Source organism: Danio aesculapii, chromosome 3 (assembly GCF_903798145.1).
Source record: "Danio aesculapii chromosome 3, fDanAes4.1, whole genome shotgun sequence".
NCBI lineage: Eukaryota > Metazoa > Chordata > Actinopteri > Cypriniformes > Danionidae > Danio > Danio aesculapii.
Window position 1 is genome coordinate 41,316,907 of NC_079437.1, and position 287,500 is coordinate 41,604,406.

At 36.5% G+C, this 287,500-nt stretch overlaps 3 protein-coding genes across 9 annotated transcripts in view; all 3 read left to right on the forward strand.

Annotated features, from left to right (window-relative positions):
- The first annotated feature begins 46,664 nt into the window (after window positions 1-46,664).
- Window positions 46,665-62,858, forward strand: zgc:100868 (uncharacterized protein LOC554458 homolog). Its single transcript, XM_056454010.1, is given in 11 exon segments — window positions 46,665-46,805; window positions 48,105-48,125; window positions 48,207-48,369; window positions 48,450-48,718; window positions 48,810-48,955; window positions 52,468-52,759; window positions 56,596-56,767; window positions 56,858-57,114; window positions 57,213-57,310; window positions 62,300-62,470; window positions 62,473-62,858. Coding segments are annotated over 11 exon segments (1,923 nt in total). The 5' UTR covers window positions 46,665-46,747; the 3' UTR covers window positions 62,749-62,858.
- A 22,656-nt stretch (window positions 62,859-85,514) lies between these two features.
- Window positions 85,515-240,814, forward strand: arhgap23a (Rho GTPase activating protein 23a). Of its 7 annotated transcripts, none has more exons than XM_056454017.1 (23): window positions 85,515-85,874; window positions 178,464-178,661; window positions 184,929-184,953; window positions 186,831-186,923; window positions 199,522-199,600; window positions 199,997-200,051; window positions 205,348-207,049; window positions 215,382-215,540; window positions 217,355-217,469; window positions 217,604-217,643; window positions 218,855-218,992; window positions 222,126-222,434; window positions 224,525-224,586; window positions 224,670-224,898; window positions 225,826-225,978; window positions 227,669-227,747; window positions 227,920-227,993; window positions 228,237-228,326; window positions 228,720-228,845; window positions 228,950-228,991; window positions 229,816-229,909; window positions 232,142-232,173; window positions 235,984-240,814. In XM_056454017.1, exons 1-23 carry the CDS (start codon window positions 85,866-85,868, stop codon window positions 237,373-237,375), a joined length of 5,295 nt encoding a protein of 1,764 aa, XP_056309992.1. In that variant the 5' UTR covers window positions 85,515-85,865; the 3' UTR covers window positions 237,376-240,814. The 7 variants fall into 7 exon arrangements, with proteins under 7 accessions (XP_056309992.1, XP_056309991.1, XP_056309986.1 ...); XM_056454016.1 differs by lacking the exon at window positions 85,515-85,874 and adding an exon at window positions 109,167-109,383; XM_056454011.1 differs by lacking the exon at window positions 85,515-85,874 and adding an exon at window positions 160,923-161,808.
- An 8,480-nt stretch (window positions 240,815-249,294) lies between these two features.
- plcd3a (phospholipase C, delta 3a) overlaps window positions 249,295-287,500 on the forward strand; it is a 67,310-nt gene continuing 29,104 nt past the window's right edge. Inside the window, exons 1-2 of the mRNA XM_056454019.1 lie at window positions 249,295-249,688; window positions 261,897-262,064. Of these exons, the coding sequence (XP_056309994.1) occupies window positions 249,601-249,688; window positions 261,897-262,064 (256 nt within the window). The 5' untranslated portion in view covers window positions 249,295-249,600. The remainder of the gene's footprint in view (window positions 249,689-261,896; window positions 262,065-287,500) is intronic.

Here is a 287,500-nt window from a genome sequence, read left to right on the forward strand (position 1 = left end):
GGTTTCTTATATAACGATGATTTGAAAAAGGACACAACATCAACATATAGATTTTGTGTTTATTTGATTTCTTTTAAACATCTTGCTTTAGGAAAAAGTTTCTTTATTTTTTTGTTTCATTTTTAGATTATGTTGATAGGAATTCATAGTACAAAAGTAGCCAAAAGAGATGTCTAAAAGAGATTTAATTACATATTTTAAGATTTAATTAAATATATTTCTAGTTTAATTATATGTAACCAAAATATGCTAAACATTTTTTACTGAAAAGAGGAAAATGCTAGACCAGTTTAAGTATTTCACAATTTTTTTTGGCAGAAAACAGATTCTCGTATTTTATGTCTCATATTTTACTGAGAATATACTACACAATGTATTTCATAAACTTAAAAAAGAGGTTATACGAGTACTTAATTAAACTAGTAATCCATACACCTGATTTGTTAACTTGTAATATTATTGAAGCACAATCAAAAAGTATTTTGTGAACTAGTTGTGTACTTGTAATTTATAAATAAATCACCAATATGTTCATAAAATTTCTAGTGCAGTTAAAAATTTAGACTTTTCGTAACACTCATAGTAAATGACTGTTATCCAAATTAACAGACAACATTAACATTGAACAGACAAGTTTTTTTCAGAAGTATGTAATCTGACTGCATTTATTGTTTTTCTGTTTAAGTTAAAGAGCATCCTCATTCATAGTGCACAGGTGTCAAAGCCAGTTCCTGGAGGGCCGCAGCTCTGCACAGTTTAGTTGCAACTCTGCTTCAACATACTTACCTGTAGGTTTCAGTCATGCCTGAAGGACTCAATTAGTTTGATCAGGTGTGTTTAATTAGGGTTGGAACCAAACTGTGCAGAGCTGCGGCTCTCCAGGAACTGGCTTTGTCACCTGTGCATTTAAGTTAAACAAGTACTGTAATGATAGTAAGAGTCAGAAACTTATGCGTTGAGATATTAACCCCTTAAAATTCCTGTATTCTATTGGTGGTACATTGAAATGGTCGTAATACATGCAATACTCAATGAAATGCAACATTGCAGTAAGTACAACTGGAGACACAAATTTTTGTAAAAATTAAACAGCCATGTTTATTGAGTCAAACAAAAGTTATGCGCAGATGTGGCATATAAGTCCGGTTATACAGTTCATGGAGATTTCCGGGAGATAATAGAGATTCTTTACATTGACTGATTAGGTACAGGTTTAGCTAGACTGTGATCACTGATTGATTGCAGAAAGAACCTGTCACGATTGTTTATGACAACTAAACTATTAGTTCAGGGTTTTATTTTTTTCATTTGATCTCATTTTCAATCAACCATTTAAAAATTTATTTATAAAACTTATTATTTCATTGCTAGATTAATCATTTTTGAAGAATTGTTCAGTGGCATACATTTTGGATGCTTGGTTGTTATCAACTACTGGCATAATAATTGCTATAACCTCCATTTGAAACGTCAAGTTGCTTCCAAATAGTGATTTTAATAGTCAAGAAGTCAATCAAAACTATCCAACCCAGGCTCATTCTGAAAACGTCCCGCTATATACATTTCTGGAGAGCACCAAATACATCAGAGGCTGCTGTGTATGCTTTCGAGTGCCATTCGTATTCCACCAGAGGCCACTGTCGACTGACTTACTGACTGACTTACTGACTGACTGAATGACCGATCGACTGACCCACCCTCCTCCTGATTGACCCGCCCATCCACTTCCCTAAACCCAACCGACAGTTTTAGAAAGCAATCCCAAAAAAGAAAAGCCCTTGCCTAATTTTTACCATGTTTCCAGTTTTTACCACATTTTCACCCTGTAATTTACTTGCTTATTTTATTTTTTGGCTTCTGTTTTTTGTCTTACCTGCTTTCTAGAACCGTTCTTTACTGGACTCGAACCCCGTTGAGTGGGAAAGCCGTCCATAAAAAGGCAAGTGGTCAACTGGTAATCGCGAAAAGGAACAGTGTGACACCGTCCCGTAGCATTTGTTTTAAAGACAAAATGCAGTTATACGTACTTCTGGCGACATAATTTGCGATCTAGAAAATGTATATTGGGCTACGTTTTCAGAATGAGCCTATTTAAAAATGTATGATTTGAATGTTGTTTAAAATAAAATAAAATAATTAAATACATAAATAAAGGTTATGTGAAGCGATGCTTTCAAATCTGCGCTTGACCCAGAGAGAGATTTCGACCAGTATTATCATTCATCAGTCAGTGTTATCAGTATTAACAATGAAAAAGTCACAGAAGGATGACTCGTCCTCCTGACAATCCGAAATGCACTGGACACTTTGCTATCCATGTACTATCTTCTGTACAGGAGAAGAGAAATACGTGAATGGAAGTTGAGCAAAGCAAAAGGTGCACACTGTTAATGAATTTTGTAAATTACACAATATTTAACTGTAATATGAACAATACTTTACTGCAGTGTGTTGCTGTATTTTAAAGATGTATTATGGAGATTACTGTATATTTTACAGTAAAGATATACAATACTGTAAATGCATATACAGGAAGAAATTGATACACTACAAGCTACTGGTGAACTGCTGCCAGTAAGTTACTGTAGATTCTACAGCACATTGTTAACAGTGCAGGTTGCTCTTGTGACAATGACAACACCGTAATTACATTCAGACTATTCAGATTAATACTATTTAGAACATTTCTAACAGTCCAAATGTAGTACAAGCTTTTTGATGCACCACTATTGTTTCATATGTTTATTGACTTGTTTTGTCCTTCGATTAATATCTTCTTATTGTCTTACTTTTTTGTAATTTTGTTGCTTTCATGTTTATTTCTAGTTTTAGCTCTGTGTAAAAAGACTTCTTGGATCCAGTTCTGTCCTTTTCTGAATTTCCCATAGTGAGAGAGACAGAGCACCTGTCACAAAGGTATGAGAACATCTTGATTTGTTTAACATGAACTTGTTTTTGTTGTCGTAACACAATAGGCAGGCATGCTAGATAAAACAAGATTGAAATGTTATTAGGCAACACTCGTTTATCAATATATTATCTTATTCATATTATCTTTTGCCTTTGATATGAACATATTTTAAACCTATTGGATTTGATTTTAAAGCCTGGCCAGCTAGATGTTTTACTGTATTAATTATTTATAACTTATTTAATGTTTATAACAACAGCAATAACAACAATGAATATAAAATTTGAATAAAATCATAAAATCGCAGGCAACATGGTGGCGCAGTGGGTAGCACATTCGCCTCACTGCAAGAAGGCTGCTGGTTCGAGCCTCGGCTGGGTCAGTTGGCATTTCTGTGTGGAGTTTGCATGTTCTCCCCGTGTTGGCTTTCCCCCACAGTCCAAAGACATGTTGTGTAGGGGAGTAAGCAAAACTGTCCGCAGTGTGTGTGTGTGTGTGTGTGTGTGTGTGTGTGTGTGTGTGTGTGTGTGTGTGTGTGTGTGTGTGTGTGTGTGTGTGTGTGTGTGTGTGTGTGTGTGTGTGTGTGAATGAGTGTGTATGGATGTTTTCTAGTGATTGGGTTGCAGCTGGAAGGGCATTCCCTGCGTAAAGCATATGCTTGATAAGTTGGCGGTTCATTCCACTGTGGCACCCCCTGATTAATAAAGACACTAAGCCTTAAAAAAAATGAATAAATAAATTAAATCTCAGTGTTTAAGGTCTGATTTGTTTAAAATCAATGATCTTCACTGCCTGATGGAGATATGATATGAAGTGGGTTTCATACAGGGCAAAAAGCACTGCATTAAATTACATTGTTCCTATTGCTATTTCTTTAAAATATGGAAATTTATTTTACCACAGTATTTTCAATGGTGTTTCTGCACTCATTTGTGTTTAAACTGCCTTATATTTTGATTTATGCTTGAACTAATCAATTAATGCTTAATTCTATTTAACTGATTATAATTTAATATGATGAGTCTGCTTACAGACAGGAGGTTAAGGAGTTGGCTGTCTGGTGCAGTCACAACAACCTGGAGCTCAACACGCTCAAAACAGTGGAGATGATAGTGGACTTCAGGAGAAACCCCCCTGCTCTCCCCCACTGAGCATCATGGACAGCATTGAGGCAGCAGTGGAGTCATTCAGGTTCCTGGGCCTGAAGTGGGACACTCACATTGACTCCATTGTCAAAAAAGCTCAACAGAGGCTGTACTTTCTTCGTCAGCTGAGGAAGTTTAACCTCCCAAAGGAGCTGCTGAAACAGTTCTACACCTCCATCATTGAATCAGTCATCTGCACATCAATAACTGTCTGGTTTAGCTCAGCTACTAAATACGACCTCCAAAGACTACGTCGAATAGTTCGGACTGCTGAGCGAATCACTGGTACAACCCTTCCTACTCCCCAAGAACTGTACTTATCCAGAGCGAGCAGAAGGGGCTGCCAAAATCACTCTGGACCCCTCACACCCAGCACACTGCCTCTTTGAACTTTTACCTTCTGGTCGACGCTACAGAGCACTTCGCACCAGAACAGCCCGACACAGAAACAGTTTCTTCCCTCAGGCAATCCATCTCATGAACATTTGATGATAATAATTGTGGAGCCAACATCACTGCTTGCAATACACTTTATACACATATACACTTATTTAACAACACACTTTACATGCCAATTTGCACATAACAGCTGCACATATAACGTTGTATATAGTATATAGTAATAAACATGTACATACACTTGTCAATCTGTATATTTGCACTCACTACTTCTATTTTTTAAAATATATTTATTATCTGTTTTTTGTCCTGTCTCTGTAATCCTGTTGCACTGTAGAAGCTCTGTCACGAAAACAAATTCCTCGAATGTGTGAACATACCTGGCAATAAAGCTCTTTCTGATTCTGATTCTGATGACATTATTAATGCTGTAAAAGAAACCTTATTAAAATGAATATGGTCACAAATAATTACATTCACCAGAGAGTTTATCGGTATCAATATTGATTGTTAACTGTTACGGTTATAAATAGTATTATTCATTATTTCCCCCCAAAAAAGTTACGATTCTTGCAGGAGAATTTTTTTGTCAGGCTGTTTACATTTGCATTACATGTAAACTCTGTACATTACGTGTTTACTCTGTAATCAAGCAAAAAACACTTTATAATGTATAATATAAAGCATTATCCATTACATCAAATCTTGATTCTACACCAATAGCTAATCAGTTTTGAAACTTAACATTCACAACCTGATTCTGTGATAAGATACAGATCAGATGTAAAACAGGTTTGAGCACAGTAAATGGCACATTGCATGCTAAAGGTTGACTTTTTAGTTGATAATGAAAATGGGTGAGGTGCAACAAAAGAATGTTTATGTTTGTTTAAATCACCCACACTAAACATGCGATGTCAATCCTGTTGTCACAATACTGGCATAAAGTTACAGACTCAGGCTGCACTTGAGCAAACTATCAATATAGCATTTACTCCAAGGTATAGGGCCAATGCTAATTATAGGCAGAGACTGATAGAGCTTTGATCAGGCTTGAAAGGGACTTCCGTAACCATGAAATCCCTCAACTAACAAGACTAGGGTGAAAAACTGTGCTCATTATTCATTAGACATTGATGCACTGCCCTCTTGTATTACTTTTTTTTTCTTTAAAGGGCAACTATGATGCAAAATATATTTTAGAAGCTGTTTGGACAGAACTGTGTGTAGGTACAATGTGTAATGTGCTCTATTGGAGTGATATAAACACAATATCATTAAAGTCTTTTTTTTTAATTTCCTGCCACTAAAATAGGATCCAAATACCAGTGAGTTTGAGGCTGACCGCAACGTGACGTAGGAATGTGGTTTTCCGTGCTGACAGAATTGATTGACATCCGCGTATTAACATGTCTCCACAGAAATGCGTATAAACATGTACACAGAACAGGATTTGCAAAGAAACTGAGATTAAAAGATCTGTTAAAACTTTCTGTAATCAGCTGCACCTCAATAATTAGTTTTACAAGTTTAAAACATTTTTAAAACAGCATGTTTGTGTTAAAGAGCCCCAATTATGGGTTTTTGAGAATGCCCTTCCATGTAGTGTGTAACACAACTTTAAGTGAAGTGAAATATACAGCCAAGGCTTAAATATGAAAGTAGACAGTGTTTAAAACTATTGATTCATCTATAAAAGAGTTGACTCATAGTGCTTCAAATTAATCATCTTGATAACGAGTCTTTAGCCGTTTCAGCATGATATCGATGCGAAACATAAGCCCCACCCAATTGTTGCACGCGTAAACCCTGGAAGATTGAAACCTGCGGTCCCACCCAGTAACACAGTAACAAAGGAAAAGAGGACGATAAACAGATCCCAGTTGAATCAAGTAAAGACGCTGTGCTCAGCTGGAAATTATTGGAAGTATGAGGGAAAGTTAGTGTTATTTTCTCTACCCAAAGATGAAGCTGTGAAGAGTCAGTGGTTAAAGTTTATTTTTGAAAAAATACCTCAGCATTATAGCCCAGCCTGTGCTGTTCCTGTCATTTTTCTAATGCATGCTTGTGCAATCTACATGCTTACAACAGGAGATTTGGCAGACGTTTGTTAAAGGAAGGTTTAAAAAAAGACTATTGATGTATGAGACTTTGACAGAGCTCAACAGGAACTTTATCAGTGCACAGCTCATGGATCAGTGTAAGCAAATGGTTGCCTCCTTGTTTTCTCTAGCTTGCAAATTATGCATTAATTGTGTTTTAATTGTGCTGGTTGAAATTACAGGAGATTTCCGGGATAAATAACAAAACGGGTGGGTAGCTGGAGATGGGTCTGAAATACGGGAGACTCACAGTAAAAACAGGAGTGTTGGCAGGTATGCTCACATATACACTATGCACTACTTCAATATTGTTGATGAGCTGCGCTGGGAATTTCACTCTGTCTCACGCTGAACGCTGTTGACCAATCGCAACAGGCTGTCATCAGTCCAATCAATGCAGCTTAGCTTCGCGCTAAGGAGGGGTTTGGGAACAAATGAATCGCTGAATGATTCACTGGGATAATTCACTGGGATAATTAGGAAATGGGATAATTAGGAAAAAATAAATGCATATTATAAGAGAAGGAAAGTGTTTTTTGACCTTGCATGCAGATCAGCCTGTTGCTGGAGATCCCTTAAAACCAAAATATTACCCTTTTTAATGTATAATAGGGGCTCTTTAAAAAAAAGACAGTAAAATCGCTATGTAATTCATAACACTGGAATCACCACAGCTGCATGGTGTCAGTACAATTATATAGGAGAATGCATCAAAGACACAACATGAGTTCAAGTTTGTGGACATGTAATCTGTTTTATTTTGTACAGCAGCACAATGGGTATAGCAGTGTATATTGAATTTTATACAACAGTTCTGTCTGGTTCTTAAATCTCATAGCTGTGCAATATTCTGCCAGTAACAGCACTAGTACTGCCTTTTCAGCCTTCAACTTTGAGTGTTACTCCACCCACGTGACAATCAGAGGACACTCTACAGTTTGACAAATATTGCTGCTGTTGGACAACATAATATACTTTTGAGGTTGTTGTTTTTTGAGAATGTACAGTGCATCCGGATGGGATGTTATTATGCCCCATTCACACGGGGAGTCAGCGTCAATGCTTCCCATTCACTTTGAATGGGTGATGTCAGGCGTTGCCGAACTGCATTGTGGTTTAGTCAGCGCCACTTCAGTGGCGTTGCTCACTGCAAAAGTTGGGACTTTGTCAACTTTTCAAGCGCCAATGCAAGCATCAGCCAATCAGATCGCTGTATGCAAATACACTCGCTCAGACAGTAGCCTAATTGCTAACTAATGTCATTGGCTGACGCTGTTATGACAATTGCATCAGCCCCAACTTCAGACAAGCATTGACGCTGAAGCCCCGTGTGAATGCACTGTTAGCCTGGTGATGAGCGGTGCCTGGTTTTCTCTAAAAGTAACGCCTTGCATTCACTCCAAAGAGTTCAATTTTAGCCTCATCAGACCAGAGCATTTTGTTTCTTATCGTCTGTGAGTCCTTCAGATGCCTTTTGGCAAATTTCAGGTGGGGGATGGCTTCAGTCTGGCCACTCTGGCCATTACCATACAGGCCTGATTGCTGGATTGCCGTACAGATGGTTGTCCCTCTGTAAGGTTTCCTCTCTCCACAGAAGAACGCTAGAGCTCAGACAGAGTGACCATCAGGTTATTGATCACTTCACCGACTAAGACTCTTCTCCCCCAGTCACTCAACTTAGATGGCCGGCCAGCTCTAGAAAAAGTCCTGGTGGTTCCAAACATCTTCCACTTACGGATGATAGAGGCCACTGTGCTCATTGGAACTTTCAGAGCAGCAGAAATGTTTCTGTAACCTTCCCCAGCCTTGTGCCTTTAGACAAGGGGTGTACAAACTACGGCCCACAATCAGTTTTGCGGCGGCCAGCGAGGCTTTTTATAAATATTAACAGAATTCAATAAATAACCACCTGCCTTCAATTAGGCAGCCTTCAATTAGGCCTTGCCTTCAATTATGCCTTCAATTAGGCAGCAGTTCTTGTTATGACGTAAAACGAACCGATCAAACTGAAGGAAACATAATTTATAATCTCGTTTTGGCGAGCCATGGCGCAACCAGGAAAAAGGAAAATCAACAGTGAGTGCAGGAAATTTCAGTCACGTTGGGGCAAAGAATATTTCTTCACAGAAGTCAGCGGGAAATGTGTCTGTTTAATTTGCCAGGAATCAGTTGCAGTAATGAAGGAATATAATATTAAAAGACATTATGAAACAAAACATCAGGCCTTCAGTTCTTACACTGGTGCCGAACTAAATCAAAAAGTAAAACAATTAGCAGCTGCCCTATCAGCTCAACAACAGCAGTTTTTTCGTGCTAATAAAGTGCTAGAAAATTCTAAGGCTGTGAATACTTATGCACAAGTGATTTTTCAGGTTTTATATTTTGAATAAATTTGCAACAATTTCAAAAAATCGTTTTTCCACATTGTCATTATGGGGTATTGTGTGTATAATGTTGAGGACATAAATGAATTTAATCCATTTTGGAATGAGGCTGTAACATAAAAAGTGGAAAAAGTGACGGTTTCTGCTCTTCTGACGTTAGCTGCAGACGTGAATAAGTGAGAAAGTAGTTCCTCGTACAAAAGAGTTTTGAGCCAACTCATAAAAAACAGAAAAGGTCGTTCTGCAGCTTTTAGTTTGTTTCAAAGACTATGTTCACACTACAGGAAAATATGGTTTAAATCCATTTTTTTGCCCTTGTGCACAAACCACACTGATTCTTATCCTATTATTTCCAAACTGTGCCACCTTCTATAGTATTAACAGGGGTGTCACTAACAAATTTGGGCTCTATGAAGGAATATTTTCAGTTGAGTCCCATATGCTTGAACTGTTAATAATGAAGCAGATCTCACATAGCAGCATAACAGGGTATTTATTCCAATACAGATCAGATTTTTTTCAATGTGTTGAAATGTTTCTTAAGCTTATTTTTTAAACATCGTTTTAGATTGACATGTATCGGCACTGGTATATACAAACATACTCCTCTTCAACAGCTGCTCATTAACCCTTTGATGTTTTCACTTCAACAGTGTGGACAATGTTGGCTGTTCATGGAGTGAACAATCACACTTGTATTTTTAAGAGTGCTGTGTGTTACACTGCATCATGTGATCAGCTGGTAAATTCAGTTTGTTTTCCCATGAGAACTGCTGTGTTTGTCATATATCACAGCTTATCATCGTTTTCAATCGCATAACAGTTATTTACTGGCATAAAGTTGGTTTGTCTCTAGAGTTAGATATGACATTGGGTATACATTTTTCTACTGAGAAGAATAACTTTAAGTAACTGCCCACATAGCAAAATATCTTTGGCCAGCACTGGCCCACACAATCAGCTTTTGCTTGGCCAACATGCTGCAGTGAATTATGATACATGACTGGACCAAGTCTGACTTCCAGCCAAGTTAATAACCCATAACTGAGCCTGAACTGGACCAGATATGACGGTGTGTCATGGCTGCAATGAAATTGATAAACCCATGAATCAATGCGCTTTAGGCATGCTATGGGTGTGTTTTTTCTCAAAGCTACCTGATTGGTAGAACTTTTTTTTAATAATAAAATGGCCCAAATATCAATTAACATCTGGCCCAAGTATTGTGTGCCGCCTTAAAAATGGTGCCACCTCTGCCAAACCAGGGCCATGTTTGGCCCACATGCTGTATGCCAGTGCTGATGAATGCCTGCTGTGCCAGATTTTTGCCAAATCTGGGCCAGGTGTAAAATGTAGTATTTGGCCCAGGTGTTAATATTAATGTGTGTGACCCACATTTAAAATACATTTTTATTATTTTCAAATAAAGAAACAAAAATTCTACCAATCAAATCACTTCGAGAAAAAGCACACCCATAGCAAGCCTGAAGCGCAATGATTCATGGGTTTTTTCGAATTCATTGCAGTCGTGACACATATCTGGCCCAGTTCAGGCTCAGTTATGGGTTATTAACTTGACTGAGACTTGGCCCAGATATGGTCCATGTTTGGCCCTTGTCTGGAAGCCAGACTTGGTCCAGTCATGTACCGTAATGTGGGCCAAGCAAAAGCTGATTGTATGGGCCACAGCTGGGCCAGAGATGTGTCTGCCACAATTGTGACTGCAAAGGAATTGTTCAGTCTTTTACACACTTAAAATGTTTGTTTTGCATCCAAGCAGTTCCATGGCTACACGGTAGCTGTAGTTTTTACATGTTTATAAAGATTACGGAGATTTATAAAGATTGTTGCATTTATTTGTTTCATAGCTCTTAATTTGCACATTAGGACAGCATTGGCAGGAAGTAAATTTAAAATACTACTACCCACATAGCAAATGTTTTCTGGCCAGCTACGGGTCACACAATAACATTTCCCTTGGGCCAAGTACCGCACAGAATGACGGTCCTGAAGTGGCCCATAACTGGATTTTAGACAATGGACACACATGGGCCATAACTGGCCTGAATCCATTTATCACCCTTAACTGGCCCTGAACTGGGCCAAAACAGGTACCCACATAGCAAACTGACTTGGCCCAAATGTGGCCTCGTTATGGCACTGCTGGAGTGTTGCCGGCACTAGCATGCATAATGTGAGGCGAATGTGGGACATGCATGGCAATGATGGTACTGCATGCATGACGTCAAACTACATTTGGGCCAGTTGTGGGAGATGTGTGGCCCAGATCAGTGCCGCAATTGTTCACATATTTTAGGTAACATTAGGCTGGGTTATGGCTCAGTTTTTGGGGTTTCTGGGTTTCTGTTTGCTATGTGGGTACTACTAATACTACTACTACTAATAATAATTATAATAATGAATACAGAAAACAAACTTTTTTTAATCCATGCAAATAATAATGATAATAACAGATGTTAGGTATGTCAGAAATCAGCCTAGGATATGATTTAAAAAAAAAAATGTAATCCTTAGTCCTTCTATGGAGGATCAGTTGTGACACTAAACAATAAAACAAATAATTAATCAATCATTTTAATAATTCAGGCATACAAGTATAAATAAATAACGTTTTAACAGACAAATTAATAGACATAAAATTGTATTTTTTGTTTTTTAATTTACATTTAACGTGTTTTCATTCATTTAATTTTTTTTACGTGTTTAAATATATAAATAAACTAATAAATAAATAAATATAGGGGAAAGGGCCTTTTCAAATACTTTTAGAAAAAATATTTAAGATGCACATATTAAATGATTTATTAATGTGCTTTTTATTGTTTGATTAATCAGCATTTCAAAACATGAATAAAACTTAAGAATGATTTTAATTCTATTGGTTTATTAAATATTTAAAAACACAAATTAAATCAATTAATTTAAACGTGTCTAATTTGTGCATTTTTGCATAATTTGTGCATAATTAACCTGTTAAAACACAAGTGAAATAAAAACTTTCAATTTGTTTAGTGATTTATACACTTAAGCATGATTTTTAAATGTATTGTTTTATTAATGACATTTTAAATGCTAATTAACAGAAGCAAACAGCCCATTTTAAATGTGTCTATTAATCCCTCCATTTAAAGGTGATTTTATTTTACATGTAAATTCTTCATTTTCTTGTTTAAATTATTAAATGACATGCTCTTCATTTTATTTTTAAGAGTCACTCTTGGTCCTCCATACACATTAAGAATTTCCAGTTTTATCTCAATCATTTTTATCATGGCTCCGTTTGCCCCTGCTGGTAGATGTTATTATTAACTTGCATCATCTGGTTCATTGCTGGTCATCATTATATTTTATTTAATTTTTGAGAGTTATTTTATAAAACTTATTATTATTTTTATTTCAAACTCATACATTCATAGTCAGAAATATTTCTTAATATTATAGATGTTTAACCAGTACTTTTTTCGTGTAAGGTATTTACAGTAGAAATAATCGCATAAAGCCAATTAAGCATCTGCGTTTGAGGTTACAGTCAACATTCACAGTCCAATAGCGACCTCTGGCTGTGAAAAGAAAGTTACAATTTGAAGACGATCTTAGGAGCTTTAACCTTAGAGAAAGGTACACCTCCTTGAATAAAACTTCCAAGTGTAACTTTCTTTCCACAGCCAGAGGTCGCTATTGGACTGTTTTTAAATTATTAAAAGGCTTTCTAAACCGGGTAACTAGGGGTGAGCGCGTGGCATATAGTAACGCAGGGTGAAAGACTGACACACTAGATGATTTTCAATTCTTGGTTTTAAAAACGTGGTGGACAGATACGCTTTTAAAATATTACACAATTAAAAGGTGAAACAGTTTAAAGTACTCAAATATTAGTGTACTTAAAGAAACATTCTGTTTGTTTGGAAATATGCTCGTTTTACAACTCCTCTAGAGTTTAACAGTTGAGTTTTACCATTTTTCAATTCATTCAGCCAATCCCAGAGCACCTTTAGATTAGCTAGATCATTAAAATGGATTAGCATCTCTCTCAAAAAATGACCAAAGGGTTTCGATAATTTCCTTATTTAAACCTTGGGTTACTGTGAGATTAAATTATTGTATTTCACAGTACATATTGCTATACACCGTGTACTAGGACCTAGGGAAACTACTCTTTCTGTTGTAATGATCAAGGGACTTTTCTGCTGTACTGTTGGTACAGCGGGCGCAATACAATTGTTAAAAAGTAACACGGGGTTTTAAGGAATTTGCTCAGGACTAACCATGGCATGCTTAAAGGTTTTCACCATAGTGTCGGCAGACGACTTCCTGCCAATTATTGTAAAAGTTTGGCGAAATTTGGATGAGAAACACAGGAGAAACCATTTTGCAGCATAAAAGTATTTTTATTATAGTCCATATATTTTTTTTACTTTTAAAAAATCTGTGAAAGTGTGAATGTAAAATCTTATATTGTTGTGATTACTGTCTTTTAAGCTAAAAGATTGAAAGATGTAAATACGCACAGTGACTGCAAGCCTGTTTTGAGGAAAACACAACACAAGGGGGTTAGATGTAATAGGGTGTTACAAATAAGCCACACACTGAACACCGATTACACAAACAAAATAATTGTTGAATGTTGAGCGTAATGCTGAGAACTTAAAAAAGAAAAATACTTTTTTAATAGAATTTTTTTATTGCTAATAATGCAAATAAATGCATTGTATAATAATGTATAATAAAGCAAATACATGAAAATGTGTTTATCCAATTTTTTATTTATTTCCTGAACAGCTCATAACATACCAAACTCTTCTCTCTTCTTTCTCGACTGAGGTTACTTCTGCAAAGCAGACATACTTCCGTCAGAAAGTCAACAGTGCCACCAATCCTCGCTTGCTTTTTAAAACATTTTCCTCCCTCCTCTATCCTCCTCCTTTACCAGCATCCACCACACTCACTACTGATGACTTTGCTACATTCTTTTGCACCAAAACTGCAAAAATCAGTGCTCAATTTGCTGCACCTACAACAAACACACAAGATACACCACCAACACCACACACACTCACCTCTTTTTCCCAGCTCTCTGAGTCTGAGGTGTCTAATCTCGTGCTATCTAGCCATGCAACCACCTGTCCGCTTGATCCCATTCCCTCTCATATCTTGCAAGCTATTTCTCCTGCAGTCATACCAACACTGACTCACATAATTAACACATCTCTTGACTCTGGTTTATTCCCCACTTCAGGATAGGCTAGGATAACCTCACTGCTAAAGAAACCCAACCTGGATCAAACGCTACTTGAAAACTACCGACCGGTATCCCTGCTTCCATTCATGGCCAAGATTTTGGAGAAAGTAGTGTTCAATCAAGTCCTAGACTTTCTTACTCAAAACAACCTCATGGACAACAAGCAATCTGGCTTTAAGAAAGGCCACTCAACTGAGACTGCCCTGCTCTCGGTCGTGGAGGATCTCAGACTGGCTAAAGCAGACTCTAAATCATCTGTCCTCATCTTGCTGGATTTATCAGCTGCTTTTGACACTGTAAACCACCAGATCCTGCTATCTACGCTTGAGTCACTGGGCGTCGCAGGCACTGTTATTCAATGGTTCAGTTCCTACCTCTCGGACAGGTCATTCAGGGTGTCGTGGAGGGGAGAAGTGTCCAACCTACAGCATCTAAACACTGGGGTACCTCAGGGCTCTGTTCTTGGGCCACTTCTCTTCTCTATCTGCACGGCATCTTTAGGACCAGTCATCCAGAAACATGGTTTTTCCTACCACTGCTATGCTGATGACACCCAGCTATACCTCTCTTTTCACCCTGACGATCCCTCGGTTCCAGCTCGCATTTCAGCCTGCCTGTCAGACATTTCACACTGGATGAAAGATCATCATCTCCAGCTTAACCTCATGAAAACGGAAATGCTTGAAGTTTCTGCCAACCCGACTCTACACCATAACTTTTCAATCCAGATGGATGGAGCAACCATCACTGCATCCAAAATGGTAAAAAGCATTGGAGTAACAATTGATGACCAACTGAACTTCTCTGACCACATTTCTAGAACTGCTCGAGCTTGCAGATTCGCACTCAACAACATCAGAAAGGTCCGACCCTTCCTATCTGAACATACAGCTCAACTCATTGTTCAAGCTCTTGTTCTCTCCAAACTGGACTATTGCAACTCTCTGCTAGCCGGGCTACCAGCTAGTTCTATCAAACCTCTTCAGCTGCTTCAGAACGCAGCAGCACGAGTGGTCTTTGATGAACCCAAAAGAGCACATGTCACTCCGCTACTTACCCGTTTGCACTGGCTGCCAGTTGCTGCCCGCATCAAATTCAAAGCTCTGATGTTTTGCTTACAAAAAAGGGCTCCTTCATATCTGCTCTCACTTCTGCAGATATATGTGCCCTCCAGAAACTTGCGTTCTGTGAATGAACGTCGCCTCGTTGTTCCATCCCAAAGAGGGAAGAAATCACTTTCCCGAACTCTCACATTCAATCTGCCCAGTTGGTGGAATGAACTCCCTAACTACATCAGAACAGCAGAGTCACTTGCTGTCTTTAAGAAACGACTAAAAACGCAACTGTTTAGTCTCCACTTTCCTTCCTAATCTGCAACTGCCTCTCTGGCTATACCACTGTGCCCTCTCTCTCTCTCTCTCTCTCATAAAAAAAAAAAAAAAAAAAAAAAATTTTTTTACTAATGCTTTGCTTCTTAGACTTTACACACCTGAAACTTGTCTATAGCACTTGTTCACTGCTGCTCTTATAGTTGTGTAAATTGCTTCCTTGTCCTCATTTGTAAGTCGCTTTGGATAAAAGCGTCTGCTAAATGACTAAATGTAAATGTAAATGTAGATAAGTAATTAAACAAGCCAAGTACTGAGGAAATCTAGCTACTATTCAAAATAAACTGGATGTAAATGAATAGTGTGAAATCTATCTTTGTAAGCATGTGTTACAACTAACCCTTTGTGTGTTACAACTTGCCCTGCAGGTGGGGTAAGTTGTAACATTTTTACTCCTGGTACTTTTGGCAATACTGCACAGAAACCATAGGTTCGGTGATCATTTGATCAATGTTCATTTGTAAGAGAAGCTTGTGTGTTGTTGGTAAAAAAAAATATGGTTTGTCTGTCTAACTCCATTATTTTGTTAATTATTTGGCCAAAACCAAAAAGTGTTAATAGTAAGTAATTGTTATAAACGGTGTATTTGTGCACTTCATTATTTTATAAAATTTATTAAATAAGCCCTCATAACCTTTAATCAAATGCTATTACTTTCCACCAACCAACTTTTCTTCACTTCCTTGTCACATGAAATGCCTTCCAGACAGTGTTGTCAGTGTGGGCCGGGTCGGTTTGGACCAGCTTTCATCCATTTATCAGTCTTTGTCCATTTTGTAATCTATTGTTAATCTATTGTTGCCTTGTGCCATGTGAATAAATGAACTCTTTCGGACTTGAATCTGTACAGAAACTCTCGTCACCCAAAATGAAAATTTACTCACCTTCAAGTGGTCCCAAACAATCAAACAGCTCAAGTAAAAGGGAAGTAAACAATGTCAAATTTGTCATGCTTGTGTGATCTATCCTTTAGATCACGAACAAACGCTCTTTTCATAGCTGAACTTGCTCTAGAAAACTTCTTTCTTGGCATAACATAGTTATATTTTGTCTAAACACAGACATCTTAGCATAATATAAAATACAGTTACAGAAGTCATACCTTATTTTTGCTGCCTTTGGTTAGATATCCAAATGTGAAATTTTAAAGTATGTGTTTCAGTCTGACTGCTACAGTAGACTGCTGAACATGTACTGTAAACTGTTGAAATAATGCCCATATTTGTATTTAATATCAACAACACTGCACTGATGTTTGCTGCCCTTAGTTAGTGTTTAATGTTTTATATTTAACCAATATCACATGATTTATTCAATACAGCAAAATAAACCCAAGGGCATATTTAACTTCTGTTATGTACTTTGTTAATGGTATGTCTGTTAAGGCTGACCAATGACACAAGAGAACCAGAAGATTTAGTGCTTTAGATTCAGAGTCCAAATATACCTCTAACAAATAAAGATGGTTGGAGATATTTAAAGAAAATGACATTTTCTTGTCTCAAATTGTGTGATAAATAAAAATATATCTTTTGGGGTTAGACAGAAGGCTTTGCTGTAAAATGGTATTATACATAATCTTGTCAACGTAAAGGCTTTATGAGAATGTCTGTATTCCCTGCTGAACAATCCAGTGTTGCTGGTAATCAGGATAAAGTTGCTGCTGGTTTGCTGGCCAACAGTAATTTAAACTGGATCAGTTTCAAGAAAAAAAGAGTGAGGGTTCTTGTTTTAAATGAAGAGTATAAAACTGTTGCTTTATTTGCAAATAAAATACTTTCTAAAGCATTTAGATTTGAAAGTTCATATTAAAGGTTAGATTTTGATTCCATCAAATCAAATGGGATTCCTCTGTAAGAGCCTTTTTCAGCTCAGCATATAGCTATAATCATCTATTTGACTCTCGCTTGCTAATATTAGTCAGAAATATGAATTACTTGTAAATAGGTTATGTAAACTTGTATAAGAGAGACATACAGTTGTTCTTTTATGCTACTGTATTTCTGATACTAGCACACCCAGCATATTTAATACCCTTAAACCTCAGACATCACGAGGCGCTGGGTTTCATGGCCTCTGCAGCAACTGTCTTCGGTTCCTGCTTGTTCTTGGGGTCAGTTTTGTCTTCAGCAAGGGAAATGCAAGCTCAGTCAGACTCAGGTCAGGTGATTGACTTGGCCATTGCATAACATTACACGTTTTTCCCTTCAAAAACTCTTTGGTTGCTTTTGCAGTATGCTTTGGGTCTGCACTGTGAGGCACTGTCCAATAAGTTCTGAAGTATTTGGCTAAATATGAGCAGAAAATATTGCCTGAAACACTTCAGAATTCACCCTGCTGCTGCTTCAGTCAGCAGTCACATCATCAATAAATGCAGTTTCATTGACAGCCATACATGCTCACGCCATGTCACTACCACCACCATGCTTCACTGCTTAGGATCATGAGCAGTTCCTTTACTTTTCCATACTCTTCCCATCAATCTGGTACAAGATGATATTGGTCTCATCTGTCCATCGGATGCTGTTCCAGCACTGTGAATGCTTTTGAACTGTAATCTGGCCTTCCTGTTTTTAAAGCTCACCAATGGTTTACATCTTGCAGTGAACCCTCTGAATTCAGTCTGGAGAGTGTCAGTCAGTGATCTGGCCAACTGTTGTGTAGGGTATTTTCTTCACCAAGGAAAGAATTCATTGGCTGTCCACCACAATTGTTTCCATGGTCTTTTGGGTCTTTTGGTGTTGCTGAGCTCACTAGTGCGTTCTTTATTTTTGTTTTTGCTCTCTCTCTGATGAGTTTGTTTGGTTTTTTCAGCCTAATGATGGCTTGCTTGACTGATAGTGACAGCTCTTTTTTAAGAGTTGACAGTAACAGAATCCAAATATCACACTTGAAATCAACTCTGGACCTTGTATCTGCTCATTGTAATTAGGATAATGAGGGAATAACACACACCTGGCCACAGTGTGACACACAATTGTCCAATTATTTTTGGTCCCTTAACAAGTAGGAGGCACATATGCAAATTATTGTAATTACTACAGCGTTCACCTGATTTGGATGTAAATACCCTAAAATTAAAACTGACAGTCTGCAGTTAAAGCACGTCTTGGTCGTTTCATTTCAAATCCATTGTGTTGGTGTATAGAGCCAAAAATGTTAGAATTGTGTCGATATATTATTATCACTACACTTTAATAAAATGCTGTCATAAATGTTACACATTTCTGTGATGCCATCATCTTTATTTTACTAACTTACGGAATGCTAAACATGACTCGTCTCACCAAAAAATAAATAAATAAATAAATAAATAAAAAAATAAAAAATTATATATATATATATATATATATATATATATATATATATATATATATATATATATATATATATATATATATATATATATATATATATATATATATATATATATATATATATATATATATATATATTATTCAACCAAAAAGTCTAACAAAATACAGGTAATACATCGAAATGGGCATTTATTATTGCCATGGAAAATATTGTAATGCTACACTGTATGAATATTTTCCCACACCCATAAGAAGTGTCTCTTTATTAATTTATTCATTCATTTTCTTTGAGGCATAGTCTCTTTATTATTCCTGGGTCGCCACATCGGAATGAACCGCCAACTTATCGAGCACATGTTTTACGCAGCGTATGCCCTTCCAACTGCAAACTACAATTTAGCCTACCCAATTCACCTGTATCACATGTCTTTGGACTGTGGGGGAAACCGGAGCACCCAGAGGAAACCCACGCGAATGCAAACTCCACACAGAAACGCAAACTGACCGAGGTGAGGCTTGAACCAGCAACTTTCTTGCTGTGAGGTGACAGCATTACCTACTGCGCCACTGCGTCACCCATGTATCTTTATATATTCATTAAAATGAGTCCACTTTTAATTACCTTTATAACACGTGGTAATGCTGAGAAAAATGAACCTGTTCCTCTGGTAATGTACAAACAAGTTGGGTTCTAACAGCCCTAATAAAATTAATTTCACTTTTGCTCATTAGACATTTTCGATTTTCACTTCATCACATTTTAAATACTTTGCATTCCTTGTTAACCCTTACAGTTGTTTGTGCATCTGAGGTTAAACATGGAATTTGTGTCTTTTACTTTTCATTTAAAGAGATAGTTCACCCAAAATTCAAAATGTATTCATTTACTCCTCCTCAAATGGTTCCAAATCTTTATGAGCTTCCTCTGTTGAATGCAAAAGAAGATATTTAGAATAAAGCTGAAAACCTGTAACTATTGACTTCCAAAGTGTTTACAAATACCATGGAAGTCGATGCTTACAGGTTTCCAACTTTTAAAAAATTATCTTCTTTTATCCTCAGAAGAATGAAAAGGGCGTGTAAATGATGACAGAATTGTCATTTGGATGCCTTTAACCTTTTTAACAATGGTATTATATATGACATGATCCAAAAATGATGAGATATCAAAATATAATTCAGTGTTTTCATAACTTGTCTTAATTACCATCTGAGTTAATGGCACCTCCTCTAGTGACATAACTCATTGTGCCATTGTTGAATGTCCTTCCTTCTAGTGTCAGACAAACCGGTTTCATATATTTACAAAAAGTGATGACTGAAATGAGACTGATTGACAAAACAAATCCTTTATTTCTGAGTCATACTATTAATACAAATCAGTAAATCAATCAGTTACTAAGAATGGCACTTAAGGGTAAGCACAACATTCAGTTGAAACAAAAAGAAGTCTGCCTTTGATTAAGAGAGTGATAAGTTCCCTGAACATATTAATCATCTTTCTTTTCTCACTTAATTATTATGGCATTACATATGTATAGCAGGTAAAGTTATTTTACTCAAATTTTTTGAATTTTTTCTTAAAAAATCTATTTCTAAAGGTGCAATCGACTTTAAATTTTCACCAAATTTCAGTAATAACTTAAGTAATCCATACATACAAAGAAAACAAAACTAATTAATTTAGCCACTGTAAAAATGCTAGGTTCCACATAATGAATTTATGTTGTCCCAAGACAAATTGATTAAATTAACTTAACACTTTTATCAAATGTATGTGGATTGAACATAAAAAATTAAGTTGTGCCAATGAAATCTCAAGAATTGTGTTGTTTCAGCTCATTTTAAATAAGTAGTTATGAGAACGAGCACAACAAAAATATTTTTTGAGTGCATAAAGTTACGTGAAATAAAATAAAAATGAACACACAAAGAAAGGGAGATGTAAAAATGCATGGAAAGCCCAGACAGCAGCTGAAATCTTTCAGTGGTTCGAAAGCAGCCCTGACCCTCATCAGTTTAAATTAAAATGGGTTGCTTTAGTCTAAGGTCTAAGTCTAAACGTCCAGGGTGGACATTTCAGCAAGACAGTGATCTCAAACAGCCAAGGAACTCTCAATGGGTTTCATAAAAGACAATAAAGCTGCTAGTATTGCTCAGCCAATCCCTCGATTTGAATGCAATAGAACATAGGAACTAAATATCACTGTTTATAGACGAGACCCACAGAACCATCAAGATTTGAAGAAACTTGAAATAAAAAATCAAATCTGACCAATGCATCCAACTCCATACCCCTTAGAGGCATCTTGAAGCTGTCATCACCATGTTACAAGTTTATGACAAATGTATAACATTTAGGTGAGACAAATGTAATGTGTGCGACAGATCAAAGATGAAGTTCTGAATTGAAGCATTCTTTTACTCAAAGATTAACAAAAGACGTAACAATAATAATGGGAAAAAGAAATAAACCTTTACAATATTCTTTTTTAAATGAAAACAATGAACATACATCAAATAAAAAAAAAATTACAAAACAAAACAATCTTTAAAGGTTCTGGACACCCTAAAGTACTTTTTAAAAAAAAATTAACAGTTTTGTGTGTGTTGAGCATCAGTTAAGACAACATTAGCACCTGTCAGCTTTAATTGTGAGGAAAACTGGATAATTTTAAGCTTTTGTCAGCTTATTTCATCTTCTGGGTTTGAAATAGTTTTTATGGCGGGATCAAAATCGATGACGTAGCGCGAATATGCTAGTGGAGTGATGACTTGCTGGTTTTTAATTATTATTCATAGCTGAGTTTTCTTATCCTATGAGAAGACCCGGCTTCTTAATTTTTCATGAGAGCACGTGCTGTCCGAAAGCAAGGCAAACTTGCCAAGCTGTGACTCAATTACTGGTTGAGACCCTCGTCTGCAGGGCATTGGGTCGTATGTGTTTGTTTCCATGATCCACAGGGTTTGTTGCATGTTTTTCCCTGTGATGCTATCAGGCCCGGTACAGCAAAGTTGTTGGTTTGCAGCAAGCATTTTTGTCGAGAGAGCTGTATTTATCAGTTGAGTTCCTTACTATTCAGACACATCATCAATATCCGTGCTGCTGTCTTCGCCATATGTTTAAAATCCTCCAGGTTACCAGCGGCAGGGCTAATGATTGGAACAGATAGGGTAAGAGACCTGCTGCACTGCTATCCACTGTGTCTGCATTTAGACTCGGGGATTGAGGAGGAAAGAAGTCCTCATTTATAGTGTTTATATAAACACAATTATCTTTATAATGATATAACATATTGTTGTTGTGTGTATATGAAACTACGAATAACAAATGTAGCAGGATATTGAATAACTGATAATTTATTTGCATTTTAACTTTGCATATAAAATCATGGGTCTCCTCATGGTTTGTGTCTCATTTTGTGAGCTGACTGACAGTTGTTTGCTCCCCCTTTTTTTCCCCTGCTCTGCCGGCCATGGCGACTCCTCCCTCTGCTCACAGAGCTCCACGCCCATTATGATGCGTTTTTTTTTTTTTAATTATGAGCCAATAGTATCCGGATGCAGCCTTTATGATGCAAGCTGAGATCACTCAGCGATGCAATGTCAGACACAATGCACTCAATGGAGCGAGTGATGTCACTGTGACGGGTAGGGTTAGGGGTGGGGTTAGGTGAGCCCATTAAAAAGCATTGGATGCAGCACAGATTGCACTGCAGCAGGTCTGCATCCAGACCCCTCTCGAAAGAGTCTAACGTCTAAACTAGGCGTCAAAAATAAATAATGAAAACTAAACCCGATATCTTCAGTGCACACGTAACCCAATCTAAACTAATTAAACTTCAAAACTCAAAATTAATTAAATAGATGGAAAAACACTCAAGCTATTCTAACAAAAACAAGCTCAACTAAAACAAAATAAGAATGTCATAAGGCTTAGTTTAGAGCAGGGGTGGGCAAACTCGGTCCTGGAGGGCCGGTGTCCTGCACAGTTTTGCTCCAACACCAATCAAACACACCTGAACATACTAATCAGTGTCTTCAGATCTCTAGAAATCTATAAGCAGGTGTGTTTGATTAGAGTTAGAGCTAAACTGTGCAGGACACCGGCCCTCCAGGACTGAGTTTGCCCAGCCCTGGTTTAGAGTCACACAACAACCATCAAAGCAGTTACTTAAAGTTTAAGGAGTAAACTCGAATTACAACAGTAAAACTGAGATGTCAAGCATGCCAAAACACAAACGCATGGCGCACACAAAGGTACGCTGAGGCAGAGCGCACACTGATCTGGCAGATCTTTGAATCTTCGTGGCTCAAATCAGTCCGGGGATTGGTGGAACTGGCACCGTCATAACGATGATGGACAGTTAACTGAACCAATATCTGTACCAGATTCAGGAATATGTTGGAAACAGAGAACAGGAAGATGGTGTTACATGATCCAGAGGATGGTGGGTAGAAACAGAACAGTATAGGAGGAAATAGATGTGAGCAAATCGTTATATCAAGATTAAGGTTTGGACACACTGCTCTGAATAGTGGGCTGTTTGAAATAGGGAGACATCCAAGTGGAAACTATAATAATTGTAATGAAAAAGAAAATATAGAACATTTTGTAAAGAAATGTCCATTATATAGGAGGAAACGGAATGTCATGATAATGGACATAGAGGATCATAGATCTTAATAGTACTTTAAGGAGAGGAGTAAGAGATAAAAAGTTGAAAGCTTTACTAATGTTTCTTCGAGAGACTGGGTTATATAATACAATCTAAATAAATAAGAATAAAATGGTAGAAATTTCACTTCTGACCCACACTCCTAACCAGTAGGTGGCATAAAAGCACCTCAAAGTTGTATGCCAACCGCCAATAAAAACCCCCACAAAGAAACCACCATGAAGAAGAACTGAACCACTAGAGGAATTACCAACCTACGTCACACATGATGTCACATGGGTCATCGGTTGCAATAGCAAACATGACGTGTAGTGCGGTAGGATGCCAATTTCCAAAAATAGAAAACTTTTACCGTACTCCACAGAAGACGTCTTTGGCTAAAAGGAAGCTGAACGGAGTGATGACCTAATTAAAAATGCTCGACTCTGCAGTTCTCATGTCATATCAGGTTCGCTATGCTGAATCATACACATTACTCGTTTTTGATTGCAGTAATGATATCAGCAAAAACTGTTAAATATGGTTAATTAAACTGCGGACACTGAATGTAAAAGTTCACATACCCTGCCATACAGGTGCAGTTGGCTGTCAGAATGCAGTTGTTTTGCTCGTTAATGATTACCCTGGTCTTGCACAGTTCCATCTTCTTTCCTTGTCTTTGTCTAGGCAGAACCTCGGTTTTTAGCACTATACAACCTTTTGATTCTGATAATCATGTAACATTATTTCTTGCACATGACCACAGAGAACATAATTGTTGGCATCCAAAGACTTGTAAGCCTTTAACTTCTTTCTTGCAAAATCACTTAGAGCTTCAATTAGATAGTTGTATATTTGGGGCTGGATGCTGGGCCATTTCGTTTCATCCAATATCCATTGGGAGGGTGCTATCGCAAATGGACTTGTCAGACGAACGCCGCTCACTTTAACATTAATTTTGCTGAATAACTGTGCTTATGACTGGGTGACAAGCTGTTATAATACGCTGAAATCATTATGTAAATTATTTATATAATATATATGATATGTAATTAATATAGCTCATTTATAAGACGACAACAAACTCTGTACCGCATCGAAGGTCATAGACTCGCTGTAAATGCTAGCGCTCCTGTTTTTTTTCTGCAACCTCGCTGCGTGCCCATCCTGAATGTTTACAAACTGGTAATTCGTTTATAAGCAACAGAGTCACATACGTGCATTCAATGGAATAACCAACATGTGTTGCATAAAAACAAAAGTATATTTAAAAAAGATTGGTTTGACAAGTGAATTATTTTTGTTTTAGATTTACTAAATTGCACTGGTTGAGATTTATACTTATCAGGAAATTCTTTCTTCCTCAGGGATTGTTTTTTTTTTGCATAATGATTATAATTTGATTGTGAAAAGCATCTCTAATAAACTGCTTTACTTTTCATCTTACTTATAACTCAGTCTTAAAGCAAATTCCAAAAACTGTATCTAGTGATATCAGTATCTTAGATAAAAAATGTAATAACTTCCATTTCAGAAAATGTCTAATTCAAAATAGTAGTTGTTTCCTGAAAGCCATTTTGAAATGGAAACAATATTTTTCTTTACATTTTATAGATGATATTTGATCAACAAGTAAAAAGTTTTTACTCCCAACAGGTACTATCCCTGCAATATACTTATTACATTTTTAAAAGACATTTGACCACAATGTTCTTTTTGTAACACTGAGCCTGAAAGTCTTTTACATCGACTTTCTACTTGTAAATTTTCTGATGATTTTTGGAAACAGGTTTCAGGGTTGATTTTTGATTCATTTTACAAAATAATTAACTTTGACAAATGCATGATTCTTATTTTTTTATTGTAAAACTGGTTATGATACACTCGATAATGCTTTGAAGTTGATCATTTTTCTTGGGAAATTTCACATACACAAGCCAAAACTAATGTCTTTTACTCTCTCCTTTAATTTTTTTCTGTAAAGATTTAAAAATATTTTATAATTCTTTGACCTCAATTACAAGAAACAAGAAGGTTATAACAAGCTCTCTCATAATGAAAAAAATCATCTATACAATCTAATAATTTAAATATGATGGATCCCCAATGTATATAATGTAGTATATTTTATTTAATGTATGTTTTGCATCAATAAGTTTTGTATAATCCTGTTTGCGTCAATGCTTCAATAATAATAATAATAAAAAAAAAGCAACAGAGTGGAGTGAGAAGCGGAGAAAGGAGGGCGAGGAAAATAAATACACATAAAAATAACATGGAACATAACAACCAAAAAAAGCTTTTTATACAAAGTATTCAATACATTTCATTATAGGCTTAGGGTGTTTTTTTTATTTAGTTTTGTATGTTTGGATGTTGACCAAAACCTGGGTCAGTTTCAGGTCAACAGCTCCTTTAGAAATACAATATATTTACCAGGACATGCCACGTTAAAATATTATATTTGGTTGACTGTTAACTAAAGTATGTGATTGTATTTTGACCTCAGAACAAAGAGATGCTGTGTCACACACCGAGTATGCTTTCTTTCATGTTAACAGAAGTATGATTTGTTTGAACAGTTACAATGTGACAGAAATATGCCACGCAACAGAAACAGATGTCTATTCTTTTATATGTCACTTCACTTTGTTATTGATATATATGGACGGTATCCAACAAAGCACAATGCACCTGCCTTTTTAATAAATTAAGAGCTTTTAATCTACAGTATGCACGTATACTGTGTATAATGAATTCCATTCAAATGTAATGAATGAGCCAAAGGTAATCTAAACATAAAATAAATTTTGTAAATAAGCATGATCCAACTTTTTTGTCACATAAATACCATTTTGTAATACCAAGCAGCTGTTTTATATCGCTGAAAATCGAATTAAACTACAGCAGATACACTGACAAGATGATTCCTTAGATATACTAAACCTTTTTTAAGGTAATTGGTTACAAACAATTTATATGGGCTGAATTTAAACAAACAAATTAAGTTGAAGATTACTACATTTAATTGGTTTGTTTAAATTTAACCCATATAAATTGTTTGCAATCAATTACCATAAAAAAGTTTAGTAAATTCAATGAATATTTCTTTTTCAGTGTACAGTAACTATGTCAGACACTAGCAAATCAATATTATGCAGATGCAGTGATTGGGAATCTGACTCTTGGGTGTGTTGACATCGCCGTTAAAGAATTCAGAATTCCATTTCTTTTGTAACAAATAGTTCAGTTAATCCAACTATAGATCGTAACGTCACACGTTGTCAGAAATACAGTGAGGAGAATGTCAGAGAAATTAAGGACTTAGGCAAACACCCACTATTCTATCAATACTATGACACAAGGTTAAGGAATGACATTTTGTAGCTTTTGTACATTTTGAGGACTTTAATGACCCCATTTCTAATAAGTGGAAAAAAACTACCAGTTGTTAAACTGGACACTTCATATACCTAATATGAAATATTTTTACTGCAGCATCTTGGAGATATGGGACATAGAATATAAAGAGACGTTATAATATAGAGGGCTATAAAGTCCTCATTTCTGATGAGTAGGACCAGACTGAATCTTCAGACATTTTTTGCTATTTCTGCGCAGAATTTTGTTTAAAAACCTGCAGATTTATGCAGAATGTTTTTGGGAGTATCGTAACTAAAACCTTAATATATGAAATAAAAAACTACACCTTTAACTTTTATTTAATGTTTGCAATGCAAATCCAATTAGATCCACCTTATTTGGTAAACAAAGCAAGTCTCTCATTTAATATATTTACTAAAAGACAGAAAATATTACTTTACAAACTGTATTGTAAATAAATCATAAGAATATTTTCATATTAGTCAATAATTATACTGAAATTAATTTAAAAATTGAATAAATATAAATTTACACAAGTAAATAAACTGAATCAATGATAGACTAGCAATCTGCGAAATTATGCGGGCGCAGATTCAGTTTTTTCTTTAGTTCAAGACACCATATATTAATACTCTTATGATTCTGGAAGGACCACCCAAATGCGGTTAATGATTGAGGTTAATTTACAGTAATGACAGATATGGGAAATTTGGGTTAAGTGCTAAACAGTACAACAGGTGGAAGAGTGGTTGACAACAGTGACAGTGTGATAGAGGGTTGATGGTGGGTGGTGCAAAATGTAGAGTAATCAAATACTAAAGGAATAAATGAAAGACTAGAGTTTTAGGACATAACTAGAAGCAAAACAAACAGATTGCACTATGAAAGTAATTCATATAATACTACTGAATGAAAACAAATTAGTAGATAAAATAAAATGCAACTAAAAAGATAAACAGGAATGTTGGCTGAGAAGACCCTAGGGGGCTGTTTAAACCTGATTACCTCAATCTGATCGGATAGCTACCTGATTATGGCAACCCAGGCTCATCCTGAAAACGTACCCCTATACATTTCTGAAGAGCACCAAATATGTCCCAGAAGGTATTTTTTGTTTTCGCAAATCCACCAGAGGTCGCTGACCAACCGACCAATACACCCACAGCCCCTTCCCTAAACCCAGCTGACAGTGTTTTGAAAAACAATCCAGAAAAAGATAAGCCCGCTGATTTTTACCACATTTTCAGATTGTACCACATTCTCACCGTGTTATTTACTTGTTTATTTTGTTATTGTCATATCCGCTTTTGTTTTTGTCATATCCGCCTACTGGAACCATTCTTCACTTCAACCACGACTTAAACCCCATTGTAGTGGTCAACTCCTCTTTGCCTCTTAAGTCCGCCAACGTAAGCTGCTAGCCACTGGACAGACTGGTAACAGTGGGAAAGCCGTCTATACGGAGGTAAGTGGTCAGATGCTAGCACGAAAAGGAATGTGTCATACCACCCCCACATGGTTTGTTATAAAGATAAAATACAGCCATATATACTTCTGGCTACATAAATCGCAATCTCCAGAAATGTATATAGGGCTAAGTTTTTAGAATGAGCCTATGTTGCAGCCTGATATGAGCAGGTGTAAATGCCATCCGAATTGCTTTCGAGACGGATGTTTTACAGCCTGCATATAAAATAGTTTGAATGCCAAATAAGATATATAGCTTAAGTTTCTGTAAATAATAATATTAATTATATAAAATGTAATATATCTGACACTTTAGTCAATGTAACCTTGGTAAATTTGCATATAGTGCGGTATTTGAAGAATAGAATCATATCCGTTAAGCAGAGACACATTCATGTGGTCAAATGTAAATGGATCTGTTTTCACAAATCACATAGCTATCCATTAAGGCACAAACTCGAAGGAACAAACATAAAGAACAGAATCACAAACAATGAAGTGCAAAGACATGAGGGTAGAGAACACAATATAAAGGGAGAAAAGCATACAAGAACCAGGTGAAGACAGTTACACTACTGATGACTTGATGAGGGCTAAACAAGAGGGTATGGTAATAGGAAACAAAAGGGCAGGAAATGAGCAGACCATGGCAGACACAAACAAAGACTGAGCCATGTGCTCAATCACAAGTCAAATATAAAAACATTAAACAAGACAACACAGACAGGACATTTATAACAAAACTATGACAAATGCATGCCTAACATGAAATCTTCACTATTTTGGAGATACGGGACATTGGGACAGCAAGCCAACAAGTCAATATAAGTAAGCTTTCAAACCAAGCTTTTCAACCAATGAATAATTCTAAAGCTATTAAAGTCACTTCAGTGATACAGTTACGATATTCTAACTCACCTATGAAAAGGTTACAGGGGTCATCGATTACAATTTGACTTTTTATTTTGTGCAAAGTTGCCACACTCAAAGTTTAATGCAAACTGAGATATTTTCTTTAGTAGAATTCACCTTTTTTTTAAGGCTTACAACGAAAGGTTGCCAGAAATTACAAGAAGTTTCTTCCTGTGACTGTAACCACAGCTACAGATCCGTCAACGTTTCCTTCAATGTGTACTAGATGGTCAGTGATTTAAACACATTCAGAGCCCATTGCATATTTTTATGATGGAACTTGCACTCAACAAACACAATAGACTCTTAAAAAACAGCTGGTTGACAACCCCTTTAAACAATATGCTCAGCAAACGTGTCTGTTCTTCACTTACATTCATTCTGTCAGTTTTTGTCAAACAGATAAGAGTCAGACATTATTTGAAAGTGTAAATGGTCTGCTTTTATATGCTTATATACTCACAATTACAACAAGCATTCAGCACAGCATTTATAAAAGCCCTTGGAAATATTTTATTGGTGTTTGAAGTATGCAAGAGTAAAGGATATTTTATTATCTGGCATTTTATCTTTGACCCTGGTCCACAAAACACAAGTGTCTTTTTTTGGAAATTGAGATTTATACATAAATAACATATTACATAAAACTGAATACATGAGGATTTGGATAAATTAGGATAGGAAAATCTGAAATGTGCAGGTGAATGTTGATAAAATCAAGAAAATGTAAGTTGAAACACTACCTGACAAAAGCATTGTTGTCCATCCCAGTTGTAAGAGCTGCCCATTACATTACAACAGGAGAGGGCAAATTCTTCAGCAGGATAGCGCTCCTTCTCATACTTCAGCCTCCACGTCAAAGTTCCTTAAAGCAAAAAAGGTCAAGGCCCAGCTAGCAAAATTCATGTGGCTCAAATTCGGCCCACACCAGACACTTACATCCGGCCCACATACCACATGGAATGATGGCACTTGGGCGGTCCGATCCTGTTTGCCAGATCTGGGCCACAAATAAACCATAGCAAAATCCCTTATCAGTCAGAATTCAACCAAATGAATCAGAACTGACCCTAGTCTGGGCCACAGTTTGCTTTAATTCTGGCCCAGATCTGGCCCACACCAGACACTTACATCTAAACCATATACTGAACGGAATGATGGCTCTAGGGCGGTCCACTCCTGTTTGTGAGATCTGGGCCACAAATAAGCCAAAGTAATACCACATATTAATTCATCCAAATGAACCAGAACTGAGCCTATTCTGGGCCACAATTTGTTTTTATTTTTGTCCAGATCTGGCCTACACCTTACACTTGCTGGGTGTGGCAAAGTACAAAAATCCCAGCATGCATTTCAGTATGAAAACATTATATAGCTTATAGATGCTACAGTTTTCATTATTTGCTGTTGATTCTGCTGTTTATGTTGACGTTGTTGATCTTGTCACTTTTAGTTTTCTGTTTGTGAGTTTTGTTCATTTTGTTAATTGTCACTGTTGTTGAGGTTCATTCGCTGATTATTGATGTCTCTGTGAGCAGAAGTTGAACCATAGAATGTTTTTTAGCTTATAAACCTTCATAATTCTGTGGCATGTGCAAGCATGTTATTACATTACTTTTAATAATAGATTAAGCAATGGTTAACATCAGTGAACTATATTATTTTATCAAAGGTTGTGCCTCACTTAATTTTATTTTATTTTATTTTATTTTTTTTACTTGGCTTGTTTGCTGTAATGAATAAACTTTTCAAGCAAAGTTCTTAAAAGTTACAGCAACCCAAAACTTAACTGCCTAAAGTGGCCCACATTCGCATGTAATCTGAGGGTGCTTCAGCATTGGCCAGCCCAGTCACCAGACATGAACATTATTGAACATATATGGGGTAAGATGAAAGAGGAGGCATTGAAGATGAATCAAAAGAATCTTGACTCTGGGAGTCATTGCAGAGATGAATGGATGCAGTCCATGTAGTCCTACACAATATCAATGCTTTTTCTACTGCATCATGACTTTATATTCTATACTGTACATTATTTCTGTTAAGTGACAAGACTCAGCAAAGTCAGACCTTACTGTCCTAATTAAATAATTAAAAATCAAGGAATGATCATGTTTTATTTTGGTAAAACAGGCGTAATCTAAAGGCCTTTGCCTTTAACATAACCCACTTCTGATAGCAAATGATCAACTAGAAGTCAAATGATTATTTATTTTTCCTAAAACTTGGATAGGCGACAAGACTTTTGTAAGGAAGTGTATATTTAAAGTAGGAAATTTACTTAATATTCTAATGATTTTAAACCTTACCTTATAAAGGTAAAATCAATCATTTTGACCCATACTTATTTTTTGGGGACTGTTACCATTGTACCAGTGTACCTATGCAACATAAGACTGGTTTTGTTGCTCAGGATCAAATGTAGATCTTGATCTCTTCTACATTTTCGAAGATGGATTCTGTAAATGTATTTTATTGCTATTAATGTCTGTTTAATCCAGTCTTCTCAGTCTTCATTGTTTTACAGCTCCTATGAATAATGCAGCAGATATCTGAAAAACATACCTGGGAATCCTAAAAAAATGGGAATTAGAGTGTTTGGTGGTTGATTGCTTAATCACAAAATATGATTAACACGATGAGCAAAAGTACTTTCGAACGCCACTTTAAACCTCATCTTTAACATTTACAACTACATTTATGACTCATTTCAGTAAAATATAAACACACATGATTTGCCTCAGCAGTGAGTCAGCTGAAGTGCTGTACACGTGCCCTTTTAGTGAGATAATCTTGCTATATTTAGACCGTTTAATGTGCACATTGCAATACATAATGTAGGGGCTGTGGAAGTAGACGTTACAAGAAAAAGATCAGTCAAATAAAATAACAGGAAAACAAAGGATCGCAATGACAGTTTGGATGCTGAGGAAATAAATGATAAAAGTTTATTCACATGTATGACAGACCACTGCCAAACAATTGCGAGTCTGCTATGTGGTCAAGACAGCAGGAACAAACCAGTAAAACAACAGTGGTTTTAGGAGAACCAGTGGAGAACAGGGCAGGTGTCTTATTTGGCAGGTGCTAGCTTATAGGTACACCCATTTAGCATTTTATCATGCTTAAAAGACACGTCCAAACATTGATGTCTAACAATAGTCCAAAAATAGACTGTAGTCATCAAATACACAAGAATAATTAACTCCACATGTCAAGCCTGTCTATTTTTAGACTATTGTTAGACATCTGTTAGATTTTCATCAACAGGCCAAATGTAGTCTTGTTTTAGTCAAGATGTTTGGACGTATGTAGATGATTTTTAAACACAAAACTGACCCTTCGCTAAGCCACACCCGAAAACCACCACAAACTAATCGTGGCTTAGCAACTTTAGGAGCCAAGCCAAAGCGTTGTGCAAATGGATCTGATACCCGGTATCCTAAAAGTTTGGACGGGATGGTGGAATTTTTTTCTCTTTCCAAAAGCTAAAACCCAAGGTGAGAAATGCCAGCGTAGATCAATCTCTGTGAGGGGGCGCTAAAAGAGCAGGGTTAAGTTGATTTTGTATTTGATATTCCTGAAACATTCAGTGATAGACGGCAATAACTCACACACCTCTTACCCTAAAAAGATCTAAACTGTGTTTCCAACAAAAATACAAAGCAGGATATGTGGTCCCAGCTGTTTTTTTCCTTTTTTTTGCTTGATATTTTGAGCAATGCTCCATTTAAGCCTGCACAATAGCTGTAAGAGCGAGCACAATCCATTCATGTTTCCATCTGTTTCAAGCTACGAATATTTGAAATGACATATCAACAGAACACAACCGAGATGTGATCACAAACTGAGCACTTGCGGTCAATATACTTCACCCGCAGTTGATTTTCAGTCATTTGTAACCCTCATGTCCATACCAGAGCTACAATTCACCAATGTTTTTCATCTGTCTTTTGGAGATTTAGGGCGTACTCACACTATGCTATCTGAACCATGCCCAGGCTCATTTCCCGGTTCGTTTGAGAAGTGTGAGTGCTCTGAATCGGGCTCAGGCACGGTTCACTTGGCCGGCCCTGGCCCAGTTGGAAGAGGTGTGCCAGAGCGCGGTTCACTTGGGCTTTGGCGCAGTACGCTTGTAGTGTAAGTGCAAAGCATGCCTGAGCCCAAAACTGAAGACGAGACGTGACTTATACAGGATTGTTTCATATGGATTTATTAATCATTCTTACTGTTCAATGAACGCAAACTGTCGTAGATTATTAAAGACACAACCCCCCTCACTGCACGACAGCTGCACCTTCAGTAAACCTCCTAATAACTGCAGCACGAGGACTTTATGGTTGTTTATGAGCGTCAAAAATGGCTGATCTGTTCGGCGAAATATTTGACTGCATGTTACTGTATATCAAAGACTAAATATAACTAAAGAAATCTCCACTGTGCTGAGCGAAAGCGCTTACTTAACAGCGCATCATCGATGATGTAAGCGTGCCCAGGCCCAAATGTAATGTGAGTGTGGGCCGTCGGGGGAGATGGGAGTGGGGACAAGCGTGCTTTGGCCCGATTCAAGGAAAGTGTACATAGTGTGAGTATGCCCTTAGTCATTGGTGACGACGTTATAGCGGGTTAGGGTCTGCTTTTATATTTGGTGTCAGATTAATATTTGTTGATTGGGAAAATCTATTTGTTCACTTCTGCTATAAATACTTTGATCTGCTATAAATACTTTGATCTGCTATAAATACTTTGAAATATTTGTTTTTTCCACTAAACTGCAAATAAGAATAGAAACTGTATAAAAAGCACTCAAACATACAGTACTGACAGTTATGGGTACTGTACATTGTTATGGGTCAATGATGCTAATAGTCGGCACAAATCCATCAATTTCCCTTTTCTGGCTGTTCTTTCTACAAATGAATTATGTAGAAGCACAGCCCATGCATATTTCTTCGTCGGTTAGTAACGCTATATTTCATTACACAATAATTTAATAATAATAATATTTAATAATAATTTAATAATAATCTGTCAATCAAAAAAGAAATCACGGTTTAATTTTTTATTATTCGATTATTTTTATAATGTCACCTATCCGACTGTGCATAAACTAAGCTGTTGAATGGTCAGCGTATGAGGCGGCTAGGCTAACCTAGCTTAAATTTTGATTAGATTATTTTCTAATTGGTTGCCTATTATGTCGTGTATATATCCCTGAAATGCATATTGTAGTCCTTTTTTTGTCTGGTTTTCTCTGATATTTCACCTGTTTGCCAAAAATGACTAATTATATGCCTGGCAATATCTGACACCAGCGCATACATATTGTAATAGACGTGCCAGGCACGAAAGCTTGACAGGCATAACAACAGTAACTAATGAGGTCATGGTTTAGTGAAGGGTCAATTGCTTGGTGGGTACACATGTTAGCTGATGTAATCTAATCAGCCACTAGAAAGGTAGTACTGGGTATTGATAGTAGCAGAAAAACAATAAGCTTTGATCAGGTGTATGTCGCATTTGTTAATATTCATCCTAAATGACATAGCAGTTTTTCAGCACAGCAAAATAGGGAGGTTAGGAGGGGGAAAAATGGTCACTGAACATGCTGAGGAGAGTCAGTGCTGCAGAGATGTTGAATGCATAACTAGTTTGAGTGGAGAATGTGACTCTAAACCCAATGCGCTACAGTATATCAGCCTTTCTCAATGCGAAGGGAATAGAAACAAGTGGGTGAATAAATCACTGAATCACATGGAATGTTTTGCAAATTTTCTGTGGACCGGAGAGCTCTCAGATTGCATATAAAATATCAGAATTTGTGTTTTGAAGATGAATTTTGTTATTCAACATAAACAAGATGACTTTGTTGGCCAATGCCTTCTGTCTGTTTGTACATCTGTTTAATAATGGTAAATACAACCGTATAGCTTGAAAAGGGGGACATTGCAGGTAAAAAGTGAACAATCAGTTTGTTATACATATATTTTTTTGCAGTACAGCAGGAGGCACAATTCATTCACTCAGTATTCAGTTTATTCCCTTCTTTATCAGGGGTCTCCACATCAGAATAAACCAAAACAGTTCTAACTTTGGTGGTGAATGACTAGCTTTGCTCAGTCCATAATGCAAATATTTATTATCATAACTATGAATGCAAAACATAACGCTCATGCGTGATACTTTTCATTTTTGTTATTTATTGTTAAGGATCTCAGCTTTGAAACATCATAAATCATGATGAACTGATTTTAAAGCCAACGAATTATTATTTATTTAAAGTGTCTAAATCTACAAATAAATACAGACAAAAAAGAGAAACTGGATTAAAACAGATGAACTATGTGCATGAAATGTTTTCTGAGTCCATTTTCGAATGTCTAAATCTTCCTGGTTTAAAGAGTAAATAATGAACATAAGTGTTAGGGAGTAGCTAGCTGCAAGTGTAGCTTCTAGCATGACTACATTTTTCAGCAGCTTGTCTAGCTCATCTACTTATAAGACAATGTAGCCTTTTCAGCGAACTACTTTTTCCACAAATTGAGGTGGAGCTTGACAGTAAATACGTTCTTTTTTTATCCTGCAATGGTGTGACGCAGCATATTGTCTTACAAGATCACATACTAAAATAGTGTATTACAGGCATCTATTAACATGTCATCCATTTTGTGGCTTTACATTTATCTATAAGTTTTTATTAGTGCTATTTTGAAAATGACAACGATGACAAATGTTTTTCAAGCAGCAACGATTGAAATTCAATCCATTAAGTATGTAACAGTTGACAATAAACATTCATTCATTCATTTTCCGTCAGCTTTGTCCCTCTATTCATCAGGGGTCGCCACAGTGGAATGAATCGCCAACTTATCCAGCATATGTTGTACACAGCGGATGACTTTCCAGCTGCAACCCAGAACTGGGAAACACCAATACACACTCATTCACACACATACGGTCAATTTAGTTTATTTAATTCACCTATAGCACATGTCTTTGGACTGTGAGGGAAACTGGAGCACTAGGAGGAAACCCATGACAACATAGAGAAAACATGCAAGTTTTTGTTTAAACTCCAAACAAAAATGCCAACTGTCCCAGCCGGGCTCAGACCAGCAACGTTCTTGCTGTGAGGCAAAGGTGCCATCCACTGAGCCACCGTGCCGCCTTGACAATAAACTTGAAGTAAGAAAATTGTGTGACAGCTTCAATATAATTTCTTACAAAATTGGAGCCATCTGTCATGAGAACATGCCATACTGTCTGTTTAATTTAAGTTACATTCATTTTGTTATTGCACATTGTTAGATTGGTACAGTTTAGTAAATAGTCTCTAAAACATTAAGCTTTTAAATGTATGATTAGAAAAATAAGCGATCGTAATTGTAGTTTAAGGTTTTAAGTAGTAAATATTTTACTTCCCCATTATTCCTGATGTACATTAGAGATTATGTTAGACCTATGTTGATTAATAATGCTTACTGTGTTACTTAAGTGCCATGTGGGGATGGTGTTTAGTAGTTGTGTTAATGACATTGAGCATTCTTACATATTAATATATTTCTCTTATGGAAAAGCTGGGGTGTCACGGTGGCTCAGTGGTTAGCACTGTCACCTCACAACAAGAAGGTCACTGCTTCAAGTCCAGCTGGAATTTCTGTGTGGAGTTTACATGTTCTCCCCGTGTTTGTGTGGGTTACCTCCCAGTGCTTCGGTTTCCCCCACAGTCCAAAGAGATGTGGTATAGGTGAATTAAATAAGCTAAATTGGCCGTAGTGTATGTATATGAATGTGAGGGTGTCTGGCTGTTTCCCAGTGCTGCGTTGCGGCTGGGTAAAACATATGCTGGATAAGTTGATGGTTCATGAATGGATGAACTGTTTTGGGTGAGTTGCTCCTGTCTCTGTATAACAAAGGCACAGTAAATGTAGGTCTTAATGCTTTAAAAACATTTCGTATTACTAATGAATGAAATATGGTCGTTAACTCTACATTTTATAAACAAATTTCGCTACACTTTAATTGTAAATAGTTATATGGTAAATTTTGTTTAAATATTGATATGGTTATAGCCTTGTAAGTAAACACTTTGGCTGACCCAAACATGAAACCTATCTCAAGTCTTTTCCTGACTCTGGTTATTAATTCATTAATTTTCCTTCGGCTTAGTTCCTTTATTTATTATGGGTCGCCACAGCAGAATGAAAATAAAATAATAATAACAAAATAATAATATATTTATAATAACAAATGTATTAAAATACATAAACAGAAGTTATTATAATGATTATAAAAGTGCAAGAATTCACTAGATATCTTTTGTACGAGAAATTCTATAGATGTCTGACATCCATCACACAAGGATGATTGTATTTTAGGGCATCAAATCTTTTTAAATTCTCATCTGAGGTACTTTTTTGCCTCCAAGCCTGGTTTTGAAATAGTGAGTTATTTACATTTCCTTTTAAGTTATTTTTGTAACATTGATTTTCCAGTCACATGTAGCTCTTAAACAAGTCTTACAAGTTAGTCATCTAGTTGTCATTGTCTTCTTTAAGACAGCACTCAAAGCTAACTCAACATTTCGTTTCTTTATTCTTAAAGCTGTTTACATATTAAGGTAAACTGGTGCAGTTGGGAACCAAAAGAGTCTGATTGCTCTGAAACATAACGATCTAAAAGCTTTTAGTGAACAGTTCTGAAAATTAAACTATTATTATTGTGAAAAAACACATTAGAATCATCTAAAGTGAAATGTGGAAAAAAAGGAAGAACGACCAAAATAAAATATTAAATAACAAAAAGGTGAGACTTATACTATGATTAAAATGTGTAAAAAAATATGATTAAAGTAAAAAAAAAAGGGTTGTTTGTTTGTTTAGTTGTGTGGCAGCATTTTTAACTCAATCAAAAACAAACATACGTCATGTAATACGAGGTCAGAAAGATCCAGTCTGACTTGATACACACGGAAGCGGTTGAACCTCATGCATGATTTTAATACAGTACAGTGCAGTACAGTACTTAATTTACTGTCACTGATGATGGTGTTATTTTAAAAAAATCTTAAATTAGGTTTAGCGTGTTAGCTGGGTTTTACTTGTAGAGCAATATTGTTGAGCAGGATTACAGTATAACTGGTGCTCTCACTGTGATCAACACTGTAAAACAATATCAGTAAATAGGCAGTTTTCCATATTTTGTGATTCATGTTTTTATTTTTCTCTGTTTATTTATGCATTTGAATTGTATTACGGGACCTTGATGTTTCTTTCAACATTCTTTAGTCTTGAAAAGTTTGAAAAAGTGACTTTTATTAATATTCTTAATAGTTTAAAGAGAAATATTGTCTGGGTTGATGTTGTATATTACAGTACAAAAAACATTGTAATAAACTGACAGCACATTTTCTGTTATTTTACAGACTTATTTCTCTCTATATTATTTTCAATACAATATATTACTTCAGATTACTAAAATGTCAATAAAAGTCACTTTGTTAAACTGTAGAGCTGAATTTTCAACATCAAAAGTCAACAGAGCAGAGATCAACATCCCATAATGAAATTCACAACCGCAAATAAATGAAAAACACCTGTGAATCACAAAATACGAAAACTGTAAATCAACAGATATTTTTTACAGTGTACAATAACAGTCCAAACAGCTTCCATCTAAACTCTCCTTAAGGGAATGAGTAAACAAATGACAACAGTGCAACAAAGTGACTGTTTTTAGAGGTGGTAACACTGACACTACTGTCACAGCATTATAATATATGATAGTAACCTACAGAATCTTTAGTCAAACATTTCTGAACTGTGAAAAAAAAACCTCAGAGCACTCATGTTAAAAATAAAATAACCTTTAATTAAACTGGGATAAATCATTAATGTTAAAAGAGTAGATCCACTGGTTTTAGCTAACTTAGCATTCTTTAAGAAATCTGCAAAAATGAGCAGTTTTCAAGAGCTGTTGGTTGGTGATACAAAAAAGATAAAATTAATTTCCTTGTTGACTCCACTTGCTAAAAAATGCTAGGCTATTTCAACCCAATCTTGGGTGTAATACTGACTAAACCAACTGCATTTTTTTTTGTAAAATTAAATTAATAGGTTCACACTTTAATTAATGGTCCCTTTGTTTAATTTAAGTTACATTGCACCTATATGTCAACTAATTCTCATTAGATTATAAGTAGACTGTTAGGTTGGGGTTAGGGTTGGGGATAGTGTAAGTTGACATGTACTTGCAAAGTTTCTTATAGTCAGTTACAAGTCTGTTGAAGGAGCTATTTAGCAGACAGTATACTAATACTCAAATGGACCATCAAAATAAAGTGTTACCATTAATAGGACAAAATTTAACTCAGTGTTTGAGTTAGTCCATATTATACCCAATTTGGGATTAAATAACCAAGCATTTCTTAGTGCAAGAGACTTTGTCACCTTGAATGTAGAGTATATCCAACAAATCCAATGCAATCTCATGGCAATTCATAACGTTTTGATTTAGTGGCTATTAATACGATCTAATTCAATTTACTATAATTTACTCATCCCCCAATGACAGTTGGGTTTAGGGGTGGGGTTGGGTGCCACGCCTCTTTTTTTAAATTGTACATTTTCGCACGACTGAACTCGTGTGTTTTTATTTTCTCATGAGATCAGACTGACAAATCTCATCGCTAATCTTTGTCACAAAAGCCATATTACTCTATACACCCTTTTACTGAAAATGACATTTTTATATATTAGGGTTTATTAGGATTAGGATATTAACCTTTAATGAGCTTTCATAGGTAAGACCAACTTCATTATAGGCTTGCACGGTTTACCGGTACTTCGGTAGCCCCGCAATAGTATGGCTCCAAAATACTGATGATGCCACTGTAGTTTGTAAACAGTAGTAACGGTTCTGTTGCATGTCAAAAGGGCACTAAAATGCTTAAAAATTTGTGCTAGAAAAGAATCAGTAGACCACTTTATTTTACTTTCATTTTAATTGTCGTACGGGTCGTAGTTTGCTGCAGTCATGACAGATCATATGACGTGATCAATTGTTTATTTTATTATTATTATTTATTATTATTATTAATAATAATATTATTATTATTAATATTATTATTGCAATAACAATATATATACAAATATATACAAAAAAGCAGAGAAAGTCTGTACAAATAATACATTTTCGATAATAAGGGAATTCAATTTAAGTATTATGACATATAAAATGTACTATTTCTGACAATTTACTTTATTTCATAGATTTGAGTTATGAATTAATACAGCATTTTAATACTACTTGGTATTGTGATACTTCAGCTGGTATGGTATCGTGGACTGAATTGATGATATCGACAACCCTACTTCATTATAATGTATACCAAATTTTTTGTACAGATAGTATATGTTCAGACGCTCTTTCCTTTTTTTGTTGACCAAACAGACATGTCTACATTCACATTCCTACATATTGGGAATTGATGATAATGAACAACTTTTTAAGAAGTAGCATTAGAAAAAGTATTTTGTCGCATTTTATTTGAATAATTCCCCTTATTAACAAACCATTAACTAAGACTATTATTCAATTCAATTTATCTTTATTTCTTTAGCGCTTTTACAATGTAGATTGTGTTAAAGCAGTTTAACATAGAAGTTCTGGTAAACTAAAACTGTCAGTCTAGTTTTCAGAGTTGAAGTTCAGTTTACTTCAGTTCTATTAGCTCATTTAACTACTAATAAGCTACTTATTAATAGTTAGTAAGGTAGTAGTTTTTAGGTAGGTCTAGGTATTGAGTGTTAGAATTACTTTGTAAGTACTAATAAACAGTTCGTATCTTAATAATAGACCGGTAATAAGTTAGCATTCAATTGTGTTAATTGCTACCAAGTGTTTGTTCTCACTGTGTTCTCACATTGTTTACAACCTCAACACCTGAACTTACCTGGTAGGTGTCTGTAGCTATACATTGCTCCGTTTTGAATTTATTGAAATACAAATATGGTATAACATGCAACACAAAGTTAAAATAAATACTGCACTTGCCTAATAGATTCGTCTTCATGTTCACTTTTTGATATCAAAGTTATCTTGTGGCTATTTATGGTTATCGCTTATGCTTTCAGAAGCATGCAAACTGTTTCCTCCGGCTATGAGCGAAGCAAGTATCTGCTGTGACTCACCCTTTTGTTGGAAAACACTGTTGAATGAGAAGAATTTTCCTTGACAGAAGAATGAGGGATGACTTCTTTTTCCTGTAACAGCCTTGTTAAGCTCAACGTTTGTAGGTCACCAACATTTGACTTTAATTCATCTGAACAGTTTCATGGTGTACATTAGAGTAAGTTAGTTGTTTAGTTATTAGTGTAAACCACTGCAAGCAAACTGCTATTAATGGGAATTTTTTGGGTAACTTTGTGGCTACAGTAAATTAAATTCATTCATACATACAATGTAAAAACAAAAAAAAAGCTGAATCAAATTAACCTTATTAGTCCATTGAACTTATATTATGTTAAACTGACTTAAAATAGCTTGCATAACTTATAAAATGTAATTAGAACACGATTAACTTAGTTTAATAAGTTACAATGAACTAAAGACATGTGTTGTCATGACCAATTGATCAGATAATGTTTTAAATTTCCTACTTTTCCGTAGCTGACGTTAAAATTGCGCTTATTTCTTTACTACACTGAAAGAAATGTGTTGGATTTACGTGATTTAATCGTCCAAGCAGACATACAGCCAGTTCAACACTATTTAGGCATTAAAGAAAACAAACATCTGCACTTATCCTGTACTTAAAGGCCTTGTGAAGTTGCTTTGAAATTTGCAACTTAGTTTGATGAGTGGTGTAACTTCACCTAAAACAGGAAGACTGGGCAATATATATAAAAAACAGCCAACATTGAGAGCAATTGAGCTCAAGACTCATCACTGCCACAGTCTATAATAGATAATACTGAGTTTGACTCACCCTTTCTCCATTTTAAATCACAGCATTGTGTGTAATTCAATTGAGTCTGATTATGTTTCATTCTGTGGTTTGTGCTGATTTGCGCATGTAATCCACTCTCTGCTGATGGACCATGTACCGTGCATGTTGTGTTGATTCACGTGACATGATTATGAAAGCAGATTTCATTCACCCAAAGGGAAGTCATATTTACACTGTGATTCATATATCCCCAATGTGTGTGCAATGTTTTTCCCCCTCAAGGCTTGCTGTAGACAGCTGCTGCGCATGTCGCTTTTAAAAACCCCGGGTGAAAAATAAGGAGCTCAGAATGACACGATTTTGGCTAACGTTTATTATTTCCTATTTGTTTGCAAGTGTTTAGTTGAGGTTTGAAAGGTCTGTGAGCCTGATGTGAATAAATGACTGATTTCAGCAACAGCAATAGCAACTTGAAGGGGGCCCCGCCATGTCAGATACCAGAGAGCATTTAATGAAGTATGTATATATATATATATATATATATATATATATATATATATATATATATATATATATATATATATATATATATATTATACCAAAGTGACTAACAAAATGTTTTGTATGTTCATTCAATTTCTTTTTGACTTAGTCCCTTTATTAATCTGGGGTCGCCACAGCGGAATGAACCGCTAACTTATCCAACACGTTTTTATGCAGCAGATGCCCTTCAGCTGCAACCCAGTACTGGGAAACATCCATTCACACTCATTCACAAACATACACTACGGACAATTTAGCTTACTCAAATCACCCATGGTGCGTGTCTTTGGACTTGTGGAAAACCGAAGCACCTGGAGGAAACCCACGCGAACGCAGGGAGAACATGCAAACTCATCACAGAAATGCCTACTGACCCAGCCGAGGCTCGAATCAGCGACCTTCTTACTGTGAAGCGACAGCACTACCTACTGCGTTGCATCACAGTAATTGTATATTCCTATCATCTAAATGCAAATTTTGTCAGTTTATTAACATTTATTTTATGACTAATATACTGATACTAACATATAAAAAACTTTATTGGGACTTAAATAAAATCCTTATTTCAACTTTCGTCAGAACATCATGTTTCGTGTTGAAACAAAACAAAGAAACCCAAACAGGTTTGGTACAAGAGGAGCGTGAAGAAATGGTGAGCAAATGTCCTTTCAGGTGATCTACCCATATAACACATTCAGTAAAACATTAACATAACAGTTATGTTTGTGTCTGACCCTCATTGCATGCGTATCTGAAGGAGTTTTATATATGCAGTGCAATTTACTAAGGTTTGCAGTAGTCAGTTTACTGCAGAGCTTTTCAAACTCGGTCATGGAGGGCCGATGTCCGGCAGATTTTAGCTCCAACTTGCCTCAACACACCTGCAAGGATGTTTTTAGTACACCTAGTAAAGCTGCGGTCAAACTGCTCTTTTCTCCCCATAGACTTCCATTAATACGCATGCAAATGCGACAGACTGGAAACGCAAGGTCGTGCGACAAGTTTTGCAGTTCGCTGTGTTGAAAAGTTCAATCATGATGAACTCTGACCTACACATCGTATCACGTGACTGCATGAGACCAATTGAAGATCAAAACATGACCTCTCTGTACAGAAATTTAAAACATGGACCAATTGCTTTCTTTTTGAAAATGTCTAATTATCTTGTTTAATCCCGCCTCTTTCGCAGCGCTTTACTACAGAATTTCGCAAGCTCAAATTCTAGTGTGAGATTAGCTGGCCCAGGTGTATCTGATTGGTGTTGGAACTAAACTTTGCAGGACACTGGCCCTCCAGGACCGAGTTTGAGAACCCCTGGTTTACTGGTTATTGAGCCATTATTTAAAGAAGTACTACAAAAAATGCTTTTCCTAAAGGTTTTGTCTCGTTTCTTGTTCAATTATCTAACTATAAAAACAAGAGAATCATTTTGCAGTGCAAATTAAGATATATTTGACATTTTTGGCCACTGTTTTAGACACTTTCAGCGGCTGTACCACGGGAACCGCGAGACCCGACAAGGTTTCTTGTGCATAAATTTCCGAATAAAGCACAGGGGCGGTCGGTAACTCAGGTGTAATTTAAATGGGAGCGGGCGATCTAACAATATTAGCGAGCACGCACCCATCCGTGTGGATACTGTTTATGTGTGTGTGTATGTGTGTGAATGAGAGGGAGCGTAATGCTTTGTGTTGCTTGCTTCGTGCCGTGTGTCTATGTGTGTGTGTGTGTTTATACAGACAGCTTGTTATAGGGTGTCTCTCTGGATTCTGTATAATCTCTTCCACCCCCCGACCCCCCCCCCCCCCCCCCCCCCCCCCCCAATATTCCCATTTTTTTTTGTTTTGGTGTTTTCACATCTCAACAATGTTTGGTAAAATCTGATTAGTTCATCTTAAAGCTCAAAACAGCATGCATCAAACCGATTTTGCACCTGCAAATTATTTACTCTGATTGTTTACAACCTAATTTGAACTCTGCTTTACTACATGGGATAATTAATTCTATCTTTAATTTCGAGTTTTTAAAGGTAACAAATATTTTGTAATATTTGAACATTTGTAAATAATGTTGGGAGAATATTTGTTTCACCCCATTGTCCAGTTTAGTACATTTGGCCCATAATTTGTTCATATAATTTCTACAAAGAAGCTACTTTTTTTTTCTCAAAAACAGATGAGATGATAATAATTTAAATAAAATACTTGATAGGTTTTGATTGACCCCATATGTTTTAAAGGGGGCCTATTATGCCTGTTTTTTATAAGTAAATAAGTCTCTAATGTGCTAAGATTATGCCTATAGTGTGTATGTGAAGTTTCAGCTCAAAATACCACACAAATAATGTTTTATAAGTCTTTGAAATCGCCCCGTTTATGCTTTGATCCAAAATGTGCAGTTTTGGTGACTGTTGCTTTAAATATAGATGAGATTGTGCTCGTTTCAAAATAGGGCGGAGCTACAAATGCATATGTGTCAGCATAGTGACAGATTTAAAACAGGATTAACGTTATCCAACGTAAAAACCTGAAATTGTAAAAAAAAAAAAGCGACTACAGATGCTGCTAGGAACTACAAATCCCTTCAGGCCATGTCACACACACCAGATGCTGATTATGGCTGATGATACACACACACAGCTGAGACTTGTATCACTGATCATTCAGACTATATATACACCACACACACACCAGCTTATCATGGAGTCTTTGATGTATGAGCATGCTTTTATTTTTGATCATTGCCTTGTTTATCGTTGTTCCTCTGTTGCCGTCTAGTATGACCTTATGCCTGCTTTTTGACCACGTTTTTGGATTGCCCTTTTTCTACCAGCCATTTCTGTTTGTCCTTTTTTGCCTTAAATATAATCTTATTTTACCTGCACTTGGATCCTCGTCTCTGTTGTTCCTCGCTTTAATTTAATTTAATAAACATGGAGACTCCTGTGTTCATTTGTGCATCCTAAAACTCAACAATTACAATGCCTCTGGCTGAAATTGTCTTCAGCAGATACGGTGCTAAAAGTCTAACGATGGACTGCTGCTTCTCACTCAGGGCTGTCTTTGCTAATGAGGGAGAGATTGTCACTAATGGGTGGGGCTTTCCCCTTCTGATGACATGTACAAAGGGAGAATGTAAATCAAAGTGTTTCTGCAGACTGTTTTTATCAAATGTGATTATAAAAAGTAGAATTAATTAATGTTTACCATTAGAGGCTGGCTATATTCACACACTGCCGCCACACAACTGTGTTTAAACCCCTTATAAATGTGATGTTTGCATAATAGGTCCCCTTTAATCTAACAGACTGAATTACATGAATCAAAAGCAAAGATATTCAGTCTAGAATATGAGACAATTTTGTTACATCAGTAGCTCAAAACTAACATGATTAAATAATAATGTCTGTTGTTATTTTTTCAGTGAATTCTTTTGTATGTGAATCATTTAGCATAAGAAATCTCTTACAACAAAAGAGTGATGTTTAGCCATGAGAGCGATTCAGGAAATCACGAATTCTCAAGCAACACAGTTTAATCCAATAAATGGAGCTGCTTACATGTCTCATTTAATATCTGACAGAAAGACCTCACGCACCTGTAGATGATCTACTTAAGTTTAAAAAGCCATTGCAGATAAACTAACACCTCATTTGAATGCATATTTGACAAGCTTTAGATTTTAGGAGTCTGAGGAGGTGGGAATTACACCTGACCGAGAGTCTCTGACATGTTCCTCGGGACTCTTTCAGACATACAGGTTGCTCAATAAGTGTAGCATGACTCAACAATGAGGGAGTTTACCCACGGACAGAGATGGAGGCGTGCCTGGTTTAAATGTGATGAGAGAGTGTGTAGGTGTGTAGTAAGGAAGAATATAAAGCAGGGGCAAGCGTCTGAACCCTTGCAGTCAGCTGTGAAACTTATAGATGCAGATCATGAAGATCCATATAGTTGGCGTAGCATTGACCATTGCCCTTCTAACAGGTAAGACCCTTTATTGGATAATTATTACTGATGATTCCTTTTGAGGGACAGACAGAATCTGTGGATATTTATCTGGTATTTCTGTGCAGAATTTTGTAAAAAAAAAAAAAAAAAAAAAAAAATGGAAGAAAGAAAAAAGGAAAAACATTTTCAGATGATTTTGAAAGCATAGTAAATAAAAACTTAACAGATGAAAGAAATGTAAGGTTTACAGTGCAAATACATTTAAAACCACTTGTTTGGTAAACAAAGTAAGTCTATCATACTATATATATATCATTTGGGAGAAGCCTGCACTGCAAAAAATGCTTTTCTTACTTTGATTTTTTTTGTTGTTTCTAGTCCAATTATCAATAAATTCTTAAATCAATAAAATAAAAACATAATGTCTTGTTTTAAGAAATAATACAACAATATTCGGTGAGTTTTTTCTTAAAACTGATTATTTACAGTAGCTTACCCCATTGGCAGATTATTTAGCTTGTTTTAAGGAAAAACTCACCTAATATTGTCATATTATTTCTTACAACAAGACCATATATTTTGCTTGTCTAGAAAATGTTTCTTGATATAAAAATGTTTAAATATTTGGACTAGAAAGAAGACAAAAAATATTACAAAAGGTTAGAAAAACATCCTCTCTGGTCAAACAAAAAACAAAAACAAAATTTGCTGGTTGAATAAAAGTAACTATAAGTCAGAATTTGCCACACTGTAAAACCCAATAAGTTAAGGTAACTCAAACCATTTGAGGAAACCAATTGCAACAAACCATTTAAGATAAAAACTAATCCTAATGAGTTCTGTGAACTTAATCCATTTGAAATCCAAGTAACGAGGTATTTAATTAACTCATTACCTTTAACAATGAGTTCAAAACTCTTTTCAAATGAGTAGAATTAACTTTCAGTCAATTTTGAGTTAACGAAACTCCATTCATTTGATAAAGTTGACTGTTGGGTTTTACAGTGCCGTAATATGAATAATTTTGGGCTTGAATGTATGTATATATGTATATATATATATATATATATATATATATATATATATATATATATATATATATACATTTGCGTGTGAATCTACTGTATCTACAAACTTGTTAACCCAATTTTGGGCCAAATGTGAGCAAACCAATGGTTGTGATAAAAGTGTCATTTAAATTTAATTTAAAAAATATCCCAATGTCAGGTTTGTCCATATTTGACCTAACATTGGGTTACAGCAGCAGAGCAGTTTTTTAAAAATCTATAATTTTGCTGAATTTATTGGTAACTCAGTCTGTTTGTTGTTTTTCAGGGTGTGACGCACAACTAAATGGTAACCAGTTTTTCAACACATCACCTAAAATAGCCAGATTCTAGTGTTTCTGTGACTAAAATGTGCATTTTCCATTGTCAGTGTGTGGCACGGCACCTCTCAACTCTAGGATAGTGGGAGGACAGAATGCACCAGTCGGCGCTTGGCCATGGCAGGTCAGTCTTCAAAAAGGTGGCAGCCATTTCTGTGGTGGATCTCTCATTAACAACCAATGGATTCTGACTGCAGCACATTGCTTTCCCAGGTATTAAGACAAGCGGCTAGTCTTTGCAAATATTGTACGTCATTCACCTGATGTGGTTAACAGTTTTTGTCATTTTCCAGCATTTCAACGTCTGGCCTACTTGTATATTTGGGCCTACAAACACTAGCCTCAATGGATTCATTCTCGATATCCAGTGCTGTCTCTAATATCATAAAACATCCAAACTACAATAGTAATACTGAAGACAATGACATCACTCTTCTGCAACTGTCCTCACCGGTGAGTTTTACGAACTACATCAGACCTGTCTGTCTGGCTGCATCAGGCAGTACTTTCTACAACGGCACTTTGACCTGGGTCACTGGATGGGGGAACACTGCTTCAGGCGGTAAGCATTTTTTTTCTTCATTTCAATCAGATTTAGATCATATATCGTACTCCTGCAGTAGATGACATGGGTTATTTCTCATTTCTCTCAGTCAACCTACCTTCTCCTGGGACTCTACAAGAAGTGCAAGTGCCGATTATTGGAAACAGGAAGTGTAACTGTCTTTATGGGGTCTCGTCCATCACAGACAACATGGTGTGTGCCGGACTATTGCAAGGAGGGAAAGACTCCTGTCAGGTAACACTCATGTTTGTGATTTTACACCATTTTAATAAAATTCTAAAATGTGATAAATAAGAAAAAATTGGGGTGATGGTGTATTCAGCTTTTAAAAACATTGTTCATTTCACTACATAACTCATACTTTTAAGATCTTGCCTACTGACTCACAGTCAATGAAGCTTTGGTCACATTTGTAGCTGCTCTGTGAAATTTTGTTGGCAAAGTTCACCGTGCACTTGCTATTTGGTTTAAATAAGACTTCTGTGCTTCATATTCTATGTTACTGAAAATGGGAATTATAGAATATTATTTGGAAAATAGGGCATAACGGTGGCGCAGTGGGTAGCACGATTGCCTCACAGCAAGAAGGTTGCTGGTTCGAGCTCCGGCTGGGTTAGTTGGCATTTTTCTGTGTGAAGTTGTGCATGTTCTCCCTCGGATCGTGTCGGTTTCCTTCAGGTGCTCCGGTTTCCCCCACAGTCCAAAGACATGCACTATAGGTGAATTGAATAAGCTAAATTGGCCATAGTGTATGTGTGTCAATGCAACATATGCTGGATAAGTTGGCCGTTCATCCCGCTGTGGCGACCCCAGATTAATAAAGGGAGTAAGCCGAAGGAAAATGAATTAATGAAATAAATAATTTGAAAATAGGCGGCATGGTGGCTCAGCGGTTAGCACTCTCGCCTCATAGCTAGAAGGTCACTGGTTTGAGTCGCGGCTGGACAAGTTGGCATTTCTTTGTGGAGTTTGCATGTTCTCCCCGTGTTTGTGTGGGTTTCCTCCAGGTGCTCCGATTTCCCACAAAGTTCAAAGACAGTATAGGTGAATTGGGTAATTGGGTGAGAGTATATGCAGGCCCGTAGCCAAGAAAGACCGAAAGATCCACCCCTCACTGACAAAGGTTCACAATTTATCCCACACATGAGCTCACTTGTTCTTTTTGACTGCTGTGCCATAATAAATTGTGAAAATAATCCATCGAAGAAGACTTTAACCCCAAGCGGAATCCTGTGTTGGCTGTTCCTTCAGCGTGACTGAGCAAAGTTGAATGGGCTGGCCACTTTGCTATTTAAATTAATTATATTTATCGGCTTGTTTTTAATTTAAAACTTTAGCAGATTTATATATTTTTTCTAATAATATATGATGTAATTGATGTATATATGATATATTTGATGTAAATGATAACTGATGAAAATCTTTAGGAAATGTGGTCTAAAGACCACCCAACAAGCTAATTAAAATGTCACTAAAATGCAACCTATTTAAATCTCATAATTAAACAAAAAAATTACTGCAAAAAGGTCTACTTAAAAAAAAAAAAAAAGAACCATCCTTTTCACCAGGCTGGCTACGGGCCTGGTATGGATGTTTCTTAGTACTAGATTATGGCTGGAAGGGCATTCATTGCTTAAACATATGATGGAATAGTTGTGTTTGATTTCGCTGTGGTGATCCCTGATAAATAAGGGACTATGCCGAATTATTGAATTATTTTAAAAATAAAGAGTATTTTGTAAAGTGTAAATTAAATACATTTACGGTAAATTTTACTATTTCACACTTCCAAATGCTTCTCTAACTGTCAAAGGTTTTTAAAAATGCTGAGCAATCAGAGCTTCATGTAAAATGCATGCTCATGGCCTCAATACACTGCTGCCATTAAAACCCCCACAATGATTACATTGACAACAACAGAAAAAAAAGTTCAGCTCTGGAAAAAATGCTTTGCTGGACATGCACCCTTAAGGGGGTCACACACCGGATGCACCGTGCTGCGCCACGCAATGCCACGCAGCGCCATGCATTTTAGAATTCTATCAGGGTATGCACAGCGGTGGCGGTGCCCAGCTACGACTCAGGACACTGTTCATATTTCTGCCATGCCATAGAGCACCATCTGAATAGTTTCATATTAAAGGGCACCTATGGTGAAAAATCTACTTTTCAAGCTGTTTGGACAGACATGTGTGTAAGTAGAGTGTATAGACCATCATATTGGAGTGATATAAACACACACAGTCCTTGTTTTTTTCAATTTAACAACATAAAAACGGTGGATCAATTGGAACTGTTTTTAGATCGACCGCAACTCGACGTAGGAGTGCGGTCCCCCCGCCCCCCAATATTGATTGATAGGCACGCATCACCTAATCCTCAGTTTGTCGTTTTACGTCCGCCATTTTAAGCGTGTGAGTCAAAGCGATGTCACTACTAAAGGAACACCCTTGCTCTATTTTTAGATGCAAGGCTCATTGGGCTCAACACCAGATCAGCATTCATCACATGATTGCTGTAATCGGAATTATTGTTTGTAACTTAGTTTGTTTGTAGGTAGGTTTGCAAACTAGTACTTTTCATTGCGTCTATCTTAAACTTCAGCCGTTTGCATTTCTCACGGTCACAGAAGCTCCCTGTGAGTTTAATCTTAACTATGTGCAGCTGAAAGTGCGAGCGCCTTTGCCTCACGTGAGTGTCACACCATTGGAAATAAAATAATGAACTTGCCTGCAGGTCGCACAACAGAAGCGCGGCTCGGCGACGCGCAGTGCCATGCATTTTAGAATTCTAAACATAGGTTTCTATCAGGGTACACACAACAGAGCTTCAAGTCGGCGGCTGTCCGCTGTGCCCATCCAGGATTCGGGACACTTCATGTTTCTGCCGCGCCACAGAGCGCCTGTCTGGTGTTCCGTGTCGCGGCTCTAAGTGGGTCATCCGGTGCCTCAGTCAAAGTTAATTCAGTGTGCGTGGTTATTAGTGTCGGTGTACACGCTCGGAACTTTAAACTAGTACTCTCTGCTTGGTCTGTGTCCGAGTTGTACATGTACGGTTGAATGCTGGTCCTCTCACTCATGTTGCTTCTCTCTGTCTGCCTGTCTGTTGCCAAGCACAGAGCAGGGGAGCTCTTGGCTCCGCCCCCTTGTTACGTTGGGTGGGAATTTGAAACTAATTTTCATATGAAGCAACACACCCCTAAAACAGTGAGCTGTGGACACGCCCCCCTGAATTGTGTTTTGAACTGAACCTAAACTGGCACACTCAGAAGAACCATAATATTAATATTGCATCTTAAAAAAGGGGTAAACTATGTGCCCTTTAAATAACATTCGAATGTGCGCGTCTAGTGTGCGATACTTCCAACTTTCAAGTGCGCACTGTGTCACAGTGCTGTGCGGCTCATCCTGTGTGCGACCTCCTTTACAAAGAAACGGCAGGTAAATGTTGAATCGCAACTTTACTGCGCAGAGTTACTTAATAAAAATTAAATACACAAAACCCTGGTTATTTCTTTGATAACACTTAGCACAGACATACTGTACACATGATGATTTTTTTCATTCACCTTCCAGTCACAACAGTGTAACTTAAAAAAAGTACCACTGCACCACAGATCATGGCTGACACCGTAAACATGATTTGACAGAAGAATATCATATTTCTATTATTCCTTCATATTGTATATTATCTGCAACCTTTAGCTGTACTAAAAAGTTTTAATAGCTTCTCTCTTCAATCGACAGGGCGACTCTGGTGGTCCAATTGTCAGCAAACAGGGCTCAGTCTGGATCCAGGCTGGAATTGTGAGCTTTGGACAAAGCTGTGCGCTACCAAATTTCCCTGGTGTGTATACCAGGGTGTCTAAATATCAGAGCTGGATCCAGCAGACTATCACCAACAACCAGCCAGGCTTTGTAATGTACAATTCCACTGGTACTGATGGTGACCTGAGTGTGAACTGCCCTGGTCTCCCCACCATCCCCCCCACCACCACCACCACAGCTTCTACAACAATGCCAACTACAACTGTCGCACGTAAGTTTTCGTTAAGTAATCCAAATAAATAAATTCAGACACATTTACTTTATATTATTGGTGAGATCCATTCTGCTTTTGGTACCATTTTGTTTCGATGGTCCCTTTAATGCATTTTGTTGTATTTAAGTTAATTCCAACTAATTCTCATTAGATTATAAGTTGACTGTTAGGTTGGGGTTAGGGTTAGTGTACGTTGACATACTTGCAAAGTTTCTTATAGTCAGTTAAATGTCTGTTAAAGGAGATGTATCAGCAGATATTAAGCAGACAGTCTACTAATACTCAAATGATAAGTAATTGGCATGTTTCAGTCAACAAAATGTGCAATAAAGACCAACAAAATAAAGTCTTAACCTGCTTTTTAAAATTTACTGTTTACATGTCCAATACACTACTTGTTTCAGTTGAAGATACCAACTCAAACAGACATTTGTGATTACTATTTGTTTTTATTTTACATTTAAAAGCTTGCACTCATGTGTCACTGTTGGGCCATCTCATATTTTGGCATGAAAGTAACATGCTATGATCATGATTATGAAATTTTTCTGCTTGTAACCAAGAAATGACTGTCATGAATAGGTTTATTCTTAAATGGAAAGCGGAAAAAAAAGAAAAATACCTTATCATGTATTCTCTCTCGTGTGGTCTTAAACCCACTTGAGTTCATCTGTTACACAAAATAAAAGATATTTGAGGGAAAACTGGTTGCTGGCACTCTTTATCTCCCACAGTAGGGGAAATGCTTTGGCAGGCATAGGATGGCAGCAGTTTACTGTGTTTAAAAGAAGAAAGGACCTCAAACAGGTTTAGAACAAGTGGATGATGAGTAAATGATGGCAGAATTGTCATTTTTGGGTAAACTATTACTTTAATGAAACCGTCAAAAGATTTGGAAAAGTATCTTGTGGCTTGAATTAGACAGACTACTATATCAGTAAATAATTGAAAGCGCCTACATATCATTGAAAGCATAAATGGCTCCAGACTATTTCCTTCATGCAACAAAGAAGACCTTAGCTAACTTCAGTTATTCATTCGTCAGCCAAATCCATTTAGATTTCAAATGTTTAACTTCAGGCATCATGCATTTTCAGATCTAAATGCCAATTTTGATATTTCCACACTGAAATTTCAGATGACCAGTGATTTCTCTTTTCAGAATAACTAAAATACTGGTGTGTGAGATGCCATGAGCCTGGGAATGCTTATTTCTACTATAAATCAATAGTGCTGCTGATTAAACAACCATTAAAATACTCGAAATACTCAAACACGGAAAGTTTTCGTGACTTGTGGCTTAGTCATTTGAATATACCCTTAGCTTTTTGGAGTTCCCTATCTGCCATCTGATCAGTAGACACAGAAACCCAACTTGAAAGACTTGACTTTCTGAAACGTGACCAGAAAGCCTGTTCTGTGACATATCTCCCACTGCACTTTACGCCTCTCATGGGGAACATTACGCTCTTAAAAATAAAGGTGCACAAGCTGTCAAGTGTCATACCTTTTTAAAAGGTAAATTCTTGTAACAAAAGGGTCCATATTGCTATCTTAATGTGCCTCTTTTATAGATTTAAAAAGGACCTCTCATGCAGTGCATAACAACATAATAGTTCTAAATTTATGAAAGCAACTTGCTGAGTTGGCGGCACGGTGGCTGAGTGGTTAGCACTGTCACCTCACAGCAAGAAGGTCGCTGGTCGGACATGCACTATAGGTGAATTGAATAAGTGAAATTTGTCGTAGTGTGTGTGTGGGAATGCGAGAGTTTATGGGTTTTTCTCAGTTCTGGGTTGCGACTGAAAAAGCATCCGCTGCGTAAAACATATGCTGGATAAATTGGCGGTTTATTCCGCTGTGGCGACCCCTGATTAATAAAGAAACTAAGCCGTAGGAAAATGAATGAATGAATGAATGAACTTGCTGAGTTTGAAATCTGAAATTGCACCATGTATAAAGATGTTGTTTCTCAAAAGAGTTTACTCAAGAGTCATTTAAACAAGTTGCTCGCCAACCAAATTCAAACCATTTCGTCTTGACATCAGAGTTAAACAATACCAGCCCACATGTTGCACATGGTCTATGTAGATTAATACTGAATGTTTGTCTTTCTTGTTACCTGGAGTTATGATGAAGAATAGGGCTTTATCAATGAATTGGGCTCACACATATACCTTGGCTGCTTGTTTCAACACACACTGTACACAGTTGACCAATCACAGCAGATTAACTCATCAGACCAATTGAAGCAGATTAGCTTCACACAAAGCGGAGGTTTAGAAAAATTTATTGATTAGCAAATCATATGGAAGCTGTTGGGATAATTAGGTAAAATAAATGCATATAATAAGACAATGAAAGTGGTTTTTGAATCCCAAAACCCAAAAATGACCTTTATAATAGGGACATTTTAAAGGTACAGTGGTCCCTCATTAATCGCGGAAGGTACGTTCTAAAAATAACCCGCAATATGTAATATCTGAGAAGTAGTCATATTTTTTACATTTATTATAGATGTTTTAAAACACTTTTCTCTCTTGTTTAAACACTTACGTAACTTCTACCTTCCTTTAGCATGTCCAGAAGTCCAACTTTCTGGGCGATGGTTAGCATCTTCCTCTGCCTTTTGGGTGCTACCGTGGGTGCCTTTGACAGTGCAGAATGTTTCGACAATATGGGGTTTGTTGGGGAGAAAACTTGCAAACATACAGTCAGCACTTCAGAGTCACAATGCTAGTGATCAAAGATTTATGTCAATTTCGCAAGCTGAACGCATTCTGTACCGTACAGGAGACACGGCACTGAGGAGACTGACTGACAATGGTCTACAGCCAATCAGGACACAATGCACTAATTAGGAAGCAGAACACAATGCGCTGTAGTAAAAAAGCATGTGAACCGCGTTATGGCAAGGGACCACCGTACACTGGTTAGGTTTTAGGCTTGTACTGTTTAGGTACTTACATGTACCTTTAATGCAGCGGTTCTCAATCCTGGTCCTTGCAATTCCCTACTATGCAATTTTTGTATGTTTCTCTTTCTACTTCAGAGGTTTAATCCATTCAAAACATAAGTGCAAAGTGGATATTATAGGATATTCTGCCATGATTCCAATTCAAAAGCATATTTAATTTGAAGGATAACTTGTGCAAGATGTGACTTCTTATGTTATTAACGTAATTACAGTTAAATAACCCTTCCACAGTTCTAGAAACAATGAAAATCCTGCAAGCAGTGGTGTAGCGCAAACCTTTTTTTAAATTAAGTAAGCTTCAAGTTCAGCTAATTTTCCCATTTGCAGGGGGTAGAAAGCAGTGAACACTATGAAGGGAACATGTTGATCTGAACACAGTTTCTTATTGGAGCACTCTTTTAACGAGCTAGTTATCTACATCAGGTGTGCTAAACAAGAAACATGCCAAATAAGCAGTCGCAAAGACGCAGATTGAGAACTGCCGCTTTATCAATATGGAACCTTCAGGTGCAAATGTGTATCTTTTGAAAAGCTACCGCCCCAGTAACAGCTTGTGTAGCTTTATTCTAATGAAATATGACTGTTTAGGCCAGGGGTCATCAAATTTGTTCCTGGAGGGCAGGTGTCCTGTATAGTTTAGCTCCAACCCTAATCAAACACACCCTGAACAAGCTAATCAAGGAGTTTTAGGTATACTTGAACGTCAAGGCGAGAATGTTGAGGCAAGTTGAAGCTAAACTCTGCAGGGATACCGACCCTCCAGGACTGAGATTGGTGACCCCTGCTTTAGGTCAAGTGACTTGCTTCAAATTGATAGAATCTGCGCCTCACTGATCCCTTCTCTCTATCTCTGTAGCTGTTGTGTGTGGAAGTGCTAAACTGAACTCCGGTGCTGGAGGAAACAGCCTACTTGCATCTCCAGGCATGTGGCCCTGGATCGCCAGTGTTCAGTTTAATGGCAGTCACGTTTGTGGAGGAGCGCTGATCGCTGAACAGTTTGTCATGACCTCTGCCAGCTGCTTTCCTAAGTAAGGCCAGTGATATATAGGAAAAATCGAGATCTGATGCTAAGTTAAAAGGATTTGATTGAGCAAAGATATTTTGTTGTTGGTTTTCAGTTCCACCAATGCTACAGGATGGACTGTTGTCCTGGGCCGACTCAATCAGAACAGCTCCAACCCCAATGAGGTCTCCATCAAAGTTGCAAATTTCTCAATGAGCAACAGTTCGGGTAACAACGTTGCCGTCTTGCAGTTGGCGGTTACACCAAACTTCACCAATTACATTCAGCCCATATGTGTGGACCTGGGAGGCAACAATGTCGATGCTAACACTCAATGCTGGGCAGCAGGATGGGGATCAGGAGCAGGAGGAGGTGCGCTTAATATCTGTGGCAATGCTTTGCTGACCATGACACCTCATTTACTTAGATTTTTTTTAACAAATCTTCTCCATTTGAATGTGTTTTTATAGTGAATCAAACTCTTCAGCAATACCAGACCTCTATTGTGAGCTGTGGAAACTCATCCTCAAACAACAGTATTTGTACCAGTGCTTTTGACTTACAACAGGCAAGTAATTTTTGCTTTGTTATGACTTTCTTGGTGAATAAAATAACTTAAGGAGGGGGCTGTACCATCGTAGACATTGAATAGAACAAGTTATAAAATTACTTAACTGTAAAAGTGACATTCAGCAGTAAATTCTAGTAGGCTGAGTTTTCCTTTTTTAAGGCCCATGAAAGAAAGTCAGGAAAGTGGGGTGAGTTCCAGGTCAGTTTTGGTGGGAGTGTTGAGTGGCGAAAGAGGAAAGGGTTTGCATGAAAAGGGGAGTTTCATTACATGCACTACAGCTGATTTTCACAGCAGCAACACAAACACAGATGCAGGGAAGATAGACAGTGATTCGGAGAGCAGCATTTACAGCGGATCTAAGAGCTGTGTGGAAGTGGAGGATTTTCATTCCATAATATTGGAGTAATATAACTTAATAATTACTAGTAATAAGTTACTAAATCATTTTGACTTAGGTAATGTCTTTATAATGTCTGAGTACTGCTCACGATAACCATCTGAATAACCATAAACAAAGAACACTGATCACACACTTACCAAATTAGAGACGGGACAATCAACACAAACTAGAACCACATCTTTGATTGGCAAATCCAGATTTCACCATTTTCTAGATTCGAAAAGCTCTCGGGTAAAAAAATGTTCCTTACATATTTTTTTGTTGAGTGTTAGCAGACCACTGTAATCCACACATGTGGGTTCACATGCGAGCTGTGCTCTCAACGTAGGAAAATAGAAACAATTTATTGTTGCGGCACATTATAAACGCAAAACTGATGACTCATGTCTCCGAACAATTCTTCTATTACTTGTATGAATTACGGTTGGCAACACAACTTGGCGTCTCTCTGAACACCGTAAAGGTTATTGCACACTGAATTCAAAATTTAGTCCGTAATTAATCACACGTTAAAAAAATTAATTCGACCTCACGTTGTGTGAATCGTACTGACACACTACCTTTAAAACTTTTGTTCAGTTTTTTCGCATCCGAAAAAGTGCTTTGAGTGGTGTGTTGACAGTTCAGAGCCACTGTACAAGCAAAAGTCAAAATACGAAATGCCATCACTTGAGCCACAGATAACTTTATGACAAACAGTGTATAATATAAGACAGAATGTGGGGGACAGCTGGGAACCCATGATGTATTCTGTGACTTTCACATCTCTCCCATGCTGCTGTTTGGGGTGTGTGTGTGTCCATACATTTGATGCACAGATATAATTGCAACATTGTACGTTTAAGTCCGTTGATCCGATACGTCAACGTGCTCATCATCTTTTATAATATCTAAAGGTGCTGCCAGTCTCTTTTCAAGATTTGTTTACGTACATAAACGTGTGAACTATCATAAGCAATGTATCAAATTCCATTGATTTCCTGAAATAAACTTTTAATTTGGGGATAATCCAGCGCAGCTCTTTGATAAGGAGGAGAAGTTCTCCTTCCTCTCTGTGTAGGCTAGTATTGGATGAACACAATAAGTAACCTATTCCTCTTCCTTTTTCTACATTGGAGAAGAGAAAAGAGAAAAATGTATCACTGCTTGAATTGACTCCGAAATGTTGTGTGTTTTTTGTAATAGATTAATTAATATGCATCAGACTTAGTGTGAAAGCTTTGTTTGTGTGACGAACTTTTCGGATATGAATACGAAAAAAAAACGTATACAGAAATTTCGGACTTTGAGTCTTCGAAGCTATATCTAGCATAATAATGAAGTTGTATCTCGTTGACAATAGAGTGCGTTAATTGGTTTAAACCAAGTCTTTTTCATTAATTAATTCTGTAAACTCAATGACGTCACTTTGTACTGGCTGGTACAGACAACCAACCTCCACGCTGGAATTTACTCAAGGATCTAATCACCATGACGTAGCTTCAAAATTCATTTTTTTTTACCGGAAAAACAAATGTGCTCTAAACAATGCAAAAACAACCACTTTTCACTTTTTTTTTGTGAAATATTTGTGTCCTAATAGTGTTTTAGCAACATGGGACACATATATGACTGTCAACATCTCAAAAAATGTTGGTGTTTTGTGACCTTTTAAAGAAGTTTTCAACATGAAAATTTCAACACAAAGCATTGGTTAAACAATAAAAAAGACTAAAGTTTGATCTATGATAGAAATGATAATGATTAACACTAATATTCAGTAAGTAAAATATTGTTTTGGGGTTTTTTACCTCAAATTTTGTTGTTTGGAGTTTTTCTTTCTTGACTGAATATGATGAGAAAATAAATATTTTATGCTTTCAACATATTAAGGCAAAAAATATGAGTGAATGTTTTTATATATTAAAAAAATATATGAATACGTTCAAATATTAAAAATGAATACCTTCCAAACTAAAAATTAAACCTAGAATTTCCTAAATCTTTTAAAAACTAATTGGTTCCACCCAAAAGTTCAACACATGGTAACAGCATTGCTTAAGGATAATCAAAGGAACTGCTGACTTCCAGGAAACAACTGCTTCTGGAAAGGAAGCGTCTGGGTGTTTTCCTTTTATTTATACTTGCAAATTGCCTCATGGGATCTTGATCACAGCTCAGACAATCCAGGACCTTTCTGTTATTTTTATGATTTGATGTCTGATTTGAAGTTTCTGATACATTGTTCAAACTTCACTAATGTTAATGAACGTTTTAAATTGCAGAATTGAGTTGAACTACAAAATCTGTTGGAGCAGAGCTCAAGGTCCAATAATTCAATTTGAAATTCTAAATAAATGAAAAACACTCATAAGTCACAAGTAGAGGCAACTGCTATGGCTTCAATTATGTTCAATGATTTGCTGATTAAAACATACAAAATTACAATAACATTGTGTAATATTTTACAATTTAAAATAGCTTTGCTGTTTAAGTTTATTTAATCCTGTTTTCTGTTCATTTCTTATTTCTGTTATTATTCAAATTGAAAAATATATATTTTAAATACATATTTTTTGTCATTAAAAGTCCAGCAGAGTTTTTATCTTAAAATGAGCCATTCTTTTAAAACTATTAATTCAAATATTAATGAATAAAGAAAAAAATTAAATCTCACTGACTCCAAGTCTTTAAATGGTAGTGTATGTTCATATCAAATTATAAGCCTAATACTTTCCACATAACACACTCTTTTCATAAACTACACTTTAAAAAAATGACATTTGCAGTTTGTTCAATCTACTTCTTTAAAATAAGCTGAAACAGCACAATTCTTGAATGTTTTGGGGGAGAACTTAATTGTTTTATGTTAATGCAATGGCAGACACTAGCAACGGAGTTTAGGAACCATGTGCAGTTTATTAAAGCAAAGTCGTGCAGGTAATGGTCAGGAACAGGAGCAAACTGAAGCATAAGGCAAATCCAAAAAACATTGTCAAAATGCACAGGCAAAAGGTCAGGCTAGGCAGCAAATAATCAAACAATGCTACACAAATAAAAAGGTCAAAACCGGGAAGACTATGGAAAATGCTTTGTAGTGGTAAAAAAAGACTCAGCAATGTGTGTTGCAAAGAGTGGTGTCTTTATAGTCTCGTTAATGATTCGCTGATGAACTTTAGCTGTGTGTCTGTGTGTGTCATCATCGGTAATCCGGAACAGGTGTGTGTGAACAGGTAAAATGGGATTTTTAGTGTACCCATTTTTCTTGAAGGTGGTTATAAATATAAAAACGTTGCACACACAACTATATTCCAATATAAACATGAGCATATTGACAACACAAAAAATGCAACCCTGTAATTTTTAATAGTTATTTATCAATTTAGTGTACTATTAACCTCAAATATCTTATTTTTAATGTATAAGAGTGCCATAAAGGTTGTCAGAAGGTTAAAACCTCGCCCCATAAAATCAATCTCGCTGGCAGCTGATTGCTATTGCTGAGCGGTTAATCTAAACACCTCAGGGGTTGCAATCAATGGAATAAAAATTGAAAGGCTGATACATTTTTATTTGAATGTTGTTGTTTTTTCTTTAATGTAACTATTACTATCTTCTGTAGATTATGAATAAAAATAGTAAATTCTTTGAGTTTGGAAACCAAGCAACCCCTCGTCATTGTCCCGTGAACCCCTGGGGCCCCGACCCCCACTTTGGGAACCATTGGACTAGACTGCTAATGATTGTGACAGTTAAATCCACTTAAATTGTAGTGAACTTAAATCCCAGCAAACAATTTTGTGTTTAATGGACGTCTAATACACATCTAAACATAGACAGCTTGGCTAAAACAAGGCTAAATTTGGGCTGTCAGCTAAAATCTACACTGTAAAACCCAACAGTCAACTTTATCAAATGAAATGAGTGTAGTTAACTCAAAATTGACTGAAAGTTAATTCTACACATTGAAAAGAGTTTTGAATTCATTGTTGAAGGTAATGAGTTAATTAAATACCTTGTTACTTCTACTTAGATACAGTAAGTTCACAGTACTCATATAGATTCGTTTTTTTAACTCAAATGGTTTGTAGCAATTGGTTTCCTCAAACGGTTTGAGTTGCCTTAACTTATTGGGTTTTACAGCACTCAGTTGGTTGGAGTTCTCTTCATTTATTGGGTTTTGCTGTGCTCAAATGTTCCATTTACTCAAATGGATTAAGTTCACAGTACTCATTAGGATTAGTTTTGAACTTAAATCGTTTGTTGCAATTGGTTTCCTCAAATGGTTTGAGTTACCTTCACTTTTGGGTTTTACAGTGTAATAGACATCTAAGAATAGCCCAAAACTAGACTAGTCATCAAATAGATTAGACAGACTTTATATGTGTAGTCATTCATTTCTGTTTTTCGATGGCTAGTCTTGGCCTATTCTTAGACGTCTATTAGATTTTCACTGACAGCCCAAATTTAGCCTTATTTTAGCCAAGACGATCATGTTTAGACGTCTATTAGACATCCAACACAAATCGATTGTGTGGAACCCAGCGTTTTTTTTCAGTGTTTGAAAGTAATAATCATCTACAACTCTGTGTCTTTCACTCTCTTAGGGTGTTCAAGGCGGTCCACTAATGTGTTTGGTGGGTCAGTCATGGATCCATATTGCAGTATTAACCATATCGAACAGCAACTCTAACAGCAGCATCTCTAACAGCACTCTGAACAACAGTACTCTCAATAACAGCACGATCAGTAACAGCACCGTCAATAACAGCACAGGCGAGCCAAGGGCGCTGACTCGTACTTCACTGTTAAGGCTCAGGGTGTCCAGATCTTCACTAAAACCTCCAGCTTTTCCACATTCCTGACAGCTGTGATCAGTTCCTTCCCTCAAAAAGCTTCAAACACTACAAATGCAATTACAAACGCTCCTTCTGCAAGCACCTCAAACTCAACCCAGTCTAGTGGCTCACCAGCATCTTTTTCCTCCTGCTATACAGCTTCTATTTTCTTCTCCTCACTTCTAACTCTTCAACTCTTTCACAAGAGCATCTTTTGAGAAGAACGGCTCACTTTTAAAGCTAATGTGAAATATCCAGACACATAATAATATGTTTTTCAGTATGCCTCATATGACTGATTACATTGTCATACAACATTAAAGGCTTTTGTGGAAGCATATTCAAGTACTAGACAAATGTGAATGTTAATTGAGAAGCCAGACCATGAAGATTGTTGAGTGTTTGTATACTGTGCAATTACACTGTGATTTTTACATCACCAGTACCTTAAAACAAGTGCATAACTAATAATGCTTGTACACTGTAAAATATATGCTAATTCACAAGTTTATTTACAGTTTTAAACTGTTTATTTTGTGTTTCACAAGTGTTTGGTAACATTTTATTTAGATGGTCCATTTGAGTATTAGTAGACTGTCTACTTAATATCTGCTGATTCAACAGACATTTAACTGACTATAGAAACTTTGCAAGTACATGTCAACTTACACTACCCTAACCCCACCCTAACAGTCTACTTTAATCTAATGAGAATTAGTTGCAATGTAGATTAAATTCAACAAACGGACCATCAAAATAAAGTGTGACCCAAGTGTTTTCCTTTATTTAAGGTTGTAAGTTGCAATTATGGATGTTTATCTCTGCTCTGTTGGCTTTTGAGGTTGACAATTCCACTTTATGGTTGGTTAAGTGACTTTTATTGACATTTTAATAGTTTGAAAATGTATAAGAAATAGAGAATAGAGAGAAATAAGTCTGTAAAATAATGTAAAATGTACTGGCAGTTTACTACAAGTTAGATTTTTTGTACTATAATAGACAATATATCACTTCAAACTATTGAATTGTTATTAAAAGCAATTTTTTTTACTTTTCAAGGTTTAAAGTTGTTGAAAGAATCAAGCATAAATAAACGAGGGAAACATGAAACACAAAATACGGAAACTGCGAATTTAGATATTTTTTAACAGTGGTAACTATGGTTTACAAGTATTTGCATTGTAGCAAGTAAAGCTTGTGTTTGTATGCAGTATGGCACTTTATGTACGTCTCGGTTTGAGTGTTTGGTAACACTTTTGTTCAGGTAACAATTCATGCTATTAATACTGGATTATTACCTACTTATTATTACAATATTTAGTGTTCATAAGCAGTTATAAAGTGTGATCTTACTCTGCATCCTTAATTCTACCAAATACATAAACCCAACTTCTAGTAACTATTAATAAACAGATAATTAGTAGTTTATTAAGCTTGTGCTGTTAGTGGTTTGTTAATACCGTGAATTGTGACCTAAACTGACATGTTACCGAGTGTTTTAGTTATAATGCTGAATATATATCTAAATCAACCTTTATCTTGCCACACTCTAAGTTAAATTAAATATTAAACATATCTATTTTATTTTATGTTTAAAAGCAAATTTAAAGAATGAAGAGCGTTTCAAAATTATTGTTTCGTCCATTTTCTATCGTTTATGTCCTTTCTGAAAAGTGGTTATGGTGATTTCTCATGAAGGAAGTAACTCTTTTCAGCACACTGCTCAAATGTAATTTATATGTATATTTTTTATGTTATGAAGATAATAAAAATGACATATGTAAACCTGTGCTCTTTTTTATGTTCATGCCAAGAAACACATTTATGTAGTAAGAATGTGGTTTGGATTGTGCAGAGTCACTGCTGCTGCGGAGTTTACCAGACACTGTCACAAGATCAACAAAGATACTTCCTGAAACATCTCACAAAACCGGCAGTGCCACCTAATTCCCTGAAACCTCAAGGATCACTTCATTCCTTTAACCTTAAATTGAGTTCACACCAAACGTGAAGAGAACATGCTAAATTTCTCACGTGCTCTAGATTACATTAGATGCTTTGGGCGACAGACTCAAAATTGGCTGTGATGGTATTGCTGGAGCCTGCTACAGCTGTTACTACTAGAAATATCCATTGTTAAGTAAAACTGTCTTGTCATAATTTGATGCACAATAACAAAAAAATTATATTAAAGTTTTTTATTTCCTTATTTGATGATTTTTAATGTCAGTGGGTTCAATGCTCCAGTTCTCTGCCACTTTTTGACTGCTTTAGACCTACACTCAGAATCTTATGCATTTAATTCTTTAACTACAGATCACTTTTATGTCCTTTGATCATATATCCAGAATTATTTATAATTTTGTTTATTAAAAAATTCCTATTTTTTTGTCAAACTAATAATAAAACTTACTTAAAAAAATGACTACCTGTCTATTATATTTTTTTCATATTTTTTAACCTCCTTTTAGATGTCAAAATCACCTTTTCACCTTGTCGCACACCCTGAGTTTTAAACTTCAACAATGAAAATAACATTTTAAAATTATCTAAATTATAAAAAAATCTGGTAACTATTAATATATCATAATTAAGCACTAGTAAAATAATTTTTATATTTTATAGTCATTAATGTGAGACTATTATCAATATTAATTTTTTTTATAAAATATAGCTGTCACACAGTATCAGTGTCATTTCACAACACTGTAATGTCACTTTAAAATGTTTGTATGAAAGATTGGTAACACTTTATTTTGATGGTCCATTTGAGTATTAGTAGACTGTCTGCTTAATATCTGCTAATTCAACAGACATTTAACTGACTACAAGAAAATTTGCAAGTACATGTCAACTTATACTAACCTTAACCTCAACCCTAACCCCAACCCAACAGTCTACTTATAATCTAATGAGAATTAGTTGGCAGGTAGATGCAATGTAACTTAAATTCAACAAATGGACCATCAAAATAAAGTGTGACCAAGACGGTTTAGGTGGTTTATATGAAAATGAATAGTGACATCAGAGCACATATTCAAGATGGAGAGAATTCAAATTATCATCAACAACACATGAAGGTCAAGGTAAATATTCTACGTCATTTCCAAACATGCTGGAGCTTCAACTGTGCCTTTATAAGCCAAACTAAATTAAGGTAAATAAGAGTATTTTGTATACATGAAATGCTGATATCAATTTAAAGCTAATCGTGTTGTAGCTATCTTTAATTTTTTTCACAATAAACTGTAGACATGTCATTTCCACCACTGTCATTTAATGCGTTAAAATTATGTGTTGGACTAATAGAACATTTATATGTTTATAAAAATGAATAAAAAAGGTAAATAAGTTGGTATTTATCTGACTCACAGAAGGACAAATTAATTAGACTCTTTCACTTGGAGGGCTGCAAATGATGGAATCGCCGCATGATGGCTGTTATGTGGTTGAAGCTGGTCAAATGCAGGGCATACGCTCAATTCAATTCAATTCAATTCATTCATTTTCTTTTTGGCTTAGTCCCTTTATTAATCCGGGGTCGCCACAGTGGAATGAACCACCAACTTATCCAGCACATGTTTTACGCAGCGGATGCCCTTCCAGCCGCAACCCATCTCTGGGAAACATCCATACACACTCATTCACAACGGACAATTTAGCCTACCCAATTCACCTGTACCGCATGTCTTTGGACTGTGGGGGAAACCGGAGCACCTGAAGGAAACCCACGCGAACGCAGGGAGAACATGCAAACTCCACACAGAAATGGCAACTGACCCAGCCGAGGCTCAAACCAGCGACCTTCTTGCTGTGAGGCGACAGCACTACCCACTGCGCCACTGCATCACCCTCAATTCAATTGTATTCAATCGTATTCAATTGTATTCAAATCAATTCAATCTACAATGTAGATTGTGTCAAAGCAGCTTAACATAGACGTTCTAGTAAAGTCCAGATTTCAGAGTTGCAGTTCAGTTTAGTTTAGTTCAGTGTGGTTTAAATTTCACTGCTGAAAGTTCAAACACTGTAGAGCAAATCCACCGAAGCGCAACTCCACAAGTCCCAATCCAAGCAAGCCAGTGGCAACAGTGGTGAGAAAAAAAACTTTACCAATTGACGAAGTGAAGGGAAAAAAAAACCTTGAGAGAAACCAGGTTCTGTTGGGAACGACTATTATTCTTCTGGCCAAACTTCCTGTGTAGAGCTGCAGTCTAGGTGCCGGAGTCTGGAGAAGCTGGACGTTAATCATCATTAATTTACCATATCGTTACAATCAAAAAGGTCACATTTATATTTGTTCAAATCTAACACACAACTAAGTTGTGTAGGACTGGGGCAAAAGCCGCAAAACTTAAACATTGCATCAAAGTCTGTACCGTATAAGTTTAGTCTGAACACAAACTGCGGTTCCCTGATTGCTCCGCTGATGGATTTTGGTTTTCTCATTTTCTTAAAAAGTGTCAGCCTGAGTCTGCCTGGGCTTGGTGACCTGTTATGCACATTTTATGTTTATTCAAATCATTGGCAGATCATTCTATAAAGACAGATACGTCTAAGTAAGCTGAGTGAGCCGCAGAATTATACATGTTTGTTTTTTAGTTTGCTGTAAGTTTTAAAAGGTTGAGAACCACTGCTCTAGATTATCATTTTCACCTCATCTGATTTTTTTATTCATCTCTACACTGTAAAAAAAGTGGCCGTGATTTCAACAGTAAAAATGCTACAGTAAAAATCCGCAACCTGGTTAACAGTATGTTTCCTTAATTCCTCCATTCACAGTGAATAACCGTAAACTGACCTTCCCACAATCCCCTGCATGGCACATCACTTTTTATGCTTTTGTTGACATTATAATGGTTCTTTTTAGTTGTTTCCCCATCTGTCATGTACATTAGAGATTTATGTTATCTAATGTTGATAAACAATGTTTATTTCAGATTTTAATTTTATGCATGTTACCATACTGGTGTTTAGTAGCTGTGTGAATGACACTGAGCACCTTCTATACAGTGATACGCTGTACTGCTTGTGGGAAAAGTAGTTTGTGATGAGCATTGATTCATTATGTAGCTTACTCATCACCACCTGCATATGGCTGAGTTAACATGTCTATCTGTGTAACAAAAGAGTAGTAGATATTGGCAATTCAAAATACAGACATATTACATCTATAAATTAATGAAATACGGTGGTTTACTGTAAAAATGAGAAATTACTTTTGCGGTTTGTACCGTATTTTAAACGGTGAAATACTGGCAACCACAGCTGCCGTTTTTTTACCATACAGCCGCTCTGCTCCCATACTCTGGAATTCTCTTCCTCCTGACATCCGCAACATTGACTCTCTCCCTATGTTCAAATCCAGCCTTAAAACTCATCTGTTCAAAATAACATATACTCTTTATAACTGCATACTACATTCTGTATCATGTTTTTGTATTTATCATCTCTCTCTCTCTCTCCTTCTCTCTCTCTCTCTCTCTCTCTCTACAAGTTTAGTTAACTTAAATAGATATGTTGCTGTTATTAAGAATGATGTTGATAGAACTTTATAATTCGAGTGTAATGGACATGGTTTAAGTTTAGTGAATTTAAATATTAAAGTTGTCTCTCATTCGCGCACACACACTTTGGCCAATTTTGTTTATTCAGTTCAATTCACACCACAAGTCATTGGAGGAAACTGGAGCACTCAGAGGAAACCCATGTGAACATGTAAACTCCACACAGAAATGCTAACTGGCCTAGCCGGGACTTCTCTCTTCTCACTCACTGAGGCGACAGTGCTTATCACTGAGCCACCAAGCCACATTACTTACCATGAGTCAGGATGACTAATGGTTCCACTAATATTTTTAATACTAAAAACAGGTTTTTGAAGTTTGCAAATACAAATTTGAACAAAGAAGCAAGTATCTGTGAAGAACCTCATACAAACACACACCACAACATTACAAAGAGAAAATCAGTTTTGCCAGATAAACTTGAATGTTTCCAGCCCAAATGGCCAAACCCTCCAAAATGCACAAAAATGGCTAAAAAAACTAAAAACAAGTAGGTACGCACACTTGGTCTAAGTTAAATATTTGACATAAAGTGCATGTTCAAAGCAAACTGATCCAAGCTGATTTACCAGAACAATCAAATTCTAAAACCTGCAGAAAGATGTTCATCGTCTGACGTCATCCAAAAGTAAACAAATATAAACTTAAGAAGTGTTACAATAAATATAAAGTCAATAGTTGAATATACATTCATTACAAAATGCATACAAATACAATTTTAAAGTGGATTTATTTCATTTTTTATTTTATTTGTTTTCATTTGCACATATTTGTACTACTTAAAGCTCAGATGTTTGAAGCAGTTAGGTTAACAAATACATATGAGTTCAGCTGACTCTCTTTTGTAACGTCTAATAAGTTCAGCCAAGTAACACAAGTTAACTTAGCTCAAAATGTTAAGTTGTGATAACTCAATTTTTTTTACAGTGTATAGTGACAATAACAAATGGCTTAAGTGTACATATAAGGTTAGTACAACTTTGTAAGATGTTGTGATATTTATCCATGCTTTTATCGTAGCGTATAAATAGTTTTCTTGTTTTGTAAATCAAGTTGACAATGTTCAAATCTTAAAAACAGTACATTTTTACGAGTTCTGTACTTTCCCCACCAAGCAACAAAATTCCACGCTCTCTGAAATCTCTGAAAATGTTTTTCGCGGCATCTTTTTTGTAGAATTTCACAGATTCAGCAAATGGATGTTTCATTATAGGATAACACCAACTTTCATATGTCAGAGTCTTCTAAAGTGAACAGTATCTATGATTATTTTTTTACATAACCATTTCGTATCTTTTATCATTTCGTATCTTTTATCATTTTGGCTTTTATCATTTTGTTGTAATGTAATTTGTTATTAAAGTAGCTTCTGGTAAAATGTGAAATATATGTGGGGTTTTTGTGTGTGTTGCAAAGCTAAGTCATTATAAATAAAGTTTAAAATTACGCATATTTGTCATGACGAAAACCACTTCATTCAGTAAGAATGTGGTTTGGATAGTGCAGAGTCACAGTGTTTCTCAGTAAATCTTTGTGATGAATTTTCACAGAACTGACAACTGGGTGTTTCATTAAAGGAAAACACCATGTCCCTTACGTGTAGATGTTCTAAATGGAAAACTATCTAATCAGATTTATCATTATTTTTTATGAAACTAGAACATACTAAACGTTCCATAGTGTGTTGGAATTTCAGGTCAATATGTATTAGTACGAGAAAGTATACACTATAAAAGTGCATTCCAAAATGTATTAAATTCCTTACTTACCACAAAATACTACAACCTGACTATGTGACTTTACAAGTTTTTTTTTTATAAACGAGTAAAACAAAAACAATTTGTATGATTTAACGTCTTCATCCTTTGCTGATGCTATTGCTCTTTGTTGAAGCATCTTTGGCACCAGTTACAGTGTCTGTTTTTTAGTATGATACACTGTTATTAACCAGTTTCTCCCAATCTTCTTTGCAGTAGCATTTAAGCTCCGTCAGGTTGTGTGGAAAGCTTTGGTGCACAGCCAATTCTAGCTCTCTCCAGAGATGTTCAGGGTTTAAGCCTGCCCAGCAGACACCAACATCATAAGATGTTAATATCAGGTTAGATTTGGGTTGCCAGCATCTAAGGACAACATTATTTTGATGTCCAATAATGACGTGAAATGAATGGCATCTGATATTTTGTTGATTTTAGGTTGTGTTGGAAAGTGACCAAAATCCAACGTCGAGCCAACATTTTAAACCAACGTCATACTGAAGACAAATACTGACATTTATTTGTCAGGTATGGCAACCAAAATTCAACGTCTGATACACACCATAGTGGTAACGTCCACACAATGTCAAGCTGTCACATCATTAGACATTGATATTTGGTTGTTTTTAGGTTGTGTTGCAAAGTAACCAAAATGCAACATCTGTCTGACGTTGGACATTGACGTCGGCCTGTCATTGAGTTCTGATGTCAACCCGATTTTCATTTCCAATCAAAATGCAACGTCCCACAACGTTGGGGTACAACATCAATCTGACATCATGTTGACGTCTTGTGCCTGCTGGGTGGGCTCTGGCTGGGCCACTCAAGGACATTAATTTCCCTTGATATGGACTAGGTTTTAGTCTTCCCAATAATTAACAATCAGTTCAATTCTGTATCAGAGGTCGACAGACAATTTCTTGGACTTCATGGCTCTGTAATGCACTAGTAATGTGGGACCTTGTATAGACAGTTTCCAGATCATGTCCATTCAACTGAATTTACCACAGATAGAGTCCAATTGAGTTGTAGAAACATCTCAAGGACGATCAGTGGAAAGACAGTTAAATTTTGATTGTCACAACAAGGCTGTAAATACATATGCACAAGTGATTTTTGTTTATTTATGTATTTTTGATTATTATTTTAATATTAACTTACATGAACTCATTCATAACAGAATTTATGTGGTTTTACACATTGACCGCCAGTAGTGCACTGATCAGTTTTTAAAAACACGTTGAACATCTGAATCATGCACAGACATCAAGAATCAGTGTATGAATCTCTACAATGGTGGCAAATTTCTTGCCACAGCACGTGCTGGGAGTCATACGCTGCGTTCAAAATCACCTACTACTCAAGTAGGTACTACATTTGAATTTCAATTTACTAAACGAATATTAGAAAAGTAGGTTCTATATAGTATGAATGTTGAGTATTATGAATAGAACTCACATGTACTACATCCACTATTTGTCATTGTCACGGGACCTGCTGTCTCATTTGTGTCCCTTCTCCCATTTATGAACAATCTCTTGTTGCATCATGCACTGTAAAAAAATCAGCTATTTCAATTATTTCCGGCAACTAGGGTGCTAGAAAAAAAAAGTAAAACAACAGCCATTAAATCACAGACATTTACCATAAAACAACAGACTTGGAATTACAGAAAATTATTTAAATTTAAATTTTCAGGTAAATTTCTGTAATTTACCATCTGTTATTTAACAGTAAATGTCTGGAAAAGATGTGATATTTGCATCTTTTCTTCAACTTCTGCTTTTTTAGTATATGTTATTAATTTATTGTTTTTTTTACAGCTGTGGGTTTATTTGAGTAATCTTTCTTCTGCATTTTCAAGTTAATCTTTCTAATTATTGCTTTTAGGCAGATTTAAAGCATGAAAAGAGACAAAATAAGGTATTTTCTCTTTCTAAATACCTAAATTGCATTTTAAATACATTTTATATAATGTGGTTTGGCCTCTGTTCAGAAAGTCGATGACAATAATAAATAAAATTTATGTTAATGTTTTATTTCAGAGTATTAAAACATGTCCGTTTCTTTATAAGACGTCCCATGATGTATTTGCAGTAGTCAACATTGTATCAAAATAAAGTCCACTTCAAATGTTGAGTACTGTAGACCTCATATAAGACATTTTAAAAGAAGAATTTAGATTTTAGAGGGCTGTTAGGACTCATTTCTAATGAGTAGAAAAAGCACAGAAGTCTGTTCTTTAAAGTTGCTTCCTATACTATATACAGACACAAATGAAAACTTTCTACTGCAGCATTTTATAGAACATTTTCTTCATTATTCATTGAGCTAAAAACATTTATAACAAATAAAAAGGCATAAAATAGAAAAGTCATTTCTTATTGACCTTATTATGCAGTGCGCAAGTAGGCTCTTTTCAACAATTGTTTTAGGATGCTCAATTCATTTGCCTATGGGGAAATGACTAGGAATAACAAACTGCAGTAAATGGTTGAAATATCAGGCAGTGACTTGTTGTGCATAAAAGCACTAAACTGATTATAGACAAACTTCTGTGACAACATGAAGATTGTGTGATAAATAAGACAGTCACGCTTTATTATAAGGCGTCATTGTTACAGTGTAACTCATTTAACTACTATCATTATTTCATTATATGTATTTAATATAGGGTTTGAATGTGGGTTAGGTTTATGTTTAATTGCATGTAATTATGAATATTTAATTTAGTAAGTACACAGAACATAAAGACTTTTAAAAAGTGTTATTGAGAATACATACTTACTATACTTCTAACTTCTCGCTAGGAATGCCATAAAAATCTTACATACTTTCACACGGAAAATTGGATTAACCCTCCTGTCGTGTTCGCATCCTGACCCTTACTTTAGTGTTCCCGGTCAAAAATGACCGGTCTATTTTAACTGCTCTTATATTAGCACAAAAATCATTTTTCTCCACCAAATTTTTATTCAACATTCTTTAGCTGTGAACAATGTCTCAAAGTAGTGTTTAACATGAATTTACAGAATTAGACATAAAATAACTGCAATAAAAATAAAAATAGGCTCTGAAAATATATTATAAAATGAACAATAAATGACAGAAATCTAAATACTTTGTTTCATTACTAATAGACAGCTCACTAAAATAACTATCACAGGGTCTGACCAAAGAAATTGACATTTTAATCCATCTGAATGATTTATCAACCAGCAAAGCACAAACAAAATGCTATCCTTTCCTGTGTTGAGTGATCGAATTTTCAGTCCTTCAAGTGTACTAATATAGGGAATAGTGAGTGAGGGTATACTGTATATGGTGAGCATAGACACAGAACTAGCACTAGTTATACTTTGGTCATTTTTGAGCGAGATAATAATGGTCTAATATATAATAAAATAATTGTTGCTAAGCTAAGCTAAAAGTGCTCCTGCTAGACTCAGAGATTGGCTGAACGGAGATAGACAGAAAGAAAGAAAGAAAGAAAGAAAGAAAGAAAGAAAGGGAAACAAGATTCCTTCTCTGTGCTTCTTTCCAGAGAGAGAGAAATAAATAAATAAACCAAAAGAATAAAGAAAGAAGAAAGACAGACACACATAGATGGATTCACATAACAGACACCTAGTCTGTGTGAATATGTTTTATCAGGAAGTTGATTCACGTTGGAGGATCCAACACTTTCATGGCAATGCATAACTTATTGGTTTAGTAGCTAATCCATATGAATTTGTTCCATCTCATTCATACAGTTTTGTACAGTTTGCTTATCCCTAATGATGATTCGGTTTAGGGGTGGGGTTGGGTGCCCCGCCTCCTTTTAAAAATCATACAATTTTGTTCGACTGAACTCATATGAATTAGCCACTAAACTGACAAAACGTAAAATAGTTATGCTTCCTTGTGAGATCAGGCTGGAGGATCGGCACATAAGCGCGTAAAAAAGATGTGTACCTGCAAAGACATTGTTCAGTCTGAAATGAGTGAGTGAGTGAGTGAGTGAGTGAGTGAGTGAGTTGGGGTGGTGCGTATGGGGATGTTTTCTGTCTAATAAATGAATATAGCCTGGATACCCATTCATTTCCTTTGGTGGTCACTTTTGACCGGGAACACAACAGGTGTAACAAGGTTGATTAAAACACTCAAAATTCAATGAAAGAGATGATCATCACTTTTATATGTTCAAATGCATCGTGTGGAGGATATCATAAGGCCTTGAGGCAATCAGATGTAAAACACAATATTTATGACTGATTTAAGTTGTAAATCGGTCAGATTTGACCCGAACACGACAGGAAGGTTAGGGAACACATCTTTGCGGCCTTCAGAACTTGATCAGAAAACCTCCAGAAACTAGATGTGATGTAATGTAAGTGGTGCATTTCAGAACAACCGAGGTCACCTTACTGGCAGGCATAAATAAAAATAATAATACAAATTACTACACAAGACCAAAGCACACAGTTAACAAGCAATCGTCATACACAAATAATAGCACAGTAAGTGCTCAATAAAACATTATAAAGATAGGGGGCATTATAGCTAAAATATCTGGCACCCATAGTGGTGGTAATTATTATTTTTTAATTATGCCCTGAAAAGAGACCAGGTTATCTTATGCACCCCTGATCACCCAGTATTCTCTTTCAGTTGTTGCCATCAGGTCATTGCTTTGGAGTTCATTTATGCAGGACAAACTGAATCAGAGATTCTTTTATTATGGTGGCTATTAGGTGACTAGGTGAATAAGTCCAGCAGGGAGGGGGATGTTATTGAAAATTGATTTATTGTATGTTTTATGGTAAAAACTTAGTAATGTGCAATTGGAATTTGGCTTGTGTTATGGTCTCTTGCTGCAGTTTTAGATTTCCTAAACGGGATAATCCAATTGAGTGAGTCTGAGCCTGAATCAGACATATACTATAAGAGAAACTCAAGATGAGTATCTAAAGTAAAGGGCTTTAAACGTAGCAATTAAGTAAGATATTGGGGTGCAATATTATGAAGTACAGAGTAAGTCCCCAGCCAGCATTTTCGTTTTTAAAAGATGTCTAAAAGATGTCTAATAGACGTCGAAACAAAGTCATCTTGGCTAAAACAAGGCTAAATTTGGGCTGTCAGTGAAAATCTAATAGACGTCTAAGAATAGGCCAAAACAGATTAGACAGACTTTATATGTGTAGCCATTCATTTCTGTTTATTTGATGACTAGTCTAGTTTTAGCCTTGTTTTAGCCAAGCGGTCTACATTTAGATGTCTATTAGACGTCTATTAAGCACAAAATTGCTTGCTGGGTAAGTAACGAGATCTTTAATTCAACTCAGTACTTACTACAGTTGAAGCCAGTGCAATTTTTGAAGATATTGAGAAAAGTAAAAGATGTCCTAAAGAACACGAGAAGCAAAATTCTGAACCAACAGGAATTTATAGCAGTTTAGAGGGTATTTAAATTCTTAATTCTGTACATACTAAACACCATATATAGGATGGTACTCCCACAGGAGAACAAAAATGACAACCCCACATGTGGACTGCTACTTAAGAGATTATTTTTGAGATCATTAATCCACAAAGTATAGGCTACAAAGCTTTTAAGTGAAGTTTATTTATAAACTTATTTCGAGAGGATCACTTTCTTATGATTGACCACAGCTGGTCCCGCATTAGCCAATACATGATTCACCAAACAGATGATTTCTAAGTTCCATACCAGTCATCCTTGTTTTGAAGAGTCCCCCCTTCCACCCCTACTCCTCCTTTCCTAGATTGGGTAGACAAATGTGTACAGTGTGAAATGATGTGCTGGTTTAGAAACCATCAGCCAATCATGTGCCTCATATTCGCATGATTTGTAGTGTCACTGCATGTATGTTTAGGTGTTTGAGGGGGAGGTAAAGATTAAACGGTTAACCCTGGGTCATTCTTAATCCCTAAATGGAAAGTTGGGTTTTCTTACTTTATGCTTCAAACTGCTCATAATTTGTTAAGAAGGAAACCATAAATAGATACCTGACACTCTGCATTCTTAAACCCTGGTTTCGACCTTTAGCATTGCACACTCTTACACACTCATATTAATACTATGCTTTTTTGAATAGACAAATAGCCTCTAAATCACTTCAGTGTGTGCTAATTATTCAACATTAGTCAACATTCTTTTCGTTCAAAGGCTAAAATTATATAAATGTTTTTATTTAATGTGCAATATTTTTGTGAATATGCAAATCATGTGAATGGTATGCATGTGATTGGCTGTCAGTTGCTAAACGTCGAGTTGTAGCTAACTTTTTGACATTAGTGTTATTTCTAGTGTTTGTTTTTTACTTCAGTACAATGAAATGTTGATAGCATATGATTTATAATCTAGAGATATCTGTCTTTTTAAATGTGATTTATATAGAAAGGGCATTTAGTATGTCTCAGGAAAAAAAACTTTAAGGTCAATCATTAAAAACAATCAGTTTTTTTGACATATTATCTGTGTATTAACTCAAGTATACCTTTATACAACTGTAGGTTTAAAGCAACATGAAGATATAGTGAGTTTTTAGTTTGTTGCATTGTTTTGACATCTGATGCACAATTTGACACCTGATAAATTCTTATCTGAAAATCAAATCTTGATCTCAGAGCAGAAGGTTGCTCAATGTTTGATAAAGAACAAAGTACTGTTTCTTTCTCATTTTTTTTCAGGTCCTCTGGGTCAAAGTGGGTCTTGTTCTTTCCAAAGTTTGTAAATCTTTTGTTTCCACAATGGAACGCACGCATAGTAAACACTAAACCTGTCTGTCTTGTCTAGCACTTTGTCTTACAACAACTACAGAAACACAAAACTTTGTGAGTCTCATGAACAATGTTCCATTGCAGCGTTTCAATGAATTTACGTCAGTAAATATTTCAAGCTTTTGTGTGACCCTGAACCTGTTGTACACAGGTGTTAATAACCATGACACAAGTCAAACTAAAAACCCTACAAAATCTTGGTCTGGGTTCATTAGAAATTAAAACTGGAAAAAGGTTTGGTCATTGCCTAACAATTTTTTTATTACAAACAAATGTAAAGGGCTCTCATTTCAAATTATACATAAAGTTTACCCTGTCAAACATTTTCTTTCCAAGTTTAGACAGGACATAGATCAGAATTGTTCATTTTGTTTGTCACAGCCAGAAACCGTCCTGCATATTTTTTTGGAATTGTCAGTTCTCAACGAAGCTATGGTGTGATATCTCCAAATTCTCTCAAATTATTACCAAAAATGTTTTGTTTAGAAATGCCAACTTGTTATTTTTGGATTTCTGAACTGTGACAAAAACACTGAGAAGGAAGCTTATGTTAATAATCTTTGATAATATTTACAAAATTCCATATTCACCAATGCAAATTTACAAAAACCCCTTTATTCTGCTATACTTAAAGAATTAGAATATTATACAAACAACATTATTATACAAACAACATTAAGCAAAGTACCACACTGACAAAAATGATGTCTGCAAAATTGATGCAAACAATGTATATGGGTTGAATTTAAACAAATTACATTCAGTAATGTTTAACTTAATTTGTTTTTTAAATTCAGCTCAAATAAATTGTTTACAACCACTTAACTTTAACAAATTTATTAAATCCATGGTATCATCTTTGAATCTTTTTTTTTTTCAGTGTAATTGAAATTGACTTTTACTTGAAACCTTCAAGATTTGGTAATTCCACAAGGCCCTTACCATTTTTAGTATGCATATACAGTACATATATTTGCATATTTGTTTGTATTATTTATATTTTGTTTTCTGTATACCCCTCACCATTTTTTATTTCCTCTTTATATTTGTATTGTTCTGTAGTCTGTTTAAGCATTAATATATATTTTTAAAAGTCAAATTAAAACAAATCAGACAATAAAATCAGACATAAATAAATTTTAAAAATAACCCTAAGTAACATAACTATTTTTAACGAGTTCTTTTATTAGTAAGTTGATTAATGACCACACTTAAATCATTTTCACCAAAAATTTCCTATAGAGGCGATGCAGTGGCGCAGTAGTTAGTGCTGTCGCCTCACAGCAACAAGGTCGCTGGTCTGAGCCTCGGCTGGGTCAGTTGGCGTTTCTGTGTGGAGTTTGCATGTTCTCCCTGCGTTCCTGTGGGTTTCCTCCGGGTGCTCTGGTTTCCCCCACAGTCCAAAGACATGTGGTACAAGTGAACTGGGTATAGGCTAAATTGTCCATAGTGTATGAGTGTGAATGAATGTGTGTGGATGTTTCCCAGAGATGGGTTGCAGCTGGAAGGGCATCTGCTGCGTAAAAATGTGCTGGATAAGTTGGTTCCGCTGTGGCGACCCCGGATTAATAAAGGGACTAAGTCGAAAAGAAAATGAATGAAATTCCTACAGAAATGTACATTGAAAATAATTTTTAAAATAATTTTTACAACAAGGTAAACATTCACACACGTATTGTGTCAAATATGTGTTTGTAACTTGAGCACATTCTGAGAAGATGCTTTAGCAGAAGGAGAAAGGAATGTACAATGTGTTAAGAAGGAAGTCATGTGAACCATTAAGGAAGAAATCTGATCGTATTTGCCAGTTTGATCCAGGATGTGACGGTGAGATTTGTCCATCTATAATTCCCTCTGCTTCCATCTAGAGGACAAACTTAAACTGGACCTTCTGAAGGCATGAACTCAAGCTTTATGGGCACACAAACGCAATTTAGTACATTATTGATCTCAACAGGAATTAGGTCTTCAGACAGTGGCAGACTGCATTGTCTATTCTCAGAACATTTGTTTCTCATACACTCTCAGTAATAAAATTACTCAAGCTGTCACTGGGGTGATACCTTGTCAAAAGGTACAAATTTGTACCTAAAAGGTCCATATTAATACCTCAAGGGTATGTATTAGTACTATATTAGTACCTTAAAAGTACAAAAGTGTTCCCCTTAAATTTTATAGGTACAAATAAATACACTTGAGGTACCAATATGGACCTCAAAAGTACAAATGTGTACTTTTTGCAAAGATACCACCCCAGTGACCGCTTGCGTACCTTTATTTCTGAATGTTTACCAAATTTGTATATATATATATATATATATATATATATATATATAAATTATTATTATTATTATTTAAAAAATACAGTGAATAAAAAGTATTTCATTCCAAAAATGTCTAAAATGGCCTGATGGTTGATTTCTGTAAGTTGTTCTGTAAAGGAACATGTCATTCATTTGATTCTCAAATTTTTGTTCTTTATTATAAACACTTTACAAATGTACAAACTCTGTCATTGTCCTTGTCCTCAGCCCAATTGAACTTACAGCTTTAATAGTTTTGTTATGCTAAAAACTATTGTTTAGAAAGAAAAAAATAGCAAAGTTCAGAAATAGCAAAGTACAAGTTGTTATCATTCACACCACCTGATTAAAACATGTAATAATAAATAAATTCTACAAATAAATATATAATACAAATCAATTTACAATTGTCATCATGTTTCTGTGAGTCCTGTGACATTTGCATTAAATTTAACATAAAATGCGTATACACCTATAAGGTTATGACTCAAATTTGACAGAGGAGATCTAGAGGAGCTCTATCATAAAATTTGTTCACTACAACAAAATTTCTTTCTCACAAATAAGCTAAAAAAGGTTTCTTTTAAACTAATCCATAGGTTTTATCCTGTCAAGAAATGTATACAAAGGTTTAGAGTTGACACTGACCAGAGTTGTTATTTTTGCGTGAATGCTGATGAAACAGTGGTACATTTGTTTTGGTCATGTCATTACATTCTGGAGTTTTGGAATAATATAGATTTTTTTTGTTAAGGTGAAGATTCTACCAGAATATTCTATACAAATGAAATTTATTACATTTGGGTATTTTAACTCGAACCCCACAAAAGAAAGAAATGTTTTTTAATCAATTTTATTCTTTTCTTAAGTCAATTTTACACTCACAAATGCAAATTCTCAAATAGTAAACCTTCCTTTGTCTTCAATAAAGATATGAAGAATTATATAAAGTTGATTTCAGGATCGACTAATAAGAAAGCTTTGCAAATTCTCAAAATATGCTCTGCTTTTAAGATAATCATATAAGTAATCTTAAATTAACCCTTGTTTTTGCACAAAAAAAATTCTTTTCTCTTTCTCTCTTTTCTTTATTTCCTTGTTTCTTATGTTGTTATTTTTTCCATTGTGTCATGTTGTACTCTTTTTTTTTAGGTAATGTGACTTGTTGATTGATAATTAATTTATGTTTTATGTACTGTTATGTATGTTCCTGGATTGAGCCATAAAAAAATTAATTATTCGACATAAAAAATGTGTTTTATCATTGAATTGATTTTATGCTTGTTTTTGTATATATATATATATATATATATATATATATATATATATATATATATATATATATATATATATATATATATATATATATATATATACATAAATAAATACTTTTTTTTGAGGACGACAAGCTTAAAGATCAGACTCTGTCACAGTGAAAATGTACGTTTTTGGTAGGATGTCCCATATTTATATATATATTTAAATCCTGATTGTTATTTATTTATTTCATATATTAGTTTCAGTTTCCTTTAATTTGCCTTTAGAAACATCACAATAAACTGTAATTCAGAACGAAATTACGCTGCATCAGACCCAACAAGAACATAAAAAACATCACTATACAAACACTATAAAATCCTAACATATAAAAAATAAGCTTTTATAATTTCATAAATATATAAAATATAGTTATAAAATATAACCCATTTTAAAAAATCTCTGAAGGGAATAACTTAATACGTTTATACCTATTGCACCATCTGTTATTATAGTTATAATATTAACAATTTTTGCTAGTTTAACTTTTTATTGATGTAATATTTCATACTAGCTATCAATTGTGTTTAAGATATGGTATTATTCAAAAGTCTTATAAAAACTATCATGAAACTGCACTGATTTGCTCCTCAGGCTTTTGTAACGCCTGCATGATGGCATGAGCGTTAGCAGACTATGGCCAGGGTGGGTTGGATCCCATAAAATGCTATTTTAAGCAACATCGTTGATACAGTTCCTCGATAGATGTCATTTTGACTCCAACAGACCCTTCAGCTGACTTTATTGTCCTCTTAATGGTGTTCTTGTCATATACGCTGCTATTCTCATACCAACTGGAGATGCCATTAACAACAGCTCCTCTGTATAAAGTTGTGAAGATTGATGAGCTGAGGTTGCTCTTTTTAAACTCCTCAGAAAGCGCAGTGTCTGGTGTGTTTTCTTTGCAAGTGTAGTGTATGGTAATATAGTGGTAATATATGTAAAAGTGGTTCCCGTGTGATGCGTCCAAGAAAAATCAGGTGGTGACAGAAGAGAGAATTAGTTACACACACACACACACACACCCACACACACACACACACGCACACACACACACACACACACACACGCACACACACACACACACAAAGCAACAGCGCATGAAGTAGGAAGGAGTGTGAACAGATGAGTAAGGCAGAGGGGAAGTGTGACAGATAATTTATCCCAGACTTGGCTGAGTTCCTGTTGTGTTGTGGTGAATCATGGAGTTTCTCCATGTAGGACGAGGGAAATGACCAAGGATGTATTTTTCCTGATTAACCAAGCATGCCTGTGTCTTCCAAGCTTTTCCTGTCTGTACAAATGACTATATGTGTTTGTGTGTGTGCCTTGCATTTCTAACGTTGCAATTTTTGACCTTGTGGAGACATTTTTTGGTCTCCATGTGGAAATCGGCTCATAAGAATGAGCTATTTTGAAAAAGTAAAAATGCAGATTGTTTCCTGTTCAGGTTGGGTTTAAAAATCATCTTTGTAAAGTGCTCAAAAAGACAGTGCTGGTACATGTGTTTGTTTATGTTTGTGTTTAAAAAGACTACACTGATAGAATTCCAGTATAATTCCAACATTTGATAGAAATCCAGTAGATGTTGCTACATTTTATATTGTTGATACATTTTACAAGTCTGTGTTGCATTGATCAATCTGTTGTGGCCTTGTTGGAGAAAAAAAAAACAGTCCTGCAGAATTCAAAGCTGTCTAATATTTCTATCATCCACATTAATTGTTGAAGATGAGCTGTGTTTTTGTTACAGCTATCCGTGTGGAAGTCCTGGCTGGAGTGCCCACAAGCTCCACAAGAGGGCAATCCATCATGTTTCGATGCCATTCACTCTGGACTCCATTTCCCATAAGCCTGAACTCATCATTACTCATTTGCGCCTCATCAACCTTGATTGAACTGTATATAACAAAAATAGCGTTTCAGTTGTTGGATGTTTCTGGTTGTGTTTTATTGTTTTTCTGACTGCTTTCTGTCTTGTTGTTTTGCTGAATTATAATCACATATCTGAACATGGATCTGCTTCTTGACATCCATTACAACGTTGGACCATTGGCTTTTAGTAATACAGTTGAAATCAGAACTATTAGCCCTCCTGAATATTTTGACCTCAATTTCTCAATGTTTAACGGAGAGAGGATTTTTTTCAACACATTTCTAAACATATTAGTTTTGATAACTCATTTCTAATAACTGATTTATTTTATCTTTGCCATGATGACAGTAAATAATATTTTACTAGATGTTTTTCAAGATACTCAGTTTAAAGTGACATTTAAAGCCTTAACTCGGTCAATTAGATTAATTAGGCAAGTACACTGAAAAAGGAATTCGATGGATTTTCTATTTTTTTTATTTAAACAAACAAATTAAGTTAAACATTACTGAATTTTATTTATTTGTTTAAATTCAGCCCATATAAATTATTTGCAACAATTTTGCAAAAATCTTTTTTACCTGTTATTAGGCAAACCATTGGACAATCAAAAAGGGCTAAAAATATTGACCTTAAAATGGTTTTAAAAAATTAAAAACTGCTTTCATTCTAGCTGAAATAATACAAATAAGACTTTCTCCAGAAGAAAAAAATATTATAGGAAATAATTGAAAAATTCCTTGCTCTGTTAAGCTTAATTGTGGAAATATATGAAAAATGAAAATCAAAGGCTAATCATTTTGATTTCAATATTAGCTCTAAGTTAAATATTCTAACACGTTTTTATAGTTTTATCAGTTCTGTTTTCTGTGATTGGTCTTTAAAAGAACTTTTTACTAATCTGAACAATGTATTTTTCTCCTTCTGTAAAATGATCTATGATTGATAAAGTCCTTCATCAAACAAATAAAACTCATATAGTGTATGGCCCCCTTCTGACTGCTTTTGTACCCATTTTCCCCCTGAGATTTCTGACGTTACGCTTTTAATAAAAACAAATCAGTGCCGTAAACATGGGGCCATGTATTGTATAACAGTGCTACAGCTGAACACTTTGGATATTTGCCTACTTTTTCAGTGACCTGAAATGCAAACTTCAGTAACCATGCCACAGTACGAGATTTTTATGTCTTTAAACAAGATTTGTTCGTAAATCAATCTGCTTTGAAAATATAAAATAAATTATTTACTATTCTACATAGGTTTTACATTTATTTTGCGCTTTACGTAGGGTACGTTTGTTAATCAGTAATACTTATTTTTGGAACTGTTGCATAAAAGTTACATACCAATCAATCCAAATCATGCTACTGTTCAGAATATCTGAATGTGGACTGATCAGAATATTGGGACATTCAACACAGCACTATTGCTTGTGCTATATTTAGCTTACAGTAGCAGTCATAAACAATCATTTCATATCACTTGTGTTTTAAATTGCTACCAGTAGCCATTGACTTCCAAAGTAAAAAAAAAAATACTATGGAAGTTAGTGGCTATTGTTGTCCATATTTCTTCAAAATATCTCCTTTATTCGTTCAACAGAAAAAGAAACACATGAAGATTCAGAACCATTTAAAGGTGAGTATATGGTGAGCATATTCACCAATGCCTTTCACATAAAATCAGGACACGTATTTGCTCTGGTTAATGTATGTTGTTTGCCTCCTATACTGCTCACTCTAATATTAATACATAATATTTCCCTTAGTAAACACGCAACCTAATCATGGAGGAGATCAAAGTATTTATTTATTTATTTATTTTTTAGGGGTTTTCACCTTTATTGGGATAGGACAGTGGAGATTTTACAGACAGGAAAGTGTGGGGAGCAGAGATAGGGGACGGATCAGCAAAGGACCTCGAGCCGGGAATTAAACGCGGGTCGCCGTGAGCAGCTTGGTGCTATGTGTCGACGCACTAACCACTAGGCTATTGGCGCTGACCGGATCAAAGCAGTTTTAACAATGTTTTTGGTTCCTTTTCTGAACATTTTGTGACCACAGCTTGGTTCTTCTAAGACAGGGGTGCCCAAACTTTTTCATATGAAGGGCCAAAAACCAAATATCATTGAGAGCCATGGGCAGAAGGTAAATATACAAAACTTTATTACAATAAAGCTGCCATGGGTAATTTCCCGATTAATTTCAGAATATCTCAAAATAAATAGAAAACATCACTTTAAATGATATTAACTAATGCTGTAGCACATTTTACATGCTGACTTATTGCATTAAAAACATAAACAATCACATCTGAAACACAGTGAAGTTCAATGCTAAATACACTATTTAACCAGAATCTGCCTTTGCCTTGATTTGCTCACCAAAGTCTCTGCATTGTCAGGTGACAGTAAGTACATTTAAACAAAATCTGATTAAATTTACACCATTTAATCAAAACATTTAACACTTTATTTTGATGGTCCACTTTGTTTAAGTAGACTGTCTGCTTAATATCTGTTGATACTGCTGCTAAATGGACATTTAACTGACTGTAAGAAACCTTGCAAGTGCATGTCAACTTACACTAACCCTAACCCTAACCCCAACCTAACAGTCTACTTATAATCTAATGAGAATTAGTTGGCATGTAGATGCAATGTAACTTAAATACAACAAACAGACCATCAAAATAAGGGCATCAAATTTGAATAGACAATATCGAAACCATCCCCATCAATCCCCATCAATCTCATCATGCTTCTCAGATGGAATGGTAGGCCAAATCAAAGGTTAACATGGGCCAACTTTGGCCCGGGAGTCCTAGTTTGGGTATCTCTGTTCTAAAATATCTCAATTTGTGTTTCCAAAGATAAACAAAGGTCTCTGGTGATTAAAATAACAGAATTTAAATTTTTGGGTGCACCAATTGGGTGAACTTTAATAATTACAGGTTTTCAAGCACTGCAAAGACCCCAATGTCTACATTTCTTCTCTTTAAGCCTGTAAAAAACATTCAAGCCCTGCGGAGATCATTTCCCTCACACACAACCAAAGCGGCCCTATTTCATTCGATAAACTGTCCGCATGTAGCTGCATGTTCTAGCGCATGAAGAATCTGACGTTTCTCCTTCTTTGGTTGTCAATGGAGACCCAAGCTTCCTCTCAGGCATGAGGCGTCAGGGGGTCCCACCATAGAAACAGAATAAGCCTCAGTTCATTGGGTCGCATGGACCAGCGCTGGGAGTCACATGGCAGCACTATGACCAACCCCCCCTTCCTTTCCCTCACAATCCACACAGATGGGGGAAGGGAAGGCGAGGAGGAGGGAAGTGGTAGAGAAAAAAGAGGGAGGGTTGAGTTGGAAACATGAAGGCAAGGTGAAGAGCGAGAGGCGTACGAAGAGCTGAGAGGGAGTCCCGTATCCTCCGAATCACACCCACAACTCTGACCCTTTAGCAACTGGAGCAAATGATCACAGTAAACCGGACAGGCAGAGAGGAAAAGCGACCCAGATAACAAGCTCACTCCACAGTGTTTGACTGGATAACAGGCTGTCGTAGAGGGAATGAATCTCAGAGCCTCATCCACAGGGAGCCTCCCGGCAATCTGAGGATTTTTTTGTGAGGATTCCTTGATTGAGGAGAGGATTCTGTGGGAATATTGCTGTCGGAAGCTGGAATACTGTGCCATGAGTGGGAATAGGAGGCGGAAGAGGGATTGCTGAAGCATGGAGCAGGTGAGAGATATAGCATGAGTGCAGTTTATACAGAACAAACACATTCCCTGTTTCAGGACTGAGATGCTTCAGGCAAATGCAAACAGCACAGCGGGATGCTAGCATCAATGTTTTAGCTGCAAAGCAATCGTTTATAGTGGCATGTGACTTGTGTTTTTATCAGATTGGCTTTATTATTGACTTAATTTTGCTCATGTTGTTTACCATTTTATATTTGTGAGAATGCTGTCATGCTGAGGAAATGTCACATATAAAGGGGGGTGGGTCAAAATCAGGGTTTGATTTGAATATAGTCTGTTTTAAAGACATATCAGCGTTTAAAATCTGATATGAGCTACCTTATATTCTGATGGGCATGACAGCAATGCAACTAAACCGCAAGCACAACAATACTAGTTCAGACAAGTGCATCATACTTGATAACTAACCATTGAATAGTAATTTATAGGGTTTTTATGAGAACTTGATTAATCACCACCAGGAATTATTATTGCTATTATTAAACCGAATATTAATAACATTATTATATGCATTGTCTATTAATACAACTATGTTTATATATTTAGATCTTAGTTTTTTTTAAATAAAATATGTAAAAATTTTAATTGTAATAATTGTATACTTAATTATTATTTCTTATTAAATTAAAATGTTAGAATATTAAATTATTTAAATATTAAATATTATTTGATACATTCATATCTGAATAGTAATATTGTATATAATGTACATCATTCATTAATAAGTGTTTGTACCTTATTATTCATCGTTTTTATGAATAATATGTTGGTATTTTAATTTGTTGATTGTATTTTATTTTAATATTGTTTTATTAATATAATATTTATAATTTTGTTTGTGTATTTACATATTTATTAATAATAAATATTACTACTATTATTAGTATTATTACTTTTATTATTACTATTAGAATTACTAAATATTACTGCTATTAATTATAATATATTTATATATATTTTATATTTATATATATTTTATATATTATATATTTATATATGTTATTGGTTGTACTTTGTAAAATAAATATTAGAAAATTATTTTTATCATCAGTATTATGGTCATTAATTGATATTATTTCTTATATTTGATCATTTAATGATATTATTTCTCTGTAATGATATTTTTATACATTTATATCTTATTGTTATTACTACTAGTAATAGTAGTAGTTGTAGCAGCACTAGTAAACTGATTTTCATATAAATAAACAAATTGGTTAATAATCCATTATCATTTTATTACAGAGGCAGATGAAGTGAATGCATTTTTTCCACAGCTGTTGCTTGCCATGTTTGTCTAAAGAGATTCAAGGATGTTGATTCCCTGAGCTGAATTTACTTCCTGAGATTTATGTCATGCTCTCAACAGTCTCGCTCCTTTAGGACAGCAGCGTGTGTGTGAGAGAGACACACCGTGACATTGTATTTTGCATTTCTACTTGATGTAGAATTAACAAAATTGTAATTTCCAAACTGATCCTTCCTTTTATTTAAGCATGGTTGCATGCTGTTTTTTCCCCGCCCTCCAGTAATGAATTATTCATGTGCTCATTCAGAGAAGACCCTGCACGTCCTCAACCATGATGATGTCATCCTCGCGCAAAAGTAAAGACGTCATTGCATGACCAACACATGTGAAGTGTCTCAAATATGACAAGATTTTATTCACATTCATTTAAAGGCAAGACTTTGCAGGTAAATAGTGTCAATAAATAAATAAATAAATAAATAAATAAATAAATAAATAAATAAATAAATAAATAACCTTTATACCGACCATTTTTGTGCTGAAGGTGTCTAAAATATGTTAATATTTAATTCAATTCATGTTTATGTCTATAGTGCTTTTACAATGTAGATTGTGTCAAAGCAGCTTAACATAGAAGATTGTTGTACATTAAAACAGTGTCAGTCAAGTTTTCAGAGTTGAAGTTCAGTTTAGTTCAGTTCAGTGTGGTTTAAGTTTCATTGCTGAGAGGTCAAACACTGCAAATATATGCAATTATTATAAATGCAAAAAGTATATTATTTCCTTGAAACTGCACTGATTTGCATATTTATGTTATAAAAATTGGAAATTTGTATGAAGTCAGGTTTAAAATTCTTGTTTTAATTTTCAACATATCTGAGTTAGTTTTTTGGACTCGAAATTTTAGAAATTTTAGAATTTTTTATCACTCCATAATTCTGAAAATACTGCAAACAGTCAGAAAAGAATTTAATTCTCACAACTATCTGTATAACATTTAACCAAACAAAGTATGTAACGTATCAAGCTGCATTCAAGCACATTACACAAACTTTAGATAATAAATATGAATAAAAATGTGAAGTTTGGGCTCCGTAACATACGCTGAAGTAGAGAAAAAACTAATTTTGAGAAAACTAGTTTTAAAAATGTTGTTGTAAATTAAATCTACAGATACAGATTGATAAAATGCAAACCCAGATTTGGGAAAATATGCCTAATGAAAAGCCAGAAAGCCAAGCAAAGTCCAAAATCTTGAAACTGACAGGTGAATGAAAAAACAGCGTTTTGCCTGTAGTGTCTCGCCTTCAGCTATTTAAAATCACCACTTAATGCTTGGCATCAGAGCAGTGTGAGTCAGTCATCAGCTTTTCAAGCTCTTTGAGTGTGGGGAGTGATTTATGCTAGCTTGCTGACACGTATTTGTTTGCAACACGCTGCTTAGTTTGATTTATATGCTAATATTGTATGCACAGGTTTTTATTTATTTTTTTTGTAATATTAGAGTCTCATTTCGATGGTAGATTTATAGTGTTTGACATTCAGGATGGCGACTCACATAATGAGGGCAGTGCTGTGGCGTTATGAGAGGAACAGGATGAGGCTGTTATGAGCAGAGACGAGGACCTGATCCAACCTCCAAATGTGTGTAAATGCATTTTCATGGAAAAATGCCAACAGGCAAACGATAGCAAGCCAAACAATAGACCCCCACAGCCTGAGCAGGACATCAATACTCTAGAAAAAAAGCCTCTTAATTGGTGCAGGAGCATTTAAGGTTACTGGGGGCCTGGAAAGTATAAGCTAAATGTTTCACATACTTGACATTTTCCCTACACGATCAGAGTCGTGTGTGTGTGTGTGTGAAGGTCGTCTCATTGATCAGGTGTATGGAATGACTGTAGGACAGAAACAGTAGCTGGCTCTGTGAGCACAAGTGCAGACCAACTAAAAATAACAGTTGTTTTCATCCTGCTAGCTTCTTCTAATCTGTTTGTAGCTCTTTCTTCTTTTCATATATTTGAAAAGAAGATATCTCATAATAGCACTCATGAAAAATAGGTATTTGAAGCAAGAAAAATGCTTCAGCTGTAAATAGTAATGCTTTTTTAAAGAAAAACAGTTGGCACAAGCTGCCATTGTAGGGTCCAGTAGTTAAAGGTCCAGTCTGGTAACTATTATGTTGTAAGTTTGAACCCTGCAAAGGCTGATTCATGACTGTGCCCTTGAGGAAGATGCTTCTCAGGTTGGTCTGTAAAGATTTTTCCCTGAAAGTAGCGAATAACAAGTAGCCACTTGCAACATGTGGATACGAGTTTCACAGCAGTTAAAGCAGTTAACACTTCACCCCCATTGACAAGTTCATTCCTTCATATTTCTTCGGCTTAATCCCCCTTTATTTATCTGGTGTCGCCACAGCAGAATGAACCACCAACTTATCCAGCACATATGTTTTACACAGCGGATGCCCTTCCAGCTGCAACCCAGTACTGGGAAACATCTATACACAGCCATTCACACACACACACACACACACACACTACGGACAATTTAGTTTATTAAAATCACCTATACCGCATGTCTTTGGACTTGTGGGGGAAAGCGGAGCACTCGCAGGAAACCCACGTCAACACGGAGAACATGCAAACTCATTCATTCATTTTCTTTTCGGATTAGTCCCTTGAATTATCAGGGGTCGCCACAGCGGGATGAACTGACAACTTATCCAGCACTTGTTTTACGCAGCGGATGCCCTTCTGGCCGCAACCCATCACTGGGAAACACCCATACACACTCACACTACGGACAATTTAGCCTACACAGAAAAGCCAACTGACCCAGCCGAGGCTAGAACCAGCGACCTTCTTGCTGTGAGGCGATTGTGCTACCCACTGCACCACCGCATCACCAACATGCTAACTCCACACAGAAATGCCAATTGACCCAGCCGAGGCTCGAACCAGCGACCTTCTTGCTGTAAGGCGACAGCACTACCTAGTGCGCGACTGTGTCATCCCTGGCTAAAATATTGAAGTTGTTATTACACATGTAAATATTTTGGAATCCGCAAAGGAAAACACGGTTGCTGTCGTGTGGATATAGCCTTATATGTAGTGTGTTATATGATCGATGACTTGAAACTAAATCTGGACACTTCATGATGTCCCAATAAAAAGACTTTTAAATTACTCTAATCTTATTTCAATTATAATAACAATTCCCTACATTTAAGTACCGCGCACGAGACCGCACACCACACACTAGCTGACTGGGGAGAGGAGGAGTGATGAAGCCAATTATGATATGGGCCATGATGAACAAAGGCCAGCGGGCAAATTTGGCCAGGATGTCGGGGTTAAAGCCCTACTCTTTTTCGAAGGACATCCTGGGACCACAGAGAGTCAGGATCTTGGTTTAACATCTCATCCAAAAGATGGCGCTCACAAACCAGTATAGAGTCCCTATCAATATACCGGGGCGTTAGGACCAACACAGACAGCAGGTTGAGCGCCCCCTGCTGGTCTCACTGACACCCCTTCTGACAGCAACCAAGCTTTCTCCCATGCAGGTACTGACCAGGCGCAGCTCTGCTTAGCTTCAGTGGGCGACCATGTGAGAGTTGCAAAAAGCTAACTGCTGGCAATATATATGACATCTGCTTGAAATGATATAATCATATCCTGATTGATTAAAACAAATCAGGTCATATCTATCCTCCCTTTTTTAGTAGAATACTGTATTTAATTATGCCACCTACTGAAGTATCTATTTAACCAAAAAAAAAAGCTACCAAATAATCCTTTGCACAAATAGACAGGCAGAATGAAACTTCAAACAGTGAGAAGTCCTACTGTCATTGGACTGGTTATGATCTTGACCAAAGTAATGGAGATAAGTTGCAGATATAAACAAAACAATCACCTCCATACACATTTTTACCCCTGCTTTGACTTGAAATCATTCATTCATTTTCTTTTCGGCTTAGTACTTTATTCATCTGGGGTTGCCACAGCGGAAGGAACCGCCAACTTATCCAGCACATGTTTTACGCAGCGATGCCCTTCCACCCATCTCTGGGAAACATCCATACACACTCACTCACACTCATACACTACAGACAATTTAGCCTACGCAGTTCACCTGTATCGCATGCATTTGGACTGTGGGGGAAACCAAAGCACCAGGAGGAAACACACTCGAACCCAGGTAGAACATGCAAACTCCACACAGAAATGCCACCTGAACCAGCCGAGACTCGAACCAGCGGCCTTCTTGCTGTGAGGCGACAGCACTACCTACTGAGCCACTGAGTCGCATGACTTGCAATCATGTTTTGGTATTATCTTTCATGAAACCGCTTTTCAGCAAACTGTCTGCAAGACATTTTTTAATGTGTCTAGGGAACTACACAACTAATGCCCACTCAATCTTTGAAATCCTAACCACAGAAAACTGCAGATGCTCCAGCAAAATCAGCATAAAATCACTCAAGATCAGCAGAGCGGCAGTGCTTTTTAAACTCTTCATCTGACACACTGAGTTCCCGTTGAAAGTAACCAGTAAGCATTTGCGATATTCTTTGAGAGGCAGCCTTTATGCCATCTTCATTTTGGAGGCTTGACTTCACGATTTAAAGTAGGACAGAAGAGATCACGTGTTGTCTGGATGGCCCTGTTGTCTCTGCTGATGTCTGAGTAGTTATTGACATTATGACTGGAGTTAATGACCTGTTACTTCATCATTGCATTGAATATGGGTGAGAGAGTGTGTCTTGCACTCGTTCGTCTCTGTCTCTTTCATATTTTCATCCTTCTCTCTGTTCTCTGCTCTTTCGCATCTATTACCATTCTTTGACTCTGCTTCTGTTATTTCATCCCTCTTGTGGCCATATTGGGATATTTTAGGTTTTGGTATCATGGACTTCATGGATTATGGATTATATTTGGAGGGAAATTCATCCCACACTACAGTTAGTGGCCAGATGGCGTAGGGGTTTGTGATCACCATAGCAGATGTTTCCCTTCCTAATCTGTACGTGTTTCCACAGGAGAAAATGGCCTCGTATTTGCAAACGAACTAAAATTATCGATGGATTTATAAGGTAAACATTGTTTTTGCAGTTGTAGTAAATTATAAAGGAGGTTATGGGGCGAACCTATTGCTATTAAATGGAGCATGGATTGTCTGGCTTTTGAAGAAATTGGCTTGGGCTTCAGAGATATGTTTTACAGATTACGCTCTTTCCAGATCTTAATGTGTTTAACAGAGTCTGCTTGTTTTAAAGCGATGCCTGGGACCGTTCCGATTGGCGGTTGGGCTGAAAAGGATATTGGGTTATTGCACACAGACATTTCTCTGTTGGTTAGATCTCAAAATAGCCATTTAATCTACAATGAACTTTAACCCTAAACTACCACTGTACATTATACAACATAATCTACCATTGTAACATGGTAATGTTTTTTTCTAATGGACTGTTTTGAAGTTTTAGAATTTCTCTAAAAAAGAATGTATCATAGTTGGATAAGCATCTATAGTGGTACATGGAAAATGTGTTAAGTAATGCTAGTGTTTTAAAGAAACAATACATGCTTTGCACAGCCTGGAGTTCACTATTGTTGTTTTGATTGGTAAATACTCAAACATTAGTATAGACAAAGCATGTAATACACATGAAATGGCCGTCACCACAGCTTTTAGTCCTTGTAGATATGATTTTTCAAAGAGTTGCACTTTGACAGTCCAAAAAGTTGAGTTGTTATGCAACAAAAAAGCTGTTGTTGTGTAAAGCAAAGAGCAAAAATGTATTATTTTAAAAAAGTTGGTGTTGTGTAAACAACCACTTAAAAATGTTCCTAGATTTGCCAAGTTTATATCTACAGTGTGGAAATATCCACTCACCGGCCACTTTATTAGGTACACCTTACTAGTACTGGCTTGGACCCCATTTTGCCTTCAGAACTGCGTCAATCCTTTGTGGCATAGATTCAATAAGGGACTGGAAATATTCCTAAGAGATTTTAGTCCATACTGACATGATAGCATCACGCAGTTGCTGCAGATTTGTCGGCTGCACATCAATGGTGTGAATCTTCTGTTCCACCACATCCCAAAGGTGCTCTTTTGGATTAAGATCTAGTGACTGTGGAGGCCATTTGAGTTCAGTGAACTCATTGTCATGTTCAAGAAACCAGTCTGAGATGATTCGCACTTTATGACATGGTACATTATCCTGCTGGAAGTAGCCATCAGAAGATGGTACACTGTGGTCATAAAGGGATGGACATGGTCAGCAACAATACTCATGTAGGCTGTGGCATTGACACGATGCTCAATTAGTACTAATGGGCCCAAAGTGTGCCAAGAAAATATCCCTCACACCATTACACCACCACCAGCTCTGACCTCTGGCATCAACAAGGCATTTGCGCCCACAGAACTGCCGCTCTCTGGATATTTTTTCAGGCCATTCTCTGTAAACCCTAGAGATGGTTGTGCGTGAAAATCCCAGTAGCTCAGCAGTTTCTGAAATACTTAGACCAGCCCGTTTGGCACCAACAACCATGCCATGTTCAAAGTCACTTAAATCATCTTTCTTCCCCCTTCTGATGCTCGGTTTGAACTGCAGCAGATCGTCTTGACCATGTCTACATGTCTAAATGCATTGAGTTGATGCCATGGGATTGGCTGATTAGAAATTTTGCGTTAACGAGCAGTTGGACAGGTGTGCCTAATAAAGTGGCCAGTGGGTGTACAGTGACATTTTTTTTTTTTTTTTTTTTTTTTTTTTTTTTATTTGTTTATTAAACTTTTCAGATATAACATAGTATTTTTACAGAGAAATTTAAACAAATATTATTCCCACCCCTACCCTCTGCATAACATAAGTTGAAATTACATTTATCATAAAAAAAAAAATAAATAAATAAATAAAAAAATAAAAAAATTATTACTCATGATAACAACAAATAATAATCAAATAAATAGAAACAGTTTAGTAAATAAAATGAATACATATAAAGAATAAAAATTAAATAAATAAATAACTCAAAATTATATTAAAAATGAGTCCTCGGATATTTATAAAGTACCTAGTCATGTGATATGCTCAGAAAAAAAAAAGTCTTAAATGGATCCCATGTTTCAGAAAAGGCCCTAGTATTGCCATTTATTGTAAACCTAATTTTTTCCAAGTGGATTGAAGCTCATTGCGTCCCGCAACCAGCTGTCAAAACTCGGAGGAATCTTTGTTTCCATAATAACAGAATACAACGTCTTGCTAACAGTGTCAAAAATGCAAGGGCATTGCAGTACGGCTTGATAACCCTACTAAATTCTGGGAAAGTCCAAAAGTGCAATAAGAGGGCATGGTTCGATGTGTATCTTTGTCACAGAAGAGAAACACTTGAAAATTGATAGCCAAAAAGAAGTGATTGATGGGCACAGCCAAAACATATGTATTAAGTCTGCAGGTGCTTGATTACACCGGTCACATATAGGATCCACGTCTTGAGTTATTTTTGCCAATCTCACTTTTGTCCAATATATACGATTAACAAATTTTAATTGGATGAGGCTATGTCGTGCGCAGATAGAGGAGGTATGAATGCGGGACAGAATCTGGTCCCACGTATCATCCTCAAATGTAAGATTGAGGTCTGACTTCCCATTGTTGTTTAATAAAGAAAAGAGAGGTAGTAGAAAAGAGGAGATCAGCCTGTATAAAGTAGACAGTATACCTTTTTTATCTAAGGGTACTTCAAAAATTTGGTCAAGTTGAGATTTTGGTGGAAGGTTTCGGAAAATCTTGGATATGAGGTTTTTAACAAAGTTTCTAATTTGTAGTATCTGAAGAAATGAGTGCTAGGAAGAGAAAATTTTTGTATTAATTGTGAAAAGCTGGGAAAATATTATCAATATAAATATCATTGACAGTGGATATTCCTGCTCTCTGCCAAATATTAAATGCTTTATCGTTAAGTGATGGGGAAATGCAGGGTTATGGTTAATAGGTAATACCAAGGGAAGACGTTGAAGACCGAAATGATTCCGAAGTTGAGACCATATTCGTAATGAGTGTCGGACATATGCAGTTTCCAAAAGGGACATCGTGAGATGGCGGTGAGGGGACCACAAAGTAATGCGGCCGGAGAGGCTGGTGAACAAGACCCTACCTCTATACTGACCCAAGCCGGAGTCCAGTCACAGAGCCCGAAGTGGCTCTGAAACCAGAAAAGTGTGGGATGTATGTTTTGCAGCCCAGTAGTAATGTAAAAAATTAGGAAGAGCAAGCCCACCTTCAAGCTTCGGTTTCTGCAGTACTTCTCTCCGTATTCTGGCCGGGTTTTTTATTCCAAATAAAGGAAGAAATATGTTGATTTAAAATCTTAAAAAATGATTTGGGTATGAAAGTGGGAACGCACTGGAAATAAATAAAGGAATCTGGGTAAAACATTCATCTTCACTGTGTTTACTCGACCAGTCAGTGACAGAGGGAGAACTGACCATCGTATGAAGTCTTCCTGAATCGCAGGAGAAGCGCAGTGAAATTAGCTTTAAAAAGTTCTGTGTATTTACGAGTAATTGTTATGCCTAAGTATTTAAAACTATGAGTGGCCACTTTGAGCATTGAAATACTTGGGGGTAATTAGAAGTAGGAAAATTTATCGGATATATCTCACTTTTATTTATATTTAATTTATAGCCAGGAGAAAAGACTAAAAGATTTTATAATTCTAAGGGCTTCCGGGTAAAGAAACATCCGGGTTTGACATGTAAAGTAACACATCATCAGCATATAGTGAGATTTTGTGGTCTGTGCCAGCTCTCCCAATGCCTTGTATGGTCTGCTCAGTACGAATGGCAATCGCCAAAGGCTCGATTGCCAATGCAAAAAGCAGTGGTGAAAGCGGGCAGCCCTGTCTTGTACCTCTTTTTCAAAAGGAAAGTTTGAGGGAAGCTATCCGGTTTACGCAAACTGAGGATGTTGGAGAAGAATATAAAAGTTTAATCCAGGATATGAACTTATTACCAAAGCCAAATTTCTGTAAATACATAAAATAGTAATCCCATTCCACGCGGTCGAAGGCTTTCTCTGCGTCGAGCAAGAGAAGAGCCTCCGGTTGTTGAGAATCAGAAGTATAAATTATATTTAATAATCTTCTTATGTTGTGTGACAATAATCTATTTTTAATAAAACCTGTTTGATCGTCGTGTATAATTGTAGTTAAAACAGATTCCAAGCGCTTTGCAAGCATTTTAGCTAGAATTTTTATATCTACATTTAAGAGACTAATGGGCCGGTAAGATCCACATTCAAGTGGGTCTTTGTCTTTTTTTAAAATCAAAGAGATACTGGAGTGTCGAAGGGTTGGAGGTAGGCAGCCCTTATCAAAGGAGTCTACAAGCATATTTAAAAAAGGCGTTTTAAGTGTTTGAGAAAACTTTTTAAAGAATTCTGCAGGGAATCCATCGGGTCCAGGACTCTTACCATTTTGCATATTCTGAATAGCTAGAGTTATTTCTTCAGAAGAAAAAGGCAATTCTAATTCTTCTCTCATCGTGTCTGATATAGTAGGTATGGACAGCTGTTCAAAAAAACTCTCCATAAGGAATCCCGAGGTTGGGGGTTCTGAATTGTATAGCTTAGCATAATAATCTTTAAAATGAGCAGAAATATCTACAGGATTGATAATCAAATCACCAGCAGGGGAGCGGATCTGAGAGATTAAATTTTGAGCTGATTTTTCTTTTAATTGAAATGCAAGAAGTTTATTTGGCTTTTCCCCATATTCAAAAGACTTTTGTTTAGACTTAAGCAGTAACTTCTCAGCTTGGTGAGTTGATAATATATTAAAATCAGACTGCAGTTTCAGTCTCTCTTTATATATCCCAGGATCTGGAGAGATTGCATAGGTCGAATCAAGCTGAAGGATTTTGATGGACAGTTCTTCTAAATTCTTTCGTCGTGACGGTTTATTATAGGCTGAGTGAGAGATGACTTGCCCTCGCATATAGGCCTTCAGGGCTTCCCAAATCATAGATGGTGAGGTCTCTGGCACTGTATTTATGTCCAAGAAAGTATCTAAGTGAGTTTGTAATATATTACAAAACTCTTTATCAGACAGAAAAAGGGGGGTTAAATCTCCAACTTCCAGAATGTAGCATCTTATTCTGAAATCTGATAGACAGTGTAAGGGTGGGCGTGGTCTGATATACAATACTGTTATATGAACAGTCCTTCACATTAGATAGCCACTTCTTGTCTAAAAAAAATAATCAATGCGGGAGTAACTGTGATGGACATGTGAAAAGAAAGAATACTGTCGTGCTGAAGGGTTAAAAAAGCGCCATACATCGACTTGACCACAAGTGTTTAGGAGCAACTTAAGTTTAGTAGCCATTTTAGAAGATTGAATAGGTTTTATGGAAGAGCGATCCTGTAAGGTGTTCAGAGTACAATTAAATCACCTCCCATAATAAGACAGTGTGTATTCAAATCAGGAAGTAAAGAAAATATTTTCTGGGCAAAGTGTTCATCGTCATAATTCGGTGCATATATATTGGCCAGTGTAACAGGTGCGCCATATAGAACACCTGAAACAATTACATATCTTCCCCCAGGATCAGTTAAAATATCTGAAGGGGAAAACTGAACACATTTGTTTAAAATAATTGCTACCCCTCTGGATTTACTGTTGAATTTGGTGTGATATACTTGTCCAACCCATTTCTTACACAACCTGTTATGATTTAAGTTTTTTAAGTGAGTTTCTTGTAGAAAACCAATATGGGTATCTAAGTGTTCCAGATGTGACAGAACCTTATTACATTTTATTATACTATTTAACCCTTTAACATTCCAACTGGTGAAACGGACGCATGAGCTTCCTTGCTTAATATTACTGGTCATAGGTTATACGACTGGCAATAGATGTAAAAAAATGGCCGAGTAAAAAGACATGGGATAGCAACTTCTGAGTTTGGCATGTGAAATACTGATAATAGGAAGAAAAAAAAGGCAAATAAAAAAATTGAGAAAATAAATAAATAAATAATAAAAAAAAAAAAAAAAAAAAACAAAAAAAAAAACACCCTCCCTTGCATGTTTGAATAAACATTCCCCATTAACACACAACAACAATCTCTCCGTCGAACATTTCGGAGAGAGCTCCGTAATATATTACCAAAAAATAAAAGTAAGGAACTTCATGTGAGATGTAATATTACCATATATTGTAGGATAACGACTTCGGGGTGCCCGGATAATAAGTATAACACAAAAAGTCAATAGTCCGGTATCATGCACCCATTTTGTGACAAGTCCACATTAGTCTTATAGACGTATTTTCTATAAAGTGTCACTCACGTATTAACAAAAGAGAAAGATCCTCCGTCGGTGGTCAGCTATGTATCCGAGTCCGCTGCGTGCATCTCCTTGGACTGTTGAGGTTTAATCGTTGTAGCAAAAAAAGAGAGCGCAGCGCCAGGTGTATCGAAACTGCGCGTTTCTCCGTTGAATGAAAGGATGAGTTTGCAGGGATACACCATTCTGAATTTAACCCCGGCGGCGTGTAGGTCTGTCTTAACAGACTTGAACTGGTCTCGCCGTTTCTTGAGATCCGCGGAAAAGTCAGGGAAAATCAAAACTTTTGATTCTTTGTAACGCAGTTCTCCGTGTTCCCGTGCCAGACGTAATATCTCCTCCCTTGTTTGGAAGCGAAGAAAGCGCACAATCATTGGTCTTGGAGGTGCGCCAGGCCGCGGTTTAGTAGCGAGAGACCGGTGTGCCCGTTCAATCTCTGGCGCTGTAGATATCTTATCTCCAAAAAGTTCTGTGAAAAACGTTGCCATAAAATGAGAGGGCTTAGACGTTTCCATATTCTCCGGGATACCCAAAATGCGAAGGTTGTTACGCCGCGAGCGGTTTTCCAGGTCGTCCGCTTTAGTTTTCAATTCCTCGTTGTCCTTTTCTAGTGACTGGCATTTACGCTCCAGTGCGCCGAGCCTTTCGTCCACGCTGTTCAGCGATGTTTCAATGTCTGCGATCTTGGTGCTATGACAGGAAATGGTGGCCTGAAGGGTAGCTGTAGAGGCGCGTATTTCAGCGAGGAATTCTGTTCTCAACTCAGTTATTTCCTGACGTATAGTTGTAATGAGCAACTCTTTTAAAACAGCTGGCGTTAAATCTGAAGAAAGCGCAGCCATTTTGGCGTCGTCGTCAGTTTCAGCAGGACCAGGAGAAACACGCTTGGTTTTAGGCATCGTAATAATGAGAACTGGTTCTAGCTAGATTCGAAAGGATCTTTACCTTTGCGGACGTCACTTTTAGTCTTTAAAAGCTCAGAGTGTCCCTTTTTACTGCCTAAATTAAATCGAATTTACGGAGCGGCTCCCGTACACGTCTCACTCTCCTAACTGCATACCGGAAGTCCCCGTACAGTGACATTTTGTAAAAAGTGTCAATATCGAGTATATTTTCTTTTCTGTGTTGAATTACAACATGGAATTTTAAAAAAGAGACATAATGGTATGTCTTCATATTTCTGTGAGTGTATTTATGTATGTTTTTGAACATGTTGAGGTCAGACAGAAGGTTGATCCCTTTGGTGGTTGACCTTTAGCCCAGAGGAAGTGATGTAAAGAGAAAGGAAATAGTGGTATGTATGCTATGCCACATGTGAATTATGAGGAAACAGGACGTTAGCGCTTTACAAGCACCACGAGATGGTCTCAGTGACCAAAAACAGCTACAATATCCTCATCACAGCTCATAAATAGAGAAAATGATGGTAGTTCATGTAACACAATACAGTACAATTCCAAGCATTTCCTTTCACTCCAGTTATTTTTACCTATTAGTACTCTCTACTTTCCTCCAGGGATAAAATCACAGATGTTTCAGCTCCACATTCATAAACACATAATGCATATACACTGCATTCTAAGGGCCTCAAAATACATTCAATATTTATAGCAATTTGTCAACACTTGCTGTTCATGTTTTAAACTTAATCAGAGTTTAGTAATCGCTCTTGGTTTAAAAGGATGCTTTTCTTTCTTATTTTTTAGTTCTGGTAATTTGTAAAACACACAAAATGTATCAGTCTTGCACAAGTCTCCACAGCCTCTTTTCACAACTGAAGAGATCAAACAGCACAGATTTACGACAGGTTGCAGGAGCCACAGAGACATGGGGTCGTGAACCCTGTGACCCCTCCCTCTTTCTGCACCAAACACTTACAGTCATGTTCAAACATCTGAGGCCCCCTTTTAAAGCTCAATAAGATTTTTTCATCAGTCCAATCACAAGTTTTTGGTGGCACTAAATACAGGCATAAAGAGGGTATAGTACAATGCCAAGTTTTACAGTAAGCTTGTCCACTTTTGAACACTTCCAGATGTTGTTGAAAATGCATTATATGGGATAGCTTTCATAGTGTAAATTTTCACATGGTCTAAGGCCTTTACTTTTACATTAAACCACCTATTCCCTGTCTACTAATATTGAGAACTGAGTTTTTTTTGCCACTGATGGTTCCATGAAGATCCTTTAACATCAATGCAAACTTTTCAATCCATAAAGAGGTTCCTTGTCGTGAAAAAAGGTTCGTAAGATGTTTAAATTGTAAGAAATAAAAGCTTTTTAAAAGAACTAATCGTTCTTTGGGAAATGAGCCGGGATTCAAACTTGGCATAATGTTGGCTACATGGTGGCACACTGCCTACAAGGCTTTTGACGTTGACTTAACAGTTAAGCACACCAAATTAAGGTATTCCTACTCAACTAGTATTCTGTACCAAAACAAAGACTTAAGCCCTGGTCAGATCACACAACTTTTATTGTCGGTTATGAAAGTCAATATGTCAGATCATGTGATTTTTTTTTCTTTCTTGATAAAATCTTGACTTGTCGTGGGTAACAAATATGCCAGACTACACATTCCTTCGTAATGAGTCTGTGATGTCTACGAAGACCTAAATAAAATTAAAGTGAAATATTCATAGTTTCAGAGAAACTTATAGTAAACATTTCATTTTTAATGACACAATCATCCATTGCTGGTAAGTATCAATTTAATTAATTTAATCAAGTAGTTTGGATATACAAGACAGGATTTTATAATGTATTAGAAGCACTGAACGTATTTCCAGATTACCTTGGAAGAACAAATTCAGTTGGAAGGCTGAGAGAACTCAGAAACTCATTGTGAGAATGGAGATGTCTGCATATTTGTGCCAGTCTGTCAGATAAAATTGTTTAAAACACCTTTATATTTTAGAGAAAATAGTTAAAGTTTGGGCAGCACGGTGGGTAGCATGATCGCCTCACAGCAAGAAGGTCACTGGTTCGAGCCTCGGATGAGTCAGTTGACGTTTCCGTGTGGAGTTTGCATGTTCTCCCCGTGTTCATGTGGGTTTCCTCCGGGTGCTCCAGTTTCCCCCACAAGTCCAAAGTCATGCAGTACAGGTGAGGGCTAAATTGGGAAGGCTAAATTGTCTGTAGTGTATGTGTTTGAATGGGTGTGTGTGGATGTTTCCCAGTGATGGTTTGGAGCTGGAAGGGCAACCGCTGCGTAAAACATATGCTGGATAAGTTGGCGGTTCATTCCGCTGTGCCGAGCCCAGATTAATAAAGGGACTAAGCCGAAAAGAAAATGAATGAATGAATAGTTAAAGTTTGCATAACCAATGATTGATCTTATCCACCCGAGACCCACCCATAAGCAAATATGCAGCCTATTTTTTGATTACCTGACCCACATATTAACGGCAGCACCAGCAAATATAACTAAGAAATCACGTACTCTTATTGTCCACTGTTACCCATGTGACGGAACTGGTCGTTAAGATCTGGGAAAAAATTAAACACGCTAGACTTTCTGTGATGGTGTCGTGAGGCATCACAGACATGGCATCAGTTGTCGTGAACTATGCCACATTACACGAGAAGAAACGATTAAATCTTGTGTCATGAGTCGATGCCCATTTGTCGTTTACGACTCCTCACTACACCCTTCGTCAAGGAAATTGTGTCGAAATCATGACAAAATCATGCGATCTGACCAGGGCTTAGATGTACAAAGACTGTGCGCTCATATGCTTATGAAAGACAGAAATAGCAATGTGCAGTATGGTGGTGTAGTCCTGCCTTAAATTAACGAGCCAATTAGTATTTGGTAAAGTCACTGCGTTACTGCAGCTGCTGTTTGAAACTCCAATAAGAGCTTTCAGATACCTGCTTCAGACTGCATATGCGCTGGTATATTAGCTGGTCAAGCATCCAATCAACCATGATCACTTTGGTCCAATATGTATTGATACATTAAGCGTGCAGTTATTGTTGCAAGGTATTCAGTATGGCTCTGTCCTGGGTAAAGCTCCGTGCGCCTACCGTACAGCCAGTCAACCCCGCATAGTGGTAACAACAGATCCAGAAATCATTTATGAACAATTACTGTTATTTATGAGCTAAAGTAAATTCCAGTGACATGAGGCTGATTACCATGTACTCTGGCTAAATACATTGAACAGATGTCAGTAAGGAGCTAGGAGGAGTTGGGGAAGGCAGAGGGAGTTTAGAATTGGTGTGCAGCCAATCACTAAAGAGAGACCGGGTGTATGGATTTAAACAGACCTTGACCGACATGTCCTGCCTGAACTAATGTGATGTTCAATAAATATTCTTTCTAAGTATAATATACAACATTTCAATTAATGGTGCTTTTGGATATTAAATTTAATTGTAAGCTTGGAAGACAGCTTCGAACAGTTTGATGCCTCCCTTTTCAGATGAATGAAGTAAGTGGCCAAGAGGTATTTCATAGATGGCGGCTGAGTGAAATTACTTTACCTTTGACCAAAACAACAAGATAAAGTGTATGATTATAATTGTAACATCCTTTTCCCTTTCTCGTTCACTCAACAGCAATTGCAGCAGGGCTTCAACCACTTCTAGAACTGAAATCTACTTAAAAAAAAAAACGAAGATGAATGAATCTTGGAACCGTGACATACCAAGCTGATGGTTGGCTATCAGTGAACATCAGTCTGGCCTTTTGCAGTGTGTTCCAAATGTCAGGTCTAGTTGGATATGACGTAAAACTAATGAGAATGACCACTGATATAATAAGTGAATCAGTGACTGATTACGAGACTCTGTTTAGACGGTCAGATGTTCTTCCATTGAAGCTCAAGATGCTCTTTGGATCTTGCATCATGCTGGCAAACATGATCATCACATGTAAAGTGCTGCTGTCATTAAAAGCAAATACTGAAACATTTTTATTACAGGACTTTATTTGAACCTCACTGAATATACGCTTAGGAATGACCTACTCAGCTTGAATTTATAGTATATAATATTAGCTCATTATATTACAGCTCAAAACATACTGTAGTACTAAGTGTAGTTTTACTAGCTACTGAGTTTTATTACTAGTGCTACTGATGAGAGAACCATACAGGAATGACTCTGGAGCTCTGAACAGCTATGGTATATTGTAAAATAGTGGCTACAAGATAAAAGAAGGGCATAGTTTCCCCTCTTACAGCCTTATGAGCTCTTAATCTGCAGTAGGGTGGCAGAAAAAATAGATGTATATATAAGAGAAATGGCCTACATGTGGCTGTGTTTTGGAGCAGAGCTGCAGTCTCCGAGTCGTTCTTTCTCCTCTTATCTTGTGGCTTGCAGGAGTTATTGAGATAATTTGATCTGGTTTGGTGGTAGGAGAGGATAATGAGTGCTGGAGGGCATTCTGAGTTAAACACGCTGTCTCACACAAGTACAGACACATACACACCACACATTATTAAAGTTAGGAATGAATTCATCAGCCTTACACAGCTGCAATGCCTTGTATATGCTGGTTTTGAAAAGTCTGGGATTGGTACGTTTGTTTGCTAACATTATATTTTACATTGTACTTATCTTACAAAGTACTTTAAAAAGTATTTAAAAAAAGTAAAAATGAGATATGATGCATAATCACATGCAACTAAACCTAAATCATCAGTCTAAACCTAAACATTATGGTAGATACAGGTAATTATTACTCCATAAATAAATGTGTAACCAATTTGCAAATGTTTAGGATCTAATGCATGTACAATAATAGTAATGAATGCAAAAATAACAATGCAATAATAAAAATATTATTAATATAAAATTAAGATTGAAGTTTAAAATGTTTTTTTAACTGTAAGCAAATTGACATCTTTGAAAATACTTGTGTTGCTGTTTTGTGTAGAAAACAAAATACACATTTGCAGGATTTTCTGAATAATAGATTATAAAAAAGTTAATTATTTGAAATATTCTAATCTTTTTTAGGGCTGTTAAAAAATGTATCACTACTAATTTAATACAAAATAATAACAGCACCCATACCGCCTCTTCACCCTTCACCCTTCATCCTTATTACTACCTTATTGTATTACTCCACCCACATACAACGACAAGCAGAGGACACTCTAGAGTTTGACAAATATTGCAGCTGTTGGACAACATAATGTACTTTTGAGGATTTTTTTGGTCGAGAATGTAGTTGTATAGATTGCAACTATGCAGTTTATTTATAAGGATAGTGCCTACTTTAAAATATTTATAATGTCGGAATTATAATTTTTGGATTCAGCGCATTGGCCTCCATCAGCCTATCTGAGCTGACCAAAGAAAGTGACAGTTGACGGTCCACCACAAGATAGCGACGCAGAGACTGCATAATAAGTCCTTGGGTCAGAAAAACAGCATTTTCTCAGCGTGAATTTCAAACTACAGCAGAACAAATCATTCTAAATCAGGTAAATTATATTCTAAGTCAATCTCTCTCTTTTGTATTTTGTAGTGCTGTATTTATACCACAGAAACTGGTAGTGTTTGCTTTGCTTTGGCTTTTTCGGGGTTAATTATTGTGATCTCCCAATTGCAACAGAGAAATACTGGGAAATCTCTGTAGACTGATGGCATTTCATGCCGTTCAGCCTTATATAAAGTGAGCAAAAATCAGCTGTTTTGTCATCACTTTAGACAGTACACTAGAGCAGTGTTTCCCAACCCTGTTCCTGGAGGCACACCAACAGTACATATTTTGGATGTCTCCCTTTTCTGACCCATTAACTTCAGGTGTTGGAGTCTCTTCTGATGTTATGATAAGTTGATTCAGGTGTGTTTGATTAGAGGGAGGTTGAATATGTGTACTGTTGATGTGCCTTCAGGAACAGGGTTTGGAAACACTGCGCTAGAGAATCATTCAAATATTAGCTCTAAATTGGCGTTCATGAAGATGCAATGGTTTCTGCTGTTCTGACCATCAGTTGCAGATGTGAATGAGTGGTGGAATAAAGTTCCTCATACGAAAGGATTTTGAGACCCTCCGTGTTTTAGTAGATTTTTTATACACACGATTATGCCGTCGAATTGTTGTATAAACGCAATATCACACTCATAGCAGTGCAAGGCCTTCTACGGCCTGTGGTCTTGAGCCAACACACAGCTCCCACCAGTGCCGATATACAGCCATATCACACTGCTACTCGTGTGATATTGCTCATATATGTATATTTATATATATTTATAATAATTTTAATATATTTATACATTTACAATAAACTAATTTTAATCTGTGTGTACATTTATAAATACATAATAAATATGAACAGTACACATATATTTTGTAATATAAATACAACATTTGTTTGTGTGCGATTAATCGTGATTAATCACTGAAAAGCTTTTTAACAATATATATTTCCCTTTTGACTTTATCCTTGCAAAATAAATGTAATTTATTGATAAAATATTATTTATATTCAAAAAATAAAAAGACATATGATGGCTCTAGGCCTGTATGACAAGTCCTCTAAATCCATACAATCACAACATTTTTGTCAAAGTAAATGTTAACAGATTTTCATCATTATACGTCAGTACTCCACATTTTGTAGTTTCATTAGTACAATTACTGCCCTCTAAACTCACATGTACATCAAATCAGCAAAGCATCCCCAGCTTTTTTTGATTTATGTCTTGAAGAAACACACAAAAAGGAGCTTAAAGAGTTGCAAAAGCCTCTCTCTTTTTCTTTCTGTCTCTCTAATGACAGCCACATGGGCCGAGGCACTGAGTCAGTGTTAGGGCCCAGTGCCACGTTTCTCTGGGTTTTCTGCAACCGTGTGGTTCTCTCTGCCCTGCGGACAACAAACTTCAAGGTGTTGGCTGATGGTCTGCAGCTTTCCAAGACTCTCCTTAAATCAGTACAGTTTGATTTAATAAACAAGAAAGCGAGCAAATATTTTCAAAAATGTTGTTTCACCTTTGTCCTGCTGCGACCTAATGTACTCCACCGCTGAGTTTCTTAACTTGATCTAAGTGAGCAAAGAAGTGAGGTCACTGTTTGCCATGCCTCTAGGCCCTTTGTTAATGTGCCGCCGGTCGGCCAATAACAATGAGCCAGCTTGAGTCGACTTCCTACTGTATATTTACTTGACAGTCATTTCACACCCAAGTCTTCCCGCAAATCAAACTTAACATACCAAGGAAAGTCAGCTGAACGAGTACTTCGAGGAAAGCCAAAAAACACAAACATGTAAGCTTTTTGTGAGCTATTTTTATTCATTGTTATAGATAAAGGCTCTTTCTGTGGTAAAACGACTGGTCTAAAGCAGTGGCCCTTCAATCAATAGTACATTTGCTCATCTATTGGCCTGCATCGCATTGATTGATCCGTCATGACCACAGCCTGACCTGCAGATCTCCAGAATGAAGCTGGCGTGATGTTTAATCGTCACGTTCTGCAGGTCGCATTGGCTAGAGTCTGTCACCAATCTGTCACCTCTGACCTCCCCAGCGCACATTTCACTCCCAGCACGACTCATAATCATGGTATGTTGAGTCAGTGTTTCTAAGAAAATCCCTTTTTTCCATCATTTCCCTTTGGTAAACAGTAATTGAACACAATTATAAATCAGAATTGCTTTTTTTTTTTTGGAAAATGTAATAAAATCATACGATAACTGCACATCAGTCACATCATGTGTAATAAACTTATTTATCTTATATTATCATTTTATTTCTGATTATGAATTAGCAATGAAATGTGTTTTCTGAAAATGAGCAGTATTCAAAATGACTTGAGATCTGTTGTGATAAAAATAAATAGTGTGACACTTAAGTGCATGTAACAATTACCACTATTAACTACTGGCTTATTCCCTGCTTATTATTAAGAAATTGTCTGTTTATTAGTACTTAGTGTGATCTTATTCTACATCCCTAATCTTATCCAATACCTAAACCCAACTACTACTTAAATATTAATAGGCAGCAAATTAAAAATGAGGTAAAATCATTTTGTTAAATACAAGAATTTTATCTTACAATAAATTGTGATCAAAAAATTCCAATGAATTGACCATCATCTTATAAAAAGCGACTGATATGTATTCACTTGGATTCATAAAGATATTTTTAATGTAGAAATTATTTGTAGTTATTATTAAAAGTCATAAACTGTAATTAGTCACAAAATATTAGCTTTTTGATTTAAAATACTGCACTGTAAACCTTAATAAGTTGAGACTACTCAAATCATTTGAGGAAAGTGATTTCCTCAGTTTGTTTGAGTAATGGGAAATCTATAACTAAAGTAATACAATTCTCTTCATTGACTTAACTTAAATATTTAAGTACAGATAACGTAATTATTTGTAGTACAGATAAAAACTAAACTTCTAATTTTTCAGCTTTTATATTTCTTAGTTACTTCCACTGCCGTTTATATCGAAGTTGATATTTAGCTTCACCTTGTTGGTGTTTCGTAACATCTATTTTTTACAAGGTGGGTCATTAGCCCAACGCTCAACCCCCTACATGGAGGACCAGGACATACACACATTACTGCCAATTTAGCTAATCCAATTCACCTATAGCGCATGTGTTTGGACTTGTGGGAAAACCAGAGCATCCAGAGGAAACCCACGCGAACACGCAAACTCCAAACAGCTGAACCAGTGACCTTCTTGCTGTGTGGTGAGTGCTACACACTGCGCCATCGTGTCGCCCCTGCATGTATATCAATTAGGAATAATGTATTTAAGCATTTAAATATCTACTTACTAATTTAACTTTTCTCTTTCGTCAGATGGGCTCAGGTAGTTCTTCTGTGCACCATTGAATTGTTTAAAGAAATTAAAATGTTAAGTTTGGAGAACTTAAAATATTAAGTGACAGTTTTTGTTGCCTAATGAGTAAGTTAAACACACCTGTTTAAGTTTTGATGCCAAAACTTGGTATTTTAAGTAATGTCAAGTTATATCAACTTAATATCTTGAGTAATGACAACAGCAGAGCTTACAGTGTGTCTGATGCTCTCACTTACAGTCTTTTTGGTCTGAATCAAAAAAGAAGAAATGAAATAGGATACATTTAGTCTTGGTTTTCTTTGTATTCACGCTGTCATTAACCAAAAGATAAAAAAGGCTTTTATGATGTAGAATTTAAAGCCACAGTGGGAGTATCATGGTGTAGTGAGGGAAATGTGTTGCCGTGTTAACACAGTAGCCCAAAAAATAGCCGTTTATCATTTAATCCCATTATCTGATAGTATAAATACTTGTACATGATACCACTGCATTTTCCTAAAGGTAGCTCCTCTAGTAACATATTTGATCACGCCGTAAGCGTGTATATCTTTGTCTACCCACTCATACTTTACTCACCTTCCCCTTTCTGTTATGTCTTTTCGTTCCCGTTTATCTTTTTATCTGGGTACAAAGGGGGCTTTGTTTTCGTGGCCTTGAACGCACCGCGCTCTGGCGCCCGTCACGCGTCCTGCTACGTCACAGTTTCCGAAAGCGGCGCGCCATGGTGTAATAGCCGTGTTTAGGCGGCAGAGGGAGCTCCGCGTCACCCGTTAGTTAGATTAATCCTGCAGGATAGTACTGTGTAGCGGGACAGGCCGGTGGAGGAACTGAACGGATTTGCATCGGGGCGAGGGAAGAGGGAGGGCACTGCGGGAAGCCCAAACAACGGGAAAAAGAGGCGAGTGAACGGAAGAAAACTAGGATATGTGGACGCCGCTGTGCTAGATAAATCGCTCGTAGCAGATTTCTTTTATAAACTTTTTAATCGCGACCCCTCCCCGAAACCCCCCTCGCTATCCCTCTGTAAAACAAGTTAAGCTGTCCAATGAATGGAGTTGCATTTTGCCTTGTTGGAATACCTCCGTATCCTGAAAGCGAAGTAAGTGCAAGACTTTTCCTCAGTTAAACGCGCTGAACATCAGTAAACGCTGGTGTAAAGTCGACCTGACCATCATTGTGTGTGTTAAACAGTGCTGCATTATTAGTCAGAAAGCATGATTTCCTAAGAGGATTAAGTAGCGTGGCTACAGTGTGTACAAACAGATGACACCGCTATTCCTAACAGAAACTCTTTTTCATATCCAGAGCGGGTTAATAATCGAGTTTTACCCTTCTCTAGTTTGTGAATGCTTGTTTTTAATCAGATATACGACTGAAATGTTCGTAGTGTAACATTAATCGCACATTGTTGTTGTTGTCAACGCCGCCGCGAGCTCAGGATTCAGCAGCACAGCCTGTCAATCAATCACTGCACACGTCATTCTCTTATTCATTACTATACAGTTTAATGGCAGAATCATGTGTACAGTACTGTCTGATCAGGAGTTTTCTATGCGTGTGTGGTATGTATATTTGTCAAAATGTTGGTTCGTGGCAAAGTTAATGAGAGCATGATGACCAAAATGAGAATAAAGGTGTAATAAATCTATTATTGCAGAATGTTGCTACTGTTGCTTTGAAATCTCTTCGGCAAGAATGGAAGAATGAATGTAGCCTATGTTAAAAGTGCAGTTCAGCTTTAACTGTTTATTTATATTATTAATTGCTATTATCATTATTACTATAATTTAGTTTTTAGTACATTCAAGTAAACAGTTTTGTTTATTAGTTTATTTATTTTAATTTATTTGTTTGTTGCAGATAATCATGAGTATCAAACATTTTTAACCTTGTTTTATAGAAAACCCACACTAAAATGTATTTTAATATAACAATAGTTATGAGCAATTCCAGCGTTATGGACGTGACATTTGCAGTAAAAACTCAAAACTTAAATTCACAGAGAAAGTTTATGTTAACATAATATTGACACATCTGTTTATATTTTCCAAAACAACTCACCACAGAGCAATAGGATCTGAAAAAAAAAAAATGCAATCTGTAAACATTTTTATATTTTAAATGAGGAACATAAACATGCGTTATGGATGTGACCAAAAAAATGAGCAAGTTTACAGCATAAAACATACTTTGTAGAAATTCTGTGAATTAAACTGCACAACCCAAAAGAGATAACGCTAATAAAAATGAAATGAGTTGCTCTCTATAGAACAAAAATTATTGATTTTATTTTATTTTACATTTTTTTTGCATTCAAGTTTCATTATGAATGTGACAGATGTGAAATTGGCACTTGTTAAACGTGATATTTAATTAATCTTGCCACCATCTAACGACTCTTCGGTCTTTTGAATCTATCAGGTAATATCACAGCGTCACTTTAGTGTACTTAGTAGTTTTAGCAAAAACCTCAGATACTGTTGATTGGTTCCTGTTGGTTGTGCACCTTTTTACCAACCAAGTTTGTCGACACCATTATAAAGACACAGATCACTCTGCCTATTCACGCCAGAGTCTCGCGGAAAAAGTGATTGACAGGTGGTAATTTGTGTGTAACTTATCATTATTTATTTATGATTTGGTTATGGGTAAAACCAAGACCATGCGGGTCAGGTAGTTGAAACGGTAGGCAATTCGTTATGAATTAATTAATTATTCATAAATAATTAATTCACCGGCGTCTATGACGACGATGCCATCGTCCATTGTGATGTTTCACATTAGACATCGTACGATGCCAAATTGGTCGACATCGCCCAACCCTATAGTCCAGTGAAATACACATATCTGTACACTGTAAAAAAAGTTGACGCAACTCAAAATTGTAAGGCTGCAGACCTTTTTTGAGTTGACTCAACTTTCAAGTACTGCGCAAAAGCTTTTACAGTGTAGAAAGGATATTAAAGAACTGATATTGGTGAGTGACTCTGATTATCTCTTAATATTCCAGACTACATTCAGTTGTACTTGTTTTATTGTTATAGATACTATATTAAACTGAAATTCAAAATGACATTAGATTTTCATATCATTTGATCTGCTTGAACTTTTATGTCCTTTTGAACATTTCTTTATTTAAGCCGGCTATAGTCTCCTTCATCTGTGTGTCAGCTTTTATTTACGAGGGAAAGAGGAAGCGTTTATTTGTAAACCGCTGTATATTTGAGTAAGCGAGTGTATATATGTGTGTGCTGTCCATGTGTGTATGGGTGTGTGCAGCTCGTACATAACAGCATCACCCGGAGCTATACAGCTTTACTGTACCTCTCAGATCTTTTCTTTGTCATAATTCTTGCTTTACAGTCAGAGGTTTTCCTCTGCTCTTTTATTGGGCCCTTTTGATGTGAAATTAGGGAAGACACACATGTGCATCAGGCACAGCCATCATCAGGACTGAATGGTTTTAGTGAATCATTAGCATGAAATTGTATTTTGGTATTTTGCTTGTGGTGGATGTGCCACAAAGTTAAGCTGCAGAAGCGTGTCTGTTCAGTTAACCGTGTCTTATCTACAGATTTGCAAGCTAAAAGGGGTTTAGAGTGCAGTGGCATTAGTAAAGCCATCTCGGTTTTCATCGTAAAGTATCTGGACACTTAAAAATGTCTAAACGCTGGTGTGTTATTTAACAGAATATCCAATTATTCGGCACTATCTTCCCTTTTTTGAGCTGTTTTGTAGTTGAAGTGATTTTAATGGAGGTATGAAGTGAGTTTCACTCAGGTAAACCATAGTCTTACTGTAAGAGCTCAGAAGAGTGATTAATTTTATATTCAACTCTTGTAATAGTATGATAAATACAAGTTCTAAACACATGAATGCCCAAGTCAAATCATGTTTAAAAGATGAAATTCTGAGTGAAATTCTTGAGTTATGATGTTTGAAGAGCAGCTCAGGTGACTTGAAATATAGTGGAAACTCTGATGTTTAATGAATGCTGTAATATATAGAGATTGATGAGTGGAAGGCAGTTCTGTAGTAAACTCTAGTCAACTTTAGAGAATGTACTACAAAACACTTTGTTGTCACACTATATCAGAGGAGAAAATTGTTTTTTGTGCATTAAAATTAGTTTCAGCTTCGATATTGCAATGTGCGCATTCACAATAGTCACATCGCACGATATGCAACGTTCAGTCTGAATTATAGTTGACGAGGAGCTACAGAATTGTATTTAATTACTGTGTTTATACAGAATTTATACAATTCATGCCATAAAAGTTTCTTGCTTAGAATGTTTGTCTCGTTTCTAGTCCAAATATCTACATTTCAAAGCGAAAAGAAGATTATTTTACTTGCCCCACTGACAGATAATTTTGTTTGTTTTAAGGAAAAGTTTGAAAAGGACAGTAAAGTTGAAAATAAAACAATATTTTTACTTAAGCAAAGAATATTTTGATATTTGGGCTAGAAACGAGACAAAGCGACGTAAGAAAGGCATTTTTTGTATGATTATTTGATTCTTGTACCTGATTACTGTTAGACTCCATAGAAAACCTGATATTTAAGTTATTTTATGACAATATATATTAAAATATCGCAATGTCTGATTTTTCCAATATTGCGCAACCCTAATCAAAATAATAAAAGTATAATTCAGTATCAAACTAGGTTATTTTTTTTGTTCTTCCTGTATAGTTGTATCACCTGGTCGGAGATTGCTAACACATTTATTTTACTATGATTTACTGAAGACACACTACATGTGGTATAGTGTAAAAACAGTTTGTATAACGAAAAGACACATTTAAAACAAGAGTGATTCGATTTTTATCATAAGATTGTGTAAATACCTGTGGAGCATTAAAATATAAATGAATTGACATTTAATTGAGGTAAAAATAAAATACATTGTTCAATCCTTGAAACCACTAAGTTTTACACAATGTTTTAGCAAGATGTTTTATTTTACATGTACAAACATATTGCCTGATCACACATCTATATGTTTTAATAGTGACAAGTACATAAAAGTATGTTGTTTCATTTATATATGTGTAATTAATGAAAACACTTAATTAATAACAAGATTAAAACAAGATTTAGGCATCATAGTGGTGCAATGGGTAGCACGATCGCCTCACAGCAAGAAGGTTCGAGCCTCGGCTGGGTCTGTTGGCAGTTTCTGTGTGGAGTTTGCATGTTCTCCTCCGGGTGCTCTGGTTTCCCCTATAGTTCAGAGACATGCGGTACAGGTGAATTGGGTATGCTAAATTGTCAAATGTGTGTGAATGAATGTGTATCGATGTCTCCCAATAATGGGTTGCAAATGGGAGGGCATCCGCTGCGTAAAAGAAATGCTGGATAAGTTGGCAGTTCATTCCGCTGTGGCGACGACCCCAAAAGAATGAATGAATTGAGATTTAGTCAGTTGATTTGGTTGTTTATTATGTAAAATGGGGTGACATGGTGGGTTAGTGGTTAGCACCAGATGGCATTTCTGTGTGGAGTTTGCAAGTTCTCATCATATTCGTGTGGGTTTAGTCCGGTTGCTCTGGTTTCCTCCACAGTCCAAAGACATGTGCTAAGTGAATTGAATAAACTAAATTGGCCGTAGTGTGTGTGTGTGAATGCTGGAATAGTTGCCGGTTCATTCCGCTGTGGCGACCTCAGAAATAGAGACTTAGCTGAGTCAGTTGCCGTTTCTGTGGGGAGTTTGCATGTTCTCCCTGCATTCGCGTGGGTTTCCTCCGGGTGCTCCGGTTTCCCCCACAGTCCAAAGACATGCGTTACAGGTGAATTGGGAAGACTAAATTGTCCGTAGTGTATGAGTGTGAATGAGTGTGTATGGATGTTTCCCAGAGATGGGTTGCGGCTGGAAGGGCATCCGCTGCATAAAAAATGTGCTGAATAAGTTGGCGGTTCATTCCGCTGTGGCAACCCCAGATTAATAAAGGTACTAAGCCGAAAAGAAAATGAATGAATGACTGGAATGAAGAATCCCCAACATAGAAGTACAATCCTTCCACACTGTAAAAATGCTGGGTTCCACACAACCTCTTGATCTCGTCACAATGCAAATTGATTAAGTTAACGTAATGGCTTTTACAATTTTAAGTTCATTTGGCATAAAACAAGTTGTCCCTTTTTGTGAGCTCATTTTAAAATAAGTAGTTTGAATAAAGCAGCAAAACGTTTGTTGAGTGCATGAAAGACATTAGTGCATGATTTACCAATGTCTGACAACCAAAATAAATCCAAATTTATTAGCATTTGAAACCTGACAGACTTCTTTTTGCAAAGCACTTTGTTTAAGAAATTGACTTGTGATATCTTTATTTGAATTGCAGAATTAATGTTTGAATTATAATACATTAATGCATGGGTCTCAAACTGGATTCCTGGAGGGCCGCAGCTCTGCACAGTTTTGCTCCAACCCTAATCAACCACAGCTGATCCAACTAATCAAGGTGTTCAAGACTACTAGAGACTATTAAGCAGGTGTGAGTTGGAGGTGGTTGGAGCTAAACTTTGCAGAGCTGTTTGAGACCACTGGATTAATGTATTATTTATTACTTAATTGTCATGGTAACAGATTTGGAGTGGTTGATGATTATATTATTATTACTTTTTATTCTCTTCTGCATCCATTATGTGATCATCATAATATTATTAACAATAGCAGCATAATATTCTAGTGTGTGACAGAAAGTGTGTGCGTGTGTTAATATGACACGAATCTAACCCCCAACCCACACACGGAGAGAGACAATAAGAGGGGAGAAATTTACAGAGGACAAGAAAAGATCATGGAGGGAGATTAGTCAGAAAGATGCGATTTTTCTCATAATGGATTCCAGGAGACCCAAATACACTTGATAAATATAGTGTATGGCGTTGTTTTGCTCAGAGGGTGTGGTGTGTGTGAGTGTGTGTGTGAGAGAGCGAGTGAATGTGCAGCCCCCGCTCTCCCAGTCATGCCTAATTGAACCCTGATTCAATTATCACAAAGCGGTTAGGCAGAGAGGAGAGAAAGGAAAGATGGAGAGAACATGAGAACACACTTCACTTCATTTAGGGAGATCAGCAGACTCACGAACATCAGATCAGAGCAGTCAGTCATACACACTCCAGTAAACACGTTCAGAAGAGCTGTTTTGTCGGTCTTTATTACTTAACGGGATTTAATCATGCAGAGAAGCTGTGAAGAAGCTTGTGATTCTCCCGTGTCTTTACAAACATAATTAAACGAAACGACGTAAGCAGTTTGGGGTTTTACAATTTTATTAGTAGCTTATGCATCCTGACAGGAGATCACTGCAAGTTTATGTGTTAGAATGAGGCTTGTGTGTGAGAGAGGAGAGGATGAACAAGGCTGATCTTGTATCATTCTTTAAACACAGAAGTCTGGGTTAATCCTAGTATGACTAAAAAATAAAACATTTTTTTAAGTCTCTTGATGCTCACCAATGCTGCATTTACTAAAAAATAAAGTAAACATTACTGAAATATTCCCAGCAGGCACACAACATCATAAGACGTTAATATTAAGTTACATTTAGGTCATGACGTCAGGTGATCAAAATCCAATGTCTAGCAAGCGTCTAAGGACAACGTTATTTTGACGTCCAATAACGACGTCAAATTGCGTTGATATTTGGTTGATTTTAGGTTGTTTGGAAAGCAACCAAAGTCCTACGTCTGATAGATGTCATAGTGGTAACGTCCATACAGCGTCAAGTGTAACATGATTAGATGTTGATATTTGATTTATTTTCGGTTGATTTTAGGTTGGACATTGGACATTGACGTTGACCTGACGTTGGGTTCTGACGTCAACCTGGTTTTCATTTCCAAACGAAATTCAATGTCCGCACAATATTGTGGTACGTTGGGGTACAATGTCATGTTGACGTCCTGTGCCTGAAGGGTCATTCAGTTAATCATTGTTTATTCATTCATTCATCTTCCTTCAGCTTGGTCCTTTTATTAATCAGGGGTTGCCTTAGATAAAAATATTACGGTTTCACATTATTGTGATTACTGCTCTATAATAAGTTATTTTGAACGTAGAAAACACTTTTTCCCCATAGAATGCTACGCTGCACTGTTCAGGTCCATAGCATGCCTGGATGTTGGTGCATTAGTTTTCATATTCAAATGTTTGCTGGATTGGGGGTGACCAGTAGCTTTCGATGTGAAGAGTTCTTAACTGCTGGAGATACTGTTCGGCCTGAATAAATAAATTAGTTGAAAAGTCAGGGAAAAAACTTACATATACCTTAGGAATTATATATTTGAACATTTTTTGAGGTTTTATAACCATTCCAAACCGTGGTAAACCTTGAAACCGGTTTTTGTCCCATCCCTAATATGAACTGCCATCTTTAATCTAAAATGAGCATAATTTAACATGAGCATGTTTATGCTTAGTTATTTCACTTTAAAGCAGGGGTGGCCAAACTTTTTCTTATAAAGGGCCAAAGACCAAACTCGATTGAGGGATGTGGGCCAAATATATATATATGCCAAACCGAATGTATCACATCGTATAATTAAATTTGAAATGGGTTATTTCGTAATTTATTCGCCAATATTTAAAAAATAACTTGAAAACTTTTCATATTAACTATTGCAGTATTATTTTTAACATTTTTTAATGAACTTATTATTACAGTAAAAACATAAACAATCTTATTTATACCCCAATGGAGTTCAATGCTGAAAACTCTAGTCGGTCTGAGCCTGCCTTTGCCTCGATTTGTTTGCCGATGTCTGGTTCATTACTTTTTGTCATGTGACATTGTTTACATTTTAAAAGTCTGATTTCAGTTGAATTTTTTGTAGCTCAGCAATAAAACAAAGAAAGGGTTACGTTAAAATCAAAATACCGATCTCTGTCATTCGCTCCAACCATATCTCCATCATCCTCTCTTTTCAGATGGGATGGTGGGACAAATCAAAGGTTACCATGGGCCAACTTTGGCCTGCTGGCCCTACTTTGGACATCTCTGCTTTAAAGGAAGTGAAAATAACATATTCATTGCCATATAAGTTAAATTTCTGAGCCCACACACAGGAGCTTGCAGAGAAAGCTCATTTTAGAAGAAAATTTCAAAGGGGACTTAGAGGTTTTACATCTGAACTCTTAATATGGATGTGTGTGTACCGGTATATGTTAAGTTGTTCCCCCTTTAAACTTACACATAAACAGATTACACTTTAAAATAAGCATTAGGCAGAAGAATTAGGAGCTACTAACAATGTTCAAATAAGAAATTATTCACATTCTGCAAGTGAATTGGTTGCTAATCTAATAAGTAAATTAGTGACATCAACCATGTGACCCTTAGTAGAGCCAGTCAGATGTTTTTCTTTCTAACTCATTATGGATGGATACAAAGAGACTCGCGGAAAGAGGAAGGACTGTATGCATGGATGGAAAGGTAGCCTAATAGATCTCCTTTTAGACGACGGAGATGAGGGATGTTCATTAAGAGCGATGCAGCATTTCGATTGGCCAGACTGATACAGCAGGGAGCGTTTTACATCCTCTCTCATCTCATGCCAGTTTAATGCTTCTGAGTCCAGGAAATTGTGCGGTGAATCAGGAATTGACGAACCATGATCCATGACACTTCAGATTTAGAAAAGCTTCCTTTCTGAGAAGCTCAATAGTCAGGGTGGGACGAGATGACACACACACACACACACACACACATACACACACACCCTCTGCTAGCGATTTACAGTAACAGAAGAGGAGAATAAGAGCAATTATGAAATATAATCAAGCATTTTACCTCATCAGAAGCACAAATGTGGCTTCCTGTGACAAATGCAGCTCTGAACTACACTTCTGCTTGAATAACTCCGCTCCACCCTTCAGATATTGCTGACTCATGGGATTGAAATGCAGAGGCGCAGTGTGAGACGTGTGTGAGCATAGTATGCGGCTATTCAGTGTAGTATTGTTGGGACTGTATTTGAAGAATGACGGCTGTAGGCTTTGGATGTTGAATGCTGATTTTCAGATGGGCGTTGGCCTGCGCCGCTGCTCTCAGAGGACCACAGCACTCCCATAATGGCTGCTTATTGATTTCTCTCTCTCTTTCTCTCTTTCCTTCTCCCTCTGTGTCGGTCTGTATAACCTAAAGTGAACCTGACGAACCATTAGTGGAGCTCTTGTTAGCCATTTGACTGTCTCGGTCGCCTGCAGTCACTCCAGTGAACTGTGTTTGATAGGAATAACCATGACAGTGACCCAGTGACCCTGTCCACCCATACTAGCAGCTCTTGAGATTGATGAGCGCATTATTAATTTATTTATTCATTTATTCATTTGCACGAATGTCTGCATGCTTGTGCACATGCGTTTTATTTGAGTATAAGAGGATTTATTTGAGTAAGTCTGCACTTAAAGAATTTAGTTTGTTGTTTCTTCAAGCTACTTATTTAAATCAGAATCAGAATCAGAATCAGAAAGAGCTTTATTGCAAGGTATGTTCACACATACTAGGAATTTGTTTTCGTGACAGAGCTTCTACAGTGCAACAGGATTACAGAGACAGAACAAAAAACAGATAATACATATATTTAAAAAAATTGAAGTAGTGAGTGCAAATATACAGATTGACAAGTGTATGTACGTGTTTATTACTATATACAACGTTATATGTGCAGCTGTTATGTGCAAATTGGCATGTAAAGTGTGTTGTTAAATAAGTGTATATGTGTATAAAAGTGTATGGCAAGTAGTGATGTTGGTTCCACAATTATTATCATCAAGTGTTCATGAGATGGATTGCCTGAGGGAAGAAACTGTTTCTGTGTCGGGCTGTTCTGGTGCGCAGTGCTCTGTAGCGTCGACCAGAAGGTAAAAGTTCAAAGAGGCAGTGTGCTGGGTGTGAGGGGTCCAGAGTGATTTTGGCAGCCCTTCTGCTCGCTCTGGATAAGTACAGTTCTTGGGGAGTAGGAAGGGTTGTACCAGTGATTCGCTCAGCAGTCCGAACTATTCGACGTAGTCTTTGGAGGTCGTATTTAGTAGCTGAGCTAAACCAGACAGTTATTGATGTGCAGATGACTGATTCAATGATGGAGGTGTAGAACTGTTTCAGCAGCTCCTTTGGGAGGTTAAACTTCCTCAGCTGACGAAGAAAGTACAGCCTCTGTTGAGCTTTTTTGACAATGGAGTCAATGTGAGTGTCCCACTTCAGGTCCTGAGAGATGGTGGTGCCCAGGAACCTGAATTACTCCGCTGCTGCCACAATGCTGTCCATGATGCTCAGTGGGGGGAGAGCAGGGGGGTTTCTCCTGAAGTCCACTATCATCTCCACTGTTTTGAGCGTGTTGAGCTCCAGGTTGTTGTGGCTACACCAGACAGCCAACTCCTTAACCTCCTGTCTGTAAGCAGACTCGTCACCGTCCTGAATGAGGCCGATAAGTGTGGTGTCGTCTGCAAACTTCAAGAGCTTCACAGAGGAGTCTTTTGATGTGCAGTCATTCGTGTACAGGGAGAAGAGCAGTGGGGAGAGGACACACCCCTGGGGGGCGCCAGTGCTGATTGTGCGGATGCTAGATGAGAATTTTCCCAGCTTCACCAGCTGCTGCCTGTCCGTTAGGAAGCTGTTGATCCACTGACAGACAGAGGTGGGCACAGAGAGCTGAGTTAATTTGGGCAGGAGAAGTTTTGGGATGATAGTGTTAAACGCCGAGCTGAAGTCAACAAACAAGATCCTCACATAGGTCCCTGGTCTGTCTAGGTGTTGCAGAGCATAATGCAGTCCCATATTTACTGCATCATCCACAGACCTGTTTGCTCTGTAGGCAAACTGAAGAGAGTCCAGTGAGGGTTCAGTGATGTCCTTCAGGTGGGCCAGCACCAGTTTTTAAAATGGCTGAAACAACGCACGTTTTTTGAGACAACTTAATTATTTTATGTTCACTTCACTTTAATTTGTAAAAACTAATAAGTTAACTTAATTCCTTCATGTTGTCCCAAAACAAATCAATTGAGTGGAAGTTTTACAGTGTAATACATTGTACAGTACATTGTTTCACTTAAATTTACATAAATATATCAATATCAACATTATTTAATCTGTATATTGACGTTTTGTTTTCACAAAAGTGATTTGAAACATTAGTAGAATTTAATATGCTTCGTATGTTTTTGCACATACATTTAATTAGATGGAAACACAAAAAAATCTCAGCTTTGTTTTCTGCTGGGTTACAGCTATTTTAGATTACTCCTTACTAATAATTTACTGTGAAAAATATTTTCATTCTCATACATTATTAAGAGATGACATATTAGTGCATGTGTCTTTAAAAAACGAATAACTATATTTATTATAAAAATAACAATTTAAGATGATTTAACATCTGGGGTCTTGTAATCTTGATAACTGATCTGTGGCTAATTTGGTTCTTCAAACAAGTTTGCGAATCAGATTAAAATGTCGGATAAACTGATCTGAGATCGCTGAGTGTGTTGTGAAGGACAGATCTATCGATCCTTGAAATCATGATCAGCAATGCAACATCATCATCTGATAAATATTCTATTATCCATGTGAGCAAAATTATATAAAATTCGTAGTAAACGGTTTGTTAAATATGATACACATTAACTTTCCACCTTTGTTGTGGGCTGCAGGCTTTACACTTTCATGAGTCAAGTGTATTTAGCAATTTATTTACTTTTACATTTAGAGGGCATTTTCTTTATTATAGTAGCCTAGGTTTCTTAATTGGTGTAAAAACCGTCTGTTTTCAATTGTTAATTATGCATGGCTATAAGACAAAAAGTGTCTTGAACTTTCGTATTAGCTGTCAAAACATGTGCATGACTGCATACATTTTTATTCCTTTAAAAAAACAAACAAAACAACAAAAAAAACTGTTGAATATTGGTCATGTCTATTATCATAGACAAATTGTACTAAAGCTCGGTCGATACCTTAAAATAGTACACATTTGTATCTAAAAAGTCCATATTAATAAATGTTCTCTTTGAAGCACCCCATGACAGTTATTGTACTTTTAGTTCGGAGTGCAGATTGCATACGTTATTCATATATATTTTTTAAACTTATATTTAACTTATATTTATATTTAACTTTATATCAATTAAACTTATTATATATGTATAAATATATGTATATACATTTTAAAACTGTTTTACAATTTCCCCAAATGTATATAACCTATTGGTTACTACTGCATAACCTATTGGTTACTAAGAAAATATCAGCATTCGGTACATGCTTTCAGTATTACCTTTGCTTGAAATGACCTGATCTAATCCTGTTTATATGAAATGAGCCTGCTCCCGAGCAGGTTTGAGCTACAGTAGGTGAGAGTTCAAAGTGGCTATTACCGCCGTGGCTTATACCGCCGCCGTTTGAAATAAATGCTGCTGTTTTTAGTGTAAGACCGCAGTTTGTGAAAAAGCCGCCAGGGGGCGCAAAGGGACGGGATGCGAACGGAAAGAAATAGCCTTTACAGCAGCTCTCTCTCTCTCTCTCTCTCTCTCTCTCTCTCTCTCTCTCTCTCTCTCTCTCTCTCTCTCTCTCTCTCTCTCTCTCTCTCTATATATATATATATATATATATATATATATATAATTATGTATTTATTTAATTATATATAATTATAAATATATTCTTAATAAACTTCCCAGCCACAAATATTAAAAAAACACAACTTGTATTAAAACTGGGCGAGGATTAGAAAGAATACGATGCTTGTTATATAATTTAAAATGTTATTCCTCTTGTCCAATTTCTTTATGCACATTTTTTCACTCGCTACTCTGCCAGGAACTTCGCCGCTAGAGAGCACCTTCAAAAATCTCAATCTCATGGCTCATTCTTCACGAATATAGAATTAAAATAATGCCGCGTTTGGTTCATTGTGCATCCCGCGGGTGCAACCAACAAGAATTGTGCATTTTAGTTTAACTTTTTGAGCGTTAAAAGCAGTTCGGTGTTAGTTTTTATTTAAATATATCAAGCCGAAACTAAACAGCGCATTCTCTCCGCCTCCTCGTTCATAACCAGCGGGACCGGGACAACTGCTGAAGCAGGCAATAGAGAAACTCCGTCATTCATCATAATCTTTCTTAGCTGATGTTTCGGAGTCGAAAGAATATATTAAAGAAAAATGTTCTTTTAACAGTCCCTATATATTTTATCTTTTTCTTTCTTTTTTTCCTGTCATTTCTCTTCAGCAAATTATATTTTTTAAAGCTGCTTGATTCTTTTAAAACCGAAAGCAGAGCCCGTCAATTGGTGTTTTTCCATAAGATACGTTTATCCTACGATAATTTATCCTCTGATCCTTTTGCATAAAGGTTTTAATAAAAAAAAAAACAGGTCACTTAATTACTTTCGATGTGCTAAAATATTTGTTAAACGAATGTTATTTAAAAAAAAAGCATATGCACATATTACAATTGTAAAATAGTCTAAAATGCATGGTCTAATCAGAAATAAAGGAAATTAGTTATATTTAATGCATAAAATAGGCTAGCCTTTTTATAAATTGAGTTTAATTGATTTGAAACTTTTAATTGCATTTTAACGTCCTGTATAAATAATAAAAATTGCATCAGATTGACGAAAAAACGAATATTAATACCTGCAAACAGGGCCACGGTTACTTTTTTTTTAACTGACTGGCATGACTGGCAAACGCGTCAGAAAAAAAAACTGCTGAATCTCTGCGAATATTTGGTTAACTTATAAAACAAATGTCTGGTTTAGTGATGTTAGTAATGCATAGAAAAATGCAAAGCAGAATTCTCCTGAGCTCATTAAACCACTGATGACAGCGACGGAATCACTGGCCCACCACGTTCTTACGAACATATTTTATTTATTAAAGGTATTATTTCATTGACCTGAACATAACCAGTTATAATATAATTACTAACCCATCCTCTAAAGCAGGCAACACTCTATTCAGCTATGTTTTGTGTTTTTACTTAGAAATATTTTCTTTTTGGCGAATGCTTGGAGCGTAATATAGATATTTTAAATAACAGGTAGTAGGGGTGGGCGGTACACCGGTGTCATAGTCATCACCGGTGTGACATTGCGCCACGACATGGATTTTCTAATACCGTCAGTACCGTAATAAATCAATTATGCGCCTTGAACGGCTGCATTTACATCAATAATAGCTAATTCTAAATAATAAGGCATTCAATTTTCTTCAAACGTTCAGTTGTGGTCTGAATACATGTCCTTATACTACAGGGCTCGAAATTGCAATCATTTTGGTCGCATGAGCGCCCGAAATTTAATCTATGCGCCCTCATAATATATTTGGGAGCATTTGTGTGTCTGAATATAATGAACAGGGAGCTTTTGTTACTGCAGGAAATACAAACGGCTGAAGAGTGAAAAGTGCACAGGTTTGCAAACCTCCCCTAAAGTTATAATAATAATAATAATGGCGCAGATGACAGCGATCATAACATGAGGTAAATGTTGATCCACCAGCTGAGATCAATCGAGTGTTTTCGGAGAAGGTGCCCGAATCTTGATGCGTTGCATTCACCGCGTGCTCAGCGCAAATGTCCGCTAAATATAAAATCTAACACTGTACACATCATTGCCAAAGAAACTCACCTTTACTAAGTTTACACTGAAACTACGGCTCATAACAAAGAGCTGAATTGCGCTGGTGGTCATCGCGAGAATCCTGCTCTGTCTGCTCATAAATTGGTGCGGCTGACTCGCCTGCTTTATTCCACCAACACAGAGAAATGAAGATCAGCTCATAACGAGACTGAGCATTTACAATGACCCAAACCAAAACTTTTAAAGAGTGATAGAAGTGAAACTTTCTTTTGTCCGTTCTTCCTTGAGATGTTTTTTTATTTTGCTATTGAAAGTAATTCCATGATATTATGCCGTCACCGTTCAAAAGATAGAAACATTCATTTTCATAAGGCCCCATATTTAATGCGGTTTCGTTTTTAAACGCATAGGTTTTGTTACGCCATCCGTCCTATAGGAGTTTTGGATTTTGTGTATTCATGTTTGTGAAAAACACTTAATAGTGGAGACCCCTTCCCCCTTCTCATAACCAAAAGCTTGTCTGTCAGGAGTTAATGGGCATCAGTGAGGCCGAAATCATGTCTATTTAAGTGTCTTTAATATGGTGTATAGATTATTATGCGTTATTGAAACATCAAGGGGGACGCAGCAAAGTCACTTATAAATTAAAATTGTATTATTTTAAGCAATTTTATTATTTTTTGCAACAGCCTTACATTTAAAATGGAAACTTAACGGCGATTATAATCAAAAAGAACTCAGCCTATAAGGCTAGATGTTTTCTTTCCCTTATTTATTAATTTATTTGTTCATGTGTTTGGCGCATGTAACTCGTGTGCCATCGGAAAACTAGTGTAATGACGGCAAGCCATCTTTCCCAGACTCGGGGCAAAGTCCTGCCTCTCCTTTCACTCCGTCCCGAAGCCCCAGCTGGCCCTCCTGGCATCCTCTGCGTAAAACTTATGCTGGATAAGTTGACGGTTCATTCCGCTGTGGCAATTACAGACTAATAAAGGGACTAAGCCAAAAAGAAAATGAATGACGAATGAATGAATGAATAAATAAATAATAATAATAAAATAAAAATAAGGTAATAATCTTTACACACAGATGCCGCGTAAGTGGCCTTTTTTAATTTAGAGATGGTACATTTGAATTGCCTCTGCCATTTCTTCCCCCACCTCAAACCTGAAAGTTGAAGAGAGAACTATATTCTTTGAATAAAACTATTGAGCTATAAAGGGAAAAAACGCAGAAGAAATTTGCCATTATATTAATTTTAGCACAGCTGCCAGTCATTTTCACATTCGTTTTTCAGTTAGGGATTAATATTAAAGTAGCCTAGTAAAAATGTCTATACTATAATATTATAATTTGTTATATCCATTATTATTATTATTATTATTAAAGCTATACAATTGACAAAACGCAGAGCCCTTAAAAAAATTGCTTTAATTTTGACATAGCTAAAGCACACGTTTAAAGTTATGTAAAAAAACATCCCATTCTACAGCAGCAGTCAAGTTAGGACACTTAAAAATGCCTTTTGCGTTTGAAGATGATCGACCTGCGAAGTTATGTTTACAGTGTTATAAAAGAAAAAGGTAGGCTATTTAGTGCGTGTGGATTTACCGTAGACAGGCTTTCTGTTTGGCTAATGCCTAAAAATGTAAGTAAGTAACACATTAATTTTAGCAACTATTTTTAAATGGCATTTAAATTTTAAATTCATTTTTTTTATTTAATTTAACATTTAAATATAATTTAATTTAAAACATTTATTTTTTCCTCGCTGATTTTGGTTGGGTAATAAAGCATGATGACTCAGATATGATCTAGTTTAGCTTGCATGTGTGGGCATATTTTGACGTCTTTACCTAAAACTTTAAACATTTATAATATTTAAAATAAAACGGAAAGAAATAAGGAGACTAACATAATTTAAAACACTTATTTGGTGTTTAAACCACCTTCAGAAAGTTTTGCCAGCTGTGGTAGAGCGCAACGGAGGCTCCACTGGAATGTAGCAGATGTGTTAAAACTTGGTATTATTTATTAATGTGTTATTAATGTGTTTTTGTGTTCCTCGTCTTGTACGTCGCCGTGTTATTGTGCGTCAACGTCACGTTTATCTGTCCTTAAGCGCGCATATAGTCGAACATTTCTGCTCGACATCGGTAGAAACAAACTTCACAAGTTAAACTCCGCGGACACTGATGAGCTGCAAGATTTCGGCTTGCTCCGGATGCGTACCCATCCTCCGACCCCCACCTCACCACCTCGCCCACAATGGAGGCGCTTCAAGCGGCTCGAGAGGAAGCAGAAGAGGGGTAAGCGCGGGGGTATCCGAACAAGGCTAGCGGCTAACCCCCACAAACCCGCAATCCCCTCCATCATTCTAGCGAACGTACGCTCGCTAGACAACAAACTGGACTACATCCGTCTACTTCGTTCATCACATAGGACTGTAAAGGACTGTTGTGCTTTTGTGTTTACGGAAACTGCACATTAGTGAGCAGCAGACAGCCCACCCCGATGCTTTTCTCATCCTGGCAGGGGACTTTAACCATGCAGACCTAAAGAGTGTGTTTCCAAAAATACAACAACACATAGACTTTCCAACACGGGGCAATAACACAATGGACTTTGATTATACCACACAGAGAGGAGCTTACAAAGCCTTCCCCCTCCCCCACCTTGGTGGACCACTTAACTGTCATGCTAATGCCTGCTTACAGACCGATCGTTAAAGTCACCAAACCGGTTTGCAAGGAGATACAAGTGTGGCCAGAAGGTTCTTCAGAGGCTTTACAAGACTGCTTCAATACCACAGACTGGGATATGTTCAAACAGGCTGCCACTCAAAAGAGCAAGAGCACCAGCCCCAATCATGTACACCTTCTACAGAGGCACTATTGAGAGCATCCTGACCAGCTGCATCACTGTGTGGTATGGAACCTTGGATTTTCTGCAGGAAAACACTTCAATGCATAGTGAGAACAGCTGAGAAGATCGTTGGTGTCTCTCTCCCCTCCCTTCAGGACATTTACAGCACACGTACCCGTAGAGCCCTCTGCATAACAGCAGATGCCACCCACCCAATGCACAACTTCTTCAGTCTGCTGCAATCACACACACACACACACACACACACACACACACACACACACGCACACGCACACGCACACGCACACGCACACACACACATATTAATTTATATATATATTTGGTTGACAATAAATAAATAAAAGAAAGAATTAATGAATGAATTCTACAGTCTGCTTGTGTCTCTATGTTTATAGAGTTACTGGAGACATCCAGTAAGACACAGTCAAACATTCAGTCCAAATGCACTGGAGAGACCTGAAACATGTTAATTTTTCCTTATTGGCTATATGACATTTAGATGTTGCATATTATTCTGTGGTCTTAAGAAAAGTGTTAAGTATTTCAGCACATAAGAGCAAATATAGCTTATAGCCCATTTCGTTGCGCTCGGCAGCTTTTCACTAATAAAGCTCTTCATGTAAATTTCATTTTTCAATTTTAGCACGTCATATAAAAATATCGCCCTTGCGCCCTCATTTATGATATCCTGCCGCCGGGCCTGCTATAGCGAAACTTTATTGTTTGAGAAGAAACAAAAACGGAAACTGTGCATGAAAACCTGGCTGGGAAGACGGCGATAACATGAATTTTCTGTTCTTCAACGAGAAAAAAAAAATCGCAGACACGACACAATGACGGCGTTAATTATACAACGCAGTGTTTACGATCATATTAACAACTAACATTAATATCAATAACTCCTCTTGCTTTAGACTTTACCTTTTAGAGCTTGTTCTTGTCGGCGCAATATAAGTTTATTGCATGTATAGCTACGAATCAGATTATGAAGAATGATTAAGAGCATGCTTTTCCTTTATTTCATCCTTTCCGTAAGGTGTTTTATTTATTTATTTATTTATTTATAATTTTTTTTAATAATGATGACAATATTCACTATCTAAGCATTCCTCGGTATACTACCAACAAATTACGCCCCTGTACCCAAGTAGCCTACCTAAGTTAATTTACATTTCATGTAAAAATTAAGAAATCAAAAAAGACAAAAGTATTATGCTAAATATCCGTACAAACGAACATGTTTGTTGTTTAACTTTCGTTGATAAAACAACACAATACAGCCTATAATAATGACGGCTAGTTAAATAGAAATAACTTTAACTGCTTGAAACAGTAAACGTTACATTTTAGAAACTTCACAAATACTAATCAATAATAATATAAATAGTAACGAAGAACAAAAATATTAGCCTAGGCTTGTAACAACATAAGTCAGATGTTGAAAAAAAAACTGCGTCTCTCCGCCTTTTGTTTTCTATTCATATTTTAAATTCTTTGCCAGAAAAACTAACATGTTGACTTTGTTCGGTTTAAGCGGAGACTTATTTGAGATTACAATGTTTCCAGCAGCACTGAGACGTGTGCCTGTAGCGCATGCAGAAACTGTGGCAAAGAGGGTATCTTGCTCCGCCGCCTGCATTTCTCGGAAACCAGCTCTACATCGCGGAGCGGCGCGTTCTCAACTACCAAATATGCTGCTCCATTTCTCATCAACGTCTACTATTTATCAGTTTCTCTTTTGTATTTGGCCATTTTTGAAAAGGCCTCTCTGCCATACCTGGCTGGACTAGCTGGGCATTTGCGTTCAGTAGATGACACCGGAGCTGGCTCCGCATTCCATGGGCTGGGTGACATGACCGCAGCTCTGGAGGTTCGACGTGTTTGTCCATTTAACACTTATTTTTCTAAACAAGCCCAACAAATAGCTTCATCCTAATTATTGATTCGCCTTTCTCGTTCGCCACGAATCCAAAATGTTTCCAGATCGGCGCTGAGCGAGCATAAGCAGAGCGTAAAACACTGGCTGCAGTCAGTAAACAATTTAACAGATGCCCCGTCTGCAGCCAAACTTTAAAAATGTATAAAGCATATTTTAATCGTTTAACTGATACCATTCATCGGTTACAAACGTGCCCTTTCGGTTATTGCTTAATCGGTTATTTTGAGCATCCCCAACTAAATCGCATGTGCAAGCTCTATTTTTTTTTTCTCTCACGGCCGCACGCCGGAGATCCGGCATGGTGCCGGAATACGTTAAGCCCTGGTAAGATCATGTTTATTACTAAGAAAACTAAATCAAAATTATATTTTAATTGAACACATCTGATCACATAAGGTACGCACAGAAAAGTCTGTTTAGTGTTGTGGAAAGGCAAAGCTGAATATCTGTGGTTAAACTGCCACCCAGCGGTCAAAAGCTGCTGGCGCACCAAGTACCGCTGTCGCCGCGGTATGAATGGCGCCATAAGGAACACATTGAAGTAGTAACATCTGTACCAGACAACAATGTTGCTATGACAACAACTCTCGTTTTGAAGAACGAAACGATCCTGGATCGTGTCAAATCGTCAATAACCAAATCCATCTGATTGAGTAATCCACCTACAAAGAACGAACCCAAGATATAACAAGGAGACTTATATATGAGACAAAAAGTTAAAATTGGATGTAACAGGAGTCACAACAAGAGATGTGTTTGATTGCATGTTAAAGGAAATGTCTCTGTACCTCTGCTGTGATATAAAAGTTATATGTCATTATATCAAGATGCTTGAAGTACCAAATTGTACTGACACTATAGTTGGTACAATAGAAGCCACATGTTTAAACAGAGCTCATTATATGTTTAACCAGGGGTTATATAGATGGTGAACCGGGTCAGACATCATCACAATAGCACATGAATTAAAAATATTACAATAAACATTCACTAACAGTAAAGGAAGTAATGTTTAACGTTAGATTAAATAAAAATTATAAACGTGTTTTATCATAGATGTATTGGACTTTTTGGAATTTCACCATAAATTAAATATGAAATAAACTAAATTAAACTATATTACTATTATACAGTACTAGTATGATATGCAGAAGCAGACACCCACTAATATGTTGTTCAGCTTAATATTAAAAAAATCTTGTTAGCTATATTTTTATGGTCACCTGTGATCCAGTCTGCGTAGATCGCTGAAGAACTACAAATCTCCCACTTTAATGAACTACAAATCCCATCAAGCACTTCACTTAGACACCTGGTCCAGATCCCCCTTGATTGCAAACACACACAACTGAAGCAGCTCAGCACAAACACAGCACAAACACACACATCATTGCTGAGTCTTGTTTCAGTTTCATACCATCACGTAAGTGTTTTTCTTACATTGTCTTGTCGTGTTTTGACCCTTGCCTTACTGTTTATTTATTCTTTGCTGCCAGTGCTGACCTTTTGCCTGTTTTGACCTTGATCTTGGATGACTTTTATGCTCCTGTTTGCTATCTGTTTGACCATTGCCTGCCTGTCTACTGTTCTTCATAAACTGCATAAACTGCATAAACCTCTGTTGACCCAAACCCTTACAAGACACATATGATAATTTCTTTTAAATATTTGAGTAAGTACAGGTCAGAATAAGTATGTTGTTTTACTTTTATATAAAAAAATATATCCATCGCGCTGAAAGAACTATCAGTATTTTATTCATATATTGCCATTTTATTTTCACAAAAGTGATATGAAACATTAAAGTAAACATAAGTGTTTAATATGCTCTGTATGTTTTGCAAATAATTTATTAATTATTTAATTTCACAAAATGGTCTTCAAACGAAGCGTTCTGTTATTGTTGTTATTTTTATTTTATTATAATGGTTCTAATAGAAGTTGGCAGATCATTACACTGTAGTGACCCCTAAAAAATCAGGGACTAAGCTGAAAGAAAATAAGAAAAAATCAATGAATGAATGTTTCTAATATAATGTAAATAAAAACAAATATAATATATATGTAATGAATTAAACTCTGAAACTATCTATTTAGTTTAATATTTTTTAACTTAATATTTCTTTCAGTTCAGGGAATCTGTTGTTGATTACTTGTAAAAATGGCAGAAACACCAAAACTTTCCATTTCTGCCATGCAGTACAGAGTGGGCTGAGGACATTTTTTGCCTGAGTGTGATGAAAATGCCTCTCTGCCCACTGCAATGCATTCCTGTATGCCCTGCAGAAAGAGCGAGCGAGCGAGTGAGTGGGAAATGAGAGCAGAATTAAAGGAATAGTTGGGCAGGGCACAATGCTGTTGTGCTGTGAGGAGACTCTCTCAATGCACAATGACTCTCTCTTTCAGCAGAACACAGCTAGTGCAGATCAGCGCCTTGATGGTACACAGCTGGTGCGTGTAGAGGAGAGAGAGAGGAAGGAAGAGAAGAGAAGACAGATCAAACTCTATAGCTATAACTCATCACGCATGAGGTCATTGTTCAGAGTTTATTCATTCACCAGAAAGATTTGCTCTCTAGGTTACATCAGCACAGCAGATGGCAAGCAGCCTGACTATTATGAGTGAATTATTTATTTAACAGATTACTTCAAAAACACATTAATTGAAAATAATGACAACCTTTATTTAAACCTGCATGATTACAGATTTAAGAGACTACAATGAAGTGTTTAAGCCTCATATTTCCTGATTGTTGTATATATTTTTTGGCATTTTTCAAGCTATTAACCGTTTTCAACCATCCACAGTATAACATGATATTTGTAAATGAAGACGGAAAAATGCATTAAATAGTTTTAAGATGTATTTCTTTTTTTTGATAATTATTTTTTAGTTGTTTTTTTTACCTTTAATTGGAAAGGACAGTGGAGGTTACAGACAGGAAAGTATTGGGAGCAGAGAGAGGGGAAGGGACAGCAAAGGACCTCAAGCCGGGAATTGAACTCAGGTCGCTGTGAGCACAATGGTGCTATATGTTAGTGCATTTCAACACTAAGCTATTGGCGCCGACATAAGATGCATATCTTTTATTAACAGCACATATATTTCTTAGAATTGCAACATTGATGTATGTTCGATCCGCCATTATGAGAAGCGCCATGCATATCGCCATTTTGTCCTGCCCCTATTGAATAATCAAATGTAGTGTAAAATGTAAACACTGTACATTTACATTTGCTGATCAACAATAACAATCCCAACTCCACATTGCAGATGCTGCGATGTGACTATTGTGAATGCACACATTGCGATATGCTGAAACAATATATTGTGCAGCCCTAGTATCAATAATAAGCTTGGGTTGCAACTATTCATTCAAGTTCCACTTTCAGATTCAAAACACTGAGCAGTTCATTCAAGGCAATGCAAAAAAACACTAATTGTTACATATTTATTCTTTTGTTTAGTGGAACAAGGCCAGAAAGCCATAATTAAAAATGTCTGTCAGCCTTTTGTGTGCATTCTGAGTTTATTATAGTGTGTCCTTACAGTCTTGCAAACTTGTTGACTTCGGCATCATTGTTTGGACCAAAAAGCAGAGCTTAACAAGCTCACATTCTGAATATGATTGAACATGCAATCCTTGCCCTATAAACACAAACATCCATCTCTCAGAGTCTGTTAAGGGATAAGAAGTTTTTTTTTTCCCTGGGGTAGCGTGTCCAGGCAGGCCGGGATTGAAGCCTGGGACTTGCCTTGCTAAAGCGGCTGATGGAGAGATAATTCAAGCGTAGGCTAACACAGCAGCAGCCCGAGGGCAGGGAGGACAGCTCTCCTAACACAGCTCATTTATCTCAGTCCATGTTCTTCATTTTCCATCAGAACTCATGCTTGATTCTTAATTCATATTCAACATTTCTGCAGCGTTTTGTTTCTTCTTCATGAGACTATTCTTCATTAAAATTGTACATAATTTACTACATAATCTACATTTGTAAGGTTTTAGTATTAGAATTAGATGGCCAGTTTTTTACATTTAAGACACATTCTTCGAATGACCTTTGCTTGGAAAAAAGGCATCTGAGGTTGGATGCCGAACTTGGAAACTCATGTGGAAGTCAACTTTCAGAAAGATGCGGATGTGCACTATTGTTCACAAGTGTGGGGTCAGTTTTTTTTAAAGATCCCTATTCAGCAAGGAAGCATTAAATTAATCTAAAGTAAAAACACAGACATTAATATTGCTCCAGTTTATGTGTATGATAAGATATTGTTATTGAGAACTTTATCCATGAAATAATCCCCCCAAAACAAATAAACAACAAAAACATTACAATGCTCATAAGATTAAAGCAGATTTTCAACATCATAAGGAAATCATTCTTGAATAGCAAATCAGCATAATATTTTTATATTCGAAGAATTATGTGACCCAGAAAGCTGGTTGTAAAACTTCAGCTTTGACATCACTGGAATAAATCACTTCTTAAAAACGCATTATAATAATAACAGTAATAATAACAACTCTTCACCTTTTTAATCATAAAATGCAGCCTTGGTGAGCATAAGATTACTACGGTTATCAATATGATTAGGGCTAGGCCAGGGGTGTCCAAACTCGGTCCTGCAGAGTTTAGTTCCAACCCCAATCAAACACACCTGGCCTAGCTAATCAAGCTCTTACTAGGCTTTCTAGAAACATATGTGCAGGTGTGTTGAGGCAAGTTGGAGCTAAAATCTGCAGGACACCAGCCCTCCAGGACCGAGACACCCCTGACCTAGGTGATTTGGCCTAAAATCAAAATCTCGATTAATTGAACTTGATTACGATTAATGAACGATTATTTTATTTATTTATTTTATGTTTTTGCCCTCATAGTTCACTGACAGGTTTTGTGATGTAAATCTGCTCACATATTACAGGTGAAAGATTTTTGAATGTAGGGTGCATTACTTGGTTTTAAAATAATTGATGGAAACACACACTATCTATCTATTATTATTTATTGAACATTATCACTGAACAACTGAAATTAAAACACATTCCCTAAAACGCGGCTCTCTGCGCACCCACCGTCGTCACAGCTATCAAACTAACCAATCACAAAGCTTGTGCTACGCGTCGTTGTGACGTTTAAGTACATTTTTTTTGAGAGGTGCACTGGTATGCGAAGGCTGCGCCGGATTGTACACGTGCCCTTGACAGAAGTATAATATCATAATTATAATATAATAAGTATAAATCATAATATAATAAGCATAATTCAACCTTAACAGAGCGAGGCTATGTGACTCCACACATGGTAGGGAAAGTAATAGAAAAAATTGACCTGGAAAAATGAGATTATAGGTTCTGAATGTCGATTTCAATTACTTTTTCGATTAATCACCCAGCCCTAAATATATGATCACTGTTTTGTTAAATGACCCAAAAATTACACAACTGAGGCATTCCACCAAATTTTGTATGTGAAATTGAACAGACAATACATAAAATATGCCATTAGGCATGTGCCGGTATCACATTTTCATGCTGCGATTAATTGATTGAGCTTTTATCACGGTATACGGTATTATCACGATATTGTAATTTTACTAGAGAAACAGGTAAAAAAACACAAAAAACTTCAATAACAAAACTTTAATAACTTTTTAATTAACTAAAAGTACTTCAAACATTTAAATACAAATAAATATAAATAAAACAATACACAATATAAAAGTAAACTTGAGCAATTATATCAAAGTGAATGTGCAAAAGGGAAACCGTCTTCGTAATCCCTCTGCATTTTTTTGGAACCCAAAATATTTCCAAACTTCTGACTTTAACCTTTTTAAAGGGGGATAAATTGTCGGCAGCGTTCCTCCTTATCAACTCATATTCTATAAAACACAAAAGCCATATATATGAAATAAATAAATAAATACAAACTTTAATCTCAATTTAATGTCTGTATGCTGTCCATAAAGATATTTGTTGAGTTCTAAAAAAATACACTATTCATTCATTTATTTTTCTTCGCATAAGTCCCTTGTTTATCAGGGGTCGCCACAGTGGAATGAACTGCCAACTATTCCAGCATGTTTTATGCAGCAGATGCCTTTCCAGCCACAACCCAATATTGGAAACCACCCATACACACTCATTCACACACACTCATACACTACAGCCAATTTAGCTTATTCAATACACTATTGACTCAGCCTATATTCAATAATAAACATAACAAAAACTGCCTGCTAATGCATGGGTAAATCTTCAAAGGGAACAGTGTTACATTTTAACCTCTTTCACCTCATCCTGCTTGCTGTTTCACTATCTAAACAATGAAAACATAATATAAGTCAAATTTGTTTCATTTTGATATTATGATTAACAGACACCAAACAGCCTCGTGTAGCTGCATATTTTTATGAGCATCATCTTCACACTGCATATTTATAACAAAACAGCGGCGGACATTCCCAATTCGCCAAACGCATGTTCGTGAGCGTAATGTCATTTGGTGTCAATGTCAATATGGCCTTTTGGTGACGGGCTTTTGTGAGAAGGAAAATGTTAAGGGCCAGCAGACACCAAACAGCCTCGTGTAGCTGCATATTTTTATGAGCATCATCTTCACACTGCATATTTATAACAAAACAGGGCTTAAATATAACTCTCTCCTTTCATTTCTATTGAAAAGAATGAACTTTACCCTGTCTCTTTTGCAGAATATCAGTTTTAATAACCAATAATGGCCATTATAACAGTATAACGTACATTAAATTTAAACGATAAAGGTTAGCAATCAGTCAATGTGCAGAATCAGTGTATGTGGTTACATAAATTAATATATTAGCTTATCTTTGCACTCAGCCAAAACAGTTAACTGAGAACAAGTGATTCAAAAGACATAAGAATTGTTAGATAGAGACAACAAGATGAATTCAATATCACGTTTAACAGCTATAGTGAGATGAGATCCTCCAGCAGATGAACTGTCTGACATGCACTATACTCTGACCTGGGGTTTATGCTCACCCGCTGAACTAGTGGCTGGCAGCTCTGGGCAGAGAGTGTGTGGTCACGTGATTTGCGTTTTTAGCCGTGTACTAGAATGAACAGAGAACTTTTCAGAATCGCTAAATGAAACGCCGGTGTATTTCCCGCGATTTCTCTGCGCCTCCCTTGCGTTTCTTCTCTCTGACTCTCGACTATTTTGACAAATACACACAGACGACGCACGCTCACGCGGAGTCCAAAATAGGAGTTTGTGATTGGGCCAGCCCAATGTCAATACCGAAAAGAGCCAATGGGCTGCAGGGTGTCACATGGGCCGGCCCGGTCTGTCTGTCCGGGAAAAAAAGCATCTACTTTCAGAGAGTCACAGATCACAGCAGCGTCAATCAATAAGGCAGAAAAAAACGATAGGCTGCTAAGCCTTTTATGGGCCGATCAGATCATAAGACGATGATCAGCCCGGCCCAAAAAGTACGTCGGCCCACCGGGAAAGTGCCCGGTCTGACAGATGGCATGCGTGTGAGGATTATAGTGCGGTGGCAGCGGCGGCGCGCACTGCGCACACAGGGCTTCTACATGCGGGGATTGTTTACATCAGAGTGCGCATCAGTTCTGCGCAGCATATACGCAGTTTTTCTTCAAGCGGTTGATGGAAAATAAGCTAAGGCGCGTTCTAAGAATATAAATTCGGATCTATTATTTTTCACGGTATTTTGAAGTGCCCGCGATAACAATATCGTGCATATTCATTACCGTGATTTATCGTATTACCGAATACCGGCACAAGCCTATATGCCATTTTTGTCACAAACATTAACATGGATCCCTGTTTTTAGCATTTGTTTACTTATGTTTGTACTATTTCATGTTTTTTGTGTGTTTTTATAGGTACATTTGATTTTTGTTGCTCAAAGTATTGTTTTTTAAACCTGCACTTGGAAAACTACCTTAAAGGGATGTTATTTCCCAAAACTGCATAAAGCTGGTTCATAAAAGGGACAAAAATATCTAATTGGGATTTTTCTAACTGATTTTGCAATCTTATTTGGGATTAGTTTGGTGTGCAAAACACACTTTAATTGAAAGGAAGATAGATATATATTTATTAACTGTCTATTTAAACATGCTTTTGCATAACATGTTACAGGATTTACAGTGAGTTTTCAAAATCATGATAATCAGGGTTTAAATGATAATGAAAATTCATTCATTTCATTTTCTTTTCCAGTGACCTTCTTGCTGTGAGGCAATCGCGCCACCCACTACACCACTGTGACGCTGATAATGAAACTGTGTAATGGTATTATTAACTAGGGATGCTCTGATCAGGATTTCTGCAGCCGATACTAAGTACCGAATCCTTGTCACGGTGATCGGCAGATGCAGAGTACCAATTCTGATTCTTAACCTTTTTAAACTGTACTGTGGTCTACCTTGAAATCGGTAATCATGACAGCATTAGTTAACAGATAATCATAGATGCAGTTGTTTAAGAGAGCTCCCTTTTGATAATATTAAAGAACATTCTAAAGACAGATTTTTAGCAAATGTTAACATTACATTACTCTTACTTTCCAGATGTGCAAAGTTTATTTCTTCATATGCCTTAAAAACCAATCATTTCTTTGAAAGGAGTGCAGGATATCTTCCACATACACCAGAGAGGGCCAAACGTGGGTGGTCATATGTTAAAGTGCTTATCATAGAATTTGATGTGAATATTATCATGGTTTCTAGATGGCCCATGTTTGCGTTATTATTTTCCACGGATTCTGAGTGAGTTGATTAAGGAGCTTTGCTTTTTAAACTTTAAAGCATTTCAGTGTAGTACAGCATCAAACTCTTTTATTTTTAGGATAAGAGCATTCAGCTTTCCATGATATGGCCCCTTAAGCAAACCTTAGCAATCCGTGACCTTTCATTATCAGCGAATCATGTTTTCTTGATCTCCAGTTTGTTTTTCTTATTGGATGTGCCGTGTTTTTTATTTTCACCACTGACATTCCTCCATACCTCCGTCTTTTCTGTCTATCTTTACAGCTACTTTCTTTCCCATGATCAGTCTCTTCTTTGAGCTGCTTGTTTGGCCTTATTTGGTTATCTCTCAGCTAAAATACACGTTTCTCTGCCTCTCTCTTTCCAGTAATCTTCTCTCACTCTCAGTTGTTAGTGAAGGTCTGCTAGTTTTAAAAACAAGACTGTATCTGAGAGGACGCTAGAGTTACATGACTATTTGAGAAAAAATTAATAGTTATCATGGATATGTTTGTGATTCTAAGGCGGTTGCAAAAAAAATCAGCTTAACAAAGCAAAATGCTTTATTTCTTTATAGTTTTCAAAGATAATCTAAAGGGGCTACACTTTGCACTACACTTTTCATTTATTGACTTCCATTCACATACATGCAAATGCAAATGCAGAAAAATAAAGCTTGAATTCATTTCTTCATTCCAAAGCTCAAGTTTGTTGAACTTCCGCCCTTCGAATTTGCATCACATGAAGACATGCAATCAATAGAAGTTAGCAATTGAATAAATAAATTGTATGAAACAACATACACGCAAAGAGAGAGGATTTCAAATATTTTATCTTTAAATAAAAGGCACTCTGAAATGAACTTGTCCTCGATCCCATAGTCAAACGTCCTTCTTTTCCCTACAGAAATCCAGAGCCTGTCCTCTGCCTTTTTCTGACAGCAAAAAGATGCCTGTTGCAAATCAGCTGCATGTTTCCATAAAAAACATTTAAAGAGTGATATAAGGCTGCTATGGAGAGGTGTCACGAGATTTCATGTCAAAGGATCTTGCTGTGGGGCTGAACAATGTATCGTTTGAGCATCGATATCACAATGTGTCTATCCACAATAGTCACATCGCAGGAATAGATTATTTATTAAATATTAACAGATAACAATATCATTATATGCATTTATTTATACAATCATGGCCATGTTATTTTTTTTTACATGTGATTGTTTGGTTTCTATATTTGAATACTGTTAGACTTCCCAGAAAACTATAAAGTACTGTTTATTTCACTTTTATTTTTGCTTTGTCGTATTTATTTATGCTTGTAATTTATCATATTTTATGCAGACGCACAGTCTTGATCACTCCAGTCAATCGAAATAAATAAAATCTTCCCCACAAAGAACTATTGAAATCTGGTGAAATTATATTCATAGCACAATATATAGCAGCAAAACAAAAAGTTTTAAAAACATAACTTCTTTTTTGTCAGTGTAAAAAGATGTTTCGCTTTATCAGCAGCATGACATACCATTAGGGTTTAATTTGCATAGAAGATTGGACCAGAACACTTATATTTCTACAGTCATTTTATTTATTATGGTTGCTTGAAGTGTCTGACAAAGATGTCTTATATTGTAGAATGTGCACTCAGTGCCTCTGCTTACTGTAGATGGACTGAGAACGCCTGGTGGCTAATTCAAAAGTGAAAGTAAAATCCGAGCACAGATTCAAAAATGATTTCAATTTGCTGGCACAAACTAGGCTACGCACAATATCTCCTGATATTAAACTTTTATATAACCATGAACATATATTAGGATGGTCTGTGTAGGTCTGAAAATCTCTTAGCTCTGTATCATGCTTGAAATATGGCCAGTGTTTGTTTGCACTTTGAGTATTAATAGGTGTTTTTATAGGGTTTTAAGTTGTTCAACCAGAAGGTCGCTGGTTCGAGTTTTGGCTAGGCCAGTTGGCGTTTCTGGAGTTTGCATGTTCTCCCCTTGTTAGCTTGGGTTTTCTCCGGGTGCTCCGGTTTCCCCCACAGTCCAAATACATGGCCGTAATGTAGTCTATGAGTGTGTGTGTGTGTGTGTGTGTGTGTGAATGTGAGAGAGTATGGGTGTTTTAAATAAAGGTAAATAAGGACTAATAAAGGACTAAATAATAAAGGACTAAGCCGAAGGAAAATGAATGAATGAATGTAGTAGTTCATTTATAAGGTTTAGGAAGTTCTAGAAGCTCATAGCTGCACAGGTCTGATGAGGCTCGTGAGAACTCACACTAGAGAGAAATCAGTAATTTTTTTAAAAGTTTGTGCCAAAATCAAACTTGTATGTTGTTGTCTTACAGAAATTTATACTCTAAATTCCAAAAGTAGTTTCTTGTCTTGCTTTTATAAACACAGAATTTAGTATTGCATTGTCTCGTGAGCTAAATGTCTGTTTAACAAGTCGAACAAGTTTGTAAACAAACATTGAACATCCCAGCAAGTCACTTCTGAGTGATTCTAATATCATTAATTATGTACCAATCTAGAATTTTAATGTCTAATTCATAATTTTGAGCCAAATCATGAGCAAACTGGCCAATTTCTGTTTTTTACTGCTCAATTGGTCTATATATAAGCACTGTTTTGCATATATTTGCCAGTTTATCAGGAAGTGATGATTTTGTTCTCTTTGACTCGTTGGATGGAAACGCTGCTTTATCCGCAAGTCTTTTATTCAATATTACAGAACTTTAATAAAAAAAGAAAACATCCAGTTGCCAAATCATGAGCAAAAACTGGCCAATTTCTGTTTTTAACTGCTCAATTGGTGCATATCTAAGCACTATTTTGCAGATTCAGACATACAGAGCTATATGCTGCAGCATTATGACATTGCTCAGCAGGACTGCAATAGACACTGAGGGTTATTTTGAGGCCTGAAAAATGCACTGGAACCTTGCTGGTGTATGGAAATGTTATGAATTTTCCAGCAAATAGAAATTGGCCATCAGCCACGAGACACAAGGAGAGAGCAGGAAGTGCTGCCCACATCTGTAATCCTCATTTGCGTGACTCACGTGCCAACATCAAGAGGCCAGCGGGACAATACACCTTTCCAAGATCCCATTCACTCCCTGTATCTCTGCAGAGCTCATACAAACAACAGGAAAGAGCTCGCAGATGGGTTGATAATGAGAGCCATGGTTTATTTTCAAAATATCGTCTGAAGCTTTGTGTGTGTGTGTTTATGTGAGAATGTGTGTCATTGGGACATGAATTTCTAAATTATCTGTACACGTGCATGTAGTACAGTCAGATTAGTTACTGAAAACCCATAGAGGATTGGTATCTGTTTCGAATGAGCTGTTATCTGCTCTGAGATGGGCTGGAAGCTCCAAGGGGGCGTTCTGTTATGGTTGAGTGTCATCGTCTGGTTGATTTCACAGGGCATTACTGGAATATTCCCAAGTCCCAGATTTGTATTTGGATTCAGGGTCCAGAATTAACACTTGGCCAGCAGCTAATGCGAGTAAATGGACTTTGGCAAGTACGTAAAACTACCTGCCAGTTGGCCGAATATTTTAATAGGAGCATAACACAATGTTTATAGAAGTTAGTAAGAATTAAAATCAGACTCTCTCTTATTTCTGTGACGTCAGTCATACAAAAAGTCTGATAATAAAAATATAGAGGAAAGATATTTTAAATTCTTTTTAGAAATGGACATAAAACATAGAAAGTTTAAAAAATATACATGTAAATTGCACACACTGTAAACATTTTTAAGTCAGTACAACAAAAAAACTTAACCCTTATTTCCTTTCACTTTTCTTGTTCACTTTTGAAAACATCAACTGCACTGACCTAAAATTTAGTCAACACTTAGTAAACACCTAAAACACTTAAGATTAACAGTTATCATAAGATTATTAGCTTTATAGAAATGGGGAACTACTCTGTAACAAAACTTTTTAAGTTTTGCCATCTGAACATTTTGTCTGCATAACTGGAATGCCTTAAGTTTAGTGAACAAACAATCTTTATTTCCTTTTTCTTGTGTACTCAACATTTTTTTCACCTTTAGTTGATAGGATAGCAGAGTGTAAAGACAGGAAACCATGGGGAAAGGAAATATGGGAAAAATTGGCATAGGACCTTGAGGCGGGAATCTAACTCAGGTCACCGTGAACACCAAAGTGCCATGTGTCAACGCACTAACCACCACACCATTGGTACTGATGTGTACTTAACTTTTGAAAACATCAGTTGCACTGACCTAAAATGTCTTAAGTTGAGTGAACAAAACAACTTTTGTGGAAACCGGTACTAAGAAATGATACATTATCAGAATAAACAAGCATAGTTCAACTGAAAAAACAGGAAGGCATGCTTCACATGTGAAGCATTACAAAGCATTTTTGCCTGTTTGTCTTGCTGCCATGTTTTGATCCTAGTCTTGTTTACCGTTATTTTTGTTTTACCTCCTGTCCTGTTTCTAATTCTGTGTCTAATAAATGTTTTGTTAACGTTTGTCTCTGTTTAGTACACATTAGCACCAATGGTGTGGTGCGTTGACACATGGCACTCCGGTGTTCATGGCGACCTGAGTTTGATTCCCACCTCGACGTCCTATGCTGATCCTTCTCTGCTTTCCTGTCTATACTCTCTACTATCCTATCAATTAAAGGAGAAAAAATTATAATAAAAAATGTTAAGGACATGAGAAATAAGGAAATAAGCATTATGTTTTTTTTTTTTGTTCACTAAACTTCAGGCATTCCAGTTTTGCAGACAAAAAAAATCAATTGGCACAACTTAAAAAGTTTTGTTACAGAGTATTTTACCTCTCCAGAAATCTAATAATCTTGTGTTAACCCAACTAAGTGTTTTTGTATTACTCACAAATAATTTTAGGTCAGTGCAGCTGATGTTTTCAAAAGTTGAGTGAACAAGAAAAAGCGAAAGGAAATAAGGATTATGTTTTTTTTTGTTGTACTGGCTTAAAACTCAGCAGATTTTTTGTGATTTTTAACTTGTCGTTAACAACCCTTGTTTCTGCTACTGAATAAAAAATATTAAAAGGAAATTGTGACTTTTTAATCTCACAATTGTGTCTTTTTTACACTTTTTGGGGGGCTTCTCCACACCTTAACTCTCCCAGATGTGGGAAAGACAGTGAAGTTAGACTTATCAGAGAACTATACAGGTTTCACATTGTCCACAGCCCAAGATTTGTGCTGCTGACACTATTGAAACCAAGGTTTGGCATTTGCACGACTGACCAAAGCTTTGGCTATAGCAGCCCGGCCATGTATATTGATCCTGTGGAGCTCTCAACAAACAGTTTTGATGGAACCAGAAGAGTTGCACATTTAATTCTGCAGTGAGTTGGGCAGCTGTGGATTTATGTTTTTTGGATATGGTCTGGGTTAGAACCCAGACATCCATTTCAAACAGCTTCTACTTGTGTCCACAGTTTCTCCTGTTGGATGTGGTTTATCCTTCTTGGTTGTATGCTGACATTACCCTGGATACCGTGGCTCTTGATATATCACAGAGACTTGCTGTCTTGGTCCCAGATGCGCTAGCGAGATGCACACCAGCAGTTTCTCCTCTTTTGAACACTGTTATGTCACCAGAAAGACTTACAATTCTACCAGAAAGATCGGAGAGATAAATATGATATTGAATTACATTTATTTGATGAGTATAATTTGACAAAACTATCAGTTAACAAAACATAGGATTTATTTCGTGGAGGCCCCGTCCGAAGCTTAAATTGGAAGCTTTTATATCCAGCTATGACTGCTGAGGATGAAGGTAGGGGTGGAGCCTACCCCCCTGGACAGTGCCAACCTTGTGGTGGTGTGGAGGATGTTTGGTAAACGTCTGCGTCACTACCTGCAACCAAATAAATGAAATGAATGGAGAGCTTATATATATTTCTTGCTATTGGTCTAAACTGATTGTGATGAGTGACATGACATTAGATCTTCTTGGTAGAACTAGCGCTAAAAGCTACATTTCTAGCAATTTTTTAATGTATTTAGTTTTTCTCAGAATTGCATGATATAATATCAAATTTCTGAGAAACACATTTTTTTTTGAGGTATAAAGTTGCTATTTTAATTCCATGGCAAAAGAGAGCTTCCACTGGCAACCAGTTCTTCTTCAACTCCAGTGGAGGTTTGAGTTTCAGCCGCTGGTGTCCACACATACGGTTCCACAGATGTGAACACACGGGGAAGAAACACGTCATGCTTTCAGTCCAACATTATAATTTACATCGACTAATTACACAGGGGCTGAGTGAACTGAAGAGGCCCAGCGCTGGGCGAATTCTGACCACAACAAGACCCTCGCTCTGCAGAAAAGAGAGAGCTTTCAGCGTAATGGATAGCAGGGCATGGTGAAAGAGAAATGGAGATTTATTGAAAAGTAAATTGAAAATGGTTGGGCTCGATATCACCACGTGCGACTTATTATTCTTTAACTCCCTGACCCATTAACGGGCTGCAGCTTTTTATATACATTTTATATACTTAGATAAATTACATTCAGGTATTGATTCTAACTATTTGTTTGTTTTCATATAATATAAAACGTTAGTTAAATGGGGGTTTAGGGCCCTATCATACACCTGGAGCAATAAGGTGCAAGACGTGTTTGGTGCGATTTGTTGCTATTTTCAGACCAGCGCAACCCTTAGTTTCCTGTTGTGCGACTCGTTGTTTAAATAGCAAATTCATTTCTGCCACTGTGTGGACTCATGGGTGTGCCAGTCTATAAAGGAGGTGTGTTAAAGCACATTGTTGGCACGTTACTATTTTGAGGAACTAAAATAGACTGCGTAATTGACCAGCTGAAAGCTAGTCTAAAGTAAAGTCCAGCACAGAGCGCGCTAGTTGTGCGTCTTAAACACATACACATTGCTTAATACACACAGGATGTACCGCAACACACAAATATCTTTACAAATGAAAAAGAATTAAAGGATTAAAATATTACAAAAAAAAATTATTTTCCACATAAATATGAAAACCACTGCCTCTATGCCTTCTTCGTTTTTTTTAGTTTATTAATGACAATTTACATTTGTATAATGTTTTTATTATATCAGTAGTATTATTTATTATATGCATATTTATATTTGTTTTATTAAAAACAAGCTTAGATTTGTCCACCTGTCAGGTTTTGGACCATATGAGGCATAGCATGTGTTTTTGGATACGACGCATTTTTTTTACCAGACTTCATTAATATTGTTCATTTATTCATTTGCTGGAAATTAGAACTGTATTTAGAAATAGGTTTAAAACAAATCTTATAATCGCTTCAGATGGTCTGTTTAACTGTTTTCTCGCTAGTAAAGCATTCAGTTTCTCCACTTACAAAGTCGCCATGTAAATAGCAAATGCACCATGGCATGATGCAACTGACTATTAAAGGGAATGGGAAATGAGACTCTCATTGGTTTAATGCACGTTATTCTCAAAACACACCCAAAACTCATTAAGAGAATAAGCTCAACCCTGTTAGACCATGCGCCAGGACACAGAGCGTATTTTCCATCCTAAAAATAGCAAAAGTGGATTCAGACACGCCCTTAATGCTTTTGCACCCTGCACTTTAGACTTTGCTCCTAGATCATTAAAATAGAGCCCACAGTGTTTAATGAGGGAACAGTTCATGTAAAAGTAAAACATATATAATATAATATAATATAATATAATATAATATAATATAATATAATATAATATAATATAATATAGGGGTGACGCAGTGGCGCAGTAGGTAGTGCTGTTGCCTCACAGCAAGAAGGTCACTGGTTCGAGCCTCGGCTGGGTCAGTTGGCGTTTCTGTGTGGAGTTTGCATGTTCTCCCTGCATTCGCGTGGGTTTCCTCTGGGTGCTCCGGTTTCCCCCACAGTCCAAAGACATGTGGTACAGGTGAATTGGGTAGGCTAAATTGTCCGTACTGTATGAGTGTGAATGGATGTTTCCCAGAGATGGGTTGCAGCTGGAAGGGCATCCGCTGCGTAAAACATATACTGGATAAGTTGGTGGTTCATTCCATTGGGCGACCTCTTTTTAATAAAGTGATTAAGCCAACAAGAAAATGAATGAATGTATAATATAATATAATATAATATAATATAATATAATATAATATAATATAATATAATATAATATAATATAATATATATATATGGGGGCAACACGGTGGCTCAGTGGTTAGCACTGTCGCCTCACAGCAAGAAGGTCACTGGTTCGAGCCCTGGCTGGGTTTCCTGTGGGTGCTCCGGTTTCCCCAACAGCTCAATGACATGCGCTATAGGTGAATTGAATAAACTAAATTGGCAGTGGTGTTTATGTGTGAATGTGAGAGTGAATGGATGTATCCCAGTACTGGGTAGCAGCTGAAAGGGCATCCGCTGTGTAAAACATGTGCTGGATAAACGGTTCATTCTGCTGTGGTGACCCCAGATGAATAAAGGGACTAAGCCAAAGGAAAATGAAAAGAAATTCAAAGGGGGGCTAATAATTCTGACTTCAACTGTATATTGTTCATCCCAACTTTCAAGGTTTGTGGTTACAAACATATTCATGGTTTAAAATGATTCAATTATTTCTCAATTATTTCAACAGGAATCCTTACAATTTGGAGTTTTGTGCGAGGGTGACAAGTTCACCAGGCAAATTTTACTGATAATCATGCAAATTCACCACACTGACCAACAGAAAACAACTTGTTTTGAAAGTGACGTTTATCTGAGTGGTGCATCAGTCCTGAGTACACTGTTAACACATTTTGCACACCATAAAGACACTGGTTACACCTGGTATTTGCATGCATGTTCCACGATCTGATCTGAATGAGCATTATGATAGAGATATCAGAGAAACTCAGTGATCACACACTCTAACACAGACATAAATCTACATGAACATACTATTTTAATGAATTAAAAACGCAACCTCCACCCTTCTAATAAATGGTTACAGGAACATCTAGTTTTAGATGGTGAATTGTTGCTTGGTGACCCATAACCCTCTGGATTGTGGAAACATTGATGGTTGCCAGGAGGCATGGTTGCCATGGCAACGGGGTGTGGTTGCTAAAGCAGCTGTACTGATGTGGAATTCAGCAATGCAGAAGAGAAACCACACACACACACACACACACACACACACACACACACACACACACACACACACACACACACACACACACACACACACACACACACACTGAAACTCACCATTCACCCAGACTTTAACATTCAGGGCCATGTAGGATGTATTTTTAGAACAGAACAATTTCACAGTTGACTTAAAAGGGGTCAGAGTTGGTCAGGAGAATATCTTCAGGTATCTGACACATACGCAACTCATCTTGATCCCTTCAGGCCTCCTAAAGCTTGTAAGAGACTCTTGAGAAATGTCATGTTTGTTTTAGCTGTCATTTACCATTGAGTATTAGTTTAACTCATTTAATGTAACAGATTAGTTCTACAAACATTGCAATAGCAAAATTCTACATAAAATCACTGCTTCAGTATTAAATATACAGTTGAAGTCAGAATTATTCGCCCCCTTTGAATTTTCTTTTCTTTTTTAAATATTTCCCGAATTATTTTTAACAGAGCAGGGAAATTTTCACAGTATGTCTGATAATATTTTTTCTTCTGGAGAAAGTCTTATTTATTTTATTTCGGCTAGAATAAAAAAAACAGATTTGAATTTTTTAAACACCATTTTAAAGTCAAAATGATTAGCCTCTTCAAGCTATATATTTTTTACAATAATCAGAACAGAACAAACCACCATATATAATAACTTGCCTTATTACACTAGCCTGCCTAGTTAACCGAATTAACCTAGTTAAGCCTTTAAATGTCAATTTAAGTTGTATAGAAGTGTCTTACAAAGATAAAGTAAATCAGTTATTAGAAATGAATTATTAAAATGGGGTGACGCAGTGGCGCAGTAGGTAGTGCTGTCACCGCACAGCAAGAAGGTCACTGGTTCGAGCCTCAGCTGAGTCGGATGATGTTTCTGTGTGGAGTTTGCATGTTCTACCTGCGTTCGCGTGGGTTTCCTCCGGGTGCTCCGGTTTCCCCTACAGTCTAAAGACATATGGTTCAGGTGAATTGGGTTGGCTAAATTGTCCGTATGTATGAGTTTGAATGAGTGTGTATGGATGTTTCCCAGAGATGCATAAAACATGTGCTGGATAAGTTGGCTGTTCATTCCGCTGTGGCGACCTCAAATTAATAAAGGGACTAAGCCGAAAAGAAAATGAATGAATTAATAAAACTATTATGTTTAGAAATGTACAGGCGGGCTAATAACTCAGGGGGGCTAATAATTCTGACTTCAACTGTATATTATGTAAACATTAAACAATATATGTATTTTGACATATAAAAGAATAAGCAATTTATTTTATTATTTTATTTTGGATTTGTAAAATCTACACTATGGTCCCAAAGGACTTTATTTTTATTTTGTATTTTTGTAGTGATGTAGAGGAGTAATTTTTGGTTCCCCAAATAAGCTTTTAGTGAGCAGCTCATTAAATAACCTTTTTTATGTTGTAAGGAACTTCTTTTTTCAAATATAAAGAGGAATCTTTGTGGTTTATATAAATAAATAAATAAACTTTATTTTTTAGAGTTTAGTGGTTTGAAGGATAGTGAAGATTTAATCTAAGGCTGAGTGATTAACTGAAAAGTAATTGAAATCGACATTTAGAACCTATAATCGATCAAATTTTTCCAGGTCAATTTTTTCGATTACTTTCCCTTCCGTTTGTGGAGTGATGTGGCCTCACTCTGTTGCTGGTTTATAATTTTGCATTGAGAACATGCTTATGTTCCGGCATAGCCTTTTCAAAAAATGTAACTTCATGTCAGGACGATGCATAGTGCTAGCTCTGTGATTGGTCAGCTTTATAGTGGTAATGAGCGTGGGTGGCGCAAAGAGCCATGGGACAGCAGCAAGCTCATTGGAACTCCAGTTGGAAAGATTTGTTTTGTGTATTGTGTGTTGTGGGTTGCACAAACAGAACAGAAGTATAAATGCATGACTGTGCGTGAGGCATGTGCCGTGGGTCACATGGGGCATGTTAAATAAATAATCATAGATAGTAGTTAGTGTCTGTTTTCTTCAATTATTTTAAAATCAAATAATTCACCTACATTAAAAAATCTCTCACTTGTAATATGTGAGCATATTTACTGTACAAAACTTGTCAGTGAACTGTGAGGGCAAAACAATTTATTAAATAAATAAAATAATCGTTCATTAATCGTAATCGAGTTAAAATGTTCAATTAATCGAGATTTAGATTTTAGGCCAAATCGCCCAGCCCTAATTTAAACTGAAATTAATAATAGTATTTTTGGGCAGCACTGTGATCCTTAATGTATGCTTGAAATCAAAATTTATCATATTTATTTTGCTAGCGCACATTGTTATTCTTTATGTAAACAATTAATACGGGCAAGTTAATCCACAAAAAAGTTTGTATTGGTAATCTTCAATCAAAATCTGACCATTTGCTTTCACGTCAGGAGTGTCAGTCAATCTCTGTTGACGTCAGTTTGACTAATGAGAATAATTTAAGAATTATGTAATAACATTCTTAACCACGCCCCGCTTAACCGTTAGTTTGCTATGAGCGAATGATGTGTAAAAGTAAAGCCTCGCTCACCTACTTAATATTTAGTTTCAGTTGGAAGCACATCAACACACTGAAATAAAAGTCTCAGCAACTACTTATTCACTCAGAATATAAATAATGTCTTTTAATATGTGATCAAATGATTTTGTTCTAAAAATGCCTCACAATAATTATTGGTACAATAAATTACATTTAGATGTGTATGTAAATTTATATAATAATTTAATTTTTGTTTGTTCAAAATAAAAACAAATTATAACAGGACACATTATAATATATTGAATTCAAAGTGTGCTGCGTAAAACATGTGCTGGATAAGTTGGTGGTTCATTCTGCTGTGGCATCCCCTGATTAATAAGGGGAATAAGCCGAAAAGAAAATGAATAAGTGAATACAAAATGCATTCGAAGCTACACATTGAAATGCCCTTTCTGTCCCTGAGCCGTGTGTGTGTCTGTGCATTTACGTCAGCACATCTGCTCTGTGTTCAGTTTCTGCACTAATCTCTCTGGTCTTCATGTAGAACAGGTGCGAAGCCCCTCAGATGTCCTTTCATGCACATAATTCAGGCCCACTCATATGCAGGCCAGTTGTGTAATATTTTAACATCATTACTCTGTATATTATCTGAAAACAATATACTAGCTAGTGTGAATCTGAGCGTAAACAATACGCTTCTGCTTTGCTGCTTCACTTTTCCATAAGTACATTTGCATTTGATCGTTTAGCAGATGCTTTTAACCAAAGTGATTTACAAATGAGGACAACAGAAGCAAATCAAGTCAGCAAAAGAGCAACAATATGTCAGCGCTGTGGATTCACAGTTACTCCAATATAGCTTTCATTCATTCATTTTCTTTTCGGCTTAATCCCTTTAATAATCTGGGGTCGCCACAGCGGAATGAACCGCCAACTTATCCAGCATATGTTTTACGCAGAGGATGCCCTTTCAGCTGCAACCCATCACTAGGAAACACCCATACACTCTCATTCACACACATACACTATGGACAATTTAGCTTACCCAATTCACCGCATGTCTTTGGACTTGGGAAACCGGAGCACCCAGAGGAAACCCACGTGAACATGCAATATAGCTTTATTTTTTAAATAAACATGAGAAACAGAACGGAGATGAAAATGGCTAAAGATTCCGCTACATGATTCAGTTTAGGGGAATTAGATGTAATGTAATACTCTGAAGAAACCTGGTTTCATCGCTCTTTTCCAAGGAACCATTATACCATGTCTGGGGATCTAGAACAAACACAAGAGCACTTTAGACATAACCAGGGCCAGACAGAATCTGCTGATATTTTCTGCTATTTCTGTGTAGAATTTTGTAAAAATGTGTGAATTTATGCAGAATAATTGTTAGTAACTTAAAACTTGAAATGAAAAATAATGACTTTTTAACTTTAATTTAAGGTTTACAATGCAAATCCAATTACGTATCTCACATAACATGTCTACTAAATGCAGAGAATATTACTTTACAACTGTATTGCAAATAAATCGTAGTTAATAAAATTACTGAAATTAATATAAAAACTGAATAAATATATACATTTACACACATTTACATAAGTAAATATATAAACTTAATGATGGGCTAAAAACAGCTGTGGAAATCTTCCAATTTTTGTGCACACAGATTTTGTTTGGGCCTAGACATAACTTTTTGTTTATATCATGCTTGTATGATTATTGCTTGTTAAATACTGTTTGCAGAATGTGTTTGCTTTAAGCGACGGGGCTTTTTTAAAGTCACTTGATTTATGTATTGTGCGCTAGTCATCTCATAAATATGCAAATTGTAATGCATTTGGGATTTTTTTGCAATAATAATAATTCATATTTTGCTGAGTGTGGTTTTGTGCTGGTCTTGGCTAGTTTCGATTCTATTTGCGTAATTATGACACTAAAATGCTAGTCCTGCACTAAAAAGGAAAGGGAAAGTTCATTCAATAATGACATTTCTGTCATCATTTGCTTGTTTCAAACTGTTTCTGTCTTCTGTTGAACATTTATTCATTTGGTCATTTTCTTTTCAGCTTAGTATTTATTAATCTGGGGTCGCTACAGCAGAATGAACCACCAACTTATCCAGCATATGTTTTACGCAGCGGATGCCCTTCCAGCTGCAACCCAACACTGGGAAACATCCATACACACTCATTCACTCTCATACACTAAGGACAATTTATCCAACCCAATTCACCATACGTCTTTGAACTTGTGGGAGAAACCGGAGCACACGGAGGAAACCTACATGAGCACAGGGAGAACATGCAAACTCCACACAGAAACGCCAACTGACCCAGCCAAGGCTCGAACCAGCAACCTTCTTGCTGTGAGGTGAATGTGTTACCAACTGTGGCACCGTGCAGCCTCTGTTGAACAAGATATTGAAGAAAGCTGGAAACCTGTAACCACTTAGTATTTTCCGACAATGAAATTAAATGGTTACAGGTTTTCAGCTTCTTTTCAGAATATCTTCTTAAGTGTTTAACCAACAGCAGAAGAAAGAAGCATAAATATTTGCAACCATTTTAGGGTGCTTAAATAGTGAGTGTTTTCATTATTGGGTGAACTATCCCTTCAAAACGACTGACGTGGTTAGAATTTAAGCAATTGTTTTACGAATAGATCATTGATTCACTGACACAAATCATTGTCATTTAGAGAGGAAACACTGCAGTATTTTATTGAAATGCACAGTTGTTTGGAACTTTTTTCATTGTCTATACAACAACAAAAAGGCAGTACTTTATAAAGCTCACTTAACATTAACTGAACATTTGTTAAACTGTTGTATAAAATCAGTATCACGCTTGTGTTTGTTTTTCTTCAAAGTGAGTGACATACCCGATATTATTGCAGATGATTAATATTACACACACCTACTGTGTAAGTATAATACACATTGAATATGTGTGTTGTATTTTGATTTACTGGATATGTGCCACTTTAATATAGACAAACAAATCGACAGACGATTATATGCTCATGTCTGTATCTAAGGGTTGAAATAATTTAGTAAATGACTTGATATGCATTATTAATAAGGTAACATTTGGAAAGATTTACCATGATAGCTCACCATGTTCATATGTGTGCAATATGTGTCTCGCTTGATGTTTCTTGTGTGCAAGTCAGTTCCTCAGAAGTTCTCTCTCTCTCTCTCTCGCTCTCTCTCTCTCTCTCTCTCTCTCTCTCACTCTCTTTCTAAACCGCTTTAAATGGATAGTTCACCTAAAAATGAAAGTTTATGTGATTTTAAACCTTTACACATTTCTTCTGTTGAACACAAAACAAGATATTTTCAAGAATGCTAGAATACCGTTGACTTCCATAGTAGAAACATAAGTACTAGAAGTCAATGGGTGTCTACAACTAGTTTTTTTTTTTTTAACAGAGGAAAGAATCTCGAATAGGTTTGGAACAAGCGAGGGATGAGCAAATGATGAGAAAATCGCCATTTTGGAGTGAACTGTCCATTTTAAAAATGTCAACCGAGTATTGTTGTATTGTTAAAATAGAATACAAATAAATTTCCTTCAGAAGTCACCCCCCCCCCCCATCCCCCGACCCCCCCATTGAAGTAAATAGGTGAGGAAATAAGCTAACAGACGATGTGGATGTGCCTCTGTATAGGTTTCAGCCTCTGTATGTTTTCCTTTTCTGGCTTACGCTGAAGTGCTTCCATCTGCTGGTGGACTAAATTCACTGCAACCCACTGGTTTTGCTTCATGTCCACAGCGTATTGGTCAACTGTTTTGTTTAGGATTACAGCTAAAATTAACCAGCTTAAAGTAGAGTAATATTTTTTCTTTCTCCTCATACACTTTCAGGAAATGCAGATTAAAGTCGGTCTAGACTGTGTGTTGTGTTATCTAATGCTCCAGGGGGCCGATGGTGTTGTCAGGTCTCCTATTATCTCGCTTCTCTTTGTCGCTCTGCACTCTCGGGGGTTTTGTTTAATCAGCAGATACTCGATATCAGACGTAGCCGTGTTTATTTCATGGTGTTTGAGTTGATTTGGGGGTTTTGGGGATTTGTTAATGCAGCTTTGATTCATTCAAGCTTTAGGGTCGTCGTGTGTAGATGAATGTGGGCCGCGTGTGCTCATGTGACCAGCAGGGGACAGGCTACATCCTTTTTTAACCCTGTTGCGTACATTTGAAAACGTTGCATATATAGAGGACATTTTTAAAGTGAATTTTAAGAGGTGTTGGAAAGGGGGGCATATATAGAGCCAAATATATTAATGGTGATATTATTATATTATATGTTGCTAAATTGTTTCTTTTTGATACTCTAAAATAGATTGTGAAAAATCTGAATCGGTTTAATAGCCAAGTGTGCTTCACACACACTAGGAATTTGTTTTGGCTACAGTGTACATAGTGACAAGTGACAACATGAAAATAAATATGAGAAAAGACAACAAACATTAGACAGAGATACAATTAGACAAAAGAGCTCTGGATGATGTATTGTATGTACGTACAGATTTGTTATAAACACACCAGTTATAAGGTGCTGTGTACAAATAATAAAACTTTTATAATAGTGAATAGTTATTATGTGATCAGGGCCCAACATTTGGTGCAACACCACATACTTCATTCATTCATTCATTCATTCATTCATTCATTCATTCATTCATTCATTCATTGTTTCATACAAGCATCAGTCCTTTTGATATCCAGTCAAACTTATTATAAAGATTTTAGCCTTGTAGATTTTATAATGCCTAATGTAAAATTAAATGATAAAAACTAAAACTTGTATTATATTTCCATACTAAAGTTTTAGCAGAATATTTATACAACTCACACACAAACAAGTTAATCATTATATACATTTTACATTTTATATATAAACATACATAGATAAAAAAAACTATATACAGTGCTCAGCATAATTGAGTACACCTCATTTTGAAAATGAATGTTTTTATCAATTTCTCAGTGAATATAGGCAATGTATTTTGGTGCATTTAAACAAAACAGATTTATTAAACATATATATTCATTAAACTAGTATTTTAGTCACCAAACATATTTAGAAATTGAAAGTTAATACAATTAAATTCAAGCAAAATATTGAAAAAAAGATTACAACCTACAAAATTTCAACTACATTTAAAAAAATGTTTTTGCTTCTTTTGATTTTTCCTTTTTTTAAAAATTTGTATTTAATATTTTTCTATAACATATAATTTGGGTGTACTAGTTTTTAGACCGTTATTGTAAGTTATTTTGTTAGATAAGCTCCAGATTTGGCTTCAGTATACTGACTAATCTAATGTATATGCACAAATATAATATTGTATAGCTTCCTATTAAAAGAATGAATTTAAAGAGAGATTTGTTAGGGGTGTACCTATATATGCTGAGCACTGTATATAAATATACAAATACTGCATGTATGTATGTATGTATGTGCATATACGTAAACACATTTTATTTTTTTATTTTTCTCGTTAATATTTTGAGGCTTGCCAAAAATTTGGAAGGCATCGTTTTTTTCTTACTGGAATGAAATATTGCAGGAAGAACATGGAGGAAATGTAGATAACACTTTAGATTAGGTCACAATTCAACTACTGGCTTATTACCTGCCTATTGTTAACATATTAACAGTTCATTATTCTGCATCCCTAATCTTACCCAAAACATAAACCCAACTTCTGCCTTCCTAACTATTAATAAACAGCTAATTAGTCGTTTATTAAGCTAGTAATGTTAGTTAATGGTTTGGTAATACCATGAATTGTGACCTAAACTGAAGTGTTACCGAAATGTAACATAAAATAATTTAATATTTAAAGGATATATCCCATATTTGCATTTATGTTCCTTGCACTTAATTAATACAGGCAAAATAAAAAATAAAATAAAAAAACAACAACACTGCCCATAAAGATGCACAAGAGTTAAAACGGACATGAATGAAAGCTTTTAATAAAACAAAAGTGTGGTTTTTTTTTTGTGTGTGTGTGTTCTCTTACGTGCGATCCGTGCATTGAGCTGCTCTGGTTTAGAGTATCTGTTCCATCAGCATGTGTTGAGGAATGAATAATGAGTCATGTTTGTGTCTGAGGATGAAGATTAGCTCATATCAGAACATGTGCACATCAAACGTTTACAGCTCTAATCTATGTAAGCATATTGGCTGTTTAAGTTTCTTTTTGATAAAGAATAAAAATAAAAATTAATTTTCTCAGAAGAGAAGAGTATCTCTGGACATTTCATCTGTTACTGAACAAATATTTGTTTTCAATTTTGTTTCAAAATACAGATGAAAGAGCATTTATATGACAAATGGATTATAGTGATTATCTCTTTAAGTGTTCATTTTTGTGAGAGCAGCTATACAGTTTTATTTATTTTGTTTAAATGAATTACTAATTAAGTTAAAAAGTATCAATTTTCTGTTGTCATGAGTAATTATTAGATTACTGGTGTCATTAAATGAGGTTAAACGGAGGCTCCTGCTTCTATTGTCAGCAACAGTCTAGTTTCTATTTTTATTTTGGCTTAGGAATGTTAACTGTTAAGTATTTCTCACCAAGGGGTCATCCATGTGATCCTTAGCTTCAAAACAGAAGACAATAAGCTGAGGCGTTTCGTTTAATTCAATCACATTAACTGAATTATGTTTTCATTATTTGTTTCTGTGCTTATTTTATTATAATACAGGTAATATACTAGACAGTATTAACCTAATTAATTAGTATGGTTTAGTTTATATTAAATAATACAGATATCAGAAATAGAGTCATTAAACATGTTTTAGAATAGAAAAGACAAATACACTTTAGGCAGATTCATAAGGTAAACAAAGAAATGCTCAAACCTTCTTTTACAACCCTAGTTTTTGTCAATTGCAATAAACTCAAGAATGTGCATTTAGTTAATTCTCTTTAAGCTTTATTTATCAGACAAATCAGCCACAGCCAATAGTCACAGCCATATCACCCTGCAGGCCAAGACCGGTTACTCACTGATGTTAGTGAGACCAGCAGGGGGCGCTCAACCTTCGGTCCTAATGCCCCAGTAAAGTGAAGGGGACTCTACAGTATACTGCTCAGTGAGCGGCGTCTTTCGGATGAGATGTTAATTCAAATTCCTTACATCGTCCCTTACCCATCATGGCCTCACTGTCTCTCCACCTTTGTAATAGCTGATGTGTGGTGAGCGCACTGGCGCTGTTGTCCTGTGACTGCTGTCGCATCATTCAAGTGGATGCTGCACGCTGGTGGTGGTGTGGAGAGACCCCTCGTGATTTTGAAGGACGCTGGGTGTATGGCCATATAAGATAAATGTGCTATATAAATACACATTACATTACAAATGTGTGAAGAAAAGATTTCAGATGCTTTCACTCACCTAATAAATTATTTTGTAAGTATAAATCAGACGATCATGATCACTGACTGCATCTGAAGTTTGGCATCATGCTTAAATTTATACTTGTAATTGTAATTCAAACTATTCATACAGTTGTCCTCAAATCCCAAATCATTAAGCCAACAGATTTCATGAGCAAAATAGGTATAGGTAGGTAGGTACGTGATTGTTTTTTTTTTTAAATATATTTTAGAGCTCTCTTTCTCCATGTACTGTAGGTAAAATAACCCCCACCCATTAAGTTAAAAAGATTTAATTAGGCATACTTTGTTTGTTAAAATTATTTTATGATGAGGTATAATTATATTGTCTTTGTTCAATGTACAGTTGAAGTCAGAATTATTAGCCCCCCTTTGAACTTTTTCTTCTTTTTTTAAATATTTCCCAAATGATGTTTAACAGAGCAAAGAAATTTTCACAGTATGTCTGATAATATTGTTTCTTCTGGAGAAAGTCTTATTTGTTTTATTTCAGCTAGAATAAAAGCAGTTTTTAATATTTTAAAAACCATTTAAAGTTCAAAATTATTAGCCCCTTTTTTTCGATAGTCTACAGAACAAACCATCATTATACAATAACTTGCCTAATTACCCTATCCTGCCTAGTTAACCTAATTAACCTATTTAAGCCTTTAAATGTCACTTTAAGCTGTATAGAAGTGTCTTAAAAATATCTAGTCAAATATTATTTACTGTCATCATGGCAAAGATGAAATAAATCAGTTATTAGAAACGAGTTATTAAAACTGTTGTTTAGAAATGTGTTGAACAAATCTTCTCTCTGTTAAACAGAAATTGGGGAAAAAAATAAACAGGGGACTAATAATTCTGACTTCAACTGTACATAATGCTCTGTGTGTGTGTGTGTCTGTGAGAGCTGCAAGTCAGAGTGGAGCTCATTAATAATCAAGACTGACCCAAATATGGTCAATATGGACCTTCTGATTCTAAGGGTATTTTATGGTGTAATAAATGAGCATATAAAACAATTTCTGGAGATTATTGTGAATTTACCTAGGCCACACACCTACAGTACTAGATATTAGAGATCAATTTAACATATTGAACCTACAGTATATGGCACCTCTAAAGTAATAACATGCTTGTTTTTTGTTCAATTTAGTTCATACAAAGTAAAGAAAAGAAAGGGCTGGAACAATAAACGATATTTTTATCTAAATTTATGTTAATAACAATGATAAGCTCTGGACTTTTTTACTCTGTATTGATCTAAGAACCAATCACACTACAGAAATGTGCAGCCATGGGAATCTAGAAGTGTGTTGATATTAGAGATGTACCGAATTTTCGACCGCCAAAAATGATGAAAATAGGTTATGCAATTTAATCGACTTATTTAATGGATTTTTGTGGCTTAATCTGGAAGCATTAACAACTGATATCGAAATATATATCGTTATCGTTCAATACGGAAAAGAATTATTCGAGATGGTATTTTCGCCTTATTGCCCAACCCTAGGAAGATGTGGATGAGCTTCAGATTATTCTGCAGGAAGTCTTGATATTCGCATTTATTTGCTAAAGCTCATGCCCTTTATCCAACACACCTCATGCACGTGTGTGTATGTGTATTTGCACTGTTAAAGCAGCATACTCCTTTATGATAACACAATCGTATCTTTCTTTTGTGGAGCTAAATCTAAAATATGAGGCATATTCGTGATTCACGGTGATCGGACTTAAGCTTCAACCCATTCATGACGCCTTCACCCGGGGGTGATAAACTGCATGTGTTGTGTTTTGTGTTTTGTGTACATATCGTGCCGGTACACGTCTAACAGTGTGGCAGGTGAAACCAGTCCATCCTCATTTGTAACGGATCTCAGGTGTGTATTTGTGTGTGTGTTTAGAGTTGAATGAGAGGGAAATGTCTCACTGAGGGCCATCTGCCTGCCTCTCTCTTTCACACACACACTACAGACCTGCCTGTTGGGTGAGATTTTCTGCGTATGTGTGTGTGTGTTTTAGTTTGTGTGTGTGTGTACTGGTTTTGGTGTTTTACGAGGACACAAATTTGTATAATGACATGGGTATGACCTAGGGTTGTCAACTTATTGACTTCGGAATTCAACATATCAAGATGGTACGATAAGTACTGATTTTGACAACCCTAGTATGACCTAGGAATTACAATGGTGAGGTGGTTTATGAGGACATGTCTTGTGTCTTTATAATTCATTCATTCATTCATTGTCTTTCGGCTTAGTCTCTTTATTCATCAGGGGTTGCCACAGCGGAATGAACCGTCAACTTATCCAGCATATATTTTACACAAGGATGCCCTTCCAACTGCATCCCAGTACTGGGAAACATCCATACACACTCCTTCACACACATACACTACAACCAATTTAGTTTGTTCAGTTCACCTATACCACATGTCTGTGGACTGTGGGGAGAACATGCAAATTCAGAAACACAGAAATTCCAACTGACCTCGCCGGGACTCGAACCAGCAACCTTCTTGCTGTGAGGCGACAGTGCTAACCACTGAGCCACACTTAAATATAGTACTTAACGTGGTCTTTTGGCATTTAAAAAGTTCCTATAGGTTTCTTGGGGTGAGAGTTCAGGGGTAAGGGTGAGGGAAGATGATAAAATAAGTGTGTTTTTACTGTACAGAATACATTAATCCTATGGAGAGTCTTCATAAACCCAAATACCAATGTCTGTGTGTGTGTTAGTGTTAGTATGTGAGCTGATATATGTTACTGTGGATGTCTTGTGTTGTTTTATAGCAGCTGTTTTGGTCTGGCCTCAGAGAGCAGCTGCAGTGAGCTTTCTGGCACCCAGTGTTTTTGTCTGCCATTCTGGGGTTTTCTCTCAGACTTTTGGTGTTTCTTTCTCATAGTGGTCATTCTTCCATTTTTGTGTCTGTCTGTGTGCTTGAACAAGTTTATACAGTTTTTTGGTCTTTTTTTAAACTTCTATTGTGTTTGCTATAGCGGAGCCATTATTTTAGCTCTTTCTCTGAGGGGACTTTTAGAGAGCGGGGTTTTTTTTGCATTGCTCTGATTCCAGTTTCGCACAGACACTCACTCAGTTGAATGGTCTTTCAGAGACGCTCGGGGCTTCAGGTTCAGCAGAGCTGCGACATGTTGTTGTTGTTGTTGGGCTACTTGGAATTTTTTTAGTTCTGCCTGATGGATTTGTGTCTTTTTTCTTTGATGGAGCAAAGGATTGAGTGAAAAACATGAAACTGAAATGGAAAGATTAGATAATACAGAAATCTAAGAGCTCTGAGGGGCAAAAGCCTTTTTTTTGTGGGAGACAGTGATGAGGGCTGATGGGAGAGACTATAGAGATGATGGCGATAAACACAGAGGAGCCAGAGGGATAGACATGGCAAGGAGAGAAAAGAAAAGCTTATGAAATCGCATAATAGTTTTAGATTTGAGTAAGTTTAATTACTTTGTGAAAGGATGTTTTAGCTTTCTAAGCTTTTTAGCCATTTGTTAACAATTTCAGTTGTTTTTTTTTTGCTTGGCATAGTTTTTAAAACTATGCCACTTTTATTTTGAACAAACAAAAAAAATAAACTTCATTCGACAAGTTTAATTGGTTATGAAGTCAGAAATTCAGTTTTGAGAAGCTTAGAGATTTCAGCAGTACTCAGCAAACAATTCTGTGTTTAATAGACATCTAAACGCATACATCTTGGCTAAAACAAGGCTAAATTGGACATCTAAGAATAGCCCAAAAGTAGACTAGTCGTCAAATAGACAGATTAGACAGACTTTATATGTGTAGCCATTCATTTCTGTTTATTTGATGACTAGTCTAATTTTGACCTATTCTTAGACATCTCTTAGATTTTCACTGACAGCCCAAATTTAGCCTTGTTTAAGCCAAGACGACTTTGTTTAGACGTCTATTAAACATCTATTAGACCTTTTTTAAAAACAAAAATGCTTGCTGGGTAATTAATTTAGAGGGCGAGGCATTCATGATTTAGAGAGCACCTGATTGGACAGAAATCAGTAGAGTGCGGGGTGAGTCATCAGGATTTATAGCATGTTTTTGGAAAGAGAAAAACAACATTTAAAATGGGCTCAAATGAGCTAAAAGTGCTTTTTAGCGGTAAATTTGACTAAACACGATCTCAAAGCTAACAAACATAGACTTAAAGCTACAAAAGTGTTGTTTAGATTTTGTTGGAAATTTTAAAAGATTACTAACTGGTGAGCTGCATACAGATACAGACTGGAAGGAGTGATAAAGAGAAAGATAACTGAATGAATGAAAAGAGAGAGAGGGAGAGAAGGAGACAGCAAGCAAAAGAAAAGCAGGAGGGACGGCCCACTCAGAGTGACAGAGAGCTGGAGTTCAGAGTTTGTCAGGAGATGACAGAGTGGAGAGAGAGAGGGAGAGAGAAAGAAAGAGAAAGACTCAGGGGAGCTAAATGGTTTAGTAAGTAAAGGAATTGAAGGAAAAAAGACTGAAGCAAAGGAAGAAGGAAATACGGATGTGTAAAAAACTTGGATCTAGTTTTTTTTCCATTCAGCAGCCGCCGGCTTCCCTGGATCTACTTCTTGCCAGCACTGCCACGTGCTCCCCACACATACACATACACACACACACACACACACATTTCAGGGTCTGCCAGACGGGGGTATGTGGCTCCATCCTGGATCGCTCTCATCTCTGGATATGCCTCTGTGGTCGTAGCACTCGTCTGTGTGCTTGTGTGTGAGCATGGGAGGTGCAGAGCTTGCCGATGTGATATGGATCTAGCAATTTGACTCCGGGAATCCTTTAAAAAAATTTGCCAGCATGAAAATATGACGAGATTCGGGCATGTTCAACGAAAGCCACATCTGGACTTTCTCCTCTCTTTGGGAGAGAACGGACACATCTTTAACCTGACTTGTAGCCTTTAAATTTTTATTATTATTTTTTTTTCACATTGAAAGGTCATAATGGTTCGCTTGTGAATGCGACGTGTGCTTTTGTGAGCCCTTGCACACTCCCAAGTGCGTTTACGTGTGATGTGGTCAGCGGGTCAAGTGCCACTGGCGATGCCCGTTGTGTGCCCGCATGTAGGGGGTAAGGAGTGGTGCTTTCAGGATGCAGTCGGGGTGGACTGCAGCTCTCCAGAGCCTCGCTGTATCTGGGTGGCGGTTTTACACGGAGATACACAGCAAATTAACATTTCCAACCTCCAAAATGACTCTTCTATGAACAAAAATGGCATCAGTGCTGGGAAAGCGCTGTCGAGACCCGCACAGACCTCCAGGGTAAGCTGATTTAAACATGACACATCATCTAGTCAATAGTTAAACATATTGATACAATAAATACCTTCATGGGGAACAGAAATTTAACCTGATATGTCGCTAAAATAATATTTAGCTTGTTTGCTTTGGTATCTGGTCATGATAATGTTGGTAGATTTGATAATATTCAATTCTGTGCTCATCAGATTGAACCATTTATATTAGTTTTAGTGTGTTTAAAAAGGTTTGGACAAAACTCCTCATAAGATTACAGATATTGGCCTTTAAAATGTTATTTCTGACTGTGTCTTTCATCCTCAACATCTTTTCTGAGACTTTAAACCGCAGAGATTGGGAGGTCGGATGCAATAATTAGAAAGTAAAGGCACCAGATAAGGGGTTATAAAGACCCTCTGGGTGACTGTGTATGTGTGTGTGTGGTTGGTTTGGTTTTGCTTCTAGCACAAAGATTATAGGATATAGAGTGGGAATGTCTTGGTATATTGTGTATAGGAGACTTGTTTGTGTCTAGTGATGACACGTTTTATGATATTTGCTAGAGATATTCCTGAATGGAGTAGTGTGGAGTGATGGGATGGAATATTCTTCAGTATTATAGATACTGTACAGACAGCTGCCGGCCAGACACACGCTCATATGAGACGCTAACCCAAACCAAAGTCAACCGCTTTCAAATATGTGTGGCAGGACGGCCCCTACAGTCGGATTTACCGCTCCATGTCCTCCTAAAAAAGCAAACTGTGCATCCCCTAGTTGAGCAAGCCTCATAATTCCTGACAGAGGTGAAGTCTTCCTTTCATTTGCGTCACATGAAGGAAAACACAGGATTTCTACACTGGCAAATTTGCTGATGCTGTCGAGGAGTCATGTTGTTTCAGTTAGAGCTGTCTGTGTTTAAATGAAGCTAATGAGTTGATTGAGATTTGCTTAATTCTTCTGTGTACTTGTTCAGTTTTGTTCAGCTGTGTGTTTCTTTTGGGTTATTAGGCTGAAACAGAAGGTAGCCAGGTGGTGTGCTTTCGCAGGACTTTGTTAAAATACACAAGCAATGGAGGAGCAGGGTTGCTGAATGTTTGTCAGGGTGGACTCTAAAGGATACACATTACTTTGTATTAGTCACACAGTGACCCAGGGCAAACAAAAAAGTGGCAGAAAGGAAAGTTTATAGATGGAATTTTACTTTCTAATTATTCCTGTGTTATAATTGGTGTGTAAATGTACAGCACTTGCTGTAGTGCCACATTGACTACGTTTACATGGACAACAGTAATCGAATTATTTGCCTTAATCTAATTAAGACAATAATACAATTAAGGTGTTTAGATGAGTTGCTTTTTGAATGTTCCTTTCATGATCCCGTTTTATATGTTATAGCACATAATTCGATAAATGTCATTGTGTCACCACGCTATTCGCATTTCCTCCGGAGTTTCATGTAATTTTGGGTGTTTCATTTTTAATTTGTCGACTTAAACTGCAGTTGGCACTTTCACTTTCACTTGGAAACATTTCATGCATGCCCCCTGTGACAAACGAGATATTGGATGCAAGTATGAACTGCTGAAGGAGTGTTGTTTTAATGGAAGTTCATACCGCATGCTGAATGGAAGAAAAAAAACCCTCCGCATTTCACGAGGCAGGTGTCTGTGGTCTGCACTGACTCGGTAGATGCAGAGAGTGTCAAACAGCCGTGTGTGTGTGTGGACTATCCTGTCGCAATATAAAAAGTCCTGCATGACGGTAATAGTTCGATTAAGGTGTTTACATGTCTATACTGCACTTCAATAATGAGACTAAAATCTGCATACTCGACATGTCTTAATTCGATTTCTCTTTAGTTTGATTATGACCTTAATCTGATTAAATTAATCTGAAATCGCTCTTTACATGGTCGTCTCTTAATCACAGTATTGTCTTAATCGCATTAAAATCGAATTATTGGTGTCCATGTAAACGTACCCACTGTGTCTCATTGAGTACGTTTGTATGGACACCAATACTCCTATTTTAATACAATTAGGCCAATACTCCGATTAAGAGTCGACCATGTAAACAGCGTTTTATGATTACTTTAATTCGACTAAAGTCATAATGGAACAAAACAGAAATCTAATTAAGACATGTGGAGTTTTCCTATTAAGTTGCATTATTGAAGTGCAATACAGACATGTAAACACCTTAATCGAACTATTACCATTTTGTAGTATTTTTTGCTACATTTTGTAACAGGATGCACACACGGGAGTCATCAGGCATTTGGCGACAAACAAATGAGAATGGCATATAGTAACTCCGAGTTTGTCATGAAAAGTTTCATTCGCAGTCATCTGTCGCACGCACAATGTAAAAAAATCAGCAGCAGTTGAACTTAAAATTAATATTAACAAAATTAATAAATGAAATGCCTAAAATCACGTATGCTGCCATGACGAACACGAGCTGTTGTTGCGTGAAACGCCAGAGGAAACTAGCATTGAATAGTAACGTAATGACGTTATTCGAATGATATAATATAACATGTAAAACGAGAACATGAAACATTCAAAAGGCAACTCATGTAAACACCTTAATCATATTATTGTCTTATTCAGATTAAGGCAAATAATTATTTTTCTGATGTCCACACAGTCACTGTCATCAAATTTAATCCCTTAATATGATGTCAGATATCATAATGATTAGCTATTTGCATTTGAAATAAGTGACGGCTAAATTTTGATTGCATGTTGGCAGTTATTTTTATTGATTCATCTAGAAAATAATGACAATTCATAGGTTGTGTTTGCAACATGGCAGGCTTGTTTTGATTAAAATTAACGCTGGTATAATTTGTTCTATTAGCGTGGCTCAGTTGAAATGGAAAAGCTGCTATCTGCACCAAACAAGTGGACCAAAACTTCTGAAAAGATGTTTCTCAGTCCACTTCCAAATGAACTCTAGCGGTCACTAAAATGTCTGTTTATCACCTTGTGTCAGCTACGCATGAACACACCAACCGGACGACAGCTAACCCCGAGAATGTGTTCTGGGTGAGAGGATATACCTTTTTATACCAGCGAATGGCAGTATCTATTGTTATTCCAGTAAGGGAAACGGAACTAGTGCTGCACACATACAACCATAAACAAAGACGCATTTACATATCAATTTTACATTACTTCTCACCACAGAGAGATTCACTCGTGAAAATATGATAGTCTGACAATCAATATAATTAAGAAATTATATTTAAAAAATGTGACATAATTGACTTGTGTTGTTTGCTTGGTTTTGTCACTTCGTGTTTTGTTCTCGTGCTCTCATTGGCTGTTCTCGCACTCTGATTGACTGCTATATTTCACTGACGGTGGATGCTTGGTTTGTGGTGTGTCCTGGCATTTGACAGTATGCTTAGACATACCTTGTTTTTGTTGTCATTTGAGCTACGTCATTACAGTTTAGCCTATTATCTTTATGTTCATTTTTTAAAAGATAACAGTGCGAATGCTAAACCAATCAGCACTACATGTTACTTCTAAAAGAGCGAATTTCTAGAGGAAACACCATACGATTTTAAACAGTTAGAGTTCTTTATGCTGTAGAGCTCTCTATTGATTGAGTGTGACTAAAGTAAACTAAAATGTTTAAATAGCAATAGTTAAAATATCTTTGTCATTATGGCCACTGATAAGTAAGTTGTCAGTCAGCACATACAGCCCAAAGTGACTTGCCATTCGCTCTAGGAATATCCACCTGGATCAACATGGGTTTAGATGACTAGCACGGGGGCACAAAAGGTGAAAGCATGTTTGTTTAACTATTACCAGTTCACCAAATCTTAAACCACTTATTATACCACTTAAATAAATACATAAAAAACTGTCTGATTGTAATAAAATTATTGTGAAATGTAAAAAAAATCTATTTAGAGATTTTATTTTAAGGACTAGGCATGGGACGATAACTGTTTTTAAGGTATACCGCGATTTGGAAAAAAAAATGTTCTGTTACACCGTTCCTAAGATATATGTAGGTTGTTTATTATTTATTTATTTTATTTTTTTTTTGTTTTAGTTTTTTAGGACAACAGTATCTCCAGCTGAAAAGATATCCAAAGATGCCGTTTTAAATGTTAAGAAATCTGTGTTTTTGAAACTAATGAAGACAGCAGAAGTCAATGAATTATTTAGCCTAACATGTTTACTGGTCCAAAATATTTTAAATGTTTCTCAAAATAAAATATATTGCGTTCAAAGTGGGGAAATATGTGTTGTTTTTTACGCAGATATTTAAAAAGAATATATTTTAGAGCAGTAATCCCAATACCGTGACATTTTTATCCAGAGCTATCATACCGTCAAAATCATATACCGGCCTATGCCTAATTGGGAACAAAGTGTTTAAGTTGAATGGCTAAAACAATGTTAATTCTTTCAGCTAAAAAGGGAAAACTTTATCCATTTGGGCAGTTGGGAGCCTAAAAACACTATCTTTTGATCATAGTGCAACTTTTTGAAAATCTGTTATCTGATATCGTTTTCAGCTCTGTGTAAAACACAAAAATGTGATGATGTGCATATATATTACATGATTAGTTTATTGATATCCACATATACTTGATAAGCGAAACTGTCACGATCACCAGCGATCCACTCCTGACAGATTGCTGGTAAACTACAAATGTCATGTTTAGGAACTACAAATCCTATCAGGCCATGTCACACACACCAGTTGCTGATCACGGCAGATGAGACACACACAGCTGAGACTTGTGATCACTGATCATTTAGACTACACCACATATACACCAGTTTATGATAGAGTTTTTGATGTTGATGTACGTTTGTATTTCTTTTTTTTGCCTGTTTTTTGACCTTAGCCTCGTTTATTGTTTGATACTGTTTGCAACCTGTTTTTGACTTTATGCCAGTTTTTGACTACTTTTTTGGATTGCCCTTTTTGTACCAGCCACTTCTGTTTGTCCCTGTTTTGCTTAAATATAATCTTATTTTACCTACACTTGGATCTTCATCTCTGTTGTTCCTTGCTTTGATCCCCACGCGTGATAGAAACAACCGTGGCAGACTACAGGAACACATTTTTGCAGGCATAGTTTTGCTTTGCGAGGTGGAATACTTAATATTGGCTTTTATTTTGTCATTGTATTTGTGGATCCATGTGATTGTTTTGACAATATTATCACCAGATCACAGAATATTTCAAGTACCTCATTGTTTTATGTAACAAAACTGAATTATAAAGGCATATAACTATTTTATAAACTTTTTTTTAATAAAGCATAAATGACAAAAACAACATTATTACTAAAATTTTTATAAAATACAAGAAAAGGAAGGCTAGTTCAAAATAAAAGTGCATCACAGGAATTCAAGATGTACACTGATTAAACAAGAATAAACTGTTTGGGGATCATATGGTTACTAACAGTGTTGGCCATAATGCATTACAAGTAATGCGAGTTACATAATAATAATACTTTTCAAAGTAACGAGTAAAGTAATGCATTACTTAAAAAAAAAAAAAAAAAGCAATAATAGTCACATTAAGTGACGCTGACAACAGGGATGCGGATCCAAATGCAGGTTTATTTAGCAGAATGCTCAGGCACGCAACGGTCAACACGGGCAAACAGATGCAAATCCAGATTCGTAGTCAAAATAACAGGTGAGTGGTCAGAAGGCAGACAGGAATAAACAATAAAACAAACAAAAAGAGAGTCAAAACCGGCAAGTCAAGGCCAGGAAAACACAGTAATGTCACAGACACAGATAACAAGACTCAGCAACTAGTGTGTGTGTCTGTGCTGCTTAAATAGTCCATGTAATCAGTCTTTGACAATCCTCCGGTGCTGTGTATGCAATCAGTCAGGATTAGGAACCGGTGTGAGTGTGTGTGGTGCATGACTGGATCTTGTAGTTCTTGAAATGGCGGATGTGTAGTCAGTTAGCAAAATACTTAGAATAATCCCATCACAGAAATGTAAGGCCTCAACAAATATCTGAGTTACTTTTAGTTACAAGTTTTTTAGATTAGTTAATTCGCTTTAAAATATCATTTGCGGAATTAAAATTTGTGTAATCACGTTGAATTACACACTCAATAAGAGAATGTGTTCCCCGTGGAATCAGACAAAAACCAAGGTGGCAGAGCCTTACATTTCTGTGATGGGATTATTCTAAGTATTTGCATTGAATGCATTGAAGAAAATGGTATCAATTCACAATGATTTTACTGAACTAATAAGACATAAGTACAAAAGTAACAAACACATTGCTTTCAACTTTCATTATTCGGTATATATATGGCATATATAGCGTCAAGAAGTTCTCAGAGGTAAAATTATTCAAATTGTTTTAAGTAAAATGAAGGTGTTGGTTGTATATGTGTCATTAATTGCAGAGCTTCTCTATTTAAAAATTGAAGAAAAGCCTCAGCCAGGTACACTGTAAAACCCAATAAGTTAAGGTAACTCAAACCATTTAAGGAAACCGATTGCAACAAACCATTTAAGTTCAAAAACTAATCCTAATAAGTACTGTGAACTTAATCCATTTGAGTAAACAAAGCAATTTGAGCACAGTAAAACCCTATAAATGAAGAGAACTCAAACCAACTAAGCACTGTAAACCTAATAAGTTAAGGCAACTCAAACGATTGCAAAAAAACATTTAAGTTAAAAAAAATTATCCTAATGAGTACTGTGAACTTAATCTATTTGAGTAAACGAAGCAATTTGAGCACAGAAAACCCAATACCATTTGAGTTAAAAAAAAAGTCCTGTGAACTTACTGTGTTTAAACTGAAGTAACGAGGTATTTAATTAACTCATTACCTTCAACACTGAGGTCAAAACTCTTTTCAAATGAGTAGAATTAAATTTTAGTAAATTTTGAGTTAACTACACTCATTTCATTTGATAAAGCTGACTGTTGAGTTTTACAGTGTATGAAAAAGTAACTGAAAAGTAAAGTATAATGCACTATTTTCCATAAAAAGTAACTAAGTAACTCAGCTAGTTACTTTTTGGGGAGTAACTCAATATTGTAAAGCACTACTTTCAAAATTAACTTTCCCCAGCACTGGCTACTAATGTGCGTAAAAGCCATAACATGTCTGTTTCATATTAAAATCATGTCAAGATAAAAGTCACCCTGCTGGATACAAGTACGCTCATTCATATTCCCCCTGCAGTTTTATTTATTTTTTATTCCTGAATTCAAACATTTCTGTACAAGTGGACAATCCTGTTCAACAGAGCTCCAGCGGAATTGAAAGAGCTGACAGACAGGTTTATACACACACGCACACACACACAGACACATACACACAGACACACACACACACACACACACACACACACACACACACACACACACACACACACACATACACAAACAAACACACACACTGCTCTTCTCAGTCATGTGTGTGTGCTGCAGTCATAGGGCAGGGTGTCAGGGATTAAACACTCAACATTAATTACGCTCAACTTTTCAGCAGGATCACCCACTCAGCTGTTTGGAGCGTATTGTTTCTGGCGACTGTCTGTGAGCATGTGTGTGTGTAACCAAAGCCTGCCAAATGAGAGGACTGGAGACATTATAAAACAGTCATCAAATGAGGTATATTGAGGACGTTTAGCTGTATACATTCATAGGTCAGTGTCTACATTAGGTTTCCAATGTTTTCCCCGATTTATGACCAAATTGCCCTGAATCAACACTTGAAACGCGTCACCCCCAGAGAAAAATGTGTCGGGTGTGTGTTAACCCATCATCAGCTGGTCATAAAGTATGACCTCAACCCAACTGTTGAATTGAACGAGGGCTGGATGCTGAGCAGAAGTCAGCAGGGTGTATTTCTAGTCACAGCACTATGTATGTATGTATGATTCTCGTTTTAGGACAACTGGTTAGACAAAAATGTGGGGAAAATTTGCTTTGAGAAAATGTTTGTCTGCTTCAGAAAGGTATCAACCTTAAAACGTTAAACTTTTGATCTGCAGCAAAATAGAAATAAGTTAAGGTTTGTTTTTGCAGAAACTTTTATGAAGAAACAAATCTACTTTTTGATGATGTTGAGCTTTATATTGTTTTTTTTATAAACTTTATTAATTGAATACAAGTGAAAAGCATTCGTTGTGCAAATGTCCAATTTCTGCTTTTTTCTTTTAGACACTTTTAGGAACATTTAACTCCCCTCCCAACCTCAACCCACTCATACATACTCATTCCTCTTGTAAAACATATAAGGGATGACGGAGTGAACAAAAAAATAAATAAATAAATAAATAGTTCACCTTTATTTGTAAGCAGCTTCACATAGAAGATTATAGTAAATTGAAACAGTGTCAGTTCAGTTTTCATTGTTTAAGTTCAGTTGAGTTTAGTTCAGTTCAATGTGGTTTAATATTCACTACTGAGAGTCCAAACACTGAAGAGCAAATCCAACGAATTAATAATGAATAAATAATTATGTATATATATATATATATATATATATATATATATATATATATATATATATATATATATATATATATATATATATATATATAATATTATTATTATTATTATTATTATTATTATGACGTGATGTACTGTTTGATTTATGAACTTCTTAGGGACCCCCTCGAAAATTAGATGCTTCATCTCAAGGGGCTATCCCATTCAATAAATTTAAATTCAAAATTCAAATTATAAATACAGTTAAAGTCAGAGTTATTAGCCCCCCTGTTTATTTTTTTACCCAATTTCAGTTTAACGGAGAGAAGATTTGTTCAACACATTTCTAAACATAATAGTTTTAATAACTCATTTCTAATAACTGATTTATTTTATCTTTGCCATGATGACAGTAAATAATATTTTACTAGATATTTTTAAAGACACTTCTTGAACTACAGCTTAAATTGACATTTAAAGGCTTAACTAGGTTAATTAGGTAGACTATCAAAAAATATAGCTTAAAGGGGCTAATACTTTTGATCTTAAAATGTTCCTTAAAAAATCAAAAACTGTTTTTATTCTAGCCGAAGTAAAACAATAAGACTTTTTCCAGAAGAAAAAATATTATCAGACATACTGTGATAATTTCCTTGCTCTGTTAAACATCATCTGGGAAATATTTAAAAAAAGAAAAAAAAATCAAAGGGGGTTGAATAATTCTTATATTTAACTGTATATATATATATATATATATATATATATATATATATATATATATATATATATATATAGTATAATAAGCAAAATACAATATAAGTAAATAAAATAATAATAATAATAATAATACAATGTGGGGCAAAGTAAACTAAATAATTAAATAAACAGTTACATTAACAATAATGTGCTAGCTACCTACTGTAGTTCTTGGTTAGTGTGATTTTAGTTGTTCTAAATTGGACCAGTGATTCCAATTTAGGGCAGGACATTACTGGAGTATAAATGCAAAAGTGAGGGCTAATTCATACCATAAAATGATTTCTTAAACAATCACTACACATGTAGCCAAACTTTGATTAAGGGTGGTTGGTGTGATTTCCACATTAGTGTAGAAATATATTTGTGATGATTATAGGTAATGCGAGAAAAATGCCTAACGGTGCATTCAAAACGAAAACACACTTCAACCAGGAAATTGACATTCTGTAAAAACATATGTCTTGTGTGGTGTTTACACAACGACATTTTCAACTGAAATTTAACGGAAACTGAAAACATTTGTAACGTAAAACATTTGATGTGTTTTGACAACACTTGCCTTTTAGGGGTCTGAAATGCAAACTTTTAAGAACAAATTATAATGTGGATTTTTTTGTAAACAATTGACTGATTTCACACAGCCGAAATCAAGGCTGCAATAGTAAGAAATTCAAAAGTATCGCCTGGAGTCACACAGGAACGTTGTGTACCTGGCTGTATATCTTTTCAGCGAAGAAAAAGTGACACAAGTTTTTCTTTTCACCGCCTTTCAAGTGACCCGAAGGTCCATTTTGAATGGACAGTGAAAATAAAAAGGGATATCAGACCTCATTTTCAGCTAAGTTAAGGGAAATGGCACTAGTTAGCTAATGTTATCTTTCCCAAACACACGTTTTAGTTGCCATTTATCAAATTCAAGTTTATGAACTGATACTTTCACTATATTATACCTGTCACGATACTGAATTTCTGTACTGAAATAAAAAAAAAGAAAATTTCCCACCAACATTTAAGCACTGTTGAGTGCGTTCCTAAACACCTCTGATTTGCCAAAGTATTCACCAGTGCTATCAGAAATGACTGTGATTGGCCATGAAGGTCATCAGTTCACTACACTTCACCGATATTTACAGAGTGCAAACACAGTCGAGCAATCGACTGATCTTCGTGGGTTTAAAACGCTCCAGTGTCCCTGTATTTGTGTTTGCACTATGTGAAGAGCGGTGAACTGATGACCTTCACGGCCAATCACAGTCATTTCTGTTGAGCACTAGTGTATACTTTGGCAAAATCAGTGGTGTTTAAGTACACGCTCAACGGCGCTTAAATGCTAACAGGAAATTGAAGTTTTTAAAATTTCAGTATTGTGACAACACTATTACAGACAACACGAGGGTGTGCATTGTTTTATCGCTCACTGGGTTACATAGGCTGAAACCCTCACAGTGTTTACCTGGTGCCATGAACTAAAGACACTTAAGCGTATTACTCTTAAAGAGATTGTGATTTAGTTTGATGCCGAATATGCTTTTAAATGAAATTTAACTGAATGATATTAAAGTGATGTTTACACCTGTGCACTTTGAAATCGCGGCAACAGCTGGAAGGTTTGTAGTTCACAGTAAGGCTGGGCGATTAATCGAAATGTAATCAAAATCGACATTCAGAATCTATAATCGATCAAACTTTTCCAGGTAATTTTTTTCTGTTACTTTCCCTACTATTTATGGAGTCACGTGACCCCAATCTGGACAGCTTGGTAGCGTTGACGAGTGTAGACAACGCAGAGAGGGCAAAAATTTTTTTATAAATAAATAAAACAATCGTTCATTAATCATAATCAAGCTAAAATGTTCAATCAATCGAGATTTTGGTTTTAGGCCAAATCGCACAGCCCTAGTCCATAGCATGTTGTTGCAATGTTTACAATGCTGATCCTATACTTCCGGGTTTCTTCCCACTGCAGCCTAGCTTACAATTTTTTAAATGGCGGCCGCATGAAATAAGTGTATCATAATATTGTATGTGATATCGCCACCTACTGGCGTCCTAGCATGCATAATATAGCTATTTTCGTAAAATTTGTATAAACAACACTGAAAAAAATGATTTAAAGAGGATTCCTTGGATTTACTCATTTTTTTAAGTTAAGTGGTTGCAAACAATTTATTTGGGCTGAATTTAAACAAACAAATTAAGTTTAACATTACCAAATTTTATTTGTTCGTTTAAAATCAACACATTTTTTTCAATAAAGGATCGTTTTATCAACGTTGTTGCTCACAAAAGTTTTTTAAATACCCAAGGGACACCCCTTTCTGATTTTATTACTCTGTTGTCATGTAAATATACCTTACATTTAAAAAATTGCTTCAATTTTGCAAGAATATGTATATTTCTGCTGTTTGTTCATTACTTTACATGTATTTCGATGTCTAATTGTGCAGCTATATACTGGATCTTTGGTCATCTTTCGGCTTTTCGACATGTCAACGTCACTTTTCAAAAGTTTAGTGATTTAATAGGAATGTACTGTGCTTGTTCTTGGAGATCACGACGTCAAGTAGAGGGCTTGTTTAGTGCTTGGTTTCCTTGGAGAGTCGTATTTCCAATTCATTAGAAAGTTAGTGATGAAGAAACATGCATGAGAAGACCAGGATGTGGAGGAAAAGTTGAATGCTTTAAATAAATGGACATTACTGGACCATAAGGAGACCAACATGTGTTTCTGTGTACCCTTGTGTGTGTTTTTTTGGGGGGGTAATAACAGGTTTTGGTATTCTCAGTGCCGGGAGGAACCTTGTGGTCGAAACCTGCGTGTTGTAGCCTGTTGGAGACCGAGTTCTCCTTCTCATTCTCTTGCTAAAGCTAGCCTCTGCGTCTTTGTCTGAACACGTCCGGGCTTAACAGTAAACGTTATGGAATTCACACAAGCCCCTGTACATTCATCCTGTCACTTACACAGCTTTATTGTGTCTTTCACTTTTATTTGTCTGACTAATCCAATGAGCAGGCCCACGCGCGCATGAACTCTGCAGAGAACTCACAAGAATTTGACTGCATAGGACGTTGAATTCAAGATACATTCTTGAGATATCTTCAGAATACATATTTGCAGATGAGCTTTTCAAGTGAATATTATTTTAAATATATTTGTAAATAATTTAGCCAATTTAATATCTTTTATCTGTCAAACATTCATGTTGGCAATGTTTAATGTGGGATTTTTAGATGCTTTATTCACACTTTTTCACTCTTTGTCTTTAGATCACTCAATATAAATGTTATTTCTATTAAAATGTATTGATTAATTTAATGTAACAAACCTGTATATCTGAATTTCTTCCATAAAACAAAAAATTGGACATTTAGCAGAATGTTCTTGCTGCTCTTCTCCATGTAATGAAAATTGAGAACTGAAGGCTGTCAAGGCACCAAAAATATTAAGATGCATTTTTGTCAATCCCATTTCAAGCAAACAACAGTAAATACAGCAGTAAACGGGTGTAAACGGTGTGCCATTCATCCATTATCCATTGTTGACCACTTCCAGATCCTGTTCACATTTTGTATTACAACTTTCGTCTCACCCGAGATATAGATGAAACTGCTTTGAATTGGATCGAATCGCTAATGTCCAGATGATGTGTCTTCTGAGGTCATTCAGTGAGAAGGCTTTAAGAAGAATAACCAATAAAAGTAGACTTTTATTATTTAAGTAGACAAATTCTGACTGAGAAAATGAGCTGGTCTGTGTTGCGTTTCCGAAAACCATCGTTAGCCAACTAAGGTCGCAAGTTCTGTCGTTTCAAACATAGGTTGTTTATTTGGCATTTTCCAAATCCATCGTTCAAATGAACATTCGCAAACTGCGTTGCAAATGTGTACGCTTTTAACTACACCTCTAGAGCTGTAGTTACAATCATAGTTCCTGACTGTGTACTATTCACAGTTATCCCCCCTATGGCCTATTCATTTAGAACATTCTAACATTTAAACTTGGAATGATTTAAAAAAAAATGCATTAAAGTCATCTCTCTGAGGTGTAATTTGCTTTCAAACTATTTTTACAATTCAGTTTTAGCAATCTTCATATTAACAATTCCATTCCCTTCATAGTGCACTTTGAAAACATTTATGCCATTTTGAACACAGCCCTAGCTCATGTCGAAAGCTTTAGGTGACCTATTATTTAAAAGCGGAATTTACTTTACGTCTTGCTTGTGAAAACAAAAATATATAGCATACGTTAATGCTTTTATTTTATAGCAGGTTATTTATTAAGAAATGTATCTGTTTATGACAAGGGCCTGTTGTTAGAACATTTCTGCAGTGGTTTGAATGTGTCAAATTGTAAAAGTAGACCTAAAAAAAACCTCCTACATAATAATAATAATTATAATAATAATAATAATTATTATTATTACTATATTATTATAATTCTTTTTCAATTTCAGGATAAAGGGAAGGATCAATTTAAATTACAACCATTAATGATGTAAATGATTTATATATGAGATTAGAATATGTGTTAGCTTAGTGATTTTGTATGGAATATTCTCAGTTTGTAAAGAATACATTGGTCTTTTATATGGCGTTTATATATATATATATATATATATATATATATATATATATATATATATATATATATATATATATATATATATATATATATATATATATATATATTGCAATTAATATAGAATGCGAGTGTGTGCTTTTACCAAAACTAATATTAGATTTTTTTAAATGAGTGTGCTTTTAAAACAATATGAATTGCACAAAAAAATTATGTTTTTTTTTTTTCTAAAGAAGTACTTACCCCACCCAATTTAGAGCATCATTATGGACGTTTTATGTTATAACTAAAGTGGTTCAAACGATGGATCTGCGACAGAGAAACTACAGGTTTTGGGAAACTCTCATCACTACATAGTTCTTCTCCTAAATGATGCATGGTACTATGATAGTTCAACCACGAGTTATATCATTGATTGGGAAACGCACCCCAGTTTTTTATTTTCTTATAGGTTACAGTTTTTAACTTAAAACAAGTTTTAACAGATTCCCAATTTTTTTGTTGAATTTTTTTGTTTTTTGAAACGACTATTCATGCTTTTATTTCCATGTGATTATTGTAATTTATAGACTGCCATCTATTGCAAACACCCGATCTCGTCTCAAATGCAGGGGCGAGAGAGCCTTTCAAGTTGTGGGTCCGAAACTATGAATAAAATTACCATTAAAAATCAGAATAGCAGCCACTCAATCTATATTTAAATCGATGTTGAAGACTCATCTTTTTTGAGTGCATTTAACATTCTCTAATGGCGGTTCCAGGCTATACTAAATTGATTCTTTCTTGGAAATTTTCAGTTGTTACTATTGTTTTATATTGTTGTTTTTATTGTGGTGTATTTGCTGTTTTATCTGCTACTGCTACTGTAGAGCACCTTGGTCAACCAAAGCTTGTAATTAAGTGTGCTCTAGAAATAAACTTTGATTTGATTTGTTTGTTTGTATAAAAATAAGTATTTTTTATATTTCTAAAATTCTAATCTCATTATATTATATATAAAACTGTAATAATATATAGTTTAAATGCACATTTGTAGACAAAAAGTAGTATGAGAAGCACTTCTCATACTAAAATGTAAGAAGTATTTTTGTTGCTTCAAAAGTTGTGGTAATGATAACCATCCGACAAGCTAATCCAGCACTTAAAATGTCACTAAAATGCAGTATTTAAACCTCAAATAACCACAATAAATCCACTTTTTGAGAAAAAAGAACCACCCCTAATAAGCTGGCCACAGGCCTGTAGTAGAATTCATTTTTAACTGTCCACTAATGAGGTAAAGAAACTTTCATTACATCATTGATTCCACCCAATATCCGTAACTGTTTAAAAAGTCAGTGTTAACACTTGTCTATATATGTGTTCTCATGCGTGCAAAATGGGAAGAATGCAAGTGAAAGAGAGAAGGCTCAGACATAAGCAGAGCCAAATGAAAACAGTGTGTGAGACAGAAATAGAGTGAGAAGCTGAGCGGGGGTGAGGCTGCGGTCGGCGTCAGGACCGCTCGATTATAGAGGACGACTTCTGCTGAGTGCAATGAGATGGGAGGAATAACTGGAGGTGAACTGTGTGTCTGCTTTGTATGAAATGAGCTGGCAACAACAACCAAAAATCCCCTTCGGTTTATATACAGTGTATGGCGACTGGCACCATGCTTGGGGAACTTCCTGGCCTAACCAGATACTTCCTGTTTTAATGAAACCGCAGGGGATGGTGAGGTTGTTGATTTTAGGTTGAAAAGGAAAGAAAGTGCAAAAAATAGGGGATGATGATGTCACCTTTCTAATAAAACTACTCTAAGCAGATGTGTTATCCAAGTACTCAGGGGACTCTTCAGTAATTTAAAGTGATACATTTTACTATATGCTTAAACAAATTGATTCAAACTATTTTATTTAATTTTCATTTTCTTTGTATTTTATTTTGCTCATTTTTTATTCTATTTTATTTATTTTTTATTAATTTTATTTTTAAATATTTTTTAATTTTTAAATTTTTTAATACATTTTTTATTTATTTTTTGTTCTATTTTATTACAATTTTTATACATTTTTTATTATTTTATTTTGTTAAGTTTTTATTTTTTAATATTTTTTATTTTATTTTATTTTATTTTATTTTATTTTATTTTATTTTATTTTATTTTATTTTATTTTATTTTATTTCCTAATTGCCTTTAAGAACGTTGGCAAAACCAAAATTACATTATTATATTTTATAAAAATTTTTATTATTTAATTTTATTAAATTGTATTTATTTTTTTTGTTTAATTTAATTTAATTTAATTTAATTTAATTTAATTTAATTTAATTTAATTTAATTTAATTTAATTTAATTTAATTTAATTTAATTTAATTTAATTTAATTTAATTTTTGTTTCCCAGTGTTGGGTTGCGGCTGGAAGGGCATCCACTGCTTAAAATGTGCTGGATACGTTGGCGGTTCATTCCGCTGTGGCGACCCCAGATTAATAAGGTTATTAAGCCGAAAAGAAAAATAATGAATGAATATTTTATTTCTTAATTGCCTTTAAGAATGTTGGCATAACCAAAATGACATCATGGTTCCCGAATGCAGCTTCCCCCTTTCAGCTTCTTCTCCTCACGTAAACACGTTTTGTTTGCACAGGTGGCATAAGTAGACTGACAGCTCCAAAATAGTTGGGACGGTCATTTAGAACAACAGAGTGTTATTTCTAGCAAATATCTACCAAGATTATTCTCCAATTATCACATTAAATGTGACATGATCATCAACAGTTGCATTATATTTGCATTAGCTTTTTCACGTTGTAGTTTTTTTGGACTGAATGATTTAATGAATCAGCGCTGAATGTCTAATTAAAGGTGTCTTTTTGTGTGTCTTTCAGGCAAAAGGGCGGAGAGATGGGCTCTCTTCATCCAGTGAGAACCCTCGGCCGGTGGTCCGGAGTGGGACAGATGGGCTGGGCGTGTCCTGGCAGGGTCCACGCACGCTGGTGCTCCAAAAGAACTCTCAGGGCTTCGGCTTTACGCTGCGTCACTTCATCGTTTACCCACCAGAGTCCGCTCTGCACACCACTCTCAAGGTGAGGAGGATGACAGCTGACACAAAATTAGGATATAGGACAAAAAATACAACAAAAAAAAAACATCTAATAAGTTGTAATCATCTGTAAAAAGTTTTCCAAGGCTATTGGAAAACTATCGATGTCCTTCTCTCCGACACCGTTAGAGGCATTTTCTCTAAAATGATCTTCCCATACTTAAACAGTAACCGTTGCTGAATAATTTGGTGTGCATCCACAGTTCATGTATGTTTAGAAAGAAAATACTTTAGGCTCTACTATCCATCATCTAGAGTTTATAATGTTTAAAATGAAACATTACAGATGACACAAGTGAGTTATATATGCTTAAGTAATGTAAAAACTTGCACCCCACTAAATATTTTATTATTTCATAAACAAACTTAAGAAATTGGTCGTAGAGCAATACCTAAAAGTAATAGGTGAAAAGCCACACATCTCCTGAGGATGTTTTAAATTTGATGGTGATATAATGCAAAATGACATTTTTTGAATTATTATTCTGAGACAATGTTTTGGGATTTTCTCCCTCCCCTTGGAAAAAAGTCCTGTTGCTCATCCGTGTGATGGCAGTGACTGTCGTCCTAATGTCACTCCAATCCACTGAGAGCTTCATCTTCAGAACACAAATTAAGAAATCTGAGAGCTCTCTGACCCTCCATAGACAGCTATGCTCCCGAGATGTTCAATATCCAGAAAAGGAACCAAAGGAACCAGTTTACAGAATACAACATACTTTGTAGAAATTCTGTGAATTAAACTGCTCAACCCAAAAGAAATAATACTAATCAAAAAGATATTAATTGGCTCTCTATAGAACAAACATTATGTATTTTATTTTTATTTTAAAAAATCTTCATTATGGATGTGATACATCTCCATTACAGCTGTGACAGATGTGAAATTGCACATGGTGACTACGGTAATTTATATTAAATTGTTTGAAAGTCTTGACAGGGACATTTTGATTATAGGACTGTAAAATACAAGCCTAAGCAAACAAGATAGAATAGGTTTGACTATTTTGGCGAGGTTGACATTTGCATGGATCAGCTCTTGTGCTCATTCAGCCTTCAAGGCCTTAAGTCTAAAAAAAAAAACCCTTGTTTTCAACAAAAACCTTTTAAGTGCTATTATGGCTCCAGCAATATTCTGGTTTGATCATGTTTTTGAAACACAGAAAGACTTATCCATGGCATCAGATGCAATTTGTTTTAACAGGAAACTTTTTTTTGTACTAATTAGTAATACACTGTAAAACCCAATAAGTTAAGGTAACTCAAACCATTTGAGGAAACTGATTGCAACAAACCATTTAAGTTCAAAAACTAATCCTAAAGAGTACTGTGAACTTAATCTATTTGAGTAAACGAAGCAATTTGAGCACAGTAAAACCCATTAAATGAAGAGAACTCTAACTAACTGAGTACTGTAAAACCCAAAAAGTTAAGGCAACTCAAACCGTTTGAGGAAATCAATTGCAACAAACCATTTGAGTTAAAAAATAATCTATATGAGTACTGTGAACTTACTCCGTTTAAATTAAAGGTAATGAGGTATTTAATTAACTCATTACCTTCAACACAGAGTTCTAAACTCTTTTCAAATGAGCAGAATTAATCACATGACATATGGGTCATTTAATCGTATAATCACTAATTGTTCAAAATTGGCAGCAAATTAAGTTACAGTGTTACAGAAGTTTCCTTTCTAGTTAATTTAAATGATCTTATTTGAACTTTTTATTCATTAAAGATTGTTGTTTACAGTACCAGTGTATATTGTATTTGAGTATAAGAGATTTAGTGATTTATTATCATATTTTATAAAGAGTGTGCTATGGATGTTTAAATGGTGTGTGTGTGTGTACATGATGCTAAAGGAACAAAGCCCCATTATGACTGCTCTATATTGCTTCTCTTCTCTGAGCAGCTGCTGTTTGCTTTCCTCAGTCAAAAGGCTTGTTTCTTTTTTGTTTGCCTGGTACTGCAGTCACTCTGAGCTGGACCGGCCTGTACCAGGACTTCCTGAACAATGTGTTCTGGCCCATTCTTGTCCAAAATGTTCCTAGCGGTCCACATGCTCACATGACTGCATGACTCTCTCCATCCGTCACCCAGCAGCTCCATGTGGACTTTCATTTTGATCTGTAGGCTGGATGCTGAATATAAATCTTAAAGCTGTGGTCACCATCCGTCACTTTGTACCCATCTGTTTGCCCCTCTGTCTGCCTGTCTTTCTCCGGGACGGCAAAGCCTCAGTATTGTGTGAGTTTGTTAGGAATGAGCCCAGTCAGCGCAGACTAAACATTGGGCTGCCCACTTTAAACTGCCTAATCAGCGCTGCGTGTGTGTGTGTGATTTGAGCCTCTGGTTGGTTAGTAATGGTTGTGCGTGTATGTGTGTTTTATCTAAACTGTGTCTGTTGTCTTTATATTATAAAAACTTTGTCATTTCTGGCCCTATGGATAGATTATTGTTGTGGCTTTTCTTGTAGAGGTTTATGTATGTTTACTGTGTGCGTTTGTGGCTTAAAGAAGGACATTGGCTGATAAAAAGAGTGCTTAATTTTGTTTTCAGTGCTGACCTCTAGTGCTGGGACAGTGTTAGTGATGATGTCATTTTGGCTTTAGGAGAGCTGAAAGGGATCTGTACAATTTAATCCAGGGGTGCCCAAACTTTTTCCTATAAAGGGCCAAAAAGCAAACTTGATTGAGGGCTGTGGGCCAAATACAGTTGAGGTCAGAATTATTAGCCCCCCTGTTTATTTTTTTCCCCAATTTCTGTTTTTCTAATAACTGATTTATTGTATCTTTGCCATGATGACAGTAAATAATATCTGACTAAATATGTCTCAAGACACTTCTATACAGCTTAAAGTGACATTTAAAGGCTTAACTAGGTTAATTAGTTTAACTAGGCAGGTTAGGGTAATTAGACAAGTTATTGTATAATGATGGTTTGTTCTGTAGATTATAGAAAAAAATTTGCTTAAAGGGGTTAATAATTTTGACCATAAAATGGTTTTTAAAAAATTTTAAACTGATTTTATTCTAGCCGAAATAAAACAAATAAGACTTTCTCCAGAAGAAAAAATATTATCAGACATACTGTGAAAATTTCTTTGCTCTGTTAAACATCATTTGGGAAATATTAAAAAAAAAAAATTCAAAGGGGGGCGAATAATTCTGACTTCAACTGTATATACCAAACCGTATATATTAAATTTGCCATGGGTAGTTTTCAAATTTATTCATTAGTATTTAAAAATCATAAATTAAAAATCATAAATCATCTTGACTAAAGCAGTATCATTTTTAACATTTTTATGAACTTATTAGTATTACAGTAAAATCCCATTTAGAACACAAGTTCAATGCTGAATACACTAGTCGAGTTTTCTTTGATTTGCTCGCAGATGTCTTGTGTGTCTGTCAAATGACAGTATATTACATTTTAAAAGTCTGATTCATTTAAAGTATTTAATTGAATCATTTAATTTCTGATGGCTTTTTTTGTAGCTCAGCAATAAAACAAAGAAACAAACAGGTTATGTTAAATTTGAAATGACGATCACTGTTAAAAGCATTCGCCCCAACCATCCCCCTCTCCTTTAAAACAGGATGGTGGGCCAAATCAATGGGTTACCACAGGCCAACTTTGACCCGCTGGCCCTACTTTCGGCATCTTTGATTTAATCAGTGTATTATATGAATTATATGGTACAGTGTAGTCAGATTTTGTTGTTTTATTTGTATCTATGATGATTTTTTGATTTCACCAAAGATATTTTATTATGTACTCATTTTGTTATAAGCTTGTATAATAATACAATTATTCTTAACAGTGTATTGGCCTCTCTTTTCGATTTAGACCAAAAGACAAATAAACAAGGAAGTGTTATAACCTAAAATGATTGAATGTGAATATGTAGTCTCAATAATCAATATATCGACTTATCGCACAACACATGGACATGACCTCAATCATTTTTGGTGATGCAATATATATATATATCACCCATACATAAAAGCCAATTCTATCTACATTTTAGCTGATTGTGCAACTTCTCTATCTCTATTGGAGATGTTAGTGTCGGTATGGTTAAAAAAACACTATAGTATTTACTATAAATTACTATAGTATATTTTTATGTGGGTATCTGACAACTGAAATAGATAGATCTGGTAGCAGATATCGATATCACATTCTGATTCCAATGCCTAATAATTGAATTGTTATAATCACTATAATTAAATTAAGTATTCTTACAAATAGAATACTATGTGTTCTTTAGAAGAGTGTACTTGTATTATGATGATATTATATTGTCATTCTGAATCTTTTAATTACATTTAATGTCATTTGTTACCTAGAATCAAAAATCAAATCAAAAGTATAAAATAACACTGTATGACAAAATAGATGAACCATTCATTCATTCATTCATTCATTCATTTTCTTTTCGGCTTAGTCCCTTTATTAATATGGAGTCGCCACAGCAGAATGAACCGCCAACTTATTCAGCTTAAGTTTTACGCAAAGGATGCCCTTCCAGCTGCAGCCCATCACTGGGAAACATCCATACACTCTCATTCACACTACGACCAATTTTAGCTTACCCAATTCACCTAAAGCGCATGTCTTTGGACTTGTAGGGGAAACCGGAGAACCCAGAGGAAACCCATGCAAACATGGGGAGAACATGCACACAGAAAGATTCCACACAGAAAGGCCAACTGACCCAGCCGAGGCTCGAACCAGCGACCTTCTTGCTGTGAGGCTACTCACTGTGCCACCGCGTCGCTTAAATGAACAATCAAAAGTTGTATTTTCCTTAACTAACTAAGTTTCACACAGATTACAGGGCTCAACAATAAGGACAGCCCGATGGCCTGGGGCCAGTGTGTGAGACGCTCGGAGCAGTAGACGGGATCATCACTAAAGTTTAATTTGGCTCCAACTGTTTGTCAATTGCATGCAAATACAATCTTGGGGTCCTTTCACACCTAGATGTTTGTTTCGGAACCTGTCTCATTTCCCCCCCTTAGCGCGGATCATTTTTGGCATATGTGAATCAAGCAATCACGCTCTGAACTGCGCCAAAACAATTGTTCCCAGATCGCCTGAATGAGGTGGTCCTGGCTCGACTGAAACAAACGAATGTAGTGAGAAAGCAAAAAGAACTGACGAACCAGTCTATATCACAGTGTATTATAGATATATAATAGACATTTAGCTATATTAAGAGACAATTATGAGTAGGGCAGGATGTCATCCTTCCTACCGCTAAAAGTTTCATGTCAAATACGAAAGTGAAAGCTGAAATATTACAGAGTGCTGTTTATCCTTTAGGAAAATTGACAGACATTACCATCTAATAATTTAATGATATTATAATATTTTGTATTAGGCCTATTGTTTTCATTTGTGCATTAACACCTTGAAAGAAAGATCAACATTGACCTGCTTCATGATCTGACTGCAGTCTTTTTTCATCTGTTATTTCTCTCTGTGATTTAAGCCTGATAATGCATATTTCTCGCCAATGTTTTTTTTTTGATAGATTGATTAATTAAATAGACAGATTTTTACAAAACTTGACAACTGAAATGAGGCTATGTATGAAAACGAAATAAATAAATTATATATATATATATATATATATATATATATATATATATATATATATATATATATATATATATATATATATATATATATTTTTTTTTTTTTTTTTTTTCCAAATTTAGTTACATCATAATTGTAATCTTTTATAAATTGTCAGTTGAATTTAAAGAAAAATTATGCTGAATAAAGGGTATTTATACAATTAAGTTTGGCTTTTGACACATTATTTAAAAAATGTGGCTAAGAAATAGCTATTAACTGCTTTTATTTTTGGTGGGGCCAGTGAAAAATTTGGCAGGGCAAGTAAAAATCTGAACCACTGGCCCGATCAGTGTAGAGCCCTGGATTAATAAATACTGTAATAATTGTACTGTTTACTGTTAGTTAATGTTAAAAATTGTTAACAAAAAAATATTTTGGGGTGGTTGGAGTGAAACTGCTTAATGAGCAGCCTTTACAGTAGTCGAACACTTAAAGAGTCCATTGTCATTTTTTAATATTTAATATAGTACTTATTACTAATGGTGATTACTCATTTAATTGTCTTGTATTTTGCAAATGACTATAAAATCATTCAAGTTTAAAAGCTGCATACTTATTTCGCTGATCTAACGCTCTTCTCTTTGTTTCCTGTTAGGATGAAGAGAACGGGAATGGAAAGGGTGAGTCTCTCATTTACATTTGTTTTGAAAAGTCTCATTCATAGTACGTGAATTGCAGTTATTACATCAATTACTTATCATTTAAAGAGACAGCGTCACTTATCTGAGCCGACCAAAATCCACATGACTTGATGAGCATGTGTTTTCCTGTGTTTGCTTTTCCTCTGCTTGTCTTTTTTTTCTCAGTCAGTGAATGACTCGAGGTAAATTAGTGATATAAACATCTCCGTGTCACAGATTTTCGGCGCCCTCTAGAGTAATGTTGGATTCATGCACAGCTCTCCATCTGCATTCAGTTCAGTCTGCTTTAAAGAGGGCTACAGAAAAGAGTGGGATTGATAAGAGACATACCGCATGCCATAAAAATGAGCAAGTTTTGTGATGAGAAAATGTTTCCATATTTCAATATCTAACAAAAAACTATCATTTTGGAGTACTAGTAAATTTACTTCATGTTAAAGAGATCAAATTTAGATTTAGCTATCATCTACTCTCTCAATTAGTTCCAAACTTTTAGTTTCTTGCTTCTGTTGAATATGAAAGAAGATATTAATAAGAATGCTGGAATCAGGTAGTCATTGAATTCCGTGGCATTTTATTCCTTCTGTGGATTGGATGTCAATGGCTACCAGTTTCCACGATTCTTCAGACTATCTTCTTTTGTGTTCAACAGAAGAAAGAAAGCATTTGGAACCACTTGAGGGTGAGTATATTTTCATTTATTTGGTTGGACTATCATTTTAAAGTACTCTTAGATGGAAATATATGTCCAGATTTAAAGGAGAAAATAATACTTCTTGCACTACGTTATATAATGGAATAATGTTATATTACTGGATCCAGCATCTAAAAATCCAACACACACACACCGGAGCTCCAGATCATAGAGATTTACAATGGCTGAGAATGAAATCTGCTTATGAAAGATCATCTGATGAAATGAGACCAACATTGATGCTACAATAAGCCCCACAGTTCCTAGATCAGCGCATGCTTTGCTACCTCAACCTGTATGTTGACTGATACTGCCTGTCCTCGTCTTATCATGCCATCATGAGATACTGGCATGACTATGAGCAAAACACATTCCTCAGTGCCAGTCTAAACATCTGTGAATGTGCTACTGTACAATGATGCTAAGCATTCTGACTACTGAGAATTAAGCTGGGTAGCATTTTCTTTTTGGTTTTTAATTGTTTTGTGAATTATTGTATGCTGATTTGACATTTATGTTTCGTTTATGTAATTCTCTGTACTGTTTAGTTGTTTGTGTCATATTTTAAAATGTAATATAATAACGATTTGAGTGCCTTGGACCGAAGATGTTTTTAGATATCTTTTACAGTCCCGTATCCGACACATTTATTAGCCCTTAATAACTTTTGGTTTGGTATATAATATTTATAATTTGGAAAAAAACATTATTAGTAGTAGTAGTTTACAGAATAAAACTGCATTTAATTCAAGCTTTAATTCACAGCTATTACAGATTTAAAATCACATTGATATTATAAAAGCACAAATATAATTGAACAAATAACTAATGCATTTATTTATATTTAGAGAAGATCACAAATGAAATCATTATATTTTTTATATTTAATCCTGATGACCATTTAGCCTGATATTAAGATCCTTATAAGCTTCAAATAATACCATCTAATTACATGTACAAAGAGTCGCGTGATTTCAGACACTCATTTTACATCATACATTTTAATTGACACTTAATCTGATCAGTAAATTAGATTTTGGTTCCTATATTTTCTATATAGCTTCAAATATGTAGGCCTCTCTGTTTTTTGTCTTCTGTCCTTGTACAAGCGTTGTTGGTCTATGGTTTTTCATAGGGTTGTGTGTTTGTGTGTATCATGTAGGGCTTCAACGAAGTCGTCTGGAGCCCATGGACACAATTTTTGTGAAGAATGTGAGGGAAAAAGGCCCCGCTCACCTGGCTGGCTTGTGTACAGGTAAAAAGAGAATGTGTGTGTGCGTGCGTGCGTGCGTGCGTGTAACTACAAAACATCTAAATTTGGAATTGGAATAAGAATTTATTGCTATGCAGGGAGTTTTTACTTTCAGAATTTTAGTTTTTATAGTTATTGATTTAATTTTGTTGTCTTTTATGAGAAATATTGTATTTAAGGGATTAGTTCACTTAAAGTTAACATGTTTTAATTAATTACTCACACCCTTTTGTCGTTCCAATTCTCTGAGACCTTTGTTCATCTGCAGAAAACAAATTAAGATATGTTAGATGAATCTGAGAGCTCTCTATAGCCAGCAATAGTCTTGAGATGCTCAAAGTCCAGAAAAGGAACCAAAAACATTGTCAAAACATTCCATGTGAATTCAGTGGTTCAGCTGTACTCGTACGAAGCTACAAGAGCATTTTTGTGTGCCAAAATATCTGTAAAAAAACAACTGCAGGTTGTCATGGATTGGTCAGGCTCTCACGACCCCCACTCACGAAGATCACCATCACCTGACTTCTAATGAGCACACAGCTGCATCACATTCACGAGCACCAGATAAAAGCACAGCACTCCAGTCGCTCATTGTCCGGGCTCGTCTCGACGAAAGCGGACAACTGAGCGACCACTCAGCGTAGTCATCCTCAGCTAAAACAAACGATTTACTTACCTGTTCTCTTTGTATTCCTCCTAGTCTTCCTGGTCCTCCCGAATCGTCCTGTCTTCCAGTCCTTCCAAGTCTGTGTCATCCTCTGTCAGCTGTATCTGGTGTGTGCTGTCCATCCTCGTGTATTCCTGTTACCCAGCCACGGAGGAAAAGACCCCAACATCATTCCTGATCCTCCTGGCTATCCTTCATGTGCTCCTTGTTGTCATTTAATAAACACCCTAACGTTTCCTTACCTCTGTCTCCTGTCCGCTTCATAACAGAAGCCCGGACCCATAACGACGACAACATGAGCACCCCCGATCACCTTCAAGAGCTGGTGGACCAGTTGAAGCGGATTCTACAGCCACCAGCTCCACTTTCCAACGCACCACCAGCACCGAGCACTTCCGCCTCCACAGTTTTCTTCTTCGGCCCTTCCTTCCAGTCCCATGGCCCGACCAGCGCCCTACTCAGGCGGAGCGGGGGAGTGCAATGGTTTTCTGTTACAATGTTCCCTCATATTCGAAATGCAACCTTCTCTATATCCCACAGATAAGTCGAAGATCGCCTACATCGTATCTCTACTCTCTGGACCTGCACTTAAATGGGCTGAGACGATCTGGAACCAAGCCGGGCCGGTCATGAATTCCATCACTACCTTCACGGAGTATTTCAAAGAGGTGTTTGGACGTTCTGATGGGGAAGTAGCCGCTGGAGAGCAGCTGTATCATCTAAAGCAAGGTACTCTATCTACACAGGAATATGCTCTCCGGTTTCGCACTCTAGCAGCTGCAAGTGGATGGAATGAGAGATCGTTGTTGACCACGTACCGGCTCGGCTTGGAACCCACTCTCCGAATCCAACTGGCCACATTAGATGATACAATGGGTCTGGAGAGATTCATCCAACATTCTCTCCGATGTTCCGATCGTCTCCGTTCCTATCAACAGGACACCATCACCCCCTCGTCTGCACTCCTCCAATCGCCTGAGTCAACAGCCTCTCCAGAACCAGAACCCATGATAATAGAGTCTGGAAGACTGACATCAGCGGAACGACAGAGGAGACTGACCCGGGGTCTGTGTCTATACTGCGGTGTCAGTGGACACACCCGTATGGAGTGTCCCCTTCGTCCCATTCGGACTTCAGTGAGTGTATTCAGTACGAATATTGAACAATGTAAACCACTTACTACCACCGTACAAATAACTACTGCCTCTATTTCTCTCCTTGTCACAGCCCTCATCGACTCCGGGTCAGCAGGGAACTTCATCTCCCAATCCCTCTGTCGTCAACTCCACCTCCGTACTGAGGCGTCCTCGCATATATACCAGATACAACCGATAACCCAGTGCACTCGATCTTCGACCCGTATCCATCGACAATGCGAAGACATCCTTCTTCAAGTGGGGTTGTTACATCAAGAGAGGATTCAATTTCTGGTTCTGGAGGGTGCAAATATGGACATCATTCTAGGGCGCCCGTGGCTGGTGAAGCACGATCCCATCATCTCTTGGGGCACAGGAGAGATAAAGAAATGGGGATCTGGATGTACACCTGCCTGTTTTCCAAATCTCCCTCTTCAAGGTCGGAACCCCATTTCTTTGTTTGCAACATCGGTCGAGAGCCCTCCTGAGAAGCAGTCTATCCACATTCCTAAGGAGTACAGCTCCTTTCATGATGTCTTCTGCCCCAAGAGAGCTTCCCAGCTACCGCCGCATCGGCCATGGGACTGCGCGATCGACCTAGTTCCAGATGCCCAGTTGCCAAGAGGTAGGATCTACCCGCTCTCGCTTCCAGAGAATCAGGCAATGGAAGATTACATAAGGGAGGCTCTGAGTCAGGGGTACATACGTCACTCAAAATCACCAGCCGCCTCAAGCTTCTTCTTTGTGGCCAAGAAGGACGGAGGGCTGCGTCCATGCATCGACTACAGGGTCCTAAATAACGGTACAGTAAAATACCGATATCCCCTTCCTCTGGTACCAGCCGCTTTGGAACAGCTCCGAGAAGCTAAAGTCTTCACTAAATTGGACCTCCGCAGCGCGTATAATCTGATAAGAATACGTGAGGGGGACCAATGGAAGACAGCATTCGTGACCCCTACTGGCCACTATGAATATGAGGTCATGCCTTACGGTCTGGTCAACGCCCCCTCCGTATTCCAAAACTTCATTCATGAAGTCCTCCGGGAGTTTCTTCACCACTGTGTAATAGTGTACATAGATGACATCCTCATTTACTCCCGGAGTGAGGCCGAACATCGCCAACACGTTGCGGAGGTCCTACACACATTGAGAGAACATCACCTCTACCTCAAAGCGGAGAAATGCTCATTCCACCAGAAGTCGATTCATTTCTTGGGATACATCATTGACCAAACCGGTATACGTATGGATGGGAAGAAAATTGAGGCTGTTCTATCCTGGTCAGAACCCACTTCCATTAAGGAGCTCCAGAGGTTTCTTGGGTTTGCTAACTTTTATAGACGGTTTATCAAGGACTACAGCAGGATTACATCACCTCTCACTAATCTCCTCAAGGGTAAACCCAAAGGACTGGAGTGGACCAAAGAAGCAGCCGCAGCCTTCCGCCTTCTTAAGAAGGAGTTCACAAGGGCCCCACTCCTGACTCATCCTGACCCAAATCTTCCTTTCGTGGTGGAAGTGGACGCATCCACCACCGGCGTCGGGGCAGTATTATCTCAACATCATGATACACCGCCCCGACTGCATCCCTGTGCCTATTTCTCTCGGAAGTTGAGCCCGGCGGAGCAGAATTACAGCATAGGAGACAGGGAGCTTCTAGCAATCAAGCTAGCCTTGGAGGAGTGGCGTCACTGGTTGGAGGGAGCCAAACATCCGTTCCAGGTGATCACAGATCACAAAAACCTCCAATACATCAAAGAGGCCAAGAGACTATGTCCACGTCAAGCCAGATGGTCACTTTTCTTCTCACGTTTTGATTTCTCCATTTCCTATCGTCCAGGACCCAAGAATCTAAGAGCAGACGCTCTCTCTCGTTTACACGAGCATCACGATCATGAAGAACTCCCAACGAAGATTCTTCCCGAACACATCTCCATTTGTCCGATCACCTGGAACGCTCCTCCAGTCGTTGCCACTCCGGAAGCCCCTGCTCCGCCGGGATGCCCTCCTCATCGGCAGTTCATACCACCTGAACACCGGGTAGATCTGATCCACTCCTTACATACCTCGCTAGGCACTGGACATCCAGGGATCAACAATACTCTCTCGCTAGTATCCCAACGATTCTGGTGGCCAAACATGGCAAGGGATGTGAGGCAATATGTTCAGGGCTGTAAGGACTGTGCCCAATCCAAGAGCCCACGTCATCTACCCGCTGGAAAGCTCCATCCCTTGCCGATTCCGAACCGTCCCTGGTCACACCTAGGAGTGGACTTTATCACTGACCTCCCTTCGTCAGAAGGTAATACCTGTATTCTAGTCATAGTAGATAGATTCTCAAAGTTTGTCAAACTAATCCCTCTGAAAGGTCTTCCCACAGCCTTTGAAACTGCCGACAATATCTTTAATCAAGTCTTCAGGTCATTTGGTATTCCAGAAGATATTGTGTCGGACAGAGGTCCACAGTTCATCTCACGTCTATGGAAAGCCTTCTTCAAGCTCCTAGGTGTGGCCGTCAGCCTCTCTTCTGGATATCATCCCCAAACCAACGGGCAGACAGAGAGGAAGATTCAGGAGGTGGGACGGTTCCTGAGGACCTTCTGCAGTGGTCACCAGAACTCCTGGAGCCAGTATTTGGGCTGGGCAGAATATGCCCAAAATTCACTGCGGCAACCCTCCACCGGACTCACGCCATTCCAGTGCGTCCTGGGCTTCCAACCACCGCTCTTTCCCTGGGATGGCGAACCATCTGATGTCCCCGCAGTGGATCACTGGTTCCGGGAGAGCGAGAGAGTCTGGGACGAGGCTCATCAACATCTGCAGAGGGCAGTCCGTCGAAGCAAGGTAACCGCCGATAGGAGAAGGTCTGAAGAACCCAGATACACACCCGGACAAAAGGTGTGGCTATCCACCCGGGACATACGCATGCGACTGCCCTCTCGCAAGTTAAGTCCCCGATTTGTTGGTCCCTTCACCATCGTGGAACAGGTTAACCCCGTCACCTACAAACTACAATTACCCTCTCACTACCGTATTCACCCTACATTCCACGTATCACTCCTGAAACCCTATCACGATCCTGTTCTTCCCTCCACAGAGCCTGACCACGAAGAGGAACCCCCTCCTCCACTGCTCCTAGAAGAAGGAGCCGTCTACGCAGTGAAGGAGATCTTGCGTTCCCGACGTCGTGGTGGCCAGTTGGAGTACCTGGTGGACTGGGAAGGGTACGGCCCCGAAGAAAGGACATGGGTTCCCAGAGCTGATATTCTCGATCCTAGTCTCATGGTGGAGTTTCATGAGAGCCACCCTGAGTTCCCAGCGCCTAGAGGCAGAGGGAGACCACCACGGCGTCGGAGGTGTCGGCCCTCAGGAGCGGGCCCTGGGGAGGGGGGTACTGTCATGGATTGGTCAGGCTCTCACGACCCCCACTCACGAAGATCACCATCACCTGACTTCTAATGAGCACACAGCTGCATCACATTCACGAGCACCAGATAAAAGCACAGCACTCCAGTCGCTCATTGTCCGGGCTCGTCTCGACGAAAGCGGACAACTGAGCGACCACTCAGCGTAGTCATCCTCAGCTAAAACAAACGATTTACTTACCTGTTCTCTTTGTATTCCTCCTAGTCTTCCTGGTCCTCCCGAATCGTCCTGTCTTCCAGTCCTTCCAAGTCTGTGTCATCCTCTGTCAGCTGTATCTGGTGTGTGCTGTCCATCCTCGTGTATTCCTGTTACCCAGCCACGGAGGAAAAGACCCCAACATCATTCCTGATCCTCCTGGCTATCCTTCATGTGCTCCTTGTTGTCATTTAATAAACACCCTAACGTTTCCTTACCTCTGTCTCCTGTCCGCTTCATAACACAGGTAGTAAACAAATAGATATAGTCGGACAAAGTTGCAGTAACATTTTTTTAAATGTCTCTGATTAGCCATTGGTTTAATAAACTCAACAGAAATGTGAAAGAAAGCAATAAAGAAAGATTGAAATTAAATTGAATGCAACGTCAATAGAAATAAATGTAATGCAGCAAATTTACACTCTTCATTCCTTTGCATGTTTTTTGGTGCAACAGACATGTTGAACAAATATTTGTGAGAATATTATGTTAAATTTGGGACCCTGGACCACAAAACCAGTCTTATGTTGCGCAGATATATTTGTGGGAAAATCCAAAAAAGACATTTTATGGGTCAAAATTAGCATTTTTTTTAAATTCATGCCAATAATCAATTTTTTTCCTATTTTTATTCTATGCCAGTATATAAAAATATATCAAAACTTAATTTTTGATTAGTAATATGCATTGCTAAGAGCATAAATCAGGCACCTTTAAAAGCTATTTCCTCATTATTTAGATTTTTTTGAACGCTCAGATTTTAGATTTTCAAATAGTTGTATCTCCACAAAATATTGCCCTGTCCTAACAAACCACACATTAATGGAAACCTTATTTATTCAACTCTCAAATGATGTAGTGATACTTATGACTGTTTTGTGGTTGGTCACATTTGAGCTCATGGACATTCTCAGAGCCCTGCTGTTACATTTAACAGCTTAGTGGTGCTCTCAAACACACTATTATTTTTATTTCCTTACAATGAAAACAGCTGCAATCATTATTGGTGAAGCATCACAGAGAGTAGCAGAGGGGACAAAATATAGCCAACAAAATATAATGTTGTTTAATAACCATCATCGTGAATACTGTTTGAAGTTTGCTTCACTGTGGTAAGTCAAGAGACAGAGACTTTAGTGCTTTTATACTGTGGTAGATTGGGTTTTTCTGTAAGTGGGGTCTTTTGTGAATTCTTTGAGTTCAGTGGACAAGTTCAGACCTATAGACCCCACTTCTTTGAGTACAGACCCATTTTTACAACTGTTTGGTGTCATTCATTTGTAATTGGATTAATGAAAACATATCAATACCAGGTGTAAATGTGATCTTAGAGATCTACTGTCAGCAAATGAACAGAAATCCAAAGTAACTGTTGTTGTTGGAATTCTTTTTATTCTAAGGTTTACACGTGTTTGTTTGCAGTGTGTGTTTGTGTGTACATGTCTTTGCATGCACAATGATTTTTCGCTTTGATTACACTCAACACACTGCATACATACATGAAGTCTTGTTCAGACTTGCCTGCTAAACTCAATGCTGGAGCGGTTCCTCTTCAAAGCTGTCACAGATTCACAGGAATGCGACCTATGATGTCGCTGATATGGCATGACGCACTCGGTCATGCTTCCTGTTTGCTAATCATGTCAGCTGACTTAAATCAGCCAAACCCAGAGTCTTTTTGCTGTTGACATCTGCAAGAACCGAATACTTTTTGATTAGAGAGAGAAACTAATGCAGGGTGATGTGTTTAAACACATGTATAAAATCCTCAGTTGTTATATATGGTTTGTTTTTTTAACTAAACACTCCCAGCATGACTGAAGGAGGCTCACTATATTATCTGTGTGTGCGTGTGTGTGTGTAAATATTGGTTTTGGTGGTTTATAAGGACAGAAATTTGTATAATGACATGGGTATGACCTAGGTATTGCAACATTGAGGTGGTTTATGAGGATATGTGCATGCCCTTATAATTCAAAATGCTTACAAATCAAACAGAGCACGGTCTTTTGATGTTCAAAATTTACCACAGGTTTGTTGTAAAGGTTGGGTTTAGGAGTAGGGGCAGGGTAAGGCCATACTGTATATTAAATGTTTTTACTGTATAAACGCATTATAGCAGGGGTGTCAAACTCAGTTCCTGCTGGGCCGCAGCTCTGCACAGTTTAGTTTCAACTCTAATTAAACACACCTGATCTTAATAATTGAGTCATTCAGGCTTGTTTAAAACCTACAGGCAAGTGTGTTGAAGCAGGGTTGGAACTAAACTGTGTAGGGCTGCGGCCCTTCAGGAAGGAGTTTGACACCCCTGCATTATAGCTATGGAGAATCCTCGTAAACCACCAATACCAGTGTGTGTGTGTGAAAGACTTTTCTTGGGTGTAAATTAGGGCTGCATGATATTGGGAAAATGAATATTGCAATATTTCGTTTTTTCTGCAATATATTTTGCGATAAATATAATTTCACCAGGTGACAAATAGGCATGGGATGATAACCGGTTTCAAGGTTTACTGCGGATTGGAAAAGTCAAGGTTTTTAAAACCGCTAGAATTTTCTGTTATAGTGTGCCTAAGGTATATGTTAAGGTTTTTTTTGTGTTGTAAAGAAATCTGCATTTTTGAAACTAATGAAGACAGCAGAACTCAATGATTTAGTTTAAATATTTAGCCGAACATGTTTAGTGTTCCAAAATATTACAAAAGTTTCTTAAAATAAAATATATTGTGATCAATGAGAAAAAAAGTAGTTTTTTCCACCAGACATTTAAAAATAACTTACTTTAGAGCAGTATCACAATACCGTGATACAGTGAAACCGTGATATTTTTATACAAGGTTATCATACCATCAGAAACTTACACTGGCCCATGCCTAGTGACAAATAGTTGTTGTTTTTTTTTGTGAGGGAAAGAATTCATAATTTTAGGTTAATTAGGATTATTCGACATAACACATATTAATTAAAAAACCAGCATAGATAAATACAAAAGAGCAAAGATGCAAATGAAATAAACAACACTTTTCTGATTTTCTTACAAGTCATATAGTATTCATACACAGAACTTGAACAATTAAATGCAAATTATCAATCTATAGTGTTCATTGTGTATATATAATAATTAAATATAAATAATGTTTGTAATCTAAAGCTACAAATGTTAGAATTCATTGTGCTTTTAATCTCTCTTGAATTGCTCAACAATAATCACAGGTCTAAAAACATGCAAACGTTTACATGCAAACACTATAAACTTTGCAGCGACAAACTATTGTACCTGCTCAACTATAATCACGACTGGACACTGCACATGCTACGATGTGACTATTGCTGATGTGTACGTTGCGATATCAATGCTGAAACGATATATTGTGCAGCCCTAGTGTAAATGTTAACCCTTTACAATAAGCTTTTATTAGTTAGCATTAGTTAATGTCATTTCTAACAGGACTAAATATTGGACAGTACATTTATTACAGTATATATTCATCTTTGTTAAGGTTAAATGAAAACAAACTTGTTCATTGTTCTGTTTTCAACTCACAGAGCATTAATGTTGACTAGCACAACTTTGGTTTTGAGTAATGCTTTAGTAAATGTTGAACTATGATTAATAAATCCTGGACCCATATTGTGTTTTCTTAGTTCTTGTTTGTAAATACATTAACAAGCGGAACTTTATTGTAAAGTGTGACCTTCAATTTCCTTAAATTTTAGCAGTACAAGATTGTAGGTTTACCATATTGTTGCTACACAGACTAATTGTGAAAACGCACCACAGTATACATTTCTGGAGAGGGTGAATTATGCAACCCAGGCTCATTCTGAAAACGTACCACTGTATAAGTTTCTGGAGACCGCCAAATATGTCCCAGGAGCTACGTTTTTGTTTTCGCAAAGCCACCACAGGCCGCTTTGTACGCTTTTTCTCTCAAAATTTTCTCTTGCTCTTCTCACGCCTGCTGTTCTCACGTAAATCCACCAGAGGCCGCTGTCGACTGACTGAATGACTGACTGACCGATCGACTGACCCACTCTCCTCCTTCCCTAAACCCAACCAATTGTATCGCTGAAAAATAACTGTAAATACACTCTGCGTCTCAAGTCTGCCGACGAACATGGGGACAAGAGAGCCATTCATACGGAGATAAGCGGTCAGCTAGTAAGCGCGAAAAGGAAGGGCGTCACACCGCGCCGTATTGTTAATTTTAAAGATGAAATGCAGCCATACGTACTTCTGGCTACATAATTTGCAATCTCCAGAAACGTTTATAGGGCTACGGTTTCAGAATGAGCCTATGTTGGAATTATGTAGCCAGAGGTACTTTTCGTCGTAAAAAAATTAATGCTACGGGGCAGTATGATGCCGCTGACGGCTTATGACTTGAGACACAGAGAGAAGTTGACCGTGACAGCAGGGTGCGAGTCCAGCGAAAGCAGGTAGAACAAAAGACAAAAAATAAAATTAACAAGTAAATAACAGGGTAGGAACGTGGTAAGATCTGAAATGTGAAAAAAATCAGGTGGCCGCGAGGGCTTCTCTTTTTTTGGATTGCTTTTGAAAATACTTTGGTTTGGTTTAGGGAAGGGGTTGGGCAGGCGATCGGTCAGTCAGTCAGTTAGTCAGTCAGTCAATCAACAGTGGCCTTTGGTGGATTTATGCGAGAACAGCAGGTGCAAATGGCACTTGAGGAAAATTTGAGATCTCAAAAAGCATACAAAGCGGCCTCTGGTTAATTCACGAAAACAAAAATTGCAAAAAAAAAACGTAGATCCTGGGACGTATTTCACTTTCTCCAGATATGTATATAGCGGTACATATCAAAAATAAACCTGGATGTATTTTTGCCTTTTCCAAAAAGAATAAAATAGACCATGTGAGGCACATTATATTCTGTGTATTCACCATATCCACATCACATTGGAATACTTTTTTGTTTTTTTGGTGTTTTATGCAGTTATTCTGGTATGAATTCAACCAAATGGATAAAGTGAGTTCCATGGAGCTCAGATTAGCCAAAATATTTACATGAAAGACATTGAATGGGACATCTTGATCTATGTGCATGATTCAATTCTGTGTAAATCCAGTTTTTTGAGATGCCCTTACAAACTGATGACAACACAAGCAATGAATGCAATAAATGCAACACTACTGCTGATGGATGTGTTTTAATATTACTGGTTATGATTAGATGGAAGCTTCCATTGACTCCTCAGACAGACCGCCGCTGGTTGAGTTTATCATTTAACTTAACCTGGAAATAACCCAAAATCTAAGTAAAACAGACTGAACATATGGAATGAGTCTACTTGATCTTGATTGTTCCAACAGACTGCCCTCGCTCTGTCTTTGAAAAGTATGTATGCTTTAAAAAGAAAGCTTAGAGACACTAATCATTATCAGTAAATTGATTGCAAATACTCCAATTACACACTGCTACATACGACCCTTCAGAAGTAATTGTTGTCTGCTTGTTTTTGAAACAAAAAGTCTCTTACATACACCAATGCTCTGTGTATTAGATAAAAATTATGTTAAAATTGTGAAATTCATTCATTCATTTTCTTTTCGGCTTAGTCCCTTTATTCATCAAGGGAATGAACCACCAATTTATCCAGCAAATGTTTCCACCTTCAAGGTGCAACCCAATACTGGGACAGACCCATACACACTCATTCACACACATACACTACGGCCAATTTAGTTTACGGGGAGAACATGCAAACTCCACACAGAAAGGCCAACTGATCCAGCTGGGACTCGAACCAGCAACCTTCTTGCTGTGAGGTGACAGTACTAACCACTGTGCCTCCGTGTTGCCTAAAATTGTGAAATATACACTGTAAAATATGCTGTATTCCACACAGCTCTTCATGTTGTCCAAACACAGATTGATTAAGATAACTTAACATACTCAAGTAGAGTGAACAAAAACCAATGAATTTGTCCCAAAAAAATCTCAAGAATTGTGTTGTTTCAGTTCATTTTAAATAAGTAGTTTAAACAAGCAGCAAAAATCATTTTTTGAGTGTAATTACGATTGTAGATTACGATCTAATAAAGCTCAAAAGAACATTGTTAAAATAAGAATAGTGTTTTAGTTTTGATCAATTTAATGTGTATTTAACGAATAAAAGTGTTCATTTCTTAATCAAAAAAGCATTCTTTTTTGAGCGGTACAGTATTGACCTTATTCTGCGATGTGGAAGAGCGCTCATTTTTTGTGATTGTTTTAGAACTTCCGATTCAGTTGCCTATGGGAGAAATGACTAGGAATAATAAATGGCATATTGGTCAAACTACTTGCTCTACAAACATGTGTATTCATGACTATACATAAAAAGTAGAATAATATAATAAGAAAATATTGGTTTGTAACATCAAGAAGTGCAACAAGCTGTTTTTAACATATTAAAAAAAACAATGGAAGTGAATGAGACAGGGAGTCTCAAGCCAAAAGATCCCAGTAGCTGTTCTCGCTCGTATATGAAGAATAAGGTCAATATTCTATTTTTTAGAGCAGTCTTTTTATTATACGGAAGTTATTCAGAGCGTTTGAGTTTAATTGATGGCGTTGTTTGTTGCATGTCTTTTACCTGAAATAAAACTCACCTAAGAAGTAGATGAAGATCAAGACGACTTCTTTTTTTGTTGTTGTTGAGGCATTGTATTAAAAGTAAATTTAAATGGAGTTAACTCCATCTCGAGAGCTCCGCCTGGTAAATGAGAAAAAGGGGGAGATGGGGTGGATGGTGGGTTTCTTTGGAAAATGAAGATAAGGGAGTAGTTTAAGACAGGCTACTTATAGTGAGTTTGGATTAATCTGATTGGCTGATTACAGATAAGTTATCGTGATTTGTTGTGTCTGATTTGATGATTACAGATTTGAGACCAGCTGCGATCAATCATATCACGTGCTCCTCCTGAGATTAGTTTGTGAAACTTTACTTAACGTCATCATATTTTTTCCACTTGAAGCAACTGTCCTTTTATTCATTTTTATGGTATTTTAAATTGTAAAACAAGGCAAAAATTATATTTGAGAAACATTTATTGATGCTGATACATTTTGCATTTGTAGAGTGTCAAATTCAGAGTCTCAATTTTAGTTCACCAAAAAAAAAGTAGGGAGAGCCTTCTCTAAATGTTTGTCATTTGTGTATGTCTTTACAGGAGACAGGCTGGTTAAAGTGAATGGGGAGAGTGTGCTGGGTAAGACGTATTCCCAGGTCATTGCACTGATTCAGAACAGGTGAGTTCTTGAAGTCACAAAATTAGCTGCATGAAATTTTCTACTTGAACCAAAACTAACCTAAGACGTCTATGCAGATCAAGACGTCTTATCTACAACATTGTTTAGTTAGTAGTTGAAGAAGCAGAACAGAACTAAACGTTTGCACATGAGTCTTGTTCATGTGGAATTTCTGACATATGTTTTACGTAACCGTGTGACCTCAGGCAGTGTTTGCTGTCTGGATGATTATGCGCATTTCTTAGAAAGGTTACCACTGACCCCAGTGTAAAGAGGTGGCTTTGACTTCAGCCCAAGTAACAACTAAAATGATCTGATGGGGAGTTTATTGCTGTACATAGTGCAATGTCCCATTGAATCTCATGCTGTCTGGGTTTCTGTCTCTTGTGTTTGCAGTGAGAGTGTACTGGAGCTCTCCATTATGCCAAAGGATGAGGATGTGCTTCAGCTGGTAAGTGTACGTTTGAGAATTTTTGCCACACCTATGGGTTCTTTCTTTCAAATGCAAATGTAATAGTGTTTGTATACCATTTCAAAACTACTCTGTGTGACCTTGACTGACTTTATCAGAGCTCATGAACCATTATATAAACACAGTCAGATTTAAAAAACCATAGTGCTTAAATGTGCCTACACCTCTGTTATGTTGCACCATAATGGATGATGCTTATCGATGTGTCTTCAGTGTATTATTTTAGAAAACAAAAGCCTTTTTCCACATTCGATAGGATTATCAGTGTTGGGAAAAGTAACTTTTGAACATAGTGCATTACAATATTGAGTTACTCCCCCAAAAAAGTAATTAACTGTGCTACTTTTTATGGAAAGTAATGTGCTATATTACTTTTGAGTTACTTTTGCATTACTTTTCCTTACCTGGCTAAGGTTTGATCTCTTTCAGCAGGTGTTTTATCACCTTTTTTATCGAGAAGCTCTGCATTTAACAACCACCTATAGAACCTACACCTTCATTTTCCTTTAAAAAGTGTAGGATAAAATTATATTTTAAGAACTTTCTGAGTCCAGAGCTATACATGCTGTATATATAGATTAATGAAAGCATGTAAAGTAATGTGCTTGCTACTTTTGGATGTTTTGTGTTATTAGTTATGTAAATGCACTGTCTATTGAGATAAAGACTGCAATAAAGCCCGAGAGTACAAACATGAAGTAACCTATATTAAGGCAAAAACTTATTTTAAACCTTTCAAATGTTTAATACCAAAATAAACAGTAAGACGATAAAAAAACATGCCCAAATCAAAATAAATCTTTGAGCTTTATACATTGAATAAATTGCTTCATGTGGCTTTAACAAATGTGTAAATCTGTCAATTCTACAGCAGACAGTGGCTGCGTCTCCTTAACAATAAAAGCAATAACATTTTTTAATTTAGTCAAATTAATTGTTTTACGTGGAGAACGTAAACTGATGACAATCATTTGTTGTTTAGCTGGAGGTGGCATGCGGGTGTAGCGCATCCAGTTTTGTTTTTTGTTTTGTTCGATGTCTTGTTTCTTGCAGTTGTCAAGAGTTTTACTCACACATAATCTACACTTAACAACAATCCACATCTTTTCTTCAATGAGTTCAAAATAGCAAGAATACATAGCAAAAATGTAAGTCTCCGGCCTGCCATTCTGACTGTCTGTAGGGTCTGTAGTGATGACGGGCAATTCGCAAATGAATCGTTTGATTTAAACAGATCGTCTAAGTGAACCTGTCGAAGCACCGATCGAGTTTTCATGAAACGGTTTGCGTTTTCAGTAAGTACTAACATACCGGATACTCCCTCTGACTCGAAATAAACATATATCCTGAGATATTCAGTTACTAGAACAGTACACTGACTCATTTGCTGTGAAAATGGAGACCTGATGATGATAAGTGCAAACCAACTATTTCCTCGCAGCACGCTCTCTTATTCAGTGTGTGAATTTTTTAAAAGTAACTCAAATAATATTACTTATTTTTAAAAGTAATGCGTCATATTGCTTGTATTTATGTAACGCGCGTTACTTTTAACGCGTTACCTATAACGTGTTACCGCCAGCACTGAGAATTATAGTTCATTCATACTGTCCTACAGACTACATTTTACCAGTATCTTCCTTCATGTGTAATCATTAAAAAAACATTGATGACATTCATGTCAATGTAATTTACATAGTTTGTAGTTCATTTCTAAAAGTGACTCACTGCTTATTCATTTTTTAACCTTCCTTAATATCTATCTAGTTCACAAACAATCAATCAATTAATAAATACATTCCCCTAAATTTTGTTCAGTAGGGTTTAGGACTTTTTATGGTTTTCTTTCAGAGTTTGAGCATCAAAATTGTTTTGATCCTGGTCTAGGGTCAAAGACGTAACATAAATAAAACACTCGACAAACAAAATAAGTTTTAAGAACCCTATTTGTTGTTTTTTTTTTTGTTGTTGTTTTCTCTTTTTTTTTCTCTTTTACCCAAAACGTGAAGCCTATACCTCAGAGAGGACCCACTGTACCTAAACACTTGTGTTGTACTCTTCTTCTATTAACTGTGAATCTATTCTAAATTAAGATAAGATTAGCAAAAGTAAACTAGTAAAAATAAGATCAGATGAACTCTGACTAACAGTATGTAAATAAAATTCGATAATAACAATATTAATCAAATTTGGAAAAAAAAAGTTTTTTTTAAATACCCAAAATGTGAAGCCTATACCTCAGAGAGGACCCACAAAATAATAATAAACAAAAAGTACACTCTACCTAAACACCCACAATAAAACTACCTACACCTTACAAAGGAAACAACAGAAATAAAAATACAAAACTACACCTCACTTCCTACTTATATATAAAAACAAGAGAAAATATATACAATAAAGAAAAGTGTGGGATCCAACCCCTACTGCTTCAAAACGTGTATATACAATATTTTTACAGTGACAACGAACAAAGCCAAAACAAAACTTACAGGGAGGGAAAAACACTGGATGGATAACGACAACAACAAACCAAATTTACGCAAAGTCCAAAAAGACTAATTGGATTCATATTATACAGCTTTTCATATTTCAGTCACACTTTATTTTGTTGCAATTCTCGCTATTAATAAACCATTAACTATAGCTTTATTATAATAAATTTTTAATAGTATTTTAGTTATTAAGATAGAAGTTAGGTTTAGGTATTAGGTAGGATTTGAGATATAGAATAAGATCATGCTGAGTATGTAGTTTATACGTACTAATAAACAGCCAATATCTTATTAATAATCAGGTATAAAACTAGGTAATAGTGAGCACTAGAACTTAAACTTTAGTGTTATACCAATAATGTTGGTAATATTTTCTTTTTCTTGTTTCAAGGACACATCAGTAAATTCTAATGTAATTTATTGTATTATTATATTTAATAAATTGTCATATTTTTTCCACTTTAAGTAAGTGTTACTTATTTTAGGCTTTTTTATGGTGTTTTTACTGTAAAACAACACTGAAAAAAATTCAAAGATAATTCCAAAGATGATTTACAAAAAAAATTAAGTTAAGTTGTTGTAAACAGTTTATTTGGACTGAGTTTAAACAAACAAATTAAGTTGAACATTACTCAATTTAATTTGTTTAAATTCAACACATAAATTGCTTGCAACAATTTTGCAGACATCATTTTGTTCAGTGATTGGAGGGAAAAAAAATCATATTTAACCAACACAATCTCATGGCAAATTCGTAACTTTTTGATTTAGTGGCTAATTCGTATGAATTCGTACGATTTAATTTGTACTTTTCAGCACGGTTTACTCATCCTCCAATGACGGTTGGGTTTAGGATTGGGGTTAGGTGCCACGCCTCTTTTTTAAACCGTACAATTTCGTACGACTGAACTCGTACGAATTCATATGAATTAGCCACTAAACTGACAAAGCGTAAAATACTTATGTTTTCTCGTGAGATCAGGCTGTATTTAACAAAAGGTTTGTAAATGTTGACATTTTTCCTTTTATAGTAAAATTTAGCCAAGTTTAGGTGTAGTGTTATTTCTGAAGTAATGCTAGTAAGCCCACACCCACACACCCTCAGAGGCATGTACAAACTTCCCACACTTTTAAACAGACACAGAAACCGAGGTTTGACAACCCTAATATCTTCTAGCAGTCATTATAGAGCAATGTGTGACTCAGTAGGTTGCTTCAGCAGTATCTTCGAACTATTTCCAAGCAAAAAATGCAGAATCTGTAATGTCGTAAGCATGCAGACGGTCATATGATTAACACACACAAACATATGCATTCTTCTAAACATTCCCACTCACATGCTTTCTTCAGGGCACATATTGCCCACATGATTGAACATTTAGCTCACCAAATAGGAAGAAAAACCTTGACACATATAGCTCCATGACTTATATACACTTGAATGAATCTCTGTATGGCAGTCATAATAGGTGAATTACCCATAGAGCTTCCCAAGAGACCCCAGTCCTTCTTACTCTTCTATTCTTCCCCTGTGTCTTTCTCTTATTCTCTCTGTCTCACTACACACCCCTCCTTCACTCGCATCAGCTACATTCCAGAGATGACATCATCAGTTATTTGGCCCCTCCCACACTCCCACAGGGTGGAGAGCGAGAGAGAGAAAGCAAGAGAGAGAGAGAGAGAGAGGGAGAAAATAAGAGGGAGTTCAAGAGCATTGGGTTGGGTAGGGCTCACCATAGACAGAAAGAGAAAAAGAGATACCGTGAATAACAGAGACATGACAACGAAACATGAACTCAAGAAAGCACAAGTCGGACATAAGAGGTAAATTTGAGCTGTTAAAGAGTACAGTATTAAGAAAAAAGGACAGATATGAGCTTTAGGGAGTCTTGCTTTTGATTATTCAGGTTTCTGTCCTCTGTGCTGGTTGTATTTGCATGTATTTGGAGACTGCATGTGCTGTGCTGTGTTAGTTGAGTTGCTTGTTTGGAGTCGGACAGCATCTAATCCGGCAAGCATGAATCTGTTTTGTCCATAAATTCTTAATGTAGCACGTGTCCAGTGTTTGTCAGTGTGTTTTGAGGTTGATGTTAATGGAGGGCTGGTGCCTTTGGCCAGTTTGACATCCTGTCGTCAAACAGTAGTCTCTGCATGGGTTGTGCAAGTTGTTGAGGTTTTAAAGCTGTGCTTGTTTGTAAAATGTATACTGCAGAGAGTTGTTTTTAGTAGTATTTGCATTATTAAAACAAGATTTGAATGAGGGTAATTATTCTTCCAGGGTTGTATTCTTTTTCTATTAACTGTGAATCTATTCTAAATGTCAAAATTGAGATAAGGTTAGCAAAAGTAAACAAATAAAAATAAGATCAGATGAACTCTGACTAACAGTATGTAAATAAAATTCAATATCAACAACATTAACAAAATTTGGTCAAAAATGTTTTTCAGACAGTTGGTTTTACAATTGCCAAGGTGGTTGATTGAAATCATTGTATTGTTAGCAAGCATTAGCATGTATTTTGTTGCCAAACAAGGTAGGTTTGGTATCTAAGATGTGTTTGTTTTAAAAGATTGTTTAAGCTAATATGACTCTGAAACTCACTTATGGCTGCATTATTTGTATATATTGATGGTGTCATTGTCAGTATGTAATGCAAATGTCTTCTTTATGCACCCCTTCAACTTCAAACTTTAAGGACTTTTTCACTCTCATCACCTTCAGTCTGCATTTATGTTGCTCTAGAATCAAACATTAAAACAGTTGTACTTCTCTCTTTCAGGCATATTCCCATGATGCCTACTTAAGGGGGAACAATCCCTATACAGGAAAGGCCCAAAATCTTCCTCCACCACCCCCTGTTCTCTACCCTCCTCGTACAAAATCACAGTCTCCTGCAGGGTTCACCTGTCCTCCTTCAGCTTCTTCACACATGGGGCAAAACCAACTGGACAACTGGAGCCGCTGGCCCGGCTCTTCTTCTGGTCCCTCACCACCCCTTGACAACCGGACTGTGGCCTCAAGCAATGTTGTCTGGGCAGCCGAGGGCAGGAGTTGTGAGCCGGGAGGTGTTGGTCACAGTAGCCCTGCACACCGAACAGAGGAAATCCAGTATGGAATGACTGACAGGGGACAGCAGCCAACTGGACAAATGAGAGGACGCTCATACTCATCTTCTTCCTCCTCAGGAGGGATGATGAGTCCTTTGCATCATGGTCATCTTGCCAATCACAACATGGGTACTGCCATGGGGCACACTGGAAGCCGCAAGGGAAGCCCACCTTGGGCCAGCCCTTCTCAACCAACATCAACACCACCATCCAGCCGCAATGAACGAACCCAACAAGCCCTTTCCAACTGGTACTACAGCCAGGTCCCAGGCCGTGAGCGAGAACGAGAGCGGGAGCGATCTAGTTCTCGCTCAATGCACCCACGCCACAGAAGTTTCTCACAAGATCGTCTGGGAGAGCTTGGGAAGGCCAGGCGTTCTCAACAAGCAGGCTTTCCCCACAGTGCATCGCAAGACACGTTGCTGCTACTTCAGCAGAGCGCCGCAGCATATGCTGATCCTTACTGGAACCATGGAGACTGGCGGGGTGAGCATGTGTATGGACAGCACCCATCTGTGGTGGCTTACGGGCGAAAGTCCTCCGAAAATCTTCTAGCAAGCCGGTACGGACACTCGGGACGCTCACTGGAAAATCTCGACAGAGCTGTGGGGATACTTTCACCAAGGGTTGAAAGATCTGCTTGGGTCCAACAACCCCCAAATAGGACTGAAGTCTATGCAAGACATGCTGGGCATTTCGGCCAACACATAGAGTCACTCCACCAAATACACCACACACCCCAACACCACCAGAATTTCACACATGCAGCACACCAACACTCATCTCAAATCCCACAACCTCAGCAGGCAGCTCCAATGGCAAGACGGTTGCCTTCTTGCCAGAGTCTAGATGAGGAGCCGATTGGCTATCGTAGCTACAGTCCCTCATTCAATAGGAAAACTGGCCGTATCCTGCAGCAGGCCCAGTCATTTAGAGATCCCTCTTACACAGGTCCACACCTTTGGACTCCAACATCCAAAACCAGTCCCCCAGAGGGGCATCCACCCACAGCCACTCCTTCCCCAGTCCCACCAACCACTTCCTCTTCAACTACGATTTCCACACCATCTGAAGGACAAGACAGAACTTACCGACCCACTAATCACGACAGAGGGGCGGGGGAAGCGACAAGTGAAGCCCAGACACAGGAAGTGGTTCTGAGGCAGAAACCACCTACCGGCCGACGGGGTGCAAACGCCCTTCGACACCCACATTATGCAATAGCACTTGACTCCAGTGACCCTCTACTCTTTACCACTGACCCCACGGAGCCCACTGCCAAGGCAGAAAGTGCTATTTCTCATCGCCGCACAGATGTTAACCTTCCTCCACTATCTATTGAGGATGACTCCCTTGCATCAATTCCATTCATCGGTAAGATCATACTTCTCATTGGCTCCTCTGCTATGGTCGTCTTTGTGTATAAGGTGGATCTGGTCTTTGTGGATTTTTTGCCCAGTTCTCGGTTTCTCCCTCTCTTTCTATCTTCATATCATTTACTCACTCTGTCCTGCACATGGTTGTTATTTTAACAGGGAAACTGATTAAGTATCCAGACACTATTAAAATAGACTGATGGGAATGTTAGAGAATGACTGTACTTGCCTCAATAACTCACAACCTCACTGGTCTTACCATTCATTTCCTATGTCTGGTGAACCAACAAGCATGTCTATTTATTAGGTAATGCTGGAATCTCCCATGGCCAGCCTGACAATATTAGTTGTCTGTGACTGAATCAGAATTACTGGATTTAAATTGGTCTTATTTTTCATACTTCCTCTCCTTTTTTCCACTCAGTGCCTCACCCAATTTGATCCTGTTTCTACAGTTTTACACTGTCCTATATTCTCCAGAAGTGAACCCATGACCTTGGCACGAGCACTGAAGCTTAATAATATGACGGTTTTAAAACAATGGTTTCATTTAAATAGTTTTTAATATGAATTGTTGTGGCATGTCTACATACTGATGAAATAATGGTTGAATCTAGCCTTATTTTGTGTACAGTAGCTGACAAATATCCACATATGTGCTAAATGGTGAAACCTAATTAAAGGAGTTTCTGGGTATAGGAAAATTGTTTAAAGTCTCAATTTTTAAGGGTAATTTTAGGTTTGGGTTAGCATTAGTTCATGGTAATTATGATTAGTTTTATTTGAAAATAGCAGATGTCTGTGTGTAGTATGTGTGTTTGCTCTGGCCTGTAGCTCGAAGTGATCTTGTCTCTGCATGCCTTTATTACTAAACCAGAGTGCAAGAGGAAATGTGAAACAAAATGGCTGGTTGAATGCAAAACATTCAAAACAATTGAGATAGACTTGTAGATACCAAAACTCTTACAGTTAAATGTGCAGAGTTGTTGACTATGAATCTCTGTTTCCTCTAATTATACGTTTATAGCACAGCTGGATTCAAGTGGAGTGCTATTGATTTTGCAGTTTCCCCTGAAAGCTTTCAGTTGGTCCTTTAACATCGCATTAGGAGTTGTAATGGCATCATTAGAACAAAACCAATTCATTTTAGGGCTGTTTCTTAGCGATTTTAAGACTGTTCTGATCTTTTCACTGCTGGACATCTTTTATGATCTGTTGTGATTGCATAAGCCATCATTAGTGCAATGCTTTCATTCCTGAGGGAGGTTAACCCTAACCACTGTGATTTGCATGAAAGTGCCCCACCTTTTGCATTCAGTAACGAAGTGAAGCACATTGCTACTGCACACCTGTACAGCAACAACACACCCTTTCCAGAGAGTCGGTCTGATTATATTACTTTTTATGATCTTCCTTACTTAAGGTGTTGCACAACATGAAAAAGTTGTGAATTATTGAAAGAGTGTAATTACATATGGAGCAGGGGTCATGTGTTGTTTCAGGCCCTGTTTTAAAGGTCGATGGGGACAAAAAGACTTGTAAACAGGGAGAACCAAACTGAAACTGACAGAAATGATCACAAGCTGGGACATGTTACAGCATACTGATAAAAACACAACTGACAGCCTGTCTTGCTCTACCTGCTATGTCAGTGGAGCTGTTTGTACTAGACCTACTCTTATTGATTCGAGGTAAATAGAGCTGAAAGAGCATTATTGTGTTGATGTCTTTGCATATTTATTGTGCTATGTCATATGATTACTACTAAAAGAACATAAATAATATTCATTGAATATACAGTTGAAGTCAGAATTATTAGCCCCCCTGAATTATTAGCCCCTCTGTTTATTTTTTCCCCCAATTTCAGTTTAACATAGAGAAGATTTTTTAAACAAATTTCTAAAAATAATAGTTTTAATAATTAATTTCTAATAACTGATTTATTTTATCTTTGCCATGATGACAGTAAATAATATTTGACTAGATATTTTTCAAGACACTTCTATACAGCTTAAAGTGACATTAAAAGGCGTAACTAGGTTAATTAGGTTAACTGGGCAGGTTATGGTAATTAGGCAAGTTATTGTATAATGATGATTTGTTCTGTAGACTATCGAAAAAAATATAGCTTGAAGAGGCTAATAATTTTGACCTTAAAATTGTTTTTTAAAAATTAAAAACTGCTTTTATTCTAGCCAAAATAAAACAAATAAGACTTTCTTCAGAAGAAAAAATATTATCAGACATACTGTGAAAATTTCCTTGCTCTGTTAAACATCATTTGGGAAAAATTTTAAAAATAAATCAAAGGGGGGCTAATAATTCTGACTTCAACTGTATATACACAACACAACTGTAATCTGGTAGTGTTTGAGCTGTTTTGGGATAAATATTGTGATCTCCTGATTGCAACAGAGAAATACTGTGAAATCTCTGTAGACTGATGGCAATTCATGCCGTTCAGCCTTATAATCCTAAAATGTCAGCAAAATCATCTGTTTTGTCATTGCTTTAGACATTATGCAGGAGAATCATTCAAATACTGTCTCTAAAGAGACGTTGGTGAATTAGTAACAGTTTCTGCTGTTCTGATGTCAGCTGCAGATGTGAAGGAATGGTGGAAGAAAGTAGTTCCTCATACAAAAGGGTTTTTTAGACTTTGTTTTTTTATATATATAAACACGATTGTGCCATTGAACTGTTGTATAAGCGCAATATTACACTCGTAGAAGTGCGATATGGCTGTATATCATCACTGGTGGGACACTATGGCACTCGCTTCCACCAGGCTGATATACAGGCATATCACACTGCTACTGATATTGCTTATATATATTATAATTATATAATATATTGTTTCAGCATCAATATCACAATATGCGCATCCACAATAGTCGCATCGCAAGATATGTTGAGTCTAAATTAAAGTGAACCAGAATATTTAAGACTAATGCAAAACTACTTTTTGTAATTAAGTAATTCTTACTTGGTTATTTTACTCACCACAGTGGCAGATAATTTTGCTTGTTTGTAGAAAGTAGAAAACAAAACAATATTTTTACTTGATCTAAGATTTTTTTAAATATTTGAACTAGAAATGAAACAAAGCACAATAAGAAGTTTTTTTGCAATTGCACTTATTCAATTTCTGTTCCTGAATACTGTTGGACTCCACAGTGTGTGTGTCTGTATATAAAATAATTTAAAAAATACAATATTAATTGTTCATTAATTTTGGCTTAGTCCCTTTATTAATCCGGGGTCGCCACAGCAGAATGAACCGCCAACTTATCCAGCATGTTTTTACATAGTGGATGCCCTTCCAGCCACAACCCATCTCTGGGAAACATCCACACACACACACTCATTCACACTCATACACTATGGGCAATTTAGCCTACCCATTTCACCTGTACCGCATGTCTTTGGACTGTGGGGGAAACCGGAGCACCCGGAGGAAACCCATGCCAACTGACCCAGCGGAGGCTTGAACCGGCGACCTTCTTGCTGTGAGGCGACAGCACTACCTACTGCGCCACTGCGTTACCCTATAATAATTATATATGTGTATATTTATATGTTAGGGCATCACAGTGGCGCAGTGGGTAGCAAGATCGCCTAACAGCAAGAGGGTCTCTGATTCAAGCCCCAGCTGGGTCAGTTGGAATTTCTGTGTGGAGTTTGCATGTTCTCCCCGTGTTGGCGTGGGTTTCCTCCGGGTGCTTCGGTTTCCCCCACTGTCCAAAGACATGCTCTATAGGTGAATTGAGTAAGCTAAATTGGCCGTAGTGTATGTGTGTCAATGCAAGAGTGTGTGGATGTTTCCCAGTGTTGAGTTGTGGCTAGAAGGACATCTGCTGCATAATGCATGTGCTGGATAAGTTAGTGGTTTATTTCGCTGTGGCGACCCCAGATTAATAAAGGGACTAAGCTGAAAAGAAAACGAATGAATGAATTTATATCTTAGATTTGATACATTTTTATTACTTTATAGGATATTATTAATTTGACGAAAAATCTGACAGGAAATCCAACAAAATCTCCAGCTCTTTACTATTGGAGTTTCTGTAAAGCATGTACTTTAACTGTTTGGGCTGGAGCATAGTGAAGGGTGTGTTTATTAAGATATCTATGTTTTTGTCAGAGGAATGTGAGCAGTTTAAATAGTTTCAAGTACTTATGTACATATAATACAATATATGTAAATAATATTGTGTTCTTCAGTTACACAGAATCTGTACTTTAACAATTGTGTGACGGACTGAGATTGGCAGGAGGAAGTGGGGCAGTTAGCCGGGGTTTTAGGGTTAGGGGTGAAAGACACACACATACACACTCTCACACGATCAGTTATTAGCAGACACAATCATCACACTCATCTCATTCTGCCCTCAATGTGGTCATTGTGTCTCCATTAAAAAGAGGAGGAGACTTCACTTCACCAACCATTCACAGACTAGCACGCTAGCTCACCAGAGATATTTGCACATCCGCGCACATGCTGTCTTTCTTAAAACCCATCTCGTTTATTAAATGAAATCCCCCTGGCCACATTTTCCCTCATACTGCAGGGTTGTCAGGCCTGCGTTCATTTTGATTTGTGACACTACGAAAGGAAAACTCAGCATGTTAGTTATATTTCTGTTCTTCGCTCTATGGTTTTGTGGATATATGTCTGGTATATCGTGACCGTTCGTGCACGTACTTCTGATGGGTCAAGTTATTTACAGCTTCTCATCTGAACCTCAAAATACGACTGCTGTACATGACTGATGTTAAAGTAGTCAGAAAGTGTGTGTGTGTGTGTGTGTGTGTGAGAGAGAGAGAGAGAGAGAGAAAGAGAGAGAGAGAGCTCATACTCGTGCTTTAGTAATGAGGGCCTTTGTTAAACCCACAGAACAGCTATTTCTGCCAGTGGCTGGAAAACAAGCACAGTCCAGATTCCACATCCTAGATTGGGAATGTTTCCGCCCCTGCTCCCTTCTAGTGTTTGAGAGAAAGAGTAGACAACATTTGAGAATAAAAAGAAAGAGGATTGTCTTGATTTAAAGGTAGTACATGTACGTTTTTTTGTATATTTTCTTTTTTTAGTAACTATAGGCCGACATGGTGAGCGTGATTTCACTTTGTTGATCCTGAGGAAATATTCCAAACAACCAATCAGATTTAATTAAAATGTTTACAGTTAATGTCAAGTTTAAGATTACAACAAGGGTTATGGGGGTTTACACCATTTTTACCTTTTTATTCTAGGAAAAATCCAGGAAAATGAAAAAGATGCGATCTGCTAGGGCCTTCCCACTGCTCTAACAGCATGCAACAGTTAGCTTAACTTAACACTTTGCTAGCATTAGGGGTCCAGCATTTTGAACAAACTGTCTCCCAGCACAACACTAACTCAACACAAAAGCATGATGATGTTAAAGCTAAAGTGTGACAACATAACTTCTTTACTTTATGTACTGTAGTAACTTTTATTGTCCACCACATTTAAGAGCTAAGCTAGCTAGCTAAAACTAACAAAGGCTATAAGACTCTTGTCTGCGCTCTCAAATATAGGTTGTATTCCTAACATTGTAACTTTAAATATTTGCCATAATCATTTTATGAGTCACATTTAGTCTCCTGTATGTTAATTTACTCTTTTGGTCAATGGTCTCTACACTGTAAAACTTAAAAGTTAAGGTAACTCAAACTATTTGAGGAAGACTATTGCAACAAACCATTTGAGTTTAAAAAAATCCTAATGAGTACTGTGAACTTAATCTATTTAAGTAAAGGAAGCAATTTGAGCTCAGTGAAATCCAATAAATGAAGAGAACTGAGTACTGTAAAACCCAAAAAGTTAAGGCAACTCAAACCAAGTTAAAAAAACTAATCTATATAAGTACTGTGAACTTACTCCATTTAAGTTGAAGTAATGAGGTATTTCAATAACTCGTTTCCTTCAACATTGAGTTTAAAACTATTTTCAAATGAGTAGAATTAACTTTCAGTCAATTTTGAGTTAACTACACTCATTTCATTTGATAGTTGACTTTTAAAAGTTGTGTTTTACAGTGTCAAAGAACATATTTAAGTTGAGGGTAATTGGTGGATATGTGTTGTCATGAATATTAAACTGAGAAATGTGCTAAAGTGATGAAAAGGAAATGGATTGAACTTCGGATTGATCGATGCTTTAAACAAAAAAAACACTTATACTACTTTTGAATGGCTGTCAATGGAGGAAGATGCTCTCTTTGGGCAGATGTTATAGTTATAGCATCAACCTGAAGGAACTAGTTGTTAAGAATTGTAGTTTAGGTCAGAATAATTAAACATTCATGCTTTATACATCTGATGATTGCCATTGTAGTTATGTAGACAGTAGATTGTATATATATATTTAATGTAGACAGTAAATATATATTTATTTGTTGTTGACAGTTGTTTGGGCAGGGTGTCACGGTGGCGCAGTGAGTAGCACGATTGCCTCACAGCAAGCAGGTCGCTGGTTCGAACCTCGGCTGGGTCAGTTGGCATTTCTGTGTGAAGTTTGCATGTTCTCCCCATGTTCACGTGGGTTTCCTGCGGGTGCTCCGATTTCCCCCACAGTCCAAACACATGTGCTATAGGTGAATTGAATAAACTAAATTGGCCGTAGTGTATGTGTGTGAATGAGTATGTATGGATGTTTCCCAGTGTTGGGTTGCAGCTGGAAGGGCATCCGCTGCATAGAACATGTGCAGGATGAGTTGCCGGTTCATTCCGCTGTGGCAAACCTAGATTAATAAAGGGACTTAGCCGAAAAGAAAATGAATGAGTTGTTTGGGCACACTGTCATGAGAAGTTTATCTTCGAAAAGTTACGCCATCATTTATTCACTCTTATATTGTTTCAAAATCATTTGACTCTCTTTTGTGGAATTTTAGGATTAATTACTTGTGATTCCCATTGATATCTGTATTTAAAAATACAATGGAAGTCCATGGGAATGACAGTGGTTTATTATGTTTATTGTTTGGAAAGTCACCAGGGTGAGTAAATCATTACAGTATTTTGTATGAACTTTCACTTTAAATCAGATGCAACATATAAATAATGTGCATAAATAATGTAATATAAATTGAATATTTGGCCGGTTTAAAAGCTACATTTTGTTCTTGAAATTCAGTCAGGTTAATCCTGAATTATTTGGATCAAATGTACCCCAGCTTCATTATTAAAATGTGTTTTTTGAACAACACATGCTGAAGATTGGAACCAGATCAAAAATCAAGGCTGCATTACATGATATGCTCCAATGTGTAAATACTTGTCTCCTTTGAAACAATCCATTTTAAAGAATTGATTTAATCCATTATTTAAAATCGGATCAAATCACCTTTGATCAACTGAATTTAGCATGCAAACTACACCAGCCAAATATTGACCTTTAGTTTTGTTTTGCTGCCACCTTAAGGTTTGAATTGGTGTTGTTCCAGTGGGTTTACTGGTTGGCGGAATATCCTTAGTCACTGACATACCAACGTGCAGCCAAATTATGCTTTTGAAGTGATCATGTTTCCCTGCAGGGCAAGAAAGAGCTGAAACAACTAAGCACATGCTTTGAAAACAGAGGTTTTTAAAGTTTTTGATTCCACCACTCTCACAAAAACGTTTACATATGAAGGATTTTGCAGATCAAGGTGGATCCTTTAAGGTATTAGCCAGTTAGTAACCAGTTAACAACTCCAAAGAGGTTTCAATCAAAACATACCTGCAACAGCCAATCACTTCCCACCAAACACATGCAACACTGAGCACTAAGCGCTTTAGCAAGAACTGAAACCATGTGTTAATACAAAGAGTGCTTGTACGTCTCATTTCCACATTGAGCACATATTTCATGGAGGGCTACGAGTCAGGTACAAAATGTTTGATTGTTTTTCTGCTTTCCTCATCTTTGTTTTGATGTTTTTAGTTTAGCATGTGAGCAGTGAGTACTGATTCTGTACCTTCCATAATTTGATATGTGTATTGGGTATATGGTTAATCTTTAAAGCTCTTTAGGTTGTGCAGTAAATATATCACCTGAAAATTCAATCACATGTCAGAGAGGAAGAGTTTCTCTCTTTATCTGTGTGCTGGTGTGCATGTGTGTGTTATTAAATCTAAATATCCTTAAATTAACTGTGCAACACCATTTGCCTTCCCTCTAATCTTTCCCCCCTTCCTTCCTTTTTGAATCCCCTTGTTTCAATCTTTCTCCTTTTACCAACATTTTATAACTTTCTTTCATTCTTGTTGTCCTTCCTTCCTTTCCTCCCCTTTTCCTCTCCTTTCCTCCGTTCCACTCCTTCCCACAGATGAGCCGACCAGTCCAAGTGCAGATCTGCGGGCACGTCATGTCCCCGCCTCCTCCGTCGTGTCCAGTGGCGGTATAAACTCCGCCCCTGCTGTGGTCACAAGCCCCGCCTCCCCAACCTTCACCTTTCCCCTCAACCGCCTTTTCTCCCACAACTGCAGTGAGTGAAGCAGGGAACGAAAAACACTGTTACTACTACAAGAATAACCATGTGCAAATCGATGTCTGGATCAAAACAATGCAACTCGGAATAAGTGCCCGTGTTATGCTATTTTGCATATTCATTTTCATGTGGTGTGTGCTATAGCTGAATATAAAAGGTCAACAAAGTACATGGAGTTATTGACTCCCCCCTAAAAAAGTAACGAGTCTGAAACGTGTCGTCAGCAATTACATCTCTTGCACAAATCTACTATATGTAGGTTTGTAACAAATTTGCATAATTCCTATCAATTGTCGTCACCGGCTACCTGTAAACAATGGCTGCGTCCAAAATTGCTTACTAAATAGTATGTGAAAAACAGTATGTGAGCCAAGTAGTATCTCCATATTCATAGTATTCGAAAAGAAAGATGACGAGAAGTACACGGATGACCGACTACTTCTGGCGACATTCTAAAGTGCTACACTATCCCATGATTCAATGCAAGAGAATTCATGAATGTAAGTGAAACGACACAACTGACCCAGACAGGTCATGTGATTATGACAAATGGCGGATGTAATGTATGCGAGTTCCGGTCATACTACTCATTGAGAGTATAAAGAACATTTTAAACATACTTTTTAATGGTCATGTAGTAAATTCAAATTCAATTGTAGTACCTATACAAGTAGTAGGTGATTTCTACTTAATTGACCCTTAATCTCTAAGACAGTTTGGTTGTCAACATGTTGTGAAGTTTAGATGTGGTAAATGTGCCCAGCAGACACACAACGTCAGAAGACGTTATTATTAGGTTAGATTCTACGAACATTTTGACGTATTTTGACGTTCAGTAATGACCTGGAATTATGTTGATATTTTGTTGATTTTAGGTTGTGTTAGAAAGTGACCAAAATCAAATGTTGAACCAACATCTTAAACCAAGGTCATATTGACTTCAAATACTGATATTTATTCGTCAAGTATGGCAACCAAAATCCAACGTCTGTCTGATAGACGTCATATTGGTAATGGCCACACAACTTTAAGCTGTAACATCATTAGATGTTGATATTTGATTTTAGGTTGCGTTGGAAAGTAACCAAGATGCAACATCTGTCCAACGTTGGACATTGACGTCAGCCTGATGTTGGGTTCTGAAGTCGACCAGATTTTCATTTCCAAACAAAATGCAACGTCCCACGATGCTTGAGTACAACATCAATCAGACGTCATGTTGACATCCTGTGCCTGCTGGGTGCTAGAAGTGGTTGAGAATTACGACAGCCCCCATTTGACCAAATTGAGCAGAACAGGCTCTCTATAAAAGAGGATCTTGGAGAGACCAGATCATTGAAAGAACCGTTTCAGACAAAGAGAAAAAAAAAAGGATGGATTGTAAAGCTACTGTAAAATTACATTTAAAATAGCATATAAGGGGCACTTCAAGAAACTGAGTTCAAAAAATTGTTGCATGTGATCGACGTAGAGCTCCCCCTACTGCATGCGTACTCGTACTGCACAAAAAAAGCAAATGTGTATGTGCATGCTGTATCTCATATAGATCCACAATGATCGTTTGGTAATGCCCGTGCATCATCTTTACTGAGACTGTGATGAAGATCATCTCCCTCCCACCTCCTAATCTCAGATACTACCCACTCAACTCCACACTAACTGTCCTTCACCAGATCTCTCTCTCTCTCTCTATTTCTTCTCCTGTACTCTGTATTCATTTACACTGAATTTAATGAATGGATGTCTCTCTCTCTCTCACTCTGTCTCTCTCTCGCTCTCTCTCTCGCTCTCTCTCTCTTTCTCCCCATGAGCAGGTGATCCTAAATCTAATCGTCGCTCCTCTTACCTGTTGGCCATCACCACTGAACGCTCCAAGTCATGTGATGAGGGGCTTAACGCTTATAGAGAAGAGGGCCGGGTCTTCTCGTGAGTTTTGAGACTTTTTACTATACTGTTATGAATTGCACTATAATGCAAACGTCAGTAAGGACATTTTTGAGTTATCTAGATGTCAGTCAGTGTTTATACTTTAACATATTCCCATTGTGCTTGTTCAACAGGAGGCTTCCAAAAAGAGTCAAGAGCTTCTTTACTGAAGGGGTGAGTTTACTACAGTAGAAATTGGGTCATACACTCTAAAACTCTGACATAGATCAAAATTTCGTAATCTTGTCGACGTAAATATTGTATTTCCAGCACAATCGTATGGTAATTTGTAACTTTTTGATTTAGTTGTTAATTCATATAACTCTGTATGATCTCATTTGTACATTTTAGTGCAATTTTCTCATCCCCCAATGACAGTTGGGTTTAGGGGTTGGGCTTTGGCATTTTTCATACAAATACCAATTTTCTGACAATACGTAAAAGTTTATGTTACGTTTCCTAGTGAAATCAGGTTGATTTTTGGGGGGAGTGTGGATTAGATCATTTGGATGTGAGTGCAAGTTGGTCTGTACCCAAATTATTGCAGTATTATTTATTTACTATCACACTTTTAGAAATGTAGAATTTTATTTCATTTTCACCGTTCTCTTGCCTACATACATTGATCATTTTGACCTCGATTAAATAGGTCTTGTGTTGTTGATAGTTTTTAATTGTTCTTTTTTTGCAATGCTATTGACATATGCAAAAATGCCAGCTTGCTAATTGATATAATAACAATTAAAACACTATAATAGTAGGAGTAGTAGAAGCAGTAAATGTTATTGTCCTTGAGATGAAATTTGTTATGGGCATCACCATATTGCTGCAGACATTCCATAAAAACAACACTAAAAACAAACAAAATACAGTAGTTACAATAACTATAATGCTAATTAAGATCAACTCTTGTTAAATAAACCCAATTTATTTAACCCATTTTATTCTTATATCGGTTCAACCTACACTTAATGACTCTATATCTCCTACCAGAGGGAAGCAGTTCATAATGTGGACACAAACAATTAGTCGGATCATTCAGAATCCTTTCCACCTGATTCTCATCGAACACAATTCTCTTATAAAACATGAGGATTAAAATATTCATCGTGCCCAACAATTTTCCATTCTGTCTTTAGGAGATGCATCCGCTTAGATTTACACTGTATGGGTTATACATATTGCACACCCCAACTTCATAACATGTACACATTAGTCAGAGGAACATGTATTGATTAAATAATGCAGAAATTCAATTAAATACGCTGCATGGTGTAGCTTTATACAGCTTTAAATGTTCTCTTCCTGTATTGTGGGTCTTTGTATAATGCAGTTCCCTGTAAGTGTCATATTTGTGTTTTTACATGTTCTGTGTCCTGGTATAGTCTCTGGACAGTCTGGGTGCTGCTGAAGAGGCTCGCTCTAAACGACACTCTACCTCCGAGCTGGGCAGCATCAGCTACAGTGACGTGAAGAGAGAAGGCTGGCTCCACTTTAAACAGATCCACACGGAGAAGGGCAAGGTAAGAGACCGCAAGAGTTATTACTCAGCTTGTGACCAAAGGTTATGGTTTAAAGTTGCTTTGGTTTAAAGGGGTCATGAACTGAGAAATCAAAGTCAATTGATCTTTTGAAATGTTAAAGGTCATTGTACTATAAAAACATCCTGTGAGGCTCGGAATTCAAAACTTTTGGAGTTAGTCAGCTTATATTGAAGCCAATCTGCCAAAATGACAGGCGGTGACTGTGACATTTTATGATGTAATAGTTGGCTAAACTCCACCTCCATTAAAGAAGATCAATGTATGTTTTGACAGCTCAGCCTGTTTAGCTGTGCCCCTGATTCTTACATGTTGTAGATGAATGCATATAGATTTTTTGAAAATGCAGTGCTGTGGAAAAACACAGTCTTTGAAATGCCTTTCTTCTGATCCCAACATTATGAAAGAGTGGATGAACTTCCAGATTACGCCATTAGGATATTGGTTCTGTTTTAACTTTAGTTCACTGTAGATTCATTTACAAACAAAGCGCAAATTAAAGAAATTGAATTATACAATTGAAAGCAGGGGAAACTCAAAGACAATTCTGAACTGACAATAGTGACTGGTTGATTGGTAATGAAGAAGTTCTCACTTCCTTTATCTCCCTCTGCTCATGGCCTTTTGCGTTTATAGTTTTTAGTGGCCTTCCAAATGTCACAAGTTACCCAGAAAACTATTTTGTGTTCAATAGACGTCTAATAGACATCTAAACGTAGACAGCTTGGCTAATACAAGGCTAAACTTGGGCTGTCAGTAAAAATCTAATAGACATCTGAGAATAGCCCAAAACTAGACTAGTCGTCAAATAGACAGACTTTATATGTGTAGTCACTCATTTCTGTTTATTTGATGCTAGTCTAGTTTTGGCCTATTCTTAGACGCCTATTAGATTTTCACTGACAGTCCAAATTTAGCCTTGTTTTAGCCAAGACGACTATGTTTAGACGTCTATTAGACATCTTTTAAAAACAAAAAATGCTTGCTGGGTATCCAGTTTCTGACAGATGAGTCTCATTTCCTTTCAAGGATTTTTGTTGTTTGAATCTGTGAATTGAAATGAGATGTTCTGAATGACTTCCTGTTCCTTTTGTCTTCCATAAGGAGGCTATTAAAATAATTTAAAGTTTAATGTTTTTATTTTTATAATTTATTTATGTTCAGTTCACACATTTTTCCTGCTTAACAATTTGTAGACTTCTGATTGGGTATTACGTCATTCAATGTGACTATACATTACCTTACAGAGAGCTTACGACCTACTTACTACATTCTGCCCTGAAGGCGCAGTATGTCATTTCAACATATTCACAACAAGCTAAGGCATATTTTTAGGACCACTGAAGTAATTGTTGATGAGAGACAAGCGTAATGGGGCATAAAAACAGCAGAACTTTTATTATGCCACAATTGTCTGCTTCTGGTTCTTCTAGTCATAATCATATGGGGAAGAAGCAGTGCTGTTTTATCATACTAAATGCATTTTAGGGTTCTATTATAATGCTGCTCTGTGCAGTCTACCTGAGGCCCCGATTACACTAATATGTTTTATAGAATTAAAACATATTAGTTTTAGAATTAAACCAATCCACGTCCACACTGGCATGTTAGCTAGCGTTTCTGAACAACTCTCCATCCCCACTATACAGCTAAAAACTCACATTCTGGCATGTGGTGCAGCATATGCACACGTCTGAGCTCCAGGCAGTCAGCGGGTGCTTTGAGCACATATACCCAGGTGATAGCAGCGCACGGTGGACGGTTCATCAAGGATATACTGCTGGATGTCATCTGACATTATTTGTTAAACTTGATATTTAATTCATCTTGTCTCTATCTAACGACTCTTCACTCTTTTGAACCTACAGTATTTGTTCTCAGGTAAAATGTTTTGGCTGAGCGCAAAGATAAGTTAATATATTAATTTATGTAACCATATACACTGATTCTGCACATTTGACTGATTTCTTACCTTTATTTCCTATATTGTATGAACTTATTGTATGTTATACTTTTATAATGGCTATTGTTGATTATTAAAACTGATATTTAGCAAAAGAGACAGGGTATGTTTTATCTTTTTCAATGAAAATAAAAGGAGGCAGTAATGTTATAGGCTACATAGGCTGACGCTCATATAAATATGTAGATACATGACTCCTCTACATTTTTGGTGTCGGTTAAGTTGTTAATATTGAAATGAAAATTGACAGTTCCTTATATCATGTTTTCATTTTATTGTTAAGAAAGTGAAACAACGTAGCCAGGGTGACGTGAATGATGTTATGAAGCACAATGTTGCCTTTGAAGATTTACCCGACATGTCCTCAGGAGTTTGTTTCCCTATCAAAATTGCGAAGTCTGAACTGACAAAGAAAAGGGTGCAAGACTGAACTTTCTGGACATAATATTTAGGGAAAGGTCCCAATCAGATGGGAGAATGTCTGCAACCACGCCTCCATGTTCAGATGTCTCCGTTTTCCCCCATCCACACTGACAGCATTTCCAAAATGCTCCATTTTCACGGCTCAAAAACTCCAGGGAAGTGTGGACAGAAGGCGTAACCATAGCTAAACTTATGTGTTTTAAAACTAAAATGTATTAGTGTAAACGAGGCCTAAATACAAAACATATTAAAAAGTCTTTTCCCTGTTTTCTATCAAACCAAAACAGACAATGATTCCGTGTCACTAGATAAAATAGCTTATTTCTCTGGATTTGAACATTCTTTGAAGCTTTTGGGACAATGTGAGTACAAAAGTCAGAAGAATATACAGTATAACACTGCTCATTTTAATGGAATCTTACATATTGTGCCTTTAAGAACATGTGGTGCAACCAAAGTAAGAACATAGTTACTAAGCCTCTAGTGTGAACTTTTTAGTTCCAGTTTAAGCAAGAACTTACGAATATCATGGGGTGATAACCACAGCAAACAGTCTATTACTTTTAAATTCTGATGTGTTTTGGTGTAAAAACCATGAAAACATTATAAGTAGACATCAGAGAACTGCACAATTTAATAAGAAAAGATAGTTTCTATCGCTGTTGAATTGTATGTTAAATGACCGATTAGTTCCCTGTATGATATGATGTGTGTCTCTCACTCTTGCAGAAGGTGGGCAGTGCCATCTGGCCATGGAGGCGGGTGTTCTCTGTGCTTCGGTCCCATTCTCTGTTCCTCTATAAAGACAAGCGAGAGGCGGTGCTTAAAGGAGCACAACTAGGGGGCGGGGCTGAAGACGAGCAGCCAATCAGCATCCGGGGCTGCCTTGTGGACATAGCGTACAGTGAAACGAAGCGCAAGCACGCGCTGAGATTGACCACGCAGGACTTCTGTGAGTACCTGCTGCAGGCCGAGGACAGAGAGGACATGCTGGAGTGGATCCGAGTCATCAGAGAGAACAGCAAGACTGACAACGAGGTGAGGATGATGATGCTGCAGGATAGTGTAGGATTCAATTTTGTTGCGCTGGCTTTGTGCAGATGGGGTTGTATTTGCAAGTAAAGAGAAGTTGATTGGGTGTTTATGTTAATTGGGTGTTTGTGTTTGAGATCTGCTTCCTCTCTTGCTGTTTGTCTGACAGCCAGCTACGCTTTCACCCTTAGGTGTGGCAGTAATTGTAAATGTGGTCATAATACTTCATTTTATATGTTTTTTACTTTATTTTTATGATTTTATAAAAGGAACATTCCAATATAAAACAGTAATTTAAATTAAGAAAAATGTGCAAGTATTTCATACTATTTTTTTTTATCACAAAGGTACATTTTTTTTAACTAAAATCTAAAATAATTGTACTTTATTAAAGATACACAAAAAAACCATCAGTCTGATGCACTCAAAAAGTATGGGAAATAGTAAAAAAACTTTTTTTTTGGCTGTTTTTTTAAAATAATATTAATGTTAATAATGTAAATAAAGGCTTTTTAACCTTTTCACCTACTTTTTGAGTGCCTTGGACTGATGATTTGGATTTTATGAATCCCTTATTCAAAGAGCACCGACCCATTAATTACCCCTGAAGCACATTTAGTTTGATTCTAATTTGTACTTTATTGATTGAAGTGAAAATAATCTAAATAAACATGCTAAAATTTTAATTCTAAGTTTTTGTTTATTTAATTAATTAAAAAAAAAACTCAATTTATTAATCGATTTATCTTCATGCTTTTGATGAAGTAATATTCAACCTAAGAGCCCTTTAGACTATGCGCCAGACCATTTCTCTGTGTTTCGCTGGAAATGTCTTATTTAGGCCTATTTAACTGTTCATTTATTATTTATGTACAATAATTGAGAAAATGATAATGTAAATGAAAACTATAAATGAAAACATAAATGAAAAAGCTTATTTATTGACTGTCAGTCCTGTCACTTTAAAATAACAAATACTGTACATCTCTCTATATTTAGGCTAAAACTTTATTTACTTATTTATTTAGATCTACTTATTTGAATTTACGTTTGTACCTTTATTTTAGTTTTCTATAGTATTTCTTTAATTTTACTTTCCAAAATGAACCTTATTTCACTTAACACGTTTACAATAAAAATCAAGCTTGTTAACAAATTTTTAATGATTAATGAAGGAATTATAATGCTTTGTCTCATCATTTCATCTTCATTCACAAGTAGCAGGGTATTTATAGCTACTTTATTTCGGTTCAATCCCATCCTGTCCCTTTGGATCTGTAGAGCTGCGCATCGTTGGATTTGCTCTTCAATATTTGGACTCTCAGTAGTGATTTTTAAACCACACTGAACTGAGCTAAACTGAACTGAACTTAAACACTACAAACTGAACTACACTGTTCCTATTTACTATGACCTTTTATGTGAAGCTGCTTTGACACAATCTACATTGTATAAGCGCTATACAGATAAAGGTGAATTGAATTGAATTGAATCCCTTTGTGCTCCCTGGCGGCATAGTCGCACACTTCGGTTATACCTAAAAACACGTTCTTACTCCTTTAGTGCGGCGACGGTACGACTCACTGCAGTAATGCTCCTTTTAAAATGTGTCACCCACTGTACTCTTGTATTTTATTTTATGACATTTTTATATGTTTTATATGTTTTTATACGTTTTATCATGAATCTAAAATACTAAAATTATGAAGTACATTTATTTTATTATACGATTTGAAATCAACTGCAATGTGAAAATAACATATTTGGTTAAAACTAATCTCTATTATTTTATTATAAATATGCAAACATCAGCCTAACCAAGTTTTTTTATTTTATTATTAAAATGAACTTTAATTAGAATTTTTTTATTCATGGTAGCTTTTATTTAAATGACTTGATTGATATTTAGTGAATCAAAAAGTTTAGATTTTAATCATTTTTTCTGCAGTTATGTTGGTTTATTTGTGGCCTGTGGTCCTATGTGGCACAGCATTTGTCAACCTCTCCTCAACCAATAGTGTGATTTTGGGGATTGCCCAATTATTTTATCTTTTCAGTAAAATTTTAACTATTTTTTTTTTCATGTTTGTCTGCAGGAATTGGGTTTCTCACGACAAGCTCTCATCAATAAAAAGCTTAACGACTACAGGAAGCAAAGGTGAGATAAAAGATCACTGCAGATTTTTCAAAACATTTCACTATTATGAATTAAAAAATCACCTTCATGATTTCCTCCTGTAGTCCAACGGGCAACAAACCAGACTCCTCACCCAGAGTGCATCGGATGACTTTCCTGCTCAGCAAGCCAGACAACAGCGCACCTCCACGCTCCCCAAAACACGAGGCCAAAGATGAGAGCAGCCCCCCGAAATCTCCCTGGGGTATAAACATAATGAAGAAGAGCAAGAAGGCCGGTCCTAAAGCTTTTGGCGTCCGTCTAGAGGACTGCCAGCCTGCAGTAAACAACAAGGTTTGTCATTTCTGAGTGTGCTGGATGTACACTTCTAGGATCAGTAAGACTTTTTATTGTTTTGTTTTTTTTTAAGTAGACTATTTTGCACACCTAGCTGCATTTATTTGATCAACAATACAGTAAAAATTGTACAATTGTGAAATATTGCGAAAGTGTTTTCTTATTAATTCAATTAATCGCAATTTCTATTGCAATTTTTACAATGTAGATCGTGTCAAATCAGCTTGACATTGAAGTTCTATTAAATGTAGTTAAATGTAATTTTCTCTCATGATTCAAAGCTGAATTTTCAACAACATTACTCCAGTCTAAAGTGTCATATGATCCTTCAGAAGTAAATCTAATATGATGATCTCCTGCTCAAAACATTCAAACATTTTTATTATCATTATTGTCATCAGTGTTGAAAACATTTGGGTACTTCAGATTTTGGGTGGAAACTCTGATACCGTGTCATTAAATCAAATCATTCTAAAAAAATTGTAATCTTAGTAAAATTGTATCAGTTTCCACAGAACTATGACAGTGGAAATAAATGTTTTCATTTTTAATAATTATATGAATAATTATTACCAATTGAGTAGCAATAACTATTGATCATAATAGAGCACCAAATCAGCATATTAAACTGATTTCAGAAGGATCATGTGACACTGTAGACTGGAGTAATGGTGATGAAAAATCAGAACTGAATCACATGAATAAATCACATTTTAAACTAGATTTCAACAAGAAAAAAGGTTATTTTAAATTGTAATAATATACATTTTTTAATTTGATCAAACAATTGCAGCCTTGGTGAGCAGAATTGGCTTTAAAAGTACAATAAAAATCCTATTAACATGTTAACAGATAACATACTGTGATACATAACTGTGATTTTTATGTGAGCATGTTTAACATGTGTTTGTGTTGTGTGTGCAGTTCATTCCTCAGATTGTGGAGATCTGCTGTGGGCTGGTGGAGGACATGGGTCTGGAGTATACAGGGATCTACAGAGTGCCAGGAAACAATGCTGTAGTGTCCAGTCTGCAGGAGCAGCTCAACAAAGGAGCAGACATCAACATCACTGAGGAGGTGAGATGGGTTTCTATCCTAATGCAAAGCGAATCTTCTTGGAAAAAAAAAAAACTGAAATGTGTATGCATTTCTATCAGGTTGTTTGAGCATCTGACGATGGTATTGGCAACCTAGTAGTCAAGCAACCAGAAAGGCTGATTAGTTTTTACGCCAGAGATTATTCAGTAAGCCAATTTATTGCATACATGAATAATTTGGATGTTACATTGACTGAAATTGCTGACGTGACAAGATAATGTTTAGGTCCAGTGAATTTAAAATAAAGTTATTTAGATGTTGGTGAGGGTATTGTTAGTTTTAAGGATATATAAAAGCTAGGGTGCTTCAAAACTGTGACGAAATTAGCGTTTAGAAGATATCAAATGGATATAAAAAATCCAAAGCTTGCAGTTTGTCACTTCCACCTAAATGGATCAACGATTTACCTCATTCTTTAGTTTCTTATCAAATCTTAACCAATCAAATACTCTATAGTATGTGACATGTCCTGCCCCCTTAAAAGGGGTGGAGCTACCCTTCATGTTTCAGTTGAGATTACAGTGTACGTCAAACATTGGATAAAAAGGCACATTTCAAACCACCTCTTTAACTGCTGTAATTATTATTATCATTAATTATTGTCATTTAAATGTTTGTTTATTATTCTTTTGTTTCTATTTTACATTTTGATGTTACATTTTAGCTCAATGCTTCGCAATAAAGTCCTTTTGTTGTTGTTTTTTAGAGGATTGGGTGGTTAAATATATAATCTTTACTTGTTTATTGAATTTATTCTGTAAACAGCTTCATCTATTCAGCAGTACTGCCAGTGTTCTCATTAACTCAAGGTTAAAAACCTCCTCAGGAGGGCGTTTTGGAAAGTTTTGAATGTTTTTTATGAAATTTGCCATTTTCTTCACTCATCATTCCTTTATGTAAGAGATAGGGAACCTATGGCTCGGGAGCCACATGTGGCTCTTTGACCAAAAATATGTGGCTCTCCAGCTGTCTCTTTTTAATAATATTATAAAGTTAAAAAAATTATAACTGTCACTAGAAATCAGTTTCCTATTGAAAATACAATTACAATTCCTTTTTTACAATTTACAATTCCCTCTTATTCCCAAAATGGATAAGAACTCAGTTTACAATAAAATGACTTTTTAACCAATGCGCATATGTGATGCTGTGGTTTAACTTGAATCTTGACACTATTAAAGGGCAAGCAGCTCACATTTCTATGGTAACCTCACGCATGTAAATTCAAACAACATTCATGAGTGGCGATGGCAAAAAGAAAAAAAAATCTGTAAATCGTCCTTTGTTCAAACATTGTGATGCGTTATATTTGTCTATTTTTGAGTTGGTCATAAACATAAACAAAAGTTTTGTTTATAAAAAAATAAAGGTTTTGTTACATACACACCCCAATGGCTCTTAAAAAAATACATTTGATAAAATAAATCAGAAATAGCTCTTTGCTGAAAAAAGGTTCCCGACCGCTGCTTTATGTGATACTTCAAAATGTCTATTAAAACAATTCAATAGAAACCTAGCTATTGTTAAATTTGTATAAGCTTTTTGACACCAAGTCAACATTCTGGTTATATTCACTTCTCTTGTTTCAGCCGACACTTCCTCCTCATACTGAGTATCCTCTGTTGTTTAAAAAACTGCTTTTTTTTTTTTTTGTTTTGCTCCTGTACAGAAATGGCAGGACCTGAATGTGGTGAGCAGCCTGCTGAAGTCTTTCTTTCGTAAACTCCCAGAACCTCTCTTCACTGATGGTGAGATCAGGAGCATGCTAGCTGTGATCTTAGTGCTGCTTTATATTAATATCACTAGTAAATGAATGGAAATTTATGAAACGTCTTGAAAGGGATGCAAGGTGTGAAGTGCCCTTTGGCATGTAATGACTTTTTCCTCCTTTTATTTCCCTTTCTTTATTTCCTCCTGAAGATAAATATAATGACTTTATCGAGGCCAATCGGATGGAGAATGCAAGCGATAGGCTGAGGACAATGAAGAAATTGGTATGAACTTGTTTTCAGCATGTTAGTAATTAAAACAAAGTCAATTATAGTCTTAATTTATTTGATTATCCTTGTCTTCAGTGTCATGTAATCTTTCAGAAAGCATTCAAATCTGATTATTTGCTCCACAAGAAACATTATTAGCATTATGTTCAACAACAAAGTTATTCTATGCTATAAATTAATTTGCATAAATGCCACTTTTGATTTATTTGTTGCTTTGTTTGCTCTTTATTCCTGCAGATTCGGGACCTACCAGATTATTACTTTCACACTCTGAAATTTTTAATTGGACACTTAAAGACGGTGGCTGACCACTCTGAGAAAAACAAAGTGAGCAATGCTTGATTTTCTGTGATTCTGTGAAAATAATTGAACCCTCCCCCCACCTCTTTTTTTAATACAATAATTATCAATTTTTCTTACCATACAAGGCGTAATTAAACACTTAAGTAATTGACTTGGGTTCAGATTTGTAAGTAATGAAATAATTATTAATTATTGTAAACATATATGGAAGATTTGAGGTTGGCTTTGCTCTAAAAATGATTAGTTTGTCACGTCTGTAGAGATTTCTATGATAACATTTAATTGTGCATGTGTTTGTTTTTTGCTGATTTAGCATGATTTAGCATATTTAACTATAAAATCAAACAGACATTTTAATGCTTGTCAAAAAGTAAAAGACTTGTATGTGACTAAAATGTTGTATGTTTGTGTGTCCAGATGGAGCCGCGTAATTTGGCGCTGGTGTTTGGCCCCACTCTTGTCCGAACTTCAGAAGACAACATGACAGACATGGTCACCCATATGCCAGACCGCTACAAGATTGTGGAGACACTCATTCAGCATGTAAAGCACAAAACTGACACAACATACCAGCCAGCTTCTCAGATAGTCTAATTTTAATTATGATTCTAAACAACAATTGTCTCTCTCTCTCTCTCTCTATGCAGTACACCTGGTTCTTCAGCGAAGAACAGGAAAAGGATGAAAAGGTTTGTTTACTTTGTATATAATGGGCTCCTGTTATTTTTTAGTACATTAGCAGATACTTTTATCTAAAGTAAATTATAAATAAGATGAGAAAGCTCTCTATATATACTGATTTGAAGGGCTTCTTTAATCTTTTATTTTGAAGTAATTTTGAATACAAGTGTTGGCTAATGCTGAGGTTCCCAAACTTTTCAGCCTGCGACCCCCACAATAACAATGCCAGTGACTCATGACCCCCAATATTCTCTGAGGTGGTTATAAATATAAAAACTTTGCATGCAACGGTGCACATATACCAATAGGCCCAAGTCTGCTCTTCATTTTTTGCTTTTCTTATGTATGTGAGTGCTATAAATGTGCCTGAAAGTATAACCTGGCGCCATAAAATCAATCTGCTGCATCTGACACTATTGCTGTGTCTTTCGTATAATGTAATCACCCCAAGGGTCGCAATTCAGTAGAAAAAAAAAACTAATCCAAAGGCTGTAACTATAAACTACTATTTTTATCTTCAGTAGATTATGGATAAAATATAGTAATTCTAATGGTTTAATCACCAAGTCACCCCCTTTATTGTCCGGCGAGTCCCCAAGGGGCCCCCTACTTTTGGAACCACTGGGCAAATGAATAAATGTGAATTTAAAATGTTATACAACAGTCTTCTGCTTCACGATGAGCTTCTGATTAGCAAATTGGTTTTTATTCTCCAAGAGAAACCGGCGGGATGTACTTTATTCCTTACTTTTAGCATCTATTTGATTAAACTGCTAAGCGTTTAACATTTACATTATGTCATGTATCTAAATATTTGCCTGTCGCCTTTCAGACCCCAGTGGACACAGAGGATGTTCAGCCTGCCCCAAACATTGATCATCTGCTCTCCAACATTGGCCGTACAGGCATGCTTGGTGAGGCTTCAGGTGAGGTATCTTAACCACCCCCAACCAGCAATGCTCTGGTTAAAATAGTCAGTCATAGTAAACTAATAGTCTCCATTAGCTGACTAACAGCAATTGGCAAGCAGTCATTTTCCACCTTAACCCCACGACACATACTTTCATCTGCATGTGGACGGACAGCTCTGTCTGTTGGTTACAGTAGTAGAAACGTTTCCTGCATGATAAGTTTTCTACATTTTCTCTTAGGTTTTGGTTTCTTTTTTAAAAACCTTTTGTTATATTCACTTTCTGCTGTCTTTCTCTGTACATTTCTGCATTCCTCTCTTAGCTGAGCCTGTGGAACAGCCACTGCGGTAGGATGGGTTTCTCCTGCCATGACCTCTCTATGTGTGTGTGTGTACATGAGTGTGTGTTTAATGCTTTTATGCACCAATGGGAGCGTCAGTGTTTGTATTAATTGATTAAGGTGATTATGGGCCCTGTTCAAACCTTGTATTAAAAGCTGAGGTACTTCAAGCATATAAAAAGTATCTATTTTTTCTGTAGCTTTATTATTATTATTATTATTATTATTATTATTTTATATTATTAATGTTAATTCTGATCAAATAGAAGAGCTCATTTTGCGTGTATTTGATGCTTTTGTACATATTGAGCATGATACACACTACCTGACAAAAGTCTTGTCACTTATCCAAGTATTAGGAACAATAAATAATAACTTGACTTCTAGTAGATCATTTAGTATCAGAAGCGGCTAATATGAAAGACAACGTCCTCTAGATTATGCTCATTTCACCAAAGTAAAATATGATCATGCCTTGATTTTTATTTATTTAATTAGGACAGTGAGATCAGACTTTGCTTAGACAAAAGTCTTGTCACTAAACAGAAATAATGTGCAGTATAGAATATAAAATCATGGTGCAGTGGAAAAAGAATTAATATTGTGTATGACTGCCATGAGCTTGGAGGACTGCATCCATACATCTCTGCAATGACTCAAATAACTTATTAATAAAGTCATCTGGAATGACAAAGGAAACGTTCTTGCAGGACTCCCAGAGTTCATCAAGATTCTTTAATTTCATCTTCAATGCCTCCTCCTTTATTTTACCCCAGACATGCTCAATAATGTTCATGTTTGGTGACTGGGCTGGCCAATACTGGAGCACCTTGACCTTCTTTGCTTTCAAGAACTTGTGGATGTGGAGGCTGAAGTATGAGAAGGAGCGCTATCCTGCTAAAATAATTGCCATCTCCTGTGTTTAGTAATGTAAAGGGCAGTACAAATGTTTTGATACCTCAGGCTGTTAATGTTGTCATCCACTTAGCAGATCTCTCGCACGCCTCAATACTGAATGTAACTCCAAACCATGATTTTTTCCTCATCAAACTTGACTGATTTCTGTAAGAATCTTGGGTCCATGCTGGTTCCAATAGGTCTTCTGCAGTATTTGTGATGATTGGGATGCAGTTCAACAGATAATTAATCTGAAAAAATCTAGAAGTCAAGTTATTATTTGTTGCTCTTACAACTGGGGTCGACGATAAGACTTTTTTCAGGTAGTGTAGTACAAGTATGAGAGATAAATATTGAGATCTAATTCAGAATTTATTTAAGAAATCTGACAGTTCATTAAGTTTAAGTTCAATACAGTCAGATTTTGAGTTCACAGAACTTATCTGTGAAGTTTTACTCATATTTGAGTGAAGTAATCTAATTTGTATCAGAATATACCAGGTGAACGGGGCCTGTGCATGGCGGTAAATTGTGTTTGTTTGGTCTTTCTCCCTCTCTGACAATCACAGTTTCTGCCCTTGCCCCTCCCATAGCTTCTTTCATTGTCCGATGTCATCAGTGTGTGCTGTGATGTCATCAGTGTGCGCTTCATCTTTTTCGCTGCATATATGGGCGCTTTCACTTCTTCATCTAAGACCCTGTTCACATTGGAACATGAGCTGACAATCAGAGGCTGGTTGTTTATTACACAAGTTGTTTGTTGCGAATCTTGTGTGAACACTGTCTCACAATCACTGTTTATGGGGCGACGCTTAATGATTGACACAGAGGCTGCAGTACGCCTTATATATTAATAAATTAATTTACTGACAACGCCAAAAGGTCCATCCTCCTCTGTGCCTCTCATTAATACAGCATATATTTAACATGGTGCCAAAATGTTAATTTTCACTAACTTCCTCTAACAATCTCTCTCCCTGTCTCTTCCTGTTTTTTTTTTAACTGGCCAGACTCAACCAACAGTGATTCTGCAAAATCTAAGGTCAGTATTGACCAAAGGCTATTTAATATGGTTGTTGTGTTGAAGAGTAGAAGTAACTGGATAACTTTAAATCCTCATTTATTAATAAGAACTAGTTGTTTTGCACATTATTTGATTGTTTGGTTATTTGTTTTGTTTAGTATAACACTTATTTATTGTTTTAATATTTTATGTACATAGTTGCATTTCTATGGAGTCAATATAGGGCCATATAGAGAAGGTGACACTTTAATATGGCCATTACTTTTTTATTTTACATTATTTTCAGGTATGACTGCAGTTTGCAACTATGCCGCCAGGGGGCACAAAGGGACAGAATGCGAACGAACAGAAATAGCCAATATATTAGCTGTAAATCCTGTGCTACTTGTAAATAAAGATAAACAATGAGACAAAGCATTATAATTCCTTCATTGATTATTAAAAGACAGCTAGGCTACATTAGTTAAAGGCATTCATTATGACATTGATAGGATCAAACTTATGATTCCATTTTAATATTAAGATATTTTCTTTGAAATCTTAATGTATATTTTTCCTGCCAATGTTGCTATCAAACACTTCACCTGAACATGCTGCCAGCAGCTGTGAAGCAGTAATAAATCCTTATTTTCCAAGGAGCGGAACAAATCATCATCGCACAGTTAGATTGGCACAAACAAAAATATACTTTGTATTTTTTTGGAAAAAATATCTTTTTGAAACAAATTTTGTTTGCTATAATTTGTATCTTAAGTCTAATGTATTTTTCATTGGTCAGTTAAGGACTAGATAAAAAGGAATAATGAATATGATGTGTACTTGCAAAATAAAAGAAAGTATTGCAAACCAAAAATAAAGTATTGAGCTAAAAATAAATAAATAAATGCAAATCTGAGCTTGCGATGCTGTTTTCACTTTGCACTTCACGTTCCTGCGCTTTTCATTTTGTGGCCCTGATTTGACAGGGGGGCGGCGTGAAGGGAACTTGGGCGTTTAAGGCAGGTAAATCACCCCCATGACATGTCCATTGAATTAACAGAACTAGTCGGGAAGTCATTAAATATTAATGAAGTTCATGAGAGTAAAATGTGACGGTGATAGCACGGAGTATGCTGCTTGTAAAACATGCTTAATCTAAGTCAAGTACATCAGTGATTCAGGGACGAGCAGTCTGAAAAGGCACACTTGCAAGGCGAATTCGGGGAAGTATCAGCCTAGCATCTTTTCGTTCACCAAGCAAAAATTGAATGAATTGAATTGAAGCTAGAAGAATTATTGTATGCATGTAAGGTGGTGAGTCACAAGGACTGGAATATCTGAATATTCTCATATTTACTGAATGCTTTCATATGTATGTATGTAGTATGTATGTATATATATATATATATATATATATATATATATATATATATATATATATATATATATATATATATATATATATATATATATATATATATATATATATATGTATATATATATATATATATATATATATATATATATATATATATATATATATATGTATATATGTATATATATATATATATGTATATATGTATGTACACAGTTGAAGTCAAAATTATTATCCCCCTTTGAATTTTGTATTTTTTGTTTTTATTATTTCCCAAATGATGTTTAACAATGCAAGAAAATTTGACAGTATGTCTGATAATATTGTTTCTTCTGGTGAAAGTCTTATTTGTTTTAATTTGGCTAGAATAAAAGCAGTTTAAAACATTTTAAGGTAAAAAATTATTAGCCCTTTAAGATATATATATATATACATACATAGATAAATATATACATGCATACATACATACATACAGCTTTTGTTTCTGCTTATTTGATTTTTTTTTTTTTTAACTTGTTAATGTTTAATCAATATGATTAAATTGTGCATGCTGCATTTCTCTCTCTCATTATGCAAGAGCATTATGCAAAATTGTTAACATATTAATTAAATAACATTTCAATAGATGAGTAAAATGCAGCCTGGTGTGAACTATGTACTGTTTTTCTTTTATTTGCAGTAACTGATCTCCAGAAAATCTAGAAACAGGGACTCAGCAGCTGGTCTAAAACAGGGATGGGGAGCAGATAAAATCTAATTCTATGTATTACCTAAAGAATAAAAGTAGACAAAATATATATGGGAGCGATACAGGAGCGGGAGTCATTTTAAACAGGAGTGGGATGGGAGTGAGAGTCATTTTACCAGGAGCAGGATGGGACAGGATTATTTTTTAAACATTTGTCTGGGAGTTGGACAAGATTTCTTTCTGTGGGAGTGGGACGGGGCAGGAGTAAAAATCCACTCCCGTGTCATCTTCTAGTGCAAAATGAAAACAGCATCGCAAAGTCATGGTTGACTAAAAAGTAAATCAAAATGAGCATTGCAATTGACTGGACAGGTTTTGTTAAGGCAATTCTATAAAAATGTTTTGAAAATATATATAGGGGTTTTATTTGTATGGAGAGAGATTAGACTCAATAATAATTCACGCAAAAGACACGATGTACACATGCGTAGCCAAATTCACGTACGTAAAATATTTATTTATACTTACAAAAACAATTCACATGCACAAAATAAAAATACATTTTCATAAAATACGTTTCACAAATGCAAAACATCATTTGCAAATATATAAGAGTGTACAAAAAGTTTTCAATGTTTAAAATTCACGAGTTCATCCTGAATGAGTGTGCAAATTGTACGACTCACCCTGAATACGAGTGTGTGCATTTTTGAGACTTTCCTGTCGCACACACCTCCCACGTGAGTCACTCGTGCCCTGTAGCCAATAAGATGCGAGCTTACTGTTCAACCAATCACAACTCCCTGAGAACTCCCGGGAACGACCCAAGCGCTTCACTGTGCGCACCATTTGCGCAGTCTGACTGAATTAACGGAGATGATCCTCTAAGAAGAAGAATACTCCTCTATTTAGCATGGCAGGTGAAGAGCGGGATGCGCTCTAACACAAGCACTTTTCTATTGAGTTACTGAAAATACACTCAGATTCTACTATAAAAAGCGTATACACAAACTAGTAGGAAACAGTATTGACTTACAGGAGTATCCGCCATGTTGGTTAGAGGAACAGACTGCGCAAAAGGAGCGCAGAGTGGTTGACATCGAGTACAGCTCTCATCTGATTGGCTGAGAGGTACGAGTTGCCTGTTTCTGGCAGGAAAGTCTCAAAATGCACACACTCGTATTCAGGGTGAGTCGTACGTGAGAGAGGAATTGCACATTCCCATTCAGGATGAACTCGTGAATTTTAAACATTCAAAACTTTTTGTACACTCTTATATATTTGCAAATGGTGTTTTGCATTTGTGAAACGTATTTTATGAAATGTATTTTTATTTTGTGCATGTGAATTGTTTTTGTAAGTATAAATAAATATTTTACGTACGTGAATTTGGCTACGCATGTGTACATTGTGTCTTTTGCGTGAATTATTATTGAGTCTAATCTCTCTCCATATATTTGCACCGCTAGATTTTTATTTGCAGTTCTTTTTTTGTTGTCATCTCTTCTCAAAACTTATTTTTTCATTTGCAGTTTTTAATTTTTGTTTGCAAAATTAATTTTTATTTTACCAAAACATTTGCAGATTTGGATTTATTTCTTTATTTTTGCTCAATACTTTTTTTCCTTTACAAAAAATTCTTTTATTTTGCAAGTATATATGGCCCTAGATTGACTCCATACGTTTCTAGTATTATTTTTTTTAATTTACAATGCATTTAATAATAATGATTAATGATGTCATATATTTAATATTAATCTATTTCTTCTACTTTAATGACACTTAGGGGTCATGGGGATCAAAACGTGACTTTACTGCCAAGGATATCCTTACATTATCAATTATGTCGGCTGTGACCCGCAAACGGCGGAAGCGGCACAACGCCCGTCTCCTCGGCAGCAGCACAGACGACGATTCTGAGCATGAACCCTTTAAATCCTGCATCTCCGAGAAAGACGACCTGCAAGAGATGGGGCAGGTTGCATCCTTCTGTGCCCCACGAGCAGAGGGAGAGGAGGATGAGGATGAAGAGGAGGAAGATGATGAAGAGGAGGACGAGGGGGCTGAGAGACAGAAGGCACAAGAGCAGAAGGAAACAGTAGTCCCCAGCATTTCCTCAACAGAGGAAGTGACATCAGCAGTGCTGCTGAGCGAAGAGGAAGAGCAGAAGTCTGAAGTGAAAGGAGGACGCAGCTGGAGATTAGATGATGCTCGGTCTATTGTGTCAGGCTACTCTACTCTGTCCACTTTGGGGCGGAGCTTAGCTTCAGAGGGGCGGGGTGAGGATGCAGATGATGAGCACAGTGAGCTAGTGAGTGAAACCGATAATGAAAGCGGGTTTGCCTCACGCTCCCTCACCCAAGAAAGGCCAGAAAAACCAAACCGTTCCAACCAGAACTCTCATGCATCTCCCGAACCAACCGCACCACAGAGTTTCCTCTATGCCCACTGCAGATCACCTACACCCTCTGGCTCCGCCCCGGCTCCACCGCCCCCTTTACAACACATCACAAACAACCCAGAAGACAGCGCAGCACGCTCATCTACTCCCTCAACCTCCTCTTACTCCTCATCTGCCTCACAACGGCTGCACAGTCGCCACTCTTTCAACTCTCACCGCCTCATACAGTGCGACACCCTTGCACGCCGTCGGACAAAGGCGGATAAAGCCAAAGCTCCCTCGGTGGACCTTTCCGAACTCTCCAGCTCCTCTGCTGCAGAGGAAGACCGCCAATCAGGTGCCAATCAAATCCCTGACACTTCTCCATCTCCTTCTTCAAAAGCCAAAGGGTTTAGCATAAGAAACGAGCGTACGCCAACATCCATGGTTGGTCCCGGAAGTAAGGGGTGTGTGTTGTCCCCCGGGCAAGGATCCCTGGCGGATCAGGTACGTGCTCGTCTGATGGGCTCGGCGGATGACCTGTGCAGCGTTGGCCTGAGGAAGCAGCTCTCGCCGGAGACGCGCCGGAAGAGACGCGCATGGAGGAGACACACAGTGGTCGTCTCCCCTACGGATTGTTCAGACAAAAAGCCAATGGTCCAAAGCGCCAAACCTTTACCTTCACCCTCCCCTGTTGAAAAGCAGGATGTCGGAGAGTCCCACCCAGAGTGCTCAGAGACTGAAGCCCCTACTGCACGTCGGGCCGTGCCTACCTCGCGCTTTCGTGATTTCTTGTAGCAGTGGTGGTGTGTACAGGCTAGTGAACCAAGAGAGTTGGATTTGGGTTGTGTTGTAGCTGCGTACTCGGTATGTTCAAAGTGAGTTCACACTGACAGCGATGCACACTTGCTTTTCACACTTTTATCTTAAGGCATAACCCCAGGACAGGTTATCATTGTTTTAAACATTGCTTTTATACCGAGCAAGTTACTTCTCACACTTGTAATTTAGAAGCAAGATTACTCCTTTTAACCCAGGGTTATGAAACCCACCCTGCAGGCACAGGACGTCATATTGACATTGAACCCCAACATCAGGCCAACGTCAATGTCTAATGTCCAACCAAAAATCAATCAAATATCAACGTCTAATCATGTTACAACTTGACATTGTGTGGACGTTACCACTATGACATCTGTCAGACGTTGGATTTTGGTCACTTTCCAACACAACCTAAAATCAACCAAATATCAACATAATTTAACGTTGTATTGGACATCAAAATAATTTCTTTAAACGCTGGCTAGACATTGAATTTTGATCAAATGACATCACAACCTAAATTTAACCTAATATTAACGTTTTATGATGTGTGCCTGCGGGGCAGTTACAGTGTAAGGTTTGGCATTTCAGTGCTGTTTCCTTTATCCTCTAATAAGTTTAACTTTATACTTTAACTATAAGCAACAAACTTCTGATCTTGTCCAATCAATGACAGTTACACTGCAAATATGCAAATAAGGATGATAACCAAGGGTTTAGGATTGTTGAGTGTAAAATATCAGAGTATAAATACAAATTATTTATTTATCAAGTCAAGTCAAGTTGGTTTTACTGTCATTTCAGCAATATACAGTGCAGAACACAGTGAAACGAAACAATGTTCCTCCAGGACCAAGGTGCTACATCAAACAACATAAACTGACAACATAATACAGGTCTGTGCACTACTATAAAAATGTAGAGAATAAAATAAAATAAGATAAACTAAAATAAAAATAAATAAAATAAGAAACTTGGAAGCTGGAAACTTATTGAAACTCTAGTGGTCTAACGCTAATGGTCTCATCCAATTCCATGATATATGCTAAGCTAAGCTTAAAGTGCTCTCACCAGACTCAGAGATCAGCTGAATGGGTTAAAATATTGTAAAACTCAACTGTTTAACTGTAACTCTGAGTTTTCCTTTAAGAACAATGGACTAAGGTTAAAGGGATAGTTGAAAAGTGAAACTCCTGTCATCATTTACTCTCTATTCACTTGTTCAAAACCAAACAAACAGAAATTCAAATGAAACTGCAGTAACTGTTTTCAGACCTGTAGATTTTTTGCTTTGTTTAATGCTTGATTTTCATATTTGTATGGAAAATTACCTCCTTGATTTGGTTTGTTTCACTTTCATGAACTAAAACGAGTTCACTCGAGTCATGTGCATAAGAGGGACCAGATTTTAACCAGATAAAAACCTATTGAGATCAAGCTCTTATTTACAAGGGTGACCTGGCCAAGAGGTGAAAAATCTAATAATATTAATCATAAATACACAATTAAGATAACATAAAAATACAGTTAGTTGTTCAGCTATACCACATGACAATATGTTAAAAACACTTACATTGAAAATGGACTGTTGTTGTTTATTATGAAAGATGGAGCAAAAAGATTTGATTGGGATGAGCTCAGATATTTTTAGTTCAGTCTGAAGAGCACTCCAGGTTTAGAGGGTGGCATAACTAAAGGCTCGCCTCCCCATTTCAGTTCAAACCCGGGGAACAGTCAAATGATAAGATTCACTTGAACGTAGTGCATACTGGCTTTTTGACTTATGAAGAAGGGAACTTCGTTATAAAGGCACCAGACCCAGAAGAGCCTTGTAGACCAGAGTCATCCAATGGGACTACCTTCTTACGTTCAGAGAAGGGCACGCTTTGGTATACAGTTCACAATGGTGAGTTAGTCTCTGACAGCCTGTAACAAACCTCAGAGCGCTGTGGTAAACAGAATATAAAGGCTGAAGACATTTGGTTGAAGCATTCATATATAAAAGATCATCGTAGTCAATCAATGCTAAAATTGTTGCAGACACCAAATTTTTATGAGCTTTAGGAGAAAAGCAGGATCCATTTCGATAGTAAAATTCAAGCTTAACTCTTAATTTTCGAACCAACTTTGCTATGTGTGTAAGGGAGAAAATGCACCAATTTCTCTAAATGAGTCTGTTTTGAAGTGTCATCTGTAATGAGAAATAGGAAGGAAATAGGCAAATTTCTGCCTCATTTAAAAGGTCATCTAAAGAAATTTGTGCCCCCCCCCCCCGCCAATTTTAGCTTAGCCTGGGCCTGTCTTGTTTTTATTGTCACTGTATCACATAATTTCCAAAAACGAGTACTCTTATTTAAGCAAATGAGTGATCATCATGGCCTCCGATGATTCTCTTTGTCTCTGCAGATCGCTGTTGGTGTGAACGGTCCTTTAGTTTGCCGTGTTGAGTACAAAATGCAAACTCTATTATACTATACTTTACTACACTATACTATACAATGTAAAGCCCTTGGTTAAGTCGAATTTACATCACTCTTACTTACTCACTGTTGCCAAAGTTTTTTCTTCCTTTCACGTTTCCTTGTTTTTTTAACCTTGGCAAGTCACACGACAACATTCAGCTCTTCAAAATGACTGCCAAGACCCTCACGACCTACATGTCCCAGAGTGCTTTAATGTCCCAGACAAACCGAGAGCGTGCCGGTACAGTATTGGTTAAACAGTGTTATCAAACGAGAACAGTGTTGATAGTGACAGTTTTACTAGATTTAACACAGGCCGTTGAGCTCAGAGCAGGTGCGTAACTCTACCAGTAACTCGCTCCATTAAGAAACATAAGACGCAGTGTGTGGCGTTCACCTTCCTACATGTTCATCTACACTGAGTGACGGCTCATTGGTGAAATCACTTCAGATGAGCGAGTATGTGTGTCTGAAATAGCCTGTGTAAACCGTATGTGGTGGAGTATGCGTGTGTGTCAAATGATTTTGTAACATTTGTACAAAGCCTTGCTTAAGTTAACCTTGTAAATACACATATTATATTGTCATTTCCTTTTATTTCTCTTTTATTTTGGCTTTTATATGGTTTACAATAGTGCGCTTAGGTGCACGGTCATTTCTTTCAAGATGTTACTTGAAATGTTGTTGTTTTTTTCCTTGATATTTTTCGTTGGTTTGTTTTATACACAGTATATATTATACATATATTTTGTATGAATATAATAAGTACTTTTATTTGGAAATCTTGGGGTGTACCTGTTTTAACTCCACTAGACTGTTTTCCCTGTTAATGGCCTTTCTCTGTGACTTACAAATACTATGCAGAAATCTATTCACCTCAATGCAAAATACAGAGATCTAACCTGCAAAGAGTGTCTGTCACAAGCTATAATAAATTCTTATTGCAGAGCGTATTTGTTTCTTGTCTTGTGCTGCAGTCGTGTTGTTTATGTACACTGTTATCATTTATGTACACAACACTGAATTAATGAATAGTTCTCAATTGTTATTCTTTAAGGGGCACCTATTTTGCCTCTTTTACAAGATGTAAGATAAGCCTTGGCTAAATTTTCCATACTTTATGAGTGTGAATGAGTGTGTATGGATGTTTCCCAGTGATGGGTTGCGGCTGGATGGCATCTGCTGCGTAAAACAGCGGATAAGTTGGTGGTTTATTCCGCTGTGGCGATCGACCCCAGATTAATAAAGGGACTAAGCCGAAAAGAAAATGAATGAAGATAAGCTTTTGGGGTCTCCTGAATGTATCTGTAAAGTTTCAGCTCAAAAGTTTCTTGGCTGCTGCATGGAGGGCGCCATAGCGACCAGCGTCTTCCGGTAGAATGCTAAGAACTTCCGTTTACAGCGTTCGTAACCGGTAATTTGCGCTCCGAAAATGGGTTTCAGTAGCGTTAGAAGTCGATTACGGAGTGTTTTTGTGACACACAACTTTGAAAGGTGTGCGTTAAAGCCGTTATAATCTGTCAGATTTGGTTCAAGCGCGTGAGAAAAACGTTCTCCTAGCTCACGTGTCTGCCGTCAGAAATACAGTGTGTGTGTGTGTGTGTGTGTTTCCCCGGCCTGTCAGGTGTTCAGCGGCTCTTCAATACACACACACACACACACACACACACACACACACACACACACATACACACACACGCAATATTTCACTTCATTATAGAGCAAACCAGATTACTGGCATGAAACTTAACAGGTAAGTCATGCAATTTACAAAAATGACAAATAAAAGTCCGTTACTGACACAGTGCTGGCTGATTTGCATGTTCATTCTAATGGGGAGCTGTTTCTGTTTCATTTAGTGTGTTGTATTTACCACGGTTTGTGTTTTTCTGTCATTTCAAAATGTCAATTTATTTTCACTTTGTCACGGTTATTAAATCAGTGTGCTAGAGGGACAGTAGGTGACGTTAGCGATGACGAAGCTTCAGTTAAACAGCAAAGATCCGAGGACTGGAGGACCGCAGCTCTGCACAGTTTAGCTCCAACCAGCTTCAACTCACACCTGATTAATAGTCCATAGTAGTCTTGAACACCTTGATTAGTTGGATCAGCTGTGTTTGATTAGGGTTGGAGCAAAACTGTGCAGAGCTGCGGCCCTCCAGGAATCCAGTTCGAGACCTACTGTATGCTTTAAATGAAAATGAGCTGCTTCTCCCCTCCGTACCCAATTCTGATTTGTTGCCTCATATATATATTTTTTTGCCTGTCCGTTTTTTATTTGTGACCCATATCCGATTCATGTGTTTACACTTGCCATACAATTCACGACATCGCGTATGCGTAAAGACGGGCTTTAGCATCTGCGCCACACTAGCCACGATGGAAGAACTTGTCTTGCTTTTGGCTCTGCAAAATATGTGAAGTTCATGTGATTAAAATGATTTTGAGGCGAAGGGAAAGGGCCGTCATCGCAGCTTGAGCCTATGGTTTATATATGGTGTCCTCCATCATTCACTCACAGGGCAAGAAGGCAGGTAACTTCTGCTGTCAACCACTGACCACTTTCCTCCATGCGTCGGCATCACACACGCTCATCCTTCTACATCATTAAACCATGGAGCAATACCACATTGTCGCAAGTTTAATGACATCCAAAAAATTACATCCAATCTGCCTGTTTACATGATAGTCACATGTCACATATCCAAAAAATAATCGAAATTGGGTCACATTCGGGCCAGAGACAGACTCAGATGAAGCTGAAATACAGCTCATCAGTCAAAAAGACCAAGCAAGTTTATTGATGTATTTGTGGTGGAGTTTATTCAAGTCTTTCTGAAATGATGAGTCTCACACAAATGTCGTTTGCAGTACACACACACACACACACACACACACATATATATATATATGCGCGTTTACCGACATCATGCGACCGTGGTGATTATAGCGGTTAAGAATTAGATAGCAATTTTACTGTCTTTATTACAAAAATGCTCTGTTTCAAAAACATTTTAAACCTATGAAGCTTATAAAAACAACAGAGAGTTGTAACGAATAATATAAGCATGTCAATTATCTTAATGTCAGGAAATTCTTAATAAAGAGACTTGTTGGATTTCTATCACTCCAATATGACTCTGGACACACTACATACACACAGTTCTGTCCAAACAGCTTACAAAAGTTACAAAAGTCATCATAGGAGTCCTTTAAGCATACAAATAAAATGAGGTCTGTACAAGAAGATATGCATTGCAGAATATACTGTAGCTTTGACCTTGGTGTCAACAAAACCTCTTTCTGATCATCTCCTCTTTTTGTAAAAACAGAATAAATGTAGTACATTAATGTGTTTACAAAAAAGTATAAGTAACTAGACTGTGCTCGAATGCTCTCAATATACTGACACTGATAAGAAACTTGAATAAAGTGGTTTTTGTTTTATGTGTGCACAAAAGTGATTTTTAGGGTTAGATTATAGTGTTTTTAATTCATACAAAAGCAAACTTTATATAAAATGAGTGTTCTCTTTTAAAAAGCTAATTACAGTTGAAGTCAGAATTATTAGCCCCCCTGTTTATTTTTCCTCCAATTTCTGTTTAACGAAGAGAAGATTTTTTTCAACACATTTCTAAACATAATAGTTTTAATAACTCATTTCTAATAACTGATTTATTTTATCTTTGTCATGATGACAGTAAATAATATTTGACTAGATATTTTTCAAGACACTTCTATACAGCTTAAAGTGACATTTAAAGGCTTAACTGGGTTAATTAGGTTAACTAGGCAGGTTAGGGTAATTAGGCAAGTTATTGTATAATGATGGTTTGTTCTGTAGACTATCGAAAAAAAAATATAGCTTAAAGGGGCTAATAATATTGACTTTAAAATGTTTTTAAAAAAATTAAAAACTGCTTTTATTCTAGCCGAAATAAAACAAATAAGACTTTATCCAGAAGAAAAAAATATCAGACATACTGTAAAAATTTCCTTGCTTCGTTGAACATCATTTGGGAAATATATAAAAAAGAAAAAAAAATTCAAAGGTGTGGGGGGGGGGGGGGGGGGGGGGGGGGGGGGCTTATAAATTTGTATGTCTTCAATTGTATGTACACTAAAAAAAATGACGTTTGCTGTTTGTTCAAACTACTTATTTAAAGTCAGCTGAAACAACAAAATTCTTGAGATTTTTTCTGGGACAACTTAATTGTATTATGTTCAATCCACTTAAATTTGTAAAAACTAACAAGTTAACTTAATTCCTTCATGTTGTTCCAACACAAATCAATTGTGTGGAACCGAACATTTTTAGTGTGTGTGTGTGCGTGCGTGCGTGCGTGCGTGCGTGCGTGTGTGTGTGTGTGTGTGTGTGTGTGTGTGTGTGTGTGTGTGTGTGTGTGTGTGTGTGTGTGTGTGTGTGTGTGTGTGTGTGTGTGTGTGTGTGTGTGTGTGTGTGTGTGTGTGTGTGCGTATGCGTGTGTGTGTGTGCATTATTAGCTTATAGAGGACTCTAAAAAGCTGTACAGGTCAGTGTGTTAAGTGAAAATATTTAACAGGTTTAAACGTGAGGGTGGTTAGATTGTTTTGTCTTGGATTTTGTTAATTTGTCTTAAAAACATAACTAATCAATATGATGTCATTAATATCATTTACTTGTAGTGTATTTGGGATGGATGCATGGATGATAAATCAGATGATTGTTGAATAGATATGGTCGGATGAATAAAAATAGTAAGAGATATATCAGAGCTATACAAAAAACGCTGATAATTTTAACAGGGTAGAATGTACCTACCATGGATGGAATAGCTGGACAGATTTTTCTTTGTTTTTATTTATATATTTTATTAGGTGGAATTTTAACTCATTTTAATGTTTTATTTACTTATTTATTTCATGAGTGTGTCAGCAGGTGGCAGCATTACATTGATTTGTGTTCCTTCCGAGTAGTAAATCTCGCCGCAACCTCAAACCATGGAGTGGCCGAAAGACGTTTGCATTCGTTGCGAGCTTTCCGATTTCTGAGAAGTTGTGTTTCATGAATATGAATGCACGTCTATATCTGAGGTTTTGTATTCAATGATTTTTTAATAGTTTACAAACTGTTTTGGAGTCGTCCCTGACTGAATGGAGCAGTGAGTGTTATAATCTGACTTTTTAAATAATTAATTCCCTCAGTTGTCCAGTGTGAAAAGATGGATGTACTGTAATCAGTACTGTCACGGGGACGTGTAGAGACATACTGTATTGAGGGGCAGGGGCTCAAGTGGAGAAAACGGCAATTTTCTTATTTATTAAAAAAAAGATATTTATATTATATGTTTAAAATATTAATACATAGTATATAATAAAAGAAAGGTTCATTTGATTTATTTATTTATTTGATAAATTACAATTACACTGGACAACCAAATGCATTTGTTTAAGTGTTTTAGCAAACTTGCTAATTCTCAACACCTGTCCACAGGAGGCTTGACAAAATTGACAAAATGAAAATATAATATATATATATATATATATATATAAACACTGCTGATTTGTTTTTAACTATCGTCACCTTGGAATTGTAAGGTTCTATCTGCATTCTGAATGATTTTGAGATGTTGAGCTTTTTGCGTTCCATATAGCACTCGATATGTGTAACATTTATTTTTTAAATAAAAAGTCTTAAAATGTAAACAAATTATAAAATAAAATCCAATAATGTAAATAAGTTGTCATTTAATAAGAATGTCAATAAGTCAATTTTGACAAAAAGGTCAGATAGAACCTAATAAATCTAAGGTGACATACTTTTTCAGAACACTACTAAAAATCTTTATATTACTTTCTAATTGTAGGCTAACAGGTAAATCATTCCACAACTTGGCTCCATTTACAGAGAAAAACAGATTGACCAAATGAGGTCTTACACTCTGGCACTAGACAGTCACCATTAGCAGTTGCTTGTGTGACTGTGCGAGGTTTAATGTCTGCTGATTAGATCTAAAACAGCATTGGAACATGATTATTTAAACATTTAAAACCAAATTTAAGTTAATTAAATTTAATAAAACTATCAAAACTAAAAAGGTTATGTTTATATAAAATATGACAATGATCGCATAGGCTTTAAGTCCATAATTTTAACTGCTTGTTTATATATCGAGTCTATAGGTTTCAATGTAGTTAAAGAAGCTTGTGACCACGATGTAATGCAAAACGTCAAGTGAGAGAATGTGTATGTATAATTTTGCAGTTTGATAGGTTAAAAACCTTTAATAAAACAAAAACAGTTTAGACCTGGCTTAACCTTCTTATATTTTTAACATGACTATCAAATTTTAAATTTCATCCAAAAATGAAAACTCATACACACTCTTAAGTGGTTTCAAACTATTATGAGTTTCTTTTTCTGTTGAACAAACACACACATACAAAAAAGAGAATATATTTTGAAGAATGTTGGACACGCATGTGGCAGAGAGGCGAAGAGGAACTTGAGAGTCTCTATTTCCCGACCCAACCTGATATTTAGGTTTTTTATTTGTTTGACCATAGCTGTCCGCAAACAGAACACACACACACACACACACACACACACACACACACACACACACACACACACACACAAATATACATATATTCATTCATTCAGTCATACATTTTCCTTTGGCTTAGTTCCTTTATTCATCAGGGGTCACCACAGCGGAATGAACCGGTGGTGAATCATCTACGTCAGTGGCACCAATTAATCCACAATAATTTAGTCGCTGCTATTTATTTATTTATTGAAATATTGTTAATTTACATAAGTACATTTAAATTAGTAATGTCAACAGCAAAATCATATTAGGGTGGCCACAGGGGTGGTCAGACTTTACACAGGGGTGGCAGTGGAGGCCTTGGAGGCACCCCTGGTGAAATGCATGTAGTCAAAGTGCACAACTGTTCATTTGTTAATAATGTGTTTCACCCCTTCAGTTGTTTCCATTATGATGACGTTTCTATCATCTCTGCAGGTTAGTAGTGGTCATGCCGTAGTTAGAAGTGAGATTTTCTTAATGGCTTTTGAACTTTACACTGCATTCCTTTTAGTATCCATGGCAACCCATTAAGCTTCAATTTCAGTTAGGCTTCAGTCAATGCAACCGACTAGAAACTCAAGCTCGTGAAAAAAGTTTTGCATTCCAAAGTTCATGCTTGGTGAACTCTGACCTCAGAAATCATCACATGAATGCAGGAGACCAACTACAAAACGTGACCTCTCTGTACAGAAATTTAAAACATACTGGAAACTAGTGTGAGCACAGATTAAGAAGAGTTGCGGATTCAAATTTTTTTATTTTCAACGTTCTATACAGGCGGCACGATGGCTCAGTGATTAGCACTGTCACCTCACAGCAAGAAGGTCAGTGATTTGAGTCCCAGCTGGGTAATAGGTGAATTGAATAAAACTAAATTGGCCATTGTGTATGAATGTGAGAGTGTTTCCCAGTACTGGGTTGCAGCCGAAATAAGCTGTGTAAAGGATATGCTGGATAAGTTGGCGGTTCATTCCAGTGTGGTAAATAAAAAGCCGAAGAAAAATGAATGAATTATTTTCTGTATATTCTTAATGCCATCTGTGGGACTGTACTCAGAGGCACAGAAATAACAATACCACATAGGGGACTGCACTTCTCATAAGATTACATGTTACCTGTTATTTATTGCTATGTTCTTTAAACATTCAAAGCTGTCATTCGACCATGATTTAGAGCTCAGAACCATATCAGTATCTGGTCTTTTAACAGTCCCCTCCACTCGTCTGCGCTCGATGGGTGACTGGGCTTTCGCATCCCTGGCTCCGAGGCTCTGGAACTCTCTCCCCTATGACATTAGACACGCTGAATCTTTTAAATTGTTTAAATCATCCTTGAAAACTCACTACTTTACACTCGCCTATTCATGAGGTTTGCATTCTCGGTTTGTTTTATGTTTCTAGATATTGAAATGTTTTATCTATTTTGAATGTTTTAGCAATTTTGAACGTTTAATCTTGAATGATTCAGTTTTACTGTTATTCTAAACTGTTTCATATCTGTATTATTTTTGTGTAAAGCACTTTGAGATTTAAGTTTTAAAGGCACTATATAAATTAATTATTATTATTATTATTATTAATAAACATTTTAAAAACTTCTTTGACTTTTATAAGTTCTTTGTGTGCACAATGATGACATTTGATCTGTTAACACTTTAATGTTTGTTCTTGTAGCTTAAATGGTTATGTCAGAAAGTTTCATAAACGTGTATGTTCAGAATTGGGCCTCAGTTAAAGACACTTTGACTTGACATGACTACTTTTTTTGCTATTTAGGAGTTGGTGTGGACATTCAAAATCATGTACAGTGACATTTTGTCTTTATGTTTGTAAATAAAAGTCAAAATGCAGAATAAGTCAAATAAAGTCTTTGAATTATGAGTAGAATCTGTAAATACAATTTTTGAGTAGAATGTTTATTGAATTTGCTGTAAAAAAATTACATAAAAATTCTTATAAATAAGTATGAGACTCACAATCTTGATCGTGGTTCTTGATATCACTCGATGATTTTACCATTTAAAAGTGCAAGATTAAGATTTGTTTGGTTGGTATTCATTTTGTTAAACAAAAACTACAACAAGGTCTTGGTCGCCATAGCGGAATGAACCGCCAACTTATCCAGCATATGTTTTACGCAGGGGATGCCCTTCCAGCTGCAACCCATCCCAAGAAAATACACATACACACTCATTCACACACATACACTATGGACAATTTTGCTTATTTAATCCACCTGTAACCGGAGCGCCCGGAGGAAACCCACGCGAACACGGGGAGAACATGCAAACTCCACACAAATACCTACTGACCTAGCTGAGGCTCGAACCACCGACCTTCTTGCTGTTGCGCCATATGCCACCCGCAAATTTATAATGTTTTTTTTTCTGTTAAACAAATGTACTCTCTATTCATCAAAGAATCCTTAAAAGAATATGGTATATTCACTATTATTAAATGTCTCCGCTAACATTCTTCAACATTTCTTCCTTTATGTTCAAGAGAAAAAAAGAAACAAGAGGAGCATGAGTAACTAATGACAGAATTTGCATCCACATATATAGGGATATACTTCACTATCTTCATAAAGGAATATATGTCTGATGAGATTGAAGGAGTGAACTAAAAGTTCTCAGTACCACGCGCATGTCCGTGAAACTTATGAATGTTCATATCCGCCCACTGACACTGAAAATCTCAGAAACCCAAAAACTCGTAACACCTTCATGAATAAACCCAACAGGCGGAGTCCAAACAAGTCACAAGTCTGTGACAAGTTCATGTTCTCCATTTAAACTTTTTATAGTAACAGTTTTTATATATTTTGTGACACCTGATCATCGACGGAGAGCTAGCTATACAGCCTAAAAATAAAAGTAACCACACAATTACACCATCTGCTTCTGTATTCAGATAGTTTGCTGAGGCAAATGAATGACTGGTGTTCAGCAGCAGAGGAATGAAAATCTACTCAAGTTACTCGCGTTGCGTGTTTAGAAGCGTCAAGTGTTGCGACAGGCGTCACACCAGCAGCCGTGCAGAGATTCACATACACTCACCGACCGTCTGACAAACACGCTGCAGCGATACTTCTGGACTTCTTCACATTTAATTCTCGGTTCAATGCGGGTTTAAGCTGTACCGCCTGGATTCAAAGGATTATTCAACATGTTGGGGAGAAAGAAGCAACCCGAGACCGTTCAGACTGAATCCAAATCGGTGGAGTCGAAAACTCACGATCCGCTGCGGAGGCTTGGTGAGTTTTGTCTTTTGGACAATGTGTTTTTAAATCTTACTTGAAGCACACATAGTTTCTTTGACTACACATTAACTAAACGCAGTCACAGCCATTAACTTGTTTTCTACTCCAATAATGTGAAATGTCAAATTAACGAATCAATACATTTGTTTTCTTCGACATCTGTGCACTTTGGATGATGTGTGAATTAATATATATGATAAATGTTATGTATTGAGCTATTAGTGTGAAGTTTTGTTTTGTTATTTGGGAGTCTTTTGACCTGTTTTTGGCAAAGATTGTGCTATAAATGCATCATTTTATTCAAGGACTAATGTAAAATTATGGTAATAGTTGGATTGAGTATTTACTGCATGAGGGAGCATTTGTTTTGATTTCTTTTTGAAGGCTTTTGTAGTTTGATTCTATCTGCCCTGCAACACTTTCCTGTTTATTGTAATTCACTTTGGAAACTAAAACACGTTTTCAGAATGGGATTTAATCCTGTTGTATTGTAATAATTCACAATTTAAAATAAAAATTATATTTTAAGTAAGTCAGTTTTATTTTTATGCTATTGTAACTTATTAAATTAACATTTTAACATTATAATTTAAAGTAATATAACATTCGGTTTGATTAAAGGACTGTAAGGACATATGAATAATCATAAACATGTAACGAACGCAGTCTATTTTCTTACATGCTTTTTGAAAATGTGTTGCTGTGTAGATAATAATGTCAGTGTACACAATATTTTACATTTAAAAAAATCTTTCCAACTAACTGCAACAATGTACTGTATGTGATACAGTATTATATGTTTTACTGCTATTTAGAGAGACCTGGCGTATTTTGATTCCTATAATTAACATTATGGTTGCACAATATATCGTTTCAGCATTGTGAGCATTCGCAATAGACACACCACAGAGTATGAAATGTTGAGTCTGGACAATAAATGATCATTTCACAAGTGTTTTTAAGGTATGTGACTGTATGAGGATTTTAAAAGCATTCAGGCATAATAAATTGTATTATTTCTAACTTCGGAAAAATTAACAATTAATTTTATTGACAGTATTATTTTATGTTATTCAATTACTGTATGCTGAATACAGTTAGACTCCTCGGAAAACAATAAAACGCTGTTTATTTAATGGGATCTTTTTCTTTATTGAGTTTATCTATGCTTGTGGATTGTTTAGTATATTTTATGCAGATTCACTCCCTACAGAATCATCCCAATCAATCTTAAATTATAAATTCTTTCCAAGTAGTTATGCTAGTCATCTGGTGAAATTGTATACATATCGCAAAATAAATAAATCTCACAATGTTACATTTTTCCAATATCGTGCAGCCTTAATAAACATACTCTGTGTGTAACCACATCTCCACACTTGAAACCACACGTTTATTTTTTCCCACTCATGTTTACCTCTCATCTCTACCCTTCAGCAACATAATGATAGCATCTGAGGTCACCACCACCTACACATTACCTTTTAATATCAACTCTTTAATCGCAAATACCTAAGATGTTATTAAAAGCAATAAGCTGATATCTGCAACCAACAGGTCATGTTAGTATCAGATGAAACCTTTATGCTTCATGCTTTTGATGAGAAGGTGGAGAGGTAAACATATCTGAAAACATGTAGAATAATTATCATACTGTATGTAATATACAGTGCTCAACGTATACTGTATAAGTGCACCCCTCCCAAATCTCTCTTTTAAATTCATATTTTTAATAGGAAGCTATACAATATTTGTGCATATACATTAGATTAGTCGGTACTGAAGCCAAATTTGGAGCTTTCTAACAAAATAACTTCCGATAACGGTCCAAAAACCAGTACAGTCAATTTTATATGGTATAGACAAATATTAAATACAAATTAAAAAAAGAGGAAAAATCAAGAGAAGCAAAAAATGGAAAAAATTAGTTGAAAGTTTGTAGGTTGTAATTTTTTTGCAATATTTTGCTTGAATTTAATAATAAATATATTCATATATATAATTCCAGCATTATGGATGTTACATTTGCAGTAAAAACTCAAAACATGAATTCGCATAGAAAGTATACGTTAACATTATATTGAAACTTTTGTTTATATTTTCCAGAACAACCACAGAGTTACGGGACCAGAAAAATATCAATCTGTAAACATGTTTTGTACTTTAAATGAGGAAAATAAACATGCTTAATGGATGTGACAAAAAAGTCTGCGGGTTTACAGTAAACAACATACTTTGTAGAAATTCTGTGAATTAAACTGAATAACCCAAAATAAACAATGATAATCAAAGGGTAAGAGTTGGCTCATTATAAAACAAAAATGATTGGTTTTATTTTATTTAATATTTTCACATTTATGAGGAAAAGTGTCGTTGTGGATGTGATATCTCTCCGTTATGGATGTGACAGATGTGAAATTGCCACTTGTATGACTTTGGTAAATCAAATGTAGTAGTTTGAAAACACTGACAGATGCATTTTTGAGTATTTTTAAAGTACTGTAAAATACTTGGTTACCCAAAAAACCCAGAAACGGTTTCCGTATTTTGGTGAAATTTTTTTTTTTCATGGCAAGGTTGACATTTGCATGGAATTGCTCATATATATATATATATATATATATATATAAATAATGTACACATTTAATTCAAATTCATGACTGCTGCATTATATAATCCTGAAGTGCATGTATTAATAAGCTCCATGCCTCGTGAACAATGGCTGATTTCCAGGAATAGTTTTTAGGGCGTATATTTATATTATATTATTGTTTTACAGCAATGGTCTTTTGTTCTAGAGCTTTTATTGACCTTAGCAGGTCATTCAGCAGATGTTTATCACACCTCAGTTGTTCCATAAACAACTTTTACCATCAATAGAAATAATAAAAAAAGATCTTTAGCAATGGAAAAGTAGTTCTTTAGGTAAATATAATGTTCTTCATCCTAGGAAAAGAATGGCTTGTTTAAGAACTGATTATTAAAATGTTTTTGGGAAACCTAAAGTGGTTCTACGTCATCACTGCACAAACTCTCTTTTATACTCAACATTATAGCTGAGCTGAATGTTTTTGCTCTATCACTTACAATCAGCATTCAGTGTCTTCATTTTTTTTATACTCCAGGACTGTTTATTTAAGCTCTTATGAGTGGGTGATTACCATGATCAGTTTAATTAGCCCATGCAGGCTCATCAGTATTACTTTCCATAGCAACCAATGAAGAATGAATTCTTTTTATCTAAGCCCTTTTCCATGGCTACGAATGATCTGGCTTTATCTTTCGTAGCTACTGTGTCAATAGATATGCTGTATTGAGTATCACTACTGTAACGTTGAAATATATTGCACTCATAAATTGATGTTGGGTGGCTTGCATGAATATGCTTTACAAGTTGGTGCTCTTCAGTGGTGTGATTTCATGTTACGACTGTGCCAACACTTCAGAAAAACAGCACTCCAGTTGGAATATCAAGAGGCTCTTGAATGAGAGAAAACGAAGTTATTCAACTGTTTTTGGGGTGAGATTTGCTGATGAATCCAGTGCGATGACGTTAAGTCCCATGACAGCTAAATGACAAAGTAACAAGAAGAATAAGTCATCCGTGCAGTTCTGCCCACGTTTGCTCTAAATATAGATATGCTCACTAAGAAGCACCTTAGGTGAACTGTAGGTAACTTTAGTAGTCTAAACGTTGCATGCATACAGTAAAACATGAGTCATCTCTTCACAAACATCTATATTTAATATAACTAATTTAACTTTTAAATATAGTTTAATATACAAGTCTCTTGTGCTTTATAAGTTAGCTTGTATTTGATTAAAATACTGTAAAAACAACATATTTTTGGTGTAATCATTTTATAAATTTCTATTTTAATAGACTTTAAACTGTAAGTATTGCTGTTATGGCAGTCATGCTTCAGAGTCGCATCTAAAATTGTGATATGGTGCTTAAAATACATTTGACACAGTTTTCATCAATGTTTGAATCATTTCATTCATTCATTTTCTTTTCAGCTTAGTCCCTTTATTAATCAGGGGTCGCCACAGCGGAATAAACCAGCAACTTATCCAGCACGTTTTACGCAGCAGATGTCCTTCCAGCTGCAACCCATCTCTGGGAAACATCCATACTCTCACTCACACTCATACACTACGGACAATTCAGCCTTCCCAATTCACCTGTTTCACATGTCTTTGGACTGTGGGGGAAACCGGAGCACCCGGAGGAAACCCACGCGAACACAGGGAGAACATGCAAACTCCACACAGAAACACCAACTGACTCAGCCGAGGCTCGAACCAGCGACCTTCTTGCTGTGAGGCGATGGCACTACCTACTGCGCCACTGCGTCGCCATTTGAATCATTTGTAACATTATAAATGTGTTTACTGTGACTTACCGTGCTAAGTTTAATGCATAATTGATAAATACTCTATATAAATGTGATCTCAAACCCAATCTTGCAAAGCTTTGAACATTAGTCTACCTTAAGTTAATCAAAAAACAAATAACACTTCATATCTTTAAAAACATCCCTATCAAAGACTCTTACAACTAAACATTCAGTTTTTATGCATATCATTATTCAACATAGGTGACCTCCATTTTGACTGGCTATCCTGTTTGCGTATGAAACTAATAACAGTGCTTAAGTGTTGTGTTTTTTTGTTCCCAGAAGTTGGTATTGCAATCACAGATTTAAAACAGAGCCTTTACAAAGCCTGCATTACACACTGCAGTGACGTATTTACAAAACAAACGGCTGTAATTCTACAGTCAAAAATATTCAGGGACACTTTGCTTATATTATTGGACTCACGATTGTAATATCTCAACTATAATAAGATGTCTGTTTATCACAGGCTCATTATTGTGTTTGCATATTGACCTGCTACATGTTCAATAAATCTTTTTAACTCATTTTAATAAAAGTTCCTCATATAATTAAGTTTCAAAGTTTCTCAGATTAGTCCAGAATGTCTTTTACAGTACAAACATCAAATAATTTCTCATTAAATGTAATGCATTGCAGCATCATCTCTTTTCTCAGTGTCTGAAATGGTTTGTTTAAAGGTCTGGTCTTTCTAAGCCCCTACATGTCAGACAGTCTACTCTGTTCTGATTGGTCAGATGGCTAGGTGTGTTCAGAACTGCTAACCTGATGTCCCGGGGCTATTAATTTCCAGGCAGGCTAGCAAAAATTAATCCACCCTGCCTGTCTGTTAATCTTAATCATTTTAATGAGAGGAAAATTATAGCCTATTTCAGTGCTTTAGCGTTCTCTCCCAAACTGGGTAATTATGTTGTGTGTAATTTTCATTCATCAAGCAACCACTATCAATATGTGTTTGAATTTGAGTTTACGCTGACTGGTGTTCACAAAAGAACCTGCACATTGGTAACAATTTGTTTAAAAACAGAAACAAAAAATAAAGGTAGACCTACCAGGATTACACCTGACTTTTTTTCAGGAACAATTAAAATTAATGAAATAAATTGTGGTTGTTTATATATATATTTCATTTAGTAAATGTATGTATTTCTTTTAATTTAGTAAATAATGTCTTTTCTTTTCGGGGAAAATTCAATTTATTTTTGGCTATCAAAATCTGAAGAGTGCCTGCCCAAAAGGGTACCAGGAAATCTGAAATTTTGCAAGCCCAGGGTCTACAGCTTACAGCATTTGTCAGACACCAAATGTACTTTACTATAACTGAATTTGAGCTCTATGGGCTCTTCTTGGCACTGGCAAACATATAGATGTACGAACAATAATAATAGTTGCATTTTAACCATAACAATACTGAGTCCTCATTCTTTGGAAACAAATACAGTGGATTTGGTAGCTCATGAAACAACATCCTCTCCAAAACAAACCTAAAGTTTCATTCTCTCAGCTACAACTATTTTGAGTGTCAAAGTAGACATTGTTAATGGGCAGCTAGCGAAGACCATAGGCTGACATTATGCAAATGTGTTACAAACCGTTATGAAGGAAGTAAATCTGGAATTACTGATTGCTCGTATGAGGTCGCTCAAAATTGGTTCATTATTTTGTGAGCCAGTAGGTTCATTGACCTTGCACTTTGATCTTTCAAACTTTGCAGACCTTTTATGTTCACGAATAGCTTATCTGTTACATACTACATGAAAGATGATATCCAAAAGGGGCGCTCTGAGTACATTTAACAATCTTTTCATTAGTTCTGGCTCTGTACCTTGGCAAAGAAACCTTCTCTCCACCTCCCGCAGTGTTTTTCTTTTGTGCTGCACACACACACACTTGTCAGAGCAGCTTTATCAGTCTGGTTGCTGTGGTGAGGCTCTCTGTGCTGCAAACACTCTTGGCTATTCAGAAGAAACTGTTGAGAGAGTTTGGACTCCTCATCTGTTGACCGCCAGGCTTTTTAACAAAAATAATTTAATTCGTTGTTCCTTAATGTCACCGCATTTTTCTTTTTAAGTTGATCATTTTTTACTTGTGAGTGTAATGAGCAAAAGCAGTGTTTTTGTATTAGATTTGCATTGATCTGAATAGTATTAATGCTGATCTAAACTGAACTGAACAACAGTGACATTTGCACTAAACCGAACTGAACTAGTTTGGCTGAACAATATATCGTTTGAGCACTAATTCCACAATGTGTGTAACCGCACATCGCAGGATTAGATTGTTTATTAAAGATTAAAAAATAATTGTAAATATTGCGATGAGCATGTTGTTTTACGTTTGATAGGTTCAATTTCTGTACTTAAACACTGTTACACTCCCCATTTTTGCTCTGTCGTATTTATATATGCTTGTAATTTATTATATTTTATGCAGATGCACTGCATAGAAAAAGACTTGATCCCAGTCTATCTAAATTAATGAAATCTTTGCAAATGGAGCTATTGAAATCGTCAGATATTGTATTCACATCGCAATATATATCGCAGCAAAACAAAATATTGCAATGTCAGATTTTTTAAATATCGTGCAGCCCTAGAACTATGCTAGCATTCTACCACTACTCTTCTGCCTGCCTGCCTGACTTGGTGGAAAGTTCCACAATCTGAAATGTTGTTTTTGTTTTTTTCTTTTTTTTTCTTTATCTGTTAAAGAGCTTCTTTTTTTAAATAATTTTTTTCAGGGGGTTTTCATCTTTAATTTGAATAGGATAGTGGAGGTTACAGACAGGAAAGTATTGGGAGCAGAGAGAGGGGTCAGCAAAGGACCTCGAACTGGGAATCGAACTCAGGTCGCTGTGAGCACCATGGTGCTATATGTCGGCGCACTTAACCACTAGGCTATTGGCACCAACGTTAAAGAGCCCCTTTTATGAGTTTTTGGAAAATTACCACCCATGCAGTGTGTAGCACAGCTCTAAGTGAATGGAAACATCTAGAGATTTAAATTTGAAAGTGCACTGTGTTTTAAACTGTTGATTCTGTTTAGTCGACTCAGAGTCAAATGATTGATTTGTCCTTTGTTTGGATCTTTTGCCTGCACGCATCGACGTCAATATGGGATATTGCCAAATATGAACTGCCGAATCCAGTAAAACTTGAATGCTCCTTTCCCTTCAGACACTAGTGGAGTGCGAGGGATCATGCTTGATCATGACGTGAAGATTGCTATCACTAAAAAGATGGCTAGCATGCGCTGTGGGGAATAAGGGGTTAAAGGTTATTTTCACAACAACACCACAGTATAGCCAGCCGTGTGCTGTCCTTTTTTTGATGATTGATACAATAACCCACCCTGCAGCTTAGGATTTGCCGGCCATTTGTTATTAAAGGAAGGATCAGCAAAGGCTACTAATGTATGGGAATTTGTCAGTAACTTTTACACAGTTTGGATGGACCAGTTTCTTTTTCCTCCAGATCCTGTAAGTGTTTCTCCTCCCCACACAACGTGAAGTGTGATTAAAAGGGTTGGCTTGTTTTCTGTAGTTCGCAAAATATGTATTTAATTGTGTGTTGTAACTTGTAATCGCACTGTGTGGCTTGTAATTGCATATCTATTATAGATCAGTGCTTGTACTTTATCTCTCGGGTTAAATCTCTATGGGCTATTCACATATTGCATCTAAAACCACATTGAAAACGCAACGCCTGCTTCTTCCTTTAGCGATTTAAATGAGTTTTGTGCTCGCGATCCTCTGCTCTTTGTCTTTGCTAGGGCAACCATCAGCTGTTCCTCACACATGCCATGCGGCCAATTTTCAAAATAGTTCAACTTTTGCCACTGTGTGGATTAATACTGAATTTGTGTCGCTGTTATTACTTGTGGTTATGGTTAAGAATAGAGCAATATGCTGGTGTTTAACTTCATTGCTTTAATGCATTCCTGCATGCATTCCTGCACACATATACTCTTTGCTCTGAGTACTTGGCATTTCTCTCCGTCTCACGCTGAACACAGTCAACTAATCAGACTGGGTCATCAGACCAATCAGCACAGATTAGCCTCATGCAAAGGAAGGGTTTGTTAACGAATGAATCGCTGAACGATTCCAATGGGAGTCGTTGGGATAATTAGGTAAAAATAAATACATATTAAAACAATGAAAGTGCTTTTCGACCATGCATGCATATCAACCTGTTGTTGGAGACCCCCAAAACCAAAATATGACCTTTTTTAATGCATAATCGGGGCTCAGCTGTTTTGACACACTCTGCATTGTAAAAAGCGCTATAGAAATGAAGATGAATTGAATAGATGTAATCAGGCTTCAGAGCGCTGATGATGGGAAGAGGGTTTGCAGTTGTGTTGATTGGAGCAAATCTCCATGCTGTGAAAGAATGTGGAGCGGCGAATTCACTCTGAGCATGACCTCTGTCTGTTTTTCAGGGCTATTCAGTCCAGTTCAAGCTCTGGTAGAGAACCAGGAATGTACTTAACTGTCACACCTCTTTTTTCCCTTTTAAAACTCATTAAGGTGACACTTTTCAATAAGGTTTCAACAATAGTTAATGATAGTTATGTATTTACTAACATGAATGAAGAATGAACAACAGTTGTACAGAATTTACTAATCATAGTTCAACATTTACTAATGCCCGAATAGTTATTGGTTCATTCCGCTGTGGCAACCCCTGATAAATAAGGGACTATACTGAAGGAAAATGCATGAATGAATACTGTTAACAATGAATAAATGCATTGTTCATTTTTAGTTCATGTTAACATATAGTATATGTCAGAAACCTATATGTCCCATATATGTCAGAAATATATATGTCAGAAACATATATATCCCATATATGCCAGGAACATATATGTACCATATATGCCAGAAACATATATGTGCACATATATGGCTGAAAAATATATGTCCACATATATGCCAGAAACTGTATGCCCCAAATATGTCAGAAACATATATGTCCACATATATGCCAGAAACATATATCTCGCCTACATGTTTAACACATGTCCCATATATGCCAGAAACATATGTCCACGTATATGCCAGAAACCTATATGTCCCATATATACCAGAAACATATGTCCACGTATTTGCCAGAAACATATATGTCCCATAAATGCCAGAAAGCTATATGTCCCATATATGCCAGAAACATATGTCCACGTATATGCCAGAAACGTGTATGTCCACATAAATGCCAGAAACGTATATGTCCACATATATGTCCATGTATATGCCAGAAACATATGTCCACGTATATGCCAGAAACATATATTTCCAAATATATGCCAGAAACATATATGCCAGAAACACATGTCCACATATATGCCAGAAACATATAGGTCCACATATATGCCAGAAACGTATATGTCCACATATATGTCCATGTATATGCCAGAAACATATAAATGTCCACATATATGCCAGAAACATATATATCCACATATATGCCAGAAACACATGTCCACATATATGCCAGAAACACATGTCCACATATATGCCAGAAACACATGTCCACATATATGCCAGAAACACATGTCCACATATATGCCAGAAACATATAGGTCCACATATATGCCAGAAACGTATATGTCCACATATATGTCCACATATATGCCAGAAACATATATATCCAAATATATGCCAGAAACATATATGCCAGAAACATATGTCCACGTGTATGCCAGAAACATATATGTCCACATATATGCCAGAAACATATGTCCACGTATATGCCAGAAACATATATATCCAAATATATACCAGAAACATATATGCCAGAAACATATGTCCACGTATATGCCAGAAACATATGTCCACGTATATGCCAGAAACATATGTCCACGTATATGCCAGAAACTTATGTCCACATATATGCCAGAAACATATGTCCACGTATATGCAAGAAACATATGTCCACGTATCTGCCAGAAACATATGTCCACGTATATGCAAGAAACATATGTCCACGTATCTGCCAGAAACATATGTCCACATATATGCCAGAAACATATGTCCACGTATCTGCCAGAAACATATGTCCACATATATGCCAGAAACATATGTCCACATATATGCCAGAAACATATGTCCACGTATATGCAAGAAACATATGTCCACGTATCTGCCAGAAACATATGTCCACATATATGCCAGAAACATATGTCCACGTATCTGCCAGAAACATATGTCCACATATATGCCAGAAACATATGTCCACATATATGCCAGAAACATATGTCCACGTATATGCCAGAAACATATGTCCACGTATATGCCAGAAACATATGTCCACGTATCTGCCAGAAACATATGTCCACGTATCTGCCAGAAACATATGTCCACATATATGCCAGAAACATATGTCCACGTATATGCCAGAAACATATGTCCACGTATATGCCAGAAACATATGTCCACGTATATGCCAGAAACATACATGTCCACATATATGCCAGAAACATACATGTCCACATATATGCCAGAAACATATGTCCACGTATATGCCAGAAACATACATGTCCACATATATGCCAGGAACCTATATGTCCACATATATGCCAGAAACATACATGTCCACATATATGCCAGAAACCTATATGTCCGCATATATGCCAGAAACATACATGTCCACATATATGCCAGAAACCGATTCAACTTTGTTAAAGCTATAAATGTAATTTTCCTTGTGCCCAAATGCTTTAAACTTGCTTAAAATGTTTAAACAGGCCTTAAAAACACAAGCAATTGATATAGGTTTCGATGTGACTATTGAGCATTCACACATTGCGATATCGATGCTGAAACGATATATTGTGCAGCCCTAGTTATGAAGGTTAAACGTATGACAGTTTTCACGCAAAAATATTAAGGTAAAAATTCATTATGCTTGACCATTTAACATTGTACTAAGTGAACAGGCTCTTACCTTGCTAAAAAAGTTACAACCTTAATCAAAGCTAGCTATAATTTAGAAAATTCCTTCAGCAAATTTAAACAAAAAAAAAACATGGTATGTGCAAATAAACAAGAATTTCAACTTGCACAATTCATTCTTACTAAATTCCTCCCTCAGCCTGCCTTTTTCCCCCCAGCTCAGTCTATTGTAGAAAGGCACCCCACCACACAACCAGGCTTAACATAGCTTTGAAAAGTCTTTATAAAAAGCTCAGCGTGTTCTACCAACAATTTTGCAGTCTTTGCTCTTAGTGAAGTATTTTCTCCAAGCTTGCACAAACCTGTATAAGAGGTTTATAATCCATTACAATCTGCTAAACACACATGCAATTAATGATTAAGAATGGAAATATGACAAAAACACAGATCTAACAGTTCATGACCTGCACACGTCATTTGATATCCTGCTATAAAGTATGTGTGGTCATTGCTGCTGACATTGACTCCCTTATGATGGCGTCTTACATCATTTTAACATGACATCAGTCTTCATGTTTGTGACTGTAGCCTATGACCTGCCGGTGCTCTCACATCTCGAGTATGCGCAAGCTAGGACATATGTTTAGTTTGGAAGTTCGTTGAGTAATATGTTGATTTTGGTTCATGTTTTGGATGAGATATCAAAAAAGTATATGATTCAGTGCCGGGAAGTATTAATCTCTGGCACGAATATGAGAACAACCTTGGGAAGATGCATTAGGAGTGAATTACAGTATGTATAACTCTTGGAGGTCTGACACTGCAGATTTATAATATGTTGCAGGTGTGCTGGACTGACTTTAAAGAAAAACTCAATTTAAAGTTGTGTGTGTGTGTGTCATAGGTGTGTTGGACGATGAAGATGTGCTTCTGATGCTGCAGGGGTCGAAGATGATGAAGGTTCGATCGCAGCGTTGGCGGAAGGATAGGAGCCTAAAGCTTCTGGAGGACTGTGTTACGGTGTGGTGTGAGTCCAGCAAAACATCCCGCAAGAGCAAAAGACAGCAGACCTGTGAGTAAATCTTCAGCTGCGTACAAAATCCATTCATTCATTTATATTCCTTTGGCTTAGTCTCGATATCAGAGGTCACCACAGCGGAATGAACTGCCAACTTTTCCAGCATATGTTTTACGCAATGGTTGCCCTTCCAGCCACAACCCAGTACTGGGAAACACCTATACGCTCTCATTCACACACTTACACTATGGACAATTTAGTTTATTCAATTCACCTATAGCGCATTGATGACGTGCGAAATTCAGATGGAGAGCAGGAAGTGATTCTTCTACATGGGAATCAGTACCAGAACATCAAAATGTTTATGCTATGTGTTGTTTATAATACTTTAAATCGGCCCAAATGAGAAATGCCGAACAGCTTTAAAGGGCACCTATAGTGTTTTCAAGCTACTTTTCAAGCTGTTTGGACAGACATGTGTGTATGTATAGTGTATATACGTCATATTGGGGTGATTATAAACACACCCAGTCCTTTTTTTTTTCAATTTAACAACATAAAAACGGTGGACCAATTGGAGCGGTTTTCAGACCGACCGCAACTTTATGTAGGCGTGCGGTCCCCCCGCCCACCGAATTGATTGACAGCTGCGTATAAACATGTCTCCATATTAATGCATATAATCATATCAACAAGACAGGATGTGTGCAAAGCAACCGGGAATAAAAGGTCTGTTCAGTTCGCTAAAATCATCAATCATCATCAAATGTGATCAAGAGTTAGTTTTACAAGTTTAACATGTTTTAAAACAGAGCATGTGTGTAATGAATTACAGCGATTCACTTCAGCTTTACTTTACAATTGGATCAAATACTCATTGGTAAAGTTCTTACATGTAGTATTTCTCACAAACGTTATGTGAGATCTGCTTCCATCATGTCTGTCTGTGGTCTGAAGCAGCCGAGGGAGGAGATTAAGGCACTGACAGGCACGTGGAAACGGTGGGCGTGAAGGACTAGCCTTAAAGGCACAGTTCACAAAAACTGCTACCTGATGGTCAGATCAATAAAATAGAAACTTATAAAAGATATAATAAAAAATCTGATGGGTGTTTTAAGCTGAAATTTTACACACACATTCTTGAGACACAAAAGACTTATATTAAATCTGGAAAAAGGGGTAACCTAGGTGCCCTTTAATAGAGTTTCAAAGGTTTTTGCTTATAAAGGGGGAGGCGAGGCAAATATATTTTAGTTAAGTAGAAAACTCAGTCCTTTTCCTAGAATAAGGACCATTCTATTTGTATACCTTTCAAAATATGGTATAAATCACAAAAATACAGACTTTCCTCCATGTCTTCTCTTCAGTTTTTTTTTTTCCTGCCCTCTATCTGATTTTCGGGCATCACCAGAATCAGGTGACTGCAAACAACCTATTAGCACATGGGTTTGTAAATCATGTGACAAGCTAAGAAAACAGTATTCAGGTCAGGGTCAATTTGGTAAGTATAATGTTATTTAAAGTCCATGTGAAATCCTATCCCGTGTGAAACTATGCATAAAATAGTTGTAAAAACAAATACTACGGAAGTCAGTGGAAACCAGTGTTCAACATTTTTCGAAATATCTGTTTTATATATGTGTTTAACGGCCAAAAGAAACTCAAGCATGTTTGTAAGGAGAGCAAATGATAGCACATTTTTTATTTTTGGGTGAAAATCCCTTTAATTAAACTTGCATTATTATTTTATTCAGAGAAAATGACAGCCCTGAGTATAAAAAGATATTCATGCAGAAAACTGATTGACAAACCAATTTAGACACAAACCAATGTTTTATCAAATGTTTGATCTTGCTGTTGAACTGAAAAGACTCAAAAAGGGATTCATTCAGGAATGGAGAATGACCAGTTCCCTAGTAAAATATAGCATACTTGTAATAAACTATGGATGTTTGAACATGCGTTACAATAAAAGTTATAGTTTAACAAAGCAAAAGCACTGACTTGTTACTGAAAAAAGAATGATGCCAGGCCTTTACCTGTGATTGAGGGGCTAATACTGCTTTATTTTAGATTCTACACACAAAAGTCTAAGAAAAATAATAATTATAGAAGAACATTTTCGACAGCGTTTAGAGGCTTTTGCATCTGAACTTTTCAAATGGAATCACATAAACCAGTGGTTCTCAAACTTTTTTCATCAAGTACCACCTCAGAAAAAAACTGTCTCTCCAAGTACCACCATAATGACGAGGCAGATTAATTAATGGAGTTTGTGTTGACCGCACACAGAGACTAACTTTAATTATTCTAGCTCCAAGGCATGGAGTCTATTTGTGTCCCTCAACATTTGAATCACATCTAGATTAATTAGCCTAAATCTGAGGTAACAAACGAACTGAAAGCCACCTTTGAATAACAAAACAAACTTTACAAAATAAACGCTTTACAAAACAAAAATAACTTTATATATAGAAAACATGCATTATTTTACACAACTACGAACACACATTTTTTAACACGTTGTGTTCCTGAGTTTGTAGTAACTGAAATGCCAACACAACAGTATTGGTCTGCAAAAGCTTTTCTCTAGCACGTATCTGCTCCGCAAGCGCCACGGCCATGCGCCACTTCCTCTGGCTCAACAAAAGCGGGTTGATTTTTAGCATCTGATGACGTGATGCACTAAAGTACACATTCTAAGCACACCGATCACATCAGTGTAACTGTTTGCGTCAAAGAGTTAAAAGTGTGTTTTTTCTTTCTTTCATTATTCAGTTTACCTCCGCGTACCACTAGAAGGAAGCCCGCGTACCATTAGTGGTACATGTACCACAGTTTGAGAACCACTGACATAAACAGTCAACTGCTAATCAGATGTGTAGGATTTCCGTTTTTGACCTTTTTGTTTTCTGACCTCATTCTGAACTTATAACAGTCAAAACAAGAGATTATTAATGGTATATTTGCTCTGCTCTCCTTGAGTGCCTATTGTTAACCTCATTCATCATCCCAAAGGACACAACAGAGGTAAAGTATGACGTACGCTGGATGACATTCATTTTTAGTAAATGAACAGCGCCGATTTTAAAATGGTGGGTGGATTTGGCTTAGTTTAATGAACTGTAGCAGTGACCCAATTAATCTCAGGTCAGTCAAGTTACAGATTTTCAATTAATTTAAATTAAAAAAGCCTGAATCCTGCACGAGTTATACTGAAGCTGCATAAAGGTTGTGGGATGATTACTCAATTCTCGTTGGATTTTTTACAATTTTAAATTGATTTGCACGATATGCTGATTAATCATATTTATTCTGTTCGTTATTTGTATTCACTTCAAGCTTGTAGAAATTAAAATATTGAACTTGTATTTCAGTTTATTTCATATTGCTTATGCTTGAAAAAAAAAATCTAAGTAATGCAATTAAGTAAAGCCAACTCAACTCTCTGATACCGGGGTTTAATTATGTACTGGGACAATTTAAAATGTTCACTGTTTTCCAGTTTTATCTACACTGTAATGGTTGTTGTTTTTATTAGGTGTTTTATGATATCTAGAGTTGATTTTCTTCTCAAAATAATAGGTTCATACTGAAATAAACCCCTTACTGGGTTGCGGCTGGTAGGGCATCCGCTGTGTAAAACATATGCTTGAGTAGTTGGCGGTTAATTTCACTGTGGCAATCTCTGAAATGGAGAATGAAGCCTCTTTCACGCTACAAGCGACTCTGTAGCTGCCTGTCGCTCTGGGTGGCGACCTGCTGCAAACGTGTAGGTCTACGGCACAGAGAATACAACCGGCCTCTGAACGAGCTGAGAGAGGATCATGTGAGCTCTACTGGTGCTCCTACTGGCTGTCACTCAAGAAAGTTGCTTTTCAGTTACATAAAGTTGAAGGGTTCTCAACTTTGTTGCATCACTCAACACGCCCACCTGGTCTAGATCAGATATGGTTGCGGCCGGAAGTTAATGAAAATTATTTTTATTATTTATTAAATTTCCCATTAGTTGTATTTTATTAACGTCTACCCCAACCCTTAACCCAACTGTCACAGTAATGTAAAAACAGTGGTTGTACCAAGTATTATTTATGTTATCTATTAAATTACCCAATAAATTGTATTTTTTAACATCTACCCCTACCCCAATCGTCACAGTACAGTGAAATATTAATTATTGTCATACAGTGTCATAAAAAATGCTGTTATATTGATGTGCATATCGCCAGCCTTGTATCCTATCTAGACTTTACCTGCCAGCGGTCGCTGTCGCTCGCGTAGACGGAGGTTGTTGGGAGTCGCTCGCATAGACTGAGGTAGTCGGGAGTCGCTCGCAAAGTCGGAGGTTGTCGGGAGTCACTCACTCTCTGTTGAAATGAACAGTCGCTTGTTGCTTTGCCGCTGCGAGTCGCTTGTAGTGTGATTGAGGCTTAAGCCGAAGTAAAATGAATGAATGAATGAAACAAAATCACAGTGTATTGTGTACCAAGTATTGAGGTCTCTGTTTTCGGTTAGATAACCTCTATGTTGGTATGTATAGAGTACCATATTCGTTGTAAGAAATCAATTTGTTGTTTACTTGTATACATATTTAGAGTAAAGCATATGCTTCAAAATCAAGGTTTAATTTGGTTTAATTAATGGTTTAATAACAATGGTTTGTTTGAGATGTTTAGATAAAAGCATCCGCAAATTGTACATGTAAAATGTATTTAAGACAGAGGATTGTATAAGGTAAAAGTTTAATAGCTGTTTCTTGAGTATAAGAAATGAAATAGTTCTTTACATAAAATACATTTTTAGTTTGTGGGGAAAAAAACTAACTTTTTTTTGTGTTTATAATTAAATGTAGATTATAAAGTTAACATTAGAAGTCAGTATAAGATTAGTTTTTCAATTTTAAAATAGGAATGCTTGGAGTTGTGTGAAATGACTAAATAAAGTGAATAATAATAATAATAATAATAATAATAATAATAATAATAATAATAATAATAATAATAATAATAATTATTATGGTGGCTTGAAAAGCCAGCATACTGTTATCTATCTTAAACTTATTATTATTCTTCTTCTTCTTCTTCTTCTTCTTCTTCTTCTTATTCTTCTGAGACTAATTTCTAAGTGTATCTCCTCCTAGGCCTTTCAAGCTACATACTTCAAACTTTCGTCAAACCTTCAAACTGGTCTGACTCGAGTTGCTATATCTTTTCTAACTGATCCGACCTTGGGTTATCCGAAAAACGACCCAGAAAAAACCCAAAAGTCCCATTGACTTATCATTGGGTCAAACTTTGTGAGCTCATAACTCTGCATCAGACTGTCCTACAGACTTCTAACTGGACTCATTTAACTCAGTCTAGCCAGCAGCCAATAACTGATGACTTTTTAACTTACTAGCCACTCCCTAGCAACCACTTACAGCACCCTAGCAACTGTCCCATAGACTTCAAGTGTAAAAGACTCCCATTTACTTAACATTGGATCAACCTTTGTGAGCTCATAACTCTGCATCAGACTGTCCTACAGACTAGAGTCTGGCCTCATTCAACTCAGTCTAGCCAGCAGCCAATCACTGATTACCTTTAAACTTACTAGCCACTCCCTAGCAACCAATTTCAGCACCCTAGCAACTGTCCCAGAGACTGTGACTAGCTATTCTAACACACGCTAACAGTTTTAACATCCTACTGACATGCTAATCTTCCTAGAAAGGTGCTAGCAACACGATAGTGACATGCTAGTCATGCTAGTAACATGCTAATTCATGCTAGAATCATGCTAACAACATGCTAATTCATGCTAGAAACAAGCTGATTCATGCTAGAATCATGCTAGTAACATGCTGGTTACATGCTAATTAATGCTAGAATCATGCTAGTTGCATGCTAATTCATGCTAGAAACATGCTAATTCATGCTAGAATCATGCTAACAACATGCTAATTCATGCTAGAAACATGCTAGTAACATGCTAATTCATGCTAGAAACATGCTAGTAACATGCTAATTCATGCTAGAAACATGCTAGTAACATGCTAGTTCATGCTAGAATCATGCTAGTAACATGCTAATCCATGCTAGAATCATGCTAGTAACATGCTAATTCATGCTAGAATCATGCTAGAAACATGCTAATTCATGCTAAAATCATGCTAATAACATGCTAATGCATGCTAGAATCATGCTAGGAACATGCTAATTCATGCTAGAAACATGCTAATTCATGCTAGAATCATGCTAATGACATGCTAATTCATGCTAGAAACATGTTAGTAACATGCTAATTCATGCTAGAACCATGCTAGTAACATGCTAATTCATGCTAGAAACATGCTAGTAACATGCTTAAAACATGCTAGTAACATGCTAATTCATGCTAGAATCATGCTAATAACATGCTAATTCATGCTAGAAATATGCTAGTAACATGCTAATTCATGCTAGAAACATGCTAGTAACATGCTAATTCATGCTAGAAACAAGCTAGTAACATGCTAAATCATGCTAGAATCATGCTAATAACATGCTAATTCATGCTAGAATCATGCTAGTAACATGCTAATTCATGCTAGAAATATGCTAGTAACATGCTAATTCATGCTAGAATCATGCTAGTAACATGCTAATTCATGCTAGAAACATGCTAGTAACATGCTAATTCATGCTAGAAACATGCTAATTCATGCTAGAATCATGTTAATAACATGCTAATTCATGTTAGAAACATGCTAGTAACATGCTAATTCATGCTAGAAACATGCTAGTAACATGCTAATTCATGCTAGAATCATGCTAGTAACATGCTAATTCATGCTAGAAACATGCTAGTAACATGCTAATTCATGCTAGAATCATGCTAGTAACATGTTAATTCATGCTAGAATCATGCTAATGACATGCTAATTCATGCTAGAAACATGCTAGTAACATGCTAATTCATGCTAGAATCATGCTAGTAAACTGCTAATTCATGCTAGTAACATGCTAGTAACATGCTAATTCATGCTAGAATCATGCTAGTAACATGCTAATTCATGCTAGAATCATGCTAATAACATGCTAATTCATGCTAGAAACATGCTAGTAACATGCTAATTCATGCTAGAATCATGCTAGTAAACTGCTAATTCATGCTAGAAACATGCTATTAACATGCTAATTCATGCTAGAATCATGCTAGTAACATGCTAATTCATGCTAGAATCATGCTAATAACATGCTAATTCATGCTAGAATCATGCTAACAACATGCTAATTCATGCTAGAAACATGCTAATAACATGCTAATTCATGCTAGAATCATGCTAACAACATGCTAATTCATGCTAGAAACATGCTAGTAACATGCTAGAATCATGCTAGTAACATGCTAATTCATGCTAGAAACATGCTAGTAACATGCTAATTCATGCTAGAATCATGCTAGTAACATGCTAATTCATGCTAGAAACATGCTAGTAACATGCTAATTCATGCTAGAAACATGCTAGTAACATGCTAATCCATGCTAGAATCATGCTAGTAACATGCTAATTCATGCTAGAATCATGCTAGTAAAATGCTAATTCATGCTAGAATCATGCTAGTAACATGCTAATTCATGCTAGAATCATGCTAGTAACATGCTAATTCATGCTAGAAACATGCTAGTAACATGCTAATTCATGCTAGAATCATGCTAGTAACATGCTAATTCATGCTAGAATCATGCTAATAACATGCTAATTCATGCTAGAAACATGATATTATATGCTAGAATCATGCTAATAACATGCTAATTCATGCTAGAAACATGCTAGTAACATGCTAATTAATGCTAGAAACATGCTAGTAACATGCTAATTCATGCTTGAATCATGCTAGTAACATGCTAGAAACATGCTAGTAACATGCTAATTCATGCTAGAATCATGCTAGTAACATGCTAATTCATGCTAGAATCATGCTAATAACATGCTAATTCATGCTAGAAACATGCTAGTAACATGCTAATTCATGCTAGAATCATGCTAGTTACATGCTAATCCATGCTAGAATCATGCTAGTAAAATGCTAATTCATGCTAGAATCATGCTAGTAACATGCTAATTCATGCTAGAATCATGCTAATAACATGCTAATTCATGCTAGAATCATGCTAGTAACATGCTAATTCATGCTAGAATCATGCTAATAACATGCTAATTCATGCTAGAAACATGCTAATTCATGCTAGACTCATGCTAATAACATGCTAAATCATGTTAGAAACATGCTAGTAACATGCTAATTCATGCTAGAAACATGCTAGTAACATGCTAATTCATGCTAGAATCATGCTAGTAACATGCTAATTCATGCTAGAAACATGCTAGTAACATGCTAACTCATGCTAGTAACATGCTAATTCATGCTAGAAACAAGCTGATTCATGCTAGAATCATGCTAGTAACATGCTAGTTACATGCTAATTAATGCTAGAATCATGCTAGTTACATGCTAATTCATGCTAGAAACATGCTAATTCATGCTAGAATCATGCTAACAACATGCTAATTCATGCTAGAAACATGCTAATTCATGCTAGAAACATGCTAGTAACATGCTAATGTATGTTAGAATCATGCTAGTTACTTGCTAATTCATGCTAGTAACATGCTAATTCAGACTCGGCTTTTCAAGCCACCATAAAGTTTGTCCTCAAACTTTAATATCTAGTTATTATTATTATTATTATTATTAGGCTGGCTTGTGTAGCAAGCCAGACTACTGTTATCCTATTTAAACTTATTATTATTATGGTGGCTTGAAAAGCCAGCATATTGTTATCTATCTTAAACTTATTATTATTCTTCTTCTTCTTCTTCTTCTGAGACTAATTTCTAAGTGTATCTCCTCCTAGGCCTTTCAAGCTACATACTTCAAACTTTCGTCAAACCTTCGAACTGGTCTGACTCGGGTTGCTATATCTTTTCTAACTGATCCGACCTTGGGTTTTCCGAAAAACGACCCAGAAAAATCCCAAAAGTCCCATTGACTTAACATTGGGTCAAACTTTGTGAGCTCATAACTCTGCATCAGACTGTCCTACAGACTTCTAACTGGACTCATTTAACTCAGTCTAGCCAGCAGCCAATAACTGATGACTTTTTAACTTACTAGCCACTCCCTAGCAACCACTTACAGCACCCTAGCAACTGTCCCATAGACTTCCATTGTAAAAGACTCCCATTTACTTAACATTGGATCAACCTTTGTGAGCTCATAACTCTGCATCAGACTGTCCTACAGACTAGAGTCTGGCCTCATTCAACTCAGTCTAGCCAGCAGCCAATCACTGATTACCTTTAAACTTACTAGCCACTCCCTAGCAACCAATTTCAGCACCCTAGCAACTGTCCCAGAGACTGTGACTAGCTTTTCTAACACATGCTAACAGTTTAAACTTCCTACTGACATGCTAATCTTGCTAGAAAGGTGCTAGCAACACGATAGTGACATGCTAGTCATGCTAGTAACATGCTAATTCATGCTAGAATCATGCTAACAACATGCTAATTCATGCTAGTAACATGCTAATTCATGCTAGAATCATGCTAGTAACATGCTAATTCATGCTAGAATCATGCTAGTAACATGCTAATTCATGCTAGAATCATGCTAGTAACATGCTAATTCATGCTAGAATCATGCTAGTAACATGCTAATTCATGCTAGAAACATGCTAGTAACATGCTAATTCATGCTAGAATCATGCTAGTAACATGCTAGATCATGCTAGAAACATGCTAGTAACATGCTAATTCATGCTAGAATCATGCTAGTAATATGCTAATTCATGCTAGAATCATGCTAGTAACATGCTAATTCATGCTAGAAACATGCTAGTAACATGCTAATTCATGCTAGAATCATGCTAGTTACATGCTAATCCATGCTAGAATCATGCTAGTAACATGCTAATTCATGCTAGAATCATGCTAATAACATGCTAGTTCATGCTAAAATCATGCTAGTAACATGCTAATTCATGCTAGAATCATGCTAGTAAGATGCTAATTCATGCTAGAATCATGCTAGTAACATGCTAATTCATGTTAGAATCATGCTAGTAACATGCTAATTCATGCTAGAATCATGCTAGTAACATGCTAATTCATGCTAGAATCATGCTAGTAACATGCTAATTCATGCTAGAATCATGCTAGTAACATGCTAATTCATGCTAGAATCATGCTAGTTCATGCTAGAATCATGCTAGTAACATGCTAATTCATGCTAGAATCATGCTAGTAACATGCTAATTCATGCTAGAATCATGCTAGTAACATGCTAATTCATGCTAGAATCATGCAAGTAACATGCTAATTCATGCTAGAATCATGCTAATGACATGCTAATCGTTTTATCTATCTATCTATCTATCTATCTATCTATCTATCTATCTATCTATCTATCTATCTATCTATCTATCTATCTATCTATCTATCTATCTATCTATCTATCTATCTTTTCATACTTTTTAAAACTACTTTAAACTAAATAAACTATTACCAAGGCTTTGTCAAGCCAGCCTCAAAGTTTGTCCTCAAACTTTAATAATCTAGTTATTATTATGGTGGCTTGAAAAGCCAGCATATTGTTATCTATCTTAAACTTATTATGGTGGCTTGAAAAGCCAGCATATTGTTATCTATCTTAAACTTATTATTATTCTTCTTCTTCTTCTTCTGAGACTAATTTCTAAGTGTATCTCCTCCTAGGCCTTTCAAGCTACATACTTCAAACTTTCGTCAAACCTTCAAACTGGTCTGACTCGGGTTGCTATATCTTTTCTAACTGATCCGACTTTGGGTTTTCCGAAAAACGACCCAGAAAAATCCCAAAAGTCCCATTGACTTAACATTGGGTCAAACTTTGTGAGCTCATAACTCTGCATCAGACTGTCCTACAGACTTCTAACTGGACTCATTTAACTCAGTCTAGCCAGCAGCCAATAACTGATGACTTTTTAACTTACTAGCCACTCCCTAGCAACCACTTACAGCACCCTAGCAACTGTCCCATAGACTTCCATTGTAAAAGACTCCCATTTACTTAACATTGGATCAACCTTTGTGAGCTCATAACTCTGCATCAGACTGTCCTACAGACTAGAGTCTGGCCTCATTCAACTCAGTCTAGCCAGCAGCCAATCACTGATTACCTTTAAACTTACTAGCCACTCCCTAGCAACCAATTTCAGCACCCTAGCAACTGTCCCAGAGACTGTGACTAGCTATTCTAACACACGCTAACAGTTTTAACATCCTACTGACATGCTAATCTTGCTAGAAAGGTGATAGCAACACGATAGTGACATGCTAGTCATGCTAGTAACATGCTAATTCATGCTAGAATCATGCTAATAACATGCTAATTCATGCTAATAACATGCTAATTCATGCTAGAAACATGCTAATTCATGCTAGAATCATGCTAATAACATGCTAATTCATGCTAGAAACATGCTAGTAACATGCTAATTCATGCTAGAATCATGCTAGTAACATGCTAATTCATGCTAGAATCATGCTAGTAACATGCTAATTCATGCTAGAAACATGCTAGTAACATGCTAATTCATGGTAGAATCATGCTAGTAACATGCTAATTCATGCTAGAAACATGCTAGTAACATGCTAATTCATGCTAGAAACATGCTAGTAACATGCTAATTCATGCTAGAATCATGCTAGTTACATGCTAATCCATGCTAGAATCATGCTAGTAACATGCTAATTCATGCTAGAATCATGCTAATAACATGCTAATTCATGCTAGAACCATGCTAATAACATGCTAATTCATGCTAGAATCATGCTAGTAACATGTTAATTCATGCTAGAATCATGCTAGTAACATGCTAATTCATGCTAGAATAATGCTAGTAACATGCTAATTCATGCTAGAATCATGCTAATAACATGCTAATTCATGCTAGAAACATGCTAGTAACATGCTAATTCATGCTAGAATCATGCTAGTTACATGCTAATCCATGCTAGAATCATGCTAGTAACATGCTAATTCATGGTAAAATCATGCTAGTAACATGCTAATTCATGCTAGAATCATGCTAGTAACATGCTAATTCATGCTAGAATCATGCTAATAACATGCTAATTCATGCTAGAATCATGCTAATAACATGCTAATTCATGCTAGAATCATGCTAGTAACATGTTAATTCATGCTAGAATCATGCTAGTAACATGCTAATTCATGCTAGAATCATGCTAGTAACATGCTAATTCATGCTAGAATCATGCTAATAACATGCTAATTCATGCTAGAATCATGCTAGTACCATGCTAATTCATGCTAGAATCATGCTAATTCATGCTAGAAACATGCTAGTAACATGCTAATTCATGCTAGAATCATGCTAGTAACATGCTAATTCATGCTAGAATCATGCTAATAACATGCTAATTCATGCTAGAAACATGCTAGTAACATGCTAATTCATGCTAGAATCATGCTAGTAACATGCTAATTCATGCTAGAAACATGCTAGTAACATGCTAACTCATGCTAGAAACATGCTAGTAACATGCTAATTCATGCTAGAATCATGCTAATTCATGCTAGAAACATGCTAGTAACATGCTAATTCATGCTAGAATCATGCTAGTTACATGCTAATTTATGTTAGAATCATGCTAGTTACTTGCTAATTCATGCTAGTAACATGCTAATTCAGACTCGGCTTTTCAAGCCACCATAAAGTTTGTCCTCAAACTTTAATATCTAGTTATTCTTCTTCTTCTTCTGAGACTAATTTCTAAGTGTATCTCCTCCTAGGTCTTTCAAGCTACATACTTCAAACTTTCGTCAAACCTTCGAACTGGTCTGACTCGGGTTGCTATATCTTTTCTAACTGATCCGACTTTGGGTTTTCCGAAAAACGACCCAGAGAAATCCCAAAAGTCCCATTGACTTAACATTGGGTCAAACTTTGTGAGCTCATAACTCTGCATCAGACTGTCCTACAGACTTCTAACTGGACTCATTTAACTCAGTCTAGCCAGCAGCCAATAACTGATGACTTTTTAACTTACTAGCCACTCCCTAGCAACCACTTACAGCACCCTAGCAACTGTCCCATAGACTTCCATTGTAAAAGACTCCCATTTACTTAACATTGGATCAACCTTTGTGAGCTCATAACTCTGCATCAGAGTGTCCTACAGACTAGAGTCTGGCTTCATTCAACTCAGTCTAGCCAGCAGCCAATCACTGATTACCTTTAAACTTACTAGCCACTCCCTAGCAACCAATTTCAGCACCCTAGCAACTGTCCCAGAGACTGTGACTAGCTATTCTAACACACGCTAACAGTTTCAACATCCTACTGACATGCTAATCTTGCTAGAAAGGTGCTAGCAACACGATAGTGACATGCTAGTCATGCTAGTAACATGCTAATTCATGCTAGAATCATGCTAACAACATGCTAATTCATGCTAGAAACAAGCTGATTCATGCTAGAATCATGCTAGTAACATGCTACTTACATGCTAATTAATGCTAGAATCATGCTAGTTACATGCTAATTCATGCTAGAAACATGCTAGTAACATGCTAATTCATGCTAGAATCATGCTAGTAACATGCTAATCCATGCTAGAATCATGCTAGTAACATGCTAATTCATGCTAGAATCATGGTAGTAACATGCTAATCCATGCTAGAATCATGCTAGTAACATGCTAATTCATGCTAGAATGATGCTAAAACATGCTAATTCATGCTAGAATCATGCTAACAACATGCTAATTCATGCTAGAAACATGCTAGTAACATGCTAATTCATGCTAGAAACATGCTAGTTACATGCTAGTTCATGCTAGAATCATGCTAGTAACATGCTAATTCATGCTAGAAACATGCTAGTAACATGCTAATTCATGCTAGAATCATGCTAGTTACATGCTAATCCATGCTAGAATCATGCTAGTAACATGCTAATTCATGCTAGAATCATGCTAGTTACATGCTAATCCATGCTAGAATCATGCTAGTAACATGCTAATTCATGCTAGAATCATGCTAGTAACATGCTAATTCCTGCTAGAATCATGCTAGTAACATGCTAATTCATGCTAGAATCATGTTAATAACATGCTAATTCATGCTAGAATCATGCTAGTAACATGCTAATTCATGCTAGAATCATGCTAGTAACATGCTAATTCATGCTAGAAACATGCTAGTAACATGCTAATTCATGCTAGAATCATGCTAGTAACATGCTGGATCATGCTAGAAACATGCTAGTAACATGCTAGTTACATGCTAATTCATGCTAGAATCATGCTAGTTACATGCTAATCCATGCTAGAATCATGCTAGTAACATGCTAATTCATGCTAGAATCATGCTAGTAACATGCTAATTCCTGCTAGAATCATGCTAGTAACATGCTAATTCATGCTAGAATCATGTTAATAACATGCTAATTCATGCTAGAATCATGCTAGTAACATGCTAATTCATGCTAGAATCATGCTAGTAACATGCTAATTCATGCTAGAAACATGCTAGTAACATGCTAATTCATGCTAGAATCATGCTAGTAACATGCTAGATCATGCTAGAAACATGCTAGTAACATGCTAGTTACATGCTAATTAATGCTAGAATCATGCTAGTTACATGCTAATTCATGCTAGAAACATGCTAGTAACATGCTAATTCATGCTAGAATCATGCTAGTAACATGCTAATCCATGCTAGAAACATGCTAGTAACATGCTAATTCATGCTAGAATCATGGTAGTAACATGCTAATCCATGCTAGAATCATGCTAGTATCATGCTAATTCATGCTAGAATGATGCTAAAAACATGCTAATTCATGCTAGAATCATGCTAGCAACATGCTAATTCATGCTAGAAACATGCTAGTAACATGCTAATTCATGCTAGAATCATGCTAGTAACATGCTAATTCATGCTAGAAACATGCTAGTAACATGCTAATTCATGCTAGAAACATGCTAGTAACATGCTAATTCATGCTAGAATCATGCTAGTTACATGCTAATCCATGCTAGAATCATGCTAGTAACATGCTAATTCATGCTAGAATCATGCTAGTAACATGCTAATTCATGCTAGAATCATGCTAGTAACATGCTAATTCATGCTAGAATCATGCTAGTAACATGCTAATTCATGCTAGAATCATGCTAATAACATGCTAATTCGTGCTAGAATCATGCTAGTAACATGCTAATTCATGCTAGAATCATGCTAGTAACATGCTAACTCATGCTAGAAACATGCTAGTAACATGCTAATTCATGCTAGAATAATGCTAGTTACATGCTAATTCATGCTAGACGCATGCTAATTAATGCTAGAATCATGCTAGTTACATGCTAATTCATGCTAGAAACATGCTAGTTACATGCTAATTCATGCTAGAATCATGCTAGTAACATGCTAATTCATGCTAGAAACATGCTAGTAACATGCTAATTCATGCTAGAATCATGCTAGTTACATGCTAATCCATGCTAGAAACATGCTAGTAACATGCTAATTCATGCTAGAATCATGCTAGTAACATGCTAATTCATGCTAGAATCATGCTAGTAACATGCTAATTCATGCTAGAATCATGCTAGTAACATGCTAATTCATGCTAGAATCATGCTAATAAAATGCTAATTCATGCTAGAATCATGCTAGTAACATGCTAATTCATGCTAGAATCATGCTAGTAACATGCTAACTCATGCTAGAAACATGCTAGTAACATGCTAATTCATGCTAGAATCATGCTAATTCATGCTAGAAACATGCTAGTAACATGCTAATTCATGCTAGAATCATGCTAGTTACATGCTAATTTATGTTAGAATCATGCTAGTTACTTGCTAATTCAGGCTAGTAACATGCTAATTCAGACTCGGCTTTTCAAGCCACCATAAAGTTTGTCCTCAAACTTTAATATCTAGTTATTATTCTTCTTCTTCTTCTTCTTCTTCTTCTTATTCTTCTGAGACTAATTTCTAAGTGTATCTCCTCCTAGGCCTTTCAAGCTACATACTTCAAACTTTCGTCAAACCTTCAAACTGGTCTGACTCGGGTTGCTATATCTTTTCTAACTGATCCGACCTTGGGTTTTCCGAAAAACGACCCAGAAAAATCCCAAAAGTCCCATTGACTTAACATTGGGTCAAACTTTGTGAGCTCATAACTCTGCATCAGACTGTCCTACAGACTTCTAACTGGACTCATTTAACTCAGTCTAGCCAGCAGCCAATCACTGATTACCTTTAAACTTACTAGCCACTCCCTAGCAACCACTTACAGCACCCTAGCAACTGTCCCATAGACTTCCATTGTAAAAGACTCCCATTTACTTAACATTGGATCAACCTTTGTGAGCTCATAACTCTGCATCAGACTGTCCTACAGACTAGAGTCTGGCCTCATTCAACTCAGTCTAGCCAGCAGCCAATCACTGATTACCTTTAAACTTACTAGCCACTCCCTAGCAACCAATTTCAGCACCCTAGCAACTGTCCCAGAGACTGTGACTAGCTATTCTAAGACACGCTCACAGTTTTAACATCCTACTGACATGCTAATCTTGCTAGAAAGGTGCTAGCAACACGATAGTGACATGCTAGTCATGCTAGTAACATGCTAATTCATGCTAGAATCATGCTAACAACATGCTAATTCATGCTAGAAACAAGCTGACTCATGCTAGAATCATGCTAGTAACATGCTAGTTACATGCTAATTAATGCTAGAATCATGCTAGTTACATGCTAATTCATGCTAGAAACATGCTAATTCATGCTAACAACATGCTAATTCATGCTAGAAACATGCTAGTAACATGCTAATTCATGCTAGAAACATGCTAGTAACATGCTAATTCATGCTAGAATCATGCTAGTAACATGCTAATTCATGCTAGAAACATGCTAGTAACATGCTAATTCATGCTAGAATCATGCTAGTTACATGCTAATCCATGCTAGAACCATGCTAGTAACATGCTAATTAATGCTAGAATCATGCTAGTTACATGCTAATTCATGCTAGAAACATGCTAGTAACATGCTAATTCATGCTAGAAACATGCTAGTAACATGCTAGAATCATGCTAGTAACATGCTAATTCATGCTAGAAACATGCTAGTAACATGCTAATTCATGCTAGAATCATGCTAGTAACATGCTAATCCATGTAGAATCATGCTAGTAACATGCTAATTCATGCTAGAATCATGCTAGTAACATGCTAATTCATGCTAGAAACATGCTAATTCCTGCTAGAATCATGCTAAAACCATGCTAATTCATGCTAGAGACATGCTAGTGACATGCTAATTAATGCTAGAAACATGCTAGTAACATGCTAATTCATGCTAGAATCATGCTAGTAACATGCTAATTCATGCTAGAAACATGCTAGTAACATGCTAATTCATGCTAGAATCATGCTAGTAACATGCTAATTCATGCTAGAATCATGCTAATAACATGCTAATTCATGCTAGAAACATGCTAATTCATGCTAGAATCATGCTAGTAGCATGCTAATTCATGCTAGAATCATGCTAATAACTTGCTAATTCATGCTAGAAACATGCTAGTAACATGCTAGAATCATGCTAGTAACATGCTAATTCATGCTAGAATCATGCTAATAACATGCTAATTCATGCTAGAATCATGCTAGTAACATGTTAATTTATGCTAGAAACATGCTAATTCATGCTAGAATCATGCTAAAACCATGCTAATTCATGCTAGAGACAGGCTAGTAACATGCTAATTAATGTTAGAAACATGCTAGTAACATGCTAATTCATGCTAGAAACATGCTAGTAACATGCTAATTCATGCTAGAATCATGCTAATAACATGCTAATTCATGCTAGAAACATGCTAGTAACATGCTAATTCATGCTAGAATCATGCTAGTAACATGCTAATTCATGCTAGAAACATGCTAATTCATGCTAGAAACATGCTAATTCATGCTAGAATCATGCTAATAACATGCTAAATCATGCTAGAAACATGCTAGTAACATGCTAATTCATGCTAGAAACATGCTAGTAACATGCTAATTCATGCCAGAATCATGCTAGTAACATGCTAATTCGTGCTAGAAACATGCTAGAAACATGCTAGTAACATGCTAATTCATGCTAGAAACATGCTAGTAACATGCTAATTTATGCTAGAATCATGCTAATTCATGCTAGAAACATGCTAGTAACATGCTAATTCATGCTAGAATCATGCTAGTTACATGCTAATTCATGCTAGAATCATGCTAACAACATGCTAATTCATGCTAGAAACATGCTAGTAACATGGTAATTCATGCTAGAATCATGCTAATTCATGCTAATTCATGCTAGAATCATGCTAACAACATGCTAACTCATGCTAGAAACATAGTAGTAACATGCTAATTCATGCTAGAATCATGCTAGTTACATGCTAATTCCTGCTAGAATCATGCTAATAACATGCTAATTCATGCTAGAATCATGCTAGTAACATGCTAATTCATGCTATAATCATGCCAGTAACATGTTAATTCATGCTAGAATCATGCTAATAACATGCTAATTCAAGCTAGAAACATGCTAGTAACATGCTAATTCATGCTAGAATCATGCTAGTAACATGCTAATTCATTCTAGAACCATGCTAGTAACATGCTAATTCATGCTAGAAACATACTAATTCATGCTAGAAACATGCTAGTAACATGCTAATTCATGCTAGAATCATGCTAATAACATGCTAATTCATGCTAGAAATATGTTAGTAACATGCTAATTCATGCTAGAAACATGCTAACATTATGCTAATTCTTGCTAGAATCATGCTAGTAACATGCTAATTCATGCTAGAAACATGCTAGTTACATGCTAATTCATGCTAGAATCATGCTAGTAACAAGGTTATTCATGCTAGAATCATGCTAGTAACATGCTAATTCATGCTAGAATCATGCTAATTTATGTTAGCAACTGCCTAGCAACCACTCATAATACTTTAGCAACTGCCTAGCAACAACCTAGCAACGCCTTAGCAACCACTCAGAACACCCTAGCAACCACCTAGCAACACCTTAACAATGACCTAGAATACCATAGCAACCGCCTAGCAACAACTTAGCAACCACCTAGCAACCACCTAGCAACACCTTAGCAACCACCTTGCAACACCTTAGCAACAACCTAGCAACACCTTAGCAACCGCCTAGCAACACCTTAGCAAGCACTTAGAACAACCTTGCAACTGCCTACCAAGAAACATGCCAATCTATACTAGAAACATGCTAACATAAATGTACTTATCTATGCCGACTGTTTCAAACTTCATAAAAACGGCTTCAGTTATTTACACTTTAAAACGACTTCAAACTTTTAGACTCGGCTTTTCAAGCCACCATAAAGTTTGTCCTCAAACTTTAATATCTAGTTTTTTTTTATTATTATTCTTCTTCTGAGACTAAATTTCTAACTCTATCTCCTCCTAGAGCTTTCAAGCTATGACCACCAAACTCGCACCAGACCTCCGAACTATTCGGACTCGGATTGCTATATCTCCTCAGACTGATCCGACTTTCGGTTTTCCGAAAAACGTCCCGGGACCACCGGAAAAATCCCATAGGCTTAACATGGGGTCAAACTTTGTGACCTCATAACTCTGCGTCAGAATGTCACACAGACTTCTAACTGGGCTCATTTAACTCAGACTACCTAACTGCCAATAACTGATGAGCTTTAAACTTTCTAGCCACGCCCTAGCAACCACTTTTGGACCCTAGAAACTGTCCCATAGACTTCCATTGCAAATGATGCTCATTGACTTTACATTGGATCAAACTTTGTGAGCTCATAACTCTGCATCAAACTGTCATACAGACTTATGGCTGAGCTCATTTAACTCAGTCTAGCCAGCAGCCAATCACTGATGGCCTTTTAACTTTCTAGCCACACCCTAACAACCAGATACTGCACCCTAGCAACTGTCCCATAGACTGCCATTATAGAGGCCCAGATTGATATCATCATGCTGCAGTGTTATAGAGACATGGGGGTTGTTTTTAACTGTTTATACTGGCAAGAAGCTTTGATACATCATCAGTCTAAGCTGTCAATCAACTCCATAGCAACAAAACAGACTAACCTAGCAACGATGTAACAGCAGCTATATCTCAGTATCAGAACATCGTAGAGAAGCGGGGGTTGGCTTATTTGACTCATGCTAGCACACCATAAATCCTTTATGGTTCACATGCTAGCAATGACTAGCAACATGCTAATTCATGCTGGAATCATGCTAGTAACATGCTAATTCATGCTAGAATCATGCTAGTAACATGCTAATTCATGCTAGAATCATGCTAGTAACATGCTAATTCATGCTAGAATCATGCTAGTAACATGCTAATTCATTCTAGATTCATGCTAGTAACATGCTAATTCATGCTAGAATCATGCTAGTAACATGCTAATTCATGCTAGATTCATGCTAGTAACATGCTAATTCATGCTAGAATCATGCTAGTAACATGCTAATTCATGCTAGAATCATGCTAGTAACATGCTAATTCATGCTAGAATCATGCTAGTAACATGCTAATTCATGCTAGAATCATGCTAGTAACATGCTAATTCATGCTAGAATCATGCTAGTAACATGCTAATTCATGTTAGAATCATGCTAGTAACATGCTAATTCATGCTAGAATCATGCTAGTAACATGCTAATTCATGCTAGAATCATGCTAGTAACATGCTAATTCATGCTAGAATCTTGCTAGTAACATGCTAATTCATGCTAGAATCATGCTATTAACATGCTAATTCATGCTAGTAACATGCTAATTCATGCTAGAATCATGCTAATAACATGCTAATTTGTGCTAGAATGATGCTAATAACATGCTAATTCGCGCTAGAATCATGCTGATAACATGCTAATTCATGCTAGAATGATGCTAATAACATGCTAATTCGCGCTAGAATCATGCTGATAACATGCTAATTCATGCTAGAATCATGCTAATAATATGTTAATTCATGCTAGAATCATGCTATTAACATGCTAATTCATGCTAGTAACATGCTAGTAACATGCTAATTCATGCTAGAATCATGCTAATAACATGCTAATTTGTGCTAGAATGATGCTAATAACATGCTAATTCGCGCTAGAATCATGCTAATAACATGCTAATTTGTGCTAGAATGATGCTAATAACATGCTAATTCGCGCTAGAATCATGCTGATAACATGCTAATTCATGCTAGAATCATGCTAATAATATGTTAATTCATGCTAGAATCATGCTAGTAACATGCTAATTCATGTTAGAATCATGCTAGTAACATGCTAATTCATGCTACAATAATGGTAATAACATGCTAATTCATGCTAGAATCATGCTAATGACATGCTAATTCATGCTAGAATCATGCTAGTTCATGCTAGAATCATGCTAGTAATATGCTAATTCATGCTAGAATCATGCTAATAACATGCTAATTCATGCTAGTAATATGCTAATTCATGCTAGAATCATGTTAGTAACATGTTATTTCATGCTAGAATCTTGCTAGTAACATGCTAATTCATGCTAGAATCATGCTAGTAACATGCTAATTCATGCTAGAATCACGCTAGTAACATGCTAATTCATGCTAGAATCACATTAATAACATGCTAGTTTATGCTAGAATCATGCTAGTAACATGCTAATTCATGCTAGAATCATGCTAGTAACATGCTAATTCATGCTAGAATCTTGCTAGTAACATGCTAATTCAGGTTAGAATCATGCTAGTAACATGCTAGTTCATGCTAGAATCATGCTAATTCATGCTAGAATCATGCTAATAACATGCTAATTCATGCTAGAATCATCTAGAATCATACTAGTAACACGCTAATTCATGCTAGAATCATGCTAGTAACATGCTAATTCATGCTAGAATCATGCTAATGACATGCTAATCGTTCTATCTATCTATCTATCTATCTATCTATCTATCTATCTATCTATCTATCTATCTATCTATCTATCCATCTATCCATCTATCTATCTATCTATCTATCTATCTATCTATCTATCTATCTATCTATCTATTCACACTTTTTAAAACGGTTTTAAACTAAATAAACTATTACCGACAGACTTTCACAAGCCAGCCTCAAAGTTTGTCCTCAAACTTTAACAATCTAGTTATTATTATTATGGGGCGTCACGGTGGCTCAGTGGTTAGCACTGTTGCCTCACAGCAAGTAGGTTGCTGGTTCGAGTCCCGGTTGGGTCAGTTGGCAATTCTGTGTGGAGTTTGCATGTTCTCCAGGTGCTCCGGTTTCCCCCACAGTCCAAAGACGTGCACTGTAGGTGAATTGAATGAATAATTTTAATTATTATTTTATCTAATTAATAATAAATGAAGTGTAACTGTTTTTCACATAGTTTTTTTTTTGTTAGAATTGAAAAATAGAATGAGATTTAATAAATTTAATAATACTATTATGGTGTTTTTTAAAAGCTCAGTGCTGGTCTTTGTCGTCTATTATTATTATGTGAATTCTTTAAATGTAAACAATATATATAAGATACATTTTCCTTTGTGATCCGAAGATGAAAGGAAGACATACAACACTGAAAAAACACCAGGGTGAATGTTATGATTAGGATCTAGTTTAATGTTTTATCCTTAGTAAACCAATTCCCCTTTGACCACTCTGTGATGTATTGGTTTGTGAGGTTTTCCAATCAATACAACAGCAAACAGAAAACCCATAAAGTTTTATGTGCATCTCAACTTATTAAACCATGTACATATCTGTCTGCATATTCAGACTTGTGTCTCTCCAGTTTAATTTCCTAGTTTTGTTTGGCTTGTTTCAAAGATCAAACAAAGCCAGGAAATTAAATGAGAAATATTTCAGTTTATTAACTGTGATTATCAGCCAGAGATGTCTAAAGCTTCCTTTGAATGCTGGACCAGAAGATTATGTGCTTTTCCTTTATATAGAGATTTTGTAGGACATGCCCTGATTAATTGTCCCAATCTGGTAGTTATAGCATGCTTTTTCAGGTGATTGATGATCTCTTTTTAATAATACAAATTCAACTTTTGCTCTCAGCATAACGGAAACATACCACAGACTCATCTGTGGCCAGAGACATTATGAGCTGCTCTATCATCTCTAATCTCTAGCTGTTCAGATGATGGTTAATCTGTTTTTAATCTCACTTATGCTCTTCAGATGGAATGATAATCCGCTGTGAGTGAAGAGAATCAGACTTCCTGCGATAATCCCATTCATAACCCTTCACTCCCGTACAAAAATAACAATGGGTTCATTATTGTAAAAGTGTAGTTAAATTTTAGAATGTTAAATTTCATTTGTGTAACCATAGTTTTACTACAAGTATGGCTAAACTGTAGTTAGCTTAGCAAACTAATGGTTCATTTGTGGTTACTTTGTAAAGCTGTATATGTCAGGGTTCTGGCACTCTGGTCTTGTAAATTCTTGTTTTCACTTATCGTGTGCTCGTGTCTTGCGTCTGTCAAAGCACGTGGCTCTGTGTTTACATTGGTCGCGTGCTTTTGTTGTGTGCTTCAGTGTTGTCTTGTCATAAGAACACACGGTTAATGAGTTCTCTCATTGGCTGCGTGTTCTTGTCCTGTTTTATGTGAGCACCTGGCTTGTGGTGTCTCTTTGTGTCAGGTGCTCTCCCGTCTATCGTCTAGTCCCACCCTCCTTGTTAACCCATTATTAGTTAATTATGTTTATCTGTTTGTGTGTTAATTTACTCCTGCTTATATTCTCCTCATGTATGCTGTCCTGTGCCAGTTCGTCGTCTATACTTCCCCTGTGTTCCTGCTCTAGCCTTGTCTCGCCAGCCCAACCAAGTTGGTATTATAGTTATGTGTTTTCCCCCTCTGGGTGGTTTTTGTTGTTCTTTTGTTTTATTTTAATTAATAAATCATCTTGTGTTTGCATTTAAGTCCTCGCTCCCTTTTTCCCCTCAGCGACCGTGACAGTATAATTCTGGATAAACTAATTATGATTAGTGATAAGTATTACAACTAGTGCTGGGCACAATTAATAAAAAAATTTGGATTAATCTGAGGATTTTGTGGTGAATCGTATTCTTTTACAGAAAATTGTTCTGAATAAAATGTATTACAAACTTTTATTTAAATACTTCTGGTATATGGAAAAAAAAAAGTGTAATAACATTTTAAACAACTTAGGTGTTTTTTTTATAGCAGTTAAAAATATCTCACAAATTGTAATAGAGTAATGTAATCAAATTAAATCCGAAACCAAAGCTTGCCTCTGCCAGGGAATTTAGTGATAATAAGTGATCTTTACTTCAGTGGTTCCCAGGTCTTGTCCTTGCACTACACTGCTCTCAGATAACCAGCTCAATAGATGAGAGCTTTATGCATGAACTCTAAATTACAGATTTACAGGGTCCCTATAGTGTTCACTACTCCCTGCTAACCCGAGCATGCAAAATCTTTACTTTTTATTCACAGGTTTGCGCAACACCACTGCCTGCAGTGTATGTATTGTACTATGTTGGGTTCACACCAATAGCAAAATGAAGAATTCATAGCAAATTGGAGTAAATTGGATGCAAAGTCAATGCAAATGCGCTATAGACAAACTTTTGTGAGGCAGTGTGAATGAACGCATGATTTTTGATTGCTACATCAATTTTTCATACCGGTTATATTTTTTACATTATATTTTCTGCGACAACCTGTGACCCCGGCTGGGTCAGTTGGAATTTCTGTGTGGAGTTTGCATGTTCTCCCCGTGTTGGCGTGGGTTTCCTCCGGATGCTCCGGTTTCCCCCACAGTCCAAAGACATGTGCTATAGATGAATTGAATAAGCTAAACTGGCCATATTTCCAGTGATGGGTTGCGGCTAGAAGGGCATCTGCTGCATGAAACATATGCTGGATAAGTTGTCCGTTTATTCCGCCATGGTGACCCCTGATTAATAAAGGGACTAAGCCAAAAAGAAAATAAATGAATGTTTTGTTTTTGTTTATTTCGTGGTAAAACCATGTTTGTTTGTTTATTTATTTATTTATTTATTTATTTATTTATTTATTTATGAGGGCTCTAGATTCTCTTGTTAGAGTGTTATGTCTTTTATTGAACTTAAAGTCTTAAGGATTTAGTTTGACATTCTCATTTTATGAAATTGACAATCAATTGTTCAAGTAATTACACACAAATGGCAAATAAAACATTGAATAAAACCCAACAATTTTAAACAGAAAGACTGAAATAGTATATATTTTTTAAACAAACTTGGGAAAAATCATTTTATAGTCCAGCCTTACTGTAGGTTAAAGCCCAGGTCATATGTTTATGAATAATCCATGCTTTCAGAGAGAATTATGGGTCTTTCTGATGAAA

Coding starts and splice junctions, on each gene's coding strand:
- arhgap23a (XM_056454011.1), top strand. CDS start 161,560: ATGTGGTCAGCGGGTCAAGTGCCACTGGCGATGCCCGTTGTGTGCCCG. Junction 200,052..205,347: donor ATGAGGATGTGCTTCAGCTG/GTAAGTGTACGT, acceptor TCTCTCTTTCAG/GCATATTCCCATGATGCCTA. Junction 218,993..222,125: donor TCCACACGGAGAAGGGCAAG/GTAAGAGACCGC, acceptor TCACTCTTGCAG/AAGGTGGGCAGTGCCATCTG.